At 47.3% G+C, this 284,482-nt stretch overlaps 6 protein-coding genes, 1 non-coding gene and 1 pseudogene across 11 annotated transcripts in view; 5 read left to right on the forward strand and 3 right to left on the reverse strand.

Moving 5' to 3' along the window:
- Positions 1–63,246: 63,246 nt before the first annotated feature.
- Ep300 (E1A binding protein p300) lies at positions 63,247–133,934 on the forward strand. Its single transcript, XM_032918283.1, has 31 exons — positions 63,247–64,296; positions 80,423–81,060; positions 89,914–90,090; positions 92,350–92,611; positions 93,521–93,634; positions 95,184–95,429; positions 98,368–98,461; positions 98,894–99,031; positions 101,400–101,517; positions 102,713–102,887; positions 105,350–105,427; positions 106,618–106,727; positions 108,530–108,667; positions 109,993–110,421; positions 111,355–111,534; positions 111,664–111,808; positions 113,041–113,159; positions 114,620–114,859; positions 115,424–115,512; positions 116,850–116,930; positions 119,113–119,169; positions 119,723–119,800; positions 122,069–122,136; positions 122,958–123,108; positions 123,220–123,366; positions 123,635–123,748; positions 124,459–124,624; positions 125,710–125,874; positions 127,670–127,831; positions 130,199–130,480; positions 130,663–133,934. The coding sequence occupies exons 1-31, from the start codon at positions 64,203–64,205 to the stop codon at positions 132,847–132,849; spliced, it is 7,242 nt and encodes a 2,413-aa protein (XP_032774174.1). The 5' UTR covers positions 63,247–64,202; the 3' UTR covers positions 132,850–133,934.
- On the forward strand, positions 69,468–69,572 carry LOC116890397. The gene has a single exon (XR_004386600.1). It is a non-coding gene; the product is annotated as a U6 spliceosomal RNA (small nuclear RNA).
- Positions 88,924–89,369, reverse strand: LOC116913997 (annotated as a pseudogene).
- Positions 133,935–141,987: 8,053 nt separating the features above from the next.
- Positions 141,988–163,196, forward strand: L3mbtl2 (L3MBTL histone methyl-lysine binding protein 2). 2 transcript variants are annotated; one of them, XM_032918297.1, is made up of 17 exons: positions 141,988–142,100; positions 144,362–144,599; positions 145,804–145,937; positions 147,327–147,450; positions 148,001–148,080; positions 150,971–151,088; positions 151,678–151,812; positions 152,291–152,379; positions 156,757–156,988; positions 157,356–157,432; positions 157,751–157,855; positions 158,628–158,775; positions 159,110–159,192; positions 159,523–159,757; positions 160,135–160,200; positions 161,171–161,281; positions 161,946–163,196. In XM_032918297.1, exons 1-17 carry the CDS (start codon positions 142,077–142,079, stop codon positions 162,056–162,058), a joined length of 2,112 nt encoding a protein of 703 aa, XP_032774188.1. In that variant the 5' UTR covers positions 141,988–142,076; the 3' UTR covers positions 162,059–163,196. The 2 variants fall into 2 exon arrangements, with proteins under 2 accessions (XP_032774188.1, XP_032774196.1); XM_032918305.1 differs by having other exon boundaries at positions 161,998–163,196.
- Chadl (chondroadherin like) lies at positions 161,144–173,769 on the reverse strand. Its single transcript, XM_032918288.1, has 6 exons — positions 173,704–173,769; positions 172,124–172,283; positions 169,846–171,537; positions 169,144–169,310; positions 167,826–168,024; positions 161,144–161,355 (listed from the first exon to the last, which is right to left on the reverse strand). Exons 1-5 carry the CDS (start codon positions 173,709–173,711, stop codon positions 167,838–167,840), a joined length of 2,214 nt encoding a protein of 737 aa, XP_032774179.1. The 5' UTR covers positions 173,712–173,769; the 3' UTR covers positions 161,144–161,355; positions 167,826–167,837.
- A 6,478-nt stretch (positions 173,770–180,247) lies between these two features.
- Rangap1 (Ran GTPase activating protein 1) lies at positions 180,248–200,884 on the reverse strand. Its single transcript, XM_032918319.1, has 15 exons — positions 200,738–200,884; positions 198,506–198,633; positions 196,997–197,056; positions 195,395–195,574; positions 193,291–193,425; positions 189,725–189,883; positions 188,935–189,048; positions 188,563–188,662; positions 188,398–188,482; positions 187,434–187,617; positions 186,521–186,640; positions 183,491–183,593; positions 182,601–182,689; positions 182,391–182,512; positions 180,248–182,207 (listed from the first exon to the last, which is right to left on the reverse strand). Exons 1-15 carry the CDS (start codon positions 200,847–200,849, stop codon positions 182,138–182,140), a joined length of 1,761 nt encoding a protein of 586 aa, XP_032774210.1. The 5' UTR covers positions 200,850–200,884; the 3' UTR covers positions 180,248–182,137.
- Positions 200,885–216,944: 16,060 nt separating this feature from the next.
- On the forward strand, positions 216,945–264,654 carry Zc3h7b (zinc finger CCCH-type containing 7B). Of its 3 annotated transcripts, none has more exons than XM_032918344.1 (23): positions 216,945–216,963; positions 238,020–238,078; positions 239,046–239,079; positions 239,178–239,375; positions 241,075–241,233; positions 241,730–241,810; positions 242,561–242,617; positions 245,237–245,279; positions 245,727–245,920; positions 246,207–246,528; positions 247,324–247,382; positions 248,050–248,149; positions 248,514–248,675; positions 249,780–249,985; positions 251,351–251,451; positions 252,398–252,579; positions 254,876–254,961; positions 260,395–260,528; positions 260,663–260,768; positions 260,892–261,000; positions 261,197–261,330; positions 261,437–261,600; positions 261,896–264,654. In XM_032918344.1, exons 2-23 carry the CDS (start codon positions 238,026–238,028, stop codon positions 262,158–262,160), a joined length of 2,949 nt encoding a protein of 982 aa, XP_032774235.1. In that variant the 5' UTR covers positions 216,945–216,963; positions 238,020–238,025; the 3' UTR covers positions 262,161–264,654. The 3 variants fall into 3 exon arrangements, with proteins under 3 accessions (XP_032774235.1, XP_032774228.1, XP_032774220.1); XM_032918337.1 differs by lacking the exon at positions 216,945–216,963 and adding an exon at positions 217,089–217,364; XM_032918329.1 differs by lacking the exon at positions 216,945–216,963 and adding an exon at positions 228,167–228,272.
- Positions 264,655–271,255: 6,601 nt separating this feature from the next.
- Positions 271,256–284,482, forward strand: part of Tef (TEF transcription factor, PAR bZIP family member) — a 24,285-nt gene continuing 11,058 nt past the window's right edge. Inside the window, exons 1-2 of one of the 2 annotated variants that reach the window (XM_032918365.1) lie at positions 271,256–271,501; positions 283,945–284,262. In XM_032918365.1, the coding sequence (XP_032774256.1) occupies positions 271,399–271,501; positions 283,945–284,262 (421 nt within the window). In that variant the 5' untranslated portion in view covers positions 271,256–271,398. Of the gene's footprint in view, positions 271,502–280,481; positions 280,758–283,944; positions 284,263–284,482 lie in introns of those variants that run through there. The other variant, XM_032918356.1, reaches the window with a different exon arrangement.

The following is a 284,482-nucleotide window of genomic DNA, read 5'->3' on the forward strand; positions in this document are numbered from 1 at the left end:
CGCCATCACTGGCTCTATTAAGTTTTTTGTTTTGTTTTCTGTGGGTTTTTTTGTTTGTTTGAAGTTTTATTTATTTATTTTATGTATGTGTACTCACTGTTGTTCTCTTCAGACACACCAGAGGATGGCATCAGATCCCAGTACAGATGGTTGTGGACTGCCATGTGGCTGCTGGGACTTGAACTCAGGATTCCTGGAAAAGCAGTCAGTGCTCTTAACCGCCGAGCCATCTCTCCAGTACTTCTACTAAGTTATTTTTAAAGATGGAATTTGTATATGCAGGGAATCAGAAGAGTGCTGATCTGGGGACAAATAGTGATCCCTAAAAGTACCTGAGGATTACTCACCGGTGGTGAAGAGCAGGAATTGGACCATGGCTAAGTTGATGGGCCATCAACTGCTAGAATGTCAGCCCAGACTTCTGTGTGAAGAATGTTGGAAATATGAGGACACTGGCCCACCACTATTTCTTTTTATATTCATGAGTGTGTGTGCACGTTCGTGCGTGTGCAAGTGTGTGCGTGTGTGCGTGTGCATGCATGTGGTGTGTGTGTGAGTGTGTGTGTGTGTGTGTGTGTGTGTGTGTGTGTGTGTGTGTGTGTGTGTGTGTGTTTCAAAGGTCAACTTCTACCCTGTTTGAAACAAAGTCTCATCCTTAACGGAGGACCCAGGCTGGCTGGTCCTGGAGCTTGGAGGGATTCTCTGACCTCGCCTTGGGAACACCAGAACTGCAGACCTGTGTTGCAAAGTCCGCTTTTACTTAGGCTCTGGGGTCCAAATCCTGTCCTTGCCCGTGATGTATGCACTGGGCCACAGCCCTAACCCGTCATACTTTTTGTTTTATGTGCCTGGGTGTTTTACCTGCATGTGTATCTGTGCCATGTGCCTGGGTGTCTTTGGAGGCCCAAAGAGGGCACCAGACTCCTCGGACTGCAGTTACAAGTAGTTGTGAGCTGCCATGTGGTTGCTATGAATTGAACCCTGGTCCTCAGGAAGAGAAGCACATACTCTTAACTGCTGGGCCATCTCTCTAGCACCCCTCACGTAGATTTTAAGAGCTTAACAGAGCAGGTTTACAAACATGTAGTCAATGCCATAATCAGCCTGGAGTTAGTTTTATCCTCCAGTCTGTCCTTTTACTGAAAGTTGTTTGTTCCTTTGGCTTTGTGTGTGGGGAGCCTTCAGGAGCAGACAACAAAATTTCCACCATACATTCACTGACTGGACAGAAAGTCTTCTTCCCTCTGTATAGCTGGGGGAGGGGGTAGGGATGGGGAGTCATGGACAGCACCTGTGAAGCCTTTAGTACTATTTAAATCACTCAAGTTATTTATTGAGATCGTCTTCTTAGGTAGACATGATTGTCCTAGAACTGCCTCTGATTTGCATAGATCTCTTTCCTCTGCCTTCTAAGAAACAGGATTACAAGAAACAGGGTACATGAACCCCCATGTCTGCCTTACTTATTCTTTTTTCTTTTTTCTTTTTTTCAGTGCTGGGGACCGAACCCAGGGCCTTGCGCTTGCTAGGCAAGTGCTCTACCACTGAGCTAAATCCCCAACCCCTGCCTTACTTATTGATCCTTGAGGCAGGGTCTTGCCTTGGAGTCTTGGCAACCTAAGGTTGAAATTCTCCTGTCATAGTTCCCTGCGGGCTGGTTACAGGTGATCTGTTTTTTGTTTGTTTGTTTGTTTTGTTTTGTTTTATGTGATCTGTCTTTACACTGTATCAAGAAACCCGGTGTGGTGGCACAGGCCTTTAACCTCAGCACTTGAGACAGAGAGGCAGGCAGATCCCTGTGAATCTGAGGGCTACATGGTGACTTCCAGGCGGGCCAGGTCTACACAGTCATACCCTGTCTCAAAAAACAACAACAATTCTGTAAACATGAATGAGGGCTCTAGGTTTGATCCTTGGTGCCACAGTGAAGTTAGGGAACAAAACTTTGTACAGAGAAGTGGCTAGAGATCATGGGGTCTGGGCCTGCCAGATGGCTCAGAGGGTAAAGGCATTTGCCTCTAAGCCTGAAGAATTAAATTCAATCCCTGATTTCCACTTGTGAAAGGGGTGAACTCATTCTCATATGCTGTCTTCTGATCGCTACGAGATCTACATGATCCCACACCCGTGAACATACCTAAAACAAATAAATAATTAAAACTTACTTTTAAGGAGGTTCTAGTCAGGCAGTGCTGTCACATCCCTGCACACTCAGGATGCAGAGGCAGGTGGATCTCTGTGAGTTCAAGGCCAGCCTCTTCTACAGAGTGAGTGAGTTCTAGGACAGCAAGCAATATTCAGAGAAACCCTGTCCTGGAGTGGGAGGGGAGAGAAAGGGAGGGAAGGAGAGAGGAGAGAAGGAGGGGGAGGGAGGGAGGGAGGGGAAAGGGAGAATGGGAGAGGGAGAAAATGATTTTCTGGACTCTGACCCATAAGGGGCCTGGACAGGCTGGTTTTTGGCATCTTCCAGCACCCACTTGAGTAGTGTCGTGACTACTGCTCCCAGGGAGGTCAACTCAGGCAGGTGTGGTACCAGAAGTCTCAATCACATGGGGGAAAAAAAAAAAGAATTAACTGTCTAGATTGAATGGCTTGACACTATGTCGACGTCTATTACAGCATGCTCACTGTGCCTGTTTTGTTCATTTCCTTCAGAAGCAGGCAGCCCAAGGACTAGGATTTTTTCTGCTGAAGCATTGCAGGTGCCAAGCCCAAGGCTCTATTTAAAAGTGCCACTCCCATTACACGGAACAGGAAACCCAAGCTTCTGGAGGTTACAAGTTGAGGGGCATCAGCGCGGGCGTCCCGTAAAGCTAATCGCCGAAGCCCGGGGTTGTAAGGGTTGGGAGGAGGGGAACTCTGGATCCTGGGTTTGGCGGGAGGAATGACTCAACCACCCCGCCCCGTGCGCCCGGGGGTGCTGCAACAGCCATCCTCATCTTCGCTTGAGTACCCCATGTTTTTGCGTCCAGGACCCTGATCTGCAACTGGGTGAGAGGTTAGGGGTTCAGAGCCTGGAACAGCCCCACCCCAAGCCAGCTCACTCAAGCTCCCGGTGCTTTTGCAGTTGGAGCCAATACCTATACCTGTGTCCGGCTAGTGGTTTGGCCTGAGTCGGGACACAGACGCCATTGCTGGAGGCGGCGCGTAAAGGGAACGTAGACTCCGGGTGGCTGGGTCCGCGTCTTTGTTGGTGGGTTTTTGTTTTCTTTTTCCTTTGGTTCGACTGAGTCTTATTCTTAACCATGTTGGTCCGGAACTCATTAATGAAACCCAGGCTGGCCTCGAACTCTAGGCAATCCTCCTGCCTCAGCCAAGCGCTGGGATTATAAAGGCTTGAGTCACTACGTTCAGTAACGCACCGAGTTTTAAATGAAAAAGAAAAAATACTTTTGTGTGTTTGTGTGTGTGTGTGTGTGTACTCTAAGGGCTTTTACCCCGCCCAAGGCGGGAGCCGTAGGGCAGTGCAGCACACGAGTGTAGGAGCAGCTTGTTAGAAGTAGTAAGGGAGAGTATCTGACCATCAAGAAAAGACACCAAGGTAAACTAGGACCCAGGAATTTTTATCTATACAAGGGTGACAAACACAAAGGCAGTGGCTCGGGCTACTTCCGCAGAGGAGGGCCATCACCCCCGGGCGCGGGCTAGGTCTAGCCACACCCAGATACCTGGGCAAGCGCCGGTCCTGCCAGGGTAGCGCTGGGGGACCCAGACTCGCCCTTCCTTGCTTGTCAGGGGTGGGTGAGTGGGCAACCATCTCTCACCCTGACCTCTCACGATTGTCTAGGTCCCCCTGCGGCGCACCCAAGTCAGAGAGCTCAGCTCGAACCTGGCGTGCGCGCCGCAGCTCTGTAATGAGCCATTAAGCGCACTCGCTCCCTCCAGGGACGCTGGTCACGTGCCCCGGGTGGGGGTTGGGAGGACCGGCAGCGAGAGCCCCGGGGCTGCACGTGCCGGGCTAGATGAGGGCGGAGCTCCAGCGTCAGGAGCTGCGTTCTAACCCCTAGGTTCCCAGCAAGGTGGCCAGGCCGCCTGCCCCCAGCCTGCCGCCGGCTGCTGGGCAACTCTCTGTCTCTACTTGGGACTCAGAAAGGTTTAGCGCTCGGGTCGCACTCCAAAAGAACAGCATGCCCTCTCTAAATTGTTCCTTTTGTACCGAAACCTTATAGTCCGATACAAAGAGTTCCTGTCGGCGGGGAGGGTTGCGACAGAGCAGTGGTTCATCTGCGGCTTTCTGTTGACTTGGATTAGGAAGAATTTCGAACATGAACCAAAGTCACGGTCCTAATGCGCCACCACCACCCCACCACCCCACCACCCCCCTGCACATCTCCTAGATAAACAGTCCGCTCCTGACAATCTGGTTTTGTCCACCTCCCGCCCACCCCCACCGCTCCCTTCCCCGGGATTGTGAAACAAATCCCTGACTGTATATTTCAGTTTACGTCCGGAACGATTGCTGTGTTCTGATGAAAGTCTCATTGTTTCTTTAGGAACCTTTCTTTAAAAGCCCCGGTAGATTAAACAGCAAAAAAAGTTGAAATAAAGATGGAGGAATAGATTTTTTTAACTCTTTGTCGTGTATATGAACATCGCCGACAGGAATCGAGAAAGACTCAAGGGCTATCAGCAAGAGATGTTTTCTGAGCCATGGAATGGCCAGGCGGGTGCTGGAGCCGGTTGTGGACTTCAGAGCTGGTAGAAATGGGCTTAATTAAGACTAGTAGCTGGGGGCTGAAAGTGACCATATTAGGCGAAGGACTGGACTGGGGTCTGGAGAAAATGAGAGCTTTAAGGATGAAAAACTGAGCGGTCGTTTGAATCCTAAAGTGAGATGAGGACACCTGGGAGTGAGCTGCGGGAGAATTTTTTTTTTTTTTTTTTTTCCCCCGGAACTTAAAAAAAAAAAAAAAAATGTATCCTCGCGCCCCGTGTGTGTGTGTGTGTGTGTGTGTGTGTGTGTGTGTGTGTGTGTGTGTGTGTGTGTGTGTGTGTGTGTGTGTTTTGTGTCTCCACGCTCGCCATTTGCTTATAGCTGTCTGAAGAAGTCAGAAAAGGGCTTCAGATCCCCTGGAGTTCCAGGAGGTTGAATTGCCCAACATGGGTGCTGGGAACTCAGATTCTCTGCACGGGCAGTAAATGTTTTTAGACACTGAGCCATCTCTCTGGCCTCCGCTTTTTAAATGCTGCTCTGGAATGTTTATTACATGTCTTTGTGTATGTGTGTGCTCCCCTACAGTCCCTCCGAGGTCAGAGGATATCTTTGTCTCTGAGACCGGCTGGCCGGCCTGGAAGTCACTACTACGGATTCAATGTCTTTCTCTGCTCCCCAAGTACTGGGATTAAAGGAACTGGCCACCCGGCCTGGCTTTTTGTTTTGTTTTGTTTGTTTTTGAGACTTCTTTCAGGAGCTGGTTCTCTCCTATGAAGTCTGTCCCAGAGATCCAACTCTGGTGCGTTTTGGAAGCACAGTCAGTCACCTGCTGAGCCAACTCCCCGAGCTTTGGCCATTTTATTATCATTGTATTTATTTATTGAGAGGGGATCCCAGGTAACAGGCCTTGACCTCTTAATCTTCCCACCACCTTCCTAGTGCTGAGATTACAGACTTACCCACTGGCCTGTCTGTCCCTCAGTCAGTCCCTCTGTCTGTCTGCAGGGTCTCCTGTAGCCAGGTTGACCTGGAATTAGAATTTTTTTAAATATATAAATGTTTCCCTACATGTATGCCTGTGAACCATGTGTATGCATTGCCCTTGGAGACCCGAAAAATGACACTGGATCTCCTGGACTGGAGTTAGAGATGTTGTGAGGCATCTTGTGGGTGCTGAAAAATGAACCTGGGTCTTTTGCAAGGGTAGCCAGTGCTCTTAAACCACTTAGACATCTCTCCAGCCTACACACACGCACACGCACATAGAGCACATGTGTGTTCATGCGTGCATGTGTATGTGTGTCAGTATTCCTTCTAGGCTCTGCCCCACAGTTACCTGGTAACAGACCGGTATGCCTGACTTACTCTAAAATGGGTTGTTTGCCCCCTCCTCACTCTAGCTGTCCTACCCTCTGCCTCTTCTCCCTCTCTCTTCAATCTCTCCCCCACCACCATCTGTTCCTGTTCAGCCTCTCCCCCCCCCCCCTCTGCCTTTCTCTATCTCTACTCCCTCCTCAATTCCTGAATAAACTCTATTCCATACTATACCTGTCATGTGACAGGTACCTCAGGGGGAAGGGATGCTTCAGCAGGGGCCCACAGAGGCACCCTATTCCACCTCGCCTCTGCAGAACAAATCCTGGTTCTTTCTCTTTTGTGGTAAAACACAACTGTGTGTGTGTGTGTGTGTGTGTGTGTGTGTGTGTGTTCTCTCATGTAGCCAGACAGGCCTTGTATTTGCTATGTAGCCAGATTTGCCTTGAACTGATCTTCCCGAGGCCACCTCTTAGATATTGGGATTTCAGTGTTTGACACTGTCTCGCTAAGATCCTGTGTCCAAGGTAACCCCACTAACCAAATCAAGTGGGTAGAACCATATGGATTCCATCAGTCTCCTTCCCCAGTAGAGTAGAGGCTCTATATGGACCAAACAACACTAACAAGCCCTGAATGACTTATATGCTGTCATCCCTAACTATATAGCTTCCCAACAGCACAGACCAAGACTGGCCTCACTCACCACCAATATGCCATCATACCACCAACAGCTGTCCGTCTGTGGTAAACTGATGACACTGGACCCCTTCCAGCATGGAGGAGGCAGCTAGAATGAACGTACATTCTAGGTAGCATTTGACCTCCTGTCGTCTGCTTCTTCTCTCTTTTTTTTTTTTTTTTTTTTTTTTCTTTTTTTTTTTTTGGAGCTGGGGACCAACCCAGGGGCCTTGCGCTTCCCTAGGTAAGCGCTCTACCACTGAGCTAAATCCCCAGCCCGTCTGCTTCTTCTCTGTCCTCTCAGAAAAGCTTGTGCCCTCTCCACTGACTTTTGGAAACCAGCACAGCAATACATATTATAGTCAATAAATAAATAAATACAACAACAAACCAAACAAACAACCCCCTTCCAAAAAACAAAACAAAACAAAACAATTTCACAGCAAAAGACTAGCAGCAGTGAATATGTATGATATATGCACATAACTCACTCTTCCCCTGTGCTGATCACCCAGAAGCAGCTGGCCCGGGAAGGGAAGAATGGAGATTTTGTGCTGCTGTCAGGTTTTAGGACTTGGGGTGGGAGGCATTGAAAAGGATGTCCCCTGATATATACAACACAGTATAGACTATGACCCAGCCGTCAATATAGCATGCTAGCTCTGGGGATGAAGCTCAGTGGTAGAGCATTTGTTTAGCATCCGCAAGGCCATCGGTTCAGTCTCCCATATTTCCAAGCAAAGCAGTGTACCACCGTGAGGCCATAGACAGCTTTGGACAGAGGGGCAGCTCCCGTGTCGGATAAAGCTGATAAAACTAAAGTTTGTAGTTCCCTGCTTCTACAACTTAGCGCTCTGACGAGACGCTTCTGCTGCCAACGGGGAAGTGTCGAGTAATATTAAGTGGCAGAAAATGGTTCCATTCGATTGGGATCTGAAGATTTGGTACTCTTCAATTAGTAAGGACTGGGACAATTTGCACCACTTACCAACTTGAATTGTTACACCACAGGGGCAGAAATCACGGTGGCAACACAGAGAGCTCCGTGGGGCACCTCCTAGAACATTCATGTCCAGCAGAGAATGAGATGAGCCTCACATGGGGCTGAGGAATGTGGAAGAATGCTCCCCTAACTTGCATGGAGCCCCGGGTTCCATCCTTAGCATCCTATGACGTGGCCATATTGACCTAGGCTGTAATCGCAGGGCTTAGGAGGTGGAGGCCTGAGTTGAAACAAAACAAAACAAAATGGTGGGAAATTAAAGCAACCGCCAGAAGGCAGGACCATTATGAATTCAGAAACTTTAGAAGTTTCTGAAGGGTGGTAGCACAGGCCTTGGGCCTCTGAGTTCCAGGCCAGCCTGGCTTACAGAGTGAGTTCCAGGACAGCCAGGGCTACACAGAGAAACCCTGTCTTGGAAAACAAACAAACAAAAAGGACATGAAATTTGATTGACTCGTCTACATAAAGAACCCTAACTTCTTAAGTCACAGCAGATGGTGGATATCCAAAACAGGGATAGAATAGCAGACAAAGATATTTATGAGTATTAGCTGATTCCTTGTAAACGTTAACAGATCTGGTGCAGGGGACTGTAGTGTGCTACACCTTCACTGAGCCTTTACACTTTTCTTTCATTCATTCATTCATTCATTCATTATCATTATTATTTTGGTTGGTTGGTTGGTTTTTTCCAGACAGGGTTTTCTATGTAGCCTTAGCTGTCCTGAACTGTAGACCAGGCTGACCTAGAACTCACAGAGATCCTCCTACCTCTGCCTCCCAAGTGCTGGGATTAAAGTTGTGCCCCACCATGGCCCAGCTGTATTTAATCATTATGTGTGTAAGCATGAGCTAAAGAGAGTGGGTAGTCGGGTGCATCCCATTCCATTCAGCCCATGGAAGTCGGAGGACAACTTTCAGGACTCCATTCTTTTCCCACCACCTGGGCTCCAGGTATTGAACGCCCACCACACCTGGCTGGACTCCGGCCTGCACGCTTGGCAGCAGGGCCCTGTATCTGCTGAGTCATTCTATCAGCGTGGAGTCTCACGTTTTGTCAGACCCACAGCTCAAGGGAATGTATGCTTTAGGGTAGACTCAATGTCAAATTAGTTGGACTATATTTATTACTTTGCTAGAGATCAAACTTCCTTGTGCATGCTCAAGGGACGCTTGCTACAGCAAAATGACACCCCCACCCGTGAGATACATTGTTTTTATGTTTTGCTTTTTTTTTTTTAAGAAAGGCTCTCACCACACATCTGACCCTTGCCCAGCCTTGTTGGAAATCTTAAGTAAGCTAGGCAGAACATGAAGCTGCTTGCACACTTGTCAGACTCTGGGAGTCTGGTCATTGAGTTTAGCATTACCTACTTCAGAAGAGGGCCAGCAGGCCAGCAGGGCCTCAGGAGTAGCATGCTAACATTGTATCTGTTCCACCTGGTGATTAAGTACTTACACAAATAAAAAAAGGTCTTTGGCTACAAAAAAAAAAAAAAAAAAAAAAAAAAAAAAAAAAAAAAAAAAAAAAAGGCTCTCACCTTTGCAGCCCTGGTTAACTGGAATTTACTATGTAGCCCAGGCTAGTTCTAACTCATTGAGATCCACCTATATCTGCTTCCCAGTGATGGGCTCAAAAGCAGGTGCCACCAGGTCTAGCTAGGGCGTGTATTACAATAGAAAGCAAGAAAGCCAGTCTTGAGATGAGAATGCGGCCTGCCATGTGTCACAGATGAAAGTAAATTGCTCCAAGTCACCTTGGTAGCTGGATCCAAGTCAGATACCAAGTAGCGGAGGCTATGCTGTTGTGCGAAACACTCCATCCGGCATAGCTGCTGTGACTACAGGAACCACTTGGATACATTAAGGCCTATCTGGGTTATACAGTCTACTGGTCTCTGCTGGTTTATCTGTGTGTATGATTGATGCTCCCCACTCCCTCTTCCTTCTCATTTGTAATGCTGGGTATGGAACCCTGGACACCCCACCCAGGGACCCCCTTTCCTCACAAGCTAGGTGAGAGCTCCACCTTGATCTTCATCTCTAAGTATTGTTAAGTTGCTTCTGATTGACTATGAAGCCGACGAGGGCGCCAACAGCTTGAGAAACTTGGTTTGAGCGTTTGGGGCGTGTTTTGTTTGGATAAGAAGTCTTATAGTCATTGTGATCCTCATGCCTTAGTTTCTCGAGTCCTGAGTTTACAGGCATTTGTCAATTTTCCCAACTGTTCTGTTCTGATCACTCAGTCAGAGGTTTGAGAAATGATCAAAGGTCCCCAACTCTATGTTCTGTCCTCACCAGTTTCTACCATGTCCGTTTCCCCAAGGGGGCTGTGAGGGCTGCTGACTTTCCTTGAACTGATATCAATTCAGACTTGCATCCGACAGCAAGAGAGTCAGAAATTCTTCCGTCTTGGAGTGAAAAGTAAAGGAGGAATTTAATTAACGACAAAGAGACCTTTTGGAGATGTCAGACAATTTCTCTCTTTTTTTTTTTTTTTTTTTTTTTTTTTTTTTTTTCGGGCTGGGGACCCAACCAGGGGCTTTTTACTAGGCAAGCGCTCTACCACTGAGCTAAATCCCAACCCCAATTTCTCTTGTTTTTACCTGGTGTGACACTGGTCCTTCTTCTCCAAGAGAACCCAGGCTTTCCTTCGTTCAGTAGGTTTTAGGTATAAGAACTAGCTCATGTCTGCCTAGGAGGTGACATTTTCCCATCAATGACTGACATCAGCCATCAGTTGAGGCTGTCCAAAGATTTGCACAAAGACCACTCTTCCAATTTGCTCCCCCTTACAGTAATTGTGACTACATCCTACATTGCCTCAGGTATATATATATATATAAAAATTGGCACTGAGTAGCCCAGATGTGTAGCAGCATTTACCCCCCACCCCCACCCCCTGCATCTATACCCCAGTGGTGCTCCAGGTTAAACCTAGGGACTCACATATGCTAGGTGCACGGTATGACTGAGCTACACTCCCAGGGTTGTGTCCTGTGTATGCACGCTGGCCTCTATTAAATTGTTTCAGCAGTGTCATCTAAACCAGCGCATTCTGTGTTGCTGCAGTAGAGGGTTTTTCCAGAGGGCATGGCCAAGTGGCAGGCTCTCCTGATCTACAGAATAATCCATTTGAATATGCTGGGATATCTCAGCTTCATGACTGCCTCCTACCACACTGCCAGAGTAAGTACTCGTGCTGTGCCCTAGGTTTTCAGAGACAATTCCAACGGGCTGAAAAGTGACTTCTAGAGTCTCTTTCTCTTTCTATTCCTCTCTCTCTCTCTCTCTCTGATCATTCATTTATTTTTTTAACTTCTAAAATTACACTTATTCGTTTGTTAACATTGTGTGTGTGTGCACATACACTTCTTAAGGCATGCATTCCATGGTGTGTGCCTATAAGAAGCTGACCTGTGTAACTTTAATTTTTTTCAAATGCCTGTTTTTAATGATGGTTCTTACAGATTTTTTTTTTTTTTTTTTTTTTGGTTCTTTTTTTCGGAGCTGGGGACCGAACCCAGGGCCTTGCGCTTCCTAGGTAAGCGCTCTACCACTGAGCTAAATCCCCAGCCCCGGTTCTTACAGATTTTAACATCCCTGTAGTTCGCCACCCACCAGAGAGAGTGGGAAAGAAAGGATACTGGGGAACTGGACCTGTTTAGAAAGGTTCTTTGCAGCAACTCCTGTGAGCGTTGTCTGGAAATCGGCAGTTCAGTTTCACAGGTCAGCAGCAGCAGCTCGATCCACTTGAAAACGCTTCACAGGGCTGGAGAGATGGCTCAGTGGTTAAGAGCACTGACTGTTCTTCCTGAGGTCCTGAGTTCAAATCCTAGCAACCACATGGTGGCTCACAACCATCTGTAATGGGATCCGATGCCCTCTTCTGGTGTGTCTGAAGACAGTGACAGTGTATATAATAAATAAATCTTTAAAAAAGGAAGAAAGAAAGAAAGAAAACGCTTCACAGATAGACCAGCAGTCCAGCTCTGTAGAGCCTGGATAGCAAACAGGACTCAGAAGTGGTAGTACTATCCAGCAGAGACAGCCATTCCTCTAATTGCTTTAGCAGAACATCCTCTCTCCTGTGTCTGCTTCATCGAACATTCCTTCTTGAATCTGCCTTAGCCTTTCACCTGTGTCCACTTCAGCTAAACACTCCTTTGAGTGTTTGCCCCAGCAAAACATCATCCAAATGATTTCCCAAAGAATCCTTAAGCTTCCACTTTAGACCTGTGAGATGTCCTTTTCTCCTTCCCCACGTAGGGTGGGTTTTATCAGGCTTGATGGCATGTGCCTTCACCCACCGAGGAGCCCCAATAACCTTCTAACCTGTCCCCAGTCCACTGTTCCAAATATTTAACCCCAGGTATGCCGGATCATACCAGTCAAACGCTAAAGCTCTTTTACCATGAACTGGCCTTTGCGTTCGGTTGAGAAGCCTTGAGGTTCAGGCAAAGGGCTTCAAGGAGGGCGAGGAAGATGTCTGTTTCTCCGAGTCCTTTGCACAGTCCACAGGCAATGCCAGCCTGCCGCCCTGGTGCACAGAAATGGTGTGGGTGAATCTGGGCATTAAGGTTTTCAGCTAACATCTACCCACAAGTCATACCCAGCCCAGCTCAGGGCAACCTGCTCGTAATCCCAGAACCTGTAAGGTAGAGGGGCAACATAGCACAGCAAGTTACTGAGTATTTTTAAAAAAATGGGTTCAGTGAGAGAGTTTGGTAGATAGAGGTATCCACCACCAAACCGAAGCTCACTCAGAGTTCAGTCACTAAGGCCAGCAAGGCAGAAGGGAAGACCCAATTCCCACAGCCTGCCCGCTGATTTGCACGTTCGCACATGCACACATACATACAGTGCACACGTGAAACAGATGACAGGATGTAATAGTGCCTCTCAGTCCCAGCCTGTGCGCTACTCTACTTGAGGCTTCCTGGGCCTTTCACCTCACACACTTCTGCCTCCCTTCCCAAAGGTGGCAGCTCCTTCCGGCTTCACGGCTGTGCTGGCGTGTGGATAGCCTTGGGTCAGGCTCCCTCCTTTACCCTCCTCTGTCAATGTTATTCAGCAAACATCCTGCTGACTGGACATTGCTCTCCTGACGTTGAGACTGGCTCGAATGTTCCTAGATAGACATCTTAAAAATGTCTGCACATCGAGGCTGGAGAGACAGCACAGTGGTTAAGAACCCATACTGCTAGAGGACCTAATTTCAATTCCCAGCACCCACACTGTGCGTCTAACGACTGCTGTAATGCCAGCTCCAGAAGATTCAATGCCTCTGGCTTCTGTAGACACATGCACTCACATGCACATACTCCCACACAGGTATTATTAACAATAATAAAAAGAAGGCCGGGAGGTGGCGGTGCCCATCTTTAATCCCAGCACTCAGGAGGCAGAAGCAGGTAGATCTCTGAATTTGAGGTCAGCCTGGTCTGCAGAGCAAGTTCCAGGACAGCCAGGGGTACATAGAGAAATTCTGTCTCGAAAAACCAAAAAAACAACTTCTTCTTCTTCTTCTTCTTCTTCTTCTTCTTCTTCTTCTTCTTCTTCTTCTTCTTCTTCTTCTTCTTCTTCTTCTTCTTCTTCTTCTTCTTCTTCATCATCATCATCTCTGCCTATACTCTCTGCTCCATTCATCTTCCTACTCATAACCTCCATCCCTCAACCTTTGCCTGGGATGTCCTTTTTTTTTTTTTTTTATATATATATCCTTTTTCTTTTCTTTTTTTTTTTTGAGACTACTAATGTAGGCCCAGCTGACTTGGAACTCCCTGCATAGACCAGGCTGCCCTTGACCTCAGATCCACCAGTCTATGCTTCCCGACCCCTGAGAGTAAAGGCCTACACCCCTTTTGCAGTTTCCTTCAAAATTTTGGAGGGAAGTGCTTTAAGAAAGGAAGTAAACAACTTAAAATAGCTTCAGGAAGTCCCTAAAACTGACCGACGGCCTTACCTTCTACATAAGCAGTAAAGACTTCTCAGATGCTTCCTCAGACAACCTGAGCTGCTTCAGAGAGGTACATCTGGGCAACCTGGAAGAAACGGGCAGCTGAGATGCCCCCAGCACTGGATCTTAACCTGAGGGTTGAGACTCCTTTGGGGGATGTTAAATGACCCTTTCAGACATATTTAAGATTCCTAACAGTTGAAAATTTACAGGTATGAAGTAATGGTTAAATAATTTATGGTTGGGGGTCACCACAACATGAGGAACCGTATTAAAGGATTGCAGCATTAGGAGGGTTGCAAACACTGACTTCTAAGAAATAGAGATCTGCCTCAGACCCCTGAGCCACCGGGAAAGGATAGCCCCCAAGCTGTAGAGCTGCACGCAGATTGTCCAGTGTGCTCCAGCTTTCATGAGCTGTCACCTGTGCTGAGGAAGGATTTGGTGCAGCTGTCTGAGTCATTTCTCCTTCTGGAAGTAACCCCTCCCCCGTGTTCCTGGAAGTAACACCCCCAAAAACACAAAAACAAAACCTCACCAGGTTGGACCACGGTAGTGTGAGCGCTTGATTCTGCTGGTGGTTTCATATCTTGAGTAGATGTTTGTTCGTGTTCCCAGAAGCAGTGTTTCACAACAGCCACCACACCCACCTGGCTCCTGATCCTCCTGCCCCCATCCCCGCTGGGTGCTAACCGGCATGGATCATCAAAATCAGCAGCTGCTGTGGATTCTAATTCTCTTTCTTATTTTTTCATTTATTTATTTATTTAATGTATAAGTGCTCTGCTGCATATGCATCTGCCTGCCAGAAAAGGGCACCAGATCCCCCTATAGAAGGTTGTGAGCCACCATGTGGTTGCTGGGAATTGAACTCAGGACCTCTGGAAGAGCAGCCAGTGCTCTTAACCCCTGAGCCATCTCTCCAGCCCCCTCTAATTCTCTTTCTTCTGGTTCTTTTTCTCCCTTCTTCCTCCTCCTCTTCCTCCTCCGCTCCTCCATTCCCTCTTCCTCCTCCTCTTCCTTCTCCTCATCTTCCTCTTCCTCCTCTTCCTCTTCTTCTTCCTCCTCTTTTCCTTCTTCTCCTTCTCCTCTTCTTCTTTTTCCGCCCCCTCCATCCCCACACACATTTTTTTTTTTTGTAATTTTTTTTTTATTAACTTGAGTATTTCTTATGTACATTTGGCAAACATCCCTTCCCTCCCCCCCTTCCTTATGGGTGTTCCCCTCCCCACCCCCCCCATTGCCGCCCTCCCCCGACAGTCTAGTTCACTGGGGTTCAGTCTTAACAGGACCCAGGGCTTCTCCTTCCACTGGTGCTCTTACTAGGATATTCATTGCTACCTATGAGGTCAGAGTCCAGGGTCAGTCCATGTATAGTCTTTAGGTAGTGGCTTAGTCCCTGGAAGCTCTGGTTGCTTGGCCCACACACATTTTTGCCGTGTATCCCTGGCTGTCCTGGAATTCTATAGACCATGGTGGGCTCCAGCACACAGACATCTGCCTGCCTTTGCCTCCCCAGTGCTGGTATTAAAGGCACGTGGCACTAGCACCTGCCTCTTCTCCTTTTTGAGAGAGTCTGTGTGTGTAGTTTGTGCCAGCTTCGAAATTGCTGTGCAGGGCTTCTGAGATTGCTCAGCAGGTAAGGGTATTTGCTATGCAAGTTTGGGGATCTAAGTACGATCCCAAGAAAAAGCTAAGAGAAACTGAGCCCACAAAGTTGTTCTTTGCACTAGATGTCCCCCCCCCCGCAACATACATATAATAATTTATTTTTAAAATTTCAATTTTTATTTTTAGTTACGTGAATATATGTTTGGGGGGCTGGGTATGTGCATTTCAGTGCCAGAAGCCAAAGGTATTGGATTCTCTGGAGTTGGAGGAAGAAGCAGTTGGGAGATACCAGACACAGGTGCTGGAACCTGAACATGAGTACTCTGGAAGAGGACTCATAAATAAATAAATAAATAAATAAATAAATAAATAAATAAATGGTTCTCCCAAACATTAATGCCAGGTGTGTCAATTAGTTAATTTTCTTTTCCTTTTTGTGAGGAGGGAGGGAAGAGGTGTTTGATACGTGGTGGCTGTCCTGAAACTTGCAATGCTAAACACAGCCTGGGACTCTGATTTCTGGCCTCAGCATCCTGATTGCTAGAACTGCAGGTATTCAAACAAACACTATACAAACAATTTGCTGGCTTTGAACTGACTCTCTTCCTGTTTCAGCCTCCTGAGTGCCTGCTGGGGTTATGGGCCGGGCCATGTCACCATGCCTGTCCTAGCTGTATCCTGTTTCTTCCCTGTGGTAGCAAAACTCTTGATTTTCTGTCAAGACCTTCCTGAACTAATAACCCCCCTCTCTTTTGCCTGACTGGTTTTCCCAAGCGGAGTGACTTCCGCTTTTCAATTTACATATGCATACACGCAGCTATTGTGTGCCTAGTCTTAAGCTCCTTTGTGTGTGCTGCTCTGCCTTCCTTTGGGGTCTCATTCATCCCTGTTACCTTCGCGCCTTCATTCATCCGACAGTTCTATTTCTGAGTGCCTGTCTATCCCAAGCGTGGGAGCAACTCAGTCAGCGACTGCCTGAGGAGGCATGAATGGAGTGGTGAGAGGTTGTTACCCCAGTGGATGCTGGGTTGCTAGGTTACAAACTCTAGAAGAGGGGGCGTGACTCCGGGTGTGTGTGTGTGTGTGTGTGTGTGTGTGTGTGTGTGTGTGTGTGTGCGCGCGCGCGTGCGTACAAGTACCAGCACACATTTTCATGCAGGATCAGGGAAAACAAGTGGATGGAAATTCCGTGTTTCGTTTTGGCCATTTAATTGCTCTCCTTTTGGTTTCAGCTTCAATTTTTTGTGTGACAGGGCCTCACTATGTAACTCATGACTATCCTCCTGCCTCTGTCTGACTTACCACACCTGGTTTTTCCTTTCGAGTTTCTTTGAGATTGGGTCTTGGACTGTGACTGGGAACTGATATGGAATCCAAATCTGACGTCGTACTCACGGCAGTGCTCCTGCCTCAGCTTCATGGGTGCTGGACCGGCCTGTGTGAGCAACTATTCCAGGCCTCTGATTTTTCAGTGTCAAACACTAACGCAGGGGAGGCATCAGGCTCTGGTGTTCTCCAGGCCCAGTGTTCTCCCTGGATGCTCTAACTCGCTTCTTCAAAGAGAGAAAACCTTTTATCATGGAGGTCTTCCCAGCCCCAAACAGCCCCTGGTGCAGGGTGATTGAAGGCAGACTCCCTGTGTCTGTAGGCTGCAGTGTCATTGAACTTGCCTCCTTAGTGTGACAGCTTCTGGGTCCATAACTGATAACAGGCTCCTCCTGTAGCGTGTGAGCAACCGGGGGACTGACTATTCAGGTCCCCCTCAAGAACTGGAAGTCACAGGATATCTGGACATGGATGTCTGAGAGGGTTCTGTTTCAGTTTGGTTGGATTGGATTTTTCCCCTGTCTCTCTTTGTGGATGCTGGGGGCTGGCTCCAGGGTGTTGAGAGTACTAGACCTAAGCTTTGCCATCGGGTCATGCTCCAAGTTGATAAGATGGACTTTATTAGAGGACATGAGTTTTCCATTACGGAGGCCTAGAAGTCTCGTGAAAAGCTGCACGAATGCTGAAGAGCCTGTGAGACCCGTTGGGTGGTTCTGTCATGGTCCAAAAGCCTCAGATGGAACCAGGAAGACCAGGAAGGTAATTCCCACTCTAGAGTTGAAGGTCTGGGAACCCCAGGGAGGAGGTACTAGATTAAGCTTCTGAAGTGAGATTTTAGGGTTCTGAGGTCCAAAGGCAAGAAGGGGATTGTGTCTCAGGTCTAGGGGAGGGAACAGGGTCCTTGTCACCTTGTATTTGTCTTGTTTTTCTTACTATGTCTGTTCTCCTTGGCTCCAGCTGATTGGATGCTGCCACCGACACAGAGGGTGGCCTTTTCAGACCCACCCAGGAAGCAGGCTTGATCATTTCTTTAGGTTTTGTTAATCTCTTCAATGTGGCGTGAAGAAGCAACCGTTTCAGGGGCGGTTTATAGTGAAGTTTCGTTTTTTTCTTTTCTTTTCTTTTTTTTTTTTTTTTTTTTTTTTTGGAGCTGGGGACCAACCCAGGGCCTTGTGCTTGCTAGGCAAGCGCTCTACCACTGAGCTAAATCCCCAACCCCGAAGTTTCGTTTTTTAACTTTTAAATCGTGTTTACTAATCTGAATGTGTGGGTTTTTTGAAACAGCCTGTCCTGTAGCCTTGGCTCTTGGCAATGCCCCTGCCCCAATGCCATAAGTGCTGGGATTACTCAAGTGTGCCTCTGGCATGTTCCTTCAGACACATGCAGAAGGAGACGACTTGGTAATGAGGTGGGCGGCCTGGAAGGAGAAAATGAGCTCAGAATCCACGAGATGTCCCGAGAAGAGGGTCTGACTGCCACTGTGAGGGAAGGAGGCTGGGCTGCATGAGTTCTGTGAAAGATGGCCACCAGCCATACCCTACAAACATGGCAGCCGTGTCTAGCCTTTACCCTAAAGTGCTTCTTGGATGACGGCATCAGCAAACTCCCAGAGTCCTTCTGGGGTGTTAGTTCCTTTTCTGTGGCTGTGATTAAACCCCAAATCCAAGGCAACTTATGGAAGAAAGGGTTCCAGTTCCACAGGGTTAGAATACACTATGGAGGAATCCACACATGTCAGAAGGACCAGGAAACTGAGGGCTCGTGTTTTGGATTGTGATGACAAAGCAGAGCTAACGTGAAATGGTATGACTCTAAATTCCTAGTACCTGCTCCCAGAGACATACTTCCTCCATTAAAGCCACAGGACCTAAACCTCCCCAGTAGCCACCAACTGAGGACAAGACTAATAGGGATATCTCAGACCACCAGAGCCACCATGCCTCCTCTGTTAGGTCTTTCCTCTGGTGGTCTGTACTTGTCTGAGAGGATAGAGGAATAACAGAAAGAACTGAGTCAGTCTGAGCCTCTGACACAACTGTGTGGCCGTCTTTGTGTTTGTGACTGAACTCAGTGCTTCTCATGTGCTGGACAAGGGGTTTGTCATTGAGCTTCAGGTGTAACCCCCACCTTTACCCTCCTTTAAAAAAAAAAAAGAAGAAAAGAAAAGAAAAAGAAAGAAAACTGAAGAGGTGGGGGCTCATGCCTTTAATCTCAGCTCTCTGGAGGCAAAGGGAGGTGGGGTCTCTGTGAATTTGAGGCCCAGCCTGGTCTACAAAGCAAGTTACAGGACAGTCAAGTCTACACAGAGAAACCCTGTCTTAAAAACAAAACAAGGGGTTGGGGTTTAGCTCAGTGGTAGGCGCTTGCCTAGGAAGCGCAAGGCCCTGGGTTCGGTCCCCAGCTCCGAAAAAAAAGAACAAAAAACAAAACAAAACAAAACAACAACAACAAAAAAAACAACCCAAACCCAAAACAATAATAATAAAAAACAAAAAAGATGTACAGCATGAGTGTTTGCCTGCGTGGTGTGTGTGTGTGTGTGTGTGTGTGTGTGTGTGTGTGTGTGTGTGTGTGTGTGCTCACCAAATGTATGCAGCACCCGTGTGTGTGTGTGTGTGTGTGTGTGTATGTGTGTGTTTGTGTGTGTGTGTACACATATATATACATCAAATATATGCACTGCCCTGTGTGGTGTATGTGTATATGTGTGTACATATATGTGTATACAGTGCATACAGTGCCCATGGAGGTCAGAAAAGAGCATCTTTGCTGCCTAGACTTATGTCCACTTGATATCAGAGAGGAGGAGCCTCACTGGAGAAAATGCCTGTAAGACTGGGCTATGGGCATTTTCTTAGTGATTGATGTGGGGTGGTTTGGCCCTTAGGGGTGGGGCCATCCCTGGGCTAGTAGAACTGGGTGCTATAAGAAAGCAGGCTGAGCAAGCCATGGAGGGGAAGCCAGTAAGCATCACCCCTCCTTGGCCTCTGCATCAGCTCCTGCCTCCAGGTTCTTGCCCTGACGTGGAAGTGTAAGCCCTTCTCTCCCCTTCTTGCTTTTTGGTCACGATGTTTTAGCACAGCAGTAGAAACCCTAAGACAGCATCAAAATTCCATGGAAATGAAATTTAAGATGCTGGGAACCAATTCTGGTTCCTCAACCACGGAACCATCTTTCCAGTCTCCTCTCAACCCTTCTCTACCCTTTTCTGAGACAGGAGGATCTCACTATGTAGCTATAGCTGGCTTGTAACTCACTCTGTAGACCAGGCTGGATTTGAACTCACAGAGACCTGCCTGTGTCTGCCTCCCAAGTGCTGGGATTAAAAGTAAAGCTATGTCTAGCTCCTTTATTTTTTTGTTTTGTTTTGTTTTGTTTCTTTTTTTTTTTTTTTTTTTTTTTTTTTTTTTTTGGTTCTTTTTTTTTGGAGCTGGGGACCCGAACCCAGGGCCTTGCCTTCCTAGGTAAGCGCTCTACCACTGAGCTAAATCCCCAGCCCCTTGTTTTGTTTCTTATTCATTTATTTACTTACTTGTTTTTTCAGGACAGGATTTTTCTGTGCAGCCAGGTGTTGTAGAACTCCCTCTGTAGACCAGGCTGGCCTCGAACTCACAGGGAGCTGCCTACCTCTGCTTCTCAAGTGCTGGGATTAAAGGCCTGTGCCACTACCTCCAGGCTCTTGTTCATTTTTGTTTGTTTGTTTGTTTGTTTGTTTGCTTGTTTTGCTTTTTTAAGAAAGAGGATTCAGTGGCACAGAATTCTCAAAAACACCAAGCAGCACCCTCAGACTCCTTGTCACTGAGGCAGCTTAGATGGGTGGTTGCTTGGCAACCACATTTGTTAGAGACAAAACCTCAGAACCACAACAAAGGATAAGCAGAAACCTGTGCCCTGTTAGGGGTTTACCTAGTAAAATAAAGCCCTGGGTCTGTCTCTGAGAGGACACCGCCAGCGATCTCCGAGAGGAGGACCGAACTGGCACAGCCTCTGCTCAGAACAGGGCGTGGGGTACCTGCAGATTTTGTCTGCACTTGACTAGACTCATGTGGAAGCATAAGCCAGAGGTAGGACCACCTTATGCTGAAGTGAGTCAGAATGCTATGTGGGCCCGAACTGTCACAATAACCAGGACTCATAGCTTACCCTAGTTTCAAATCCAAGGTGTATTACATTCTTGTTGTTATTGTTGTTGTTTATTTTTTTCAAGACTGGACTTTCTCTGGGTATCCCTGGCTGTCCTGGAACTCAGAGAGCCACCTTCCTCTGCCTCCTGGAATGCTGGGTCTAAAGGTGCACATAGTACAAAACATGAATTCCTGTGCTCAGAAACGCAAGGAAGGAGGGGTCTCATGTCATATTCTGGGAGAATCTGCCAGACACCTCGGATTCATTTTGAGTTTGACTTTGAATTACTTTTGGGTGATTTGGTTGTGGGTTCAGACACCTTTTGCATTGGGCATATCCTTCACCCAAAATGAGTTACATGATCCCACGCAGGGTCACAGTCCACAGTTTAAGAAGCTGGTCTGAGCCATGTGGTGGTGACCTGAGCCTTTCATCCCAGAACAGGGGAGGCAGAGGCAGGTGGATCTCTGTGAGTTAGAGGCCAGCCTGTCTACAAATCAAGTTTAGGACAGTTAGGGCTTACTACACAGAGAAACCCTGTCTGGAAAACAAACAAACGAACACACAAAGAAAAAGTGCACTGCTCTTGTAGAGGGACCTAAGTTTGGTTCCAAACACCCATGTTGGGACTATTCTCAGCCAGCCTCTCTAACTCCAGCTTCAGAGGGGAATTCTCTACCTCTTTGTAGCTTCTCTGGGCAACATGTGGAGGAATAATAAAAATAAAAGGCCTCGTCTTCTCTCTAGCAGCACAGGCCTGGCCTCCAACATTACATTTCCTGGAGCCCCTTTGTCTTCTTGAGCTGTACATTTTATATTGTCTTTGCCCCACTTGCTCTTTCTCATTGCAGACCTGCAGAAGAGTGATCACTAATAACCACACCACAGAGTCAATAATATGCTGTCTTGAAATCTCCTCTGCCAAGGAAAATAGTCCGGTACTTCTCACGTTAGCCTGAGAGAGATTCCTAACACAAAGGGAGAAAGCAGCCACATTCTTTGCCAAAACAACACAAAAATGGGGTTGGGGATTTAGCTCAGTGGTAGAGCGCTTGCCTAGCAAGTGCAAGGCCCTGGGTTCAGTCCGAAAAAAAGAAAAAAGAAAAAAAAAACAACACAAAAATTTAGTTCAGTTGTGACCGTTGTTCCTCTCTGAAACATTTTTTTTTTAAAAAAAAGATTATATTTATGAGCACACTGTAGCTATCTTCAGACACACCAGAAGAGGGCATAGGATCCCATTACAGATGGTTGTGAGCCACCATGTGGTTGCTGGGAATTGAACTCAGGACCTCTGGAAGAGCAGTCAGTGCTCTTTTTTTTTTTTTTTTCAGTCAGTGCTCTTAACCACTGATCCATGACCATTGCAGTTGCGAGCAAAGCAGCAGTCAGGCATTCACAGTACTGAAGCAGTAGTTAAGAGCTTCCATCTTAACCTACGAGCAAGAGGCATGGGAACGGCATGTGTTTTGGAAACCTCAAAGTCCATCCCCAATGACGCAGCTCCTGTAACAAGGACACACCTCCTAATCCTTCCCAAAGAGTTCCACTAACTGTGGACCACATATTCAAATACATGAGCCTAAGGAGGCCATTCTTATTCAAAGAACAACAAACCTCAAATCCAACCTCCCCAATGACATATTTTCTCCACTAAGACCACATCTAAAAAGCTTCTCTCAAACACTGCCACCCAATGGGGACAACGTTCCCAGAGCCTTTGGGGGACATTCCCATCCAAACTACCACAAAAGCCCAACATACATGCACTAAATGACCAGCGAGTTCTCTTATGTCTCTCATAGTGTACTTATCCAAGAGATATCCTGCTGTGCCAGGCTCAGGCACTCCCATCTCATAGGAGTTGCTTACATGGGCACCCAATCCTTTGATGGATTTTTATCTGTGCATTTAGGTAGCAAATCTCTATGATGTCATACAGTCAATGTTCCTTTTGCCAGTGGTCAGTTTGCAATTACAATAGAGGCAAATTGTCACTTTCCCCCTAGTTTGCTCTACACTCATTGCACATAGCAGACCTCCCAGGGGACATAGTCTTGTTCCTGATTCTGCCACCACAATGGTCTGAAGCGTCATCAGTTTCTCTGCATGTTCCTTTTCCTCCAGACTGGTAAAGAAAGTATTTGATAGCTGGGTGGTGTTGGTGTACAACTTTAATCCTAGCACTGGGGAAGCAGAAGCAAGTTGATTTCTTTTTTTTTTTTTTTTTTTTTTTTTTTTCTTTTCGGAGCTGGGGACCAACCCAGGGCCTTGTGCTCACTAGGCAAGCGCTCTACCACTGAGCTAAATCCCCAACCCCGCAAGTTGATTTCTGAATTCGAGGCCAGCCTGGTCTACAGAGCAAGTTCCAGGACAGCTGGTGCTACACTGTCTTGAATAAACCCAAAGAAGAAGGATGAGGAGGAGAAAAAGAAGGGGAAGAAGAAGAAAAAGAAGAGGAAGAGGAAAGGGAGGTAGAAGAACAACAAGTAGTAGTAGTCATAGTTGTAGACAAAGTAGTATTTGGCAACCCTCAAAGCCATGTTGTTGGGCTCTAAACAGTAAGACACAGAGAGAGGTGACTGCAGTGACCTAACAATTGATGGTGACATCTCAGTCCTGAGGACAGTTCTGGTATGCTGGTAGAGGGGACTCCGTTGTCATGGCCACAGCTAGGTAAAATGTGATGGTTAGTGTTGACAGGGCCTAGATTCACCAGGGAGATGGGCCTCTGGGTGTGCCTGTCCCTGATTGCATTAATTCATGTGTGAAGACCCATTTTGACTCTAGGTGGGACTATGACCTGGGCATTGTGGACTGCATAAATGAAGATAGGTAAGGAAGTAGCTGCATGCATTGATCTCTGACTGATCTTCTGACTGACTATGAAACATGGCGGGCTGCTTCCAGGACCTGCTGCCTTACCTTCTCTGCCATGACAGACTGCATCCTGAACTGTGAGCTAAAAAAGGCCCTCTTTCCCTTGGGTTGCTATGGTAAGAGTATTTTATCACAACAACAGTAAGAGAGACTAAGAGGCATGGTGGTAGACTATTCACCCTATGGGGTAGTCCCAAGATGCTCTGACCTGCCAGCTGGAATGTTTGAGTATTTTCTGTTCAAGCAGTATTGGAAAGGACGCCATGGTAAGTGAAGGTTTCTGATTTTATTTCTGGGATGAGGGTCTTGTTATATAACTCAGGGTGGCCCTGGGCCCATGATTCTCCATCCCTGGCCTCTCAAGGGCTGAGATGACTGGCCTTTGCCACACGTCACACCTCTCTATGTGTAATACTAGCTAGCCTGAAGCTGGTAGACCAGGATGGTCTTGAATAACCCTCCTTCTTTTGCTGTCTGAGATCAGGGAATGCAGTCTTGGCGCACCGCTTTCAACAGCACTTTCTTATCTCCCCACCAACACCTCCTTACATGCGTGTGTGTATGTGTATATATGTTCACACGTGTGTGTATGCATTCATGTGTGTGCATGCATTTGGAGGCTACAGGTTCATGTTGGGTGTCTTCCTCAATCACTTTCCACTTTATTTACTGGTGAAGAAGGTATTTGGCAAACTTTTTTGAAGCCACTTATTGGGATCCAGATAGTAAGACACATCATGGCTCCTGCTTGATAAAGCAATTGATGGCAGTATCTCAGTGGCTGGTTGCTGTTTGTCTGTTTGTCTGTCTGTCTGCCTGCCTGCCTGCTTGCCTACCTACCTATCTACCTATTATCTATCTATCTAGTAAGAATCAGGCAGGGTCTCTCACTGAAACAGGAGCTCACCTAGTCAGCCTGCCCCCAACTTTGTCTCTGCCACTTGATATCTAAGATTGACGTTGTCCACCATACCTGGGACCCCAGTCCTCACACTTGCCTGTACTTGTCTGTGTAGCCATGTCCTCAGCCTCAGCACTGGCGGCTTATAGTGATGTTGATAAGTATGCTACACTAAGAAGTGCCTCTTGGCTTAGTGATGCTTAGTTTTTGTTTTGGAGGTTGTGGGGGTTGAGGGACAGAATAAAGACGTAGAGGGCATGTTCTGCCATTGAACTCTGTCCCCAAGCCCAAATGAAACTCTTCTTCTGCAGGAAATCCAGTCATATGGTTCTCTGTACTGAGAATTGTGGTTTTTTTTTAAAAAAAAAAAAAAACAGAAATATTATAGGAATATATTTTCATTTTAATCCCAGGTGTGGGATACGGGGCCGCTTCAGTTGTCCACAGTAGTTGACTCTGATTTGTTACCTGCAGGTGTGTGATTTTTGCCAGATGCAGATAGTTTCTGCAATTACGTGATGTTTGGAATTCTCGGGACTTTTCAGAGGGTGTAAAAATGCTAGGGTTCCAAGATGAAGGGTGGGTCATTGGTTGTTTTTGGTTGCTGTTGGTCAGTTGGTTGTAGTTCATGAAACGGTCATGCACCAAGGAGACAGAAGAAGAAATTAAGAACTCTAGGCCCCCAGTCAGCAGGAGATACACTAAGAATAACATTTATCCCCTCTATCCTTCCTATCTCCTATCTAGTGTTAGGAGGTTTAAAGAATAGAAAGGGGGGAGAGGGTGGGAGAAAGAACCCAGGAAGAAGCCAAAGACCAGCTACAGTTCTCCATCCCTAACTCTAAATCATGGATGGATGGGAAGGAAGTGGGGCAGGTGACTGTGGAATGCTGTCGGGGCACAGCCCAGCCTTGACCGTCTCCGTAAATGACCTGTGTGAGATTCAACAAGAGACCTGCTGCCGTTTTGTCATTGAATGAACCGGTAGACCCTCACCTAAGAGTCCAACTGCCCTCCTGAGTTTGATGAGCAGCTGTGTGTAATGCTGTCAGAGCTGTCACCTGAGCTCAGGGGTGCCAGGGAAACTTTGGGAAGTAGATCAGCAGCTGAGGATGTTTGCCACCAAATTTAATAACCTAGGTTTGACCCCCAGAATCCACATGGAGGAAAGAAAGAATTGACTCCCAAAAGATGTCTTCTAACCTCCACTCATGGGCCCTAAAGTACACACATAACTACATGCACACATGGAGATAAAATGAATGTCATTTTTCCAAAATGAAGGTGCTGGAATACAGATGAGGTAGACTGTCACAGGCCATCTAGGAAAGGCTATGGCAAGCAAGTGAGCTTTCTGGAGACAGTCCACCATTTTGTATGGCTGCAGTGGTTGTGTTCTGAGATGGTTCCTCAGAGACTTAAACCGGGGAATACCTCTCACTATCGATAGGTCTTTCCTGTCAATATTACATAATCTAATGATTCCTAGACATTAGCCTACCCTATTGGGCAGATCTCCCGCAGAATCAATATGAATATGTATAGTGTAGTTGGATTGATGGTTTCATAATTCCCTGATAATGATTTTATGGAATTCCTAAATTGATATAAGTAATCTCAAGCCCCCTATAGAATAAAACCTGCAAATAGAGCTCTGTAAACTTATGTGTCACAGGTTAATTCCACTAAGAAAAGAAAGCAGGTTTGGGACAAATTACAATTGAGGAAAACATTCCTTGTAGGGTAGGAATGAGGCCACTATCTGGTAACTAAAGGTCATAAACTGGGAATGGGAAATTTATCGAAGGTGCAAGGTCAGAAAATAAATGATGGACTACTTTATTTATACAAGACTTCGAAATAATAAGGCACAAGGCAGACGATTTGTCTCTTGACACACTGTGCTAACTTACGATATAAAAATTATTGCTGGGGTTGGGGATTTAGCTCAGTGGTAGAGCGCTTGCCTAGGTAAGCGCAAGGCCCTGGGTTCGGTCCCCAGCTCCGGAAAAAAAAAATTATTGTTTTAAACTTATAATAAACTTGTGGAGCTTGTAACTGATAATGGATGTTGAGTTGGGTACTAGTCTTAATGGAAAGACATGTAAACAGTTCTGCTGTAACTCCTTAAGGCTGGTCAATCTATGACATGAGCTATTGCCTTAAACTTACTATGAACTTATGGATGAAAAAGTGCTCAGAGACGGGGTTGGGATTTAGCTCAGTGGTAGAGCGCTTGCCTAGGAAGCACAAGGCCCTGGGTTCGGTCCCCAGCTCGAAAAAAAGAACCAAAAAAAAAAAAAAAAAAAAAAAAAGTGCTCAGAGACCCATGTGATCAATTATCCTGAGAAGGCATAGAAACTAAGAACAACAGTAGACTGGTAGTGCAGACTTCCTCAGCTTCATCCAGTGTGCATGTTGTCTATGTGTGTCTTCCTTCCTTCTGTTTCTTTTCTCTCTGGATCACGAAGAGTTAAAGAATTCCAGCCTCTCACCTGGCCAGCCAGAGGCTTGGGTCAAAGAGAAATGCAGCCAGGTAACTATGTTTCTTTCTTTCTTTTTTTTTTTTTCTCGGAGCTGGGGACCGAACCAAGGACCTTGCGCTTGCTAGGCAAGTCCTCTACCACTGAGCCAAATCCCCAGCCCCACTATGTTTCTTTCTCCTGCTGCTATCAGCTTTTGGCTCCACATAGCAATAAAGAGCTAAGTTGCCAGAAGCCAGTAGCTCTTTGGCCCTGGAATAACAAGGGAGAGAGAGAGAGTTAAAAAAAGCCCTGATCGCCAGACTCCATATCCCTTCTTGTCCTGCCTCAGTTTACCCCGTGATGTCAAGCTGGTTTTTGACAGTTGACCACAGGGAGAATTCCACCTGTGCAGCTTTTGGAGCGTTCATGTCATGCATGCTGGAGGGGGACTTTGCATCTGTTTCAGGGTCACCCACACTCCTGTAAGTTCTCACTCATGCAAATATAGTAAGCTCAATAAAGTCACCAGCCCACTAAGCTTGGCTTCCACAGAGTCACTAATTTCAGCCGTCATTGTTGTCCTATCTAGCATGATTAGATGTTTGCTTACTGCCCGATAGAAAGTTTTCTCCATAGTGGTCTATTATGACATGTGTGTAGGTAACACATCTTCCCTTCAGAGGATAATAGCATATGCCATAAGGAAAGACTTTTAACTACAATGACTGAACATTTATACATATTTCAAAGTTATTTTTTGATATTAAGGTACTATGTAGTTCATAATGTCTAAGTAAGCATGCATTTGTCTGTCTATATCTATCTATCTATCTATCTATCTATCTATCTATCTATCTATCTATCTATCTATCTTTGAGGTAATATGTTACTATGCAGTCCTGGCTAGCCTGAAGCTAGGATAAGAAGACCAAGCTGGGCTAGAACTCACAGAGATCTGCCCTTCTCTGCCTCCCAAGTACTAAGATTAAAGGCACAGGCTACTATGCCCTAAGTATTTAAGATAGCCATGGTTTGTTGGGCACAGTGATCTACACACGCTATAATCCCAGCATTTTAGAGATGAAAGCACGAGGATCAGGCATTAAAAGCCATGTTTGGCTGGGCCAGAGAGAGATGCTTTAACTCAGTGTTAAGGCAATTGCCACCAAGCCTGATAGCCTGAATTCAACTGAAGCTCGTGTGGTGAAAGGGAAGAACCTCCACCTTCAAAAAAGGAACCCATCCTTGGCTATACTGCAAGTTCAAAGCAAGCATGAGCTGCATAGTGAGAATCAAATGAAAAGCCAGCATTGTGACACGTACCTTTAATCACAGGACTCTGAAGACAGAGACAGGTGGATCTCTGAGTTCAAGGCCAGCCTGGTCTAGATAGAGTTCTAGGACAGCCAGAACTATCTAGGGAGATCCCGGTACAAAACAAAACAAGAAAAAATAAAGTTAATCCAATTAGAAACAATAACAACAAAGTAATTGTAGGAGAGAGAACTAGTAGTTTATGTCTATACCCTGCCCTCTGGTGTGGAGGCTGAAGCAAGAGAGTCATAGGTTCAAGGCCAGCCTGGGCACAATAAAAAGCAAATTGCCCTGGGGATGAAACATTTGTCCAGTATGTGTAAAGCATGAGGTTCAAACCTCATTATACATGCACAGAAATTGAAGAGTTTTCTAATCAAAATGATACAGCAATAGTAGATGAAAGCTACTAATTAGAGATGACTAATTATACCTCGTCAGAATGGTAAGCAGCTGTTGCGGATGAGACTGAGACAATGTTGCAGCGTGAATTGCTACTCCTTAGGATGCTGTGAGAGAGGGGAGATCTGAAGACTCCGGCCTTTCCTGTGATTATTCCACCCAATGTGTAGTACCCAGGAGGTAAGAGATGGTAGGTACTATCTTTTATTAATTGTATAGAACATGCTATAAAGCATATATATGTATATCTATATTTCTATAGTCTACTTATTTTTTAAGTATTTATTTATTTATTTATTATGTATGAGTACACTGTAGCTGTCTTCAGACACACCAGAAGAGGGCATCAGTTCTCATTACAGATGGTTGTGAGCCACCATGTATGTGGTTGCTGGGATTTGAACTCAGGAACTCTGAAAGAGCAGTCAGTACTTTTAACCACTGAGCCATCTCTCCAGTCCCTATATTCTACTTCTTATATTTGGTTTCTAAGAGAGGACCTTATATACCCCAAGCTGGCTTTGAATTTCTACCATCCAGCCTTTCACTTATTTATTTACTACTTATTTATTTATTTTATCATTTTTCAAGGCAGGGTTTCTTTGTATAGCCCTGGCCCTAGAATTTACTCTACAGACCAGGCTGGCCTCGAACTCACAGAGATCCACTTGCCTCTACCTCTTCAGTGCCAGGATTAAGAAATGTGCCAGGACTCCTGCCTAATTAAAAAATGTATATGTATTCATTTCATTTCATGTATGGTTTTGCCTTCATGTATGTCTGTGTACTACATGCCTGCCTGGTTCCCAGTGTCGGTGCTGGGACCCGAATTGTGAAATCTTTTTTTTTTTTTTTTTTTTTTTTTTTTTTTTTTTGGGGTGGGGGCCGAACCCAGGGCCTTGCGCTTCCTAGGCAAGCGCTCTACTACTGAGTTAAATCCCCAACCCCGAATTGTGAAATCTTGATAGAGTAGGAACCACTGCCCCACCTCTCCAGCCCCTATGTTGTTTTTTGTTTTTTTTTTTTTTAAATTAAAAATTTGAGGACTAAGCCAAATGGTTAGTGGCACAAGTCTTTGATCCTAGCACTTGGGAGGCAGAGGCAGGTGGATCTCTGAGTTTGAGGCGAGCCTGGTCTACAGTGTGAGCTCTAGGACAGCCAGGGCTACACTGAGAAACCCTGTCTCAAGGAGTCAAAAAAAATTTTTTTAAAGAAATAAAAATTATAAAACAGTAAAAATTTTAAGCGACTCAGCTTATAATCTCAGTAGAATCAGGAATTCAAGGTTATCCAGTTATTAGTGAATTCAAGGCCAGCCGGAACACATGAAAACCTGTCCACAAAAAACAAACCAACGAAAACAGCCTACTATGGTAGTGTTTGCCTGGACTCCCAGCACTGGACACGGAAATAGGATCACCCTAAGAACCTCATCTATATAGTACTTTCTAGGCCACCCAGGGCTACAGAACAAGACTCACAAAAACAAGGGACCAAGCAAGATGGCTCAGCTGGTAAAGGCACTTGACCCCCGTGCAGGCAATCTGAATACAACCCCTGAGGTCCACGTGGTATCGAGCTGAACCATACAGTCATCCTCTGGCCTCCACACACATACAAATAAAATGAATAACATAATAAAAAACCCCAAACCTGAGTGTTGGGGATTGGTTCTAATGCTTTGATTGAATCTGGAATCTGCATGTCCAAATGCTGAAGGTCCTTGTCCCCAGTTGGTTTTTGATTGATCAATAAAGATGACAGCAGTTAGTAGTTGGGCAGAGGGAGACAGGGTGGGACCCTTAGATTTTCGAGGGCTAGCATGGAGGAGACAGGAGAGAAAAGCGAATCGCCAGGTTTCAGAGGGAGATGGATCAGATTGCGAGCCGCAGAAGGAAAACCATCCGAAATACAGGTGAGAAGGAATGTGCCCCGGGAAGGGCTGTCCAGAAGCATCTTGGGCAGCAAAGACTAGGGGCTGTCCAGAAGGAACAGGGCAGTAAAGATAGATAGCAGATTTAGAGGGTGTTGAGTAAGGAGCACCAGAGGGAAATTCATACTAGCTGGGCAGAGGATTAGAACTGCCCAGCCTTTGAGTTAGCCAGGCATGTCAAAAATAAGCTAACGCATGTCTGTCTTTCATTCACAAATCCAAAGACTTTCTGGCGAGTGACTGGAAGTTCTTGACCCACCAGGAGCACAAAGCAGTGTAGCCAAAACTACCACTACATCTGGGAGCCATACTTGAGGCCCATTATCCCACAGTACTTGGGAGGTAGAGGCAGGAAAGTCCGTAATTCTGGGTCATCTTTGGTGATATATAGATAGCCAGTGTGTAGGGTTTCCTCCCACACCCTTATTCCTGAAATAACAACGGAGACTTATTTATGAATAAATGCTTATGACTTATATAACCTGTTTTAACCTATTCTGTGTCTGCCACATGGCCAGTCACCTCTCCTCAGTTCCATTCAACAACCTCTCCAAGTCCAGGGCAAAAATCTCCTGCTCTTGACTCTTTCCCAGAATTCCATCTGTCTCCTGGAGTTCCTGCCTCTTATTTCCCGCTTTTTACTAATAGGCCTTCGGCTTTTCATTAACAGGTGATGCTTCCATTCGGTACACAAGAGATTCTCTCTACATCTCTGCCTTTTTATAGGTGAGATCCTGATTTTTAAGAAGCAGGGCATAGTAATGAACTGTCTTAGTTACTATTGTTGTCATGATGACCAAGAGCAATTTGGAGAGGAAAGGGTTTCGTTGGCTTACATTTCCACATCATAGTCCATCCACCATTGAAGGATGGCAGGTCAGGAATTCACACAAGAGCAGCAACCTAGAGGGAAGGGTGTTGCTTACTGGCTTGCTCCCCATGGCTTGCTCAGCCTGCTTTAGTAGCGAACCCAGGACCACCAGCCCAGGGACGGCCCCGCCCACAGTGGGCTGGGCTTTCCCCTATCAATCACTCATTCAGGAAATGCCCTACATGCTTGCCCACAGTGCATTCTTTTAGACGCATTTTTCAGTTGAGGTTCCTTCCTCTCTGATGACTCTAGTTTGTGTCAAGTTGACATAAATCTAGCCAGCCCATATAGCAAGACTTTGTCTCAATCATAAATAAATAATAACAAACCAGGATGGAAAGTCGGAAAGATACATGATGTGTGCGTGTACCAAAATATGACTTTGTACACTGTGAATACTCAAGCATATACATTTTGGTTTTCTTCTTAATTATTTATTATTTGTGTATTTATGCACGTATGTACTTATCTATTTAATGGGTATTGGTGCTTGCCTGCATGCGTGTCTGTGTGAAGGTACTGGATCCTCTGAAACCGTAGTTACAGACGGTTGTGAGCTGCTAGCGGGGTGCCGGGAATTGAACCCAGGTCATTTGGAAGAGCAGTCAGTGCTCTTGCCTGCTGAGTCATTTCTCTAGCCCCCCATAGTTTGGTTTTATATGCTTTTAAAAAAATAAATTTAAGGACTGAAGAGATAGCTTTGCATTTAAGTGTACTCATGACTTTTCAAGGGTCCTAATTCTGTTCGCAGCATCTGTGAAACACCATTTTCAGGGATCCTATGCTTTCTTCTGGCCTCTATGAACACAGACAGACAGACAGACAGACAGGCAGACAGACAACACGTTAATGCACAAAAGATAAATATAAAAATATATTATTTTTTTTAATGAATACAACTTTTAATTATTTTGTTTATCTGTTTGAGTGCTCTGCCAGCCTGTAGTCTGTCCAGCACACGTGCCTGATCCCTTCAGAGACTGGGAGAGGGTACAGAGTGGAGATATGATGGTTCCAGGTTGGTGTTGGCCCTGTAATCAGGGCCTCTGGAAGACCAGCCATTGCTCTTAGCCATTCTGCCTTCTTTCTGCCCTCTGACCTCCATGTGTGTACTCCACATGCCCGCACAGAGACATACGTGTATAAACCCGGTATAAATAAAGGTGTCATACAACTTAAAAAATGTTTTAATTGTTGAGAAAGAAAGTAAAGCCTATAATTCTAGCGCTAGGGAGCCTGAAGGAGGAGGAGTGTTTGAGTTAGGGTCCAGTCTGGATTATAAACCAAAACCAAGTATCTGAAGACTAGACCTTGAGTTTGTGCCTTTCTTGGAGCTCAGGCTGGCCTCAACCCACTCCATAGCCAAGAATGCCTTTGGATTCCGGGTTCTCCTGCCTTCCCCTTCCAAGGGCTGGGGATCATAGGCACACACAGCCTGAGTGTGAACAGTACCTTTGTTTTCTATCTATTCTCTCCTGCTTTATTTACCTTTATGAATCTACTGGTTAAAAAAAAAAACCCACTGATACTATAAATATCTTTTTCTTTCCTCTGCCCATTTTCCATATTAAAAAACAAAACCAAACAAAAAAACCCCCCAATGCTGTCATTACCAATCTTTCTGTGTGAATCAAACAGGAGTAAAATAAATAGCCTGGAACCCACTCTCTTCAGATGAAAGAAAAATCCAGCCTCCTAGTGTCCGCAGGGAATGTACCCTAGGGCTGCATTTACAATTCATCCTGGCTCCGGTTTCCCTGGTGGCTAAAGAGGGCTGGCTTCAGCTGGCCAGTGTGCTGGCCTGGGCTCTGGGCTCCCAGCTTAAAGCACGCATTTTGAACATTATCGGAGGCTTTCTGATTAGTTGCCTCTGGTTCACGCTAGCTTTCTCAAGGAGGGCGTTAGGCAGATGGACAAGGCGAGGACTTGCTGTCTCCACAGTATAACAAGAAATGACACTGTCGAAGACGCCCCCCCATCCCTCCTCCCCCCTTCTAACCCCCCCCCCCGCGCCATCTTTTAACCCAACCCTATGGTGCTTTGTTCTGTGGGCTAAAGACCCTTGGTTGTTGAAGGAAACATTTTCACAGCAAAAGATTCAAAGCCCAAAGCAAAGTCACTCCTGGCTTAAACGCAATGGGTAATACTGACAGGGGAGATTCCCCGGGTCCAAAGCCTAGGTTTGTTCCCTGCCCCCACCCCTAAGGAGCAGAGCAGAGTGGATCCTGCCGCTGTCATTAGTGATTTATGACCCAGCTGTTGGCCTTGAATCACAGCTGCTCGAGGTTCAGCAGGTCCTGTGTAAGGGACTAGACGAGGAAAGTCCCTGTGCAGTTGTCCCCCTCTGGGCCATGGGGACGATTACATCGCCAGTACTATGTTCCTCCTTTCTTCACTCCAGACAGTATCTCTGCACAGCCCTGGCTGTCCCGGAACTCGATTTGTACACCAGACTGACCTCGAACTCATGTAAATCTGCTTGCCTCTGCCCATTTTGTGCTGGAACTAAAGGTGTGCGCCACCACACCAGGCCAGCCAGTGCCATCTTTTTTTTTTTCTTTTTCAGAGCTGGGGACCGAACCCAGGGCCTTGCGCTTCCTAGGCAAGCGCCTACCACTGAGCTAAATCCCAACCCCAGCCAGTGCCATCTTAAGAATTCAGTGTACCACCAGCTCCCACCCCATCCCCAAGGGAAGACCCAAAGCTCTGCTCTCCCTCAGAATTCCCTGGCTGAGGGGCTGTTCAGAAGACATAGTCTAGGGGTTGGGGATTTAGCTCAGTGGTAGAGCGCTTGCCTAGCAAGCAAGGCCCTGGGTTCTGTCCCCAGCCCGGGAAAAAAAAAAAAAAAAAAAAAAAAAAAAAGATACAAGAAGACATAGTCTAGCCGGGCTGAAGCATGTGGGTTATAAAGTTGCTCCCTAACCTGGATGTGGTGGTTCATAGCCTGAAACCGCAGCAATGGGAATGCAGAAACAAGATCAGGAGTTCAAAGCCATCCTCAACTATGTAAAGAGTTGGATAAAAAAAACAAACAGAGAGAGAGAGAGAGAGAGAGAGAGAGAGAGAGAGAGAGAGAGAGAGAGAGAGAAAACCAACATGGTGAGTTGAAGGCCAGCCAGGGCTGCACAGAGAAACCGTCTCAGGAACAAAACAAAAGAAAAAGTAAAGGAAAAAAGAAATTCTGGCTCCCTCCAACCCCGCTATTACCTGTTTATTCAGAAGTGGCAGGCAGAGGCGTCTAAGCACAGCTGAAAAAGACAGGAAAGGGCCACAGAGCAAGACTGAGAAAGACACCAAAGGGCCACAGAGCACGGCTGAGAAAGACAGGAAAGGGCCACAGAGCAAGACTGAGAAAGACAGGAAAGGGCCAACCAGGTCTCCTCCTCCTCCTCCTCCTCCTCCTCCTCCTCCTCCTCCTCCTCCTCCTCCTTTTTTCTTCTTTCCTGACTAGGGTCTCAAGTGGTACAGACTGGCCTCAAATTCACTCTAGAAATGATGACCTTGGACCCCTGGTCATCTTGTCTCTTACAGACATGTGCTACTCACTCAGGTTAATAGATTGATGAAGAATCGAACCCAGCGCTTTTTGCATACTAGGGAAGCACTCTACTAACTGAGCCACATTTCCTACCCCAGGAACATCTGATGACTGTGACCTTATATGCTCCAGACCCCGTGTAAATGCTGGAGTGGTAGCTTCTCTCCTAATTCTTGCCAATAAGCCTGTGAGAGAATCGGACTAGATTTTACCTATATTTCCTTAAATGGAAGCGAGTGATACAGCTAGTTATCTGTCTGAGGAGCCAGAACCTTTTAACAACCACTGTGCCTGTTCTAGGTAGCTCCTGTGAAAAGCTTACAGGGCCTTCAAGACTGGTCCCATTGAGGAGCTGATGAATCAGTGCAGGGCCGTTCCTAAAGTCACTGAGGCCAGCAGTAGCAGAGCTGAGACTGTCCCTGGTGGAGGTGACACCAGAAAATTCTCTTTTTCTATATCCTTTAACTTACGTAAACCTGCTTCTGTGAGAGATTTAGGCTGGGCCCACTGCTCATTTTTTCTTAAAGTTGTAGGACAGCCTGAGATAGCCCATGATAGCCTCAGCTCACTTGGTTCTCTTAGCACCTGTGACCTGCTCTTCTTCTCCATTTACTCTTGGTTCTAGCATGTCTGCTTTGAAATATTTATTTAATTTGTAGGAGGGTATGGGGGGGTGCACATACTATACTGTGTTGTGGATGTTCGAATGACAGGGACAGTTGCTGAAGTCACTATGGGGTTCCTGGGGATTAACTCAGGTTGTCAGGTTTGGCTGCAAGCCTCTTTACCCACAGAACCCTTGCCAGCCCCTTATCAACAGGTTCTAGAATTCTTGACTGACCCTGTTGGGCCTCTTCCCTTCCTGAAGCACCCACTCTGTTTCTTTCTAGTGTGGAAGAACCCTAGGACTTGATTTGAAATGTCTTAGATTGCGTTTTACTGCTATAAACAGTAAACTGCTATAAACACCACGACCAAGGCAAGTCTAATACAGACAACATTTAACTGGGGCCAGTTTACATTCAGAGGTTCAGTCCATTATCATCGAGGCAGGAGCATGGCAGCGTCCAGACAGGTATGGTGCAGGAGGAGCTAAGAGTTGGGCATCTTCATCTGAAGACTGCTAGTGGAAAATTGGCTTCCAGGCAGCTAGGGTGAGGGTCTTAAAGCTCAAACTCACAGTGACTCACTTCCTCCAACAAGACCACACCCACTCTAACAAGGCCACACCTCCAAATAGGGCCACTCCCTGGGCCGAGCATATACAAACCATCACACTGAATTTGTGTGCCCGTCTAGGTGTCTTTGCAGTGACATTTTGCTTATTCCTGCTTCTAACTTATTTCTCCACCAATCCTCCATGGTATCTACAGTTCAGTGCTTTGCAGCACAGCCACATACTTGCATGAGTTTTACTACCGTTGTGTTTTGTTTTTACACAGGTTTAGGCCTCTTTTTTCTGAGACAGGGTCTCCCTATGTAGCATATAGGCTAATCACAGTCAATGCAAAAACGTTTCCCTAGCCAGACAGTAGTGTCACATGCTTTTAATCTCAGCAATCAGGAGACAGAAGCAGATGAATCTCTGAGTTCCGAGCCAGCCTGGTCGACATAGTGAGCTCCAGGACAGTCAAGGCTACACAGAGAAACCCTGTTTCGGAGGCAGGAGTAAGCATGACCAAAAACGACAACAATAACAAAAATAAATAAATAATAATTTTCCTTAAAAGACGTTTTGAACTCCCTGTGAGCCCCAAGTTCTACATTCATTAATTTACAATCATTAATCTGCTTTCTGTCTACTCTATGATTCTGGTCGTTCTATATGAATGAGATTATCAACACGTACCCTTTACAGATGCTGCCTCCTCTCCCCTCTCCTCTCCCTTCCCCTTCTCTTCCCTCACACAGGCTTTTGTGCACCAAGGTCTGGCCTAAAATTCAGTTTATAACCCAGTACTTCTGATATATATTGAACTTCTGGTTATATATTGAACTTCTGATCCTCCTGCCTTTACCCTCCTGCCAGGGGTTGAGATGACTGTCACACACCACCGCTCCTGCTGGAACTCACCTATAGCCATCTGCAGACCGGAAGGGGTGGGAACTGATCTTCTTGCCTTGGCCTGTCCCGTGGTGGCTATGATTACAAACCTGTCCCACCAGGCGCAGCCATATACTTCTGATCCAGCTTCCGTGTGGAACTACTTTCCATAGAAATATGTCATCTCATCTTTCTACCACTCACTGGTGAGGATCCCATCTTTCCTGTCTCTCCAGCACCAATTCTTGTCTCTTTTTTTTTTTTTAATTTTTTTTAGATTTATTTACATGAGTACACTGTAGCTATCTTCAGACACACCAGAAGAGGGCATCAGATCCCATTATAGATGGTTGTGAGCCACCATGTGGTTGCTGGGACTTGAACTCAGGACCTCTGGAAGAGCAGTCAGTGCTCTTAACTGCTGAGCCATCTCTCCAGCCCCAATTCTTGTCTCTTTAAAAATATATATTTGTTTCTTATTTGGGTGAGTGGGTAGGTGTGGGTACCTGTGGGAGCCCACGGAAGCTCACCAGGCAGCTTGGCAGGGGAGTTACGGTGGTTGTGAGCAACCCACTGAAGGTACAGGGACCCAGACTTGGGTCTCTTAACCATCTCTGCAGTTCCTGTTTGGTTTTTGTTGTTTGTTTGTTTCTTTCTTAATAATCTTTTTTAAAATATTTTATTTATTTATTATATATATGAGTACACTGTAGCTGTCTTCAGACACACCAGAGGGCATCAGATCCCATTACAGATGGTTGTGAGCCACCATGTGGTTGCTGGGATTTGAACTCAGGACCTCGGGAAGAGCAGTCAGTGCTCTTAACCACTGAGCCATCTCTCCAGCCCCATTTGTTTGTTTTTTGAGGCAGGGTTTCACCATGTGGCCCTCTGACTTGCCTGGAACTCCCTATATAGACCAGTCTGGCTTTGAATTCACAGAGATGTGTCTGCCTCTGCCTCCCAGGTGCTGATATTAAAGGTGATCACCAGGCCCCTGTTCAGATTTTGCTTGGTGTATATGAGCATTCTCCTGCATGTGTGGCTGTGTACTGTCTGCTTGCCTGGTGTTCTTGCAGGGCAGAAGAAGGCATCTGATATCCTGGGACTAGAGTTACACTGGTTGTCAGTTGCCATGTGGGTGCTGAGAATCAAACCTGAGTCTTCCGGAGGAGGAGCAGCCAGGGCTCTTGACTGACAGCCTCCATATTTAGTCGTTGGATGCAATCTAGTTGGGTACTTCTTCTCTGACCTGGAATTCGGGATTCTTCTTTCCCACTGCTGGTATGAGCCACTCATACCAGGCTTTATTTGTTGGTTTTGGAACAGGGCTTTATGTAGCCCAAGATAGCTTCAGCCTTACTATCTAGTCAAAGATGACTGTGAAAGCCCGAGCCTTGGGCTGAAGAGATAGCTCAGTGGTTAAGAGCACCGACTGGGGGTTGGGGATTTAGCTCAGTGGTAGAGCGATTGCCTAGCAAGCGCAAGGCCCTGGGTTCGGTCCCCAGCTCGTAAAAAAAAAAAAAAAAAAAGCACTGACTGCTCTTCCAGAGGTCCTGGGTTCAAATCCCAGCAACCACATGGTGGCTCACAACCATCTGTAATGGGATCCGATGCCCTCTTCTGGTGTGTCTGAAGACAGCGACAGTGTACTCATGTATATTAAATAAATGATATTTAAAAAAAAAAGAAAAAGAAACCCTGATCCTCAGGCTGGAGTTATAGACATGTGACCCCATAGCTCCTTATGTGTGTGTGTGTGTTTACCTATGCATGCTCATGTGGAGGCCAGGGGTGGACTCCAGGTTTCCTCTGTCGCTCTCTGTTTTATTAGATAGCATCTCTCACTGAATCTATAACAGCGCTTATGACCTCTTTGGTGTTCAATTGACCCTTTCACAGGGGCTGCCTAAGACCATCTGAAAACAGAGACATTTACATTACAATTCCCCAACAGAAGCAAAATTATAGTTATGAAGTAGCAACAAAAATAATTTTATAGTTGGTGGTCACCACAACACAAGCAACTATATGAAAGGGTCTCAGCATTAGGAAGGTTGAGAACCCTGAATACAGAGCCCACAGTTTCAGATACAGTGGCTTCCCAGTAACCCTCAGAATCTGCCTGTCTTTGTGTCCCCAACATGGGATTACAGGCACATGCTGTCTTGCCTGGTTCTCATGTGGTCAGGCAGAGTTGAGGTCCTTAACATTTGCACACCCGGCAAGCACATTCACGGTAAGCCATCTCTCAGTTCTGTTAGGATTGTTTTCCTTTGAGACAGAATTGCATTTGGGAGCTGAAACTGACCTAGAACGCACTGAAGTGGCTCAACCTGGCCTTAAACTTCCTTCCGAAGCTTCCCAAAAGAATGGTGTGACAGGTGTATGTGTCAGGGTGCCTGGCTTCCAACTGCTCAATTCTCACCCTTGCAGACCCTGCCACTGTATCAGAACCACCCAAATAGTGCAACGCAATCCCACTCGACATCTTTAATTACGTCTACAAAATACCTTCGGGGGTATATGTATATGGATATGTATGTGTATATGGATATGGATATGGATATGTATGTGTATATGTATACTCAAAAGGGAGGAGCTGGAAAGAAGGCTCAGGGGTTGAAGTATTTGCTTCGAAAGCTTGATAGGGCTCCCCGGAACACAGAAATGTCACCAGAACCCAAAATGCCACCAAATGCTGGGTATGGTTAGTGGCTTAACGGTATCTTCACTTAACTGTAAGTTTTTGTTTTTGTTTTTTTGAGGCAGGGTCTTACCACGTAGCGTAGGCTGGCCTTACAGTTACCACAATCTGCCTTCTTCTGTCCTCCAAGTGATGGGGTTAACTGTGCTGTCATGCCTGGCTCTGTTTTCTTCCTTCACACAAGCACCCGTAGCCTCAGATTGAGCCCCTCATAATTCCCAAGCTCCACTCTGCCTTCAATGCTCTTCTCCCGCTAAGTTCTCTGTCACTCATGGTTCATCTATTAAGGAAACTGCCCCTGCTTGTTAACCTCTTCTCTATGCTGTGCTTCCTAAGTACCCTCTGCCCAACATACTGGCTTTTCTCCTTTTATCATTATGTATGTGCATGACCTATGTGTGGAGGAAGAGGTGTCAGTCATATCATGATATATGCATGTGCGGAGGAGGAGTGTCAGTCATTCCATGATGTATGTATGTATGATGCATGTATGTATGTGTGGAGGAGGGGTGTCAGTCATTCCATGATGTATGTATGTGTGATGCATGTATGTATGTGTGGAGGAGGGGTGTCAGTCATTCCATGATGTATGTATGTGTGAAGGGCAAGGAACAACTCTGTAGAGACAATTCTCTCATTTCATCTTGAAGTGGTTTTAGGGGATTGTGTGGGATCTTAGTTAGGTTTCTATTGCTGTGATAAAAACCATGTCCAAGAACAATCTGGAGAGGAAAGAGTTTATTTTACCTCACAGCTTACAGTCCTTCATGAGGGAAGTCAGAGCAGGACCTGGAGATGGAAATGAAGCCCATGGAGCCTGCTTATTGGCTTGATCCTCCTGGTTTACTCTGTTTTCCTTCTCTCTCTCTCTCTCTCTCTCTCTCTCTCTCTCTCTCTCCCCCCTTCCCTCCCTTCCTCTCTCTCTGTCTCTCTCTCTGTCTCTCTGTCTCTCTCATCTCTCTCCCTCCCTCCCTTCCTTCCTTTTAGTTTAGTTTAGTTTTTTTTTTCAGCCAGGGTTCTTCTTTGTAGCTTTGACTGTCCAGTAACACTTTCTGCAAACCAGGCTGGCCTCCAACACAGAAATCCACCTGCCTCTGCCACAAGAGTGCTGGGATTAGAAATTCGAGCCTCTATACCAGGCCGCTGTGCTCTCTTATACAACCCAGGCTCCTCCCACAGTGGGCCGGACCCTCCCACATCAATAATTAATCAAGGGGAAAAATGCAGGCTTGCCTAAGGCCGTTCTTAGGGAGGCATTTTCTCAGCTAACCTTTCCTCTCCCAGATCACTCTAGCTGGGGTCAAGTAGACAAAACAGTAAGAAGCACATAAGGCTAGTGCTTCACCCGCTGAGAAATCTTGCCAGCCCCACCCTGCCTCTCCACAACACTGGCTCACTAGGATCACCCTAATTCCTGGCCACTAAGTCTCATGAGGTCAAGTCTAGGGTCTGGTTTGTCTCTGCTCCTGAGCTTTGACTGTGTCACTTTATGGCTGTGTTGAGATTCCTGACACCCGAAAAGGAACAAAGACTGATTCTGCCTCATGGTGTCATTCCATTATGGTGGGGAGAGTGGGGTAAAGCTGAAGAGGCCATGTAACTGGGAGGTGGGGACAGGAGGGGAGGAAAGGAGAAAAGAATAAAGTGAGGGAGGGGAGGGGAGTAGGGAAGGGAGAAGGGGGGAGAGGGAGAAAGCAGAGGGGGGAGGAGGAGAAGGAAGAGAGGAGAGAAAGAAGAAAGGGGAGGGGGAAGGATATTGCTTCATCTTGTATCATCTGGGGATGGTGTTACTCACATTCTGGGTGAGTCCGCCCCTCTTTAGGTTTATCCTCCCTGGACCTTTGGTACCAAACACACAAGGTGTGTTGTATTAATCATCTCAGCCATGATTCAATCCTTTCAGGCTGAGGATGAAGATTAGCCAGCACGGTAGACCCTGGCACATAATGCTTGGTGATACCTGGCAGACCAGAATGCAAAGATTGGTTTTCTTTCTTTTTCCTCCCTTCCTCCCTTCCTTCCTCCTCCTCCTTTTTTTTTCCACAAGAAGTTTATTGGGGGGAAGCGGGGAAGAGGAGGAAAGAAGGGGACGAGGAAGAAGAGGCAAGGAGGTTGCCTTTTATTCAGGCTGTGACGTAATCATGCACACCACCTTGCACAAGTGAGGTACACAGGTGAGGTGCAAGTTGGAAACGTGTGGCAGTTGCCATGGCAGTGAGGGTCCTTGTTGCCTAGGGGTGGGTGACATCATTGCTGGGGCGACTGTAGACAGCTTCTGATGCCAACATAAAGGAAATACGTAGGTTGACCTCTGGCTTTCTATATGAAGAAAAAAGAAAAAAAATATCTATGTATCTCAGTCTCACGATTGGACTATTGAAAAAATAGGCCCTGAATAAACGGGGACGTTGCCAGGAATCTAATGCAGCTTCAGAGCTCTTTTTTTGCGTTTTGTTCTCCCTGGAGTAAAAAATACACCTTGCAACTGCTTCTTCCTATTCTTCATTTCTGCTTAAAAGGCAGGGTACATGACACCCTTTTGTCTGTGGGGAGTGAATGGAGCCTAGGGCCTTCCTTGCAGATGGAGACAAGACCCTGCCCTTGAGTTACATTCTCAGTCCCAGAACCTTCCCTTTCCTGAACTCCATGCAACTGTCTCTTACCCTCAGCTCATCCAGGGAGACAATGAGTCCCTTCCTCCCCTCTGATCCCTCTCTCCTGACAGAGTGATGTGGCTGTCAGTTAAGTGGTTGATCTGATTGCTACGTGCTCCTTGTTCCCAAGCATGGCAGAGAAGCCCCTCTCCTTCCCTGTGTTTCTTTTTCCTCCTGGGATCCGGAAGTCCCCTTCCGCCTTTTTATATAGGTCTCACTATATGGTCCTGGCCGTCTTAGATACACACACACACACACACACACACACACACACACACACACACACACACACACACACACACGTAGACCAGGCTGGCTTCCAATTCATAGAGATCCAGAGATCCCCTTCCCTCTGCCTCAGGAGCCCTGGGGTTAAAGAAATTCAGACATACTCAAGCACTGGGGTTTCTCACCATCTGATTTTCCTAACGAAACTTGCAGATGGTGGTTGGAATTACATTGTCTATGATCAGTAGTGAAAGCCACCGGCTTAAAAAACTGTCCAAGGGCCAGGCTACTGTGGCGCATGCCTTTAATCCCAGCACCCTTCAGTCAGAAGCAGGTGGCTCTCTGTGAGTTCTAGGCTAGCCTGGTCCACAGAGTGAGTTTCAGAATAGCCGAGGCCATTACTGGAAGAAACCCTGTCTAGAAAAACCAAACCAAACCAAAGCAAAAAAACAACCAAACAACCAAACAGAAACCAAAAGCCAGAGCCTATCTTGGCTTCACTTTCCTCTTAGGCTCTCAGACTTTGGTTTCATTCTTTGATTTCAGTTAATATGCTAATGATGTGCCCGTCACAGTTCTCAACTCAGAATATTCTCTCCAGCCCCTCTCTCTGTCCCTCTCACGCACCCAGCAGTATTTTATGGTACTTAATCACTTGGACATCTGACAGAGACTTTACATATTCAAATGTTCATTTCTCCTTTCATACTTTTTTCCTTTCTTGGATTTTTCTCTTGATAAATAACTTTCGGATGGGGGGATAGGTCAGCAGGAAACGTGCCTGCCCTGGAAGCTTGAGGGCCAGACTTCAGATCCCCAGAACACATGAAAACTCCAAGGCACAGCTCTCTGTAATCCTAGTGCTTGGAAAGTAGAGCTTCCCCAAAGAGAGATGCCCGGGTAGGCTGGCTGTACCCTCATGCTCTGGACTCAATGGAAAGACCTTTCGTCCATGAAGACGGTGGAGAATATTCAGTGAAGACCCCTGATGTCAGTTTTGCACCACTGCATGGTCCAGAACACATATGTGGCCACACACTATGAACATGTATATAACACATACACCCTGCACACATGACCACACGAAAACTAAGATCATCAAGTGTGAGGTCACTCAGACTTGACACCTGGATGTCACCTAGGACATCTTAGGCAATGTGTTAAAAGCACTTAGACAAATGGCTTTAAATATTACTTCTAAGGCTGGAGAGATGGCTCAGTGGTTAAGAGCACTGACTGCTCTTCCAGAGGTCCGGAGTTCAAATCCCAGCAACCACATGGTGACTCACAACCATCTGTAATGAGATCCGATGCCCTCTTCTGGTGTGTCTGAGGACAGCTACAGTGTTCTCATACATAATAAACAAATAAATCTTTAAAATAATATGAAAGTATTACTTATAAGAAAATAAATATTCTGGGGGTGGTGACACACAACTTTAATTCAACATTTGGGAGGCAGACTTAGAGGCCAGCCTGGTCTATAGAATGAGTTCTAGGGTAGCCAGGGCTACTCAGAGAAATCCAGCCTAGAAAAAAACAGCAACAACAAAAGAGAATATCTTCTGCCACATATCACAAGGAAGTTCCGTACCCGCTTAGCTTTGTTATGTTTTATATCACATTTGTTTGTTGGTTGGCTTTTTTTTTTCTGGCAGGGTCTCACGATGTAGCCTTAGCTGGCCTAGAACTCATTCTGTGGCAGACTGGTCCTGAGCTCATAGAGATCAAGCTGTTTCTCGGCTTTCCCAGTGGTAGGACTAAAAGCAAATGCCACCGTGCCTGGCTTGCTTACCTGTGGCTCTTTTGTGACAGGGTTTCTCTATGTAGTCCTGGCTGTCCTGAAACTGGCTGTATACACAGGCTGGCCCCAAACTCACAGAGATTGTCTTATCTGTGCCTTCCAAGTGTTGGGATTACGCCCAACTATAGCTTTCTTTTTAATATTTTTAAGTCTATGTGTTTGTTGCACAGTGGTTGACGGAGCGGCAGAAAAGTTAGCTACCAATTCAAGAGAAATGCTCCCCGAGTTACTACAGAGCCGTTCCAGGTACAAGCACATGGGTGTGAGCCTGGACATAGCCCTCTGAAGTTGGTGTTGCCGTCAATGCTTGGCCTTCTGGTGTCTCCCAGGCTTGGGCTTCAGTTGTAAGCAGGGTAAAAAGCTGCCCTGGAAAGGCAGCAGCCCAGCGATGCTGCTTCTGGTGGCCTCACCGTCTGCTCTCTGGCCCTGTGCGGTTAAGAGCACTGACTGCTCTTCCAGAGGTCCTGAGTTCAAATCCCAGCAACCACATGGTGGCTCACAACCAACTGTATTGGAATCTGATGGCCTCTCCTGCTGTCTGAAAACAACAATGTACTCACATACATAAGATAAATAAATAAATCTTTAAAAAGAAAAAAAAAGAAAATGTCTTACAAGCTCCCAGGGGCTGCCTGCCTGGTTCAGGCCTCACAACAGGGTGCCATTACTTCAGTGATCCAATTGAGAGAGCACCACCTTCCAGCTTCTTCTTGAAACCTGAGGGTCTGCTTAGATACACGGCAGGGGTCAGCTGACAGCACCTAAACTTCCAGAGATGACACTGAGCCGTAAAGACCTGGGCACGGCATCTCCTGTCACTGACTAGTGCCGCTTCCTGAAGACACCACATTGCTACAGGGGCAAGGCTGCCTGTGGTCAGTCACCTTTGAGTATGGGGTCACACTATGGAGCCCAGGGCTAGCCTGGAACTCAGTCTGGGAACAGGCTGGCGTCAAACTCACAGAGATCTACCTGCCTCTGACTCCCCAGTACTGAGGTTAGAATGTGTGATCATGTCTGGAAGGCTTGGTTGGTTTTTTTTTGAGACAGGGTTTCTTTGTGTAGCCCTCACTGTCCTGGAACTAGCTTGGTAGACCATGATGGGCAACCCCTCAGAGAGCTGCCTGGTTCTGCCTCCCGAGTGCTGGAATAGGCCGTGTGTACTTCACCACTGCCTGGCTCCATTTTCTTTTCAAGATTTATTATATTTGGGGCTAGAAAAATGACCCAGGGGTTGTCTTAGTTCCTGTTCTGCTGCTGCTGTGAAGAGACACCATGACCCCACAACTCTTATAAAGAAAAGCATTTGGGTTGGGGATTTAGCTCAGTGGTAGAGCGCTTGCCTAGGAAGCGCAAGGCCCTGGGTTCGGTCCCCAGCTCCGGAAAAAAAAAAAAAAAAATGATGTTTAAAGAAAAGCATTTAATTGGGACTGACTTACCGTTTTAAAGATTTAGTCCCTCCTCATGGCTGGAAGCATGGTGGCCCGTAGGCAGACACCGCGCTAGAGGAATAGCCTGAGAGTTCTCCGCCTGGATCCACAGACAGCAGGAAGAGACCTGGGCCTACCGTAAGCAAGAAACTCCAAGGCCCACCCTCCATGACGACGTATTACTTACTCCAGTAAGGCCCTACCTCCTCCAACAAGGTCACAGCAAGGTCGTACCTACCATTGTCAGGCAGCGTCACTCCCTAATGACCAAGCATTCGAATACATGAGCCAGTGGAGGCCATTCCTGTGCGAAGGACCAGTTGAGGTTAACGACAGTCGCTGCTTTTTCAGAAGACCTGACTTCAGTGCCCAGCATCACACGGTAACTCACAACGGTCTGTAACTCACGTTCTAGGGGTTCTGTTGCTTTCTTCTGGCCACTGTTCACCTAGTCATTCAAGTATACATTGTATGTATATGCAAAATATATATATGGTGAAGTATTAATATACATAAAAAACCTCTTAACAAAATATTTTATTTTGCTTACGTGTGTATAGGTATGTGTGCGTGCCAGCTCCCAGAGGTCAGAAAGCATATAAGTGAGTCACATGTACATGGAAGCTGCCTGCCACATGTGAGTTCTGGGAGTCTGGTCCACTAGATCAGTAATTCCCTTAACTACTGTGCCAGCTTTCTAGTCATCTCCTTGTTAAAAATCATTTATGTATGTATGTATGTATGTATGTATGTATGTATGTATGTATGTGTGTATGTGTATGTTTGTCTGTATATGTATGTGTGTATGTATATATGTATGTATGTATGCATGTGTGTATGTATGTGTGTATGTGTATGTCTGTCTGTCTGTATATGTATGTGTGTATGTATGTATGCATGTGTGTATGTATGTGTGTATGTATGTATGATGTATGTATGCATGTGTGTATGTATGTGTGTATGTATGTGTGTATGTCTGTATGTATATGTGTATGCATGTATGTATGTGTATGTGTGTGTATGTCTGTCTGTCTGTGTGTATGTATGTATATATGTATGTATGAGCAGTCCTGAGCCTGTTCCCCCTCCCGTCCTGGGTCCTAAGGCTTGATTCCAGGTCCTAGCATCAGGCACCTTCATCCACTGAGCCATCTCATTGGTCCTCTTTTGAAAAGGGTTTTCTACATTTCTCTTCCTCCAACAAGGCCGCACCTCCTAATCAATGACCAAGTAGTAACGACCAAGCAATCAAATATGGAGGCCACTCCTATTCAAACCACCATAGAGACTGAACATAGAGGTTGCAAAGGTGTTTTTGTTTTTGTTTTTTTTTTTAACAGCCTGTGATGCACACTCGGGAGGCAGAGGCAGGCAGATCTGTGAGTTTGAAGCCAGCATGGCCTACAGAGCAAGTTCCAGGACAGCCAGGACTAGGCGGAAAAATCCTGTCTCGGCAAACAAGCAAAACAAAACAAAACAAAACAAAACAAAACAAGACAAACCGAAAACCCCTTTCTCACATTTATTTACTGGGGGAAGGGCAGCCATGCCCCAGTGGGAATGTCAGAGGACTCTGAAGAGTCAGTTCTCTCCCTTTACAATGATCCCGGTTACTGACCAGTTAAACCAAATCCTCAGACTTGGTGTGCACAGTCTCGCTTGCTGTTCTTTATGGTAAAGCTGTGCTGCTCGTCCTCTCCTTCTCCTCTTCTTCCTTCTTTCTTCCTTCTTGTTTTTGTTTTTTGGGACAGAGACAGAGTTTATCTGTGTACTCCTGTCTGTCCTGGAACTCTGTAGACCTGGCTGGCCTCAAACTCAAGAAATCTCCCTGCCTCTGCCTCCTGAGTGCTGAGATTGAAGGCATGGCCACCACTGCCTGCTATGCAGGAGCTTCCCAACTGATTTCCCCGCTAGAGACAGAGTCTCACTCCGTAGTACAAGCTGCCCTAGAACTCACTATAACGTACAGACTCCTTTCAAATTTACCACGGTCCTGCTGGGGCTGCCTCGCACCGACTGGAATCACAGGCATGCAGCACCACGCCCAGCGAGTCTTGTCCCTTTCGGTTTTTGTCTCCACATTATACCTGGTTTCTTGCTCTGCTTCTTCTAAACAGGCTCATGTCTACTTCCGGCTCACAGAACTTCTTTCAGTTCCTCAAATGGACTTTGGTCTGTTCCCTCCAAAAAGGTTGCTTCCTCTACTGGAGCTCCGGAGCTTCTCTTCCTTTAAAACCACTTCCACTGATTGATCCTCTCCTCTCTGTCTCTCTCTCTCTCTGGTCTCTCTCTCTCCTTCTCCCTCTCTCTTTTCCCCTCTCCCCCTCCCCCTCTCCCTCCCCTCTCCCTCCCTCTTTGTTCCTCTCCCTCTCTGTCTTTCCCTCCCCCTCCTCCTCTCCCCGTCCCTCTCTCCCCTCTCCCTCCCCTCTGCTCCCAAGACCACACCAAGTAAATCTTAGGCCTCCTGCCCACCTATAAGACCCCCGGCCACCCCTGCTACCTGTGTCTTTGTGTGTCTAGTCACAGAGCTTATTACACGTAGCCGCTTTGCTGGGTTCAGTGTGTGGTGCCGTACATACATGTTTCGGTTTAGTTCGGCACTGCACCTTCAGACCTTAGCCCTGGCCTGGCCTATAACAAGAATTCAACCAGGTGGTGGTGGCGGCGCATGCCTTCAAATCCAGCAACTGAGAGGCACAAGCAGGCTGATCTAGGCCAGCCTGGTCTACAGAGCAAGTTCCAGGACAGTCAGAAGGACACCGAGGGACCCTGTCTTCAACCCCCGCCTCCAAAATGAAAAAATAAAAATAAAGAATTCAATAATTCGGGGTTGGGGATTTAGCTCAGTGGTAGAGCGCTTGCCTAGCAAGCGCAAGGCCCTTGGTTCGGTCCCCAGCTCCGAAAAGAAAAAAAAAGAATTCAATAATTCATTTTATTTTCTGTGTATGAATATTTTGCCTATGTGGTGGCTGTGCAGCCTATGTGTATCTGGTGCCTAAGGAAGTTAAGATGAGGGTGTTGGGACTCACTGGCACTGGCGGTAGTAGGCACGGCTGTGAGCAATGTGGGTGCTGTTATCTGAGCCTGGGTCCTCTGCAAAAGCACCCAGTGTACCTAACTGCTGAGCCATCTCTCCAGCCCCAGGATTCTTCTTCTGTTGGCGTGTCTTCTCTTTTTGTGGTGCTGGGGATTGAACCTAAGATCTCGTACATACTGGCCAACACCACCCAGTTGTATTACCAGTACAGTTCTTGCCCATATCATATATCTTGGGACTCTTTTCTTATGTAGTTCATTTGTATGTCACAATAAAGCTGCTAGTGGGGACAGGTGGACCTTTGTGTTACCTAGCCGACCAGTCTGACCAATCAGTGTGTTCCAGGCCAGGGAGACTCCCTGTCTGCTACAAGAAGGCAGAGGAAGACACCTGACGTCGTCCTCTGGCTTTCAGCGTGAGCAAGTATAAGCAAGCATTCTTGCACGCATTCATGCACATAAACACGTTCACTGTGACTGCCCTGCAAGCCAAGCAACTACCATTTTGGAGAAGTCAGCTTCACCCGCTGGGAAAAGATCCAGCTGGGCCTGTTGATGGTTTACACCCCCGGGGAGGGAGAGGAGGTTGTGAGACCCTCACCAGAGTATCCAGCTCCTTCTTACCACGTGGTGCCTTAACTGAACTGGGCATCAGGGTAGGGCTAGAGAATGTGGTCCAGGGAAGACTAAAGAAAATTTCATCTACTAGGTTAAGAAAAAGCCCTCGTCCTTGCTAGGTAATGACTTTTCAGGTACAGCCTGTTGGGAGAAAGGCAATGGCACTCCTGGAAGTAAACTCTCTGTCAGGGAGCCCAATAAACTCACTGGCTTTCCAGAATGAACTTTGGTTGAATTGTGCCTTGGTTTTTCATTTGGGCCAATGGAGAAGGGGTAGTTGTTAATTGTTTCTTCATTGCTTATGTCTCCCCATGGGAAGGAATGTCAACAACACACGCATGCACACACACACACACACACACACACACACACACACAAGCAATAATAAACTAATCTGTTGGCTTTGTTTCTGTAAGTTTTTGTTTTGGGTTTTGTTTTTCAAGACAGGGTAGCCCTGGCTGTCCTAGAACTCACTCTGAAGACCAGAATGGCCTTGAACTCGGAGATCTGCCTCTGCCTCCCGAGTGCTGGAATTAAAGATCTACACCACCACTGCCACCACTGCCAGGCAGATTTTTTTTTTTTTAAATGTGTTTGAATGTTTTACTTGTATGTCCATTTGCACACCACGCGCATGTGGGATGTTCATGGAGACCAGAAGAAGGCATCAAGTCCCCCCAAACTACGGCTGTGGACAATTATGAGCCACCATATAGGTGCTGGGAATGGAACCTGAGTCCTCTGGAAGAGCAGCTAGTACTTTTAAATGCAAGTCTGATGACCTGATTTCAAGCCCCGTAGACCCCTGTGGGGAGAGAGGACCAACTCTTGTTCGTTCCGTCTGTGTAGTCTTGGCTGTTCTGCAGCACCATGCCTGGTGTGGGGAGCCAACTCTTAAACGTTGTCTTCCGACCTCCACACACATGTAGTATGTGCTGTCCCACACTCAGACACATCAATAACTTTTTTTTTTCCCCCGGAGCTGGGGACCGAACCCAGGGCCTTGCACTTGCTAGGCAAGCTCTCTACTACTGAGCTAAATCCCCAACCCCAATAACATTTTTTTTAAACAAATAATTTGTTGTTGTTGCTGTTTTGTTGTATTTGTCTGTTTTTAGTTCTTTTTCTGTGTAGTCCTAATAGTCCTGGAGCTCTTATAGACCCAGTTGGTCTTGAACTTAGAAATCCACCAACCTTTCCTGTCTAAGTGCTGGTATTCAACAAGTGGGCTATCGCTTCCCAGTAACAAATGATTTTTAAAGGGATAAGTAAAAACCTTCTCCTTGGTACTCCAAAGAACACTAAATTTAGCCATGTGTGATGCACGGCTTTAGTCACAGCACTAAGGAGACAGTCATGTGTATCTCCACAGGTTCAAAACCAACCTAGTCTACATAACAAGTTCCAGACCAGTCAGGGCTACATGGTAAGAACTTCATAAAACACACAAACAAACAGAATATTAATCTGCATTTAACCAGTACTTGGTCATTGAGCACTTAAATTGTTATTCAGTCTTTGCTGGCCTGGCTAGTCTAGAACTTACTATATGTGTCATTTTGGCCTTGAATTCAGAGATCTCCCTTCCTCTGCCTCCCAGATACTTGGTTTAAAAGCATGTACCACCACACCAAGGACAAGGTCCCTTGGATCATTCCTAAACCTGTCCTCTTATGCTGCAACAGTTTGGATAAGAAACGCATTCATTAAGCACTTGTTTTTCTAATGCCAGGTTTCGAGAACTCATAATTAGATATTACATATTGGGAGATAATGAAAGGTGGGTGGCTAGAGGAAGTCAATTCCTTAGAGAATGCTTTTGAAGGTTCCAATTTATTAAAATTCTCCCTTTTCTCTCCGTTTCCTGGCTGGGCAGCGGTGGTGCACGTCTTTGATCTTAGTGCTCAGGATGCAGAGGTAGGTGGAGCTCTTAGAGTTTGATTGACAAACTGGTCTACAGAGTGAGTTCCAGGCTAGCCAGGGCCACACAGAGAAACCCTGTCTCAATCAAAAACAACAAACAAGACACCCCCTTCAAAAACAAAACAAAACAACAAAACAAAACAAATGCTGGGACTGAGGCTGGGACCAGCCACAGAGCGCTTGCCCGGAACTTCAAGATCCCAGGTTGTTTAGGAAGCGCTAACACCTACAATCCCAGGAGAGAGAGATTTAGGAAGGAGGGTTGGAGGTTCAAGGTCATCCTTGGTATATATCAAGTTAGAGGTTAAAATTAAAAAATTTGACAACACCAGGCTGGGCAGGATATCACCTGCTTTTATTTCCAGCCCTTGGCGAAAGAGGCAGATCATCTCTGTGAGTTTGTGGCCAGCCTGGTCTATATGGTGAGTTCTAGGACAGCCAGGGCTACATATTGCAGTCAGGGATACAAGGGATCTTCTGTTAAACAAACAAACAAACAAACAAACACACACACACACATAAAATAAAAACCCTATTAGACAAACTAGTAACAACAATGAAAACTAAAAACTCTGGAGTGGTTAATATTAAGGAATTTGACAATACCAGGCTGAATGCGATGTCATGCATCTTTGATCCCAGCACTCCCAAGAAAGAGGCAAATCGATCTGAGTTTGAGGACAGCCTATATAGTCTATAAGTGAGGTCCAGGATAGCCCATAATAGAGACCCTATCTCAAGAGAAAAAAAAAAAGGAAAGAAAGGAAGAAAAAACTTGACATTAGCAACTCATGGCCCATTTTCTGTGGCTTAAATTCATAAATACTCAGAAGTTTGATATTATCTAGAGAAACAAAAGATAGTGGTTATCCTGTAGCTGACCAATTCCGCCTCTAACATACATGATCCTTAAGTCACGCAAATGTGTATTCAAAGTTATATGGTCTCTAACTCAACAAAAAAGGGAAGACATTTTGTTAACTTTTTTTTTTTTCTTTTTTTTTTTCGAGCTGGGGACCGAACCCAGGCCTTCTTGCTAGGGCAAGCTCCTACCACTGAGCTAAATCCCCAACCCCTTTTTTTTTTTTTTGATACTGGGGATGGAACCTTGGGCCAGGGTATCATGCATGCCAAGTCTTTTCTTTGCTGTCCAGCTGCTTGGCTTCCCCTAGAGTTATAAGGAAGGTGTCAGCTGGCTCTGTTTGTGTGAGCATGGGTGGGAACAACTGAGCCTGTACGGCACTGGGGTGTATGAGTAACAGTGCTTGCGTAGCCCAGGGTGGGAAGATTGGAGGATAGCCTCAGCTATCTGTCCTCCTTTCTACTTGCTTGAGGCAGAATCTCTTCGTGGTTTCTAGCTGTGTAGCCCTTGCTCCCAGTTTTTTGTTTGTTGTTGTCTTAGAGATTTATTTATTTAATGTATATAGGTGTTCCATCTGCGTGTTTGTCTGCACGCCGGAAGAAGGAATCGCATCCCATGGGATATATAAGTTCATCTACAACTACAGTTGTAGATGGTTGTCAGCTGGTGTGTGGTTGCTGGGAATTGAACTTAGGACCTCTAGAAGAGCAACCAGCGCTCTTAACCACTGAGCCATCTCTTCAGTCCATTTGTTGTTGTTTTGTTTTTGTTTTTTAAAGATTTACATATGGCTGTCTATCTTGTCTGTCTGTGTGAGTATATTATGTGTGTGTGTTGGGGGGGGTGTTGGGTGGGATGGTACGTGCAGAGGCTAGAAGAGGGCTGTAATTTTGTCCAAGGCCTAATATGGCTCCTGGGAAAGTCAAGTCTTAATCACTGAGCCAACTCTCCAGCTAACTGTATGGTATTTTTTTTGAGACAGGCCCTTGTGAATTAATTCCAAGGTGGACTGGATTTAGTAGGGAGGTCATGTTGCCACTATGACACAGTTACTGTCCTGTTGGGTAAGTACAAACTGAGCTCAATTCAGAGCCCCAAGACAGGATAGGATCCTGTTTCGTATCCCAGGCTAACCCAGCTCTACATGGTCTGGGCTAGCCTCAAACTTGCATTAAACCTCCATGCTCAGCCTCATCTGTAATTTCAAAGTGTTGGAATTACAGATGTGTACTCTATGCCTGACCCATCCGATTGTCTAAAGCTGAACTGGAACAAAACATGGTTGAACGGAGGATCAATAGTGGGTGGCACACTCATGCCTTTAAAGCCAGCACTCTGGAGGCAGAGGCAGGCAGAGTCCACCCATGCTCTACACAGTGGGTTTCATGGCCTACCAAAGATGCATCATGAGACCCTGTCTTAAAAGTAAATTGGGCTTGCCTAGGAAGCGCAAGGCCCTGGGTTCGGTCCCCAGCTCCAAAAAAAAAGAAAAAAAAAAAAGTAAATTGGGTGAGAGGGATTGGACTGAGAGACAGATCAGCAGTTAAGAATCAGTGTGTTCTTCCAGAGGGCTGGTGTTCCTTTCCCAGCAACCATATTTGGCGACTCATAAAGGCTATAACTCCAGCTCCAGGAGATCTGATACTTCTGGCCTTTGTGTGTACCTGTATTCATAAGCACACACAAAAATAGGAACACACACTCACCTAAAAAAAAATCTTCCTGAAGCCTGGTGATAGTAGTGTACACTATACCTTTAATCCTAGCCCTCAGGAGGCAGAGGCAGGTGGATCTTTTGAGTTCCAGGCCAGCCTGGTCTACAGAGTGATCTCCAGGACAGCCAGGGGTGATATAGAGAAACCCTAAGCTGAAAACCAAACCAAACCAAACAAACAAAAAAGGATGGGAATGTTGATCCATACTTGATTTGAAATTGCTTTCTGTTTTAAATATGTTACATTCAGTGTGTCTGTCTATGTGTGCGCCTACTGGGTGTGCATTTGTGTAAGTCAGCAGACGACTTGTAGGAGTCAGTTCTCTCCTCCCATCTGGGTCACAGGAACTAAGATGATAAGGCTTGAACCATCTCAACTCTCTCTCTCTCTCTCTCTCTCTCTCTCTCTCTCTCTCTCTCTCTCTCTCTCTCCTTCTCCGTCTCCGTCTCTGTCTCTTTGCTCAGTGGCCCAGGCTGGTCTAGAACTGTGTATCCCAGGCTTGACTGGAACTAATATTCCTGCCTTGGCCTCCTGATATACGCTCAGATGAGTCAAGAAAGTAGTTTAAAGGATAAACCTGGGCTGGAGAGATGGCTCAGCGGTTAAGAGCACTGACTGCTCTTCCAGAGGTCCTGAGTTCAATTCCCAGCAACCACATGGTGGCTCACAGCCATCTGTAATGGGATCTGATGCCCTCTTCTGATGTGTCTGAAGACAGCTGCAGTGTACTCATATAAATAAAAATAAATACATCTTTAAAAAAACTAAAAAGGGGCTGGAGAGGTGGCTCAGTGGTTAAGAGCACCGACTGCTCTTCCAGAGGTCCTGAGTTCAAATCCCAGCAACCACATGGTGGCTCACAACCACCCGTAATGGAATCCGATGCCCTCTTCTGGTGTGTCTGAAGACAGCTACAGTGTACTCATATACAAAATAAATAAATAAATCTTTAAAAAAACTAAAAAGGATAAACCTTCAGTGAAGTGAGCCTCGTGATTAGGAGGATAAGTAGAGAGGTTCCTTTTGTGTCACCTAGACTTGTACCTGATATCACATGGCCTGGGGTGTTTGTCACATTGAAAGAGTGGATCCATGCAGCCTTGCTGTCCTGCTTGCCTCTAGTGACTCTTAGGCCATACATTTAGCCCCCTAATAAGTCACAGCACCAATGCCCTTGGTTCAGACTAAACACCTTTGCCTACATGGATACAAAGAGATATCGGATTATATCACATGAGTTTTTCCCAGTTTTAAATCAAATTTAATTTAAAAATTATTTATTTAGTTTTGTCTTATTTTTCAGGACAGGGTTTCTCTGTGTAGCCTTGGTTGTTCCGGAACTCCCTGTGTAGACCAGGCCAGCCTTGAACTCACAGGGATCCATTTTACCTCTGCCTCTCAAGTGCTGGGATTAAAGGTCTGTGCCACCACCACCACCTGGCAAAACTGTATTTATTTTAAATTACATGTATGTGTGTCTGTGTGAGTATGTGCACATAACTGCAGGTCCCTGGGGAGTTCAGAGGCATAGAATTCCCCTGCAGTTGGAGTTATAGGTCATCCAATATCAGAATTTCCAGGCCAGTGTCCTCAGTATATTGTCTTATCGTTTGCTTCGGTTGTAGCTGGTATATTGTGCTCAGACTTCTGTCTGGCTCTAGCAGATGTGTCAGTGCATGGATTTTCTAATTTTACTACTGGACTGTCTGTCCCGTGGTTGAATTATATTGGATATCCAGGAATCATGTCGCCATGTCCAACTCGGAGCTTCTCTGAACCAAGGGAGCACATTGTTTCCACAATGGACCCAATAAAGCCAGTATTCTATCAACCATCCTATGGTATCACTCCTCATTTGTGACTTTGTCTCCCTCTAAATAACCAGCAGAGGAAGACAGAAAACATATGACCTTTATTAACGTTGAATCTGGAGCCCAAAATAAAGTTCACAAATGTCGTCCACTGAACTACGCTAGGTGTTTGTTTTGTTTTGTTTTTCTAGACAACTTTTCTGTGTAGCTCTGGCTGTCTGTCCTGGAATCCAGTAGACCTGGCTGGCCTTGAACTCAGATAGCTGCCTCTGCCTGTGAATTGCTGGGACTAAAAGGACTGGACCACCACTGCTTAGCTAGAACTAGGTTTTTATTTGTTTGTTTGTTTGATATTTTTATCTCCAAGGTCATGTGCCCAAGGGTCCTTCTGAAGCTACACACGAGATGCCTTGGGTTACATCTCCTGCTGAGGACATTCCAATTACATTAGATTCTGGGAAAGATGCTCTTCCACAGCCCTCTGCCCAGCCTCCCTCTCTGGAAGAAGGGATTAAGGTTGAGAGCCAATAGTTTGTCCCATAGCAACAATAGTAAAGAATGAGCTATTCTGATTGGAGCAGAGGTACGCCTGCCACAGCAAACAGAGCAGAGCTATTTTGAGATCTTTTAGGTAGCATCCCAGTCTGATAGATTTACACATTGCAGTCATAGTTACCAGACATGGCCTGAGCTAAGGGGGCTACAAGGCATCAGAAAGCCATCTCATTTGCACACGTTTCTATCACCATCCCTTGAAAGCTCTCTCTTGATTACAAAAGAACCGTTCTGAGCCATGGTTTTGCTTATTTTGAGTTGATCAGGATTTGCAACATATTTAAGATACCACATATGTGTCTTGTGGTGAACGTGTGTGTGCGTTCATGCACGTCTGCGGTGCATGTGCCCGCACTGGCTAGTTTTATGTCAGTTTGGTGCAAGCGAGTGTCCTTTCAGAAGAGGGAAGGGCCCAGCTTACTGTGGGCGGTGCCACTCCAGGATGACATAAGTAGGCTGAGCGAATGAGGAGTGCTGCTCCTCTATGGTTTCTGTATCAACTCCTATCTCCAGGTTCCTGCCTAGAGTTCCTGCCCTGGCCTGTCTGGATGATGGGCTCCAAGATGAGATAAACCCTGTCCTCCCCAAGTTGGTTTTGGTCATGGTTTATTACTGACTAAGACAGTGCCCCTGGATGGGGCAGTGTGTGGCACATGCATAGAGGCCAAGGTTGATGTTGGCTGTTTTTCTCTTTCACCTTCCATCTAAGTTTTTTGAGACAGGATCCATTGGATGTAGAGTTCACCAGTTGGCTAGACCGGTTGGCCAGCAACCTTCCTTCCTCTGTCTCCCGGCACCGGGATTGCAGGTAAGTGGTTTGTGTCACTTGGGTGCTCTTGAGGGTACTAAGGGTCCAAATCTAGCTTCTCATGCGTGCGTGGCAGGCACTTCATCCACTGAGCCATCTTACCAGATCCATCATTAACGTTAATTTTTTTTTTTTTTTTTGAGGTCGGGTTTCCCTATGTGGCCTTGACTGTCCTTGAACTCACTCTGTATACCAGGCTGGACTCGAACTCACAAAGATCTGCCTGCCTCTGCCTCTCGAGTCCTGGGATTAAAGTTGTGTGCCTCTTTCTTTCTTTTCTAAAAAGTTTTGTGTTTATGAGTATTTTGGCAGCATGTGTGTTTGTGCACCACCACATATGTGTCTGATATCCTCAGAGGCCAAAGGCCAAAAGCAGGTTTTGAATTTTTTAAAGACTTATTTATTTATTATATATGAGTACACTGCAGTACGCTATAGCTGTAGCTCATTTTTTTAAAAAGAATTTATTTATGTATTCATGTACACTGTAGCTGTCTTCAGACACACCGGAAGAGGACATCAGATCCCATCACAGATGGTTGTGAGCCGCCGTGTGGTTGCTGGGATTTGAACTCAGGACCTCTGGAAGAGCAGTCAGCACTCTTAAAGACTGAGCCATCTCCTCCAGCCCAATTTTGAATTCTTTAGAACTGCAGCTACAGAGGGTTGTGAGGGGTTGTGTGGGTGCTGGAAATCAATCCCAGGTCCTCTACAAGAGCAGCCAGTGCGCTTAAGTGCTGAGCCATCTCTTTAGCCCAATAATTGTACAGAATGTATACTGTATATGTATATGTGTGTGTTTATATACAAGATATCCCTTTGCCTCTTTTCCTCCCTTTCTTCCTGGCTTTTGTTTTTTTCCAAACAGGTTTTCTCCTTGTAGTCCTGGCTGTCCTGGAACTTGTTTTGTGCATCAGGCTGGCCTCAAACTTGTAGAGATTTGACTACCTCTGCCTCCTAAGTGCTGAGATTAAAGGTGTGTGCCACCAACAACCAGCTCTTACTTTAAATGTTATTTAGTTTTTTTTAGACAGGGTTTCTCTCATACCAGGAGTGGCTTATCACATAGACAAGGCTGGCCTTGAACTCACAGACCCACCTGGCTCTGGCATTAAAGGGATGGGCTACCACTGCTCTGCTAAAAATCCTAGGTGTGTTTCCTAGGCTGGCTTTGGACTTTCAAACTTTGAATCCTTTGCCTCTGCCTCCTCAGTGCCGGGATTTACAGGTATGCACTGCCGACCTCAGCTTCTGTCTTAAGCTCATAGTTCAGACAACATCCATGTATTGGTATTATTCCCAGCAGTTTATTTTCCCAAAATGACATTCCATATCTAATAAGAACTCTCCATAGTCTTGCTCCCTATGCCCTGTTAAGAACTGTTCCCTCTGGGGTTGGGGATTTAGCTCAGTGGTAGAGCGCTTGCCTAGGAAGCGCAAGGCCCTGGGTTCGGTCCCCAGCTCCGAAAAAAAGAACCAAAAAAAAAAAAAAAAGAACTGTTCCCTCTAGTGCTCCCAGGAATTTACTAATCCGGATAGCCTTAAGTAGCAATTTCTTCTGAATTGACCAATTTCTTTTTGGAAGAGGTTCATTAAGACTATGGAAGTGGGTTGGAGAGATGGCTCAGAGGTTAAGAGCACTGACTGCTCTTCTAGAGGCCCTGAGTTCAAATCCCAGCAACCACATGGTGGCCCACAACCGTCTGTAATGGGATCTGATGCCCTCTTCTGGTGTGTCTGAAGAGAGCAACAGTGTACTCGCATACATAAAAATAAAATAAAGACCTTTAAAAAAAAAAAAAAAGACTATGGAAGTAAAGCCAGGTGGTGGTGAGAGCACATACCTTTAATCCCAACATTCAAGAAGTAAAGGTAGGCAGGTCTCTGTGAGTTCAAGGCCAGTCTGGTCTACAGAATGAATTCCAGGACAGCCAGGGCTACACAGAGAAGAAACTCAGTCTCAATAAACCTTAAAAAACAAACAAACAAAAAACAGAAAAAAAAAAGGGGGGGGGGAGCAGGAGGGTTTGGACAGATTGACCCCTGTGGATCATGTGGAGCTGTCTTGGCCAAGTATAACTGAGGTGAGCACATACAAGGAGATTGTGTTCCCTCTTCTGTCTAGGGTTCAAATTTATGGCAACTGTCAGGGCACCCAGGAATGTTCATGAGGAGGTTTCCGTGTTAACGTGCTCACACAGTTTCACTTTTCACTCTCCCAGTAGCTGGAGTCACGTAGCATGTGCTTGTGTGTACATGCACGCAGAGGCCAGAGTTCAGTATTAGATATCTTCCTCTAGCCCTCTGCACCTCATTGTTAGCTTTTTAGGCATTTCAAAGACAGGGTTTCTCTGGGTATCGCCTAATTTTTAGATGGGGTCTCATTAAACTTGGAGCTCCCCTGTCAGGACAGTTTGCTGCTTGGGGGAACTTTGGAGTTCCTCGTGTGGAATTTTATCTTGATATGGGTAAAGGGAATCAGTGCTTGGGCCTCACGCTTGTGTGGCAACCACTTTTCCAATTGGGTCGTCTCCCTAGGGCTCTGTCTAGTGCTTTCTCTGAGTTACAAACACCTCTTTACCTTTTCACCAATTTAGGAGTCAGAGTTTTGAGTCTGTCATCTAGGCCGGTCTCAGACTTGAGTGCCCCCTACTTCCATTCCTTCTGGGTTCCTTAGGAAGGTGTAAAGTGGTGGACTGAGGGGTCACTCTGTACCAGGCCTTGTGTGTGGTATCACTATCCTTCCTCTACCCTGTGACAGGGCTAGAGCACAAGGCTTCGTGCTAACTCCATGCTCTACCTCTCAGCCATGGAATAAACTAGGCCTGATTACGAATCCCACCTTACGGGCGACTAATCAGCCTAAATCTTAAAGCTTCTAGATGATAAAGCTGGCCTTTAAGCCTGGTTCTTTCTGGCTTCATTGTCCCAGCTCTTCCCTGCTAGCCTTCACTGTCTCCTCGTTCCCCACAAATGACAATAGACAACTTGTGTGGCATAAACGTTTCCCTTTTTTTTTTTTTTTTTTTTCAGTGCTGAGGATAGATCCTAAAATTCACATCAGCTTACTCTACCATCGAGCTAAATCTTCAACCCAGTGTTCAGTCTTTTTCTCTTCTGGGTGTCTCTCTTCTGCGGCCTTGGCTTTCCTGGAACCCTGGGTAGACCAGGCTGGCTCTGAACTCCCAGATACCTGCCTGCTTCCATTTCTGGACTGTTGAGATTAAAGGCATGTGCCCCCATGCCTGACTTCCACAATCTAAACCTAGGACTGATTGAATTTCCCTTGTTTGCATTGGATATAATTCCACTTTAAGAGTGTTTTATCTACATGTATGTATGTGGGCCATGACTGCTGTCTTTGGAGAAAAGGGTATAGGGTCCCCTCAAACTGAGTTACAGATGGTTTAAGTTGCCACGTCGATGCTGGGAATCAAGACTGGAGTCTTCTGGAAAGGGTGGTCTTTCCAGCCCCTGAAATCTCACAGTTTTGTTTTGAGATAGGGTCTCTCTATGTAGTTCTGGCTGTCCTGTCATTATGTAGAGCAGGCAGGCCTTCAAACTGAGAGATCTTCCTGCCTGCTCCTCCCAAAAGGCATAACCCCACTTTTGAAGTAGTGCAGGTTACTATGAAGGTCCCGTTCTTGACCTGCCTTTACCCTTTATACAGGTGTGTGTAAGCCATGCCCAGTTGTGATGCTGGAGAGTTGAGCCCAGGGTCTCACACAGGCTGGCAGAGCACTCTGAAAACTGAGCACCTCCCCAGCCCTCTCCTGTGAGTTTTAAGGACGTCCTGAGCCACGTGTGGTGGTCTGCACCTATCATGACAGCGCTCAGGGCGCTGAGACAGGTGGATTGCATGTCCAGAGATAACCTGGGAACTTAATGAGACCTTGTCTCCATGTAAAAATCAACTTGCCCCTCTCTCTAAGGCAACCCATGGCTTCGATTCTCAGGTACTGCACCCCCTACTCTCCACTAGTTTGCCTGCACTAGGTTTGAAGGTCACAAGACAGAATTCCTGTGGTGGGCAGCTAGAGTTGTTTCACAGGTTCATTCTCATGAGTTTTAGATGCTTGCCATGTCTCAGAGTCAGCTCTCATTCCACCACATGGCTCCTGGGGATGGAAGTCTGGTCTTAACCTCACCAGCTTAGAGTCCCTCTTCTTTCTTCAAGAGAGGGTTTGTCTGTGTAATCCCGGAACCTGCTCTGTAGACCAGGCTGGTTTGGAACTACCTGCCTCTGCCTCCTGAGTGCTGGGATTAAAAGCATGCACCACCACCACCCAGCTAATTCTGGTTTCTCAAGCTATACCCTTAGAAGTCAAACAGCAAAAATGGAGGATGTCTGGCCACTAGCAAAACAGGTCAAGATATGAAATGTGAGAAAATAGGACCTGATGAGAGGGTTCAGCAAGTGTAGAAACAATTGCTCAGCCCCAGCTTTTGGTTGGATCCTTGGAACCATAACATGGGTACAGAAGGAGAAGTGACTTCTCTAGGTTGTCCTCTGACCTCTCCACGTGGGTCATGGGTATATATGTTCACACATTTATACATACCAACAGAGACACACAAGGTAAATAAACATAATTAAAAAACAAATCTGAGAAAAAAATTTATTTTCTTGGTAGTACTGGTGACTGAACTTTTCAGGCCACAGGAAGAATAGGCAAGCCTACTACCCATCCAGTAGGTAATATCTTGGAAGTTTTCCTTCAGTGTCACATACAGCCTTGGTACTTTCCCTATATTTGAGGGTCCCAAACACAGAAATCCAGTAATTTGAGAACCCTAAAAGCATGCTCCCTACTTTTTTGCTTCGAATTGGACTGCCCTAACACTAGCTTCTTAGGAGCATTTCCTCACTTTTTTCTAGAGTTATGGATTTTTAGCACCTGACATTTTTTTGTCCTCTCCCATATTTATATTTAAGGCACTGCAGAAAGTGGTCTTTTAAGTTCATGTTAGAGATGGGTGGAAATACCTTCAAAAGACCTTGGAAGTTTCAGGCAGGTTCAGAAAAATATTCTCAAGGATTCTTTTTCTAAGAGTGGTTGCTGGTAAGGATGTGTAGACACATAATAGGCAAAAAAAAAAAAAAAAAATGCATGTAGGGTCTAGTCCTGAACAGCCTCCCACTGCTGTGGTTCCTCCCCACCCCCAGTTTTTCTAACAATATTATCCTAGTCCAAATTTTTCGTTTTTGAATCAGACATTTCAAGAGGAAACTTAAAGGACTAGCAATGTGACTTTGAGAAATGAACTGCTCCTTTCGGAAAAGGCGATGAAGAGGGTGGAATGTTTCTATCCTGAACACACAGGTGCTTGGCGGATTTAATGGAGTTCCAAAGATCAACCGGAGAGGGCAAAACCCGGGCGCTCCAACTTGTTTCTGCTCATTTTCACAGAGGAGCGCCTGAGCTCCGACTACATTCTGCGCAAAGACCCAGCCCAGGAACCTAAGTGTCCACCGACCGAAAATACGTTCTAAGTCTACGCCGGAGCCACCCTCTTTCAAGACCTCCCCTTTAAAGGGAGCCACCGAATGACGCCGGGGGAGTTTGCGGAAGCGCCTACCGCGTTGGGCCCTTGGGCGGATCCCGTGATTGGAGCCGGCACCGCCCCCGGGCGCCGCTTCCCCCATTGTGTGAGCTGCAAGGCGGAGGCCCCGCCCTCGCCCCGCCCCCGGTTCCTCGGCCCCTCCCCTCTCCACTCCCCCGCCCCCCCCATCTTGGCTCATTTCCGGCCGCCGCCGCTACCGCTATCCTGTAAGGAGGATTCGGCAGAGGCAAGAAACAACAGCCGCCATCTTGTTTGTGTGCTAGCCTGTGGGGGGGTGGGGGGGAGGAGAGAGCGAGAGGGACCGGGCGAGAGTGGGGCAAGCGGGACGCCCGGCTGAGTGCGAACTGCGCGAGCAGGGAGTGCGGGGGGTACCTGGCCGGAGAGCAGCGGCCGCGACCGAGACAGTGGTTGGGGGCCCGGGGCGCAAAGGCTGAGGCGACCCCTAGCCCCCTCCTGCCCGCACACACCCCCACTGCAGCCCGGGCCGGCGTCGACGCCTAAGGGGGGACCATTACATAACCCCGCGCTCCGCGGCGCCTTCGCCCGCCGTCCAGGGCGGCCCCCGAGCCGAGCCCCCGGGGGGGGCGGGAGCTCCCAGCACCTGGCTGCCGGGCGTGAGGGCCAGAGAGGCGGCCGTACTTATTTCTCCTCCACGGGCTTGCGAGTGGAGGCGGAGAGCGCGGCGCGCGGAGAGGCCGCGTCGGTGGGCTTGGCGTCGGCGCGGGCTTGCGGGCGGGCGGCCCTGCTCGGCCCGGCCCCCCTGGCCCTTCGGGCCGGCGAGCTCCACGCTCGGCTTCGTCGCCGCGCCTCCGCTGTCCGCTGCGCGATGTGAGGTGGCTCCGGCGCCAGTCTGGCTCTCGGCTCGGGTGAGCTCAGTGCGGCCATTAGGGGCCGGTGCGGCAGCAGCGGCGCAGAGCGCAGCGGCAGGAGGAGGAGGAGGGCTCGCAGGGTGGGGGCGCAAGCCCGGGAGGGGGCACCGGGAGGAGGTGAGTGTCTCTGGTCGCCTCCTCCTCTCCCCCTTTTTTCGCCCCCGCCTCCTTGTGGCGATGAGAAGGAGGAGGACAGCGCCGAGGAGGAAGAGGCTGATGGCGGCGGCGGAGCTCCGAGAGACCTCGGCTGGGCAGGGACTCGCTGTGGCGGGCTGGGGACTGCGTCTGTAGAGCTGTGAGTTCCCGAGAATTCGCTGCAGCGGACGTGCTCGTGGGATCAGTGTTGCTGTACCCTCCTCCCGGCCTGGTTTAGGCCCGGCCCCTCGCACTTGCCCCTACCATTTCTGTTGAGTCCGCATCCCTCTCCGGCCACCGCAACCAGGCGAAGAGAAAAAGGAACTTCCCCCACCCCTCTTGGGTGGCGGCGGAGCTCCGGAGCCCACCCTTAGGAGCGGGGCGGGGACCCCGTTTCGAAGAAGAGATTTCCTCAGGATTCTCGTTTTTTTTCCTCGGTTGTATCTCCGAAAGAATTAAAAATGGCCGAGAATGTGGTGGAACCCGGGCCGCCTTCAGCCAAGCGGCCTAAACTCTCATCTCCGGCCCTCTCGGCGTCCGCCAGCGATGGCACAGGTTAGTCTCGGGACTCCCGGCCTTCCATAGTTCCCTTCGTCTTTTCTGCTGGTTGCACCTTCATTCTAGGGTATTTCTGTGTATCTCTTCCTATTTCTCCGGCCGGTGTTTAATTTTAAAGGATTTTGAATGGACTGGTTGAAGACGTCCAGCAGCCCAACCATTTTCTTTGCCTTCTGATACATTCATTGCAACACTATGTCATGTCAGATGGTTGTGTGTTCTGGAATTAAGAGCTTGGAAGTGGGAGCTGCATGGACCTTTATTGTCGGCTCCATGCAATTTAATTTGGGAAATGCCGGTACAGTCGTGTGTAAGGGCTTTTATGCACTTTTACTATTTTTTGTTACTGGCGAATGAGGTTTTCAAATCTTTCTCCCCTGTTGCACTTAATTCTTTTCCCTCTGCTTTTCCACCTTTAAAGGTTTTTACTCCTGTGAAGCAGATTTTCTGTTAAGGAATGGGGGTGGAAGACAAATCTTGGTGTGTGCAGTACAAGGTTTTAAGTGTAACGTAAAGTTCAACAAAATACTGCTTTTAAGTCCCCTCTCCATCCTTGGCTCAAGAATCAGTATGGACCGCAGTTTATTTTATATCTATTTGGTGTGAAACCAAAATGTCTCAAACTGGGTATTCGATCAGGTGAGGAGACCTGAGGCATTTCCCTTGCAGTTTGTCGTCACCCTTCTTATTTAGAAGGGAAAGAGAAAAGATGAAGCCTTTCTGGAATTAGGTACTTAGAAATGGAGATAAGAAGTTGAAAGAGTCCCAGTCATGAACTTCCAACTAAAGTGACTGTACAAGTTTGAAAATGTACAGTAGGTTTTGTGCTTGTATGCTTATTTTGATTTACTTTTTGGACCTTTGCAATTTCAATTTGCAAGATCAAGGAATTCTTTTCTTCAGTCAGCCCCTTTGTTAGGAGACCTGCAGGGAGACTTTCCACCGTCTGTTCTTTTTTCTACTTACTGTTAGTTTAGTGTTATTATTCTGATGATCACCGACCTGGTCCTCTTGCTGTCTGACTTGTTTGAGAGGCCAGGATGATGAAGAATAATGGCTGGTCATCTGACAGTCCACAAGATGTTCCCCCTTACTACAAGCATCTCTTGAACTCAGAGAACAGGCTCAACATCTTGGATCTGCCCGCGGAGTGTGTAATGGAGTTAAATGTATCTTGCGAGTTGTAGAGAACGTGTGGGCCATGTTTCTCAGTAGGATTTATGACGAAGGCATGAAAATAAGATAGAACTAGTGCTTTACTCTGCTTTTTTAGCAGCTGTAATGTGAACCATGAGTTTTGCTAGCTGCAACAGTTGGGAAGGAGGATGAGTCTGGCAATGTTCTAAGGCTCTAACTTTAGTTATATGTGAGCATTTCAGCTGTAAAGTTTCTGAGGTCTTAAAGAAATTTTTTAAAAGTATGTCTTTAAAATTCATAGGCATAGACATTAATTTTAGACACATTCGCTTTGCATTTTTGTTTCATTCCCTACCCTCATAATAAATGTACTTCTGTAATATGTTCACAAGTTGCCGAATTTGACATAACCAGTAACATGAAATATTGTATGGAAAACTTTTTAAAATGAAAATTTTTGATGTTCTGATTTGAGTGATTCAATCTTAAAGTCTGTTCATACCTTTCTGTTCAGGTGGACTATTGCATTCTTGGTCTGATTTATGTATTTTGCTAAATTGTATAGCTTTTGGCTAACTCATGGTTTAAAAAAAAGCAAAACTTGCTTTGCATATCTTTGAATGCAATTACTGGAGTCTTTTTTGAGGGGGCGAAGGTGGGGGCTGGGAGCTGGGGTTTTCTTTGTGTAGTCCTGGATGTCCTGGAACTCAGATCACCAGCCTCTACCTCACAAGTGCTGGGATTAAAGGCAGGTGCCACCACTGACCTGCACCAATTACTAGAGATTTAAAGGTGAAAAAATTCGATACTGAGATTGATTTATTCTTAGTATTAAGGGTTATATTAATATGAGTAACTTTTCTTCTCTTAACATTGTAGTGAGGGTTAATTTTTTGCTCTTTTTTAAGTTTATATTCCATTCAACTTTTTTTGGTTGTTATTTTGTTTTGTTTTCAAGACAGGGTTTTTGTAGCTCTGACTGGCCTTGAACTTGCCAAGTTGATCAGACTGGCCTCAAACTCACAGAGAGCCTCCTGCCTCTGCCTCATTTGTTGGGGATTAAAGTCCTGTGTCTCGGGACTGGCTTGTTTGCTTTTTTTTTTTTTTTTTTTAATTTGATTCAGGGTATCACTACATAGCCCTGGCTGTCCTACAAACTAGAGAGAGATGATTGCTTCTGCCTCCCCCCTGACCCCCCTGGTGGAGATAAAGGTGTGTGCCACCAAGCCTAACAGGTATATTAGCCTAGTTTCCTTTTGTTTTGCCAAGGCTGGGGGAATGAATTTACCATGATGGTGCCATTACATTTTGGTAGTTCTTGGATCCAGAAACAAGTGATAGTAACCGTTTTTAGGCAACTTGTAAGGAAGCATTTTACATTTAAAGCTTGCAATGTCTTTATTTTGATTATCCTCTCCCCCCCCTCCCCTCCCCCGGGGTTGTAGTCTTGGTTGTCTTGGAACTCAACTCGGGCTCATAATAAAAGCTCTATCTGCTTCTGCCTGGTATCATTGATCACCATGGCCTGGCTTGCATTTTGATTTTTAAGATATCCGTTGGGTATTTTATAAACATGAATGTTGGTTGTTGTGCCTGATTTTAATTTTATCTAGAGCTGGCCAAAATTCTAAAAAAATTTTTTTTAAATGTGCATTGGTGTTGTGTGTGTGTGTGTGTGTGTGTGTGTGTGTGTGTGTGTGTGTGTGTGTGTGTTTATATGTCTTTGTGACAGTGTTGCATCTCCTATAACTTGTTGCAGGCAGGGGTGAGCTCCCATGTGGGTGCTGGGAATTGAACCCCTGTCCTCTGGAAGAGCAGCCAGTGTCAAACCACTCTCCAGCCAGACTCTACAAACTTTTTTTTTTTTTTTGGTTCTTTTTTTCGGACTGGGGACCCGAACCCAGGGCCTTGCGCTTCTAGGGTAGCTCTCTACCACTGGAGCTAAAGCCCCAGCCCCTACAAACTTTTAAAAAAGTAAATTAGGCTTATAAAAGTACAGTTTGTATACCTACCAAATATTTGAGTGTATTTTCTTCTTAAGAAAGCAACTAAGTCTGTGCGTTGGTGAGCTCTGAAGTATCACAAAGCAGATAAGTATTTCCCCAACTTGCACACAGGGCCACCTCACCACCCCACCCCACCACCCTTTTTTCTTATTTTCTTTTTGGGGTTTTTAAGACAAAGTTTTTCTGTGTAACAGCCATGCTGGCTGTCCTGGAACTCCGTATATAAACCAAGCTGGCCTTGTGCTCATAGAGATCTGTCCTCTTCTGCTTCCCAAGTGCTTGGGATTAAAGGTGTGAGCCCCCAAATCCTGCCAGCTTTTGAATTTAGGTGATATTGCAGAATTAAGAAGTCCCCAAATACTTTACGAAATTGCCAGGTTGAGCCCAATGCCTTGTTTATAGGCTCACATTTTGTGTTGAAATGGGAAAGAATAAAAGCCTGCCTTCCTTCTTTCCTTTCTGTCTTTGTTTTTGTACTTCAGTGTTTGCATTTTAACCTTTTTTATTTCGTTCTTTTTTTTTTCCTTTTCTGTTTTTTGGTATAGAGTCTCATTATGTAGTTCTAGCAGTCCTGGGACTCTCTATGAAGACCATGCTCAAAGATCTATTTGTTTCTGCCTCTAAGTGTCCTGCTTGAAACTTAACTTTCTTCTATTCTTTCTCCCCTAGAAGACCATAAAAGCTATTTGTAAACTTTTTTTATATGTAAAATTGTTCACAGAAGTTAATAGGTAAGTTTTTGAATACTTGTTGAACTGATTATTTCTGCTGATCTTAAGTGATGGCAGTGATGAGTGTGACCTTTTTCCTTCATTGCTCAGTGAACATTTTGTTGCTGCTTGGAAATCACTTAAAGAACACTTAAGAACAGGCTTTGTAAGATGGGTAACAGTTTTAGGTAAAGATTTCCTTTTGTAGCCTACTGTGTGGATAACTGAGTTGGCTTGGATTTATGTACCAAACCAATCTCTACCCAATGTCAAAGGCACTAAGGACATAGTGTGTGAAGTCTACATTGAATTTTGACCACTAAGTTAATGTATGCCTAGAGAAATGGTAGAGATAATTATTTTCTATAGCAATTTTCTGCCTCTTCCTCCCCAGTAAGGGATTACAGGGACAAGCCACACATTTTTTTAAAAAAAGTTTTATTTTTCTCAAGATAATGCTATATAAAGTAAATGACTTCTTATCCTACCTAGAATACATCTATGGAGTTGTGTTTTGCTTTGTTTTTGCTCAGATCTGGCATTATGCTTTAATTTTTTTCTTTTGTTTTTTGTTTGTTTTGTTTTTGGTTGCAAAATGTGTATATTAGAGTTGCTTTAAAATCAGATAGGGTGAACAACCAGCCCCACAGTTTGGTGAAGTATGGCTGTACTGACCGGTGAGGTAGAGCAGAACACTTTGCCTCTACCTTAAATGTCTCAAGGCCTTGTAAATTGAGTGATAGGACCTCAAGCTGATGTCTGGTGACAGTGACTCTTGGAGTGTGGGTGACTTTCCCCACCAGGACCTTGTGTTCAGTGAACTGATGACAGAGAGGGAGAAGAGGGCTAATGTCCTGTGGCATTTAGTTTTCTACCTCTTCTTGTCTATTCAACCCAAAGAAAATAATTTGAAACACTTGAAGATGAATGCATAGTGGTGTTCGTAAACATACTAAATATTGCCTGATAAGTGGGAGCATAAAGTAATTCTTTGTGGTAAATTTACAAAAAAATTCAGATGTCATTTTGCCAGTTTATAATGTCCAACAATTAATTAATGAGAAATAGGAAATAATCATTTTGTGGTTTTCATTCATTTCCCTTTTTTTCTTTTTTACTTTCAAGATGGGGTCTTGCTGTGTTGCCCAGGTGGTCTGAAAACTCTAGGGTTCAACCAGCCTTCCAGTTGAGCATCCTTAGTAGCTAGGACTACAGGCATATGCTGCTTTACACCTGCTTGAAGCTATTGTGAGTGTGAGGAACTTTAGTGAAACAATTTATACCAAAGATTAAGACAAACCATACATTTAATTTTGTGCTTGTTTTGGCTGCACATACACTAAGATTGGAATAGTACATAGATTAGCATGGCCCCTGCTTAAGGATTGACACAAAAATGAGTTGGACATGATCATTTGTACGCACCTATTATTCCAGCAGTCAGGAGGCTATGGCAAGAAGGATTGAGTGCGGGAGGTCAGTCTTGGCAGTAATGTAGCAAGGCCCTGCCTTCCTCAAAACAAATATGAAATCAAAACACAATGATTGGGGGGTGTGTGACTTTTTTCATATGATAGCTAGTAGTTTGTTTCTGAAAAAAAAATTTTTTTTAGATTTTTTTTTTTTAAGATTTATTTATTTATTATATGTGAATACACTGTAGCTGTCTTCAGACACACCAAAAGAGGACATCAGATCTCATTACAGATGGTTGTGAGCCACCATGTGGTTGCTGGGATTTGAACTCAGGACCTCTGGAAGAGCAGTCAGTGCTCTTAACTGCTGAGCCATCTCTCCAGCCCCCTTTCTGAAATTTTGATACATATTTTTCAGTTGCTCATTTCTTGAAAAGTATTAAGTGGGGTTTTTTGTTGTTGTTGTTGTTTTTTAAGATTTATTTATTTCATGTATGTGGGTACACTGTTGTTGTCTTCAGACAAGCCAGAAGAAGGTATCGGATTCATATTAAAGATGGTTGTGAGCCACCATGTGGTTGCTGGGAATTGAATTCAGGACCTCTGGAAGAGCAGTCTAGAAGTTTTCTTAACCACTGAGCCATCTCTCCAGCCCTAAAATGGGGTTGTTAAGACGACTGAGTGGGTAAAAGTACTTGCTTGTGCAGTTCTGTAGATTTGAGTTAAATCTGTAGAACTTATGTAAAAGTTAAAAAGGAGAGCTAATTCTACAGATTTGTCCTCTGACCACCACATGCTTGGCTGTGCTGAACATGCACATACAGATACAATGTGGAGGAGCTAAGAGATAAATACTGATTAGTTAAGCCTCTTAGCAATTTGGTATGGTATTCCCCCCTTTTTAACTTTTTTTTTTTTTTTTTTTTTTTTTGGTTCTTTTTTTGAGCTGGGGACCGAACCAGGGTCTTAACCTTCCTGAGCAAGCGCTCTACCACTGTTAAATCCCCGCCTTTTAGATTTATTTTGTATATGAATATTTTGCTTGCATGTGCATGTCATGGATGTGCCTGGTGCCCTCAGATCAGAAGAGGGTGTGGATCTCCAAGACTGGAGCTGTCATGTATGTGCTTCGAACTGAACCCAGAATTTCTGTAAGAGCAGTAAGTGCTCTTAACCATTGTGCCATTTCTCCAGCTCCACATATAAAATTTGTTTTTAGAGAACATATTCTTTTTAAATGCCTCGAAGAACAATCCACTGTTTTGTTGAAAAGATAATTTTGAGACTAGCATGATCTGTCTACATAGCAGGTTCTAGGTCACCCAAAGATACATAGTGAGAACCAGTCTTTAAAAAAAAAAAAAAAGAAACAAAAACCTACTGAACAACAAAGATGAGTGGTGAAAGAGTGGGCATTGGAGTCAGTCAGAAGTCTGAGAACACTATGCCTTAGTTAACTGAGCTGTGGGCCAATAAACCAACCCTGGGTTCTCCTTTCCTGCCTGTCATACCCACCATTATAGGGTTGCAGTATGGAATGAGGAGAATGTTCTATACGATGCTCAGGAAACTTCACTCCTAAAACCCTAGGAGGATGAGACAAATTATTTCTAGTTAGAGTCTGGCCTGGACTACAAAGTGATACTGCTACATAAATGACCCTGGGACAAAAGAAAATAAAACTCAGGACAGCACTTGATGTTGTGCAGTGTGTACACACATGAAGTGTTAATTACCACCAACTCCACAGGCCTTAGTGGTAGACTTTTATTTTAATGGATATACAGATAAAATGGGTAAAGACAAAGGGAAGGACTTTGAAAGGTAAGGAGTGTAGAGAGGTAGTGATCAAGTAAGTAAGTCTTGTAGGAGACTTTTATATCACCCACCTAAAGATTTAAGCCTTCTAGCACTATAAGAATATGGGAGCCGAGGCAAACCTAAGAATGAAAGCACTCTTAATCGTGGTGTACCTATAATCCTGGCATTTGGGAGTTGGAAGCAAGAGACTGAAAGGTTTTTAGGTGGAACTGAATTAGAGTGAGGGTTTGTTCTAAGAAAATCAACCAAAACAATGTATGTTCTTGCTACCACAAAGTGTTTTGTATCTAAATAGTTAAAAATTAGTTGGTATTTATTAATAATACGAGAAATGGGGAATCAAATTGTTCTTATTGGCAACATTCAATATAGGATTTTTTTTCCAAAAATTTTGGTGATTGAGTAATTTTTTTTCAGTTTTTCAATTTTCATTTGCTAGTCTAAATGAGCTTTATTATAGTTTTGCTTTTGCTTATTTTTATTTATGTGTGAGTGTTTGCCTTCATGCACGTTTGTACACTGTATGTGTCTGGCGCTCATGGAGACCAGAAGAGGGTATTGGATCCTTTGGAACTGGAGTTAGAGACAGTTATGAGGCACCATGTGGGTGCTGGGAATTGAACCTTAGCAGTAGCAACAGGTACTGACTGCTGAGCTGTCTCTTCATTCACTATTGTTGTTTTGAGACAAAGTCTCATGTACTATAAGGTGACCTGGAGCTCACCATAACAGCTAACAGCACAGTAGCACAGATACCTTTGACATTTTTTGAGATGCTTCTGCTTGCCCTGGTGTCCTGAGGTAAAATCACTATGCTGTACAAGAGATACTTTTTTTTTCTTTTTTTTTTTTGAGACAGGGTTTCTTTTTGTGTATGTAACCTGTGCCTTGCTGCCCTAAAACTCACTCTATAGACTAGGCTGGCCTAAAACTTAGAGATCTGTTTACTTCTGCTTCCTGAGGCATGGTCTACCACTGCCCAGCCAAAAGATCATTTCCTATAAAGAGGAAGACAATGTAGGGCTTTTTAGTTTTCTTTTATCACACCAAGACATAAATAAGTTCATATATACATATATGAATGACAGAGTCTTACACTATAACTCAGGCTAACTTCAAACTATGACAACCCTACCTGCTTCCTATGTGTCAGGATCACAGGTCTGAGCCATCAACACCTAGCTTAAGGATGATTAAGAACTACATTTAAGGGATTGGGGATTTAGCTCAGTGGTAGAGCGCTTGCCTAGGAAGCGCAAGGCCCTGGGTTCGGTCCCCAGCTCCGAAAAAAAGAACAAAAAGAAAAAGAAAAAAGAAAAAGAAAAAAGAACTACATTTAAATGTAGAGCCAGAAACCTTGATCACAGTGTAAAACTTCTATTATTGTGTGTGTACATGTGTGTTTGTATGTTGGTATGTGTGTGTGGAACAGTGGGTGATTTTTGGCTGTCTTCTGTAATCACACTTCACCTTATTTTTTGAGATGGGGCCCACTGAATTTGAAGCTTATTGTTTAGGCTAGATAGGCTGGACAGCAAGGCTCAGGGATCCTCCTCTCTCGACTTCCCCAAGATTGGGAAAACATGTCACTACTTGGCTTTTACATGGTCCTAGGGGCTCAAACTCAGGTCTTTATGCTTGAATAGTAAAGCACTATACTAGCAGAAGCCATCTCTCTAAACCTACTGATAAATGCACTTCCTTCTTTGTGCCTTAGCTTCCTTGAGCGCTGGGATTACAGTGATGTGCCACCATATCTACATATTTAGTTTTGGTTTTTCAAAGCACTGATTACTGCCTCTTTGAGTGAATTTCATGGCCTCCTGTTAGCTTGCACATTTTAGCCCTTTACATGGATGCAGAGTTATACTTATGATATTAAAATGAGGTAAGATTTGGGATGAGGCAGTAAGAGTAGAGAGAAGTAAAGGATTCTGGTTTTAGTAAGGATGGACTTTATCACAGAAGATAGAAAAAAGTAGTAAGGTTTGAAAGTTAGATGGCTAAGATATAACTTGATATTGATTTCGGTATAAGTAGCCAGGTGGAGAAATCTACAATTATTTCCAAGTTTCAAGTTAGGGAAGATGGGTGGGTATACTGAGAGATTATAGGAAGAAAAGTGTGTGTGGGGTATACGTATGTGTTGTATAAACAAATGAAGGAATGGATGGATATACTGGGGGAGGAGTTAAAACTTGGACATTTTGAAGTTTCTTCTGAATTGAAAAAGGCACTGTTCTTTTCCTTTGATGTCTGTTCCTTTGTAGCTAGCAGTTGCTGAATATTTACCAAAGATTAGGCATCTGGAATATAAAGATGAACCAAGGTAGTTTCTGCTCTTAAGTATAGGAGCTGCTAAGGTGATGTACACAGACACACAGTTTCCTTAGTGCACTGGTAATCTTTAGAAGTACCCTATAGGCGCTAGGTGGTGGTGGCGGCGGCACTGGGGAGGCAGAAACAGGTGGATTTCTGTGAATTCTTGTATATAGATTGAGTTCCAGAACAGCCAGGCTTACACAATCCTGTAGGCCTGGTTGAACACTGCCTCCCCCCAACCCCCAAAAGGTAGCTGATAGAGATATTTCAGATTCAGACATAGGTCTTAGATATTGCTGAAAAAAAAATCATATAATAAAATGTGCATTTAACAAAAGTCATTAGGGCTGAAAGCTTTTGTTAGACATGGGGAAGGGTGTTTCACAAGAACACATGATGTAGTTAGAACATATACTGTATGTTGGATGTTTTCTTGGAGATGGAAGTGGATAAGACAAACATGGTAAGGAATTTGCCATTGTGTTTTCACAACAAAAACTGCAGGAGTAAGAAAATGGTTGGTGAGAGACTGTTCTGATGGTGGTGTATATGGAGCAAGTGCAGGGAGAGAAGCTGGTGGCAGAATAGCTGTTCTAAGATCCCTTTGTAGCCAAGCTGACTAAAACTCAAGATCTCCCTGCGTGCTCGTAGGTTAGAGGTGTGTGCCACCGCGTCCCGGCCTGGCCAGAGGCTTTTTATTTATTTCTATTGAGTGTACATTTGGTGTGGGCCAGAGAACTTTGTTTATTTTTATTGAGTGTATATTTGGTGTGTGGGTCGGAGAACCTTGTGGAGTGTTTCAGTTACTTTTATATGTATTCTAGAATTTGAATTCAGGTGGTCAGACTTTGAGGGCAAGTTTCTTTTCCTACTGAGCCATCTATCTGTCTTTCTGGCAACTCGAGGGGATTTTAAAAATAAATGATAGGTACTTTCTCTGTTTATACTCTTCCTGGAGGCGCTCCTTTCCAACAAACTATGAAGTTTATTGAAAGTCAAGTTTGGATTTGATGTGAATATATCATTCACTTGATTTAAAAATAATTTTTTTATGTAGCTGTGTGCATCTGTGTGTGCCTGTGTGTGTGCTTGCAGACACCAATAGAATATGTCAGATCTCCTGGAGCTGGACTTACAGGCGGTTATGAACTGCCAGCTTTGGTGCTGGGAACTGAGCTCAGGTCTGTTACAAGAGCAGCAGTTGCTTTTAACCACTGAGCCTGTTTCTAGCCCATTCAGCTGATTTTTGTTTACTTTTTACATGTGAGTGTTTGCCTGAATATATGTGTGTGTGTACCATGGGCATGCATATAGGTTCTTTGAGTAGAACTGGGTCTTCTGCAAAAGCAGCAAGTGCTTTCATCCTGATCTGTCACTCTAGTCCCTGAGTTCTTTTTTTTTTTTTTTTGTGAGCTGAGAACCAAACCCAGGGCCTTGCGCTTGTTAGACAAGCACTCTACCACTGAGCTAAATCCCCAACCCAGTCCCCTGAGTTCTTACTCATATACTCTTTCTTTCTTTCTTCCTTTCTTTCTTTCTTTTTTTTTTTTTTTTTGGGTTTTTACTATGTAACCTGGCTGATCTGGAACTCCTGTGTAGACCAGGCTACTCTCAAATTGGAAGAGATCGGCCTACTTGCTATTTCACTTATTTTTCTTTTGTGCGTATGGGCATTTTACTCCTATGCATGTCTGTATACCATGAGCATGCAGTGCCAGAAGAGGATATTGGATCCTCTGGAACTTTAGTTACAGATGATTTTGAGCCACCATGTTGGTGCCCTAAAAATGAATTAGTTTCTCTGTAAGAACAGCCATTGCTTTTAACTTCTGAACCATCTCTCCCACCCCTGTAATTTATTAGTTTTTTTGAGAGAGAGTCTCTGTCCTACCTGGCCTTGAACTTACAGAGATCCATCTGCCTCTGCCTCCTAAGAGCTCAGATTAAAGGCCTGTGTCAAGCACATACATGTAAGTAGGAGACTTAACTTGTAACTCGAGTTCTGCAAGAGCAGTATGTATTCTCAGCTGCTCAACTGTCTAGCACGCTCCTGAAGACAAGTTTTGTTTGGGACTAGGGAGGGAATCCACACATCATGTGTTTTTAAACAAGTCCTCTAACAACTGAGCTGTATTTCTGGCCCTTGGTTTTTACATGGTTTTTCTCCCCCATGTTATTTGTCACCTGCCTTTACTAGCTGAGCCATCTTTGTTGACTGCTCCTATTTTTATTACTATGATTATTTTGTGATTTTTCTCCATGATTTGTGACATGTATAAATTTTAAGTAGTTGAAGGTTATTTTAGTCCCTTCACTGTGTTCAATATGCTGATAATAAATATTCCTTGGCTATTTCAGTGAAAAGTAAAAAAAAAAAAATTATGTAATATCAAGGATGTAATGAAAAAAGTGCTAATATATTAAGCAATTTTGAATGGTAGCTTTAGATCACTTTCATTCAAAATCTGTGTTCCAAATTATCCATGGGTTTTTAAATTATTTTGTTTGTTTTCATTATTTGTATATCTTTGTTTGGTTTTGTACACACGAATGTGCTGCTTTTGGAGGCTAGCAGAGGATGTCAAGTCTACTGAACTGGAGTTACAAATGGTTCTGAGCCTCGTGAATTGGGTGGCTTGCGTCCTCTGCAGTAACTGCGTACACTGTTCTCTTGAGCAGTCTCTCCAGCTCCTGCATGGCTTATTATATGTTAATGCCATTTTTATTAAATTTTTTTAAGAAAGTTAAAACAAAAAACAAAACAAAACAAAAAAACACCTAGACTCCGAGGGCTAAGGGTATGTAGCTCTATTAGCCTGCTTGCCTAGTGTACACAGGAAGCCCTAGGTTAAATCTCTAGCACCATATAAAATGAGAAGTGGTGGTAACACAACTGTAATCTCAGTACTTTTGAGATGAGGCAGGGGAAACAGAAGCTCAATATTATCCTCATAGAGAATTCCAGGCAAGACTTGGATATGTGAAACCCTGCCTAGATGAAACATGACAAATTGTACCCCAGAAAGAAATAAAGGCACACTTAGAGAAAGAGTTATAAATATTGAGTCAAGTGGGTCATGAAAGTGGTTGCATTTGAAGTGGAATAATTTTTTCATATGTATGTATGTGGTATACATACTAGCATCCATATGGATATACATGCAGATGTTTGTATGTGGAAATCTGGGGTTGATTTGGGGTGTCCTTGATCATACTCTGCTTTTTTATATTAAGGCAGGGTCTTTAAGAACACCTGACTGAGAACTGGATCTGATCTGTTTGGCAGCTTGGTTTTGGTATTCCCTGTCTCTGTGTCCTTTCCACTGGGATTACAGGTTCAGGCATCTAGTTTCCAGTTGTCAAGCTTGTACAGCAAGCATGTATACTTAACCATTTTTCTAGCCTGCGCTAGTTTTTGATTGTGTAGGTTCAAGTATATTTAATTATTAAATACCCATTAATATATTTTTAAAATTATTTATATTTTATGTGCATTGATGTTTGCATGTATTCCTCTATCAGGGCATCAGATCTTAGAGTCACAGATAGCTGTGGACCACCATGTGGGTGCTATGATTTGAACCTGGGTCCTCTGGAAGAGTAATCAGTGCTCTTATAACTCTCTAGCCCCTGTATTTTGTTTTAAGAGATTTTTAAAAAATTGTGTGTTAATGGTGTGGATATCCTTGAGAGTGTGGATACCTCAGGAGGCCACTTGTGAGCTACCTAGTTTGGGTACTGGTACCTGAATTCTAGCCCTCTACCAGAGGTCTACATACTTTTTAACTGCTAAATCATTTCTCTAGCCCATACTACTATTTTGAGATAGGATCTCATGTAGAACAGGCTGGCCTTGGGGGCTGGAGAGATGGCTCAGTGGTTAAGAGCACTGACTGCTCTTCCTGAGGTCCTGAGTTCAACTCCCAGCAACCACATGGTGGCTCACAACCATCTGTAATAAGATCTGATGCCCTCTTCTGGTGTGTCTGAAGGCAGCTACAGTGTACTCATATACAATAAAATAAAATCTTAAAAAAAAAAAAATTAAAAAAAAAAAAAAAAAAACAGGCTGGCCTTGAACCCACGATCTTCCTCCCTTTATCTTTCAGCCTTTATCTTTCAAGTTCTGGGATTATAGGTGTTCACTACTATGCCTAGTTTCTATTAATGCTTTTTCCATGTAGAAACTATTTGGAAACTTTAAAGGAAAGAAAACTGAAATACTTCAGTGTTAAAACAGGTCAATAATTTGTTGATATCTGCAAACTTTGTTTTTTTTGAGGCATTGTCTCATATAGTCTAGAATGATTGGAAACTTTAAAGGAAAGAAAACTGAAATACTTCAGTGTTAAAACAGGTCAATAATTTGTTGATATCTGCAAACTTTGTTTTTTTTGAGGCATTGTCTCATATAGTCTAGAATGACCTTGAACTCCTTATCTGGCCACTTCTGGAATTATAGGAGCTTGCTGTAACTATGGGCTAAAATAATACTGGCATGCCTGGGTGAGTGTGTGCGTGAAGTTTGTGTGTGTGTGTGTGTGTGTGTGTGTGTGTGTGTGTGTGTGTGTGTGTGTGTGTGTGTTTGAAGTTTTGCAGTTAGATGCAGATAAAAGTATCTGAAAATGTTAAGAACCATTAAGATATTCTCCCTTTGCCATACAGTAAAGCATTTGGCTGGTATAAAATGCTAAAAAAAGTGCCAGTATTAAGGAACCTAAATCTATAATATGTACTATAATTCTTGGCTGAGGTAGAGAGTGGCTGCTTGCAATTAATGGTACCCAGAGGCATTATTTGTAACACTTCCTGGCTAGATTTTGGTTAAAGCAAAGTGTTCCGTAGGATACAAGTCATATGTAAGCAAATTCACTTCACTAGTAAAGGCTATACTTGTGATATGAGAAATGATCAACCATGGTAGAATCACACTTAGTTGATTCTATTCTGCTGCATCCAGACTTGTGTATTACAGTACTTAGTTTTCATTTTTACTTTCCTGGAATTCCCGATTTAATTTCAAAAGTTGGAGGTTTTGTTTTGAGACAAGATTTCACTCTGTAGCCAAGTAATCCTGTTCTTTCCTCAGTCTCCTGAGTGCTAGGACTATAGGCACAAGCCATCATGATGAATTTAGATTAGCATTTAAAAAATTATTAAGGGGTTGGGGATTTAGCTCAGTGGTAGAGCGCTTGCCTAGCAAGTGCAAGGCCCTGGGTTCGGTCCCCAGCTCCGAAAAAAAGAAAAAAGAAAAAAAAATTATTAAAGGGCTGGAAAGAAGACTCAGTGGTTATAAACATCTCCTGCCTTTCCACGGGTCTAAGTTCAGTTTTCAGCACCCAATTTAGGCAGCTCATAACTACTTCTAACTTCGTCTTCAGGGAAGATGCTGATCTCTGATGCCATATACAAACACTAAGAAGTAACAATTAGAAAACAATTTTTTTTAAGATTTATTTATTTTATTTATATGCTATTACACTGTAGTTCTCTTCAGAAGAGAGCATCCCATTACAGATGGTTGTGAGCCACCATGTGGTTGCTGGGAATTGAACTCAGGACCTCTGGAAGAGCAGTCAGTGCTCTTAACCATTGAGCCATCTCTCCAGCACTAGAAAAGAATTTTTACATTAATTTGCCTGTGTAAATGTCTTCATGGGTCATCTGTGTGGGTGTGAAAGTCAAAGGACAGCTTATAGGAATCAGTTCTCTTCATTCATGAGGGTCTGGGGCATGAACTCAGGTTGTCAGGCTTAGCTGCAAGTGCCATTCTCTAGTCAGTCATCTCTGATCCAGCATAAGTTCTAATGATACTATACTAAGTTCAGCCACTCATTCAGTAGGTATTGTGCCAGCATTCAGTTCTCTTTTGCTTGCTGTTATGCCTCACTTCTTAGGTTTTGGGTTGTGTTTTTTGTTTGTTTGTTTGTTTATTTGTTTGTTGTTTGGTTTGGTTTGGTTTTTCAAGACAGGGTTTCTCTATGTAACAAGCCCTAGCTATCCTGGACTTTCTTTGTAGACCAGGCTGGCCTCAAACTCAATGAAATCTGCCTGCTTCTGCTTTCTGAGTCCCAGGATTAAAGGAGCATGCCACCATATCTGGCCAGTTCTTAAGTTTTATAGCTTGTTTGGCTAACCAAAATTAGCCTTTTAAAGAATACAATCCTGGGGCTGGAAAGATGGCTCAGCGGTTAAGAGCACTGAGTGCTCTTCCAGAGGTCCCGAGTTCAAATCCCAGCAATCACATGGTGGCTCACAACCATCTGTAATAAGATCTGATGCCCTTTTCTGGTGTGTCTGAAGACAGCTACAGTGTACTTAATAAATAAATAAATAAATCTTATCTTAAAAAAAAAAAAAAAAAGAATACAATCCTGTTAGTTTTAATGAAAAAAACTAAACATTTAGTTTTCTTTGGAGAGTTGTAGATGTAAGTAGTTTATGCTTACCAAGAACTAAATTGTCTTAAGAGTTTAGGATTGGGCTGGAGAGATAACCCAGTGGTTAAGAGCACTGACTGCTCTTCCAGAGGTCCTGAGTTCACGTCCCAGCCACGGTGGCTGGCAACCATCTGTAATGAGACCTAAGGCCCTCTTCTGGTGTGTCTGGAGACAGCTACAGTGCACTTATATATAATAAATAAACTTTTTTTTTAAAGCTTCTGATTTTGGTTGTGTCACATTTAACCTTTATCTTTTCTATTTGTTTTTAGATTTTGGTTCACTGTTTGACCTGGAACATGACTTACCAGATGAATTAATCAACTCAACAGAATTGGGACTAACCAATGGTGGTGATATTAGTCAGCTTCAGACAAGTCTTGGCATAGTACAAGATGCAGCCTCCAAACATAAACAACTGTCAGAATTGCTAAGGTCTGGTAGTTCCCCCAACCTCAATATGGGAGTTGGTGGCCCAGGCCAAGTTATGGCCAGCCAGGCCCAACAGAATAGCCCTGGATTAAGTTTGATAAATAGCATGGTCAAAAGCCCAATGGCACAGACAGGCTTGACTTCTCCCAATATGGGGATGGGCAGTAGTGGACCAAATCAGGGTCCTACTCAGTCCACAGCAGGTATGATGAACAGTCCAGTGAATCAGCCTGCCATGGGAATGAACACAGGGATGAATGCTGGCATGAATCCTGGAATGTTGGCTGCAGGCAATGGACAAGGGATAATGCCCAATCAAGTCATGAATGGTTCAATTGGAGCAGGCCGGGGAAGGCCAAACATGCAGTACCCAAATGCAGGCATGGGCAATGCTGGCAGTTTATTGACTGAGCCACTACAGCAGGGCTCTCCTCAGATGGGAGGACAACCAGGATTGAGAGGCCCCCAGCCACATAAGGTGAGTGTGTTTGTGTTTGTGTATATAGTAGTAAACTTTTGTCCATTTTAGTGATGTAGGAAGAGTTTGGGGTTGTTTGTTTATTTTTGTATTTGTGTGCCAAGGAGCGAATGTGTTGGTTCAAGTCATTAGCTCTTTTATTAAATTTATAGAAAATAGTTTTATACTTGAATATAAAATATTTTTTACTAGTATCCTGTACCTGAATGATTCTTCCAAGATGATGGCCTATGGATTTCTAATCTTCTGGCCCCTAACTGTTGGAATATTTTTTATCTTTTTTTAGAATTTACATTATCCTTGTATTTACAAAAGTATAATTTTTTTTTCCACATGGAAAAGTTTCCTGGGATGGTGGAGACAAGGGAGAGACAAGAGAGGGAAAAGAAAGAAAAGTGAGAAAAAGGGAAGAGAGGAAAGAGAAAGAAAAGAGCATAAAAGTACAATTTTAAGATAGTAGGTATTAACACTGTTTAGGTAGAGAATTCGTTTGTCCTACTTCAATGCCTCTGTGTGTGAGTATTCTTGTGTGTGTTTATTACAAGACTGGATCTTGGGCTAGTCTTGCACAACACTAGAGTTCAGTCCCTAGCACAACTGTCTGTAACTCCATTTCCAGAGGATCCAACTTTCTCTGGCCTCTGCCAGAGAGATATGTGTACATTGTGCATGAAAACTAAGCAAGCACATGTACATACGCACAAATAAAAATATATTTAAAAAAAAAAAACGCTGGGGTTAGGGTGGTGGTGAAATGGCTCAGCTGTTAAGAGCACTGACTGTTCTTCCAGAGGTCTTGAGTTCAAATCCCAGCAACCACCTGGTAGCTCACAACTATCTATAATGAGATCTGATGCCCTCTTCTGGTGTGTCTGAAGACAGCCACAATGTAATATAAATTTAAGAAAAAATAAAAGCCCAAGGTGTTGATAGATATTTTGGCCAACCTAGAATTCACTGTGTAGACCAAGCTGACTTGAGTCATAGTGGTTTTTCTGCATCTGTCTCCCCTGACCCACTGACAATGGTTTGATGAGCTCCCCTTCTTCATCTTAATGTTTTTCTTTACCTTAGCTGGCCTAGCATTCAAGGGATATGGGAGAGGTGAAAGAGGGTTGTTCTATCTTTCACTTTAAACATAAATTTATAGTTGACAATATTGAGAATTAAAAAAACAAAAAGAAACCTAAGAAATTTAATAACCAAATAGTTGTTAGACCTCGTTTGAATTTTTCAATGTTTTGAGACAACGTTTTGCTTGTATCCTTGGCTGGCATGGAATTCATTGTGTAGATCAGATTGGTCTCTAACTCGGAGATATGCCAGTCTCTGTGATGTTGGGATTAACAGCGTGGACCACTGGACCCAGCTTTTTGTGTCTTTATTGTTGTTGTTTGTGACCTACTGAGTTTAGTTAGGATCGTGGGGTCTTACTTAGTCTTACTTACTGGAGCATGAGCAACTGTACTGTGCTGTCAAGAAAATGAATTCTCCTTTCCCCAAACCATTAACAGCCAGTAATAAACTTTTCTCCCCTGTCTATCATGAAAGGTTAATGGACTCCATCTTGTACAGGCATCCCTCTTCTGTGGTCCTTTCCATCTCTTTTTTAAAAAAATAATGTGAGTGTGCAAATTGCATGTCTACAGCAGGTGTATGAAGATCCCAAAAACCCTGGAATTTGTTCTCTCCTTTTCGCCTTCACTTGGATTCTAGGTGAACCCTGTCTTCAGACTTGCATGCACTCGAGCTCCTTTACCCACTGAACCATCTTACTGACTCTTGTGCAGGTCTTATTCAAGTAACCACACTTGTTGTGTGTTTATTATCGTAGCAGTCATATTGTGTCTGGCATTTTACAAAGGAGTCCTCCTTCATGTTCCTTGAGTCTAGGGGTGATAAATTATCCCATTTCTCACTAAACACTCAACAGTCATTTATTTTCAGTACCATGGCCAGTTGTGATTAATGCATTCTTTGTTAATCACTCTCCAGTACAAAACAAAGTTTCTCTGACCAAGGACCAATGCATACAGCAGCACTGGTATGTCAGGATAAACAAAAATACTAAGATGCTACTTTGACACCATAGTAATTTAGTTAGCAAATAGCTCTGGGCTACTATGTGGATGAGACGTGAATTTCCTCCTGTGGAGTAGACCTGAAATCCAATCAAGAAACCTGTGTTTTACTCTCATAATAGTAATGATACTATTGCAACATTGGGGACATCTTACTTGGAAGCTTTGTTGTAGCTTGCAAAATTCATGACTTGGTAAGACAATCAATGGCTTTTGTCCCTAGCAGCCTGTTGCGTTTTACCTCCTAGCACATGAAAGCTAGTCAGCAGGAGAAGGAATCGTCCAGCTCCAATTCATCTCCATTCTCCATGTTCTGTAATCAAAGTGTATGGTTTTCAGAAGTAGTATCCTACCATCTAAATCAAGTAGACATTTGAAACAACAACAGTAGTCAGTATTGGTGGCTTCTGGAGCATCTCTGACTGGCACTGAGATTTTCCTTTAGTAACTTACGGCTTTGGGAGCAGGAGTATGCATAAGCAGACACATGCAGAATACTTCTGTTTAGATTTTTTTTTCCTGACAGAGTGGTGGTACATCTTTAATTCCAGAGCTTGGGAGGCAGAAGCAGGTGGATTTCAGTGAATTCCAAGCCAGCCAGGTCTGACCAGTGAGATCCTGACTCCAAAAAACAAAAAACAATTTTTTTCTTGTTCACACTTAATTGTCATTCTGTTTGGACTTGACGCTTTAAGGCATTTTCTTGGCTTTTACAGGGGTTCTCTGTATTTGAATTCAGGTTATCAAGCTTGCATTTCATTATTTTTTACTCACTGAGCTAGCTTGTCCTAAACAGTATTTTTTTTTTTTTTAAATGTGTTTGTGAACATTTTTGTCCCTTTGTAGGGACAGAACACTACTTTGTGGAGTTGTTTCTCTCCAGCCTTGATGTGAGTTCTGGGGATTAAACAGCCTTGTCTTCAAGTTTAAGCACCAAATATTTTACCTTATCTAAGTGTTCCTGCCAGCCTTGAAATTGTATTTTTTAAAACACTGTCTTCGTTTTCAGACACACCAGAAGAGGGCATCTGATCCTATTACAGATGGTTGTGAGCCACCATATGATCACTGGGAATTGAGCTCAGGACCTCTCAAAGATCAGTCAATGTTCTTAACCGCTGAGCTATCTCTCTAGCCTCCCAAAATTGTATTTTTATTGAGCTTACAGAATTTTAGATTTAACTAGCCTTTCCCCCCAAACCCCAAAATTTTTTCTACCCACAGTACTCTTTGCTCTACCATATCAAATGTGTTCATGTATTATTCTTCCCTTAAGACTTCTTCCCTCACATTCACACCCACCCTGCATGGTATCTTTGTATTGTTCTCACCTCTGCAGATGCTCTGAAATTAAGCATACAAATATAAAAATTTGAAGATCCACATATGAGAGATTGTGTGGAATTTATCTTTCTGGGCCTGAGTTACCTCATACATTCATTTCCCTACAAATCTCATTTTTAGTTACAGCTGAGTTTTATTGTTTATGTGAATAAATTTTTGTAGCTGTTTATCAGTTGCGGAACATCACACCTTGCTTCTGTTTCCTAGCTGTTTGTATAGACCAACTGTCAACATGAAGATATGTGGAACTTACCTAATTATGTCAGACAAGGGTTAGGAAGCAGAGAAGGAGAGATTCGTTGGGAGGAACCTAAGTTGGTGTGTTAAAAACATGTTACTTTTAAATTTGTGTGTGTGTGTGTGTGTGTGTGTGTGTGTGTGTGTGTGTGTGTACACATATGCAGTACCCATAGAAGCATTGGGTTTCCCCATGTAGCTGGTATTATAGCCGGCTGTGAGCCTCCTGTCGTCTCCTAGGACATCTCTCAAGTCTGTCCTTTCATAGATTATATCCTGAATACATAGCAGTGAACAAAACACTAATTCCTACCCTCAGAGCTTAAATTTTGATAGGGAAGTTCACGTCTAAAAAATTTTTGTTGTTGCTGTTTTGTTTATTTTGTTTTGTTTTTGAGACAGGGTTTCTCTGAACAGCCCTGGTTGTTCTGGAGCTAGCTATGTAGATGAGGCAGGCCTCAAACTTGCAGGAAATTTGCTTGCCTCTGCTTCCAGAGTGCTGGGATTAATGGCTTGCACAACCATTGGGCAAAAAAAAATAGATCTTAAGCTGAGCATGGTAACACACACTTTTGATCCGAGCACTTGGCAGCCAGAGCCACATGGATGGACCTCCGAATTAAACACCAGTCAAGTCTGCCACAGAGCATTTCAGGATAACCAGAGCTACGTAGTAGATACTATCTCAAAAAACAGGATGATGGTGAGGGTGGATCTTGCCATATTTAGGATGTAGTTCAGGGTTCAGTGCAGGAAGTGTGCTTAGTATGAACAAGAAACTAGGATTGATCACCAGCACCCCCTAAAATATTTCTGAGCTTCATTCAAGTGTGCATTTACTTTAGGAGAGTAAATTCTGTTCCCCCAAATAGTGATAATATAAATTTTGGAATTTGCTCTTGGTACCACTCTGTGGTACATTTCTGTATGTAATGTTAGGAGAGTTTCTTATTAAAGATAGAATTTCGATACCCCAGGTGGGCCTCCAGCTTCCTGTCTAACACTGATCTTCCGACTACGGCATCCCGAATGCTGAGATTTCACGCAAGTACCCCACACTCAGTTAATGGGGTACATATGGATAAAGCCCAGGTTTTCACAAGTGTCAGTTGAGAACTAGATTATCTTAGCTCTGTATCTCCAGTACTAAGAGTTCTTGATCTTTAAAGTTCTACATTAACAGTTAGTGTGTTGGGGTTGGGGATTTAGCTCAGTGGTAGAGCACTTGCCTAGCAACTGCAAGGCCCTGGGTTTGGTCCCCAGCTCCGGAAAAAAAAAAAACAAAAAAAAACAGTTAGTGTGTTGTAGTCGAGATACGATGGCTAAACAGTTAAAGAGCTTGTACTGATCTTACATGAGATCTGAGTTTTCAGCATTTATGATGAGTGGTTCCCAAGCCCATGCAAATAGAGTTCCAGGGGATCTAATGTCTCTGGCCTGCTGGGATATCTGAATATATATACACGGCATACTCATTTGCCACCAAATCTGGTTTTGTTTCTGTTTTGTTTTGCTATGTAGCCCATGTTGGTCTCAAGTTCAAGAACTTTGGAATTCAGGTCTCTTGTCCCATCCTTCTTGGTGCTGATGTTACAGTCTTGTACTTGCCTGGTAGAATACTTTGTTTTGTTTGTTACACTTAATTGTCTTTGTAATTCTTTATTTTATATGTACGAGTGTTTTAGTCACATGTATGTATGTTCACTATGTACATGTGTGCTTGGTGACATCAAATGCCAGAGGAAGATCCCCTCAATCTGGACTCATGGAAAGTGTGAGCTACCATATAGATTCTTGGAAACTGAGTCATTTGCTAGAACAAGGGGTTCTAACAGCTTGAGCTATCTCTTCAGCCCTGTTATTTAGGTTTGTAATGTGTCCATATGTATGTTATTACAATCCTAGTTTTCTGCAGCAACTTTAGTATTAATAGATACTTAATATGTTCAAGGCTATTTTTAGCAAAGGAAAAATGATACCTTGAAGGGTTTTGTGGGGTAAGGGCATTCTTTGCTTGTCCCTTCCTGCTTGTTATGTAACACAACTTTCCCTTGTGAGACACAACACACAATGGCTACTACCAAATAGGGACTCACAGACTAAAGTATAAATATCACCAAAATCCTATTTGGCGAACCATTGAGCTTTATTAAGGTGTTTACCAGAATATGAGTTGAGGGGTTACAAGAGAAGAAATAACTCAAAGACAACTGCGTTACCAAAACCCACCCTGCGTGAGTAATGATGGTTCACAAACCTGGGAACCCGGAAGCCTACAGGCAGCTCAACAGCTTGAAGAAAATTCTTTCCACGTGCCTCAGTTGGTCTAAACCTCTTCCAGGCACCTTGGCTACTTTCTGCTGCTTCTAAGCATCTTGTCTGGCCTCAGAGTCCTCTTTTGAAGTTTTCTCCTGAGAGAAAAGCTCCATGCAGCTCAGCTTCTGTCTGTTGGGAACTCAGCCTTTTGCTTACTCTGGCAGGGAGGGATCTAGTGAATCTGACCAGTTTCAGGAACTTCCTGAAGCTATTTTTAATTGATAGCTTCCTATTTAAGGAACTCCCAGCAGGGTGAAATGTTTCAATCTGGGATTACGACATTGGTCCTTTCTTTGCCTTTTCAGGTTAGGTCAGTGTCTGTGTTATGGTGGGTAATTGAACATCAGGAAATATCAGCTATAAAAGGAAGTGAGATTAAATAACATCAGTGTAGCAGACATAAATATAGTTCTATCTTCTTTAATTCTGTTTGGTGGGGGAGAAAGAAAAGGAAGGCTTCAAGAGACAGAAAGTATAATAATGGTATGGTGGGAATTCTCAGATACAACACCAGTTTGTACTGAGATATATGTGAATGCTGACATAATTATTTATAGACACTGAGGCAGCTTACAAATGTCTACATTTTATTCTGTGAACTTTTAGAAACATTTTGTTACATGTTTTATTGTGTCATTCAAAGTTCTGTGGTAAACTGGCTTTTATACTATGTTTCAGTAAATTTTCATTTTAATTAAGGACACGGTTAAATGCACTGTAACTCAGTATAGGTATGGATATTATAACTATTTTAGAATACTACTTTAAAATCTAAATAAGCAAAGGATTGAAGAAATGGTTCAGTAATTAGGAGCACTAATTCTCCCCATTCAGAGGACCCAGGCACTATTCCCAGAATCTATGTTGTAGCCAACCTTAACACCAGTTACAGGGATCTGATGCCCTCTACTGTTCTTAAAAAGCACTGCATGTTAGTGGTACACAGACATACATCCAGGCAGAACACTCACAAAATAAGCATAGTTGTGGTGGTTCATGTCTGTGATCCAGCCATGGGAGGCTGAGCAGGGGGATTGCACTTCCAAGGCAGCCTTGGTTACATAGCAGATTATGTCGTAAAAGAAAAGAGTGTAAGTGGTACTACTTAAGAACATAATTGTGATCTTAATGTTTCCTTTACAAGGTAATATTAGCAGTCACGTGAGAGTGGAAATGTGACTGGCATAGAGCTGGTAATTGTGCTGGGATTATAGGTCTCACAGAACCAAGCCTGGTATGAATATGCAGTTGAGGTGGGGGTTAAGAAAGATTATTTGGTAAAATGCTTGCCATGAAAGCACAGGGACTTAATAATACTCCCTAGCATCCAAGTAAAAAGCTGGCTCTGGTGGCTTATGTTAATTTCAACAGTGGAGAGGTGATGGCCAGGCTCCTTGGCCTAATCAGGAAGATCCAAGTTTAGTGAGAGACTGTTTTGAGATGTGTTGGTAGGTAAAGACACTTGCTAGGCCTGGTATCATTGACTCAGATCAGATAGTCTTCTAACTTCTTTACATGCACTACTATAGTTAAGTGCGTGCAAATGTGTGTGCATGGGCACACATGAATACACAAACAAAGCCAGTGTAAAAAAATTACTTAACATTCTTCATTTTATAGTGGGGTGGCTCCAGATAAACTGAGCACAAAGAAGATACTTTTTTAAAAAGTTTGATATAGGGGCTGGAGAGATGGCTCAGTGGTTAAGAGCACTGACTGCTCTTCCAAAGGTCCTGAGTTCAAATCCCAGCAACCACATGGTGGCTAACAACCATCTGTAATGAGATCTGATGCCCTCTTCTGGTGTGTCTGAACAGCTACAGTGTGTGTGTGTGTGTGTGTGTGTGTGTGTGTGTGTGTGTGTGTTTGTTTGTTTATTTTCAAGAGCACAAATCTACTTTTATTTATTTATTCTCCATTAGTTTAAATCCGGGATGGGTACAGCATCACACGGATTCTGTGGCCAATGGCCTTTGCAGGAAGGTTGCTTCAGAATTTGGCACGAACCATGCCACTGTTTCCATGGGCCCGAGTTACTTTTCCCCAGATCACTCTGGTTTTGTTTTGTTTGCCTCCAGGAGTCACTGTATTGTTTTTTGCTTTGTACACATAAGCACACCTCTTGCCTAAGTAGAACTCAGTTTCATCTCGGGCATAAACACCTTCAATTTTAAGAAGAGCCGTGTACTCTCTTTGGTTCCAGAGGCCTGGCTTGTAGCCAGCAAAAATGGCCTTGCACCACAGCCTTCCAGACATACTTGTTTTTTTAGAAGTCCTGTTCCCAGCGGGCTTCCAAAGGCGCCAAGATGGCGGAAAGAGGAAGGCAAGCCCCGCCGCTACAGTGTATTTATATATAATAAATACATAAATCTTAAAAAAAAAAAGTTTGATGTAGCTCTGGTTCTATAGTCGAGGGTGACCTTGAAATTTTTGATCCTGTAGCTTCTACCTGTTACTCAGCTTTTTTTTTTTTAACCTTAATTTGTGAAATGTAATTTGCTAAGCATATACTTTTATTGGTGTGCTTTATGTTTGTTTCTTTTTTTTTTTTTGTGCTTTAGTTTTTAAACTTGGGTTGTATTTACTTTGATTGTATGTGCATTAAGAAGAACATGTACCAGGTGTACGGGTATAAGAGGGCAGCCTTGTGGAGTCATAGGTTACAGGTATATAGGGGATCAAATTCAGGTTGATAGAATTTTACATACAGTAAGCACCTTTACCTGCTAAGCTATATTCCTGAGTCTTTCAGTATGTTTTTAGAATAATCAAAGGATTTTATTTAAAATGGTTTTCTAATATAGAACATGAAGTATGGTCATGGTGAAGGCTTAGTAATATAGAGAATGACATTTTGTTTTCTAATTTTGTGCAGATGGGAATGATGAGCAATCCCAGTCCTTATGGTTCACCATACACTCAGAATTCTGGACAGCAGATTGGAGCAAGTGGCCTTGGTCTCCAAATTCAGACAAAGACTGTTTTACCAAATAACTTATCTCCATTTGCAATGGACAAAAAAGCAGTTACTGGTGGGGGAATGCCCAACATGGTGAGTTCTTTGTTTTGGTTCTTTTTTTTTTTTTTTTTTTTTTTTTCCCCCCGAGCTGGGGACCAACCCAGGGCCTTGCACTTCCTAGGCAAGCGCTCTACCACTGAGCTAAATCCCCAACCCCAACATGGTGAGTTCTTAACACTGCTTCATTAAGATCTTTTCTTCTTGTCTTTTCTTTTTGTTTTCCTTCTTTTTTTTCCTCCTCTTCCCTTCATTTTGGTTTTTGGAGACATGGTTTCTCTGTGTAGCCCTGGTTGTCCTGGAAGTTGCTCTGTAGACCAGGCTGTCCTTAAACTCAGAGGTCTGTCTGCCTGTGCTCTACCTCTGTGGCTCTTTTCTCTTTTTAGCATTTATGTGCATACAGAGTAGATGTGTGCACAATGCCATGGTAAACTTGTGGATGTCAGAAGTCAGCTTGCAGAAGTTAGTTTTCTCTAATGTTAGTCTTGAACTGTACTCAGGTCATTATAATTACCTATTGAGCCATTTTGTGAACATATTAAGCTGGCATTTAACACACTGGTATTATATATACTTGGATCCTTAAGATACATGATGTATATCACCCTTGTGCCTTGGAATGGAATTTTACTTTGTAAAATTTCCTCATGGAATTTTATTGGCTGCACCTATTCATCAGTTGGAAGACTAATTCAAAGTAAGAGTAAATGTGTGCTACAGCGAGTCTGTCAGCAGGTTCTCTGGTAAGCATTGTTACTGAAGGATAGGAAAATAGAACCTTTCTGCTCTTAAGGACAAACACAGGCTTCTCTCAAGGGCTGTGAATACTAATATTCTTTCTTTCTTTTTTTTGTTGTGTGTGTGTGTCACTAATCTTATTTCTATTAATGTAACAAAGTTATTTTCAGTTAACAAAGTGATTTTTTGTTTTTCTCTGTGGGGATGGAACTAAGTGCATGAGTGGCTATGGTTAGGCTTCATGAAGTAGCATCTGTAATGGACAGTTTTCATCTGTTTAAAATTCCCAGTAAGGTGGCTTCCAATAAACTGAGGCCAGTCATATCTACATAGCAAGCTCCAGATCAACCTGAGCTGATTTCAGATCTTAAAAAGACCAAAGAAAGGGGGCACGCTAGGCATGCTGGGGCGCACCTTTAATCTGTGGAGATGGAGCCACACCTGTGCAGGTGGTTCAGTTTCTACTTAGGAATTACATGGTTTGGTTTTACTTTTTGAAATTTGTCCTAGAGCAATTTTATTGTTCTTTTAGAAGTTTTAGTATTTTGTGTTGTAATCATTGTCTGTATTTCAAAAAAAGAAAATACAGGGGTTGGGGATTTAGCTCAGTGGTAGAGCGCTTGCCTAGGAAGCGCCAAGGCCCTGTTGGTCCCCAGCTCCAAAAAAAAGAACCAAAAAAAAAAAAAAAAGAAAATACAAAGATAAACAGGACATGTCCTCACTGTCTTCAGGAATAACTTCTACTGGGAGAAGTTAGTTTTTTTAGCAGTATGAAAGTATTTTTTGCTGGACATGGTAGCACTTGTCTTCAATTCCAACCCTTGTGTTTTGTTTTAAGATTTCTTCCTGTGTTTGTGTGTGCAAGTGTGCACGCTTGCATGCATGTATCAGTAGGCTGGTGCCCAGGTCGGCTACAAGAGCATCTTGGGTTCCCCAGAGCTGGAGTTACAGGAGCCTGTGAGCTCTGAGCTATGTATGCTGTGGACTAAATGCAGTCTCTAGAATGAGCAAGTGCTTTCAGCCACTGTGACACCTCTCAGCCCTGTATGTTTTTTCAGACAGAATCTGGTGATACACTGGCTTCAAACTTGCTCTGTAGATAAGATTGGTCTTGAGTTCTGCATCTTACCCTTTCCTCTGAGCCTCTAATACTGAGAGTGTGGAATTTACCTATTCTTACTTTTGGTTTAGCACTCTGTGTCTAATACTTACGTACTTTGACTATTAATTACTGAGAGTTGTTGTAATTTATCTTTTTATTGCATTAATCTTTCTGATAATTAGAGCTTTTTAATCATGTACATTCTTCCCATCCAAATTAAAGAATAAAGTCTAGCATATAGTAGATCACCACCAAAGGTTTAATTTGAAAATACCTAGTTTTTGTTAAGATGGCACTCTAACTCTGTTAAATGTATCTTTGCGGCTGGGGACTTAGCTCAGTGGTAGAGCGCTTACCTAGGAAGGGCAAGGCCCTGGGTTCGGTTCCCCAGCTCCGAAAAAAAAAAAGAACCAAAAAAAAAAAAAATTTAAATGTATCTTTGCTACATTTGTTAGGGCCAACAGCCTACCCCGTCGGTCCAACAGCCAGGCCTGGTGAATCCGGTTGCCCCAGGGATGGGTTCTGGAGCGCATACAGCTGATCCAGAGAAGCGCAAGCTCATCCAGCAGCAGCTTGTTCTCCTTTTACATGCTCACAAGTGCCAGCGCCGGGAGCAAGCTAATGGAGAAGTGAGGCAGTGCAATCTTCCCCACTGTCGCACCATGAAAAATGTTCTAAACCACATGACACATTGTCAGTCAGGCAAATCCTGTCAAGGTGAGTAGCTTTTTTCTTTTCTTTTTTTTTTTTTTTTTTTCAGAGTTGGGTGAGTAGCTTTTAAGATGATATTTTTATTTAGTACTTTGATTATGTTGATGGCATTTTAGACATTGATGTGTTCTGACATTAAATTTTGCTCACCCCTTTTATAAATAAAACCAACTTTGTATAACAGGTGCATTCGTGACCAATAAAATACAACTTATTGCTGTATATTTGCTTGTTTATATTGGTCCTGGCTATTGAACCCTAAGCCTTGTGTGTGGTAGAGGAGCACTCTGTTGCTGTTCCACATTTCTATCCCTAAACTTGCCAGAGGCTACTGATGAGGCTGAGCCAGTGCTCAGTTAGCTTGTTCTGGGACTTCAGCATCACCACCTCCCAAGCACTGGGGTTAACAGGACACACTTCAGGCACTAGGGCCTGAACTCTGGTTCTCATGCTTGCGCTGCAAGCCCTTGACTGAGCTATCTTTACAACCTGCACTTTACCCATTTGCCTCTTGTAATACCTTTAAAAAGGCTACTGTATGGATGAAGTACAATTTATCTACTTTTTTTTTTAATCTACTTTTTTAAAAGAATCTTAATTGCATTTTCTTTGGGAAATTATGAACATAGCTGCTATATGACAACTAAAAAATATTTTTTGTAAGTAGTATATGGTTAGAGAGGAAGTTGTGATATTTTGTGATATTTGTTCATTGATATGTTCCCATATAGCCATATGGGCAATCACTCAACACAATACAGTTTTGCCCAATTGAATACTTTATGTCTGGTGTCAGTGTTCAGAGGCGTGCATTCTGCACTGTAGCTTAGAGTGTCTTTACATTTGGAGCACTTGTTAAGTTGGATGTCATTCCTGTAAATAAAAAAAAATTTACAATATTTTGTTTTGTTTTAGTGGCACATTGTGCGTCTTCTCGACAAATCATTTCACACTGGAAAAATTGCACAAGGCATGATTGTCCTGTGTGTCTTCCTCTCAAAAATGCTGGGGATAAGCGAAATCAACAGTGTAAGTGATTAACTTACTGGTTTTTACCCAAGTATTTTGAGCAGCCCACTAATGCCCTTTGACAGAGTATAGACGACTGCTTGATTTTTTTGAGACTCTGGTCCTGCCATGTCATTCTGAATGAAAGGTTTTCTATTTCTCTCTTAATTAGTAAAACAAAAAAAAAATAAGTATTCCTCATTTTTGGGCTGGAGAGAATGGCTCAGCGGTTAAGAGCACTGACTGCTCTTCCAGAGGTCCTGAGTTCCATTCCCAGCAACAACATGGTGGCTCACAACCATCTGTAATGGAATCCGATGCCCTCATGTGATGCGTATGAAGACAAGTGTACTCACATATGTAAAATAAATAAATCTTTAGAAAGAAAAAGAATATAACTATTCTGTTGTGGGTTTTGGTTGTTTGTTTTTGCCTTTAGAGCATAGTCTTGCTATGTAGCCCGTCCTGGCACTGAACTTGCTATCTCTGCCTCAGCTTCCTGAGTGCTGGGATTATAGTTGTAATGAAATATAATTATAACTATAATGGGTTTGTTTGTTTTTTAAAGATTTATTTATTTTACTTGAGCACACTGTAGCTGTCTTCATACACACCAGAAGAGGGCGTCAGATCCCATTACGGATGGTTGTGAGCCACCATGTGGTTGCTGGGAATTGAACTCAGGACCTCTGGAAGAGCAGTCAGTGCTCTTAACCACTGAGCCATCTCTCCAGCCCTTTTTGTTTGTTTTTAATTTTCAAAACTGAAGCATTGTTGTTTTGGCATTAAGTGGGTTGCTCTTACGTACTTGCAACAAGTAGGTCAAATGAGAAATGTTGGGTATTAGATCAGGGTGTGAGAGGGTGTTCCTTTTTTTGATTGTTTTCTTTTCAAAATAGATGTTCTCTGTGTGACTTGTCTGCCCTGGAACTTGCTTTGTAAACTAGGCTGGCCTTGAACTGACAGATAGTGTCTGCCTCTACCTCCCGAGTGCTGGGACTAAAGGCTTGCACCACTATCACCTGGCTTTTTAAAAGCGTGTGTGTGTGTGTGTGTGTGTGTGTCTGTCTGTCTGTCTGTCTGTCTGTCTGTGTGCATATGTTTGAGATTTGTTTTATAAAATAAATTTAAAAACTATTAAACAAAGATGAGATTTTTCTCAGAGAAAAGTAAGTAATAAGTAAAAATATTACCTTCACAAAGTACACCTGCCATATTTTTTTCTTAAAAAATATTAAGTATTTAGTGTTAAGAGAGAAATCTCTTAATCTTAGCACTAGGGAAGCAGAGGTAGGCAGATCTGACTTTGAAGCGCCAGCCTGTGTACAAAGCAAGTTCCATCACAGCTAGGGTTACTAAGGGAAACGCTGTCTCACAAAACCAAAAATTCAGAAGTGCATATAAAGCATGGATCTAGAAAATTGTTCAAAAAACTAATTAGAGACATAGATCTATACTATTCAGACACTTTATTAAATGAGACTTTTAAAATTTTCATTTAAGCATTTTAAATATTTTTTCTTTCCAACTATAGAAGTCTAATACTGTGGGTTTTTTTTGTCTTTTCTAGCAATTTTGACTGGAGCACCAGTTGGGCTTGGAAACCCTAGCTCTCTAGGAGTGGGACAGCAGTCCACCCCTAGCCTAAGCACTGTCAGTCAGATTGACCCCAGCTCTATAGAGCGAGCTTATGCTGCTCTCGGACTACCCTATCAAGTAAACCAGATTCCACCACAACCCCCAGTCCAAGCTAAGAATCAACAAAGTCAGCCGTCTGGACAGTCTCCCCAAGGCATGCGGTCCATGAACAACATGAGTAAGTGCCTCTTCCAGTACAGAGGTGATACTGGTTAAATGTGTAGATAGCATGTGTAAATTACTATTAACCTAATTGTGGGCATGCTTCCTTTCTTCCTCCCTCTCTCCTTTTCCCTGTCCCTGTTCTATTGTTTCTGCCTCTGCCCTTCCCCTTCCCTACCTCTTCTGTCTCCGTCTTGTATTTTACTAAATGACTTTTGGACTTGAGATGTTTTTAAATTATAGCATAATGAGCACCCTTATAGTCCATATGCCAAAAACAATTACTGCCAACTCTTGATACCTTTTTGATCCGGTCCTTCTTCCTTCTATTCTTTATAGTTGAGTTTGAGGTTCCAGAAGTGAGAACCTTTCTAATTCTCTATCTTCTTGTGTCTTCTGGATCTTTATCCAGAGTAACCCTAGGTGTACTAGGTGGCTGTCCTAGAGCTTGTTATGCAGACCAGGCTGACCTCAAACTCCTGCCTCATCAAATGCACCACCTCACCTGGCTAAGCTACTCTTGTCCTTAAAAATGTTAAATTTTGGTGTGCTGGAATACCAGCAAGGGTTCTTTTTGGGTTTTGGTTTTTGTTTTTTTTGTTTTGTTTTGTTTCATTTTTTTGGTTTTTTTTTGGAGCTGGGTTGGTTTTTGTTTTTGTGTCTGTGGGTGTATGTGTGTGTGTCTGTCTCTTGGTGTGTGTGTATGTACACATTCATATACACAATTTTGGAGGGAGGTGTTTCAGACAAGGTCTGTGCATTTATGAGTGTTTTTTTTCCTTAAGTCCAAAAATGAGGTGGCAGTGCCCTGAAACTGAAGTTACCAGTGTTGAGAACCACCATGTGGGTGTTTGCAATCCAACCTAGATCCTATTGTAGAGTACTCAGTGCTCTTATGATCTCCACCCTCTGCTTTTTTTTTAAGATGTTTTTATGTTCAGTAGTCTTTTTAATTATTTTTATTTTATGTGCATTGGTGTTTGTTGTATATTTTTCTGTGTGAAGGGGTTGGATCTGTCAAACTGGGGTTATAGACAGTTGTGAGCTGCCATGTGGATGCTGGGAATTGAACCTGGGTTCTCTTGAAGAACAGCCAGTGAATGCTCTTAACTGCTGAGCCATCTCTCCAGCGCGCGTGTGCGCTCTCTCTCTCTCTCTCTCTCTCTCTCTCTCTCTCTCTCTCTCTCTCTCTCTCTCTCTGTGTGTGTGTGTGTGTGTGTGTGTGTGTGCATGCGTGCATGCTCTAGCCCCTCCTCCATGTTTGTGTGTGTGCATGTGTCCCTGTCCATAAGTACCTGTGAATACCCTGAGTGATCAGAACTATTAAATTTTGAGTGATGATAAACCTGGTTGTGACTGGGTAATGGAAACCAAGCTTGTGTTCCTTAGGAAAGCAGTTAATATATCTTACCACTGAGCCATCTCTCTAGCTCTGCCTTGGTTTTTTATAGGTTCTCACTAGGACCTTCAGCATGCCTTTTATGCTCTACTAGCTACCTACAGAGTCCCAGGGCTGGGCTGTCTTTTCCTTCCCATGACTAAGATTACAAGTGTACACACTGCATCATAGGTGGTGTGCTCAGAGCGAACTCAACTCCTTGGTGCATGGCAAGCATTACATATCAAGCTTTCCAGTCCTATTTTTGCTTTTTAATTTTTTATTTATCTGGATTTTGCATATTTCTGCTCAACCATATATGTCCCACTGCAGAACCTGAGACCAGAAGAGGTTTTTAGGGCTAGAGAGATGACTGAGAGGTTAAGAGCACTGACTGCTCTTCCAGAGGTTCTGAGTTCAATTCCCAAAACCACATGGTGGCTCGTGGCCATCTGTAAAAGGGATCCGGCGCCCTCTTCTGTGTGTCTGAAGACAGCTACAGGGTACTCATACACATACATACATACATACATACATACATACATACATACATACATACATACATCTTTTTTTTTTTTTTTGAACAAGAGGTTATTAAATTTCTTGGATTGGAAATTTGTATGGTCGTGGACTGTCATGTGTTAGGAACTGAGCACAGATCCTCTTCAAAGACAGCACCTGCTTCTTACCTCTGAGCCATCTTTCCTGCCTCAGTTATTGTTTTGTTTTTTTGTTTTTTAAAGATCAACTTACTTATTTTACTTATATGAGCACACTGTAGCTGTCTTCAGACACACCAGAAGAGGGCATCACATCCCATTACAGATGGTTGTGAGCCACCATGTGGTTGCTGGGAATTGAACTCAGGTCCTCTGGAAGAGCATTCAGTGCTCTTAACCACTGAGCCATCTCTCCAGCCCGTTTTGTTTGCTTTGAGACAGGGTTTCACTGGGTAACTCTGACTGTCCTGGAACTCACTTTGGTAGACCAGGCTGACCTCTGACTTACAGAGGTCAGCTTGCCTCTGCATTGAGTGCTGGGATTTAAAATGTCACACCCCCACTCCATCCCCCTTTTTGAAATACTCTGTATTTTCCTATTTCACTCTCTGCCTTAGTTTTTGAGTCTGTCTTCTTTATTATCCCGGTGCTCACTCATTTGCTAGATTGGCTGAGAACAATGTCTGGAGACCATCTGTATTGGCAATAGGGTGACTTGAGTGTCACCACAGCCATGTTTTATATATGTGTGTGAGATTTGGACTCTGATGCTTGTGCTTGTGCAGCAACACTTTACCAGTTGAGCCTTTTTTCCAACTTCTGGGGGTCTCGGTCTCGGTCTCTCTCTCTCTCTCTCCCTCCCTCCCTCCCTCCCTCCCTCCCTCCCTCCCTCCCTCTCTTCCTCCTTCCCTCCCTCCTTTTTTTTTTTTTTTTTAAATTTCATGTGTTAGTCTTTATATGTTGTTAATTGCATTGTTGATAACATGTAATACCTTTTTTCTAATTTGACATTTTTCTTTGTTCATGGTATTATTTTATGGTGGCTTTATTTCTTCGGTTGCTTTGTTTTGCCCTAGGTGCCAGTCCTATGGGTGTAAATGGAGGTGTAGGGGTTCAGACACCGAATCTTCTTTCTGACTCCATGTTGCATTCAACCATAAATTCTCAGAAGTAAGTTTGTACCTCAAGCCCCTTCAGATTTTCTTAGTTTAGAGGTAGGAATAAGCAGTATGTCCACGTATATAGCCTTACTTAACATTTGAGTCACGGACTTGGGTTAATCTATAGCCTCCAAAGAAACAGGGTGCAGTGCATTCTTCAATGATGGGTATCATCAGAGTGTACTGTGCACAAGTATGAGGTTTTCAAAGAGGATGTTTCCTTTAATGTTATTTTCAGTTATTGCTTAATGACTTTTGTAAAAGTTAATGTGAGTCCACATGAAGTACACACACACAGAAACAATGTGTAGTCTCATACACATGCCCCTTAAATAGATTCAGTCACCATTCATGGCAGCAATTACTGATAGCTCAAATTAAGTGAATTCTGTCTTCAATACTTTTTCACTAATACTATTTTTTTTTCCCTTTATTTTTCAAGCCCAATGATGAATGAAAATGCCAGTGTGGCCTCTCTGGGTCCTTTGCCCACAGCAGCCCAGCCATCTAGTACTGGAATTCGAAAACAGTGGCATGAAGATATTACTCAGGATCTTCGAAACCACCTTGTTCATAAACTGTAAGTAAGACTATGGCATGTGTCATTCATACAAGCTGTGCCCGCTGGGAGGGGTAGGACACTCAATCCCAGTACTTGGGGGCTGAGGTCTACACAGAGAATCCCTGCCTCAGATAAAAAATAAAAGTTTTCATGAAAATAATGCTCCCAGAGGACTGGAGAGATGGCTCAGCGATTGAGAGCACTGGCTCCAGAGGTCCTGAGTTCCATTCTCAGCAACCACATGGTGGCTCACAACCACCTGTAATGGGATCCGATGCGGTCTTCTGGTGTGTCTGAAGACAGTGACAGTGTATTCATATAAATTAAAAAAAAAATTTTACAAAATAATGCCTCCAAAGTGTTGGAAATATTAACACCAATGACAGATTACTACCTTTGTGTATCCAGGCTGTTGATAGTGTTGATAACTTACTTTTTATGTCTTTCTTGTTGAGGGGAAGCAGGTCATGAGAGGGTCTCTATATATCCCAGCTTAACCTTGAATTCCTGATTCTTTCTTCTTCTTCTGGTACTTGAAGTTGCTACGTGCATATGTATGTCATAATGCCTGGCTTCTTAAATCTATTCTCTGCTTTCTTCTTCCTCTTAATTAATTTTATTTACGAGTCTTTCTTTGTTAACATATAAATTTATGTGCCTAGATTCCAGAATAATTAAATTATTTTTGTTGTTTTTTTTTTTTTTTTTAAATTTATTTATTTTATGTGAGCACACTATTGCTGTCTTCAGACACACCAGAAGAGGGCATCAGATCCCATTACAGATGGTTGTGAGCCACCATGTGGTTGCTGGGAATTGAACTCAGGACCTCTGGAAGAGCAGTCAGTGCTCTTAACCACTGAGCCATCTCTCCAGCCCCTTGTTGTTTTTAAATGTAATTTAAATCATTTACCTGATGCTCATGAGATGGCTCAGTGGGTAAAGGCTCTTGCTGTCAAGTCCACCCCAGACTCACATGGTGGAAAGAGGAACACTGACTTGTGAACAGGTGCTGTGCTCTGGCCTTCACACTAATCCAATAGACTGTACACATGAACAGCAAGCTAATTGAATAAAAATTGTTGATTTTTGGGTCTGGCAGTGTGGCTCAGTAGTAGGATTTATTTTTTAATATCTGGGTCTCTAGTTTCACTTATTATCTGCACACCAGAAAAGGGCACCAGACCCCTTCTCAGATGTTGTGAGATGTGTTGCTGGGACTTGAGCTCTAGAAGTACAGACAGTGCTCTTAACTACTGAGCCATATCTCTAGCCCCTCTTACACACATTCTTAAATGAAATAAGTCTTTTAAAAACTACTATTGCCATATATTTTACCAGGGAATTAATATAGTGGATACCAGTTTCTTTGTATTTTGAGGAAGGGTCTTTCTAGTCTTAGTTGTCTTGGAACTGGATATGTGGACCAGGTTAGCCTTGAATTTAGAGATTTTCCTACCGCTCTACCTGCTGAGTACTGAGAGTAAAGATGTTGGCCACCATTCCCAACTTTACAATTGAAAAATTCTACAGTAGCAAATTTTCATTTTCTTTATGAGTTCTTAAAATGTTTGAGTTTTTATTGGGGTGTTTTCTCTCTCTCTTTACTTTATATCCCAATCATTGCCCACACCTCTCCATCCCCCTCCTACTCTCTCCATTTCCCCTCCCCTTCTTCTCTGAGAGGGTGGAAGTCCTCCCTGGGCATCTCCTTACCCTGGCACATTAAGTATCTGCAGTACTGGGTACTTCCGCTCACACTGAGGCCAGACAAGCAGCCCAGCTAGAAGAAGGTATTCCATAGACAAGTAACAGGTTTAAGCCCAAGCTGCAAGTCTGCTATAGATGTTGGGGTGGAGATGCCTAGGGTCCAGCCCTTGTATGCTCCTTGGTTGGTGGTTCAGTCTCTTTGAGAGCCCCAAGGGTCCAAGCTAGTTGACTCTTGGTTACAGCTGTCTGTAACTCCAGTTCTGGTGCATACATCTGATCCCCTTTTCTGGTCTTCTGGACTCTGTTGGCCCTGCACACTGATGGTACAAACGTGCACATGAAACAAAGATTAGACTTAATGAACAACTTCAAGTTTTTTTGGTTTTTTTGTTTGTTTGTTTGTTTTTAAAACAGGGTTTCTTTGTGTACACCTGTCCTGAAACTCACTCTGTAGAGCCCAGGCTGGGCTAGAACTCAGAGATCCATCTGCCTCTTCTCTCAAGTGCTATGATTAAAGGTGTGGGACACCATCACCCAGCCAAAAAAAGAATTTTATGTCTTATGAATGGATTATGTACATGCTGGTTAAGGAAAATGTCACAGTAGTGTGTGTTTTTGTATTGTGAATTTATGTAGACCTGACTTGTTATTACAGTGAATTGATTTTATGTTCTAGTGTTCAAGCCATATTTCCCACTCCCGATCCTGCTGCTTTAAAAGACCGACGGATGGAAAACCTTGTTGCATATGCTCGTAAAGTAGAAGGGGACATGTATGAATCTGCAAACAATAGAGTGAGCATGTAATTTTTTTCTTTTCTGAAGTAGGACTGTTGGGTTTTAAATTACTCGTCTTGGTAAGGCATGGTAGCATATCTTTTTAATCTCAGTACTCTGGAAGCAGAGTTGTGAATATCTGTATGAGTTTGAGGCTGCATAGTAAGAACCTGTCTCAGAAAAACACAAAAACATGAATTTAGTTGTCTTCTGAATCATGACAATTTTGTTTTTCCCATCTTCCTAGTACTGAACTGTTAAAGTAAAAATGCAGTTTATTTTATTTATTTGGGACAGGTTCCCATGTAAAGTTTTCTGGTCCTCCTGTCTCTAACTCCCAGGTGCTAGGGTGTCGTGTGTGATACTAAGCTTGTCCAACAAAGCAGTGTCCTTAAGTCTGTGTCAGCTGTCTCACCCACCCCCCCCCTCTCTCTCCCTTTTCCTTCTCCGTGTTCCTTGGCTGTCCTGCAACTAACTCTGGAAACCAGGCTGGCCTCAAACTCAGATCTGCCTCTGCTTTCCAGGGCTGATATTCTAGACCTGTGCCACCACGTGCAGCTTACCTTTTCTTAGAATGCATTACTCATGTTGGATTTACCTTGAAAATGTTAATAGTTATTGTTAATAGTTCTGTGCTGTTTTTTTATAGTATGGGGTGATATTTTATGTCAAGTTCCTTGATATTTTATGTCAAGCAGTATTTTCTGTCCATGAAATTCAGCCTTTCAAAATTGGTCCTAAAATGTACGCTATTCTTTATCCTATAAATTGCCAGGTTTTATTTTGTAAATATATTTCTTAAAGTTTTATTTTATTTTGTAAATTCATAGTAAAATTACTAGTCACATGTCATAAGTATGAGCTCATTAATAACTTTGGTTTTTGTTGTTGTTTTTGGCTTTTAGTTTTTTCTTTCTTCCTTTCTTTTTTTTTCAGAGCTGGGGACCGAACCTTGCGCTTGCTAAGCAAGCGCTCTACCACTGAGCTAAATCCCCAACCCCTTAGTTTTTTCAAGACAGGGTTTCTCTGTAGCTCTGGCTATCCTGAAACTTGTTCTATATAGACCATGCTATATTCACTCAGATCTGCCTGCCTTTGCCTCTACAGCCAGTTTTAGTTCTTGTCTATTGTTTAAATAAACCAATATTTGCTTAGTTTATTTTTTCTGTTACTCAAATTCTCTTTTCTCCTTTTAACTTAAAACTTCTTCAAGGCGGAATATTACCACCTCCTAGCTGAGAAGATCTATAAGATCCAGAAAGAACTAGAAGAGAAACGAAGGACTAGACTACAGAAACAAAACATGCTACCAAGTGCTCCTGGCATGGTTCCAGTGCCTATGAATACTGCACCTAACATGGGACAGCAACCAACAGGAATGACTACCAGTAAGTACTTTTCATTATGCATAATTTGAAGAAGATAATACATCTACTTTTAAAACTAATGGGAAAAATAGAACATTTCAGAATATGATAATTGGCATAAATTGATAATCTATAATTATTTTTACTCGTGAGCCTTCCAGGTAGAAAAAATAGGAGCTCACATGTTTCCATTGGCTTTCCGTAGCCTCCGTTGTCTCGCATTAGACAGTTGCAGTAGGTTTTGGTATGCCAACCATCTTCAGGGCTCACTGGACACTGGACTCATTGTTTGTTATTCAGGGGATTGTTTTTGCTTTTGTTTTTGTTTTCTTGTTATTTTGTTTGATTGGTTGGTGGATGGGTTGGTTTTGATTTTTATTTTGTTTTTAGTTTTTTTGAGACAGGGTGTCTTAGTGTTCTCTTGCTATAAAGAGATACCATGACTAAGACCAAGAAAACTCTTATAAAAAAAGCATATAACTGGGGACATGCTTACAGTTTTAGATGATTAGTCCGTGACCCTAGTGGAAATTGAACTTGTAGTACTGGAGCAGTAGTTAAGAACTTGACATTCTGATCCAAAGAGAGAGAGACAGACAGGAACTGGGTATAGCTGTGCTTTTGAAACCTCAAAGCTAGTGGTACTTTCTTCAAGGATGTATGCTCATTCCACAAAGGCCATACCTCCTACTCCTTCCCCAAGTAATTCCACTCAGTGGAAACCAAAGCATTCAAACATGAACGTATTGGTACTGTTTTCATTCAGACCACTACACAGGGTCTCATCATATAGAGCAGGTTAGCCTTGAGCTTATAGACTTCTGTTTGCCTCTGCCTCCCAAGGGCTGGGACTAAAGGTGTGGACCAGCGTATCTAGCCATGTACTTCAATATAAACAGCTTCATGTTACAATAACATTTTACTGTATATTCCAAGGCTAAAGAAGAATCATTTGGTAAAGGTATCATTTCATAACATGTATTAACTTCCATTTCTGACTTAACACTATTCCTTGACCTGTTAATTTATACATATATATCTAAGACTGTTATGAATTAATTTTTTCTTGATGTACTTCTAGATTCTAAGTGGTAAAATACAGAATAAGAAATAGTTGAAGATTAGCACAAGGAGCTTAAGTTATGTGTTATCAGTGTCTGTTGTGTTGAAAAGAACAGGGCGAGCAAGTGGGACTCTTAGCAGCTGTCTAGAGGAGGCTGGAAGAGGAAGAAAGGAAGGCTGGCCTTTTTCAGTGGGGGTCAGCAAGCAAAGACATGGTGAAGTGCAGAGAAAGACTTCAGCAAATAAGTGCCCCTGGGAAAGCATGCTTTAGGCTTAAGTTCTTGGCTAGTAAACAGAAGGAAAACTCTTGCAGTAGAAAAGCTATCAGGCGGGGTTGGGATTTAGCTCAGTGGTAGAGCATTTGCCTAGGCAAGGCCCTGGGTTTGGTCCCCAGCTCGGGGGGGGGGGGGATCATTTACTGAAAAGCTATCAGGCTCTGTGTAATGGAAGGTCTGCAAGCAGCTCTCGTTTATTTGTTTGCTTGTGACTGGCTCTCAAACTGGACTTGAACTCAAAATAATCCTTCTTTTAGCTTTCTAAGTGCTTGGTTAGAAATTTTAGTCCATCTTATCCAGAACAATAGAAACTCGTGATGGTGGTTTCCTTGAACACACCACACAGAGGTCAGAGGAGTTTGTAATAGTCACTTCTCAGGGGTTGGGGATTTAGCTCAGTGGTAGAGCGCTTGCCTAGGAAGCGCAAGGCCCTGGGTTCGGTCCCCAGCTCCAAAAAAAGAACCAAAAAAAAAAAAAAAAAAAAATAGTCACTTCTCTTCTACTGCCCCGTGGATCCTGGGTATCATACTAAGGTTGAATGGTTCAAAAGCAAGTACCTTTATTCACAGACCTGTCTTACTGGCCCAGCCCTCTATTCTATGTACCTTGTTGAAAGTGTTTAACTAGGGGCTGGAGAGATGGTTCAGCAGTTAAGAGCACTGACTAGAGAGGTCTTGAGTTCAATTCCCAGCAACCAGATGGTGGCTCACAATAATCTGTAATGGGATCTGATGCTTCTTCTGGTGTGTCTGAAGACAGCAACAGTGTACCCACATACTGAAATAAATAAATCTTTTTTTTAAAAAGTGTTTAACTAGAAGATGTGTAGATGAATCTAACAAGATACCAAAGTTATATGTTTAATTCTCACTTTCAGTTTTATGTTTAAGAAGCATAAAATGGGCGCCAGTCCTTCTGAGCTGACTGAGACGCCCACAGGTACCTGTGTATCCTGTATACAATAAACCCTCTTACTGATTGCCAAAAAAAAAGAAGCATAAAATGGTCCAGTATAATATAGAGACCAATTCTTGAGATTTTTGTCTAGTTAAGAGATTGTTTAAATTTTTAATAATGCTTGATGTATTTTTTTTTTTTTTTTTTAAGAAACAAAAGGATATTTAACTATTTCTGTTTCCACTCCAGATGGTCCTCTACCTGATCCATCTATGATCCGTGGCAGTGTGCCAAACCAGATGATGCCTCGGATGACACCACAACCTGGTAAATTTTGAAAAAAAAAAGTACATGGTTAATTTTTAAGATCCTCTGAAGCAGAACAGAAGGACACTTGCTACCTTAATTTCTGATTTAATCCAGCAGCAAGTCTCGTAATTTTCTGCCTTGGAAATTTGAAAGTTCGTTGTAGTAGAAATCCACCAAAAGAGGAGAGTGAGAAATTAGGTTATCTGACAGGTCCAGGAGTAGAACCAAGTAAGCAAGCAGTCATCCATTTAAAAGCAACTAACTGGGGCTGGAGAGATGGCTCAGCGGTTAAGAGCACCTGACTGCTCTTCCAGAGGTCATGAGTTCAATTCCCAGCAACCACATGGTGGCTCACAACCATCTGTAAAGAGATCCGGTGCCCTCTTCTGGTGTGTCTGAAGACAACTACAGTGTACTTATATATAATAAATGAATAAATCTTTAAAAAAAAAAAAAAGCAACTAACTGCCAGGCATGGTAGTGCCTACCTCCAATCCCAGCACTCTGGGGTCAGAGGCAGGTGGATGGCACTCTTGTCAATTCAGAGCCTACAGATCTATGTAGTGATCTCTAGACTAGGCAGGACTACATAGTGAAACCCTACCTCAAAAAGAAAGTATGATGATAAATACCATTACCAATTTACTAGCTGGCATTTGGGTGACAGGATCATGTGGATGTCTGTGAGCTCAAGTCTGAGTTCAGGTGGCCAGCACTACAGAGCGAGACTCTCTTTCAAAAATTTAAAGTCACAAACAATTTAGCATGTTGCAAATTTAGTTGAGAAACTATCAGTAATATGCTTGCTTTGGGTTAGAGAATTAGTGCAGGGTTTAAGCACACTGCTGTTCCAGAGGGATGTCAACATGGCAGCTCACAAAGAAACCAAAGAGTATGAGTTCAAGGACCAACAGGGTTACATAGTAAGACCCTGTCTAGAAAAAACAAACATATACATACATAGGTACATAAACACACACACACACACACACACACACACACACACACACACACACACACACACACACACACACACACACACACACACACAAATAATGCCCTGTTTAGCTGGTTTGACTGAAACAAATTGATTCAGAGTTTCAATATTACTTTGTTGGTCCTGAGAAAATGAGCAGAATCTCATATGAACTTATGTCTGTTCTTAAATTCAACAAAAATATTGATATAATATTTCACATGTATCACAGGTTTGAACCAGTTTGGACAGATGAATATACCACAGCCCCCTATTGGGCCCCGGCAACCCTCTCCTCTCCAGCACCATGGACAGCTGGCCCAGGCGGGCTCACTCAATCCGGTCAGTTTATCCTTCCTACCTTTAAGAAAAACTGTTTCTCTTTGTTACTACTTCAGGGAACGCTAATGTTCATACTTGTAAGAGCAGAACACTTTTAATCTATGACTAAAGTGTATGTTCTTGCAATGTTCATGCAGAAGTCAGAGTGCAGATTAAACAAATTATCTCTGTCCGGCCATGGGTGATCAAAGTCAAGATTCTCAATCTTAGTGACAAGTATCTTTTATTTCTGATACATCTTGACCACCTGAGACCTTTTTTAATATGTAGTTTTTTTATATTTGGCCTTTAATATTACATAGTTATAGCTTAGAATGCATCTCAGTGATGGAGTATGGAGAAGACTTGGTTGTCTTCTTAGTACCATAAAATAGCCTCAATCCCAGGTAAGTCAACGTGTTTTAGAGTGAGAAAGAGAGTTGTTTGTCACTCAGGATCTCACTATGTACCTATTACTGTCCTAGAACTCTTTATGGAAATCAGTCTGACGTCAGTCTGAAATCCTGTCACTGCCCACTTCCAGAGTGCTAGGATTAAACGTGTGTGCTATCACACCTGGCTAAATGCAAAGTCTGAAAGCAGTGGAAGGGCAGAACTTAGTATACAACACAATTGATTTTTGTTACAGAGATGGTGTGAAAGCATAAGCAAATGAATCCTGATCCCAGTAGCCTATAAAATCCAGGCTATGGTGGCACACACTTTGAACTCCAGTGCCACAGTTGGAGATTTCTGCAAGCCCACTGGCTATCCATCCTAGCCTACAGTGTGAGTTCCTGGTTTACTGTGAAGCCCTGTCTCCTAAACTGGCTCAGTTGTGCCAGCAACTCTATATGATAGTTTACCAACATCCATGAGTACACGAGCACCTAGCATGCATGTGGTGTACATGTGTGCATGTAAATAAAGCATATACATAAAATATATCATAAGACAGTAACGATTTTTTAAAAGTAAAATGAGATAGAAAGTAGGAAGTACATTCCTATTGCTATGGTAAAATACCGTGAAGAAAGCAGCTTAAGGAACAGTTTTATTTTGGCTTATGATTTCGGGTGTAGACATGTATAATAGCATTCAAGGTATGGCAACAGGAGCATGAACCTGAGAACTTACATTTTAGCCACAAACAACGAGCAGAGTATTCCAAATAAAGGGGGATTAATAAGTCTGTAAACTCAACCCTCACCTACTGACATACTTTGTCCAACATGGCTGCACTTGCTGAAGATTTTATAATAGCACCCCTAGCTAGAGGCCAAATTTTCAACTGCCCAAGACTGGAGAGACATTTCTCATTCATATTACCATAGGTTCTTAATTCTCCATATATCCTTTTATTAAAGGTCTAAACTCATGTAAGACCATTTTAGACAGGAAAAGTGGACCTGTCTCATCACGTTTCCTGATCATGAATACCACATTAGCCAGTAGTCATGTGATTTTTGCTTCTTTCCAGCCATTTAGGTTTGTGCTGTTTCAGCACCAGTAGTAAGAGCAGAGAGCGCATGGAATTACTTATTCATTTTCCACTGTGACGAAAATACTCAGTTGTTTGTTTCATGTCAGAGTTAGAGATATCTCGAGCCATCCGTTCCTTCACCCTCTTTCTTAAGGTTATGTTCAGTACTTCCAAGCCCGGTACTCTTGAGTTTTTAAGTGATTACTAGTTCTTTCACTTACGTTTTCCTCTCTGCAGACATCTGGATATCACAGGAGTGATTGCTCATTACAGTGGGAGAATATTGTAATGAAGCATTTGGTGATCTGTGGTTTGGTGTGGTGTTTTTGTTTATTTGCAGCCTATGGGCTATGGACCTCGCATGCCCCAGACTTCTGGCCAGAACCAATTTCTCTCCCAGACTCAGTTTCCATCCCAAGGAATGAATGTAACAAACATGCCTTTGGCTCCATCCAGCAGTCAAGCACCAGTGTCTCAAGTATGTTTTTACTGTTTAAAATGATGCTCAGTGTGCAGCAGGCACACAGGCCACAGGGCACACATACAGGACAACACTACTCTCCTACCTCTGTGTGGGGTCTGAGGATTGTGTTCAGATTCCAGACGTGACAGGCAGACATTCTTTCCTGCTGATAACATATTCTATGAGAAACGTGGCATAGAAATAGACAGGTCTCACCATTTAACCTTGGCCTTTAACTCAGAGAACAAATCTTTACTTTTTAAAAATATTTATTTGGAGTTTTGAGACTAAATTTCATGTAGCTCAAACTTGTCTGAACCTCACTGTGTATCCTAGGAGAGTTCTGATGTCATATACTCCTGTTCAGCCTCCCAATTGCTAGGATTCTAGGTTTGCCTTACCACACTCTGTTTTGTGCTTATAGCATTTTTAAGCAAGAGACAGTGGTTTTGTAATATTAAGCTACACATCTCAACCTTTCAAACCATATCTTTTTTTTGGTAGTATTAGGAATCAAATCTAGCATGTGCATATGCATTTAAAGTATTGTACTATATGAACGAATCTTAATATAATAGCTCAAGGTAACACTGAATTTTTTCCAAGTAGTCTAGGTTAGTCTCAATTCATGATCCTCCTGCTTCCTCTCAACTAGCTGGGATTAAAGGCCTATACTACCAGGACTGGTCAAGGATGAACTCTTTTTTTTTTTTTTTTTTTCTTCCGGAACTGGGGACCAAACCCAGGGCCTTGTGCTTGCTAGGCAAGCGCTCTACCGCTGAGCTAAATCCCCAGCCCCGGATGAACTCTTAAAAATAAAATCTTGGGGTTGGGGATTTAGCTCAGTGGTAGAGCGCTTGCCTAGCAAGCGCAAGGCCCTGGGTTCGGTCCCCAGCTCCGAAAAAAAAGAAAAGAGAAAATAAAATAAAATAAAATCTTAGGGTTGTTAAAGATGGCTTTCAAGTTAAGACCACTTGCTGTTCTTCAAGACCCTGGTTCAGAGTCCATCTTTGTATCAGGGCCTCACATGCCTGTAACTCCACTCCGTGCATCTGATTTCCTCTTGTGGCTGCTTTCTAATCAGGCATGCTTAAGTTCCAACCCTGTGTGATTGTGAGTGTTTCCCTTTCCTCCTCTTTAAAACTGATTGAGTTCAGGCCTGCACACCTTCAGTCCAGACAGACAGGCAGGTGATCTCTGTTAGTAAAGCTAGCCAAGTCTACATAGTGACACTTTTTCAGAATGAAAAAACGTTAGGTATTGTTTTTTGTTTATTCTCACTGTGTGTACTAAGACTATATATCCGCCTTTGTAATAACGTGTATCTTTCATTCTCACAGGCACAGATGTCCAGTTCTTCCTGCCCAGTGAACTCTCCTATAATGCCTCCAGGGTCTCAAGGGAGCCATATTCACTGTCCTCCTCTGCCTCAACAAGCTCATCAGAATTCACCTTCTCCTGTTCCTAGCCGTACCCCTACTCCTCATCACACACCCCCAAGCATAGGGACTCAACAACCAGCAGCAACAGCAATTCCAGCGCCTGTTCCTACACCCCCTGCCATGCCGCCTGGAGCACAGCCCCAGTCTCTACGCCCCCCATCTAGACAGACTCCTACACCACCAACACATCTGCCTCCCCAAGTGCAGCCTTCACTTCCTGCTCCTCCTGCTGACCAGTCCCAGCCACAGCCTCGCTCACAGCAGAGCACAACAGCTTCTGTCCCCACCCCAACAGCACCACTGCTGCCTCCTCAGCCTTCTACTCCAGTAAGTAGATTGGAAACTCCAGTAATGTTTTTTGTTTTTCTTTCTTGTGGTTTTCTTTAGTTTTGCTTTCCATTTTGCTTTATCTCTTCTAGGACCTGAAGACTTATGGGTAAAAGAGTATATCATCACACTGTGCCTTATTTACATAAAGATATTTTTAAACAGATTAAGTAGCAGTACTGAGAAATTAAACTAAAGGACATTATAGGACTAATTACACATAAGCACACAAGTCAGAGAGCAACCTGTAGCAGTCATTTATCCTGTTCTACCATAGGTGTCGCCCAGGGATCAAATTCAGGTTGTCAGTCTTGATAGCAGGTCCCTCTACCCAGTGAACCATCACATTGTCCGCAATTACATTTTTTTTTTTAAGATTTATTCATTTATTATGTATAAGTACACTGTAGCTGTCTTCAGACACACCAGAAGAGAGCCTTAGATCTCATTACAGATGGTTATGAACCACCATGTGGTTGTTGGGATTTGAACTCAGGACCTCTGGGAGAGCAGTCAGGTGCTCTTAACCGCTGAGCCATCTCTCCAGCCCCGCAATTACATTTTTTAATACCTTGAGTTTTTTCTCTGAGGAAGTCCTCTTTGGAAGTAACACCAAAACCTTTGTAGCCATTCAAGTAAAACAAACCAGCCAACATTGGCAAGTCCTGTACCTCCCATCTTAAGATGAACTGAGTAGGGGCTGGGGATTTAGCCCAGTGGTAGAGGGCGTTACCTGGGAAGGGAAAGGCCCTGGGTTCGGTCCCCAGCTCCGAAAAAAAGAACCAAAAAAAAAAAAAAAAAAAGATGAACTGAGTAAGAGGAGACAGCAATGGGTCCAGTGGCACTGCTCCCAACAGAAATGGTACTGCTCTGTAGCTTAAAGTTAAACTCTGAGTAATTGACAAGCTTTTGTGTGCTTTTTTTCCTCTTCAGCTTTCTCAGCCAGCTGTAAGCATTGAAGGCCAGGTGTCAAACCCTCCATCTACTAGTAGCACAGAAGTGAATTCTCAGACTATTCCTGAGAAGCAACCATCACAGGAAGTCAAAATGGAGGTTAAAATGGACATGGATCAACCAGAACCCGCAGATGCTCAACCTGATGACACAAAGGAGGTGAGGCTCTGTTATGAAAGGAGATTTGTGGGTATCCCTAATGAAGAGAGTAAATACATAAGTGATGGTCATGGACTTATTCCGAGGAGTATGTCTGCGAAATAGTGAAAGTTCTGCCTTGTCTTTCAGGTTAAAGCTGAGGATGGTAAAGTAGAACCTACAGAAACGGAGGAGAGAGGCCCTGAGTTAAAGACTGAAGTGAAAGAGGAGGAGGACCAGCCGAGCACCTCTGCTACACAGTCCTCCCCCGCTCCTGGACAGTCAAAGAAGAAGAGTAAGTAAAGGCTCAGGAGGTCATCCATTTGGTGAAATGCCTTTCCCACAATCCATCAGGATCTGAATTTGTTTCCGACCTATTGTGCAGATACACCAGATGTGTACACATGTTTAATTCCAGTGCTTGGGAGGCAGAGGCAGAAACATCTGAATTCAAGGCTAGCCGTTTTTACTACATAGCAAATTCCAGGTAGAGCTGAGGTAGACAGTGAGACCCTGTCTTATTGCTGAGCATTGTGGTACACTTGTAATTTGACTACTGGGGAAGTAGAGACAGAAGGATTTCTGGAACCTGCTGGTTAGTTCAGACCCTACTAAGACTCCTTTTTGGCAGGGGTTTGAGAATAGAGGGTTGAGAGAGTTAAGTGCTTAACTACTCATTTGATTCCCAGCAACCACGTGGTAGGTTATAATTCCCTGTAACTCCAGTTCCAGGATCCAAACACCCACTTTTTTTCCTCAGGCTTTATTTAGCACATAAATTCACGCAAACACACAAACACATAAAATGAAGTATTAAATGTGAAAAACAAGGTTATTAACCTGAACAGAAACACTCCTCTAACATTGACCCTTGGTCTACAAACACAGAGAGACACAGACATACGCACTTGGAAGCCATGCTGGAAAGAGTGTTGACTCCTGCAAATTGTTCTTTGACCTCTACAAATGTGTTTGTGTACAGGTACACAAATGCTTACAGATAAATAAAAATAAAACTCAAAATTTTTAAATTATTGGTCTCTTATTTCTTGAACTCTTCATAGCATGCATTCCATAACAGGACCTTGCTGTGTCCTTACCGCTCTATATCCCACAACTTTACCTCACATATCTTTCTGCAGTGTCGTGCCTGGTGTTAAGAGTGCTGCCTTGTACAACCACACCAGTTCAAAGAGGACATTGCTAGCTCTGCTTGGTAGATCCCCCTTTCCACAGACAGCTTTTGGGACTGCCTTTGGTTTCAGTTTTTATTTGGCCACGTCCATTCTCAATCAACCTGCAGCTGGAAAAGTGAGGGACGGGGCAGCTCTGTTGTTTTACAGGAGGTAGTGATATTAGAGTGGGAATTAAAATTCGAAATTGAGCCCTTAGTCAAGTTTCTCTGAGAACAGTATTATCACTTTAGTGGTCTAGGCTACTTCAGGTGCTTTTAGAACTTTTAACATGAATATGTTTTTAACATCCTTTGCTCAGTCAATAATTGATTTCAATGGACTCTCCTTAAAGTTTTCAAACCAGAAGAATTACGGCAGGCTCTGATGCCAACATTGGAGGCACTTTACCGGCAGGACCCAGAATCCCTTCCCTTTCGTCAGCCTGTGGACCCGCAGCTTCTAGGAATCCCTGTAAGTATTTGGTATTTTTTAATTTCCTTTTAGGTGGAGAAATGGCTCTATTAACGTAATACATGTTACAGAACTTACCCTGCTTACAGTGTACAAGTTTTAGCATTTTCAACTAAATTGTACAGCTATCACCATGGTTTAATGCATTTTCATAACCTCCTCAAAATAAACCCTACCTCCATTAAAATCACTAGTTGGAGCACTCTTACTTTCCCAGGCCCAGGCTGCCTAATTCCTCTGGATTCTTGTGGTTTGTTTTTCCTCTTCTGGTGTTGAGAATTACACTCAATGTGGAACGAAAGCTTTGCACTGACCCTGGTCAGCAGCACAGCCTTTGCGGTTCTCCCGTGTCAGTGTTACGTGTCAGCCAGTGCTTCGTGTATCGTAACACTCAGTCATGTCGATGCCACAGCATTTTGTGCATGTATTTAATTGGCAAGTATCTGGCTATTTCCAGTTTTGGGCCATTGAGACTGACCTCTGTGAATGTTGGTGTACCAGTACTGCTTTACTATTTGTTTAGTTGTTGAGAGTGCGTCTCACGTTGTACCCCAAGTTATCCTTGAACTTTTAGGTCCTGCCTTGACTTCATGCACCAATATTACAGGAGTTTGTAAGTTTTTGTGTTACAGATTTATGAATCTCTTTGGTATGTTAGAGGTACAGTTGTTGGGTCAACAATTTATTATCACTTGAACAGCTATAGATCATGGTAAAAACATGAGTTCCTTTTTTCTGAAGATTTATTTATATTTCGTGTGTATGGTGTGTGTGTGTGTGTGTGTGTGTGTGTGTGTGTGTGTGTGTGGTTCCTTGGCCAAAAGAAGGTGGTGAATCCCCCTAGAACTGGAATTAAAGATGGTTGTGATCTATCATGGAGGTGCAGAAAGCTCAACCACTCTAAGAGCGGCAAATGGTTTTAACTGCTGAGCCATTGGTCAGTGATTCTTCCTCTATTTCAATCAAGTTTTTGGTTTCGTTGTTTTTTTGAGACTCGGTTTGTGTTGGGGGTGTATATGTATGCCTAGTTGGCCTGAAATTGTCTTCAAACTCATGGTCCTCGATCGCCCTGCTTTCCCAAAGTTAGTTTTGAAATGTTTGGAAATTGTATTGTACCCAGATTGCTTGCAGGTTTTATTCAAAGATTTTCATAAGTGTTATTTTGTGGATATGGTATTAGAGTGCTTTTCAGGGGCACAGTTTATTCAGGCTATTTTTCCATGTTTTTCTGTTTCCTTACAACAGTAATTTTTTAGGATTTGTAGGCCACCTTCTAGTATTTAATCCTCAAAACCTCTTAATACATTGGTAGATTAGTATTTAAAGAAGTGACAGACTTTGGTCAATTCCTGGGACACATTTCATTGTGTGGAAAATTAATGCTGATGATAGAAAGACACGCCCTTTCCCCTAAATACCCTGCTCATGAGTATGTGATGTGGTGTTGCTTATACTTCTAGGATTACTTTGATATTGTGAAGAGCCCCATGGATCTTTCTACAATCAAGAGGAAGTTAGATACTGGACAGTATCAAGAGCCCTGGCAATATATAGATGATATTTGGCTTATGTTCAACAATGCTTGGTTATATAACCGTAAAACTTCAAGGGTATACAAATATTGCTCCAAACTTTCTGAAGTATTTGAACAAGAAATTGACCCTGTCATGCAAAGCCTTGGCTACTGCTGTGGCAGAAAGGTAAGAAGCAGCTTTTCAGATCTGTCTTTAATTTCTAACCTAGAATCTAATGGTGACTTGGGTTAAACATACCCTGCTTCTGACTTTGACTCTCCCCATCCCTGTTCCTTTTCTCATGTGGCTGGAGGTCAAAACAGATTGTTGAATCACTTTACCAATGTGCTACCAACCCCAACAGGTCCTTTCCTTAGCACACAATATTGTCTATTGTAATGTGCTTTCTGTGAAGACTTTTTTTTTTACATATATGAGAATCATGTGGCAGAGCTGAGCCTTTAGTGTATTGACTCATCAGATTGAGCTCATGGAGTCACAGCTTATTATGTCCCTATAAGTGCAGCTTGCTCCATACCTGATGCTTTTTTGTCCTCAGTGTAACTGCCCATGTTGCCTATAGGTGTCTGCAAATAGTGTAGACAGCCTGCTTAGCCTGATGAAACTGTGTGGTAAACTGCTGGTGGTTTATCTAAGTGAGAGCTGAGTTGGCACTGGCTTGTCAGTGATTTGCCCTTGTGCCTTCTACTTCAGGTCTTTGCACTATTAAACAAATACTTTCTTTTGCAGTTGGAGTTCTCTCCACAGACTCTGTGTTGCTATGGCAAACAGTTATGCACAATCCCCCGTGATGCTACTTACTACAGTTACCAGAACAGGTAAGCCTAAGCACGTGTGGACCATGCTCCATGTGTCCTTGTGTATAAACGTACATGCAATGCAGACGTATTTGCACATGTGTACATAGTCTTGAGTGTGCAGGCACATACACATTGTGCTTCGTGTTACCTGCTTGGAAACATCTGTATTGCCTACTTTCTTTTCTATAGTACTTTCTAGTTTAAAAAAACAACAAGAACTTTGCAAGTTTTGTGGACCATATCTCACCCTAACTTCTTATTCTTGGATTATGATTAAAAAGCATTCCAGAGTATTGCTTTGTTTGTGTCAAGCAAATTAAAAAACAAAGTAGTCTCCCAGAACTGAGGTCTAGCTAATTTGTAAGCACTGCCTGGCATCTGTGAATCCCTGGGTTTGAGTCCAGCACCTTGTAAATGGAGTATAGTGGTTCAAAACTATAATGCAAGTAATCTCTTGTTGGTAGCAATTAGCCTGCATTAGAGATCATCTAGCGTTTCTTCTCAGACTTTTGCTGCAGACCTACACATCTAAGCAGTGACTGCCCTGGCTTGTTTAACACTGCCAATATTGGCTCAGAGGTTAAGAGCACTGGCAGCTCTTCCAAAGGACGTAGGTGCAATTCTCAGCAATCTTATGGTGGCTCACAACTATTTGTAATGCAGTTTCCCTCTTCTGGTTTGCACGAGAACAGAACACTTGCATACATTAAATAAATACATGGTGTGCAGTGCTGCACATTTTTAGTCCGAACACTCGGGAGGCAGAGGCAGGTGGATCTCCCGTCTGCTCTACAAAGAGAGTTGGTCAGGACTATCAGAGAAATCCAGTCTCAAGGGGGGAAAAGAGGTGTGTGTGTGTATCAATAGTAACAGCAGCAGTACTGTGTAGTAAAAATCAAGCCATGTGGGTCTAAATGAAAGGTATTTTCTTATTTTGTGTAATCATTTGCTACCTGTGATCCCATTGAAATATTTAATGCTAATATGTGCTTTGCCTTGGCTTTCTGCTTTGTGTTGTCTTGTCTTGCTTTTGTTTTTTGTTGTCTTGCAATCCCTCATTTCTTCGTTTGTTTTGTTTTTTTTTCTCCCTCATGCTTGTCGTTGTCTGCGCTTGGCTTTGATTGCAAAAATACACAAAAATTCAAACAAAAAAATCAAAAAACAAAAAAAACAAAACAAACCCAAACTGTGGGGCCCATAAATCTGCATCATTGAATGTCCTTGTCGCCGTTGATGACCTGCTCTCTGCTCCCGTTCCCCTCATTGGCCTGCTGTGATTGGTGGCTTCGTTGCTTGGCTTGGGCTGTGTTGTGTGAACGGAACAGTTCACCCCAGTATGGCCTTCTTGCCGACAGGTATCATTTCTGTGAGAAGTGTTTCAATGAAATCCAAGGGGAGAGCGTTTCTTTGGGTGATGACCCTTCCCAACCTCAAACGTAAGTAACTACATCCTTTTGAACCTTCTCCTTTAATTCTCCATTCTCACAGGATTGCTCTCAGACATGTTAGGTGATCTCATACTGCTGTGGGACAATACTGTATCCCACCAGTCATAGGTTACTGTTTAAATACAAATGATTTTGAGGTGTATTAAATTAGATACTGATTCTCTGTTCTCTTCTCATAGAGTTCCCTATACTTACTCTGGCTATTTGCTACTCGGCTGGTTAGCCTAGATTCTGTTAGCAATAGACAGTCATCTTAATAATAATGACTACATATAAAGTATACCTTCCCTTCTAAAAATGGAAAGGTTTGTACAGTATACAGAAGTATACTGAGTTTGAAGGAGGTTGGATTAAGAATGTCCTTATTTAAAAAAAAAAAAAAAAAAAAAAGAATGTCCTTATAGCCTTCTTTTGTAGATTAATAGAATACCCCCAGTTAGTAGATTTCACTATATAGCTTTAAGTGAACCTGCCTTGGAGCTTTGAAATGTCATAAGTTTTTAGTGTTGAGTAAATGCCAAGAAAAATTTCAACACATGGCCTAAACTGCCAACCAGCATCGTTAGTCTCTTTAACATAGAGTTAGACACTTTATTTCAACTTAATGAAGAATGTTTACGTGAAATTTAAATTTGGTAGTAGTGAAATGATAGTATTAGTGAAACAAGCCTCTGAGGGACCCTGGCTTATTTTATACAGCAGCACTTTCCCTTTCAATTACTGTTGAAATACAGTGTAGTAGGTTCTGGGTGCCTGTGTAGAAGAGATGCTGGGAGTCTACAACGAGACACTTAGACTCTTAGCAGAACCGGAGAAGTCCACACTAGGGAAGGGTTTCCTGCTGTGGACAGGGAAGTTAATCAGTTTTACCCTTGGATCCAGAGAGTGGCCTGCCAGGTATTCTAAACTTTAAATCAGTAAAGCTCTAAGGTTAGAAAGTATGGAGTTCCCTTCCTGGTTCTGCAAGTCTATAATGAGCCTAAGAGTCTAAATTTTTGAAAATTTCTCGTGTCATTGTGGATGCTCTTGGTTTTTGGGTCTTTCATCAAGGTCTTATGACAATTAAGGAAGGTGAATGAATCTTGAGACTTATTTATTATGTAAGATACACTTCTAAATTTGTTTTATAGGGGATTCGGGGATCATGGACAGGATGGGAAGTAGTGGCATATGATACTATGAAATGAAAAGGGTTTTTTTTGTTTTTGTTTTTTTTTTTTTTGGAGCTGGGGACCGAACCCAGGGCCTTGCGCTTGCTAGGCAAGCGCTCTACCACTGAGCTAAATCCCCAACCCCTGAAATGAAAAGTTTATTCCTTCAAATTTAGTCTGAGGTAACTGCAGGAACCAAAAGCACGCACTTAGCCTTTGTTCCCACCCTTGCTGAAAATACAAAACAAAACAAAACAGGACTTGACCTTCTGGTTCCTAAACCAGACTTCCCTCAAATACAGAGGAGTGGCCTCTTGTGTGTGTTTTCCCCCTGCCCCTCCCTGTAGGATCTCACAATGCAACCCAGATTGGTCTGTAATTTCAGATCTTCTTGCCTCTGAACACTGGGATTAGAGGTGCACATCACCATAGCTACCTGTCATCCGGTTGATTTCTTTGTACTTTTTGGAGGGGTGATAAGGATAGGGTATTATATTCTAGACTCCAGGCAGTTCTCCACCCTCAACCTCCCAAAAACCTATTCTTTTTTTGCTCTTGATTTTTTTCCAAGACAGGATTTCAACTACATACCTCTTGCAAAATTCACTGTGTAAACCAAACTGACCTCAAACTCACAGAACTCCACTTGCCTCTGCCTCCAGTGTGAACACCATGTTTACAATCTGGGAACAGCAGATTATAAAACCTAGAGACTGCATAGGACCAGATTTTAAAGTAGAACTATACGCATTAACATATTCTTTAATCTGCACTACAGAGGCAAAGGGAGGAGAGCTCTGTGAGATCAAGGCCAACCATAGCTACATATGACCCTGTTTCAAAAGGACTTTTGTCTGTTAATGATGATATATTATAGAACATTGCATTATATACAACTATATTTTCTATGACCCAAGAAATACTCACAGGAAATGAATTTTGTTCAAAGAGCATTGAATATTCAATAAGTCATTTTTTTGTCTGTTTGTTTTCTCATTATGTCTATTTTCTTTTCTTAGTACAATAAATAAAGAACAATTTTCCAAGAGAAAAAATGACACACTGGATCCAGAACTGTAAGTAGTTTCCCATGAATTATTGGTATATTCTCTGACCTTTTTTCAAGATAACTTAATGTTCTTGGGCTAACAACTGCATATCATAAATGTCACAGGGGCTATCACCTTACACTCCGTGTTCATTTCATGCTCCCTGCCAAGCATCACACTACTGCTGAGTGCTGTGTTCTCCTCACTGCTTTTCCTGTGCATCTTTAGAATCCCTTCGCCTACCTGTCAGCTTCTGAGCCTAACGCACTGAAGAGGACAGGTTCCTTCTTCTTATTCTGAAAAGGGCTGGGATGACTTTAGGGTCTCAGAAGTGAGAACTGCCTTCCTGGATTGAAATTTTAGGTTGTTGGTTTAATAGCTATGCTTTACTGCTTCTGAAATTTGCCCTCCCTATAACGTTACTTGCAAAAAAAAAAAAAAAAAACTCCGCTAAGCTAATTTTTTTTTTTTACCTCTTTGACCCTGACAGTTTTCTTTTGATTTGTTAGAATTTACAGGAGATATTGGACATTTTTGTTTGATGCTTCAGAATCTTAGAATTTATACTGTTCGTTTCCAGGTTTGTTGAATGCACAGAGTGTGGAAGAAAGATGCACCAAATCTGTGTCCTTCACCATGAGATCATCTGGCCATCTGGGTGAGGCTTAAGACATGAGCAGACTTGTTTTGTTTCCTTTCCGTGAGCATTCTTTACCGAACTGTTTTGTGTGTTCAAGGTTACTGGTTTTGTTAGGGCCTCACTGTGTAGCTATGGCTGGCCAGGAACATGCTGCCTCCTGAGTGCTGTGATCAAAGGTACACATTGCCATACCCGGACAAAGTTACGTTCTTTTGAATTAGTTGTCTAGCTTGATGGTGCAGCACATGCCTTCTTCCACAGTTTGGCTCTGGGTTTTATCCTAACACTGTCAAAACTGTTTTGTCATTGGATGGGAAGAGGATCACTGCAAACCCAGTTTAGAACGGTACAGTTGTAAATAGCAGCTGGGGAGATGGCACACTGGATCAAGCACTGGCCATTGGAGTGTTAAGATACCCAAACATCTGTAATAGGTGTGGCACCACCCTTTGGCAGGCAGATTCCCATACATATTTTAGACATAGACATAACCTATCTCTGTAGAAGAAAGGAAATGTGAAGTGTTGATATTAAAGCCACTATTAGCTAACAGAATTTGTCAGATTTGAAAGTATTTACTGATTGATAACTACAGTCTTAAAAGGGGAATAGGTATTGGTATAAAGCTAAGGAACACCTAGTCATCCTTCCTGAAGCATCCTAGTTGGAATGATACACTAGTGACTCTTTCCCAGGCTGGGGGACCAGTATCTATGAGTAGACTCATAGTATTTTAAATGAGAGTCAAAAATGATACTTTTCATTTTGGAAGAAAGGGGCTGACCTTTTGGGTTTTTTGAGATAGTATTTCTCTGTGTAACCCTGGCTGTCCTGGAACTCAAGAGATCTGCCTGACTCTGCCTCCCAAGTTCTGGGATCAAAGGTGTGCGCCACCACCACCCGGCTAACGGGCTAATCTTTCTTCCCAAGCAAAACAAGTTAAGAGTCAAGTTATGTCATGTGTCCTCACTTTCTAATGCTCCCCTTATTACACTAATTTTTTAATATAGCTAAGAGTACCCACAGATGGCTCATTCATCTGGAAAAATGCCAATAATTGATTGTCAGTGGCTAACTTTCGATTTTCTGTTTGATTCGCCTTTATGTTTAAGAGACATGCTTGGTAAGATTGACATGTTAAAAATGGCTTAAGATGGGGTTGGGGATTTAGCTCAGTGGTAGAGCGCTTGCCTAGGAAGTGCAAGGCCCTGGGTTCGGTCCCCAGCTCCGAAAAAAAAAAGAACCAAAAAAAAAAAAAAAAAAAAAAAAACAGAAATTTCTTACCATTCTTGTAATTCAGAATTTAAGACCAGCCCACTAATTAAAGACAATCATTGACATTGTATTGTGGCTGAAAATGGTTCTTGCAGAGGCCCTGAGTTAGTTCTCAGCCCTCAAGTCAGCAGCTCACAACTACTTGTAACTGTTATTAGAGTGATCCCTAAGCACGCACACCCACACGTAAGGGGCACACACTTTTTTTATTTATTTTTTTTTTTTGAAGATAGGGCTTCTCTTGTAGACCAGGCTGGCCTTGAACTCAGTGTTGAAATTGAAAGCATATGCCGCCGCCACCACCACCTGACTAAATTATTTTTCAAAAACATATTAAGCTTGCTTTGTTTTTTGGGTTTTGGGGGGGGGGGTTGGTTTTTAACGAGAAGTTGTTTTATTATAGACTTTAATGTCAATCATCTAACATCCGAGGCTGACACAGGAAAATCGAGAGTTGAAGACTGTAATAGCTCTGGAACCATACATCCCGTTCAGTAGTAGGGAACTTGCCTAGTGTGTACTTACAGAAATCCATGTCGCTGTGGTTGAGTGGTTCATGTGAGGAAACATGGATCCATCGTCCAACGCACTTTATATATAGCCTTGACCAACCCTTCCTTACATCCCTCTCAGGTTCTGGGATGTAGCACAGAAGCTTAAGGAGAAAGTGAAAGCCTTCTCTTTTGTTGGCAGTTTTGGTTTTGTTTTGTTTTGTTTTGTTTTGTTTTCTTTTTCCCCCCCGAATGCTCTCACTGGCTGGCCTACAGTGTCTCCTTGATCTTCCTCTCTCCCGTTATCAGTTGGGATTACAGTTGTTTTCTTGTTTCTCTCAGCTAGAAATCCTAGACCTGTCTTCCAAAAGCTGTATACTGGTTATATCAACTTTGTTATATTTGTAGGAACTAGTGCCAAGTTGTTTTTTTTTAGCCTTCCTGGATTTGAATGATAGATTTTGTTACATGGTGCTTTAATTTTTATGTTATATAAGCAAAGTCCTGGTTTACATTTTAGGTTTGTCTGTGATGGCTGTTTAAAGAAAACTGCACGAACTAGGAAAGAAAATAAGTTTTCTGCTAAAAGTAAGTCATTCTTAGAGGTAAACCTTGCTTTAAAAATTATAAATAGCTGGGAGGTGGTGGCACACACCTTAAATCCCAGCACTTGGGAGGAAGATGCTGGCAGATTTCTGAGTTTGCAGCTGGCCTGCCCTGTCTTTAAAATTATATATATATATCCTGAATCTTAGTGAAAATGAAACTAGCCAAAATTAATGAATTTTAACTGTTTATAACAAGTGTTGTGGTGCACACCTCTAAGCCCTGTACTCGGGAGGCAGGCGGACCTGAGTTTGAGGCCAGCCTCATCTACATAGTTGAGCCCCTCTTTCAAAAGAGAAAAAAGAGATTTAGCTAAAATAATTCTATAGCATACTGAATATTGAACTATTAAAATTGCTGAAATTTTTAATGCATTTTTCCCCTATATTTTTCCTATTCTGGCACATATCATAATGTGGGGCACATGTAAAAGTGATTGACTAGAATCACGGTAGAATTAATTTACAAACACCTTCTAACATTACCTAATACTTTGTGTTGAGAGATAAGATTATCAGTTACCTTACTATATTGAAAAAACAAATACATCAGGTTGGTTGACCCTGTCAGTATTGACAGGAAATTTCAGCCCCAGTAACTTCACTCCTGCTCTTTGACATTAGGAATGTATAGAAGAAAAAAAAAAAAAAAAAAAAAAGGTTGGGGATTTAGCTCAGTGGTAGAGCGCTTGCCTAGCAAGCGCAAGGCCCTGGGTTCGATCCCAGCTCCAGAAAAAAAAAAAAAAAAAAAAAGGAATGTATAGAAGGCCACACCTTGGTGACTTGTAACTTTCATATTTCTAGGATTGCCTTCTACCAGACTTGGGACCTTTCTGGAGAATCGAGTGAATGACTTTCTGAGGCGACAGAATCACCCTGAATCAGGAGAGGTCACTGTTCGGGTTGTTCATGCTTCTGACAAAACTGTGGAGGTGAAACCAGGCATGAAAGCAAGGTGTCTAGTAATCTCCCATTCACTTCTTACAGACCCACAACTGTGCACACTGGTTATTGTTGATTTCAACCTTCAATGATTTGTGTTTTCCTTTTAATCTGGATTACGTAGGTTTGTAGATAGTGGAGAGATGGCAGAATCTTTTCCATATCGAACCAAGGCCCTGTTTGCCTTCGAAGAAATTGATGGTGTTGACTTGTGTTTCTTCGGCATGCATGTTCAAGAATATGGCTCTGACTGTCCCCCTCCCAACCAAAGGTAGGACTCTATGTGACCAACTTCTCATTTGGGATTGGGTTCATGTTATAACTAGTAGAAAAGCACATTGGGCAGAAACAGGATGGTGCGCATAGCATGTATTAGGTCAATCATACACGGAAGCCAAGGCCAACCCAGGTCCCCATAGTCACACCTGTGATTTCCCTATGATAGTTACAAGTAAAAAGAACACAGGAAAGAATGCTGATGTCTTTAGCCAAATAAATAATGATACGTAATGAAACATTTTTCTTTGTTTTTGATATAGGAGAGTATACATATCTTACCTCGATAGTGTTCATTTCTTCCGTCCTAAATGCTTGCGGACTGCAGTCTATCATGAAATTCTAATTGGATATTTGGAGTATGTCAAGAAATTAGGGTAAGCATATTAAAAAGTGATATGTTGTAGAAAATGTGTAAGTATATATTTTGGCTTTCTCATGTTGGTTTTGATATAGTGAAGCCATGACCTCAATTTCTTAGATCTTCTATGATATAAAGATGATGTCACCATGTGTTAACTAATAAATTAATCCATTAGGTCTGTTTTGTTGAAACCATTAGTATTATTCATTTGAAAATGAGAAATATTTCCTTGATCCTTTTATAATTGAGTATAAAGAATGAAAACAGGCTGAATGTGATGGTATACACTTAGAGTCCCAGCATACAAGAGGCCTGGGCTAGAGGGTACAAGTTCATTCATAAGTTTGGATATGAAACTAGCCCTAGCTTTAAATTCAAGTCCACACATCCTAGAGAGTACTTGCCACCTTCCACTTAATTTGTTAGATGGCTTTCATCTCTTCTTTGACCTTAAAATACAGATTTGAGGATTTAGAATCAAGAACCAAGCCCCTCTATAAATGAAATTCACAACCTTCCTCCATGGCCTTTCAAAACAAGTAGGTAGTGTGAGAACTGTTAGTGCAGATGCTCCAGGTCTTGTTGAGAGTGAGCATTTCTGTCCTTGTCCATGGTGTACTGTGTGCAGGGATTTGCACCTGTATCCTCCACAACCCTAGGAAGGTTACTATAGCTTTCTCGAACACGAATTATTTCTTGATGTCCTTCTCTTTGCATTTTTAGATACACAACAGGGCATATCTGGGCCTGTCCACCAAGTGAAGGAGATGACTATATCTTCCATTGCCATCCACCCGATCAGAAGATACCAAAGCCCAAGCGCCTTCAAGAATGGTACAAAAAGATGCTTGACAAGGCTGTGTCAGAACGTATTGTCCATGACTACAAGGTCAGTTAGAACATAGAAATGTACCAGTCTACTATTTTCTGTCTTCTCTTTTGATAAGTCTTGTTTGGTCTTAGAACATGTAATTGTTATGTTAATTCGTTAAAGTTTCTTTTTAATACATAAAATTTCAAATATAGAAAGGCTAGGTGTTAGGTGATTTACAGATGAGCAAAGTAGTGCTTGCCTAAAATCTCACTCCGGAAACTAAGGCGGGATGACTCAGAGTTCACAAGTGTCATGGGGGTCTGGAGAAATGGATCAGCAGTTTAGAGCAGTTGCTCTTGCAGAGGACCCAGATTTGATTCCCAGCACCCACATGGTTGCTCACAGCCATCCTTTGCTCTAATTCCAGGTGATCTGACTGACTTCCCTTTTTTGGCCTCTGTGGGCACCAGGTGCACACATGGTGCACACATGTGCTGTATGCAGGTTGAATGCTTTTACATATAAAGTAAATTAATAAATCTAACATTTAATAGCTGAATCTATCATGGGTAGGATATGGTTGTACATGTCTTTACTAGCAGTGGATAGGCAAAAGCAGGTAGATCTCTTGAATTTAAAGCCCGACTCATCTATATAGGGAATTGCAGGCCATCTTGGGCTAAGTAGGGACACTTTGTCTCAAAAAAGAAAGAATTGGGTATGGTAATTTCATGTGTTTAATTCCAGCATTCAGGAAACTGAAGTATATAGATCTCTGGGAGTTCTGAGGAGACCAACTAACCTGCTTTACATAGTGGGCTGTGTACATAGTGAACCAAGGGTAGATAGTGATCCCCTCTCTAAAAGAAAGAAGGAAATACATTGTGACAAATTAGTGACATTTTCATTTTTGCCATATAATGAAAGCTTTTTAAAAACAGAAAGCCAGCTGGTTGGTTGTGGTGCATGTGAATTCCTTTAGTCCCTACAGAGGTAGGCAGATCTCTGTGAGTTTCCGGCCAGTCTTGTCTACATAGTAAGTTCCACGATAGCCAGAGCTACACAGAAAACTTTGTCTCAAAAAGTAAATAAAATTTTTAGAAAGAAAGCATAGAAATTCCTAATATTTACATAGGCTTTTTTTTTTTTTTTTTAAACAGGATATTTTAAAACAAGCTACTGAAGATCGATTAACAAGTGCAAAGGAATTACCCTACTTTGAAGGTGACTTCTGGCCCAATGTTCTGGAAGAAAGCATCAAGGAACTTGAACAGGAAGAGGAAGAGAGAAAACGGGAAGAAAACACCAGCAACGAGAGTACCGATGTAAGAACTTTGTCTGCAGTGTCTGTCTTGACATCGCATTGATAATACAGAAAGGAGTTTACACTTTGATTTGGTGTAAAAGGGCAATTTAAATTCTGCTAGCTATAATGTGTTTCAATCACAGCCCTTAGGGCCTCATAATGCAAGGTCAACCTTGGCTGCATAGCAGGCAAACTCTCAGAACTAAGGGTTTCTCTGTTTGTAAGTAGTATCCTGACATTGAGTAATAAAAGTTCCTGGAGAACCATACCAAAAAATGGATCTAATAGACCAAATTATGGCTGCTTACAGGCTTTGCTGACTTCATATGCTCTCTAGTGTATTTCCCAGAAGTGCTGGCAATCACAGGCAGGCACAAGCCTAGATCAGTTAACGAGACTCCTTCATAGTAGCCTGATCAGTTATTGACCGGAGCACACTTAGACTGTTTTCTAGATTTCAACTTAATAAAGTCTGGTTAAGCGGGTTACACACACCTTTTTATTTCGGCACTCAGGAGGCAGAAGTAGGCAGATGTGTGTGAGTTCCAAGGCCAGACTTCTGTATAGTGAACCTTGTCCAAAAAGAAGGAAAAAATAAAAAGACTCAGGCACTTGACCACCAAACAAAGAATTTACTCCCTGAACCCACATGGTTGAAGCAGAGAACCAGTTTCCATAAGCTGTCCTTTGACGTCTATAGGCCTGTGCCATGATGTGCACACATACAAGGGTCCTAGATGAATAAGTTTGGGCTCCAGCACCAAAGCACCAAAAAAAAAAAAAAAAAAAGACTGAAAGGTTTTAAAAGCAAACATGGCAGCACCATCCTTAATCTCCCCCACCCCCCTTCCACTCCTCTCCTCCCCCTATTTACCAGAATGCTTTAATTTTTTGGTTAGCTTCATGACTGAGTAGGTCCTATGTGGCAGCTTGCTGATGTCCCTCTTTCTTGTTTGCCAACTATGGTGCCCCTCACTCAAGTCTTATCTCTAATCTGGACACGTGAGCCAATGGCTTCTGCAAACTGGGGCTTTTCTGTCTGTTTTTTCTTGTAGTTTTTCGTTCTTTTCTTCTTGTTTCTTTTCTAGAGACAGTTTCCCTGTGTAGCCCTGGCTATCCTGGAAATCATTCTATAGACCAGGCTTGCCTCAAACTCAGAAATCTACCAATCTCTGCCCTTGAGTGCTGGGATTACATTCATGTGCCACCACTTCCGAGCAAATTGAGGCTTTTTCTGAAAAAGTTTACAAGCTTTCATCTACATAATGAAACTTGGGGTCTTTGGGAAGCAATTTAGAAAGGCAGCTTTGGGGGTTGGTGATTTAGCTCAGTGGTAGAGCACTTGCCTAGGAAGCGCAAGGGCCTCGGTTAGGTCCCCAACGCCGAAAAAAAAAACAAAAAAAAAAAAAAAAAAAAAAAAAAAAAAAAAAGAAAGGCAGCTTTGTGTACTCCAAAGTTATTGTTGTTATTCAAGGAGAACCCAGTTCAACTGTGTTCCCTATATCCACAGGAAAAAGGTCATAGCTAACTCCAGTTTGGAATCAGAGAGCCTCAAAAGACCTCATGTACAGATGGCATACATTCATCAATTGTACACACACACACACACACACACACACACACACACACACACACACACACACACACAGAATAGTTAAGCATTTGCTTGTAAGTTTAAAAAAAGAAAATCGTTAAAAGGAAATAGTGGGTGATAAGCAGCTACAGAAATAACAACAACAACAAAAATTATCAGCCCAGAGTCATTTTCAGATCTGTCTTAACAATCTTCATTTCTCCTTTGTGCTGCCCTACAGGTAACAAAAGGCGATAGCAAAAATGCTAAGAAGAAGAATAACAAGAAGACCAGCAAAAACAAGAGCAGCCTAAGCAGGGGCAACAAGAAGAAGCCTGGCGTGCCCAACGTGTCTAATGACCTTTCTCAGAAACTGTACGCCACCATGGAAAAGCATAAAGAGGTGAGTGAGGGGTGCAGGGTAGAAGGAAGGCTGTGGAGGGTGGGCTCCTAAGCTGTTCACCCCAGCCGACAGGGTAAGAACTCACTCCAGGTTGCTGGAAATTCGGAGGGAAGAAATGGTTTGACTGGAGGAGGGTTGACTAGGATGAGAAGAGTATGCAGATAGAGTTTGCTTGTGAGAAAATGGTGTGACTATGAGCTGTTATAAATTTGCATTGTGTCTCAAAGTGTAAGCATGGTTTGTCTAATCCTAGTGATAGATTTTCAAAAATTCTGACTTTTTTAAGACAGGGTCCTATTTTGTAAGTCCCGTATGGCCTAGAATTCATAGAGATCTACCTACTTCTATCTTTCTAGTTCTGAGAGTAAAGGCATGTGCCAACATTTTTACAGATTTACTCTTCAAATGTTTCATGTTACTTAGAGCCCCACTGTTATTTTGTAATAGTGCTTAATGTTAGATTTAAGACTGGCTCAGACTTTCATAATCATATTCCCATATTTAAACCCCCTTCTAAATTAAAGCTTGATTACAGAGCTGCTCACATGGCTGTACTTACTTATTGAGTTTTATGTGAATGGGTGCTTTGCTTCCATGCCAGAAAAGGACACCAAGTCCTCTGCAGCTGGGGTAGAAGATGGCCACCACGAAGGCATTGGGACTGGAACTTGGGTCCTCTGCAAAAGCAACTTGTGACAAAAAGCAATGCCTAACCCCACTGAGCCACTGTTCTCTGCCCCTTAACATGCTTTTCTAAGAGGTTTGGGAATGGAAGGAATAATTTTTTGTTTCTGAGATCATTTTATAACGTGGCTGGTCTCCATTCACTGTATAGCTGAGGACAGTCTTAGAGGCCTGGTCATACCTAGTACCAGGCTCCTGAGCTCAGGTGCTTCCCCAGGCCATGTATTTTTTTCTTATCACAGTTCAACTCTATTCTAAGATGAAGTCACAAGCAGTTTCTTATTTTATGTTTGTTTATTTTGCTTTTCAAGATGTGATTTCTCTGTGTAGCAGCCCTAGTTATCACTTTGTACACTCTCAGAGATGCCTCTGCCTCCCAAGTACTAGGATTAAAGGCATCATCCCCCATGTGGGCCCAGCTTCATAAGCAATTTCTTAAGCAGCAGTTAAGTTGTGAGAAGACTGATCACTTAATTGTTGACACTAGAAAAGACAGAATGGTGAGGAAGTGCAAATACTCAAACCATTTCCCCATGTGCTCCTTCCTCTGCCTACTCCTAACAAAATGATAACAGTCAAAGCTAGATAGATGCCTAATGCAGTCTTGTCAGCCATACCCCTGGCATGGAAGTCAAGTCCTCCTGTATTTCTAGTGGGTATCACTGTCAGAAAACATTCCTAATAGCCCAATGGCCTCACTCAATTTTGAAAGTATAGTACTGATTGAAATGCTAATGGTGATTAATTTGATTCCGTTTTTTTATTTTTGTGTACGTTTGGTGTTGGGCCTACATGAATGTCTGCGAGGGCGGCTGGTCCAGTACAGTCTGAGTCACAGACTCTTGTGAGCTGCATGTGAGTGCTTGCTTTGCCTCCAGGAATATATGTGTGTGTGCACCACATGCATCAAGTGCTCATAGTGTCCAGAAGAGGGGGCAAAACCCTGAGAAGTGGAGTGAAGACATGTGAGCGTTCTTGTGGCTGCTGGGACTTAAACTCTGGTCCTCTTAATCACTAAACAATCTATCCAGACTTAACTTATCTAATCTTACGATACCCTGCAAATGGAAAACCAAAGGTGGATATCTAATCTCAGACTCTGTAGGTACATTTCAGATTCACGACTAGGATTTTTATGCCAATTTATACAAATTTTCAACCTCCGGAACTGGCCAATGATAGAGGGCAGATGATAAATTTTCTTGCCTGGGGTAAGAGGCATACAAGCGGTACAGACTCATGCAAGCAAAACATTCATGCACAAAAAAATGTAAGATACATGCACATACATTTTTAAAGTAGAACCTGAGAAAGGTTTGCTTGTTTTTTGAAGTTTTACTGAAATGAAGTAACAGGATATAAGTCTTAGGGTTTTGTTTTGTTTGTTTTTTCAAGCTAGTGTTTCTCTATGAGACAGCCATGGCTGTTCTAGAACTTTCTTCATAGACCAGGCTGACCTCAGACTCCTACCTGTGCCTCTTGAGTGCTGTGATTAAAGGTGTGAGCCACTCACTATATCTGGTCTTGAGTTTTAGATTCTTTAAAGTCTCAAGATGAACAAGGATGAAGAAGGGTTTCAGCTGACCCTGAACCCACTCCTGCTGTGTGCGCCTCTCCTCTGGTGCCTTTCTGTTGCAGTGGCATTATAGTTCCAGAGTCACAGTGAGCCTTGTCTGTTGGCAGGTCTTCTTTGTAATCCGCCTCATCGCTTGTCCTGCTCCCAACTCCCTGCCTCCCATTGTTGATCCTGACCCTCTCATCCCCTGCGACCTGATGGATGGTAGAGACGCATTCCTCACCCTTGCAAGGGATAAGCACCTGGAATTCTCTTCACTTCGAAGAGCCCAGTGGTCTACCATGTGCATGCTGGTGGAGCTGCACACACAGAGTCAAGATCGCTTTGTCTACACCTGCAATGAGTGCAAGCACCACGTGGAGACACGCTGGCACTGCACTGTGTGTGAGGTAGGTGTTGCATGTGGGGAGACACGACAGGACACTGGTCCCCATTGTATGAGTTACACGTTACAAACATCTGCCCTCTTTTTGGGAGTGACAGCTGAAGAGATTGGTTTTGTTTTATAAAGGGAGCTTTTGTTTCAGTCCTGCAGAGTCAACTGCATTTCTGGTTTTTTTTTCTCCTTCAGGATTATGACCTGTGTATCACCTGTTACAACACTAAAAATCATGACCACAAAATGGAGAAACTAGGCCTGGGCTTGGATGACGAGAGCAACAACCAGCAAGCCGCAGCCACACAGAGCCCAGGAGACTCTCGCCGCCTGAGCATCCAACGCTGCATCCAGTCGCTGGTGCACGCCTGCCAGTGCCGCAATGCCAACTGCTCCCTCCCTTCCTGCCAGAAGATGAAGAGGGTGGTGCAGCACACCAAAGGCTGCAAACGGAAAACCAACGGCGGGTGCCCCATTTGCAAGCAGCTCATTGCCCTTTGCTGCTACCACGCCAAGCACTGCCAGGAGAACAAGTGCCCGGTGCCGTTCTGCCTCAACATCAAACAGAAGCTCCGGCAGCAGCAGCTGCAGCACCGGCTCCAACAGGCTCAGATGCTGCGCAGGAGGATGGCCAGCATGCAACGGACTGGGGTGGCGGGGCAGCAGCAGGGCCTGCCGTCCCCAACTCCTGCTACTCCAACTACCCCAACTGGCCAACAGCCAGCCACCCCACAGACACCCCAGCCCCAACCCACCTCTCAACCGCAGCCCACTCCTCCCAACAACATGACACCCTACTTACCCAGGACTCAAACTGCTGGCCCTGTGTCCCAGGGTAAGGCAGCAGGCCAAGTAACCCCACCAACCCCACCTCAGACTGCTCAGCCCCCACTTCCAGGGCCTCCACCCGCAGCAGTAGAGATGGCAATGCAGATTCAGAGGGCAGCAGAGACACAGCGCCAGATGGCCCATGTACAAATTTTCCAAAGGCCAATCCAGCACCAGATGGCACCTATGGCCCCTATGGGTATGAACCCACCTCCTATGGCCAGAGGTCCTGGTGGACATTTGGATCCAGGAATGGGTCCCGCAGGAATGCAGCAGCAGCCACCTTGGGCCCAAGGAGGAATGCCTCAGCCCCAGCAGATGCAGTCAGGGATGCCAAGGCCAGCCATGATGTCAGTGGCCCAGCATGGTCAGCCTTTGAACATGGCTCCACAGCCAGGATTGGGCCAAGTAGGTGTGAGCCCTCTCAAGCCAGGCACTGTGTCTCAACAAGCCTTACAAAACCTTTTGCGGACTCTCAGGTCTCCCAGTTCTCCCTTACAGCAGCAACAGGTGCTTAGTATCCTTCATGCCAACCCCCAACTGTTGGCTGCATTCATCAAGCAGCGGGCTGCCAAGTATGCCAACTCTAATCCACAGCCTCTCCCTGGACAGCCTGGCATGCCCCAGGGACAGCCAGGGCTGCAGCCACCGACCATGCCAGGTCAGCAAGGTGTCCACTCCAACCCAGCCTTGCAGAACATGAATCCTATGCAGGCAGGAGTCCAGAGAGCTGGCTTGCCTCAGCAGCAGCCTCAGCAGCAGCTCCAGCCACCCATGGGAGGGATGAGTCCCCAAGCTCAGCAAATGAACATGAATCACAACACCATGCCTTCACAGTTCAGAGACATCTTAAGACGTCAGATGATGCAACAGCAGGGAGCAGGGCCAGGAATTGGCCCTGGAATGGCCAACCACAACCAGTTCCAGCAGCCCCAAGGAATTGGCTATCCACCCCAACAGCAGCAGCAGCAGCAACAGCAGCGAATGCAGCATCACATGCAGCAAATGCAGCAAGGAAATATGGGACAGATGGGTCAGCTTCCCCAGGCTTTGGGGGCTGAGGCGGGAGCCAGTCTACAGGCCTATCAGCAGCGACTTCTTCAGCAGCAGATGGGGTCTCCTGCTCAGCCCAACCCTATGAGCCCACAGCAGCATATGCTCCCAAATCAGGCACAGTCCCCACACCTACAAGGTCAACAAATCCCTAATTCTCTCTCCAATCAAGTGCGCTCTCCCCAGCCTGTCCCTTCTCCTCGACCACAGTCTCAGCCCCCCCATTCCAGCCCGTCTCCGAGGATGCAGCCTCAGCCTTCTCCACACCATGTTTCTCCACAGACCAGTTCCCCACACCCTGGACTGGTAGCTGCCCAGGCTGCCAACCCCATGGAACAAGGGCATTTTGCCAGCCCAGACCAGAATTCAATGCTTTCACAGCTCGCTAGCAATCCAGGCATGGCAAACCTCCACGGTGCAAGTGCCACGGACCTGGGACTGAGCGCCGATAGTGCAGACTTGAGTTCAAACCTCTCACAGAGTACACTAGACATACACTAGAGACACCTTGTAGTATTTTGGGAGCAAAAGATTATTTTCTCTTAACAAGACTTTTTGTACTGAAAACAATTTTTTTGAATCTTTCTTAGCCTAAAAGACCCATTTTCCTTGGAACATGTAAGAACTGTGCAGTAGCCATTTATGGTTTAAAGCAAACACGCCAGATGAACCTGAGGGATAATAGATTACAGAGAATATATTTTTGTTATGGCTGGTTACCCCAGCCCTTTTTTCCCCTTGTGTGTGTGGTTCAAGTGTGCACTGGGAGGCAACTGAGGTCTGAAGCCAACCATATGCTCCTGCCTTGCACCTCCAATAGGTTTTATTATTTTTTTTAAATTAATGAAAATATGTAATATTAATAGTTATTATTTACTGGTGCAGATGGTTGACATTTTTCCCTATTTTCCTCACTTTATGAAAGAATTTAAAAAAAAAAGAACATTTCTAAAACCAGAGGACAAAAGGGGTTAATGTTACGTAAAATTACATTATATATATATATATAAATATATATAAATATATTAAAATACCAATTTTTTTCTCTGGGTGCAAAGATGTTCATTCTTTTAAAAACATTTAAAAAAAATTAAAAAGCCTCCTCTTTCCACCCCTCAAGTCAACTTTTGTGCTCCAGAAAATTTTCTATTCCGTAAGTCTAAGGGTAAAACTTCAAGTATTAAGATAATTTGTACATGTAGAGAAAAAAAAATGACTTTTTCATAATATACAGGGGCAGCTGCCAAATTGATGTATTATAATATTGTGGTTTCTGTTTCTTGAGAGAATTTTTTTGTTATTTTTACATCTAACAAAGGAAAAAAATTAAAAAAGAGGGTAAGAAATGACTCCAGTGGGGTGATTTTAACATGCAAATGTCTGAGGTTTCTTCACTTGCTTTCTTCCTTACTCTGCCCCACACGTACACTTTCTGTAAAACTTGAAAATAGAAAGCAAAAACCCTCAACTGTTGTAAATCATGCAATTAAGGTTGATTACTTATAAATATGAACTTTGGATCACTGTATAGACTGTTAAATTTGATTTCTTATTACCTATTGTTAAATAAACTGTGTGAGACAGACGCCTGGGTCTTGTGTCACCTCTCTAGGGCTCATCTTTTGTCTTTGGCCAGGCTTGGAGATGAAGCTGGTCCAGTGTTTGCCTGACCTGTACCAGTTATTCCCTCAGCTAGCCATGGCAGTGCCACAGTGGGCAGCTACCTGCAGGCCCGGTACTGACAAGGGAGAAGAAGCAGAAAGAGAGGCTGGAAGTCATTGTCAACTGAGTAGCACACCTGAGGACATGAATCCTAGGAACATTGAAGACTCAGTTTAATAGATCTCAGCACAATAGGAAAAAAATCTGCTACTTAGCAAGCCTACTGTTTAGGGCAGGAGGAAAAGGGAAGTACATGTAATAGTTTACTATATTTTGGTGAGTTTCCCCAAGGTTCAGGTGATAGTGCGTCTATACCAGCCAAATGGTAAAGTGCTGTTAGCTACCAGATGTAGAAACCCCATGAGAAAGTCACTGCAAGTCCACGCCGGCCTAGGTTACCCAGGAAAGCCTTGGGTGGTAGCACACATCTTTAATGCCTGCACTTAGAGGCAAAGGCAGGCCCATCTCTGACTTTGAGGCCAGCCTGGTCTAATTCACAAACAGCCAAGGGCAACACTTCTCATCCTAACTTTTTCCCCCTATGATTCAGGACTTCCTATCCTGTAAAGAAGACTCTTTAAAAATTATTACATTTAATTAGTAAGATAAATTGCATTACTGCAACTTAGCCAGACTAAGTTCATTACTGACAACTCATTCAGGCAGCAAGGAAGGATCCACCAGATCAGCGCTCAGACCCAGGGAAGACTTAAGAGGAGTTTGTTTTAATGCAGGCGCTCGTGTAATCCTGACCTCAGACTTGTAGCAGTAATGCTCCTGCATTTGTCTTTAGTGCTGGGGTTACAGGCATTCTGACACTAATGACTCAAATTAGTTTTTCATGCAATTTTAGTCCTGAAATAAATAGAAAAGCATTAAGATGGGTTTGAACATGCTAGCATTCACTATGGACAACCCCGGCTCAGATCAATTTATCCAGCAGACACGGCACCTGTTTCCCTGTTATTGAGCTGTGCCCTCACATTGTCTCCCTCTCTAGAGGGAGGAGCAGGCGTAGGCTGCATGCACTGATTGAACAGGGCTGGGGATGTGGCTGAGTGAGTAGAGCGCTTTCTTGGAAGCTAAGATCCTGGGTTTGTCCCTGCTATTACTGTTCTCCCTCAAATGGCTGTGTATGAGATAAAGAAAAAAAGCAGACCGTGATTTTTATTTATTTTACTTATTTATTTATTTATGTATTTATTTATTTATTTATTTATTTTTGTTGAGACAAGTGACTGCCCTGAAACTCGATTAGTGGACCAGGCAAGCCTGTTCAATCACAGAGATCCACCTGTCTCTGCCTCCAAGTGTCAGGATTTAAAGCAGGCACCACCCAGCCAGCTTCTTTTTTTTTTTTTTTTTTTTTTTCCCCCCCCAGCTTTTTTAAAAATCTTACTGCCCTTTGTTTGGTGGAGGTGGTAATGAGAGCTGGTCAGAGCCTGATGCAACTGCTCTGTGGTCCTTCCTGCAGTGCAAGCCTTCCTCATACCTAGTTAGTTTGACTATCTCAGACCCATCTGTGAGCCTTATTTCCCCTGGTATTGTCAATGTCAGTGTTTGGTGGTGGTGATGGTGGTGGGGTTTTTGTTTTTGTTTTTATTAAGAATAGAGTTTATGGGGGTTGGGGGATTTAGCTCACGGTAGAGCGCTTGCCTAGCAAGCGCAAGGCCCTGTCTGGTCCCCTCCCGAAAAAAAAAAAAAAAAAAAAAGAATAGAGTTTATTCAGGGCATGGGAGCAGAGCTGAGAGGGTAGTAGAGACAGAGGGAGACACACAGAGTAGAGGAGTAGAGGCTGACCATGAGCACTAGAGAGAGGGAGGGGAGTAGGGAGAGGGGGAGCAGGATGAGAGGACAGCAAGAAGGCAAAAGTCAACCTCAGTGTTTTTATCCTAATGTTTGTTGATCACTGAAGGGCTTAGAAAAAGTGAGTTTGAGACATTTTGTTCTGTGTAACCCTTGGACAGGCTGCAAGTCAGTATGTCAATTGAGCTAGTTGGTCTTAGACTCAGATATATGCCTGCCTCTGTTTCCAGAGTGCTGGGATTAAGAGTGTATACCACTGGCCTACTGATCCCTTTTAAAAGATATATTTGCGTATATAGGTGTTTTGCCTGCATGTATATATGTGCTATCACATGTGAGAGGATCAGATGCCCTCGACTGGGAGTTACAGAAAGCTGAGTCACCGTGATGTGGATGCTCTTTATGGGACAAACTTTTTCCTGGGGAGGTTAAACATTTATCCACATTGTATGGGGTCGGCTTAGATCCAACTCAAACACCTAGCCAATGCAGATGACAAAAAGTTATTGTAGTCAAACTGCTACTGATGGATCAGGGCACAACAGACCAAAGTAAAGATATCACCAAGTCCAACCTGGTGAACTAAGGAGTTGTGGGTGGGGGATTACTTACAGAAGCAGGTTTGACTCAGACAGCTGCATCACCAAAGCCCACCCAGCATGAGTGACACACAGCTCACAAAGCTGGGAACCTGGAGCTCACTGCACTGCTGCAGGCAGCTCAGCAGGTTGGAGAATCTCCTTTCCAGTGTCTCATTTGGTCTACATCTCTTGCAGGCAGCTCTTCTTGTCTGAGTCTTTTCTGCAGCTGGGCTCTCTCTGCCTACTGTGGCAGAGAGGAGCCTAGGGAATCTGGTCAGTTTCAGGGACTTCCTGAAGCTATTTTGTTGTCATTGTTTACCTCCCTGCTTAAGGAGCTCCTCTGTAGGATGGAATGAGTTTTTGTTTGTTTGTTTGTTTGGTAGGTTTTGGTTTTTTGAGATAAGGTTTCTCTGTTTAGCCCTGGCTGTCCTGGACTTGCTTTCTAGACCAGGCTGGCCTTGAACTCACAGAGATCTACCTGCTTCTGCCTCAAGTGTTGGGATTAAAGGCTAGGGTCGCCACACCCAACTAAGTTGAAATGTGTAAATCTTTAAAAGAGCTATTAAACAACAGTGCTGAGAATCAGACGCCATTAGCACAGGCATCATCTCTCCAAGCCTAAGGGATTTAAGTCCTGTATGAAACTCTATTTGTGTTACTTTTTAAATGATCTATTAGAAATTGACAGTTCAGGCTGGAAAGATGGCTCAGTGGATCAGAGCACTGACTGTTCTTCCAGAGGTCCTGAGTTCAAATCCCAGTAACCACATGTTGACTCATAGCCATCTGTAATGAGATCTGATGCCCTCTTCTGGTGTGTCTGAAGATAGCTACAATGTACTCATATACATAAAATAAATACAGCTTTAAAAAAAAGATTAGGGGGCTGGGGATTTAGCTCAGTGGTAGAGCGCTTACCTAGGAAGCGCAAGGCCCTGGGTTCGGTCCCCAGCTCCGAAAAAAAGAACCAAAAAAAAAAATAAAATAAAATAAAAAATAAAAAAAAGATTAGAAAGATAATAAAATGGGATGTTGCATTTTCTGATTGATTCAGACTTGATGGGAAATGACCCAAGCTCCACGACTCCCACCCCCAGGTCTCAGTCCTCTAGTCCCAGCTACCTTCTTGTCTTTGCTCTACAGTATCATAGGTGTCTCTGATCAAGCACAATTATTTTGTTGTTGTTTTTAGACAGGGTCTCATGTAGCCCAGGCTGGTCTTGAATTTGCTATGAGGCTGTCAGGGGCTAGCCCTGAACCTTCTCATCCTTCAGTCTCAGCTGCCACACCCTAAATTCAGAGGTTACAGTTTTGTGCCACTGCAATCAACCCCAGGGCTGTGTAAGCAGGGCCAACGAGCTACGTGCCCAGGCCCCTAGGTGTTCATTGTTTGCTTTTGTGTATGTGGGTGTGTGCAGGTTACCACATGCCAAACGGCTCATCTGGCAGTCAGGACAATGTTGGGGGTTACAGGGATCAAACTCAGGTCTTCAGGCTTGTTCTGAAGGAGCCTTTGCCTACTTACCAATCTTTTTTTTTTTAATTATTTGTTTTTATTTTATATGCATTGGTGTTTTGCCTACATGTGTCTGTTGGATCCCCTGGAACTGGAGTTACAGATAGGAGCTGCCATGTGGGTGCTGGGAATTGAACTTGGATCCTTTGGAGGGCGGCCCTTAACCACTGAGCCACCTTGTAGGGGCTCTGCTTACCCATCTTTGTGACCCCTTTCTATGTTCCCTTCTTTCCAAAGACAGGCTTATTATTATTTATTATATTATTGTTAATAATATAATGAGACAGGGTCTCACTTTGTAGCCCTTGTTGGTCTGCAACTAATTACTCGTACACCAGGCTGGAACTCAAGAGTGATCCTCCTGCCTCTGCCTCTGCCTCCTGAGTGCTGGGATTAAAGGCAAGCCTCCCCATGCCCATCTTGTTCTTTTTGTAATTTGTGTGTTTGTGTTACCTGAGCCTTTTGCCTGCGGAGGCCAGATGAGATTGCCAGAGCCCTAAAGATGGGCTGTTGTGAGCTGTCTGACAGGAAGACTGAAGTCCTGAAAGAGCACCAGCACTCGGAACCTCGGAACCATCCTCCAGATCCACATCCCCAGCACCTTTTCTTTCTTTTCTGTTTGTAAACAAGGTCTTACACTGGAGAGCAGTATAGCCTGGAAAACACTCTGGAGCCCAGGCTGACCTCAGACCCTCCTGCCTCTGTCTGCTGAGTGCTGGGCTTAAAGGCAAAAGAGTCGCAGGTGTTGCAGACCTGCTTGAGCTCTCCTTTTTTTTTTTTTTTTTTCGGAGCTGGGGATCAAACCCAGGGCCTTGTGCTTGGCTAGGGCAAGCGCTCTACCACTGAGCTAAATCCCAACCCTTGAGCTCTCCTTTTAAATGTGATGTCCTTTTTGTGGCTCAGCGAGCAACTCACGGTCCCCCAGTGCATACTGTCATCAGACCCACCTCTGCCCTGGGTGAAGCTACCATCCTTTCTCTACATTAGCACAGGAAGTTTCTAATTGGCCTCCCTGCTGTCTCTCCTGACTACCCACAGCCCCCAGAGAGTGATCTTTGTGGCTGAAACTCATTATATAAAGGATAAACCTGGGTTGGGGATTTAGCTCAGTGGTAGAGCGCTTGCCTAGGAAGCACAAGGCCCTGGGTTTGATCCCCAGCTCCGAAAAAAAGAACCCCCCCCAAAAAAAAAAATAAAATAAAGGATAAACCTGAACTGCTCATCCTCCTGCCTCTGCCTCCCCAGTGCTAGGACAAAGGTGTATATATTCCTATCCCTGGCTGAGATGGACTTTTTAACATAAGAAGGCATTTGCTCTATGGAAACTGTTCCATCCTCCAGTCCTCACTCTAAGGTCAGCTTCAGCTCGGTGTCAAAGAACAGAAGGATGCACCTAGAAAGGCATGGAGGCGGGGAAAGAGAACACAGACCACGTCACCGAGTCTTAAGGAATGTATTTGAAATCTAAAGGAGTTCTTTTTTTTTTTTTTTTTTTTTTTTTTGGTTTTGTTTTGACTTTTTGTTTGTTTGTTTGAAGACAGGGTTTCTCTGTATAGCCCTTGGCTGTCCTGGATGTCACTCTGTAGACCAGGCTGGCCTCCAACTCTGAGGTGCACCTGCCTCTGCCTCTCTAGTGCTGGGATTAAAGACGTACACCACCACTGCACGCATGTGTGTCTGTGGAGAAGATTGTGGAACTGAAGTTATAGTTATGAACCACCATGTGGGCTTTAGGAATTGAACTCTGAGCCATCTCTCTAACCCTAGGAGTTGGTTGTTGTTGTTTTTTTTGTTTCTTTTTTTTTTTTTTTTTTTCAGAGCTGGAGACCAACCCAGGGCCTTACGCTTGGGCAAGTGCTCTACCACTGAGCTAAATCCCCAACCCCTGTTCTTTGTTTTTTGTTTTTTGTTTTTGTTGTTAAATTACAAGTATAGGAGATGTGTGCGTGCGTGCGTGCGTGCGTGCGTGTGTGCGTGCGCCTGTGATTGTGGGTGCCTGCAGAGTCCAGAGGTTTTGGCTCCTCTAGAGTTGGAGTCACAGGTGGTAGTAATCCCCACAACATGGATGCTGGGAAACAAACCTGGTTCCTCTGCAGAGATGCTGTTTACTGATCCTGGTTCCTCTGCAGAGATGCTGTTTACTGATGAGCCAGCTCTCCAAGCCCAGCAGCTAGGACTTTGAGACAATACAAAACACTCACTGAGGGGTTGGGGATTTAGCTCAGTGGTAGAGCGCTTGCCTAGCAAGCTCAAGGCCCTGGGTTCAGCCCTCAGCTCCGAAAAAAAGAAAAAAAAATAAAAACACTCACTGAAATCCAATAGTCACATGAATGGTGTGCTCACCCTCAGTATAAAATGAGCCCCACCCCTCAGGCCTCAGGGACCCATAGTCAAGAGCAGTTGGTAAAAATTTTTAAGAGACTACAAGCTAAATGATGTCTTCAGGATGCAACAGGACCACCGCACCTGTGAATTTGCAGCCGCCGTGGATGCCTGAATAAAACCTGCACTTGATGAAGCCACTCAACACCCACTCAGGGTGGGAAGGGCTTTGTGAGTTCCTGCCCCTAAATGAGGCAAGGAGAATAGACAGACTTTGGGGCAGGGTCAGTTTTCTTTAAGGTGTGGCTCCTGGTAGGTCAACCACACTAACAAGAGCTGGGAAGAGGGCTGTGTTTTTAAGCTCACTGGCTGCTCTTTCAGAGGACCAGGTTCGAGGCCCAGCACTTCCATGGCAGCTCATAAACCATCTGAAACCCTGGTTCCATGATATCCCACACCCTCTTCTGGCCTTTGTTGGCACCAGCCACACATATGGTGCACAGTCATACGTGCAAGCAAAACCCTTAATACACAGAAAACAAGTAAGAAAATAAATAAAATTTTGAAAATAAAAAAGCAACACAGAGGCAGGGATCTGGGCGTGCTCTTCAAGCATTGAAAGGGAGCTGGATGTGGCTCCGGGAGTGTTAACCCGGACTGGTTTGATTTCAGATGTTTGTAAGGCCACACAATTCCCAAGGAGAACCCAGGGTGTGGAAGGAGGGTGTACCGGGGACTCACTCCATGTGTATACTCCATGGCAAAACCTTTGACTTCAGTGTCTTCCTCAATCTCTTGCCACCCACTGGAGCTACACTGGCTGACCAGCAGGCCATAGAACCCTCCTTCTGCTTACCCAATCCTGGGATTACAGGCACGCTCCATCATGTACTGGGGACAGAACTTAGGGTACCATGCTCCAGTTGCAATCACTCAACTAGCTAAGTCATCTCCCCTAGATTGAAGGTTATTACATATATCACTATAATTTATTTATGATGTGGGTGTTTGGTTGAATGCATATATATGTACCATGTCAGTGTCTGGCATTGTCAGAGATCAGAAGAGAAGGTAGGATCCACTATAACAGGGTTTATAGATGCTTGTGAGTTGTCACGTGGGTGCTGGGAATCGAACCTGGTACCTCTGGAAAAGTGACCAGTAACTACGGAACCATTTCTCCAGTCCTAGGCTTTTTTTTTTTTTTTTTTAAACATTTATTTATTTAGCTTGTGTCTGTTTGTTTTATGACGCGGAGGTCAGGACAACTTTGTGGGGTAGGTATTCGCCTTCCAGCTTTATGTAGTGGGCTCGGGGATTTGAACTCAGGTAGAAAGGCTCATGCAGCAAGAACCTTTACCTGCTAAACCAGCCCTAGCAAGCAGACACACATAGGGTTTCTGTTTCTGCCTGAGTTGAAAGAGGGATTAGGCATTTCTGCTAGGCATTCCGGTACAAGAACACCTTTACTTCCTATCTAGGGAGAGTGCGAAGCTTTGTTTGGGGCCTAGACGCGTCCATCCTAAGCGCTCAGAAGGTTTGAAATTTGACTTAAAGAGGACAAAACTGAGAAGTACCCTCCAGGAGATTTTCACGTTACTAAGGCAACGCCCCTTCTCGTGCACCCGGGGTAAAACTACAACTCCCATAATCGCCCGGGCTACCCAGCCCCTCCTTAATGGAGGCGGGGCGCGGGCGAGCGCGGAACCGGCTTCCTATTTCCTGCGGCATGATTGGCCCGCAGCTCGGGCGGGGTAGCCAATGAGCACACTCTCGGAGAGCGGTGAGGGCAATATGGCTTCCTGCACCTGGTGACGGTTGAGGAAATTGTATTTGGTATCATGGAGAAACCGCGGGGCACTGAGGTAAGAGGGTAAAGGGTTCAGTCCAAAGGGGGAAAGGGAGCCCCGAACGCCTCAGTCGGAGGACGCGGAGTTTTAGCGATGTCTGGGTGGTGGAGAGTTGCAGGATTGATAAACTGAGGTACGGAGCTTAGTCCCGGCCGGAGGCTACAGAGGTTCCTTTTGGTTTGATGACGAAGGAAGGAAGGCAACGCCTGGTTTCATGATTCTGAGCTTTAGGATTGGGCGGCCTGTCCCTTCCACGCGGGAAGTAAAGGGAGGGAGATCAGAGTTGGTTATTATTCCACGCGGGGAGCGTTCACGTGCAGGTCTCCCAGTGTACTCACGGCCATCTTCTTTAGTGAGGGCTTAAAACAGCCTTTTGGATTGACATAGCTAGAAAGTGCAAGAGGTTGTCATCAAGAATGTCAGTTTCCAAAACTCTGTTATGCTTTATGTGTGGCACAGCAGCCGATGACCCACCGCATCTTGCATTTGAGGTCTCCATTTCCAAGCGGTCATAATTGCTAATTTTTATTGAGCACTGTTTTGAGTGTTTTACGTTTATCATCTCTTCCCAGAATATTATTAAATAGTGGTATTGTCCTCATTTGGTGGAAACTGAGGCAATGCAGTTGACTTGCTGTGGGTCATACAGCTAGGAAGCACCAGAGATCTCATTTGAACCTTGGCTCAAAGCCTCTTTCTCCTTACCTTTGTTTTGCTCCCCGCCCCTCCCTCGTCCTCCCCCATCCCCCACTTTTCCACTACAAGCTAGGTACGTTTTTATGTAGCGTCCCATCTCTACCTCACATTCTGTGACCCGTAGGTGAGAAAATTGAGTCCCACGGACCTTAAGATCCGTAGCTGATTGAAATCAGCTAAGCTCACGGCTGTGGTGCATACCGCTATGCAATTAGTCTCTGGGAGTCATTTGACTCAAAGCCTCCTTGGGATAACCTGGGTCTCAATTTTCTCAGCCTTTTTTTTTTTTTTTTTTCTTTTCTTTTCCCCTGTTTTCCTTTTTGGAAGAAAACAGGTTTATTGAATGCACTGCAGGGGACAGTAGGCTAGGCATCAGCAACAAGAGGGCCACTGCCAGCCTTAAATTTGTTTCTGAATTGAAATCATTTGGATGTGCATATACAGAAGAGGGAAGAATGGGTTTCAAATGCCTTCGAGCCCATTGAAAAATGTTTGAGGTGCTTAGGGTATTTCCACACTATTGTATAGATCTCTGATCCCTGGCATAGTTTTTTGACCCAGTAGTGGTGTGTAAGCAATGTTTTTTCAATAGACACTGTACTTTGAAGTTGGAATTTTGCCCTACACCCAAGCCATCAGTACAAGAGGTCCTGGTGCTGAGCAGAGGCTCAAACCAATCACAGCTTGCAGTTAGCCACGCAGTCATTAGAGGAAACAACCCATTTTCCTTCCTTCCTTTCTTTCTCTTTTTCCTGTTTTGGTTTTGATTTTCGGGGAACTTGTTTTGTAGATCAGGCTGTCCTCAAACTCACATAGATCCATCTGCCTCTGCTTCCTGAGTGCTGGGATTAAAGGCATTCACTACCACACCTGCCTTTTTTTCTTCTTCTTCTTCTTCTTCTTCTTCTTCTTCTTCTTCTTCTTCTTCTTCTTCTTCTTCTTCTTCTTCTTCTTCTTCTTCTTCCTCCTTCCTCCTCCTCCTCCTCCTCCTCCTCCTCCTCCTCCTCCTCCTCCTCCTCCTCCTCCTCCTCCTCCTCCTTCTTCTTCTTCTTCTATCTATTATCTATTAGCCAGATGGTGGTGGATCACTGCATTCAAGGTTGACATGGCCTACATAGCTAGTTCCAGGGCTTCTGAGAGAAACCCTTTTTTCAAAAAGAAAAGAGAGAGTGAAAGGGAGAGGTGGGAGTATGGGGGTCCTAGCTGTGTAGACCAGGCTGGTTTTAAGCTCAGAGTGATAGGTCTGCCACAGAGTGCTAGGATTAATGATGTGCACCACAATACCTAGCCTCCTAGAAGTTTTAAATGAATGTTCAGCACATATGTATGTATGTATGTATGTATGTATGTATGTATGTATGTATATTGGTTTTTCATGACAGGATTTCTTTGTGTAGCCTTGGCTGTCCGAGAACTAGCTTTGTACCAGGCTGGCCTCAAACTCATAGAGATCCGCCTGCCTCTGCCTCCCCACTGCTGGGATTAAAGGGGCTTGCCACTGCCACCCCAGCTCATAGTGGGTGGATTAGCCAATTTGTAACCTCTCTTGTCAAGCTGAGCACGGATTGTTTTCCCACTAGGAGACGCCATCTTCAGAGCCAATGGAAGAGGAGGAAGATGACGACTTGGAACTCTTCGGGGGCTATGATAGCTTCCGGAGTTACAACAGCAGTGCGGGCAGTGAGAGCAGCTCCTACTTGGAGGAGTCAAGTGAAGCAGAAAATGAAGATCGGGAAGCAGGGGAGCTGCCCACCTCACCTCTGCATCTGTTCAGCTCTGCGAATAACCGCGCCTTGGATGGCAGTGGTTCTGAGCCAGGTGCTTTCACAGTGGCCTCGAAGAGGGAGAGGAGGCAGGAGGCTGTGGAAGAATCGGGGAGTGGGCGGAGCCATCCAGACTGTCCTTAAGGGTCATTTCCTCTCTGCAGTCTGGTTTCCAAGTCTTGTTCTCCAAGTCTTGTGTTTGCTCAGCGCTTGTTAAATTCCATTCTATGTGGACTAGGCTAGGCAGTCCCCGAGTCTGGATCTGAAGACAGTGATACTCAGTGGTGTGAGTACTTTTGAACAGAGGGACAAGAGGTAGCTTGTGGGCTGCAGGCTGGCAAGTGGAGGTAGGGGAGGTACAGGATAAAGTGGTCTTCAGGTCAGAAGGCAGGTGCAGAGGTGGGCAGAAGGGAGTGGCCATGAACCATCTGGAAGCCAGTTGACTTCAAAAAGGTGGTGCTTGGATGGCTGCTAGGCCCTGTGTGAGGGTGCGCAGAGTGGGCAGTGTGTCCTTGAAAAGAGGCAGGCTCCAATCTTCAAACAGCCCCTCTGTGCCTTCCACTGGCACTGGTGGGCCATGCGTCAGCTTTCCTTCCGCTCATCCTGGCTTCTCCATTTTACTTGTTCATCTTTCTTCCTCTGTCTTCTTCCCACCCTTCTCTTAGGAGCTGAGAGTCAGGACTAGCAGGGGTCATTAGGGAGAGCAGCTGAGCCCAGGGGCTGGTGTAACCCTGGCTGCAGGTTAGCCTCATCTGGGGAGCTGGGAAAGCCCTTCAGATGGTCATGGCAACCTCCAGCCACAGCACTGTTTACAGAAGGCTCCTCGGGTAACACTGTGTGGTCAGACAGTGCCGCTTGTGCACTTGCCCCTGTGAGAACAAAGCTGCAATATCTATTGAGGGACTTCGGCACCTATCCTCTTGTCACGATCTTTGCTAAAACTTGCCGACCAGATTCTCCACTTATTCATGTGGATTCCCAGTCTCATAACCCCAGCCCTAGATACAGAGAGAAGGGAGGTGCATAGATGGGGTTCCAGCTGCTGAAGAGACTGATGGTGGAGGAGCAGTTGAGCCTACAAAATTGAGGGCAACACACAATGATACTTGCTCTTGGAAGAGAACGCCACATACTTTCTCCTCCTCTCTGTCGACCTCAGAGCCTAGCACTCACATGGTTGATGTGGTGCTCTGGAATTTTGGTTTTGTTTGACTTAAAGTAATTATGTCAGGAAGTCACATGCTGAGTTCTCTTCCTAGCTGTCTGTGAGATGTGTGGTATCGTGGGCACAAGAGAAGCTTTCTTTTCAAAGACCAAGAGGTTCTGCAGCGTCTCATGTTCCAGGAGCTACTCTTCCAACTCCAAGAAAGCCAGTATCTTGGCTAGACTTCAGGTGAGAGGGGCCACTTACACCCGTCTTGGGCCTGGAAGCTGAGCTGGGGCCCTCATGTGATTGGAGGCAAATGGCTTAGCCAGCTTGGGGATTCATTCCTAGAGGTCATCTGGGGTTCATGAGACCCTGCCTCAAAAAGTGCCCCCCCCATTTATTAATTTAGATTTTATTTTTATGTGTATGAGTGTTTTGCCTGAATCTATGTCTGTGTACTGCATGCTTACAGTGTCTGAGAAGACAAAAGGAGGGTGGCAAGTCCCCTGTCAAGTGGAGGCAGTTGTGAGCCACCATGCGGGTGCTGGGAACTGAGCCTGGGTCCTCTGGAAGAGCAGCCACTGCTCTTACCCAGTGAAGCCATCTTACTAGAGCCCTTATTTTATTTTTGAGACAAGGTTTTGCTGTGTGACTCTGGCTAACCAGACTAGCCCCAAACTCACAACGATCTGGCTGCCTCTGCTCCCCATTGCTGGGCTTAAAGGTGTGCTCTCCCACGCCCAGCAAGTCTTATTTTAAAAGGCCAAAGCGTTTGGTGTCTTTGAGGCAGTGGTTCTCAACTTTCCTAATACTGTGACCCTTGAATACAGTCCCTCAGGCTATGTGGCCCCAACCATAAAATTATCTTCGGGGTTGGGGATTTAGCTCAGTGGTAGAGCGCTTGCCTAGAAAGCGCAGCAAGGCCCTGGGTTCAGTCCCCAGCTCCGAAAAAAAAGAAAAAAAAAAAATTATCTTCATTGCTACTTCATAGCTGTGATCTCACTGCTGTTAGGAATCATAGTGTAAGTGTCTATTCACAGGATAGCCAATAAGTGACCTCCTTGGAAGGGTCACATGGTCACATTCAATCCAAAGTAAGTTGAGAACCATGTCTTGAAAGTCAGACTTCGTGCAGCCGTGCCTCTGCTTAGCTGCTGTGTTGCACGGGTTCCTCCCCTTTATCACTGGTGCGTAATTATCTTGTATAAGTGAGCGTTCCCTGGGACACCTGCTGATCGGTCTGCAGAATGTTCTCTCCATGGAGCTGGGAGCGTGGAGAGAGAGGACTGACTGCAGTGATAATGTCAGGGAGAGGCTCCTGGAGAGGTTGGAGGCCTGAGTGACACGCGTCTGCTATCTGCAGCTGTGCTGACCGTCCTTCCGTAACCGTCTCCTGAGGGTTCTCACTCGTCATTACTTTTACAGAAGAAACTGAAGCCTGGAGATTAGAGAGCTGCACCAGGCGCTTAGTCACTCTGCTTCCTGACTCCATGGTGGTTCATGCCTGGAACCCCAGCCCTCAGGAGGCCGAACACAATAGCTGCAAATTCCAGGCCACTGTGTCTCAAAAAACAAGGCAAAGTAGCAGCAGACTCAGGTTCTGCCCACAGCCTGCACACTCTTTTTGCCCTGCAGGGAAAGCCCCCCACCAAGAAAGCCAAAGTCCTGCACAAAGCAGCCTGGTCCGCCAAAATTGGAGCCTTCCTCCACGCCCAGGGAACAGGACAGCTAGCAGATGGGACACCCACAGGACAAGACGGTGAGACAGGATCCTGGGAAGGGAGACGAGCGTGCAGATGGCCAGCTGGGAAGTTTGGGGATCCAGGCCAACAGTGAACTGTCTCCACCTGCTGGCTTTTGTGGAAATGGCCTGGACATTCCCCCGTCACACAGAAACCAATAGTTAGCTGCTTTACGGCTCTTTGCATCTGTCTCCATGGCTTCTCCCTGGTGCAGGGCAGGTCCAGGGTGTGTGGAGCAGGTGGGAAGGTGCCCTCATTTTCCAGGCATAGCGACTGCTGAGCCCCAGAGAGGCTGAAACTGCACTGTGTGGCTGCGTGGCAGTCGCTGCTCCTCCTGCCTGTGCTAAGTAGGTGTGGCCAACGACTGGATGCAAGAGGATCAATTTAACCCCAGATCCGAATTTCCCTTTCTGTGGAGCAAAAAGGAGAGAAGTCTCTGGGTGCTTCACAGTCCTGATGGCCATTAGTAGCCAGGGACTTGTTTCTAGAGCCCCATGGGGCCTCCAGTTCCTGTCCTAACACGGTTGCTGTAGGTACCCGCCTCAGCTCTTCCTTTGTACTCTGCAGCTCTGGTCTTGGGGTTCGACTGGGGGAAGTTCCTGAAGGATCACAGTTACAAGGCTGCTCCTGTCGCCTGCTTTAAACACGTGAGTGTCCTGACCGTGGAGGGGAGAGGTGGGGATGGGGAGGTGGGGACGGGGATGACTACCAGGGGATAGCACAGCTCCGGCTGCCTGCCTCACTGCTCCCTCCCCACACCTCAGTTGAGCTAGTCTGAACAGTGGCCAGAAATCCGCCTTCATCTTGAAGGCCTGGAGTTGAAAGCACTGGCTGCTCTTCCAGGGTCCTGAGTTCCAATTCCTAGCACCCACATGGCAACTCACAACCATCTGTACTCCTACCATGGGTTCCTATACCCTCTTCTGGGGTGTAGACACAGATGCAGACAAACACCAACATATGTGTGTATAATTATATACATACATTATTAGACATAATGTATTATGTATATACACACATAACTATATATACACATACGTATATAATAGTATGTACATATACCATGTATGTCAAGTGTAGTGGCATGTCCCTTTAATCCCAGTATTTGAGTGGTAGAGACAGGTAAATCTCTCAGCTAGTCTGGTCTGCAGAGTCCCTAGATCTGAAATTGCCCCTGGTTTTTGAAGGGCTGATTTATTATTTACACAGTAGAGCGTTGGGTGATCTGAAATCAAAGGTGTTCTTTTTTTTCATTCTCCATGTTTTGTTCCCACATTAAAATTGTCTTCTTTTGTTGTTGGTGGTGGTGGTGTGGATGGTGCACACTTTATTCCTAACACTCAGGAGGCAGGGGCAGGTGAATCTGTAAGTTTTTTATATTTTATGTATTTACATTTTTTAAAAATTTATTCATTTATTTAATGTATATGAGTATACTGTAGCTGTCTTCAGACACACCAGAAGAGGGCATCAGATCACATTACAAATGGTTGTGAGGCACCATGTGGTTGCTGGGAATTGAACTCAGAACCTCTGGAAGAGCAGGCAGTGCTCTAAACCGCTGAGCCATCTCTCTAGCCCCTGCTTCACATTCTTTAGAGGTGGAGGACTGTGATGGCTGTGAGCTGCTGCTGTGTGGGTGCTGGGAACTGAACCCTGGTCCTCTGCAAGAGCAGCAGTGCTCTTAATCCCTGATCCTCTTCAGCCCTGCTTTTGGTTTTGAGGAGTTGGTTTTTGTTGTTTTAATTTTGGGGTTTTTTTTTGTTTGTTTGTTTGTTTGGCTTTTGGTTTTCGGCTTTTGAAGACAAGACTTCTCTGTGTAGCCCTAGGTGTCCTGGAACTCACAGAGATCTGCCTGCCTCTGCCTCCACTACACCTGGACTGGTGTTTTGGTTTCACGTATCCCAGGCTGGCCTTGAACCCCCTGCCTCAACCTCCCAAGTGTGTGTCAACACGCCCATCCTTCTACTGGTTAACTCTCAGGGCCCAGCTCACCTTTGCTGGCACCAGGACTTACTTGCAATTTGACCACGAAGCTGCACCCTCAGCCCTTGTCTAAGGCCCCTTCTGATGCCAGACACACTCCAGTGGGGGCTCCTCGTTCTCCCTGACAAGTGAAGGGTTGAGGCCTTGTTTGTCTCTTTGGATGAGTTTGAAGTCAAGAACTGAACAGTGCCCAGCAGCTGTACCTTGTGCTATCCTAGAACAACATCTACAGCAGGGCTGCTTTTGTCTATAACTTTTTTTTCCTTTTTTTTTTTTTTTTTTTTCTTGGGCTGGGGACTGAACCCAGGGGCTTGCGCTTCCTAGGCAAACGCTCTACCCCTGAGCTAAATCCCCAACCCCCTTTTTTTTTTTTTTTTCGGAGCTGGGGACCGAACCCAGGGCCTTGAGCTTGCTAGGCAAGCGCTCTACCACTGAGCTAAATCCCCAACCCCTATATCTTTTTTTTTTTTTATTTAAGACAAGGTCTTATAGCTCAGGCTGGCCTAGAACTCACTATAAATACCAGGCTGGCCTGAGAGCAGTCCTCTGCCTCAGTCTCCCAAGTACTGGCACACAGATGTCAGACACCAAGCCCAGTCTCTTTTTCCTTTCAATCCCATTTCCAAAAGCCTGGCAGAAGGCTTCCTGAGGCTGTCTTTTGACCTCAGTAAGCCATGCTTGGCCTTCCTGGATTGTCCTGCTTGTCCTGTGCTATGACAAGTTGTTCCTAGGTCCTACTGTGTCCTTCCTCTGAGTTGCTTATTGTAGGGAATTAGATCATATTTAACACAGATTCATATGCTCTGTACAGAGCTTGCCCTGTATGTCTGGGCCACTCCATGCTTCCCCAGGTCTATGTGAACCTGTCTACCTAGGGATGTGGATGGTTTCTGGTTCAAGTCAGGTCTGAGTGTGGAAAGTGATGCTTTTCCTAAAGGAGTTTCAAGTTCCTGTTGGCAGCAAATCAAGGATTAAGCATTGGGAAGGAAGCCAGAAGCCACCCAGAAGGAAGGGACTGGGTCGAGTGTGGATGTTGTTCTGCCAGCCCTGTGTTTGAGCCCAGGTTGAATAATGTTAGGGAGGAAATGTCTGTACTAAGACACTTGTACACCAAAATGTCCTCACTGGGGCTGGAGAGATGGCTCAGCAGTTAAGAGCACCGACTGCTCTTCCAGAGGTCCTGAGTTCAACTCCCAGCAATCCCATGGTGGCTCACAACCATCTGTAATGAGATCCGATGCCCTCTTCTGGTGTGTCTCAAGACAGCTGCAGTGTACTCACATTCATGAAATAAATAAATAAATCTTTAAAAAAAGAAAAAGGTCAGGAGCTGGCCCTGCAGTGATGAGAACCAGGTCTGTGTCAGGCCCTCCCCGGGGCTCTGCCTGGTGGTTAGTTTCCCGCCCTTCCATGCTTCTGGACAGTGGGCACGCCCTGTTCTTCTCTTCAGTCGTAGTTTTCTGCACTGTGCATGATGTGAAGTGAGGGTGCAGAGGATAAGAGGGCTGAGGAACTAGCTCCTCAGCCACCATTGCTCTCATCGCCACACAGGTACCCCTCTATGACCAGTGGGAAGACGTCATGAAGGGGATGAAGGTAGAAGTCCTCAACAGCGATGCCGTGCTCCCCAGCCGGGTGTACTGGATCGCCACTGTCATCCAGGCAGCTGGTGGGTGTTCCTCTGGCCAGAGCAGGTCTGGAGTTTGTCTGCCATGTGTCATATCTAGTGGGTGGATGGTGTTACAGGGTGAATGGGTTTCATAAATCAAAACATCAGCCACTAGCTTTCTTTCCTCTTCTTGGAGATTCTCCTCCTTTACATGGGAGGACTAAAACTTGAAAGTTGGTTTTGTTTTGTTATGCGTTTGTATGTGTAGTTGGTTGTTTTTGCTTTTTTGAGACAGGGTTTCTTTGTGTAGACGTGACTGTCCTTGAACTCACTCTGTAAACCAGGCTGGCTTCAAAATTAGAGATCTGCCTGCCTCTGCTACCTCCTGAGTGCTGGGATTAAAGGCGTGCCCCACCTCCACCATCTCCTTTTCTCTTTAATAAAGTTCATTCTGGGGATGAGGAGGGTATAGAAATCACCAGCCCAGAATGCTAAGAGTACAGCACTGTGTTTTGTTCTGTGTGTCGGGGACCCCACTACCCTGGAAGGAGTTCCTGGAGTAGGAAATGGGGAGCCTGGCTGGTGCTAGAGAAGGCCTGAGAGCGTGCCTCTCACGCCACCTTCAGAGGTCCCCTGTCCTTCCTTTCAGGGTACCGGGTACTGCTCCGATATGAAGGCTTTGAGAATGACGCCAGTCATGACTTCTGGTGCAACCTGGGGACTGTGGACGTCCACCCCATTGGGTGGTGTGCCATCAACAGCAAGATCCTGGTGCCTCCACGGAGTGAGTCAGTGAGAAAGCTCCCATGCTGCTTCCTGTAGGGCTCTGGGCAGAAGCCTTCCCTACCCAGTCTCGAAGTTTGGGTTTATAGTGCCTGTTTGTTGGTCTTGTTTATATATATAAACTTCCTATATATATTTACTTTATGTGTATGCGTGTGCCTGAGTGAATGTCTGTTCTCCATGTGTGAACCATGAGTGCAAGAGCCTGAGGTCAGAAGGTATTAGACCTTGGAGCTGGGGTTACAGATGGTTGTGAGCCACCATGTGGTGCTGGGAATGGAACCCATGTCCTCTGGAAGAGCAACCTGTGCTTTTAACCACGGAGCCATCTCTCCAGCTCCCAGAGGCTGGTTTTATAAGATGCCGTCATCAGTGGCCTGAAGTTGCAGGACTTAATAGTTATGTCTGTGTAGCTGATTTCTGGGTTGGTGAGGTGTTAACTAAGTCTATGTCACCAGTTCCTGCCGGTGTCTCTGCAGCCATCCATGCCAAGTTTACTGACTGGAAGAGCTACCTCATGAAGCGGTTGGTGGGATCCAGGACACTTCCTGCAGATTTCCATATCAAGGTATGGCTGGGTTCCCAGCTCGTTCCCCTCCCTCCTTCCCTCCCCACTCCCCTCTCACTTCCACCCCTCAGTTTTTCCGTCCTTCATATGACCCATTTTAGGCATTTGCTTTGTTTTTGTGGTTCTGGGGGTGGGACCTAGGGATTTCCATACACGAGCACTGTGAGTAATGCGCTAGTTTCCCATCATAAAACTCTTCTGTGGGGGTTGGGGATTTAGCTCAGTGGTAGAGCGCTTGCCTAGGAAGCGCAAGGCCCTGGGTTCGGTCCCCAGCTCCGGAAAAAAAAGAACCAAAAAAAAAAAAACTCTTCTGTGACCCCTTGCGCAGGCTTCAGCCCAGTGCTGCTTCAGGTGCTGGGCCACCTGCCTCCCTGCCAAGACCTTGGTCCACCATATTAATCGTGTTGCTTTGTTGGCCTTTTGGACTTTAAAATCTCCCAGATTCTTGCCTTGCTTTCAGCATTTTCAGTAGTGTCTGAGGTTCCATTGCTGTGATAAAACACCGTGACCACAAAGCAGGAAACGGTTGATTGTGTTTATACTTCCACATCGTAGTCCATCATCCAAGGAGCTCGGGGCAGGAGCTCAGGAAGGAACCAGAGGCCAGAACTGGAGCAGAGGCCATGGAGGACAACTGTGTCCTGGCTCGCTTTCTCTCACAGTTTGCTCAGTCTGATTGCTTGCTTATTCTTTTGGGTTTCCTCAACCCCAAGATAGGGTTTCTCTGTGTAACCCTGACTATCCTGGAACTCACTCTGTAGGCCATGATGGCCTCAGAACTGTAGATCTCCCTTCCTCTGCCTCCTGAGTGCTGGGATTACAGAGGTGTGCACCACTGCACGACTTAAACCTGTTTTCTTACAGCAACCAGGAACACCAGCTCGCATGGCACTGCCCACAATGGGCTGGGCCCTCCCTCATCAATCATGAATGCACCTTAGACTTGCCACAGCCCAGTCTGTGGGGCAATTTCCCCATGGAGTTTCCCTCGTCTAACTGACTTTAGCTTGTATTCAGTTGACATAAAGCAAACTGGGCAACACAGAGTAATCACTCAGAGATGGCATTATGTGCTGGTAAGAGACAGCACTATAGGCTGGTCATGGTGGCACATGCCTTTAACCTCAGCACTTGCAAGGCCAAGGCAAGGGGCAAGTGGATCTCATCTTGAGTCTATATTATGAGTCCAGGTCAGTTCACGTATCTAAGTTCAATTCCCAGTGCCACGTCCGGCAGCTCAAAACTGTGACTCCAGTTCCAGGGGACCTGATACCCTCTTCTGGCCTCCACACGTACCCACACACGTGAGTACACATGAATAAACATCAATTAAAAACCACACTGTGGGAATACAAGGGAAATACATATACATATGTACAAGATATATATGTATGTTATTTATAGTATACATATTTTTTTCTTGCCTAGATTCTCCAAGCTGGTAGGAGTCATGCACACAAGTAGTGATAAAAACAGCCCCCATCTGAGCTGGGGCTCTGCACCCATCAGTGTGGACATAGCTGTTCAGCCAAAGAAAGCTACTTTGGCTGAATATGGTGGCACAGTCTTTAAGTCCAGGACTTGAAATGTAGAAGCAGAAATAGATGGATCTCTGTGTGTTTGAGGCCAGTGTGGTCTACATGACAAGTTGTAAGCGAGCCAGGACTCTACAGTGATCCTCCTTCATAAAAGAACAAAACCTTAGAAAGCCGCTTTACCTGGCTGAGGCATGTGCATGTAGGAACCGTTTAGCAGAGACAATCTGAGGCTCACAGAACTAACTCTGTCTCCCACCTCGGTTCCTACCTGGTGGACCTCACTGGGCCATCTCCCAGATAGGTACCTGGGCCAGCTTGAGGCCTCGTGCACACGGCCTTCAAGGTGTCCTTATGAGGTTGGGTAGGCTTCCCAGCAGGATGCGGGAGTGTGGAACACTTGGTGCCAGGACAGGTTCTCAGAGGAGCAGGCTTCCTCTGGTTTCCCAGCGACAGTGGCTTTTGGATTGTACCTGCATGGATACTGTGGAAGCCAACTCTGAAACAAGACCTTTGCATTTCCTGGGCGTTTGTGTCTTCTCCATTAACTGTTCCTCTGCTCCACATTCAGCCAAGTCGAGCTCTGTCTCCTGTTTCCCCCTTGCACAGTTGGCAGATTTAGGGATGGGGCAGTGGCTTCTTGCTTAGGCAGCACTGTTACAGGTAGATGAGGGCGGGTGGTGTGGCCCACCAGGCCTCCGCTTTCCTCACACTCACAAGGACGTGGGCATGTTCCACGTGGACCAGTCTGCGAGGCTGTGGTGATTGCTGTCTGCCCATCCTGCTTTGCACTTTGGAGGGGCAGTGTGTAGAACGGGATGACTAGTCCCTGTTTGGGGCAAGAACGAGATGCTGTCGGGCAGTACAGGATTGCAGACAGGCTCACTGGGAAGCCTTGGCCGCTCACTGCCTCAGAAGACTTGAAGTACTGGGCTTTGACAGGGTGACCACTGGGAAGCACTGGGCCGTTACTTTGCCAGGCGCCTCTGAAAGCAGGGGTGTTAGAGCAGAATGGGGTGGCTTGCAGAGAATGCCCCAGACATGGTCCTTTGACTGCCGTACAGTAAGTGCACAGTGTGTGGGTTGGTGTCGGCCAAGGCAGCCTCAAACTAGTGATGTAGGTGAGGGGCTGCCCTTGACCTTTTTACATTTATTTATAACGCATGGTAGAAGTGTCATGACAACCGTGTGCATCCCAGGAGTTGACCTCAGGTCTTCAGGCTTGGCAACAAAGTTCTTTTACCCACTGAACCGTTTAGCAAGCCTAACCCTGAACTTGTAATCCTCCTGTGTCTGGCTTTGAAGTGCTGACATTGCAGACAGGAACCACCAAGCCCATGCACTGATATTTCAGGGGTTTTGCTGTTTGAGACAGGGTCTCTCTACGTAGTACTGTCTGTCCTGGACTTAGTCTGTAGCTCAGGCTGGCCTTTAACTCAGGTCTGCCTGCCTCTGCCTCCTGAGCCCTGGACAATTAAAGATGTGCACCACTATGCCCAGGCACAGTAATGTTTTGTTCCTCACCGGGCCTGGTGTGTCTGCATGCATTCATCCTTTCATTCTCTTGCAAAAGAATGGGCCTTAAAAGGAATGTGTTAGAGAAGGCCAGGTAGCGTAAGTGGCTTAAACCTTACAGGCCCAGACCTGTGTTACTCTCCTAGATGAGCTGCTGTCACCTGTGGTTGATGGCAGGAGGTAGTCTAGTCTTGAACTTTGGAAAGGCAAGGTCTCTGGTTTAGGATACTGGATTAGCTCTTCTGTTACTGCCTTGTAACCTCGGAGATTGTCCCCTCCAGCGTTTTAGAAGCAGCCCTGCTCAGTTTGAGCATTGGTAGGCCAGAGCTGCTCTTGAGTCTACTGCATCCTGGTGCTAAAAGCCCTACAGCCCACCCTAGATACAGACATCTTGGTTGTTGTCTACGCTTTGTGGACTGCTGCTGTTAAAATTCACTAAGCCCTAGGAGTCACATATGAAATATATATTTAAAAAGACAGTCTCCACATAATCTAGGCTGACTTTGAACTCCCTGTGATCCCAGATTGGCCCCTACCTTTTGTATGCTAGGATTATAGCTACAATACCACTGGACAAAATCTTACATGTGCCGCCATAGAGGACCAGAGGCAGAAGAGAGTGCAAGGTGCCAGGGGTCAGAGCAGAGCTTGTGAAAAGCCCAGGCTGGATGCCAGAACTAAGTCTGCCTACACTTTTCTAGGTCATTTGAGTTCCCTTGGTCTGAAGTAGATTTCTGGGATTTCCATCACCCTGACTAGCTGAGATCTGGTGAGACGAGGTACCCACTGAGAACTATAGGCCTGCCCACTGTGCTATTCTAAGGGATTGGGGCTCAGGCAAGACAGGAGGGCTCGGGGACTCTGAGATTTCACCACCCTTCCCTGTCCCCTCTGACTCTTAAAATATATATATATAATTTTATGTGTATAGGTGTTTGGCTGCATGTGAGTATGCATGTTGTCCCTTGAAGGCCAGAAGAGGGCATTGGGTTCCCAGGAATTTGAGTTATGGAAGGTTGTGTCAGCACTGGTAATCAAACCTGTGTCCTCAGGAAGGGCAATGTTCTAACTGCTGACTCCTCCTACAGCTCCTCCTTTGCTTCTCCTCAGTTTGCTTTGTTTTTTCAGGACCAGGGTTTGTCTTTGTAGCCCTGGCTGTCCTGGAACTCAACTTGTAGACCAGGCTGGCGTCAGACTCAGCTCCACCTGCCTCTGCCTCCTGAGTGCTGGGATTAAAGGCCTGGGCCCCCACACTCAGCTCCTGCTGACAGCAGGGATACAGGGCTGGGTAACTGAAGCAGACGCACGCCTTCTTGTGTCCCTGCAGATGGTAGAAAGCATGAAGTACCCTTTTCGGCAGGGCATGCGCTTAGAGGTTGTAGACAAGACTCAGGTGTCACGTACCCGCATGGCTGTGGTGGACACAGTAATTGGGGGTCGCCTGCGGCTCCTCTATGAGGATGGTGACAGTGATGATGACTTCTGGTGCCATATGTGGAGTCCTCTGATCCATCCAGTGGGTTGGTCACGGCGTGTTGGCCACGGCATCAAGATGTCAGGTCAGTAGAGCCCCTGGCTGGTAAGTCTCCAGGCTTAGCCTCCCCCTAAAGATGAGTGGGCCTTTGCTGTACCTCACAGTAGTGCAGTGAAGTGCACTATCGTTGCTGCCCAGCAAGTGACAATGTGGGGAATCAGAGAGGCCAGTGACTCAGGTCACTCAGCTCAGTCTGAACAGCCAAATCGCCTTGTAACGCAGATGGTATTGGCACAGTGCCAGGACCAAAGAGCGTGCATCCCCTGTGCTGAGTCCACACTACCGCCCCACGGTCAGGAAGCAGGTGGGACAGAGCTGAGACAAAGGTGGGAGAAGCATGTGATACCCAGTGGCGTCTTCAACTTCCTTTTCTTCTCTGTCATCTCCCCTAGAGAGACGATGTGACATGTCTCATCACCCTACCTTCCGGAAAATCTACTGTGATGCTGTTCCTTACCTCTTCAAGAAGGTGAGGTACAGCCTGTGGGCACTTTTCCTCTTGGCCATAATCCTTCGTTGGCATCTCTCTGGGACTGACCCTTGTCTCTTTCATAAGAGATTGTTCCACAGTCCTAAACATGCTGAGAACCTTAGAGTAGATTGAACCAAGGACCCATTGCAGCCCAGTTCAGCTTGTCACGGCCTCCTAAGTTCTGGGATTAATAGGCGGGCACCACAGCACCCAGTAGGACTGTCCTTTGCCCTCTGTTGCCATCCCAGGCCTGCAGTATCTGAAGGATCGTTCCTTTGCCTTCTCCTGAATCCCTAATTGCTTCATTCCTTTAAGGTCCGAGCTGTCTACACGGAAGGTGGCTGGTTTGAGGAGGGAATGAAACTAGAGGCCATTGACCCTCTGAATCTGGGCAATATCTGTGTAGCAACCATCTGCAAGGTGAGCCTAGGCTACCCTTCCGGCCTCCCACATGGCTGGCTGAGGGTTGGATGGCACAGCTTTGCACCCACTGTAAGGTCCTTGGAGCCCTGACCTAGCTGCTCATATCGCCCTTAACTTCTGTGTGGTGGAAGGAGACTGTTCCTGGTCTTTGCTCAGAACCTTCATGGTAGGGTTTAGACTAAATATCTAAGCCTTGTCCTGTGTCAGGTATAAGCATAATGCTGACCCCTCGTGTAGGCCTTTCTGCCACTAGTCCTCCTTTGCTTGCCCAAAGCCTCAGCCCAGCTTCTTGCTCCTACCTGCCATACAGCTTACGGACACTGTATTGTCCACCTGGCCACATGTAGCTGTGTCCAGCCACATGCTATCTACATACTCAGGGCCTGGGGGCAGTAAGGCAGGTGCAGCCCTGGCTGGCATGGGTTGACCAATGGTGGAGAGTGTACACTGTTCCTGAGTACTGGGTTCTCTGCCAAACTGGGGTATTTTGGCATAAGGCAGAATTTAGCCATCCGTTTGGATCCATGTCTCGTGTCCAATCATAGCCACCTATTTGGAGGGTTTGCAGGTGATAACACATGCCATCCATTTCCCTGTACCCTCCCCTAGGTTTGGTTTTATTTTTAGTTGCATTTATTATGTGCATGTGCATGGAAGTCAGGACACTTTGTGGTCATTGGTGTGTCCTTCCACTGCATGGGTCCTAGGGTTGGAACAGGCTATGCAGGACAGTCTTTGCCCTTTGAGCCATCTTGCTGGCCCCACCTAGGTGCTCCTGGATGGCTACCTGATGATCTGTGTGGATGGGGGGCCGTCCACGGATGGCTCAGATTGGTTCTGCTACCACGCCTCCTCCCACGCCATCTTCCCAGCTACCTTCTGCCAAAAGAATGACATCGAGCTCACACCCCCAAAAGGTAAGACTTCAGGATGCAGTCACAGCCCAGATTCCTGATGTGTGGCTGTGGCATGGGAGAGAGGAGGGGCCTCTCCAGCCACCACTACCTTTGCACTGCCTGGGCTGACCCAGCTGATGTATAGCTGGTGAACAGGACTCCTGTGTTAGGGCCATCCAGGAGCTGTGCAGCAGGACTGTCCTCGAGGAGGGGCCACGCTGGAGAGCAGGGTGGCTGCAGACTATGCTGGGACTCGGCTGCAGGGTCCCCAAAGTGTGTGCTCTGCCCTTAACCCCCAGGTCTGTCTTTGTGACTCTTGCTTCCTCACTCCTCCTCTTCACACTCTCCCTTCCAGGGTATGAGACACAGCCTTTTGACTGGGACAGCTACTTAGAAAAGACCAAGTCAAAAGCAGCTCCAGCGAGACTCTTTAACATGGTGAGGAGACTCCAGGGCTGGGTTGGGGAGTCTGTGGCAGCGGCAGCCAGGGACAGTTTCAACCCCTCCTTTAAGTCTTACTGCTAGGATCAGTAAAGCGGCTTCTAGAAAACTCTGTGGTGTGGAGACTTGCTAGCCACTGTGTGGACTCGGCCCTCCTCCACAGAGGGATTGGCACCTGAGAGTTGAGTGGAATTGCTGTCTGAAGGAACCTCTTCCAATGGCTCTTCTCCCTCCTCTCAGTTCTGCCAGCAGCTCCTTGCCTACCTGGGCGAGCCTGCTGAGGCCTAGCACTGGCCAGCTGGCAGATGGCTTCCTTCTTCCAACCAGGACTGCCCCAACCATGGTTTCAAGGTGGGCATGAAGCTGGAGGCTGTGGACTTGATGGAGCCACGGCTCATCTGTGTGGCCACCGTGAAGCGCGTGGTGCATCGTCTCCTGAGCATCCACTTCGATGGCTGGGACAACGAGTATGATCAGTGGGTGGACTGCGAGTCCCCCGACATCTACCCTGTTGGCTGGTGTGAACTCACCGGCTACCAGCTCCAGCCGCCTGTGTCCGCAGGTAGGATGGGGTTGCCCAGCTCAGAGAGCTCTTGGATACTCGTCACCTGGCTTTCCCCTTCCTGCCATCTGCTCCAGCACATGCCCAGCATCCTCTGGCATGAGACCGAGAAGGCTCCAGGCTGCTCTGAGCAGAGCTGTGTGCCCTGCCTCTCCCCTGCCCTGCAGACCACCTTCCTTCATCTTGCCTGCTCTGTCCTGGGCCTGTCCTGTGCTCCCAGACCCCTGGAGCAGAGCTGGTGACAAGGGAGTGGATGGAATAGCCGCTCTCCCGCCCCTCCCCCATCCTGTTCTCAGTGTCCCGCCAGTGCCCTCATAGGGAGGTGTCCTGTGACCTTCCAGAGCTCTCTTCCCATGTCTTGTTCTTTCAAACATTAGAACCAAACACACCTCAGAAAGGCAAGGACGCCACGAAGAAGAAGAAGAAGCAGTTTGGGAAGAAAAGTAAGTGAAGCACGGGGCATGGCCTCTGGCTGCTGCCCATGCAGTGCTCCGTGCTCCCCTTGTGTTTCCTGGAACTTGCCGCACGGGGACCCTGTGCCTCAGGGGACACAAATAGGAATGTAGTGTGTGCTGAGGAAATGGCTGACGGCACTTGAGGAAAAGAGAAGGGGTTCACACCCTTTCCCTGCTGCTGCTTGTCTGAAGCAACCTGTCCATGCTGCTTCTGAGGAAAGGGCAGAGAGAAAGAAACCCACCTCCTCCTACACTGCCTCCTGGCACAGCTGGTCATGGGGTTACAAGAGGATGGCACAGAAAGGCAGGTGACAAAGTCACTCTCAACTGCCTAGTGTGAAAGGCACTGCCACAGCATGGGCCTCAGGCAGAGAAGAGGATATTCTGCAGTGAGACAGCCACAGCAGGGACTCGGTGTCCCCGGGTAGGAGTGGCATTCGAGTTGAGACTGTGCTGTTCAAAGTGGGGACCTGAACATGCCATGTTCCATTTAAGAAATCAAACATCACCAGGCAGTGATGCACACGCCTTTAGTCACAGCACTCGGATTAGAGGCAGCTGTGTCTCTGTGAGTTCAAGGCCAGCCTGGTCTACCAAGCAAGTTCCAGGACAGCCAGGGCTACACAGAGAGACTCTGTCTTAAAGGGAGGGAGGGAAGGAGAAAGGAAGGGAAAGAAAGAAAGAAAGAGAGAGAGAGAGAGAGGGAGAGAGAGAGAGAGAGAGAGAGAGAGAGAGAGAGAGAGAGGAAGGGAGGAAGGAAGGAAGGAAGGAAGGAAGGAAGGAAGGAAGGAAGGAAGGAAGGCAGGCAGGCAGGCAGGCAGGCAGGCAGGCAAAGTATCCATAACTGTGTTGACCTCAGGCCCCTGGCTGCTAAGGGGCACTGAAATGGAAGTCCAGGTCCCTGGCCTGGCCCCACATTGCCAGCCAGCACTAATGCTAGGTTTGTTTTTATTCATAGGGAAAAGAGTCCCATCAGCCAAGACTCGGCCCCTCAGACAGGGCTCCAAGAAACCCTTACTGGAGGACAACCTTGAGGCTTTGGGGGTCTCGGAACCAGTTCCTGATGACAGTAAGAGCTGGTGGGCTGGGTTGAGTCGGGGACAGGCTGCTCCATTCTCAGATGTAGTCCCTTTGCTTCTCTACCTGGACACAAAAGAATAGACTCAAGTTTGAAGGGGATTTTCCAGGCACCAAACAGTTTTGGAACCACTGGACTAGAAAAATCTCCTTAACACCCTCCCAGCTCTGAACTGAGAAGTCTCCTCCCAGCCATGTGTCCTGACTTTCCTTCCCACTCCAGCCCTTATACCCCCATGCTCACTAAAGTGGGTAGCAGGGTGTCTGTGGGGTGCCAGACTGCTGGCAGAGTCCTGCTGGCCAGGACGTGCCCGGGGCCTTCACTCTCACTGCAGTCTATGGGGGTTGTGTGCCACAGCACGCGTAGCATCAGCCATATTTCAGGGTGGTTCTCTCGCACCCTAGGGTGTCCATCAGCCATCAGCTTGGCTGCAGATGCATTTATCTCACCGGCTGTGCCTGCAGCCTCACCCTCTGTTGCTGCTCCTGGGAGGGGGAGGGGGGGAGAGGTTGAAAGTGGTGCTCAGGCTCCCTGCTTCCTCCAAAGCTCTCTGAAGGAGGCTAACTTCCTTAGCAGCCTCCCATCCCACCCCCAGGCCGGCACACCTTCACACACTCATTCCCCGCTCTCTGCCTCCCTCCCTCCCTCTCCACAGTCATCGCTGTGTGCGTGAAGGAGGAGCACCAGGACATGGCCTCGCCTGACAGGTCACCCAGTCCACCGCTGCCTCTCCCCATCGAGAGCATCAAGCAAGAAAGGGACAACTGAGACTTCCCTGGCATCAGCCTGGAGGCTGTCTGAAGCCAAGCCTGGTCAGGAGCAGAGAGGGGGCCGGCTTTACTGCTCTGCAGCAAGTGTCCAGGGCCTCCTCCGCCCTCTGCGCAGGCCTGCTGACTGGTCAGTGAGTTCTAAGCTGGCACACTCATTGCACCCTTGGCACACTGGAAAACTAGACTGATCCCATGTGTCTACCCAGGCGAGTGGTGGAAGTAAGGCTATGGAGCAGCTGTAGGTGGGCAGCCCATGCTGACGCTGGGTGTGGACATGGCCACCTCTGCCCAAAATAAATTGAGCATCCTCTACCTCCTGGGGGCACCCTGGCTGATGTCCCAGGGGCCCCATTGTGGCAGGTGATTGACCAAGGTGGTGGGTTTGAACCTTGACCTCAGGGATGGCAAGAACACTGACTTCTTTCTTAGAGGGAGTGGTTGGGAGGACATGCAGGGACCTGTGCCCTAAGGCAGACATGGGCCAGGCTGCCTGCTGCTGGGCACAGGACCAGACAGTAGTTGACCCATGCAGTCTGGGGTGCTGACTGAGGCCATCCTCTAGAGCCGAGCTTGGGTTGGACCTAAGGTTTCCATTCCCCTGCCTGGTCAGCAGGGCCACTGCTCAGCATACCGTCGCTACAGTGTTGGCTTTTGATTTCCCACTTAGACACTTTAGTTGTTTATTTTTGAGACAGGGTCCATGTAGTACTTGCTGTTCTGGAGCTTGAGATGTAGCCCATGCAGATAAACTGATAGGGATCCCCCTGCCTCCGCCTCCTCGTGCTGGGATAAAGCTGTGCGCCCAGCCCCCAGCTAGACACTTTGGAACTGGTGGTGTAGCCCTCAGTATCATCTTGAACACCAGTGGGGGCTCCTGCAGTGCCCTTTGTGCTTCACTGGGTTTTGGACGAAGCAGTGAGGCCCCTGCTTCCTGTCATGTAGTGACTGTAGTGTGCTGCGTGACTATCTCGGTCAAGTCCCGTCACGAAGATGGAAGTCCACAGCCTAAGGCAGTGCCTGCTCACAGCTGCCTGTATCTCGAGCTGCAGGGACCCTGTGCCTCTGGTTTCTGTGGATACAAATGTGTATGCCTTAAAAAATCATTAAAAAAAAAAAAAAAAAAACTTTGAAGAAAATAGTATCGGATGAGTCGACCTGGGCCCCTACGAGCGGATATTGGAGAAAGGTGGCCCAAGTGTGCCTTTAGATGTCTTAAGCATGAGGTCTCCTGACAAAAGAGGGTGGAGCTGGATGTTTGCCCTTCATTCCAGGCCTGGCCTCCCCAGACTCCCTGTCCTTTGATAGATGAGCAAAGGGAGGCAGGCTGTGGGCTCATTTGGTAAAACTTCAGAGCTGGGGGGGCTGGAGAGATGGCTCAGCGGTTAAGAGCACTGACTGCTCTTCCAGAGGTCCTGAGTTCAAATCCCAGCAACCACATGGTGGCTCACAACCATCAGTAATGGAATCTGATGCCCTCTTCTGGTGTGTCTGAAGACAGCGACAGTGTACTCATCTATAATAAATAAATAAATCTTTAAAAAAAAAAAAAAAAACTTCAGAGCTGGGACTGACTGGGGCTTAGGCTGCTTCCCCTCCAGATTCTTGTTATTCCGTTAGAACAACAGAAACAAGCTCTCATACAGCCCAAGCCAACCTCAACTTCTTTTTTTCTTTTTTTATTTTTTTTGTTCTTTTTTTCGGAGCTGGGGACCGAACCCAGGGCCTTGCGCTTCCTAAGCAAGCACTCTACCACTGAGCTAAATCCCCAACCCCCAACCTCAACTTCTGATCTCTCGCTTCCTGAATGCTGGGATTACAGATGTGTGCTACCACAGCTCTGTGAGACAAGTTCCTTGCAGAGTATATTCTGACATGGCCACTTCAGTGTCAAGTGTGAAGACAGCTGCCACACAGAGGGTAAAGCAGACTGCCCTCTGTCTCCATAACAACCATAGCTGTATTGTCATTGGTGGTCCTTGCAGCTCACCTGTCACTAGTTCCAACCCTGGCACAAAGTTGGAGGAGTAGTGTTAGTGATAACTGACAGAACTGATGCACAGAGCTGATGTTGCTGATGTTAACAGGTCAGACTTGTGGTCTTACTAGGTAGCTCAGGCTGGCCCTCAACCCAACCTTGCTTCAGTTACAAAAGTTGTGGGACAAGGTCTTGTGAGTTGGTGGGTTCTGAGAATCAAGCCTGCCGCTGTAGCCCCTCTTGGAAGTGTGGATTTTTTTGCCTTCGCGTGCCTGTGGATGGAAACTGAAGGTCTTGGAGTCTTAGCACTTGAGTTGCCGGCTAGCATCCCCTTCCACACACCCCACTTCCTCCACTGAAGGCCTGCAGTGACCATTAGAGCAATTCTCAATCCTTCAGGAGCCCACTCCTTGCTTCTCAAACTTCTGCAGACCCAATCTCAACAGACCTTCCATAACAAGCCAGGCTACACATTGGGGATATGTTTGTTTTTTTTGTTTTTTGTTTTTTTTTTTTTTTAATTTATTTGGGGTTGGGGATTTAGCTCAGTGGTAGAGCGCTTGCCTAGGAAGCGCAAGGCCCTGGGTTCGGTCCCCAGCTCTGAAAAAAAGAACCAAAAAAAAAAAAAAGTATTTATATGAGTATTCTTGCTGTCTTCAGATGCACCAAAAGAGGGCATCAGATGCCATTACAGATGGTTGTGAGCCACCATGTGGTTCCTGGGAATTGAACTCGGGACCTCTGGAGAGCAGTCAGAGAAGCACCTCTCCAGCCTGCTAATTCATTTCGGATCTTGGCTTCATTCACAGATGTGAACAAAGGAAGGCTGAGGATAAAATGGTTGCTTAAGTGTGCAGGATAAGTGGCAGCAATGTGGTGAGCTTGGGTTGATCTGCAAATCACCATTGCTGGGACACTCCTTAACATACCGTTCCTGGACCACACTGAGTTTGCTGGGCTTCATGCCGAGTGCAAGAGCACTGCAGGTGTGGCCTGGCCTTCCTCCAGACCCTGGTGCTAGGGAACACCCTGGAGTGCCATCCTCCGTCAGCCCCAGGGGCGTGTGAGTGGTGACCTGGACTCAGCACAAGCTCTGAAGAGCCCACCTCCAGTCAGCATACACTTGGAAGGGGTGCGGTGGGTGTGGGCTGGCAGGGCATTTAGTGGGTAAAGGCACTTGGCACAAAGGACCTGAGTTTGATCCTGGAACCCTCATATGAGGTGGAGAAAGTGACTCCCTTGGGTTGTCCTCAGATCTCACGCACACTATGACACATGCACCTGCACACATACAAATGTAAAGATTATATGTAAATACCAAGGGTGATGGCCATGGCTGGAGAGATGGCTCAGTGGGTAAAAGCACTGGCTGCTCTTCCAAAGGATCCAGGTTCAAATCCCAGCACCCACATGGTAGTTCATAGCGGTCTGTAATTCCAGTTCCAGGGCATTTGAAACCCTCACACAGACATAGAGGCAGAACACCAAAGTAAATACAAGTTTAAAAGGGAGGAGGGGCCCTCTTAGGCTATTTGTGGAGATATTCTCAGGTAGCACAGGGTGACCTTGAATTTATCCTGCTTCCCAAGTACAAGATTACAACAGTTCCTCACCATCTCTGTCCCTCCATTTCTAGTGCTGGCACATGGACTGTAACTTGTCTAGAACAGGTCTGGAGGAAGGGTCATGCCCCTGAGTATCAATTCTGTAATTCAAGAAGGGCTTCTCTGTGTAGCCCTGACTGTCGTGGAACTCACTCTGTAGACAAGGCTGTTGGGGAACTCAGAAATCGGCCTGCCTCTTCCAGGAGGACTCGGAGTAAAGGCATTCATCGCCGCCGCCTGGATTTGTGTCCTGTAGCTTGAGATCTTGCTTTTCTTTGTGTGTGCACTTGCATGTGTGGTTATCAGGATAGCCATGAGTGCCAGCTCCTGCCTTCTACCTTCAGACGGTCTCTGCCTACCTCACCACCACCTGTCTCTCGTAGCCCTGCCTCTCCTGCCAGTGCTGGTGGAAGCCAGAGCTGTTAAGTGCCCTTGAGCTGGGATGACAAGCATTTGTGAGCCGCCCTACATGGGCGAAGGGAACCAAACTTGGGCTCTCTGCAAGAGCACGGAGACCTCTCAGGCCCGGGGTCTCTGTTGTTTGCAGTGAGCCCAGGCCGGCTGGCACATGAGCTTCTGGGAGTCTCCTGTCTCAGCCTCCCATCGTCCTGAAGAGTGCTGGGTTATAGATGACCCTGCTGTGTGTGTGGCAAGTGTACCCCAGACCCATAGTGAGGAATTCCTTCCCCCTCTAAACCTGCCTCCACAAGGAACAGTTTGTGGCTTAAACTATGGTTCTCTAGAAGGCAACTGAACTCCCCGTAACGCAGAATCTGACCTCTTGGAATTAGGGCCTTCTATTAAGCTGTTGTGATAACTTAAAAGGCCATTCTATTTGAGCTGCCATCTTTATGGAGAGGGGTTGTGCAGACTGATAAACGGAAGGAGGCCAGCATGAAGAGATGGGGGCCACACTGAAAGAGGCAGGTTAGAGACCTCACAGGCGGGCCGGAGAGATGGCTCAGCGGTTAGAGACCTCACAGGCGGGCCGGAGAGGTGGCTCAGCGGTTAGAGACCTCACAGGCAGGCCGGAGAGGTGGCCCAGCGGTTAGAGACCTCACAGGCGGGCCGGAGAGGTAGCCCAGCGGTTAGAGACCTCACAGGCGGGCCGGAGAGGTAGCCCAGCGGTTAGAGACCTCACAGGCGGGCCGGAGAGATGGCCCAGCAGTTAGAGACCTCACAGGCGGGCCGGAGAGGTGGCCCAGCGGTTAGAGACCTCACAGGCGGGCCGGAGAGGTGGCCCAGCGGTTAGAGACCTCACAGGCGGGCCGGAGAGATGGCCCAGCGGTTAGAGCGCCGACTGCTCTCCCAGAGGACAGGAGTTCAACTCCCAGCACCCACATGGTGGCTCACAACCATCTTAATGGGACCCGATAACCCTCTTCTGGTGTGTCTGAAGACAGCTACAATGTGCTTATATATAATAAAAAAAAACATTAGAAAAAAAGAATGTCACAGGCCACCACTGGCCAAAAGCAGCAAGATAGGATCTTTTTATTCCAGGCTTCAGTTGAAAATCAACTTTGATTTCCAACCTCAAGCCTCCAGGACAGTCAGGCACATTGTTGTGGTACCCAGTTCGTGGTCCAGTCCCATGCAACCTCAGGGAACTAATATAAACACCATCTGATTGCCTCAAGTCTTCAAACACAGTTCGGGGAGGGGCCCGGCCTTCCCAGCACCTTTCTCTCTGCCCATCTTCTCCACGATATGGTGGAGGTGGACTCCGCACTCGGTCTTAATGTCTGCATCATCAGGGCCTCCTGCATCTCACCCTGCAGCAGCCTGCTCAGCCTTCCTGGATACATCAAGGCACATTGCTACAACTGAGAGTTGAGGTCAGGCCCTGAGTATCACATCAAGGGATATGGCAACCTGTGACTGACAGGTGGTTGGGGGCAGAGTCAGCTCACCTGAACTCCACCTCCAACCACAGGACCCAGGTCTATGAGGTGGGGATGGAGGAGGGTGGGGCCCACACAGATCCAGGACAATCAGAAAGGGATGAGTAAGTGTGGCATCCAAAGGCATAAAGTCACTTCCTTAAAGTGTGAGGAGAAGGGACATGACTGCACCAAGCAAGGTGACTATAGGTCGTTGCCCAGCTCAGGAATCACAAGTCAGGACCAAGAAAAGCCGGAGCTCCCAGCAACTTTGGGACCCAGACCTCCTGCTCAAGGGCTAACCTCGTCTGTTCCTCAATGCCGTCCGTGGATGGGAGTTCTCCTGGCACTGACCCCGGAGGTTGGTGTCCTCTTGGCCTTCCTGGCAATCCAGCCTGGGCAGGCTTCAAAGACAGAAGCTGCAGCCTTCACCTTCTGGCCACGGACACTGGGAGGGGTGGCGCAGGTGGCGCCCACCCGCAGGTTCAGCCCCGTGAGCCACCTGAGGAGAAGGAGAGAGAGGTGGACGGAAACGGGTAAGAGTCCCTGAGGAGTATGAGGAGGGTCAAGAACTTGAGGCGGTGTACAAGAGGAACAGCCTCTACTGAGTTCCCGTGGGGTTGGCCCACCTTCAAGTCACTTCAAGCTTCAGATCCCTTCTGTATAAAAAGGAGAGGAAAGTGGTGGCCATGCTCACTATGTCCCAGGCACTGTATCACCACCGTATGTCTGCTAACACTGACTCTCCCAGCAGCTACAACGATGTGGACTGGACTGGATGAGGGCATCCCTTCCAGGGAGGCTATGGACTCATCTGGTAAAGCCTGAGAGCCTAGAGTTTAGGTTTGCTTGACCACAGAGTATTGTTCTATTAGAACAACAAAAACGGGGTCTCGTGCAGCTCAGGTCAACCTCAACTTCTGATCTATTGTTTACCTCCTGAGTGCTGTTTCAGATGTGTGCCGTCATACCTGTATTTATGAAGCACTAGAGACCCAGAGCTTTGTGCCTACATACTAGGCACTCTACAGGCTGAGCTCACCCCCAGCCTTTGCTACTATGTTTTGAGGCAGGGCCTCATATCGTCCAGGCTGACTTCATCCTCCTGAGTCTGACCTCTACTTCCCACCTGCCAGGATTAGAGGCATAGCCACCATGCTCAGATTCTCATTGCATTTTTATGTAACTGCCAAATGTACCTGTGTGTTTCTTGGGTCCCAGCACCCCAAACAAGGACAATCTCATCCTGATTTATGCAGGAATCAAACCTTAGTTTTGTGGCACCTGTGCCAGGCATGTCTATGGGACATTATCTTGATTAATAATGGATGTGGGAGGGTCCAGTTCACTATAGGCCAACCCAGGTAGATGGTCCTGGATGGGATAGGGAAGCAGTGTTCCTCCCTCATGTCTGTCTCTGGGCAGTTCCTGCCTGGAGCCCCTCTCCTGGCTTTCCTTGCTGAACTATACATAACCTGTAAGCTAAACACCATCCCAAGTCTAGTGGTGCCCAGCCACAGTCCCTCCGGGGAGATAGCTGGACTTGACTGCCAGCAGCTGGTACACCTCTGGTGGGAGGCCTGACAGGGGGCGCGCGGGGTGGGGGGAGGTATGTGCGTACCTGTGCAGCGGGAGCAGCTGGCAGTCACAGTGGAAGGGGTTACCGCTGAGATCGATGAGCTCCAGCCCGCTGAGCCACATCGGGGCAGGCAGGGACTGAAGTTGGTTCTGCTGCAGGTACAAGCCCTGGAGCCCTTTCCCCAGGCCTGAGAAGGCCCTGGGAGAAATCTGCAAGGAAGTGCCAAGTCCTGTTGTGAAACCTGCCAGGTGGGCTGTGTCAGGTCTGCGGGGAGCTCCATCCTCCTCTCAGCAGAGAGATGGAAGGCCCAGGGTGGTCTACGTTGGAGGGGCAGTGCTGAGGTTAGAACCCAGGTTGATCTTATTTTTTTTTTCTTTTTTTTTTTTTTTTTTTTTTTTTTTTTTTTTTTGAGCTGGGGACTGAACCCAGGGCCTTGTGCTTGCTAGGGCAAGCGCCTACCACTGAGCTAAATCCCCAACCCCTGATCTTATTTCAAGTCACACAATGCCCACGTTCTTTCAGTTAGCCCCAACCCCACCCTTACAATGGCCAAGACTCGTAGTGACTCTCAACAGTAGTTAAAGGCTCGGACTCAAGTTCTTCCGTGCCTCTAGCTGCTCCTGAACTCCTTGAGGGCTGAGAGTAACGTTTGGCTTAGTGTTCTCGTGCCTGCCTAAAATGCTTGCCGAAGGAATGCACTCCTATGAACTTGTGCTTCCTACCTGCGGTTCAGCCAGCACCCACCTGCTCCAGGTCACTGCTATTCAGGAAGAGCTGCTGCAGCGACCGCCCCACAGGCTGAAAGGCCCCATCTTGCAGAGCCCTGAATGGGTTTCCCGAGAGCTGCAGCTCCTTGAGTGCAGGCAGCCCCTCCAAGGCTCCAGTAGGCACCTGTCGCAGCTGGTTCCTGTCAAGGTGCAGCTTCTCCAGCTCCCGAGCTGGCCCTAGCGCCCCAGGTGAAACCTGGGTGATGTGATTCCCACTCAGGTAAAGGCCGCGCAAAGCCCGCGCTCCTGCCAGATCCCCAGGTGCCAGGCGGTCCACCGCGTTGTCCTGAAGGTGGAGAGAGAAGAGCCTGGGTAGGGCACGCAGAGCAGCCCCGGGGATCCTCAGGAAGCGGTTGTGCTCCAGGTACAGGTAGCCTAAGTTGGGGGCCCCTTCGAGGGCTGCAGCGCTCAGGCCCGAGAGCTGGTTGTTGGAGAGGTAGAGATAGACCAGGCCGTCCAGGCCCGCCAAAGCGCCCGGCTCCAGCTCCGCGATGCCGCAGTGCTGCAGGTGCAACGACACCAAGTGGCGCAGGCCCGGGAAGGCCGCGCGGGGCACCGAGGGGAAATGGTTGCGCCTCAGGTCAAGGAGCTGGGTGTCGTTGGGGAAGCCGCGGGGCACGGCCTGTAGGCCGCGGCCGTCGCAAGCGCTGTGCCGGGTCTCCACGACGCACACGCAGGCGGGAGGGCAGGGCGTGGCCCACGGGGCCTCTTCGTGCGGGGAGCGAGGAGGGGAGCGGGGACCGGCCGGCCGGTCCTCATCCTCGTCCTCCGCCGCGTCTCCCGGGCAGCGCAGGTCTGAAGGCCGCAGCGTATCCAGGGTCTCGCCTCGCAGGCGCCGCGGTCCCCGGCACGCGCCGTCCGAGCGCACTCGAGCGCGCACCAGCCACTCGAGCAGGGGCCGCGCGTGGCAGGCGCACCACAGTGGGTTGCCCTGCAACCGCAGCCGGCGTAGCTGGCCCGGGACTTGCAGCGGGGGCAGGGTGGTCAGCTGGTTCCCGCGGAGGTCAAGGGTGTGCAGGCGCGGGCAGTGGGCGAAGGCCCGGGGGCCCAGGGCCTGCAGGGACCCGTGGTCCAGGGCGAGCTCCCGCAGGCCGGGCAGCGCCAGGCCATCCTCCTCTCCGGTGTAGGTGAGCGGGTTGTGGCCCAACTCCAGGCGCGCCAGGCTACGGGCCTGGGACAGGGCGGCCCCGGGCAGGGCCTGCAGCTCATTGTGGTGCAGGCTGAGCCGGCGCAGAGCGGGCAGGCCTGCCAGAGCCTCGGGGGCCAGTACACTGAGCAAGTTGTGAGACAGTTGCAGCCATCGAGTGCGCATCAGCCCCTGGAAGGCCATAGCGGGCAGGTAGACCAAGGCGTTGTGGGCCAAATTGAGAGTGGCCAAGGAGCCCAGGGCACCGAAGGTCCCCGGCCGCAGCTCCTCCAACATGTTCCTCTCCAGCTCCAAGCGCCTCAGTGAGCCCAGCCCGTCCAGTGCCTCCTGGGGCAGCGTGCTCAGGCGGTTGGAAGCCAGGTTGAGGAAGAGCAAGCGGCCCAGGCCACGGAAGGCACCCTCGGCCACCAGCTCCACCTGACAGTGCTGCAGGTCCAGATGTGTGAGGTACGGCAGGTCCTGGAAGGCAGCTGGAGGGATGACCTTCAACATATTACCCTGGAGGTCCAGCCTCTGGGTCAGCTGTAGACAGGAGCCACACAGACACGCGAGCATTAGCCCCTCTCTCTTTAGCCACCAAGCAGCCCTTACTGTGATCTTTTCCTTTTTGTCCTTGCTTTTCTTGGCTTACTTTCTGATTAATTCATAGCACCATAGGGCAAAAAGAGTATCTTATCCAGGCACACCCCCAGTTCACCCCAGGACCCGTCACGAATATATTATTTATTATTTATAGGTCACCTAGGTATTTCAGTCACACAAAAAGGATTTTAAATAAATTACACTGTTACCGGCTTGTTTAGGTTTTTGTTGTTGTTGCTGATAGTGTTTGTTTGTTTTAAACATGGTTCTGGCTAGCCTGGAACTCACTCTGTAGACCAAGCTGGTCTTGTACTCAGAGATCTGCCTGCCACTGCCTCCTGAGTCCTGGGGTTAAAGGTGTGTGTTGTTGGATTTTGCCTTTACCAGTTTTTTGTCTTCCTATTTAGAGCTCAAAGAGCAGGATCCAGCCAGACAGTGGTAGAGTCATTGGTGTAGCCCCAGCTCCTGCCACCCTTCCCTTCTTGCCACACTGCCAACCCATGCCGGGGGTTTCCCCTCTCCTGACCTCAGGGATGGTGTCTGGCACCTCGGTGAGGTTCTGGTGCCGGCAGGTAACATGCCGTCTGGAGTTGTCGCAGACACAGGTTTGTGGGCATCGCTGGGCAGCTACGTTCCAAGCCGGACTCAGGAACATCATAAGCAGCAGCAGGGTGAAGCTCTGGGGCCTCGGAGAGGAGAGAGAGCGAGAGCTGCTGTCCATGGGGCATCAATGGTACTGAACCCCTGGTACAGGACAGCCAACTCCTGCCTCACAGCTCCTCCAGGCCTCCGTTCTCTGAGCACAGGAAAGTGCTGTGACCTGGCTTTCTTCCCTCACCTCATGGGGGGGGGGGCGGAGGGGGAAGGCAGAAGCTTCTGTAATCAGCCCTGGTTTATTGGGGGTGTGGTTGGGGGGGCTAAGATGCAGAAAGTTCAGAGTCCCGACTCTGCCCAGTGGCTCTGGACTTCAGTTTGGCAGCAGGAGGGAAGGCCCAGACCTAGCCCAGGTTTTAGGGTGAACTGGGAGGGCCAGATGTTGAAGAGCCTGAGAGACCCTGTCATGGTAAGCAGGCAGCCCAGGCCTGTGTCCTCTTGTTACCTGAGTCCACACAGCTGACTGGCCTGCGTGCGACAGGGGACCTGAGGGCCCAGGTTATGTACTGCAGAGAAGATAGCTCTCACGTGTCCATTTATTGATGCACCCACCCACACATCCATCCCTCTGCCTCACAACGGCAGCCACTTGCTTGTTTTTTTTTTTTTTTTTTTTTTTTTTTTTTTTTTTTTTTTTTTTTCGAGCTGGGGACTAAACCTAGGGCCTTGCGCTTCCTAGGCAAGCGCTCTACCACTGAGCTAAATCCCCAACCCCACTTGCTTGTTTCTTAGGGATGGTTTTTGCCACCATGGCTCTTCTGGCCTCCCCGGTGCTCCACCTGACGGCCAAAGGGAATTTTCCAGAATACAGATAGGCTCCTGGTACTCCCGACAGAAAGCTCCCGAGTGTCTAGCTGTCCCCACTAGTGAAAAGTCCCAACTCCTGGTGCCTCAAGAACAAAGCATAGATTCTCCATCACACTCCTCGCGTGGCACCGCCCGCGGTACAGGCCCAGCAGCAGTGAATCCTCTCAGCTCCTCCAGTTCTATGCTTGGGCCCCAGGTAAACTCTGAGCTGCCTTCCCTGACGTGGGGCTGAAACACCACCCCATGGACCTCCCCATAGTCTCTCCCAGGATTGATAATGTCTGGCTTTGTCTCCCTTTAGTACCAGAATTCACCCCATTCTTAGTGCTGGCGGCCTTCTCTAGACTCTGGCTTGAGGGTCAGGGTAGGAAGGGGGCGGTTAGGCTGATACCTGAAGAGAGCAAGGTTCAGGGCAAAGAGGGCTGCCACGGATCCCTGAAGGCTACAAAGGGCAACACCACAGGAGTGCACAGGAACCGCTACATCTGGAGCTGTTTTAGGGGCTACCTCTGAGGTACCTCAGGTACAGGAAGGTCCGGTGGCTCTGCAGCCAGCCTCTCGGACACACGAGCAGATGTAAGTGGTCATCTCTAGCCATCTAGTTCATCTATGGCTCCCTTGCACCCCCAGAGCCCCAAAACTCACCTCTCCATGCTGACTGGAACTGCCAGCCCGGTCTGGAGGCCCCACACAAGGGAAAGACCAGGGACAGTCCTTGCCTGGTCACCAGCAGTACCCACCCCCCCTTTGCCCATGGGCTCAGCAGCCAGGACAGAGCTGAATGGGCAGCATTGTGAGCAGCCGGGCAGAGCTGGGGCTTCCCCAGGCTGTGGCCAGGGGGTGGGAGCAGCGGCTGGAGTTACAGGCTGTCTGTGCGGCACAGGCTTAACAACGTGGCCCAGACCCGAGTCCTTGGACCGGAGGGTGGGCGTGGGTGGCAATGGGGAGAGGGGTGGCTGGAGGAGCTTTCGGGTGGGTCAGCATCACTGGACTCCTGCAGACTCTGGGACCCTCGGAAGGAGTATTCAGCAGCTGAAAGTTAAAACCTAGCTCACTAGGCTGCTGCAGGAGTTAAGGTAGGAACCTGCAAACCCAGACACGGGGCTTCTTTAACTCCTTCCTTTCTGTGAACTTAAGCACTCACATACGCTGAAGCTACCACACACAACGTATCTTGCAAGTATTTTCCATCTCACTTTAACGTATCCTTGAGGCTATCTGAATTGATGCCCAGAGCCATATCCATTTCCCAATGGATTATATGGTGTTTTCATTCTATAAACAGATCTGAGGCATAAACCAGGTGGTGGTGTACACCTCAGGAGACCGGGACAGAAGGATTAAAAATGTACCAGCTTACCATCTCTGAGATATTTTAAAGAAATTTATTTATTTATTTATTTATTTAAAGTACTTTCTTTTTTTCTTTTTTTTTTCGGAGCTGGGGACCGAACCCAGGGCCTTGCGCTTGCTAGGCAAGCGCTCTACCACTGAGCTAAATCCCCAACCCCTATTTATTTATTTAAGATGTAGCCTAATGTGTGCAGGGCATTGTAGCATGGCTGGTACCCATAGAGGCCAGAAGAGGGAGCAGAGCCCCCAAGGCGGAAGCAGGGATCTCCATCAACCTCCATTGATTGTTGGGACCCAGGTCCTCTACAAGAGCAGCCAGCGTGCTCAACCAGTGAGCCACCTGTCTAGTCCTGTCTTAGATATTTTATTGCTCCTCCGCCCCTCTTTTTGTTTTTTGGTTCATGGTGGAGTTAGAAACTCAAGGCCAGACTTAGGCTATCTAGCAAGTTAAAGGTGCATTTAAGCATGCATCTCTGGAGCACTTACACATTTCAAAACTTCAAGGCTGGACATGGTGGTGCACACCTTTAGTTCCAAGAAAAGCCTGAATCTCTGAATTCAAGGCCAGACACGGCTACACAGTGTGACACTGTCTAAAAAAAGAAAAACAAACCAATCCACAAACCCCCTGCATCAACAGGCTGCACAGCTGGATCCCAGCAAACACTCGTACATTTTCAGACACACGTTTCTGGCCTGTGGTAGCTTTCATTTTTCAGTTCGCTTGGCCCTTTGAGAGGGGTATTATGTAACCCTGGCTGGATTCAAAGTTGCTATGCATCTGAAACTGATCTTGGACCCTGACTGCGGCTTTAAAGTGCTGGGACAACAGGTGCGTGCCATCCAGTTTGGCCAGCTTATGCATAGCTGTTTTACTATTTTTTTAAAGTTTCTCTGTGTGGCCCTGGCTGTCCTGGAACTCACTCTGTAGACCAGACTACTGGCCTCAGACTCAGAGATCTGCCTAAGTCTGCCTTCCAAGTGGTGGGATTAAAGGCGTGCACCACCACTGCCCCCAGCTCAGTTGTTTTTGTTTGTTCTCCCAAGACAGTTTCTCTGTAGCCCTGACCGGAACTCACTCTATAGACCAGGCTGGCCTTGAACACAGAGATCCTCCTGCCTTTACTTACTGAGAGCTGGGATCAAAGTGTGCACCACCACCGTCCAGCTTCAGGCTTGTAGTTTTGATTTTTTTCCCCTTATGTTTACAGGTGTTTAGCCTGCATGTTTATCTGTGTGCCACACACATGCAATGCACATGGAGGCCAGAAGAGGGCAATGGATCCTCCAGAACTGGAATCTCAGATGGCTGCAGACCATTTACATGTGTACTGGGAATCAAACCCAGGTCATCTAGAACAGCCTGGTTGTAGTTTTTTTTTTTCTCTAAGATTTATTCATTTATTATATATGAGTACACTGTAGCTATCTTCAGACACACCAGAAGAGGGCATTGGATCCCATTACAGATGGTTGTGAGCCACCATGTGGTTGCTGGGAATTGAACTCAGGACCTCTGGAAGAACAGTCAGTGCTCTTAACCACTGAGCCATCTCTCCAGCCCCTGGTTGTAGTTTTTAGATTTTTAGTTTTTTACATTTATTTGCACATGCAAGTGCGACAGCGAGTGTGAAGGTCAAAGGACAGCTTGCAGGAGTCTGTTCTCCCGTGTGGACTCTAGGATCTAACTCAGGCTTTCAGGCTTGGAAGAAAGTACTTCATCTACTGAGCCTGCTTGGATGTATTTTAAAGAATGTCTCACATAGCCTGGGATAGCCTTAAATACACTGTAGCCAAGGATGACCCCAAACACAAAATCCTCTTCCTTTTACCCTATTTCAAGGGGGGAGGGGATGTAAAAAAAACCCCTCATTTCTCCTGAAATTATGTGTGCTTTCTGGTCCAGTGAGTACCATTCTTTTTTTTCCCCCAGATGGAATCTATTGCACCAGCTGCCTTCAAATTCCAGAAGTCAAAGCCAGGCAGTGCTGGCACACACCTTTACAACAGCACTCAGGAGGCAGAGACAGAGGCAGGAGGATCTCTCAGTTCAAGGCCAGCCTGGTCTATAGAGTGAGTTCCAGGACACCCAAGGCTATATAGAGAAACTCTATTTCAAACAAAACAAAATTATGTGCATGGGGATTTGCATGAGTGTAGGTACCCAAGGAATTCAGAAGAGGGCATTGGATTTTCTGGAGCTAGAATTACGGGTAGTTGAGAGATACCTGACGTGGGTGCTAGGAATGGAAATCCAGTCCTGTTAGAACAGTATGTAGCCCTGGCTGTTCTGGATTCGCTTTGAAGACCAGGCTGGTCTAGAACGCCTAGAGATCTGCCTCCCAAAGTTTGGGGATTAAAGGTACTTACCATTTGTAAGTGGACATTTTTGTTTTGTAAAGTTTCGCCTTTTTCCCCAGATGAAATCTCACTCTGAACGCTGCAACCCAGGCTGTTCTCAAATTCAGAGCAATTTCTTTGCCTTGCCTCCCAACCACGTGGACCACCACACCCACACCACATTCGGTGGATCAGTCTTTCTCCATTAGAGTGTGAGCGGTGGGTTTTCTATGGCTTTTACAAGGCATTCTCATTCTTCTCCTAGCTTGAGTGTATGAGACCATGTGCATTCACGAACCTTTGTAGGTCAGAAGAGTGTGTTAAACCCCCTGAAATTGGACTTAAAGGCTATTGTGGGTTCTGAGCCTAGGCCCTCTGCAAGAGCAGTATATATTCTTAGCTTCTGAGCCATTCTCTAGCCCCAAATCATGGTGTATTTATTAGTTGTTTTTTTTCTTTTCTTTTCTTTTCTTTTTTTTGGAGCTGGGGACCGAACCCCGGGCCTTGCGCTTGCTGGGCAAGTGCTCTACCGCTGAGCTAAATCCCCAACCCCTATTAGTTTTTTTTAGCTCTAGCAGGCACTGCAGTTTCACAGCATATTAGGAGAACCTAGAATGTTGAACACTTGTGGGGCGTTCCTTCAAAGGAAGGGATGCATAACCGGTTGTCCACCCAGAAAGCCAGCTAATAGCCTGATGACCTCTGCACTCATCTGTGTGGCAAGAACATGTGGGGTCCCCCTAGACCGATATGAGCTTGTTTTTCTGTCTCTAGAACCGATCTCCTGAAGGTGTCATGTGCACTTTACAAAGTATCTCCAGTCTGATCTTTAGATTACTTTGTTCCTCGAGATTTGTGTATGTTTTTTTGTTTTTTTGTTTTCAGAGCTGGGGACCGAACCCAGGGCCTTCTGCTTGCTAGGCAGGCGCTCTACCACTGAGCTAAATCTCCAACCCCCTGTGTATGTTTTTTTTTTTTTAAAGATTTATTTATTATATGTAAGTAGACTGTAGCTGTCTTCAGACACACCAGAAGAGGGCATCGGATCCCATTACAGATGGTTGTGAGCAGGTTGGAGATTTAGCTCAGTGGTAGAGCGCTTGCCTAGCAAGCGCAAGGCCCTGGGTTCGGTCCCCAGCTCCGAAAAAAAAAGAAAAAAAAAAGTTAAAAACAGATGGTTGTGAGCGACCATGTGGTTGCTGGGATTTGAACTCAGGACCTCTGGAAGAGCATTCTGTGCTCTCAACCCCTGAGCCATCTCTCCAGCCCTTGTGTATGTTTTATTGTACATGATTGTTAGTTACCAGGAAAGTAATTACCAACTTGTGCTGTCCTTAAGTATGCCTAAGATAAACTAACCAGGTCAGCCTCGGAAGTGAATCAACAAGCGCTACTGAATTGTGCTGAACCAAACTGCCTTCTTGCCTCCTGTAGACTGTTACTCTGCTGACCCCCAAAATGAATGGCCCACAGAGATGCTGGACACTGAATCTGGGTCCTCTAAAAGGATAACCTCTAAAAGGATAACCAGTGTTGCTGATAACCATTTAGCCATCTCTCCAGCCCAAATGGCTATTTTTTCTAAACAATTTTCAAGACCTGGTTTCTGTGCAGCCCTGGCTGTTCTAGAACTCTTATCTGTAGACCAGGCTGTTCTGCACCTGGAGATCCACCTGCTTCTGTATCCTGAGTGCTGGGATTAAAGGTGTGAGCTGGCACAGCTAGGCTCCCATATTAACATGCAGACTATTACCCTGCAAATAAGAAGGTGTGCCTGTGTGCTATGTATCCATGAACGCTGATTCCCTCAGAGGCCAGATATTAGATCTTCCAGAACTACCATGTGTGGGTGCTGGGAACTGAGCTCAGGGCCTGTGCAAGAGCAACAACGCACACTCTTAACCACTGAGCCGTCTTTCAGCTCATTTTGGTTTTGAGGTAGCCCTGGCTGGCTGGGAGATCAACCGCGAAAGCCAGGCTGGCCTTGAACCTAAGTGATCTTCTGCCTTCTATGTGTGCTTTTGAGACAAAATGTCACCATGTAGCTTGGCCCCATTTTTTCTTCAGATTTGTGGTTTTTTTTATTAAGTATGTTTTACTTGCATGTGTATCTGTGCAACGTGTGTGCCTGGTCCCTGCAAAGGTCAAAGGGATCCAGACCCCCTAGGACTAGAGTTGTGAACTGCTATGTGGTGCCCAGAAATGGACCAAATCTTTTGCAAGAACAGCAGATGCTTCTAATCACTGAGTCAACTCCAGCCCTGGCTTTGACTTCCCAGTGTTTCTGCCTCAGCTTCCTAGGTTTTGAACTGTCCTGCATCTCAGTGAAAAACCTTATCATACTGTATGATCTTTTCAGCTTTTATTTTTGTTTGAGTTTTCTGAGATAGGGCCTCATGTAGCCCAGGCTTGCCTTGAACTCAATATGCAACTGAAAGAACATTTTAGATTCTGATCCTTCTGCCTCCACTGAGGGCTAAAAAACTATATGCCATACGGCAATGTCAGTTTATGCCCAAACTTCATGAATGTTAGGCAGAAACTCTGAATGACATCTCTGTTCCCTTTTGGGCTTGTTTTTTCCCCAGACAGGGTTTTCCTATGTAGGCCTGTCCTGGAACTTGCTCTTTAGATCAGGCTGGCCCAAACCACCTGCCTTGGCTTCACCGTTGCCTGGCTCATCTAATTAAAACGTTTGGCTCATCTAATTAAAACGTTTATTGGGTATGTGTATAAAATAAGAGTGTGCACAACTACAGTTTATTTGTGGAGATTAGAACACAACTTGCAGAGTTTCTCTCCTACGACATGGGCCTCGGGGACTGAATTCTGGTTGTTGGGCTTAGAGCTAAGTGTCTTTACCTACACAGCCATCTCTCCAGCCCTTAATCTTTTTTTTTTTTTTTTTTTTTTGGTTCTTTTTTTCGGAGCTGGGGGCCCAACCCAGGGCCTTGCGCTTCCTAGGTAAGCGCCCTACCACTGAGCTAAATCCCCAGCCCCTCCAGCCCTTAATCTTATGTGTATACATGGTTACTGTATTTTTCACACTTCATGGGTGGGTGCAAAGGCATCACAGCATAGGTAGAGGCCGGAAGACAACTTGGGGGATTTGGTTCTCTATTGTGAGTCCTCAAAATTAAATTCAAGCTTAGGCAAACACCTTTATCCGCAGAGCCTTCTTGCTAATTTTCTAAGATGTGTTTTAGACCTGGAGATACGGCGAGATGGAGGAGCACAGGACCTGGTTCACTTCCCAGAACCCACATGGAGTTCAGACGCCTGCAACCTCAAATTCTAGGACCTGATATCCTCATACACACATGCATACATGCAGGGAAAACCACCAATCCACATAAAAAATAAATTTTAGAAATTAAAAAAAATTATTGTATGAGCATTTCACCAGCGTGTGTATTACCCCAGAGGGCAGGAGATTGAACTCAGTATGGTACCGTGTACTGCTGCTTAACAACACAAATGGCCGACTGCAGGTCAGTAAAGAACGTTAATGTTTATTGTAGGAGGGTGGTGGTGCATGCCTTTAATCCCAGCACTTGAAAGGCAGGGGCAGATGAATGTCTGAATTAGAGGGCAGCCTGGTCTACAGAGTGCCAGTACAGCCAAGGTTATACAGAAAAACCTGTCTTGAGAAACAAAACTAGCTTTATGGCTGGAGAGATGGCTCAGTGGTTAAGAGCACTGACTGCTCTTCCAGAGGTCCTGAGTTCAATTCCCAGCACCCACACGGTGGCTCACAACTCCAACACCCTCATACAAGCATACATGTAGCCAAGACACCAATGCCCACAAAAAGGTTTATTCTCGTGGTTCAGTTCCCAGCACCCACATGGCTACTCACAATATCCTGCAGCTCCAGTTTCAGGGGCTTCAACTGTCTGGAGCGCAAGTTACGGACAGTAAATATAAGCCACATATGGGTTTTGGGAACCCAACTGGACATTTCAGAGCAGCCAGTGTGCTCAGCCACCAAGCCATCTCTCTATCAGCGAAAGCAAAGCAGAACTGAGCACGTGCGGCAGAACTGGGCACTACCAGCCTGCTGGGAGGGAGGGGAGGCTCTGGCCTGAGGCAAAGGATGGGGAGATAACATGGAGGAATGAGCCTCGTGTCACCTACTGGACTGGAAGGTAAGCAGACCTCTGCCACATGCCATCCTGCTGGCTTCACATCTGAACCTCAGGACTTTTTAGAATCCTCAGTACCTGAAGGTTTCCCTCCTCACCAACAACTGTTCACACAGTGGGACACTATTGCAAAGTCTCCAGGCTAGACCAAGAGTTCCTCCAGCTCAGGTCTGTAGACTGAACCAACCAAGCACTGCTCACAGGGAATCGCCTGCCCCATCATCCAGAACAGAGGGTGCAGTGAGGCCCAGGGGGAGACAGGCTGCCCCTCTGACTGAGACGGAACCCCGCACTAAGGCCCCCCTAGGCCACACTTTGGCATGTATGCAAAGGGCGCGTGTACATGGCTCTTGAAGATGTGAACTTGTGTCCTCATGCTCATTGTCCTAACCTCGAACCCCCGTGTGCGTCCTGAGCTGTCCCCACTTTTGAGGAAAGAAGCTTCTGGGCTCTGCAACTACCACAGGTGACTTTTATTTGTGACGCTCCCAGGCGCAGCCCAGACACAGACACAACAGGAAGCAGGAGGTGGCCAAGCAGCCACTTTGGAAGTCACAGGGCATCTCCCACCCAGCTCAATCCCTGCTACACACTCTGTCTTAGAAAACACTCAAAGAGTAGGCCCAGCATGTGGTTCAGGCATGAGGGGACCTGCCCTTCCCTCCCCAGGATGAAGAACAGGGCTGGGCCAGCCAAGGTGCTTCTTCCACTGGGTCCAAGAGCCAGGGTACCCCAGGCTATCCCACTCCTGGGCTCTTTGGGGTTGGCCCCCGGCTGCTCCTCCAAGCCACACAGTTAAGGCCAGAGTTTCACTTTCTAATGCAGCCATCTCTGACAGTCTCTGTTCCCTAGGCACGGTGGACACAGCAAGACACAGCACACAGACTAATTCCCCAGGCTTTGGTGGGACAGGAAGGCAGGACAGCCAACAGGGCCTATGGCTAAGTTGGCCTAAGTTTAATAACTAAGCAGCTTTCAGCCCTTCCCCTGGGCATCAATGCCCTACAGTGGACCAGGGTGAGTCCAGCAGGGAGATGAAGCTCTGCAGTCCAGACAGGAAGGACATACCCACACACACCAAACCAACACAGTATCAAAGGACCAACACGACACACGGGACAAAGACACTCCCCTGCCTCTGGTCAAAATCCTATCCAATGGAGATGCTGGCTGAGCTCAGTCCATCCAAGTCCCCCAGTCACTGGGGCAGGGTGAGGGACAAGAAGCAGCTGGCGTTAGATCTAGATGCTGTACAGCGTCTGCAGCAGACTGTGGCGGGCAAAGGAGCAGGATTCCAGTGCACCATTGGGCCTGTGGAGAAGACAGCTCAGTGAGTGGTGTGGATATCTTGGGACCTGGGAGTTCCAGGTCAAGAGTCAGAAAGGTCTGCTTCTGGGTGGGGCGGCCTCTGCGTGGGAGCAGGGCTGGGACTCTTGAGACTGACCCCACCCACGAGCCTTAGCTCAGGCAGAGACAGGATCACTCACTACTCACTTTGTCACAAACGCCAGCAGCAGCGGTGCAAGGGTCTTGGGGAAATAGTCCTGCTGTACCACGTGGTTCAACACCATCAGGGGGCCATGCAGGCTAGGAATGGCCTTGATCTTGTCTTCACTCTGCAAATAAAGGTGGGCAAGCTCCAAGGTCACCTGAGAGCCCTGCTTCCTACCTCAGTGACCCACAGGAAGTGACGGGAAGCCTCACCTTGAGCAGACCCATGTGGATGAGCAGCCTGGTAAGGAAGGTGTTGGAATTGAAAGAGGAGGAGCTGAAGGCCTTGTTCATGAGGGCATCTATGGGGCAGAAACGGAATGTGGTAGTAAGCAGGCAGGAGAGGTTTAGACATAAGGGTATCTGGAGCCCAACTCTGACCCTGTCAAGACCGGGAAACTGAAGGGGTTGCAGTGGGGTCAGAGTACTGGAACCAAGGGAAGGCTCAGTTTTCCATCTAAAACAGGTGTGGAGACAGTACCATTTGTACATGGAGCTAAAGTGGTGGGAAAGACGAGGGGTAGGGGATGTGGGGGTGTGGTTAGATATTGAGAAAAAAATGTAAGTCTCCGGTATCTGTAAATGTTCACAGTTCCTGGGGAAAAGCCAGGAACTTCCTTTCCAGCCACCCTCCCAAGTGAACAGCCCTGAGCACAGAGCACAGGGCCTAGGAAGAGGCGTGTGTCTCTTCTCCTTTTCTCTTGCCATGCCTTCTGCCTTCCTTCCCTGGGCCTTCCTCTCTTCTCTGCCTGGCCAAACCTGTCATACCCAGAGGCTCTAACAGATATGACAGGTAGAAGGTGACAGGTAGAGTTGGACTGGAGACAGACAGGAGATGTCAAAAAGATCTCAGGAGAGGGTGAGAGCGGCGTCTTCTGCTCTGTGACCACATGTGCAGCAGCGTTTCCCACAGGCACAAAGGCCTCCCTGACAGGAGCTCACGGCCTTACCAAGTTGACTATCTGGCTCTTTCTGATAGGCAGTGTCCTGCCCTGACCCTACCTGGCCTCAGTTCTAACTGTATACAACTGTATGCTTTGGGAAACTTCCCAGTGCAGAGTTCAGGAGGGCATCTAGGTCTACCAGCCCTGCCCCCCCCTTACCGATGGCATCCAGCACTGCTGTCTTTACTGAGGCTTCGTCCCTGAACACAGATGCCACCTTCAGGAAGGCTGAAACAACCTTCTCAGGGTCGGAGGTATCAGTCTGAGGACAAGACATAATGGCTGGTTAGACACTGGAGCCTCAAGGTTCTGATTTCGTACAAAACAGCTGCAGAAGGTCCTGGCAGTACTGGGGGAGGGGCATGGTGGGCAGCAAGGATAGGTAGCTACTTTCCCAGATTATTCCCTAGAATCTGGTGAAAACCTAGCCACAACAGGTACAGCAAGTGAGTTAAATACCATTATCTCCAGGTGCTGGGGTAATATATTTTTACACCGTGCGAAGGTGTGTTTCTGTCCTTCCTCACCTGCCTAAGGCGTTCTCTGATGTAGCTGAGGCAGGAAAGGTGAGCCCTCTGGGCAGAGGAATGAACTCTGGGAAAGAACTAGGCTTGGAGAGGACTAATATAGTTAAGGTTAACTAAGTTACACGACCTAGTTAGAAAATAGCATAAGCTAAGGCCTGAGCTATCATAAACAATGATAAATCTCTGTATTTATTGGGAATTGGCAGGTTAAATAGTCTGACAGTATTTGACATCCAACATGACAGCTAGAAATCTAATAAACATGGGCAGATTCAGGTATTAGGCCAAGAGAGGAACCAAAGACATTTAGGAAGTGGGTTTCTTAGCAACTGAGCAAGCCAGCACAGTGCACGTCTCAGGCTCTGGTGAAGCCAGCAGGTATGGAGCCCACACTGAAGCCCCCCAGGAGCACACCCCAGCCTGAGGTGGCCTGCTAAAACACAGGCCCAGCAGCTTCCTGGGAGGGGGGTGGGATGCAGGCCCAAGGAGGCTGCAGCTGCACAGGGCAAAAGGAGTGTCTTCCTGTAACTGCAGTGTGACTGAGAAGCCCCAAACTTCTGAACTGGTAATAAGTTTATAAACAAAAAAGAAAAAAAACAACTGGGTATAAGAAACCACAGAGAGAAAGAATTCTAAAATAAAGTCTCTGAAGGAGATTAAAAATATTTCCTTTGTTAAAAAAAAATAGACTGTAGTGTCAAAAGGGTACTTGAACCCCATATAATTTTGTTTCGATTATCAGCACACAATATTTCCAGTAATGACTGCAATTATATCCTCTTTAAGAAAGATCAGATTAAAGCAGATAAAGAAGAAAGATGAGGGGCTGGAGAGATAGCTCAGTAGTAAAGACCATTGTCTGCTCTTCCAGAGGTTCCGAGTTCAATTCCCAGCAACCACATAGTGGCTCACAGCCATCGGTGATGAGATCTGATGTACATGGAGACAGAGCACATAAAAAAAGGGGCTAAAGGAATTCATGGTAAGTTACAAACAAAACCAAATTAGACTCCTTTACTGCAGAATACATCTTCAGAGGCATCCACCCTACAGTCTACACACCTCTGAAGGGAAGCAGAAAGGCACCCTCGGTGATGCTTCATACTGAATGAATAATACAGACTTTGGGGGTTGGGGATTTAGCTCAGTGGTAGAGCGCTTGCCTAGCAAGCACAAGGCCCTGGGTTCGGTTCCCAGCTCCCAAAAAAAAAAAAAAAAAAAATACACTTTGTTTGATGACACATTTGAGCAATGTCATACAATAACCTATCTTTCATTTTGTAAATTAAAGCATGTACAAATGAAATACATTATACAACTGATACCTATTCAAATTCAAAGGGCTTCTGCCTTGAGTTCTGAGAAGGCTGATTCCGTAATTACCATTTATTAGAAATGATGGGGGTTGGGGATTTAGCTCAGTGGGGTTGGGGATTTAGCTCAGTGGTAGAGCGCTTGCCTAGGAAGCGCAAGGCCCTGGGTTGGGTCCCCAGCTCCAAAAAAAAAAAAAAAAAAAAAAACCAAAAAAAAAAAAAAAAAAAAAAATGATGGCTCTATGAGCAGTGCCTTTTTCGGAGTGAAGCGGATATTGCTTTTCGTGACAAGGAGACAGGTCAGCAGTTCTCCCAATACTAATTCACAGACGGGCACTGAAGAACTACACATGGCTGGCTTCAATGTGACAAAGCTAGCCACCAGGCAACAAGCTGCCCTTGCCCCGACTGCTGGGGACAAACAGGACACTGGGAAGCTGAGTGAGTCAGGTAGGACAGTCCTTTGCATTTCCTGCTTCACAGAAAGATCTGTCAGATATTTTGGGCCTGCAGGCCGAAGACGGATGCCCAGTGTTGCAGAGCAACCTTGGGTGACTGACCAGGCAGCAAGTAAGGACCAGCGCTGACCGAGCTGGTCAGGTTCTACCAGCTCGACCCAGCTGAGCTACACGAAGTCTGTGTCTTTGCTGGCAGTGGGTGGGTGGGCCAAGGCAGTCTAATGATACCCAGGGAGCGGTCATCATCTTACTCTAACACTGCAAATCAGCCTGAGGGAATGGCAGCCATCTTAAAATCTAACGTACACACCAAGCGTAAAGACCTGAGGTTGATACTTGGTAGAAGAGAACCAACTTCAAGTTTTCTTTGACCTCCACATTCAAAATAAAAGGAAGTTTAAAAAAAAAAAAAAGTATGTCCAGCTGGCTGGAAATCTTTCCGTAGGCTGCATTGGCCTCAAACTCCCGGAAGGTCACCTGCCTCTGCCTCCCGAGGTGTGTGCGGCTGTGCCTAGCGAAACGTAATGCTTCATTATTTGTTATAACTAAGGATGTAATGTGAGCTCCATTTCAGGTTGCCAGGGTAACAGAAAGCACGCTTCAGGACAATGTTAAGGACTGCTCCTCCCCAAGTGAGTGACATCATGTGAGGTTGGTTAGCACTTGAGCTGCACAGATAACCCAGAAGGGGTTTGCTCTGGAAGCAGCGAGGCAGGCGGAAGCTCAGAGGCCCAGCCCATGAACGCCCACTGTGGACATGCATAAGTGACTCCCGCAAAAACTCAAATTCCTCAACTTGAGTTTCGCTAGGACACAGCAGGGACCCTCATGACACTACAGCTCACTGACCAAGCTAAGTTTTAAAGGGGTGGAGGCTGGGCGTGCTCTTACCTGCTGGACTATCAGCACCGAGACCTTGGGACCCAGCCGCAGCAGCTTCTCTGGGGAGGGGAATGACAGGAAGGTGGACAGGTCTGTGGGAGGCGGGGAGGACAGCACGGGAGCTGGCTCCTGAGAAATAGGTGACACAGGGGCTCTGTAGATTCCAAACCCCAGATTCTTCGACTTGGCTGTGCCCGTTCCCGCACCAATAGCATCCTTATCCCAGCCAGCTGTGGAGTCTAGGCCCTGAACTCACCCCCCTCAGTCACAGGTCCCCAAGTGTATGGGTGCAATGGCTGCTGACCCCGGGGGTTCTGAAGCTTTGGGGAAGAGGCAAGGTAAGTTTAGCGTTTGCACTCAGAGTGGAGCTTTGCCATGGGTCAGCGCTTGCTGCCAGCAAGTACAGGGAAACCTAACCCCGAGAGGCACTTGGTCAGTCAGCGTCTCCCACAGCACAGGAGAGCAGCCCTGCTCTAGGAGTGTGTGGGCTCTAGCTGTAGTTTGGAACCTACGAGACAGACACATGGGGTCACATGCCAGTGGGGTCAGGCAACGACCCCAAGTCAATGTAAACCCCAGCTACAGCTCTTGACCGCCCCAGGAGTCACTGGGATAACCCATAGCAGGGAGGAGAAAGATTAACTATGTAGCCCAGGGTAGCCCCAAAACTTTTTGGTAATCCTTCTGCATCATTCTTCTAAGGCTGGGGTGACAGGCATGAGTCATGTTCAGCTCTGTGTAATTTACAATTTATTTCTACACAGAATAAAACACAAGCATACAGGTGCACTTATATTCTGGTAAAATACTCAAAAAGGTCCTGGAATGACTTTCTGAGAACCACCTGGCCTTTGTATTTACTGGGCTGGAGCAGGTGCTAGCCATACCCCAGGACTCTGTTCCCAGCAAATAACAAACTCACCCCACTGTTAGGGTCCAGGATCTTCCTCGAGGGTGTAGCTGGCTCCTCTCCTGACCCTCGCTGTTGTGGCTCTTCCTCCTCCTCCTCCTCATCCTCCTCTTCTTCCTCCTCATCCTCTTCATCTTCATCATCCTCGTCCTCTTCTCCTTCATCATCCTCATCTTCATCCTCTCCCTCATCATCACTGCAGAGAGAAGCTAGCTAAGGCCTAGCAGCCCAGGTTGACTCAGAGGCCTAACTCTGAGGCTACGGACTCTGGCTAGGCCAAGCAGCACTGCTCCCAGGATGGCAAGCAGGGTCCCCAGTCTTCCGTCCACTAAGGTCGGTACCTATGCTATAGACACAGAAGAATCAAATGGTCACTGTCCCAAAGAGCCAAGTCCCACAGGGGAGCAGGTAGAGGAGCTTGCTGGGCTCGGTGTCTCTTGTGACCACAGAAGGCTGAGTGTGGAAGTGCGATGGCCTTCTAGCTCCCCTGAAGCTCTCCCTGCCTTACAGTGGAGTCCCCAGGCCCAGCCTCCCTAGGGATGACAGAGGCAGGCAGATGACACTGCCTGCCTCAACCTCTTCCATTCCTTCCTATGGGCCGGCCACTGGGAACCAAGTCCATCCCCTTCAGATGCCTGCGCCTCCCATAGGTTCCTCCACTTGCTGCTTCTGCCAAAGACCTGTGGGGAGTGATGGAAGGCAGAGGCAGGGGGATCTCTACAAATTCCAGGCCAGCTAGGGTCATATACTAAAATCCTGCCTCAAACAAAACAAACCAAGGGAGCCAGCAGCCCTTCAGGGCCTCCCCACACGCAGGTCTGTAAGCTGGTCCTTTGCTGAGCACACAAAAGTCCCTTTCTCCAACACCTAGCGTAAGGTGCCGGCTACTAGGCTGGCAGGGAGCAGGAGACAAACCCAAGAGTAAGTGAAGAGGCCTGACCCTTGGCTCAGGAGCCACTTTCCCATAATTCCCTACCTGAGTGATGCCAGCACCTTGGCCATATTGAAGCTGTCCAGCACCTCCTGAAGCTGCTCACAGCCCTCTTCTCCTAGGGCATTGCCTGGTCCAGGAAGGAAAGGAGGGTCAGGGAGGGCAGTGCTGGGGCCAGCTGCCCAGAGCTGAGGCTGACCCCCAGCCTACCATTGAGGTCCAGCTTCTCCAGCTCAGCCTTGTCAGCCACAGCCTCGGCAACAACCAGAGCAGCATCTCTCTTGATTTCACAGAATGACAGGTTCAGCTCCTAAAGGGAAGAGGAACAGTAGAGAGGCATGTCAAACCTGGGCCAGGAGACAAGCCTTATTCCCCTTATTCCCCTCAGCTTCCCCTTGAGCAGTAAAAGCAGGATTGGTCTTCTGTCTTTGGCATTAGGGTGGAAGAAAAACCACACCATGAACCCAGCGCAAAGTACTAGACATGTTTATCAAGTGAGAAGACTGAGCTGGCCCACCCTCCTGCACACCAGACCCCTTAGGAACTCATCCCTGCGCTCCCCCAGCAGGGAAAAGCTAGCACCTTCAGCTTGGGCAGGCCCCCACGGACAGCATCTGCGATGGCGACCGCCCCCTTGGAGCGCACCAGGCAGTCTCCAAAATTGATCACCTCCACTTGTCGAAGTGTCTTCAGGGTCTGAAAGGAGGAAGCAAGGGTCTGGGTGACGCTGTCATTCTTACCCATTGGCCAGGCCTCAGCCTCTCCTCACTGCACACCGGCCTCTGAAGCCCTGGCTAAACCCCAACCCCACTGCTCCCCATTTTACAGAGTTCTCCCCAAAGCATGAATAAAATCTAATTGCATCCCAACACATCAGGGCTTCAAACCCGCCGTGGCTTCCTACTGTTTACAGACCACTTCAGCTGGGTAATTCTACAAGGTCTCAAATTCCTTTTCCCTTCATCATCCCAATATCCCCGAACCTGAGTCACTTCAGTAAGGACCAACTTAGGAAGGCTCCCTGTTAGTCTGTAGACTTCTTACACTGATCATGGTGCCTGAACCATCCATCCCCACCAGGCAGAATCAACCAGTCCTTAATCCCTCATCAAAACAAGCAAGCTCAAGTCTAAGATCCAATCCCCCCTTCTACCTGGTGCTAACACCTGCATTTGTGACATTTATAACTTTTCATGAGCCCTTCCCACCCAGAGGCCACTCACTAGGCTGCAAGGACCTTGTAACACCCAACCCTAATCTGTGCAAACGAGAAGGGGTGTGGGTATTCATCATGGAAGGATGGAAAGGTAGGGGAAAGCCATGCTTGCCCACGAGCCTCCAGAGGCCCGTGTGGCCTGACACCCCGCCTCACCTCAGCCATGGCCACCCCACCCTTCTCAGTGAAGGTGTTGTCGTTTAGATTGATGATTCGCAGCAGGGGGTTAATGGCAAACGCCTGGGCCAGGGCTGTGACACCAGGGTGGTTAATTCCATTCTGTGGCATATGGACCTCTTCCAGAGTCCCGATGATCTGTGGGGCAAAACAGAGTTTAGAGTGTGGCCTGGTGCTCAGAGGGAGAGGTTAAACTTCCAGGCAAGCTTTTGGACACGGCTACATCAGATCCAGGGAGAAGATAAGGGGTCAGAGATGCTAAAGATTGGCCAGGTTCACAACCAGAATAGAGGTTTCTTGTTGGTCTCCTTGATGTAGTGGTGGTGAAGGTTTTGGCTGGCAGTCAGGGCTTTTTCCCGGATGTCAGGGCCACTGTCTTTCTGGACCTCCTATCCAGCTACAGCCTCACTTTCAGGCCGTGTCTTTCTGGCCCCTCATCCTCTCTGCTTGAGCACCACTATTTCCCCATTTGGTGACATTTCTATTTGTCTCACAGACTCCAAGCTAGAGCCTTGAGTGTGCTCATGCTGGGCTACACTCCCACTGGCATTTTCTTTAAAACAAACAAAAAAAACCCATTTTGGTGAATTGTCTCTATGCCTGTGAGTTCAGGTGCCAAGAGACCAGAAGAGCATCCCTTGGTACTGGACTTACTGGCAGCATCAGTTGTCTGACAGAGGTTCTGGGAGCCAAACTCAGGTCCTTAGCCTCTGCTAATCCACCTCTCCACCCCTGGCATCTTCTTGACCCGCAGCTCTCCCTTAGAACTCCAGCTCCTGAAGAACCCTGGGTTTGTTTCTGTGGCTGTGATAAAATGCTTTGACCAAAAGCAACTTAGGAAAGGGGGCCAGGCATGGTGACACGCCTTTAACCCTAGCTCTTGGGAGGCAAATCTCTGTGTTTGAGGCCAGCCCTACATAAGGAGACACTGTCTCAAAAAACAAGGCCGCAGAGCCTGGCACTTAGGAAACAGAGGCAGAGGCAAGCAGGTCTCTGAAAGTTTGAGGCCAGCCAGGTCTACAGAGCAAGTGCCAGGATAGTGAGGTCTACAGAGCAAGCCTGGCTGGGGACGTGGGGAGGAGAAAGAGAGGCTGGAGAAATGGCTCAGGTTAAGAACACTGCTGTTCTTCCAGCACCCACATGGCGGCTCACAACTACCTGAAACTCGGTTCTGGGAGAGGTGCCATCCGCTGGCCCCCACAGGCATGAGACACGGTATACACAGCCATGTAGGCAAAAACCAACACACGGAAGCAAGTGCTTTTTAAAAGAAAGGTTTCTGTGATGTTTTCTTTCTCTGTGCTGTCCTAGAATTCCCTTTGTCAACCAGGCTGGCCTCAAATCCAGAGTTCTGCCTGCCTCTTCCTTCCAAATGCTGGGATTAAAGGTGAGTTATTTTGGTGAAGGTTCAGAGCCACAGCCCCTTTCTGAGTTCTCCAATACGAGCTCCATCAGCTGCCAACGCCATTCTTCCTCAGAGCTATAGAAGCACCAAGGCCAATGGAAAACCACCGGGGAAACAACCTGGCTCAGCGTGCACACAGCATGTCTGCCCCCAGACCAGCAAGCAACAGGAACGGGAGAGATTCAAGTGTGGGGAAAGGAGGTTTTTATTCCATTTGTTTACAACTCCAAGTCAAAACCAGTATTTCAGGGAAGTCAAAGGCAACGGCCAAAGAAACCGCCAGCTGCATCACCTCCCCAGTCAGGTGAATGAAAACCCTTGCTTGCTTGTTTTTCCCTCAGCTACTTTTCTTCACGATTCAAGGAACAGCCCATAAATGGTACTGCCCACATTCGGGTGGTGGTGGTGGTGGTGTCTTTCCACTTCAAGTAACAATAAAGATGCCCTCCACCCCCAACATACACACACAGACACTCTCAGACAAGTCCACAGGCCACCCTGATCTAGACTAACTCTTCACTAAGACTCTTCTCTGAGGCTGGAGAAGACTAACCCAGGCCTCACTGTGCACCAGTGGCAAACACACATGCAGGTGAAACACAGACCCTCATCTCAGGGACTGGAGAGATGGCTCAGTGGCTAAGAGCACACACTGCTTTTGTAGAAGCCCTGACTTCAGTTCCTAACCTCCATGTTGGGAGCTCCCAACTGCCTTGAACTACAGCACCAGAGGGACAAAGCCTCTGGCCTCTGTAGGCACCTGCACTCATGTGCACTCCAACCCCAAACCCTCTTCCCATGTAGTTCTTCTAGGCTGTATCAACCTGACAAAAACTAGCTTGCACACCAGGGAAGACTTTCTGGATCCTCCTAGATGCAGCCGTCTTTTCCCACATGAGGACTGTAGCTCGTTACCTCAGACTTTCAAGGAAAGGTCCCAGTTTAGACAGAGCACTCCACACAGAGTGTGCACTTACTAAAAGGTTTGAAGCCTGGGTTTAAGACCCAGCACACACAAAACCCAAAACACAGGTTCAGTCAGTCAAGCGCTTGCCTTGCAAATATGAGGACCCGAGTTCAACCTGTAGGATCTACATGAAGATGCCAGGGAATGGTGGCGAGCAGTGCTACCACCAGAGGCAGACAGGAGGATCCCAGGGGCCACTGCTCAGCCATTCTAGCCCACTTCCTAAGCTTCAGCCAAAATGAGGTGGACTGCATAGCTGAGGTTTATAGCACACCTGAGTTTGTTTTCTGACACTGACACACACACACACACACACACACACTCCCCAAAAGGTGTATGTGGGTTTGAAATTGTCCATGGCAAGGACCTTTAAACCCAAGTACAAATGATTCTGTTTGGCTACATTAGAAATAACAGCCTTTCATCTATCTTGATCACCACAGACTCAGGGTGGGACACTGTGGATGGAGCAAAACCCCAATTCTCGGCAGAGTAGAGGACTGAGGGCTGCAGGCCCCAGGAAGGGCCTATCTGAGGACAGCAAGTAGTTCCCCCGCCCCCCAGCCTAGAGAGCGGTGGGCAAGGACCATTCCTTCCCACCCAGGGTGGACAAGGAATCCTTATGGGGCAGCTCCTGAGCTGGGCCACTCTGAGGGACACCCCACTCTGAGGGACACACCAGGGCTGCTGCTGTGGCTGTTTGCTTAGTGCTGGATGTTGTTTGCTTGGAACAGAAGGGAATGAAGACCCAAGTTTCCACTCCTCACAGCTAGGGCACCACTAAGGTATATACTATCCTAGAACATGGGGATAGGAGAGAGAAGGGGACCAGGGGGCGAAGTTGGCAGAGGTGCTGCAGGCCAGGGAGATGATGCAGTGGGTGAAGACTCTTGCACTTGGGAAGCAGAGACAGGCTTTGAGTTCCAGGACAGTACGGGCCACACAGAGAAGCCCTGTCTTGAAAAACCAAAAGAAGCCAGGTATGGTGACAGACACCTTTAAATCCCAGCACTCGGGAGGATAAGAGGAGGCAAGGACATATCTAAGTTTGAATCCAGCTGGGTCTATAGCAGCCAGGACTAGAGACATACCCCACCCTCAACCCAACAAAACTAACAGCCTGCTACGACCCCCTTCTGTGGCTGGCACAGCAGAGTAAAAGAAATGACTCACCCCAAAGGCTTCTGCCAGTGCAGTGGCTCCGTCATTCTCCAGGCGATTTCTGCCAGCCACAAACACCTTCAGGGTCAGTGGCTTGCCTTGGGCACTGGACTTGCGGTGGCACTCAGTCAGAGCTGCTGCTAGAATCTGTAAGGAAGGCACAGCCGTGTGCATATCTTGGCAGGCCCTGACCCCCCCCACCGCCTCTCGGCTGTCCTCGGGAGTAGATAGGGGACACAGAGCTGTTAGGCGCTGCGGCGTTTCCGTACTGGTTGGGGTTAGCTGCAGCATCTATGGCAGGTGGAGGCAGACAGACCAGCTAACTGTGGTGTGGATTCCCAGTTATCCCAGAGTTCTGCTAGGATAAACCTGTCATGATCTCAACCTCCCAGACGAAGAAACTAGGCTGTGAGAGGCCAGACTCTTGCACTGAGATAGGGCCTCATGCACTTGAGGCTGGCCTGGAGCTCACACTGCTGGAACTCAGCCACCGGAGTGCCTCCAGCTTAGAAACTTCCTCATGGGCACTAAACCAGTAGACTCTGAACCAGAACAGTGTCTCTCCTACTCTCTCTCTCTGAGGGGGTTTCCGCCAGACCATGGTCTGTCTGTAGCATCTGACAGTACTTGTGCCTAAGTCTCCTTTATTTTACCTATGAATAGCCCCAAGTACAAAACGGATGACGTAAGCCATCCAAATATGCCAAACACAAGCTGCTTTCTGGTTAGGGATGTAGCTCGGCTGGTGCAGAGCTCTGGGGCCACGCAGCATCAGGAATCCCAGCACTCAGGAGGAAGGGGAAGTGGGAGTTGAGTTCAAGGCCATGCTCTAACGGTCTACTGCTTTAGTGCCCGTGAGGAAGCTTCTAAGCTGGTTGCTGTGGCACATGCTAGAGGTTGAGGCAGGAGGATCACCACCCTGGACAACATAGCAAGAGAGGAGGCTCTCGGGTGGCTGAGTTCCAGCAGTGTGAGTTCAAGGCCAGCCGCAAGTACATGAGGCCCTATCTCAGTCGGAGACAAGGCTGTGCTATAAAATACCTTGTCTCAAAACAAAACACAGCCAGGGACTAGTGACACAAGCCTTTAATCCCAGCTTGAGGGAGGCAGAGGCAGGCAGCTTTCTGTGAGTTCAAGGCTAGCCTGGTCTACATGGAGAAACCCTATCTTGAAAAACCAAAACCAAAACCAAAACCAAAATACAAACACATTAAAAAAAGCTTCCTTTAAGTGAAGGGTGTTAGACAGGGAAGAGGGCACCCAGGGAAGGACTTGAACCTGCCACTATTCTCCCTTCACAACACAGGACAACCTCTACAGAGGTGGTCACTGGCTCCTTAGCCTGGGACAATTCAAGGCCCATTCTAGGTTTTTCTGATCTGACTGGAGTCTGTGAGGTGGATTTAGCTCAGTGGTGGAGCCCTTGCAAAGCACGTACTGAGGCTCAAGGTTCAATCCTCACTGTCACAAGGGGTGGGAAAAGGGAATGGAACCTCTGGTAAAGGCTCAAACTCTCTACTCGTCCCAACCCCCAAACCTTTGTTTACTTGTACAGGAAAATGGAGGTGGGACCAGCAATGTACACAAAGCCATCTTCATAAATGTACCCCATCCCTCAGCTGTGTCCTAGCTGTTGTGGGTCTGATGGAACAAAGGGAGAGTAAATGAAGTAAATTCATTTACTCTGCAAAGGGAGGGAAAGAAGAAGGTGGCCTCCATCACTGCATGGCTGGTGGTCACAGGGTGAACTCGGGGCCCAGCCCTGTCCAGAAATAAGCCCTGTGACTGGCGCTGGGCCTGCTCTTCTGAGTAACAAGGTGTGGTCCAGGGATAGATATTCTAATCCTGAATTGTACACAGCAAGCAGGTCAGAGCAGGTTATGCAGCAGCACTGTCTCTGTGTTGCCAAGGCAACTCAAGAACTTGGAATGGTTGCCTAGCAACCTAACCTCCTGGACTCCTTTCCTCACTGGCTGCAGGCTGTTATCTGAGGCTTTGCTTTTCTCCTCTGAAGTGACAGACAACAGCCCCTGCCCCCAAAGATGGTCTTAAGAGCTACTAGAACACACAGCCCAGTGTGCATGCAGGAAGGGACTGCCCAGGGCTGCCAACCCACCTTGCCACCACCGATGCCCATGCCACAGTTGTTAAGCTTGAGTTCCTGCAGGGTGAAGCAGGCTGGGCTCTTGAGGAGGGCCTCGAAGCCTCGCACTCCATCAGGTCCAAATGCGTTGTCACTGAGGTCGAGCTCCACCAGCTGTGCTCCTGCAGTGATGAGCCCCTCCCCTAGTGAGATCTGGACATAGAGAGAACTCGCTCAGTCTCCCAGACATGGACCAGACGCCACTTCTTCTTCCAGCCCCAAGGCCTGTCCACAGGTCAGACCCAAGTCGGCCCAGACACTGTCTTTTACAGCAGACTTTCCTTACTGTTCCCTACACTGTAATGGGAGTGAGCGGGGCCTGGGGGTAGGAGAATCTGGGAAGGCTCTCTGTAGGAGGTGGCACTAAGTTCACAGAAGAGGAGAACCAGCCAGTCAACACAAAGATTCCAGAGAGCAACAGAAACCAGAGAAGAGATACAGAAAGATGGCAGCCCGCCTAAGCTGGGGGCCCCTCTGGATATGCAGGACGGCCTCATAAACACCTCAAGTCTCAGGACTGACCGAGCAGGACGCTGTTGAAAACACAGGAGTGGTACAGAAAACAACCCCAGTCACTCCAGGAAAAATGGCCCAAGGTGGCTCTGCCAGAAAAGGGATGGGGGAAGGGGCAGACATGAGTGGGCAAGTAGCCCCATGGTGGCAGGAATTCAAGAGGGAACACCTTGCCTTTGCCCATACAACCCACAGATTATCCTATTACTTAACAGAGACAATGGCTGCACTGTCTGTCATCTGAAGGTCTGGCCCCAGCTGTGCACTATGCCTACCTCTCTCTGGACCAGTATTGTCACACCCAAAGGCTCGCCCACTTCCTCTTACTTCCATGCCTAAGACCCATTCTCCTGACGGGGAATGTGGAGCTACAGCACATCTTCGATACTGGAACTAAACGATTATGAGAGGCCCCACGAAAGCCGCCCTGGCTAGTTTACTCAGCCTGTGTCTGAATCCTGCTTATCCTTCCAGGGTAACACTAATCCATCCCCCAGGAGGTAGTCCAACATAGTGGACCAGAATCCTCTGCCTGGCTCTTTAGGAGGATAGTGAGGTTTTCCTGAAACCCCACTGTGCCATATGAAGGCCTGAGAATGAGACGGGACAGTCACCACCACAGATTCCTTTGTCTTGAGACCCTGTGCTAGGCAGAGAGACCTGTAAGAGCCCACTGACAGCTGGTGCTATGAACCAGGTTAGTTCTCTCTTCTTTCCCTCTCTCTACAGCTCAAATGCTGGGAACTTGGCTCTAGACAATCTGGAACTGCAGCCACTTGAGCATCAGAGCAAACAACGTGACACAGTAACGAAGGTGGAGCAGTCACAAGATGCTGTATACAGACAGTCCCAGGGGCACCGGGACTTTGGGAAGGCCTGCTCTGAGCAGCATCTCCCCCCATCCAAGGCGTGGCCCAGTGCTCCACATCCTCACCGGCTCCCATCACCTGTCAGGACACAGGCAGGGGCTGGGCTAGCCTTGTTTTCACCTGTGAGGCTGAAATGACTCCCCAGGTGTGAGGGGGTGTCTGTCCCCGCAGGAAAGCACAACCTGGTCCTTACCAGAGCTGGTGGGATCTCGGACCGAAGCCTTCCAGTGAACATGTCACTCCAGTGGCATCGCTGTGCAGGAAGAAGGGAAGTGTTAGCTGGAAAACCCAGGAGCAGCCTCAAGTGAAGTCTCACCAGCAGTGCCTCCTTGAGAGCATCCCAAGAGAATCCAGATTTCCTAATTTCCGCTTTCTCAGCAGATAATTAGACCAATTTTGGCCACAGCTAGAGGGACCCAGAAACAAAGAGTATTCTCTCTGATCTGCCCACCCTTTGGTGGAAGGTGAAGATTGTGGGTGACAGAACAACAGAAGTAAACAGAGGCGTGACCACGGAGAAGCACCTCTTTCCAGCCCTGACATCCACCTGGGGCTGCGCCCTTCCTGCTTCCATGGTTTGCTTTTTGTTGTTTTCCATGTAAGAGTCTCCGGTAGCCCAAGCCAGCCCCAAGCTATGGAGGTGAAGTCAGCCTTGAACTCCTAATCCTTTCCCAACCTCCCAAATACTGGGATTTCAGATTTGTATGGCCATGCCCACCAACTAACTTGCTTTTTAACAAACGGAGAACAAGACTCAGACTTAGAGCCGTGAGGTGGAAATAGTGTCACACTGCAGTCCACACTATCCTGCTTTACTTTCTGGTGTGTTATGTCTGGTGACTTTCTTTTTAGAGAATGGTGCTCGCCTTTACTCACTTGAAAGGTGAGTGTAGGGGCTGGAGAGACGGCTCAGCATTTAGGAGCCCTGGCTGCTCTTCCAGAGGACCTTGGTTCAGTTCCAGCACACAACTACCTAAGGCTTCACTCCAGATCTTATGTCCTCTTCTGTCCTCTGCCAGGTGCCAGGTACGTGTGTCACACACACACACACATACATGCAAGCAAAATACCCATAAACATAAGTTCTTTCTTCTAAAATACATAAAAAGCTAGTTCAGTGTAAATGATCAGATTAAGTCACACAGGCAGGAGACACTTAGAACTAGGTTGCAAAAGCCGTATCCCCAGCTCTGGTCACTCCAGGTGGCTTTATAAGAATGGCCTATTAGAAGCATGTGCTAGCTAACTTTTAAAAATATTTATTTATTTATTAATTAATTATATGAGTGCACTGTAGCTGTCTTCAGACACACCAGAAGAGGGCATCAGATCCCATTACAGATGGCTGTGAGCCACCATGTGGTTGCCGGGATTTGAACTCAGGACCTCTGGAGGAGCAGTCAGTGCTCTGAGCCACCTCTCCAGTCCGCTAGCTAACCTTCATGCTCCTTGGGAGAACACTGTGAGCAGAAGACTCTCCGAGTTTGTCTTTCATGGGTGCCCCTTCCAATTAAGACCCCTGTACTCCTAATGCTTCGTTTCAGAAAAAAGGGTCAAACTTTGTGTTCAGTTTGTGTCAGGGGAGAAGACTATGTGGGGGGTCTGCCACCAGGACAGGCCTTTGGTGGTTCAAGATCTAAGTGGCAGTTGCGGCAAAGTGAGGGGATCTTATCTAGTGCAAGCCTCCTCTGCTGCCCCTCACCTTCAGCTCGGACTTCTTCTCTAAGGCCTTGGCGATGACTCTGGCCGCTTCCACACCCACTGTGTTGCCCTCCAGTCGTAGAGCTTCCAGGCCGTCAAACTCTTCAATCTCCTTAATCACATCTTTAGCTATGTGAAAAGAAGACACCTTAGGCTTAGGCAGCCTGAACCCAGCAGGACAACTCAGAAAGCATTTACTCATTTACTCCAGGGCTTTGAACCATGCACCTCTGCAGAGAGGAGACCAGGACAGGCTCACAGCATCTGAAGGAGCAGAACTGTACACACTATTATTCCTCTATGTTTGAACAAGCACAGGTCTACTCACTGGTGTTAGTCAACACTAGTGACACTTGAATCGGGGTTCTCCTTTCTGTTTCTGCGATTTTTTTTTTTTTTTTGGGTTCTTTTTTTGGAGCTGGGGACCGAACCCAGGGCCTTGCGCTTCCTAGGCAAGCGCTCTACCACTGAGCTAAATCCCCAACCCCTGTTTCTGCGATTTTTAAAGACAGGATGTAGCACAGTCAGCTTTGAAGTTTTCTATCTAGTCAAGAATGACCTTGAAATTCTAATTCTCTTGCTGTCATATGGCTCCGGGTCTCCTCTTCAGGGGTCCCACGGACAATGGCTAGGATCTCTTTGCCTTTTGCAAATCTTGCTCCAAAAGGTAGCCATCTCTAATGTCAGGAGACTGGATTTCCCAGATGGCTGTGCGAGGAAGCATAAGCCTTAAGCAAGAAGGGCACGGCAAGGCCTGGTGGCACAGGCCTTTAACCCAGTACACAGGAGGCAGCATTGAGAGGATGAGGTCAGTGACTTTGAGGCCACTCTGGTTTACACAGCGAGTTCCAGGGACAACCAGAATTACAAAGAGGCTCCATCTTACCAAATAAATAAGTAAAAACTAAAAATTAATTAAAGGTAGATAAAGTGACCCTCACTTCTTGGGTCCTTTGTTCAAATTTCTCAAAGATGCTCACATTCTGCCTCCCAAATACCTCATTTCCCCTCAAAGTTAGGAGTTGCTGAAAGGCTAGAGTAAGCTAGGCTCCTAGTGACCTAACATAATGCAGCGACACAGACAAATCAGCCATTGGAATGTCAATGCAAAACTCAGCCTTTGTCTACCGTCTGCAGTGCAGGGCATCACATCCAGGGTTTGTACAACATGAGGATTAAACGGAGCTGCACCCTGAGCTCAAAGCTTGAGTGTCTCACCCCTACCTCCAGCACTGGTGACTGCCCTGAGGGAGTTATATCATGACCTCAGTCACTTTTCAAATCTGAAAAATGGGAACAAAGCCTTGGAAAGGAAACAGTATGCATTTGTTTATTTACTGTTTGTAGAAGTTCACATAAATGTGGAGGTCAGAGAATCATTTGAGGGGTCAGTTCTCTCCTACCACATGTTCCAGCGATAGAACTTGGGTCATCAGGCTAACTAAAAACTGCCTTTGGCAAACCTGTATTTACTAAAATAAGCCCAATGTCTATTCAGAAGCATGGGAGCAGGGAACTCAGCTGGACCTCACTAATCTTGCAGTTGGTGAACTCTGCGACCTTGAATGAGTTAGCCTCACTTACTGAACAGAGCAGATGAAGTTGAGGGGTTTGGGTATCCAGAGAAATCTGTCAGTTTCCAAGTACTACGAAGTGGTCAGGAATGGACAGTCCCTACCACCCTAAGGTTCAAAAAGTTTCCTTTGGAGGGGAGTAATTTATGGGTACATGAGACAATCTGGCAAGTCCAAACCAGTTTCTCTGGTTGGGCCAGAACCCTAAGAGGCCTCACAAGGTCTAAAGGAAGCAAGGGATTCAGGGTTCTCCATGTTAGCTAAAGCCTTAGTCATGAATGGAAAGACAGGAACCTGATTCTATCTCTCAAGGGTGCCTGGATGCAAGGACTGAAACTTCCCATGAGGGCCCAAGACTGTCGTTTTACTGCAGCTCCCTCAGGGCCTCTGCTGCGAGGAAGACAGCTGCCCTGGGATGCAAAGAACCCAGTCCTGAAGCCAGGGGGCTGAGCTAGATGGACAGGTATAAGACTAGTCTGAGTGAAACCCTGTCAACACCCTCCCCACGCCCCACCCTCATCTCTCAAGTAATAATAACAGAAGCCTCACTTAGAATGGACCAATGGCACAAGACTGCCAGGACAAAACTGATCCAGATGAGGAAGCTCAGAGAGCCTGAGACCAGCAAGCATGCGCACACAGCCAGCCCAGGAACTTACCATCTTCTGCAGTATTTAGTTTGAGACCCTTGCCCTTAAAACTCAGCTGTCCTCCAGCTACCTGAGTTTTGGCCAGGGTCTCTGCCAATTTGGCAATGTCTTCAGAGGCCATGACTACAACAGCAGGCTCCCCTGGAGGTCTGTAATCTGAAGAAAACAAACTGCATTAAAAAAGATTCTTGGGGGGTTGGGGATTTAGCTCAGTGGTAGGGCGCTTGCCTAGCAAGCACAAGGCCCTGGGTTCGGTCCCCAGCTCTGAAAAAAAGAAAAAAGAAAAAAAAAAAAAAGATTCTTGGAAGAGAAGGAAGGGAGACTGGGAGATGGCTCATCAGTTATGAGTATTTGTTGTTCTTACAAAGAACCTACATTTGATTCCCATCACCCACAAACGCCTGTTAAGTTCAGCTCCAGACCAGACACTTCTGACCTCTCAGGGCACCTGCATTCACATGTGTACACACACACACACACACACACACACACACACACACACACACACACACACACACCATTGCTTACACATGCATCATACACACAATTACAGTGAATTAAAATTTTAAAATATATTTTCAACGGGCTAGGAAGAAGGCTCAATGGTTCAGAGGCTGCTCTTGGAGAGAACTAGAGTTTGATCCCAGCATCCTATGTTGACTAGGGTCTCTGTGGGTACTGCAGACAAATGGATCAGACATATTTGCAAGGCAACATACTCTACACATTTAAAAAAATTGTGGTTCAGCCTGGAGAGATGGCTCAGTGGTTAAGAGCACTGGCTGCTCTTCCACAGGACTTGGATTCAATTCCCAGCACCACATGGCAGCTCATAACTCTCTGTAACTCCAGTTCCAAGGTATCTGACTCCCTCATACATGCAGGCAAAACACTAATATACACAAAATTTTAAAAACTACTAAAAAATTGTTTTTATGCTTTTCATACCAGCACACCAGCACATGGGGGGGCCAGTCTAGTCTACGGAATAAAATCCTGTCTCAAATAAAACAAACAAAAAAACAAACAAAAAAATCTTTGTGGGCTGGAGAGATGGCTCAGTGGTTAAGAGCACTGACTGCTCTTCCAGAGGTCCTGAGTTCAACTCCCAGCAACCACATGGTGGCTCATAACCATCTGTAATGGGATCCAATACCTTCTTCTGGTGTGTCTTAAGACAGCTACAGTGTATTCATATACATAAAATAAATCTTTAAAATAAGTAAAAAAAATCTTTGTAAAAAATATTATTCTCAAAACTTAAGACCCTGGGTTTGATATCCCAAGTATAACCTCTCAGTGTGTGCCGCACCCCTTGAGATCTCGTCAGGGTTGTAGATTAGCCCCCTTCCTGCTGTGGAGAACCCAAGAGCTAACCCACCCAGAGAAGTGAATGTGTCATTAGAAAGATCAGGGACAGTCGAGTCCCAAAAGTAGCAGCTGCTTCAAGAGTCACGCACCTGCCTGATCATCTTGGTAGCACTCTGCCTGAGGGTCCCACTCCTCAAACAGGACATAGATGGCTATGGGATCCAGGTCATCCATCCCACAGAAGGTACCACTGCCCATGCTGACATGACTAGGGGAGGCACACAAGGCTAAGGCCACTGCATGACTGGTTTCAACCCTGGCCAGAGACTGCACTTGCCACAGTGGCCCCTCAGCGGTTCCTAGGAGACCAGAGGTATCTACATCACAAGAGCTGCCATCACAATAGATCAGGGTGTGGGAAATACCTCAGCCTCTCCATTGTGCACTAACACTGAACTCATCAATCAAGCAACTAACTACTGCAGGCCACTGCACGCTGTCCCCAATTCAGTCTGGACACTCAGATCCCAGGAGTTGAGAGCCCAGTCTACAAGGTTACCCCACAGGTGATGCTCCATGAACCCCAGTGTGCTTACCTGTGCCTCTGATCTACTGGCTATGAAGTAGGGTTGCCATGACTCTCCCCGTGGGGTCAGTTAATTTGCTAGAACTCACAGAACTCAGAGAAAATAGGTTTTTTTGTTTTGTTTTTTTAAAGTAAAGGATGTGTGTTTGTATGGGTATGTGCTAGGGATAGTACCCCAGATTTCTCACATTGAACTATACCTTTAACCCCCAGCAAATAACTCATTCATTCATTCATTCATTCATTCATTCACATACAGGGTCTCAATGTATATCTTTGGCTGGCTGAATTCAGTCTGTAGATCAAGATGGTCTCAAAGTCATAGAAAACCAGCCATTTGCTTCTGCCTCCCCAAAACTAGGGGTAAAGATGTGTACCATCACGCCAGCAAACAAAGGGTATTTTAAAGAATACAAATGAACAGCCAGATAAACAGAATGCACAAGGAAGGGCTGCGAAAAGAGCCCAGGGCTTCCATGCACTCTTAAGACCCAACATCCGCTTTGCTCTTGCTCCTGCCCTCTTTCCCTCTGTCCCTTCTCTCCCCATTCCCCTCCCCCTTCCCTCCACGTGCTCATGGCCGGCCTCTACCCCTCTCTTCTACTCTTCTTCTCTCATTAAACCTTTCCACGTGGAAAAAAAAAAAGACCCAACATCCTCCAAGACTCTGTGCACAGGTATCTGGAAGCCTTCTGAGCCCTGTCCTTTTGGAGGTTCATAGACTTCGTTACATAAGCATGATCGGTTAAATCATAGCGTCACTGATAAACCTGAGTCCCACTCTCCAACTCTGCTTAGGTTTTTCTAATGACTTCCTCCACCCACCCTAGTACTACCCAAGGGGGCTCCGGGCCAGCAATCAGCATCAGAATAGGTGTTTTCTATGCCAGGAAATAGGACTATAACCAAATATATATTTCATAATGTCACCACGAAACAAAGTTGCCCACAGCTGGGAGCGTAACAAATTGGCAGAATGAGAAAGTAGAGCTGGCATACAGCCAAGTGAGGGACCTATCAGGGATAGGGGGCTGCAGGTTCAAGCCCCCGCACTACCTGGGGAACTACATGTTCCCAAAGAGAATGTGGCAGGGAGTGGTGTTGAATTAGAACAGCCCCCATAGGCTCGTAGACTTGACTTCTATCTGTCTTTAGACTGGGTTATAGCTCCCAGCTACCGCTCCAGTGTCATGCATGCCACAATGCTAACCAATGTGACGATAGTAGATTAAACCTGTTCAATAAGACATTTTATACTTCATGTATATCTACCTCAAGGTCACCATGGTCTACAAAGCAAGTTCCAGGGCAACCAACAGCTGTTTCACAGAGAAACCCTTCCTTGAAAACCCAAAAAAGGATAGCCTTGGTCATGGTGTCTCTTCACAACAACCGGAACACCAAGTAAGACACAGGATCTGTCCAGTCATTCTTTGAGCACATTCTGAATGCCAGACCACAAGCAGACAGTGATCCAGCTGAACAAAGGTCAGAGCCAGATTCCTCCAAATGCCCCTGGGCCTCAGGACTTCCTGCCCATCCGAGGCTTCCTCTGGGCTTCGCCAGGGGCCCACCACTTTCCTTATTTTACCCCCAAACACCCCGATTTATTAACCAATAAGCAGACATTACAACTCAGGATAAAATATCAAAGCATTCAGCAAAACACTGTATCGAGCACCATGTACTGGACACTGTCTGGAATACCAGGAGAACTACAGTAAGGCACATACCCTTGAAGTTTATTTATATTCCAAAAACCAAAATATTTTACATGTTAGTAAAAAAGCCCGTGGAAGCAAGGGAGGAGCAGTTCAGGGGTAGAACTCTTGCCTAGTGTTTGTGAGGGGCTGGTTTCAAGCTCTTACACCACAAGAAATAAAATAATAAAAAAGGCCAGGTGCGGGGTTGGGGATTTGGCTCAGTGGTAGAGTGCTTGCCTAGCAAGCGCAAGGCCCTGGGTTCGTCCTCAGCTCCAAAAAAAAAAAAAAAAAAAAAAAAAAAGGCCAGGTGCTGTGGCACACCTATGACCTAGTACTTGGGGAGGCAGGAGGATCAGGAGTTCAACGCCATTTCCAACTACTAAGGGTGCTAAGGCCAGCCTGGACTACACAAGACCCTGTCTGAAAAATACAAAGAAAAAAATCCCCACACAAACCAACCAGGAAAGGGGCAAAGAAGGTGGTTTTTGTTTTTGATGGGTTTCTTTTTAGGGGGGAGGAGGAGCTGTTTACAGTAGAATGATGATTAAAGGTGTTACCTGTAAAGAAACTAAAGATATCACAGACTGAGCCAAGCAGAAATTGAGGGACGAGTATTCCTACAAAAGGAATACAATATGCAAAGGCTCATGGGATAGAGGAGGAAATGCAAGGCCAGTGGGGCTACGGTTAGAGCAGAGGAGAAAAGACTCAAGTCACAAAGGACATCCTAATTACTGTATAGGATGAGTGACCAGGAGGGTCCCTGGAAGGTTTCTAGCAGCTAAAAGTGCACCAAGCTGCTTTTGACAGAACAGGGTCCCAATAAGAGGCCTGATATTTGAGGGCTCAAAAAATGACAACACTGACAGGTATTCTCCTAGGACCAACTAAGCCAGTTCAAGCCAAATTAAAGTATAAAGGCAGGTTTATTGGGGGCAGTTCTCTGGTGGGTTCACCTGTTCCAAGGAAGGGAAGTTGTCTTGCAGACAGGGAGACAGAGAGGTGGGGAAGAGAAAGGAAAAATGAGCTCTCATATGCAAGAAGTTAGAAGTGCAGACAGAGGGATGGAGGAGGAGAGTGGGAGAGGACCAAAACGTCTGGGTTATACAGTGAAGAGCTTCAGGGGGGAAGAGGCAGCCCAAGCCCTGGGCTGGGAACTTCAAGTAGGGACTAAGGGATGCTGGGAGAACCTGGAGGCCAGGTCAGCTTTGGTAGGTTAAATAGGCACTTCAGCCAGCTGTCACCGGCCAGAAACCCAACAAACACGAAGGTGAGTGAAAATCTATCTAGAATTCAGCCACCTCTTACAGTTCTACGATGAGACAATGAGATTTAAAACGGGGTGGTGGTGGTCGGGCTCCAGGTAGAAGGGAGGCACAATCTCAGGTCTTGGAACCAGACACACAGACACACACAAGCCCTCCCCCATTCACTTTAAAGAATGACTAACCAAAGCAAAAGAGAAATGGTATTGAGCTATCCAAGGTCAGCAGACAGCTTGCGAGGGATCAGACACAAACGGTCAATACACAAACGCCCTCTCCTCCTGGGCGGCCGCGTGGGAGACGTCCTCAGGTGCACAGCCATCCATCGACCCAGCAAAGCGTCAGCAGTGACTCATGCCAGGCTTCCCGCGCGGACGTGGGCCGACTGGGTAGGCAGCGATGGACTGGGTGGCCCCACCCGGCACGGCAGGCGGCTTCTCACCGCCTACAGGTGAGATGGGTGCCAACGTGAGGCGCCACCGCGGAGAGACAGCTGTGGCTACCGTCCACTCTAGGCCTCAGTTTCTCCAAACGTACAAGGGGTAGCGCTGCCCAGCGCCCCATCCCCCAACGCCGGGCTCAGCGAGATCAAAAGGGGGTAGTCATGAGGCGATCGCTTCGCCCTACCCGGACCCTGGTAGCCAAGCAAGTGACAGGAAGAGCGTGAGGGCCCCGACTCACCTCAAACTAGCGGCGCCGCCGCGTGGGGGGACGGAACGCACGCGTCGGTCACTGCTTGAGAGCCCGCGCGAGGGCCAGGCCGGTCACCGCGCCTCTATACGGCGGTTCCAGTGACCAGTCTGCTCGCCTGTCCTCGCTGCCGCGGCTGCTCGTCTAGCTTGTGCACACCACCTGCTCTACGATCCCCAGCGATTATGGCGGCGGAGGAGGATTTTTGAAAGCCGGCAGTTTCTTTCCTTCGATTTGATTTGTTCAAGCCGGAGCGGCGTTTTGCCGGGCTCGTTTGCGGGGTCTACTGGGAAGGGAAGTCCTGTCCTCCGGCGCAGCCATGGCTGGACGCGCAAGATGAACTACAATTCCCATGATGCACAGTGCTCGGAGTTCGCAACCCTCCTCTCCACCCGCCCTCTCGGCTTCTGGCTCTTTCTCTACGGGACTCTGTTGGATGGTATTTGACCGGTGCATCCGCTGACTACAAATCCCGGCAGACCATGCCGCGAAGCAGCCGCACCCTTCCGCAGAGGTTAGCGCTCTCATTCATGCAACTTTATTGACAAAGGCGACACAATGAAAGGCATGTCCCTGGAGCTTATCAGTAGTAATAGGGATCTACTTGCTAAAAGAAACGACTTAAAAAAAAAAAATCTAATTACTCTGAAATTAAAAGGAAACTTCAAAGATTCCTCGATAATTAAAAAAAAATGGAGAAAGTCATTTCTTAGTAGAGACAACCTTCAGGCATCGCCTTAGCTGATTCACATTAACATCAATAACAGAACAAACACAACCACCATAGCCGAGGTGCACCGAGGACGCAGCATGGCTGGCAGTCCGTTCTTCAAATGGATAAAATTAATCAAATGAGAGAGAGAGAGAGAGAGAGAGAGAGAGAGAGAGAGAGAGAGAGAGAGAGAGAGAGAACACACGAATCCAAGATCATCTTCCAGATAATTGGTCTGTATTGCTCCAAAATCTTGCGTGCCATGCAAGTTGAAGAATGTTACTGATTAAAGATGATGGAATATGGCTGCTCTGGGGCATAGCTCAATGACAAGTGTATGCATTGGGTCCATCCCCAGCACTGAAAAATAAACAAATAAATATGAAAAAGATGTGTTTTAGGCCTGTGTTTCATCTTTCACTGGGCAACAGAGATTTCCTATAAAGGACAATATTAAAATAATTAGCAAAATGTGTCTGTATAGTAAATGTTAGTATCAATATTGAGGTTTTTTTTTTTATTATTGTACCGTCGGTTATGTGTGATAGTGTGAACTAAAGTAACAAGAGCAGTTGTTTTACCCTCTTCCTGGAATGTATTTCTAAAGTCCTTGGCATACACCCAACCATTGTATGTGGCAAAAATCAGTGGATGCTGGGTGTGTGGGAAAAAATTCTATATGGAATCATTGTCTATCTGATTGCTGAATGAGAGGTTGGGGCAACATGTATTTTCCTCTATATATTGGAGAAAACTGCTGAAATGATTAAAGATAAAGGAACATGATGTTTAAAACTTATTCTGGGAGTCGGGGATTTAGCTCAGTGGTAGAACGCTTAAGACCCTGGGTTCGGTCCCCAGCTCCGAAAAAAAAGAAAAAAGAAAAAAAAAACTTATTCTCAAAGAGTATTTTTTATTAAATGTGTGGAGTAAGGCTGGAGACTTGATTCAGCAGGTAAGATGCTTATCCAAAAGACTCAGGTTCAATTCCCAGCACCCACATGGCAGCTCACAGCAGTCTGTAACTACAGTTCAAGGGATCCAAAGCTGCCTTCTGGCCTCTGCACGCATTGCATATGTATGGGGCACAAACATACTTGAAGGCAGAAACATATATATATATACTTTCTTTTCCCCAGCCCCTGATCAACATACAAACAGGGTTTCTCTGTGTAGCCTCGAACCAAAGCAAGACTGAAAACCAGCAGGGCAAACTTGGAATCTTACAGCTGTCTGAAGCGGTTTTTTTTTTTTTTTTTTTTTTCAAAAAAAATTTTTTTATCTGTCATTTATTTATTTCTATTTTATGTGTAAGAATATTCTGCTTAAACGTTTGTGTGTGCATCATGTGCATGCCTGGTGCCAACGGGGTCAGAACAGGGTTTCAGATCCCCTGGAACTGGAATCAGTGATGGGTCTGAGCCACTATACGGGTGCTGGGAATTGAACCGAGTCCTCTGTAAGAGCAACCAGAGCTCTTAACTGCTGAGTCATCTCTCCACTCCTGATATATGGACACCTCCATTCCAAAGACCTTACATGGCTCTGCTGTTCCAGCTTTGTTACTCAAAATATAGCTCTCCATCTCTCTCTCCCCTTTCCTTTTTCTCTCCCTCTCCCTCTCTCTCTCCCCTTTCCCTCTCTCTCTCCTCCCCCACCTCTCCCTTCCCTCCCTTTCTCTCTCCTCTCCCTCCCCCTGCCCCGCTGGTTCTATTTCCTGTGTGCATCTCTTCTTGACAGTTATGCCATGGATCTAGCATCTGCAACATCTTGGGGGCTCCAGTGCACCCTGACTTCCTTTCACAGTTTCATCCAATGGCCTTTCAGGTCTTCCTGGCTCTCAGAGCCTTCATGCAGGAACTCCTCTATCACATGCTGCCTGGCCTCAGTGGCTCTCTGAAACCACAGAGGAAGATCTATAACACCTTCAGTCTTGCATCCTTCATGGGTCCAAAGCCAGCGCCATATGACCGACATTGCCAAGATCGGCGATCAGCTTGGGATGGCCCCTTGAACTGCAGGAGTTGCAGCTTTCGTTTGCAGTTGCTTTCTAGGAACAGAGAACCCAGTAGGCCTTTTCCTTCCAGAAACTGGGATGCATAGGAGGGTGAGGGGCCCCGGAGGGCAGCATGCCTTTCAGCACCAGCCTTGCCTGCAACGTTGTACTTAGTGGTGCTCTTTTCCAAGTGTGTATTTTGTACTTTTTCTGCTGAGCTTGTTCTTGTTCATTGCAGACCTATATGACAGTCACTAATTAATAAGGACCCCGTGCCAGGCATAGTGTCTCTTGTCAGCCTTTAATCCTGGTGCCCGGGAGGCAGAGTCAGAAGGATCAAGAATAGCCTTCTCCACACAGTGAGTTCCAGGCCAGCCAAAGCTACATAGTGGGACCCTGTCCCAATAAAGCATGTTACTGATTCACTATCAAGTCTTCTTGAAATGGTCTCCGCCCAAAGAATTAGTCCGTCCCTTTTTAAGCAAATTCTCAGGTCAAAGGCGAAAAGCAGCCATAATATCACAGGAATGGCCCCTAGCACCATTGATAGCTAATACTGTTCTTCTCTGAAATCTCTTGTGCTTTCCCTCCACAGTCCACATTGCTCTCAGTGCTAATCTCCCGGGTTCTCACAATGCCACCCCGTTAAGCTCTGCTTAGAGCATTCAATTACTTTTCTAGTCCAATGTTCCAACGTCTTCCACATTGCTTTTCAAGAAACAATATGGCGGGTTCTCTACAACAACAGACCATGACTTCTAAACCTCCCCACAGGGCACAGCACCACCACCAGCAGAAGACCAAATATTCAAATACCCAAGACTCTGAGGGATACCTCTTTCGTTTTTTTTTTTTTTTTTTTTTTTTTTTGTTTTTTCTTTTTTCTGGAGCTGGGGACTGAACCCAGGGCCTTGCGCTTCCTAGGCAAGCGCTCTACCAGTGAGCTAAATCCCCAACCCCGGGATACCTCTTTCAAACCACACTTACCGCGTAACGCTGCCTGAACTGGAACTCACAGTGATCTGCCTGCCTCGTGCTGGGGCTAAAGACACGATGCCTGGCTCCACTGTTTTATTTTTTAATGAACGATTACACAGACATCGATGCTTTACTTATCCTTGTGGTGACCCTGCAACAGGGTTCTCTCATAGGTTATTGCTTCACCGGATGAGCTGATTCAAGCAAGATCAGGTTATAGAAAAGACAGGTTTATTGGGAAGAAAGGGTGTGTGTGCAGAGAGAGAAGAGAAGGAGGTATGAAGAGGGAGAGGGAGAGGGAGAGGGAGAGGGGAGAGGGAGGGGAGGGGAGGAGGGAGAGAGAGAGAGAGAGAGAGAGAGAGAGAGAGAGAGAGAGAGAGAGAGAGAGAGAGAGATCGAACAAAATGGATCATATAGGGAGGAGCCTCTTGGGGAAGGGGAGCCCAACCCCTGGGCTAAAAAGTTCAAGGTTGAGGACAAGATATGCCAGGTAGGGACTTAGGGATGCTGGGAGAACCTGGAGGCCACATCTGCTTTGATAGGTAAAATAATGGGTCTCAGTCCCTTGCCCCAGGGCCCCAAACCAACATCCTCCAGTGAAACAGAACTAGTTGAATGAATGGATGGATGGGTTTGTTCGTAAGGAACTGATGCCCATGAATACGGATGGGGACTGACAATCCCCACTCCACCCTCCATGCTCGGATGGGGATCAAGCCCAGGGCTTTTTGAGCAGGGCCTCTGCATTAAGTTCTGTACCCAACCCTGTGACAAGTCCCAAGATTTGCATTTACCAAATTGGAGACTCAAAAAGGTGAGGGCTTCATTTCAGTCTGGTGGGTGGGCTCCAGGAAGAAGTAATGTTTCAACTGGAGACCAGAGGAGGAAAACAAAATCCAATGTTCCAGCTTGAAGACAGAGGAGGCCTTCCTCTCTGCCTTTGTGTACTGGTTAGACCTCCCACTGATTGGCTGAGACCCCTCCCGCTTAGAGAGGGCAATCTGTTTTACATAGCCTGTCCATTTAAATGCTAAACTCATCTAGAAAATATCATCGAATTGCCCAGAACAATGTTTAACAATGTTTGTTTGTCAATGTCTGGGCACTCTACAACCCATCCATATTATACATAAAATTCTCCACCACAGGGACCGAGAATTTAGTTCAGCAGCACTGTATGCCTACTGTTTTGAATCCCCCAAACTACAATAAAATATGTAAATAATAAAAATAATCATCAAGGGCTGGAGAGATGGCTCAGAGGTTAAGAGCACTGTCTGCTCTTCCAGGGGTCCTGAGTTCAGTTCCCAGCAACCACATGGTGGCTCATAACCATCTATAATCAGGTCTGGTGCCCTCTTCTGGCCTGCAGGCATACATGCAGGTAGAAAAGCTGTATGATATGTACATAATAAATAAATGTTTTTTTAAAAAAAATAATCATCAAGGGGCTGGAGAGATGGCTCAGAGGTTAAGAGCACTGGCTGCTCTTCCAGAGGTCCTGAGTTCAATTCCCATCAACCACATGGTGGCTCACAACCATGTGTAATGGGATCTGATGCCCTCTTCTGGCCTGCAGGCAGAACACTGTATACTTAATAAATATTTTTTTTTCTTTTCTTTTCTTTTTTTCGGAGCTGGGGACTGAACCCAGGGCCTTGCGCTTGCTAGGCAAGCGCTCTACCACTGAGCTAAATCCCCAACCCCAATATTTTTTTTTTTAAAGTGACCATCAAGCCAGGTGTGGTGATAAATACATTTAATCTCTGCACTTAGGGGCGGAGACAGGTGAACCTCTCTAAGTTCGAGGATAGCCAATGTTCTATAGTGTGACCCTGTCTTAAAAAAATTAATTATCACAGGGTGAGAACAATCACCGTAATGAGGTTTCCAATAGCAATGAACAACTTACACGACAGAACGCGCCATGTAGCCTAGGTATGCTGTGGGCAATATCTTCTAGGTTTGTGCAAGTACCTTCTATAATGTTTGCAAGATGATAAAGATCACCTAGCAACATATTTCTCAATGTGTGTCCCCACTGCTAAGCAATGAATGACTATGTATTATCTTATCTTAGTATCTCCCCCAATGCTAACTCAGGTTGTATTAACAAGTACCACAGGCTGGGGGACTTTGGTGACATAAAACATTTATTCAGATCTGGAATGTTGAAAATCCAGGATCAGCACAAATAGCCTTCTTTCTTGTTGACAGAAAAGCACTCCTCGATGCTCCCTCCCCTGCAATCTTCTCTAGTGTTTCTCTTATAAGGCCATTGATCCTATTCATGACAACTTCACCCACATGGCCTGATTGTTGCCGGAAGATCTCAATATATGGATAGAGTAGGAACACATTCAGCCCAGCACACACCCAATTTACAGATGAGGAAGAAGGAACTCAAGGCTAAACTTATGAATACATCTTGGAACCTTCCCTAAGTGTCATCAAGTTAAGACTTTCTGTCGGAGGTCACAGACCTGGGACTGTGCTAGAGCTGTGGGGACTTGGGGCGTGGTAGCTTGTTGAATGTGTAAATGAATGTGAACAGGACTTCAGTGAAGATTGCCAACTAAGGTTGCCATGTGCTGGGGCTCTCTCTAGAGATAACAGTGTCTAAGCCTGGTACAGAAGGTGCTCACTGAAAGGATACATGAATGTATCCTTGTCAACTTCTCAAGGGCAAGCCTTGAATTCCCATCTCTATTGACTCACGTGACAAGCCCTCGGGAGTAATAAGTGACAGATCCAGGAGTAAGGTGAGCCCCATCAACGTACAGTGCTCACGGCTTACAGGACAGGTAGCAAGTCTGTAGGTGAACTGTGCCTGACTCTTGCTTACATGTGTGACCCAATCACTAACTGCTTATGTTTGCTCCTCACCAGAAAGTAGTGAGAGGACTGAGTTAGCCAGAGCCGGGCTGACTCTATGACAGGCTGCAAGCTGACGGTTAGGGAAACTAGGCTGTAAGTTTCTGTTTCCCAGAAATGAGAACTCCCATCCAGGAACCAGTGGTCAGCCAACCACAGCCATGGGCAACCAATCCGAGGACACCTTGACATCTGGCCTGAAGTAAGAATAGGTAGCCAGAATGAATGAGCAAACCCCCAGGAGGTCTCCAGAGCCCTAACCTACTGTAGAATTAGACCCTTAGAGATAGAGCTAAGGAACCAAGGTAAAGGGGCACACACTCATCCCTGGATTCTCCTAATGACAACAAAAGATGGGCCTATGAGCCCACTAGGTGTCTCTATTCCCAAAGGGGGAGACCCTTGCATCCAGGAAATCAGTCAAATAAAAGCTCTTTGCTTTTGCATACGATTTAAGTGTGGGGTATCATTCTTTGGCAATTTTTGGACCCTGTCAGTAGGTAAGAAACAATCCCTACATCAAAGAGCTTTTTTTTTTTTTTAAAGATTTTATTTATTTTATGTGAGTACACTGTCGCTGTCTTCATGCACACAAGAAGAGGGCATCAGATCTCATTACAGATGGTTGTGAGCCACCATGTGGTTGCTGGGATTTGAACTCAGGACCTCTAGGAAGAACAGTCAGTGCTTTTAACCACTGAGCCATCTCTCCAGCCCCAAAGAACTTTTAAGATGGTAGAGACTTAATATATTAAGACTGGAAAGATGGCTCAGGGGTTAAGAGCATAGACTGTTCTTCCAAAGGATCTGCGTTCAATTCCCAGCACTCACATGACAGCTCACAACTGTCTATAATTCCAGTTCTGGGGGATCTGACACCCTCACACACACAGACAGTTCCAGAAGATCTGACACCCTCATACGGACAGACATACATGTAGGCAAGACACCAATGCACATTAAGTAAACAAACAAAGAAACAAACAAACAAATACGGACTTTTCTTTGCTCAGGATAAATACATAGTGGTTGTCAATGCTCTCTCAGCTTTGATGTGAGGATGTGCAGGCCCACAGGAGGAAAAACGTCAGGACTCCTCTAAAACCAATACAAATCTATTGGCGTGAGATTCTTGGTACGTATCTTCACAGAACCCCACCTCTGGTTGGGGTGTCTCTGACAGCCCAGTTTAAAAAACAAAAAACAAAAAACTGATGCCTATTGGAAACTTTAGAAGCTAGCATCCAGCCAAATCCTCCTTCACTGACAGACACTCCTCTTTGAGGGATATCTGGTATTTCACCAGCAGCTTGGGATGGCAGACTCTTCAGGCCTCTTGCCAGCTAATTCATCTGAGGCAGGATGTAGTAATCCACTGGCCTCTGTAGCCTTATCCCTGAAATGAGTGCTATTAGCAGCGGTGCCTGATGTAGTAGGCCGTCGGGAATACGTCAACGTAAATTGCACAGGAAGTTTGGGAGCTGGCATTGTTCAGTCTTTGTTGTGGGCTAGAATTTGGGCTAGTTGAGGCTGGCCTTAAATGCCTGACTCAATTGCTTCTTGCCTCCAGACCTAACGGCTGTACCGCACTGCCTAACTCACTCAGCTTGGTTTTTGGTTTTTTTTTTTAAATCTTGATTTTGGAGACGAGGTAACTGGTCCTGCCTGATCGCTCTGTGTGCATTGGTGTGCGTGCGTCAGCTAGTGAACAATGGCAGAACAAGAAACCTTAAGTATTCCTAATGTGAGCCAAGTGACTCTCACCACATCACCCAGAAACCCCCAACTCCCACACACACGGACACTAAAGTCGCCACCATGCTCAGACTGCCTCTTCCTTGAGCCCACAATCTTGAGTCCCAAGTACCCGATGTTGGTTTTCACAGAAACACCAGTGACCTATGACAGCAACTGCACTCCAGTTCTGCAGGAACTAGATTGCCCCCTCCCCCTCATCCGGGGCATTTTGCTACCTCACAAGGTAGTGAGGAGGGAAGAGGTGGTCACATTGGGAAGAGCCTAAGGACTTTTGAAAGTCGGGGAGCAGGCAGGGCAGGGTAATGCCCCTTTAATTCTTTGGGAGGCAGAGGCGACCGGATCTCAGTGAGCTCAAGAGCAAGTTCCAGGACAGCCAGAGCTACACAGAGAAACCTTGTCTTTAAAAAGACAAAAGAAGCTGGGCAGTGGTGGTGCGCACCTCTGATGGAAGCACTCAGGAGTTCGAGGTCAGCCTGCTATATAAAGTGTGTTCCCAGACAGCCAGGGCTACACAGAGAAACCCTGTCTCCAACAACAACATAGGTGGGTGCTGGGGGTGGGGGGGGGAGAGAGAGAGAGAGATATGAATGAGCATTTGTTCCCTTTCTACCGTGCCCTGAAAGTAGTTACTAGAAACTTCCAGAGGCCAGCGGAACACAGACTCTGGAGTCAGACCTTCCCCTTTGGACGGTTTAATCTCTGAGTTTTAGTTACCCTCCTATGAAATGGGCGTGCTAAGACCCGTGTTCCCGGACTCTTTTGTGAACTGAATAAGTAAACACAGTCCTAGACTCTTGTCCCTCCTGAGCACCTGACGCAGCGTAGGGAAGCCGCAGCTCCCGAGGGTATGTCTGGCACAAGTGTCTGTTGAGATAACATTTGTAAAGATGAAGTCTGCCAGGCTCGCAGCAGCTGATCTGCAATAAATTAAATATACATACACATGCATGTGCATAAGATGGGGAGGAGGAAAGAGAAACTGCATCCTGGGATCGGGTGCTTCAGGAATCAATAGGGCAGGCGCTTACCCTGTCGGATAAACACCGTGTGGAGTCAGAAGATCTGGATTCGAGTCCGGCCCGTCTATTAGCAGTTCCGAGGCTGCACCGTGGACACTTACACATGATCTGTTTGTGCAGCCTCTCTCTTTTATCTTGGTCCTGTTAGCAACCTTAAATCCTTAAAGATCCCCAACAAAGTGGCTTCCTAGGATAGAATTCTACTTAGGCTCTTCTGAACTTTCCAAATAGGCCTGAACCTTTGGGTTTGCGTATTTATCCCTGGATTGTTTCTTTTTATTAAGAACTTTTATTTCAATTTATTATCTTTTGTTTGTTTGTTTGTTTTCAATAGTGTCTCTCTACCTAGTTCACCACTCTGGCTCTGTAGGCCGGGCCTGTCTCTGCCTCCCAAGTGCTGGGGTTGAAGGTGTGCTTCTCCAAGCCTTCCAAATCTTAGGAAGTGTCCTGCTAAATTGGCTTAACTAGAATCCCCTACCTCCCATCTGGGAACACCATCAAGATCTACTCAGGATCTCCATCCTCCATTAGGCCCCCAGGTGATGTTCCAGTACCTGACCTATCCTCAAGAGACAACTCAACCGTTATAAGCACCGGCTACTCTTCCAGAGGACCCAAGTTACATTCCCAGAACCCACACAGCACTCATAACCTTCTGTGACTCCAGTTTCAGAAACTCCGACTCACTCCTCTGGCCTTTGCAAGGCACTAGGGACACACATGATACCTGTGCATGGCTGCAGCCAAAGCACTGGCAAAACACTGGTACACATAAAATAAAAACCTGACAGACATTAAAAACATAAAATAAAAACCTGACGTTAAAAACACTTAAGAACCCTGCTGGGTGGGGCTAGCAGGCATCACATTTTACTTTAAGTTTTCTGTCTGCTGACCTTGCCTTGCTCCTTACCCTATAAATTCCCGGTTCATGCTGAATTCAGGGTTGAACCCAGTGTCTCAGAACCACAGCAAACCCCACTGCAGTGGTCCCTCAACCCACCATGATGGCCCTTCCTTGAATAAAATCAGCCAGGCTTTCTTAAACAAGTGTCACTGATTTTTTCCCCCCTTTTAACTTTCTGTACATGAAACCCCAGCCAAAGGAGATCTTGATTGAGGTCCTTATCAAAGAAAAGGAGACAACAGGACCAGTTGCTTGGAAATGTCTTCCTTTATCAAAACACCTGGAAAGCCAAGTGTGGCTTTACGCTCGATTTGGGGGGAGGAAAAAAAAAAAAAAAAAAAAAAAAAGCAGAGGTCGGTCCAGCGTCCGCCTGGAGATGCAGAACTGCCAGAAGGAAATCCCAGAAAAGGAAGGGCAGTTTTAAAAGAAAATCAAGGTGAATTCCAGGCATGAACCGTCCACTGGGAAGGGGGGCTTCCCGACTTCCCCCTCCACCCCCCCAGGTGCGCAGCCCGCGCCGCCCACCCCGGGCGCGACTAAGGCGAGGAGGAGCTGCGCTCTCTAGGACCCGAGGAGGGAGAGCTGCAGGGAGACGGAGCCTCCAGCGGGTGCTGCCGCGAGCGGCCGGCGGAGGGGCTGGAAATGAAAGTAAAGCGCTCCGGAGCCACATGGACCGAGCTGCCCGGGCGGCGGCGCCGGGAGCAGGATGCGGCCGCCCGTAATTAAATAGCATTTACTCTTATTATTACTAATAATAATAACGTAATCATACCTCTAGTCATAGCATACCATTTATCGGGCTCGGCGCAGGCCCGCGGGGAGCGCAGCCCGGCCGAGGTGAGTGCTTTGGCGCGGCGGAGCCCCGCGGGGCAGAGGCCGGGCCACCGCGTCCCCGGCGGCGCGCAAGGTTGGGGTGCGCGAGGTTGGGGCGCCGGGGCAGGGCCGGGCAGGGCCGCGCGCGGAGGAGGCGCGGGAAGCCCGGGCCAGGCCACCTGGAAAAGCGGCTTTGCAAGAATAAAGCAATAGCACCTCCATTACTATGAACTGGTTTTTTGGGGGGGGGATCTCTGCAGATTCCCGTGCCCCTGCCCCAAAGTTTCAAAGTTATTGTGTGGTCGGGCACCTGCAGCCTGGGAGACTGGGTCTCCACTGCAGCCCCCAGGGGATGTCTTGGGATTTTTCTTCAGTGGTGGTGGGGCAGTCTCCCTTGGGTCTGGAGCTTTAGGGGTGCGTGGATGTTTTGCGGATCCCACTGCAAGGAGGTGGTCCGAGGCTTGCAGTTAGGGTCCCCCTTTCCTTTTGTATTCGCTTTGAATCCGCAGTGCCTAGAGGTGGAGAGGCCGCGGCGAGGGCCGGGGACAATGGCCGGCTGATGGGTCGCCCCAGTCGGTTACAGCGGCCACGCGAGTCCGGGGATCCGGGGCCTGCGGGCCCAGCCCTGGGGGAGGGGGCGGCAGGAAAGGGGGGCGCGGTCTGGGTCGGCTGAGCAGGAGGGCATTTCCGGTCGTGGCATCCGTCACTGGGCTCAGAGGCCTCCCGGGTGGGCAGTAACCTGGCAGGGGATTCACAGGGACTGCTGGGTGCCCGGATTGTGGCGACTGAGGGGCGCCCTGGCAGGGATGGGGGCCCTGAGGAAGGGGAGCCGACCCCTCTGGCACTGCCCTCAGCGGACAGAGGGTCCTCTCTGTGATCCATAGCTCCTTTTCTTTTTATCTTAGAAACCCTCAGGTTCAGGTGTTTGTAAAGTTCCTGGGTTGAGGGTCCTTTGCAGAGACAAAGCCTCCCTCCCCCCCACACCGCAGGAGTGGGAACGCGTAGAAAGAGTTCATTCTTGACAGAACAGTATGGCTGGGTTGCCAACAGTACATTAATGAGGAAAACTAGGGGCTGGAGAGACTGGAGAGGCTGGGGCTTCAAGTCGGGGAACTGGGGGACCGCTGCAAAGTGATGGGGGATTGCGGTTTTTGGGTTTTGTTTTGTTTTTTTTTAATTTTCGCTTGTTAGCCAGGTCTTAGGTGCTTGAGCACAAGAATCAGAACCCCCAACTTCTTTGCATTCTCCAGAGTGCCTGCAGTTCATCCAGTTTGATGAAAATAGCAGAATGCAGATCCTTGAATTTTTACACAAATGCGATAATTATAGTACGTTTAGCAACTATGTTGGACATGAAATTCCAGCAGAATCTTTCCCTCTACTACCAAGACTTCTGCCACTGCTGATACAACCATACCCTCCCTGATGTCTTCATACTTCTTTCTCCCATAGAAGTCTGCTGCAAGGAACACAGGATGCTAGGCCCAAACCTGGGTGAAGCAGGTTCTAGAAGGGGGAGAGAGAGAGAGAGAGAGAGAGAGAGAGAGAGAGAGAGAGAGAGAGAGAGAGTGTGTGTGTGTGTGTTCCAAGCTGGATGTATGTGGGCTCTTCTGACAGTCCTGGCAGTTATGCCAGGTAGACATGTAGCCATCCTTGTTTTCCAGATTAGAGAATTGGGTATCTTGCTGGAAATTTACACAAGAGGGCTAGGACTCCTAACTAGTTATCTGACTCCAGAGCTCCATTTCCAGGAGGGAGATCTGAGGATGAGAGAGTGGCTTTATGGTTCTGAGGTTGCCATGATGTCTGTTTAACGGCTGGTGTGAACTATAACTAATTTAGGTAGGGCAGTTCAGAATGTGGCTTGTTGAATTTATTTATATTTAATTAATGCATTTATTTAGTTAGGCTGTGTGTGTTCAATGGGATGAGCTTGTCTTTTGGGTCTTACTTATGGGACAGTGCAATCATCAGTGGGTTTGAGACCCTTGAAATGATAAACTTTGTATAGCATTGTGTGTGTGTGTGTGTGTGTGTGTGTGTGTGTGTGTGTGTGTGTGTGTGTGTGTGCGGTAGGTCTGATACACACCTCCCAGCACTCAGGAGTTAGAGGAAAGAGAGTTGTGACTTCCAGGCCAGTTTGGGCTACCATAGTGAGACCCTGCGTCGTTTGTTTCGTTTCCTTTTTAGTTTTTCAAGATACGGTTTTCCTGTTCTGGAACTTGATTTGTAGACCAGGCTGACCTCGAACTCAGAGGTCTCCCTGCTATACCTGACTTGAAACCCTGTTTTAAAGGAAAAAAAACAAGGGTGGTGGTGGTAATGGGGTTAAGTACTCTCACAGAGGACCTGAGTTCATTTCCCAGCACCCGTGTCATACCGTCCACTACTGCCTGCAACATCAGCTTCACTCCAAAGGGTCTGACACCCTTTCTGCCTCTACTTGCACTCTCTCTGGTGTGCACATAACCACATAGATAACTAAAAACACCGTCTTAGCTAGGCTTGGTCCACACCTTTAATCCTAGCACTGGTGAGGCAGACACAGAGACAGGCAGATCTCTGAGTTCAAGACCAGTCTGGTCTACAGAGTAAGTTTCCAGAACAGCCAGGTCTACCTAGAGAAACTGTCTCAAAACAAAACAACCAATAATTCCCCACCTCCCCCAAAAAAAGACCGGAAAAAAAAGAGAAGAAAGTATGTGTGTATGTATGGCGCTTGGTGCCTGCAAAGCTTATTTATAACACTGTGTCCTCTGTCCCTCCTAGCTAGTAAACTTTGTCTTTGTCGTTAGGGTGTGTGTGTGTGTGTGTGTGTGTGTGTGTGTGTGTGTGTGTGTGTGTGTGTGTATTGGGCTGGAGAGATGGCTTGGAGTTTAAGAGCACCGTTGCTCTTCCAGAGTACTGAGGTTTGATTCCCAGCATCCAGTTGGTGAATCCCAGCAGTCCTTAACTCCACTTTCAGGATATCTGAAACCTCTTGTGGCCGCACAACATGGTACACAAGCAAAATAGCCACACACATAAAGTTTTTGTTTTTGTTTTTTTTCCTGGAGCTGGGGACCGAACCCAGGGCCTTGTGCTTGTTAGGCAAGCGCTCTACCACTGAGCTAAACCCCCAACCCATAAAGTTTTAAAAAATAAAAATTTTATCCCCATGCACTTGAGGGAGGGAGGGTACATGTGTCGCAAGTGTATGGCAATCAGAACTTGCCGGAGTCCATTCTCTCCTACCGTATGAGTCCAGGGCATCAAACTCAGGTTGTCAGACTTGGTGGCAAGCACTTTTACCCACTGCACCATCTTGCCTGTGGCGGGGTAGGTCCAGTCCTTTTCTAGATGAAGAGTGTAAGGCTTAGAGGATTGCAGATGTCCACAGGGCTCATGACTAGTTTCCTGTCGCTGAATATTCATCCTTTCCCAGAGTCCTAAGCTGCCGTGAGGCAGGTCCAGGTCTGGACTCCTTGTAGTCTGGCTGGAAATACAAAGGGAAATTCAGGAAGAAAACGGGCTGGAGAGCCTAGCCCATGAGTGGGTGCCGGGTTCAGGAAGAGACCCTGCCTCAAATGTTGGACAGTGGTAGGGAAGGACACCCCGTATTCTCCTCTGGAATGTGTGCTTGAACACAGGTGTGGCCATCCACACACATGTGCATATAGGCACATACACAATTAGTCTTTTTATTAAAAATTTATTTCATTTATTTTGTGTATATGAGTACACTGTAGCTGTTTTCAGACACACCAGAAGAAGGCATCAGATCCCATTACAGATGGTTGTGAGCCACCATGTGGTTGCTGGGATTTGAACTCAGGACCTCTGGAAGAGCAGTCAGTGCTCTTAACCACTGAGCCATCTCTCCAGCCCCACATTTAGTCTTTTAAAACTGAAACTGAGAGCTTGGGAAGAAGAGAACAAGTTCTGGGGTTAGTGTACTAAGAGGAGGCAAGATGGCCCCTGGAAATGTGGAGGAAAGTTCCCTGCAGGTGGTAGAGCCTGGGATGAAAGCAGGATGATGCTCAGCCATGGTGGAGGATACGGAAAGGAAGGCTTGGGTTTAGCCTCTGTTATATCTATGCACAGAGACTATCGTTGTCTATCTTCAAATGTTTTTCTTTAATATTTTTTAAAACTTACTTACTGTTTTGTTTCTTTCTTTCTCTTTTTTTTTTTTTTTTTCTTTTTTTCGGAGCTGGGGACCGAACCCAGGGCCCTGCGCTTGCTAGGCAAGCACTCTACCACTGAGCTAAATCCCCAACCCCTGTTTTGTTTCTTTCAAGGCGGGGTGTCTCCATGTAGCTCTGGTTGTCCTGGAACTCACTCTGTAGACCAGGCTGGCCTCGAACTCACAGAGATCCACCTGCTTCTGCCTCCCGGGTGCTGGGATTATTTTGTGACTTACATTTTATCTGATTGCAGTTTGTGAAGGGTGGGCACCTGTGGCCGTATTTTACTAAAGGAGATACTAGGGGACTCCGGGAGCACCTTACAGAACTTGAGCCCAGGCCTCTCTGACTGTTTTATCGAATGTGCTCCTGCCTCTGGTAGTAACCTTCTTCTCATGGGAACAAAAACAAAGACCAGGAAAGTAAGAAATGCCTTAACCATCGGGTTCACATGGGGAAAGGTTAGCAGGAGCCTCAAGGCCAGAGTTCTCCTGAGGTGTCCGAGTTCCCACATCCCACAGAAAAGGCTGTAGAGGGACCATACTCCTGACTGTGGAAATCTGAGCAATTCTATTCCTTAGGGGCTTTAGGGGCCTCAATTATCACCCTGGAAGAGCTTGGAGCTAGGGCACAAGACAGACAGGGACCATTAACCTGAGCTTCCGGTGGACAGGAACTGGCTCTGATCCCGCCTCTGCCTCCAGCTGTGGTGGACGTGCCAAAAGGACACATTCAGCCATTATGTTGTCAAATTGAATTATCCCCCAGTGCCGAGGAGGCAGGCTTATTTTGCCTGAGGTGGAAGGTCTTCCTAGAAGAATTTCTATGTGAATGCTTGAGAGATTGGATAAGAAAGGCCAGAGAGAGGCCATTCCGAGCAGAGACAGAGATGGATGGAAGCAGGGACAGGTAAAGCCTGAGGAACGAGTTACCTGGTACAGCCACTGTGTAGGGACAGCTATGAGTTCCAGTTGAAGTCTGGTGCTGTCACCGCAGGCCCTTTGATTGTCCGCACTTGAGTTTCCATATCTGGAAATGACCTCTGAGAACGTGTGTTTTTCTTTTCTTTTGAACTTTAAATTTTATTTTTATTTTTTAAAAGATTTATTTATTTCATGTATATGAGTACACTGCAGCTGTCTTCAGACACACCAGAAGAGGGCATCAGATCCCATTACAGATGGTTGTGAGCCACCATGTGGTTGCTGGGACTTGAACTCAGGACCTCTGGAAGAGCAGTCAGTGCTCTTAACCTCTGACCCATCTCTCCAGCCCTAAATTTTATTTTTGTTATGATTACTATTATTATTTTGTGAATTTTAAGATGGGGTCTCACTAAGTAGCCCTGCCTGGACCTGCCTATAGAGACCAAGTTAGTGTCAGTGACCCTCTGACCCTGGCTTTCAAGGGCTGGGGTTGCAGGCATGTGCTAGCATGTTCCGATGAGTCCTGAGGCTTGCTGGTGTTTGACAGTTATTCCAGAGAGCTAAGTGAGAGAGCTAGAAGGTCAGAGTTTGGGGGGTGGTTCCCTTCTTAGAGCACCTGCTGCCCTTTTAGAGGACCCAAGGTTAGATCCCACCACCCACGTTGGGAGGGTCACAACTACATGGAGCTCCAGTTCTAGGGGGTCAGTTTCTTCCTCTGGCCTCCAACTCAGGACCACATATCTACACATAGACAGATACATATACACATAACTTAAATAAAACTTTAAAAAATAGAGAAGAGGAGCCAGGAAGCGGTGGCACAGGCCTTAAGTCCCAGCACTTGAGAGGCAGAGGCAGGCGAATTTCATGAGTTCAAGGCCAGCCTGCTCTACAGAGGGAGTTCCAGGACAGCCAGGGATACAGAGACTTTGTCCTAAAGAGGGAAAGAGAGAGGGATGGGGGCGCAGGGGGGGAACTAGATGACAGAATTCCTCATTTAATCCCAGTATTTGGAGGCAGAAGTAGGTTCATCCTGGTCTACAGAGGGAGACTCTGTGTTTTTTGTTTTTTTGTTTTTAAAGTGGGTCAGAGAGAGATGGTTAGGTGATCAAGAGCATATGTTGCTCTTCCAAAGGACCTGCGTTCAAATCCCAACACTCACATCGATTGCTTGCAACTCCCTGTAACTCAGGCTCCGGGATCCAGTGCTTTTCTGGCCTCTACAGAGACCTGCACTCACACACAACCTTCACACAGACCTGCACATAGTTAAGAATAAAACTAGTCTTTTAAAGATTTGTTTCTTTACTTATTTTTAACGTGTGTTGCTGTTTTGCCTGCGCGCATGTCTGTGTGAGGGGATTGGATGCCCAGGAACTGGAGGTGCAGATGGTTGTAAGCTGTCATATGGTGCTGGAAATCAAACTTGGGTCCTCGGAAGAGCAGCCCGCGCTCCACCAATTAGCTACTCTTCAGTGCCCAAATAAAACAAATCTTTTAAAAAAAAGAAGCTAGAGGGATTTTAAAAACTTTTACTAAGGGGCTGGAGAGATGGCTCAGCAGTTAAGAGCACTGACTGCTCTCCCAGAGGTCCTGAGTTCAATTCCCAACAACCACATGGTGGTTCACAACCATCTGTAATGAGATCCGATGCCTTTTGGTGTGTCTGAAGACAGCTACAGTGTACTCATATACATAAATAAACAAACTAAAAAACCTTTTACTAATTTAGCAATACCACCCAGTAATGCCCCTGTGGCCAAGCCCAGCTTCTGAGTTTATTTAGCCCCCCGCACCCCCAAATCATCCTGTGGGTGTATGTCTTGGTTGTCCACATTTTATTGATAATAGACGAGGCCAGGCACAGAATTTAGATGGCGTTGTTAAAAAAAAAAAGTCTGCAAAGCACACTGAGTCTGTCTGCAGCAGCCATAAAGGGTGAGTGGAGAAGCCGGTGGGGTCTACGGCGTAGACCTGAGTCATGGAAGGTGGGGTGTCTGCAGGGGAGGGCACCCTGCAGCTGGAGGCTCCGTGGGCTGAAGTGATCATTCTGTCAGCTCCAGGCCAGTGTAGAGGCCAGATCCTTTAGTCCTATTTAATGGTTCATAGCAAACAGGCTCCTCTTCCTGTGACAGCACCAGCCACAGAGCTCCTTCCCACCTTATGTGGTCTGTTTCTGGGCAGGCTGGGGGATGGCTTCTGCAGGAGTTTGTTAGCACTCCTGAGAACCCTCTGGGGACGGAATACAGCATTTCTGTCTCCAGAACCCATCTTCTCTCCAGAACCTTCTGGGTGGCTTCTTCGGGGACAATTCCTGAGCCTTGTATCAGGTTGGGCTGGGAACAAGGACAGCAGCTGCCACATATTTATACAGGGCTTGGTTCTTTCTGCGCCCTCTATCATACCCACTCGACTACTCCCTGAGGGAAGTCTGTTACCATTGCTGGCCCCATTTCACAGATGAGGAGCCTGGGGCTCAGAGAGACAAGGCACACTTCCACAATTGTATAGCCGTCATAGAGCAGGAGTCATGGGCAAGCCAATAGGACTGTAGAACCCAAAGGGTTTTTTGTTTTTTGGTTTTTGGTTTTTTTTCCTGGCTTTTAAAGACAAGTTTTCTCTGCATAGCCTTTGGTGCCCTGGAATGCACTCTGTAGACCAGGCTGGCCATGAACTCAGAGATCTGCCTGCCTCTGCCTCGCCTGGCCTTGTAGGGTCTTATGTAAACCAGGGTGGTCTCAAACTTACTGTGTAGCTGAGGTCAGAGCTGAATTCCTAATTCTCCTGCCTCCATTCCAAGTGCTGGGAGAGGAGTCAGTCAGTAAAGCGCTTGCCATACCAGCTTGCGGTGTGAGCTTGATCCCTAGTACTGGGTGCAGGAGCTGGCGGAGGGCGGGGGCTAAAGGCACCTGCTGCTCAGACGTGAGAAGCTCGGCTCCCTCCAGTCACGTAACAAGCTGGCGTCCTTGCAGACTCCTGTAACGCCAGGTCTGAAGAGGATCACTGGTGCTAACTGGCATCCAGCTTAGCCAAGAATATGGGAACCTCAGGTTTAGAGAGAGACCCTGCCTCAAAGAAGCAGAGTGACAGACAAGGACACTGGACAAGTGCGTCCCTACTCCTGCCTCATCCCTACCCTACTCTTACCACCACTTCAACACCAAATCCATCCAACACCACTAACCGAACCCCAGCCCCACCCCTGACTCCAACCCCACTCCTACTTTAACCATTACCCTTACCCCAACCATAGCCCTAACACTAAGGCTAACTGTAACCCTCACCTTAATGCTATAACCCTGTTAGCTCAATTTTCCAATTGAAAACACCACAGGAGCAATTTCCTAACACATCCATCGGAGAGAGTAGGACAAACCATTATACATCTGCTAACAGTGGGAGATAGGGAGCTTCTGACACCTTCCTTCAAACACGGATGCTCTTCCGGGCAGGAGTAAAGCACCCCACAGCCACCGTGGGGGTTACTGAATTCGCACACACGTCTCTTAAAAGGTTGACGCAGTGATGCAGCCCTGTAATCTCAGCCCTGGAGGCAGAAGGATCCTGGGACTTTCTGGCAGAGTCAAGATACACACAAGATGGGTGTGCATCTCACCCTTTGAGAACCCGAAGTCTGTAATTGCCTCATACAAGATGCCATTGGATTACTTAGTCCTTTTCTCTGTCTAAGAATGAACCCCAGAACCTCTGACTGCCATTGAGCAAGTCCCCGATCCCCAGTCCAAATCTTTTTTTTTTTTTTTTTTAATTTATTAAAAGGCATGGACTTACAATGTAGCCCAGGTTGGCCTCAAGTTCTTGGTACTCCTCCTGCTTCAGCCTCTTCACTGCCCAGCCCGGTTAATTAACTTCTTATCTGTCTGGACTGGTAGCTGTTTTCTATCACCAACATTTATTCAGTCATTTATTAACTTATTTACAGCAGCGGCTGATTTCCTGTCACTAACAGTATCTTGGCAATCCTTCAAAAGATAATGTCCCTGGCTTTGAGGAGAAAACGGACGCTGTCAGTCTTCCTCGACCTCCAGAGGCTCTTGGGCTCAGAAAGGGACCAGGCAGCGTATCTGGTTCTCTGAGGTCAACAGATGTATCCTCTTGCCAGCTTGAGGTTCTGAAGTGTCAGTGTCAGGCAGCAGCCCGTCCCTGCCTGTGAGCCCCAGGGTGACGGTCCAGGCTGGGATCAACCGTCCCGGGGTTTCAGAAGTTACCCTGGAGCAGCTGTTCTCTCTCTCGTTCCATCCCATGAAGTGCTGCCCCCCCACCCCCACCCCCACACAGGTGGAGGGGCACAGAGCAGGGTGGAGCAGTGAGTCCTGCCTTCCATTCCCAACTCTGGCAGTGCACACACAAGTATGTCGCTGTTCACGGCCTCTGTCTCCCCATGTGTGCTCCAGTAATATTTGCCCTCTGTTTGGTGTGAGAATACAGAGATGGATGTCAAAAGCTGTAAAGATCAGCCGGTGTAGGCTAATGTCAAGAGTGCTTAGTAACCTCCAGAATGTTCCTTCTCCATTCTCTGCCTTAATCAAACCTGTATTAAGCCTCCTTGTGTTCTTGATTCTTCTTGTCATCTGTCTTTCGTGCAAGAGTCAAAGGGAGCTTTTTTAAGTCAGGCCCTGTCATTCCTGCTGGAAACCTTTTCTGCATTTAGGCACAACATAGTCCTGCTTGTCCAGTGGGATTTGTAGCTCTCTGGTCAAGCTGCAGCCTGTCCTCCCCCTCCCCCTTATTTGCCCCTTGTTTTCCTTGAACCTACAGAGCTTGTTTTCCTTCAAGTCGACTGCCCTCAGCTGGGCGCACGCTAGTCCTCTGTCCTTCCTCCTTCCGTGTCTCAAATGCGACGTCCTCTGAAGGGTCTCCCCTCCATCACCTACCCGATTTCCTACTTGTTCCTCACTCTTGCCTCTGCCTGTCTTGCTGGGTGGGTTTAACACCTATTATGTGAGCATGTGTGTTCATGTGTTTGCAGATCTGTGTGCTAGCGTGTGTTCATACGTGGGCATGTTCATGTGTTAGTCCTCAGGAACCATCCATCTTCTGAGGCAGGATCTCATTGTCCTGGAGCTGACCTAGGGAGCTGGAGTGGGTGGCCAGCGAACTCCAGCAACCCAGCTGCCCCTGCCTCCGCAGCTCTGACATTATAAGCATGCATCACTATGCCTAGCCTTTTAAAATTCTTTTTTTTTTTAAGATTTATTTATTTATTTTATGTATGTGAGTACACTGTAACTGTCTTCAGACACACCAGAAGAGGGCATCAGATCTCATTACAGATGGTTGTGAGCCACCATGTGGTTGCTGGGAATTGAACTCAGGACCTCTGGAAGAGCAGTCAGTGCTCTTAACCGCTGAGCCATCTCTCCAGCCCGCCTTTTGAAATTCTTAATTAATTTATGTGTGTGAACATTTTGTGAATGTCCATGCATTGGATCCTCTGGGACTGTCGTGAGCCACTGTACAGTGCTGGGATTGAACCTGGTTCTCTATAAAAGTAGCGAGTCTCTGCAAAGCTCTCCAGCCCTGTGACCAGCTTTTGAATGTGGGTTCTGGGAATCAGGCTCAGGTCCTTGTACCTTTTTAATGTACTGAACCATCTCCCCAGACCAACATGCCACCTGTTTCTCTGCCTGCTCGACTGTCGTGAAGATCTCTGAGGGCTGGGAGCTGGAGAGATGACTCAGTGGTTAAGAGCACGTATTGCTTTTGCAGAGGACCTGGTTTGAATCTCATCACCCATACGGTAGCTCACAGCCATCCATAACCCCAGTTCTGGGGGACCCAACAGACATACACGTATGCATTTAAAATCTACCTCACAGGTAAAGTAATATAAGTAAATCTTTTTAAAAAAATATCTGTGAGGTCAGGGGGTTATTAACTGTGTCCCAGTACTGGTGACAGGACATTCCCTTTCAGGTGAGCACTGTTTAATGTGGAATAAAAATAGCAAGTTGGCCATTGTTCTTACCAAAAAAAAGAGTGGGCTAGTCAAAAACTGCAAAGTCAGTGTTGTCCGAAACTTAGTACAGCAGAAAATATGTTCTGACCTGCTCTGGGGGAGACACGGGAGTCCTGCCGGGTGGACGGGAATATATGACCAGCCCCATCTTACAGATAACAGAACTCACAGACATGTCCTCAAGCAGCGTGGGACAGCGATGAATTTAGTCCCAGGGCCGATGGCCACTGTCATATCCTGCCTTCCTGTTGCGTGCTACAGGAGGTCGGAAATAAGACACTGGCATTGGGGTCTCTCTGAATGGTGACTTCTGGGCAACTCATGTTTATTTATTACTATTTATTTATTTATTTTATTTTTTCGAGACAGCGTTTCTCTGTGTAGCCCTGGCTGCCTAGGAATTTGCTCTGTAGACGAGGCGGGCCTTGAACTTGGAGATCCTCCTGCTTCTGCCTCCTGAGTGCTGGGATTAAAGTCGTGCGTCACCACCAGTGATCACCTTATGCTTCCTTACAGTTTCCGAGGGCGACCTTCCGAGGGTGACCTTCTGCTACTCTTACTTTATTTCCTTTTTAAGCTTAAATGACAGCTTTATTTAAACGTCAGGGGCTGGAGAGACAACTCAGAGGTCAAGAGCACCGCTGAATTTCCAGAGGACCCAAATTTGGTTCTCAGCACACAGGTCATTCAGATGACCCCACCGCCAGATCTGCTGCCTCCGGCCTTCTCAGGCAGCGCAACTCACCTGCACATGCCTATACACGGACACAGATACCTAAAAAATAACAATAAAAAACATAACAAGTTGTCGTGCATGGTGGTACACTCCTTTAATCCCAACACTTGGGAGGTTGGTCTCTGTGAATTCAAAGCCAGCCTGGTTTACATAGTGAGCTCCAGGCCATCTAGGAATACCTAGAGAAATCCTGTCCCAAGAAATTGAAAAAAAAAAGATGGCCGGTTTCAAAGAAAGCAGCCTGCAGGCTGCCGAGGCCTGTGGACACCATTTCGCTCTTGCTTCTTAACCTACTTTCTTGCTGGGGCCTGGGGTGGTGCCAGTAGCTTGGCCTTCCTCAGCAATACCGTGGCCTTGGGCCAGCCCCCGTCCAGTCTAAGCCTTATTGTTCTGTGAACAATGGGATGATAAATCCTACTTTTGAGGTGATTGTGGGCACAGATGATTCTTTTGCACAGAGCCTTTTGTTTCGGTCCCTTCTAGATCAGAAGCGAAAGATAGGGGATTGCAGGGAAAAACTCTTCTCCCGATGGACTTTGTGTGCGAGCGCGAGGATTCATGTGTATATGCATGCATACGTGTAGTGTGTGTACACGTGTGTTTGGGTATATGTGTTGATGTACATGTATAGTGTTCCTGTGTGCATGCAGAGGCCAGGTGACAACCTTGGGTGACATTCCTTAGGAGTCCTCTGCTTTTTCTTTTTATGTAGATGAGTGTTTGTCTGCATGTCTGCGTGTGTTTGTACCACCCGTGTGCCTGGTCACTGCTCCAGAAAAGGGGTGCCAGGTCCCCCGGAAATGGAGTGACAGGTCATTGTGTATGGGCGCCCCTATTCCAGATGGGTGCTGGGAGCCGAACCTGGATCCTTTGCTAGAGCGGCAAGTGCTATTAACCACTGAGCCATTTCTCAAGCATGCTTTTAGAGATCGGGTCCCGTTGGTTGAGCTCATTGAGAATCTGCCTATCCCACTTCCCCGACTTTGGGATTGCAAGTGTATGCCCAGCTTTTTTTATTCATGGTTCTGGGTCCCCATGCGTATAAGGCATGACTAAATATCTCTCCAGCCCTAGACTGTTCTCAGCAAGGTTTACCGGTGTGCCTCGTGTAGCTACTGTAAGTTTGAAGTGATAAACAGGAACTCTTTTTTTATCTTCAGTAACTGAGATGCGATCAGAAAGAATGCAGTGTTGCTGGCCACACACGTGTAACTCAAGGGCATGAGCACAGTGTATTGCCTGTGTTCATAGTTGGGGGGATGCTAGCTGTCAGGAGGGGTTTTCTCGGCTCCGCTCACAGTTCCTGCTGTACATCTTATTTAACATGTCAATCTGTGGAAATAAAACATGCCCCTCCCTGGCAGCCATGGGACAGGGAGGCCAGGAGTGGGCAGACATACTTCAAGGGCTATGGGGACTTATCAAGAGATATGTGCGGGCCCAGCTTGCGGGCTGGGAGGGTTGAGGAGGGTGCAGTAAAACTTTTCCTGCTCTGACTGGGGAAGCCATTGAGAACCACGGCTTCCAAGGGATGACGAAAGCTCGGGCGGCAAGGGCATGGTATGTGGCCAGCCTGCATTCCGGAGGGACTGCTGCTCTTCAGCTAAACCTGAGGTCATGTATGCATGAGGGCAGGGTGAAGACAGGCTGTGGGAGACCTGTGTCGACGGAGGAAGTGATCAAAGGGCCAACTTCCAGGATTCAAATCCCAGCTCCGTCATTTCTCACAGGGAGACCCCGGTAGGCTGTTTCACCCCTCTGTGCTTGTTTCCCCGTCTACAAAATGGGCTATAATTGTTCCTTCTTACAGAGTACTGTAAAGACTGAGGTGATATTTCAGGCTCTGTGGCAGGAGAAAGCATGAGTGATGAGTGATGGCAGCCTCCTCAGTCTTGTCCTCAGATCCTGGGCCCCTCCGACCACTGGCTCCTAAGCACTGTTTCTCTGGGCTTCTCAGAGATGAGTCAGGTGCAGCTTCGCCTTCAGGAGTCACATGACTGCATCAGCTAGGATAAGCATGGTGGGTAAAACGGGCGTAGAGCACTGAGCTTGGGTGGAGTTGGGAGAGGCTCCCTGGTTGAGGGGACACTTTGAAGCTGCACTGGCTATGGAGGAGGCTCCGTTCAGAGGAGGAAGCCTGATGATACAGCACTGCTAGCGTGTGACCTTCCAGGCCTTGCCACGGGACCAGGGGAGGTCAGGCATGCCCTGCTGTGCTGCAGACACCAACTGAAGAATGTGCACTTTGTCCTCTTGGGAAGAGTGTCGCAGGAAGTCTTACTTGTTTATTTGTTTAACTTGTCATTCTTGAGAAGTTGCAAAAATTGTACAAAAAAAAAAAAATTCACCCAGCTTCCCTTAACAGTGGCATCTTGTGTAGTTGATGTATATTATTAATACCAGAGAACCAGCCTTGGTACATCACTACACGACAGCTTATTCAGGTCTCATGACATAGTGACTGTGTGTGTGTGTGTGTGTGTGTGTGTGTGTGTGTGTGTGTGCGCGCGTGCATGTGCGTGCATGTGCCTCTGTGTGTGTGTGTGTGCATGTGTGTGTGCCTGTGTGCATGTGTGTGCGTGTGTGTGTGTGCATGTGTGTATTCAACACATGTACATTTGAGAGGGTTTGAGAAGTGGAATGACATTGGTGTATGTATTAGACAGATGTCCCTGGCCTTCAGAGTGGGAGCAAATGGTACAGGTTCACTGGTGAGACATATGATGTCCCGTGAGAGTCGTGTGGTTGGAGAGAGGGAAGCCGTGGAGGTTCTCACCACACATCAAGGGATGCTTGGGAGGTTAAAGGTCAAGGAATTGGGGTCTGGTGAGCCCCGCTGGCAGTCAGAGCTCTGACTAGGCCGAGGACAAGAATGGAGAAGACAGAGGGGGGAGGGGAGGAGATGCTGTGTTCGCTGTGGAATGTGTTTAGTGGGAAGAAGCCAAGTACAGCTGGGATGGGCATGAAGATTGTGTGGACATAGAAGTAGGGTTTTGTTGTTGTTGTCGTTGTTTAGGGGCTTTGGGTTTTGCTGTGGAGACTTGGCTGTCCTGGAACCTGCTCCGTAGACCAAGCTGGCCTCAAACAGAAGTAGGCCTTTTTTAATATTAACTTTATTTTATGTGTATGAGTGCTTTGCCTGCGTGTAGATCTGTGCACCATATGTGCGCAGTGCCCTCAAAGGTCAGAGGAGGGCGTCAGATCACCTGGGGCTGGAGTTGCAGATAGACAGCACCAAGAAGGGGCTGGGAACTGAAACCTGGTCCTCTGAAAGAGTTGTCGGCGTGCTTATCTGCTGAGCTGTCACTCCAGCCCCGCAGGCGTGGATCTTTTATTTTTTATTTTTGTTTTTTTTTTGGTTTTTTTTTGTTGTTGTTTGTTTGTTTGTTTTCCGGAGCTCGGACTGAACCCAGGGCCTTGCGCTGGCAAGGCAAGCGCTCTACCGCTGAGCTAAATCCCCAACCCCGGCGTGGGTCTTAAAAGATAAATAGGAATTGTCTGGGTGTGGGTAGTGGGTTCTAGTTATGACCCACAATGCAGAGGTCATAGATAGGCCTGGGCTGCAGACATCCAGGTGCCAGAACCCAGAAGGTGAAGCTGAAGATCTTTACTGCTGAGGACGGGGTACTTGGCAGGGGGTAGATCCTTGAGTCACCAGCATGACTCATGAGATCATGAAATACAGGAGCTTGTCTGGGGACTGCATAGACAACACGAGCACTGTCCCTTCCCTAGAGTCTCAGGAACATTGGCCTTGAGTCCTGGCCAAGAAAAGCCCACCCACAGAGACAGTGAAAGGATCCTAGAGGTGGGAGGACGCCACAGATGCCGCCCAGAGGCCAGGAAGAGGCAAGTTTGGAAAAAAAAAAAACAAACCCTCCTACCTCAGCAGCAAGGAGGTCCCCGGTTAGGAAGCCACTTGGCTAAAGGCTTGAAGTGGAATTAGGTGAGAGCTGGTTGCTGTGTTAGGGTACCGAGTAGTCAACTCTGGCTGTAACTGCAGTTGGGGCTGGGGGAGGGGCGTCAGAAGCTGGAGTTACTGTGAGCCAGGGGAGACTTGATCTTGGTGGACCAATGGACGGACGGTCCTCCTGCTGGGCCCACTTACTCAATGATAGCAAGGGTGACGGTGATGTGCATAGGTTCTAGGGCCAGGCTGCCAGGGTCGGCATCCATCATTGCGAAGGGTCAGTTAGCTTTTCTGTAGCCCTGATGTCCTCTGCAGAATGGCGGTGCTAACAGTATCTGCCTTAGAAAGCAGTTGGGGAGATCGAGGGGAGCGAGGTGCCCAGGACAGCTCCTGCCCCACGGGAGCCTCTCGGCAGGTGCAAGCACTGCTGTGAGGGTCGTCTCTTTGGGTGCAGGTCCTCTTTTATTCATTCATCTGTAAAATAGCTGGGCGGAAGAACCCATGGCCTTTCTCTCATTCTACCACCATTAGCTTAGGACCGTGAGATCTTCAGGAGGCGGGCAGCACAGTGCCTCCTGGACTAATGAACTATGTCATGGTAATTAATCTCTCATTCATTCTCGTCTCCTCCCCACCCACCCCCATTTCAGTGCTGGGATCAGAACCCAGAACCCTGACTTTGAATACTGGAGCTCTCAGGGTCCTGGTTCCCACCTGCCCCACGTCAATCATCTTACCTCGTATTTCAGATTTTGCCTGTGGGGGAGTGAAAAATCCAAACCCTGCTGAGGAAGTCATTCTGTGCCCCTTGCTGCCTAGCAGATTCCAGTTTCTAGAGAAAATGAGTTAGGGAGCGTATTCTTTCAAACGCCTCCTCTGCTGTGGCTTCTGGGAATCGAACCTGGGTCCTCTGGAAGAGCAGCCAGTGACTTCACCTTCTGAGCCATCGCCCCAGCCCTCAGTCCTGTGCTTGTTTTGTGTTATTATTGTTACTGGTGGTTTTTTGTGTTCAATGAGATAAGATCTCAGACTTCAGTTCAGCCCAGAGTCAGGCTCACTGTGTAGTAGTTTTAGTAGTTGAGCTGGCCTTAGACTCCTGGTCCTCCTGCCTCTGCTTCCAGAGCTGGGATTGTAGGCATGTGCCTCAATACCTGGCATGGAGTATATACATATGTATATGTGTATATTACTATATATACTATATACATTGTAATATAAATATATATTACTATTGTATGTGTGTGATGTGTGCATGAGTGTGTATAAACACAGGATGCATGTGCCTCAGTTGTGCAGGGGGGGGCATCTTTAAAGAATCAGTTCTCTCCTTTCACAGTGGGATCTGGGGATCCAACTCAGGTAGTCAGGATTCACATCCCACAGGTGATCGTAATGCAGAAAGCATTCTGAAATCTGTTCCTTTTTGGGGGGGGGCAGGGTCTCTATGAAGTCCTGGCTGCCCTGGACTAAGTTGAACAGGCTGGCTTCACGCTCACAGTGATCTACCTGCCTGTTTCTGAAACGCCAGGATTAAGGGGGGAGCTAGCACCCCAGCTTCAACTGGGCTCAGGTGGGGTCAGAAGAGGGATACAGTGAGGACACCCTTCTCCTTCCAGCCCCCATCCTTTTTAGCCAGGGCTCTGCCCAGTGTTACCTGGGCCACCTACAGAGCTGGGCCTCTGACCAGGTGTCAGTTTGCATCACTGTGGCTCTTAGCCACTCTGACAGCGAGGAGTGGCTGAGGGCCCGGTAAGTGTTTGTTGCTAGACCTTTCTTGTGGTAGTGCCATTAAGAGCCCAGGGAATCCTCCTTAACCAGTGCCCTACCAAACCTCTCCCTGCTATACTGTTCTGTGAGATAGTCTATTTGTCAGTTGTATTCTAAGGCCTTTATACACGGGAGACCCCTCAGTGATTCATGTAGACCCTGGGACTGAACAACTTTCCTACAGGGAATCATACCAGACAGACATCTGCCTTGGGGCTAGGGACAGATGTCAAATACCCTATCAAAGCTGAAAGGGTCTACCTCTGTCATTTTGGAAGGAAGGTCTGATGACCTGAGATCTGGTGTCCTTAGAATGGTCTCCACTTGCTGGCTGCATATCTATTTGTTTTTGTGTTTCGAGACAGTTCTCTGTGTAGCCCTGGCTGTCTTGGAACTCACTTTGTAGACCAGGCTGGCTTCGAAATCAAATATCCACCTGCCTCTGCCTCCTGAGCTCTGGGGCCACAGCCATGCCCTACCATGCCTGGCTCAGCTGCGAATCTTATGACCCATTTGAACATCGTTTCTTTATCTCTCATGACTGTAAAACCCCAGGGACACCCACCAAGATTGATGAAAAGCGGTCGGGAGCCTTGGCCCACGATGCTAGGAGAACTCGAGAGCGGGTGGTCATCCAGAAGGCTCCTGCTCAACGCTGACAAGTCTGCTCCCACTTACCCTTCAGCCGGCTGTGCTGTTGGATTCCTGTAATCTCAGCTCCTGGGAAGCAGAGACAGGAGGATCACCCAAAGCTGGAGGCCTGGCTGGTCTACATAACGAGTGTTTTGCTAGTCAGAGCTACATTGGGAGATCCATCCTAAAAAGAAATAGATAAATAAACCCGAAACAAACAACCAAACTAAAGGCCCATCTCAAACCCTCCTCCTCAGTGCCAGCTGCCACTTCAAGTGCTACCCTAGTCTGTTTGCCGCAGAAGTCTGGCTTCCGGTGCAGCCCGGGCACTGTCCGCCCGTGTCTCTAACTTAGTTGTGAGGCTGGCTGGGGTACAGAGATACCAGCTTCTCGTTTTAGATGGCTGCTGTTGAGTGAACACCCAGCAGAGGGAGTCTAATCACCCAGTGGCCTGTTGATGAAGTGCTTGCCACAAGCCAGACTCTAAAGTTGAGGATATCCCGGGTGCTGTTCTGTCTCCTGAGTCAGGAGGAGAGGGTAAGAGGCGTCACGTGGCCAGTCAGTAGAAGCGGGCAGTGAGGTGGGTAACTCCGGGCTGTGGAGATTGCGCCTCTCTCTGAAGCAGCACTTCTTGACCTCTTGGCTGATTCAGCCACCTTGGAATTGTTGCTTGAGGTGACTGTGGGCAGTGTTCGTGGTTGAATCTGCTGGATGTCAGGACTGAGGGCCGATACAAAGTGTTTCTGCCTGCTGGGGGCTTCCGGGAAGCCATGGAGGACAGGGAGGTTGGTCAGGCTGCCCTCTAATTCATTGTCCTCCTGCCTCAGCCTCTGAGTACTGGGATTACAGGCAGGCAGCACTGCTAGGGAATCTTGACTGGCTGAAGAGAGGAGACTCTTCAAACATCAAACACAGGGTCAGACAGGATCAAATGTGTGACTTTGAAAGACCCTCCCCAGGGTATACTTGGGAAGGCTGAGGGACAATGAGGGACAGTGTCTGGGGTCAGTACAGACTGGAGGTAAGGAGAGGCAGAGGCCAGTCGGTGGACGAGGTCCAACCACTGGGTGCTCAGCAGATGCGGATTGGTGGCCATGTCATATGGTGCCTGTGCTCAGACCACAGATTTCTGCCTTCCACAGCTTCCCCGGCTCAGGACTGGGCCCCACTGCATGTATCCAGTATAGCCTTGTCATCCCCGCCCAATTGTACTTGCAGGTCAAGCCTGACCCTGATCAGTCAAAGCTACCCAACTCCAGCCAACACTAGATAAGTGAGCAGTGGTAGGGCTGTTTCAAGGACTGGAGGGAGATTGGTGCTGGGCCAGGGGAGGGGAGCCTTTGCAGGGAGGCCAGGAGGGAGTATGGCAGTGCAGGCGTAGGAACTGTGGGAGTAGGCTGCAGTGCGACAAGGGGCAGAGTGGGCTGCAGGAATGAGGGGCTCACTCTGTAGACAGAGAAGCCAGAGCTATCTATCATGGCTGGCCTCTCGCCTCATTTCTGAATTACAGTCAGGTTTCTGACCCAAGAACCACATAATCTGGTGTCTTGCAAGGGGGGTGGGCAGTATGGCATCATGCATTTTCCTGTGCTGTTTGGACCGTTATCAGTGCCGGGAACTCTGCACCTATCACCTCCCAAACCGTCATGATAGCCAGTATGGCAGATCTACCATCAGCCTCATTTCCCACTTGGGACACTGAGGCCCAAAGCCATAAGAAGAGAGAGTAGCCTTTCTATAATCCCTTGATGTCAAACACACTGTTAGTGTCAGTGCCCCATAAATACATTCATTGGTTTCTCGGTGTATGGAGGGCTCCCTGGGGTGACAGTTATGTCCCCATCAGCTTAGACATCCCCCCCACCCCCACCCAAGGCCTTCCCGTCTGAGCTCCACGCCCTGGCCCAGGCACGAGGTACTCACAGAGCCCACCTTGCCTGCCTTTCTTCCTAGGCAGCCACACCAGGGCTTATAGTGACCCGAGGGGCTGCTGGTGGAAGAAAGCATTCAGTGGGTTCAAGCTTAGCCTTAGCCACCCGCCAGCTTCTGACCCAGCTGAGGTTCCCCTAGTGTGAGGGCAAGTGGGCTGCAGAGTGAGCAGGAACTCGGTGAAGATGAAGATAAACGCAGGACCCGTGGCGGGTGCCCCTCACGTAAACCGTCACCGACTATTACTTGCACTAGCTGTGTTCCTTCTCCTTGGTGGTCCTACATTTAACGGTAAAACAAGGTTTTCCTCTGAACTTGAGCCATTCCAGGCACTGCTCACGCTGTTGTGTGGTGATGGGCAGGTGGCCCATGCATACGTGTCCCTTGCCCATCAAGTTCACCACACAAAGGAGTCCGGTGGGTCACAGGTCTGTAAGATGTCAGCATAGTCCCTGGGATGGCCTGTCACTCTAAAGACGGCTTTAAACCTCTGCCGTGGAAAGATCAGGAGGGAGAGAGCCTTCTGACAGCCACAGGACAGGGTGGGGATAGCAGCTACTCCCCCATCCACCAGCCCTGTCACCCCCACGCACACATGCTGTCTGATTGATAGGTTTATGCTCTCCCTGCAGACACTGATGGAGAGGCAGAAACGGAAGGCGGACATCGAGAAGGGGCTGCAGTTCATTCAGTAAGTGGGTAGTGGGCAGGTGGGTCTGGCTCTCCTCCTCCTCCTGGCTAAGCCCTGCTCCGAGTGCACTGGGATGCGGAGAGGTGGGAAGAGCTGGGAGAGGGGCAGGTAAGGCAGAGGCCATGAGTCCACAAGTACATGTCCCTGTGCTGCCTTGCCCTGGCTGCCCCCCGGATCTTGTCTACCCTCACCCTTTTCATCTCCTGCCCCACTGAGCACCAGTTTCCCCTCCATGAGGGACCCGGAGACAAGCCCCGCCCTTCTCCCAGGCTGACAGACACGCAAGCTCTCCTGAGCCAATGCTCTCTTCCACAGGGAGCTGTGGTTGTACACACTGGAGAGAATGTGTAGCCACTGAGTGACTTGTTAGTGTCTGGTTGAGGGGTTGGCTGCTGTCACTGGACCTGGCACTGGCTGACTGAGTGTTTGCGTAGCTCAGGAGAAGGGCAGAGCCTCCCAGACTGAGGGCGCCTGAGGTGGACTCTGCATCACTCGTCCTGTGGGTCAAAGGTGGAAATTTGGTTTGATGAGGTTGTTCCAGAGTAGGTGTTAATTTCGTAGCAGCAGTCCTGTGCCAAACAGGTCACTCCTGACTTTGCCTTGGCCAGTCTGTTTTCCTCTTGTCCTTTCCTAGTGCTGCGGGCCACCTAGACCCGCCATGGCTCCCCTGCCGTTGTAACTTAGAGCCCTGGAGTCTGGCTTTCCTTAGGAAGGGCTGAGCTCGAAGGCTGAGGGCAGCTGCTGGCTGGAGCTGCAGATCTTGTCCAGCATCTGCCTCTGGAGAGTTTGGGGGAAAAATGGAAGTCCTTCCATCAGAACCGAGCGACTCCATGCAGTCTGCTCACCTCTTACCTCAGCCACAGCTGCCTGAGGCCTACTTACGTCAGGCCTGAAGTGCCAGCCTCGGGGGTCCACATGGGACCAACCCATGGGCTCACCCTGTCCTGTGTCTCTCTTTTCCCACTAGGTCGACACTACCCCTAAAGCAAGAGGAGTATGAGGTGAGTGTCCGTCCGGTGGTGTGTGGCTGCAGTGAGGGCCGTAACTGAGCCAGGCTGGATGGAGGCCTGCTTAGCCCCTTCCTTCCTTCTTTGCACAGGCTTTCCTGCTCAAGCTTGTGCAGAACCTGTTTGCCGAGGGCAACGACCTCTTCCGGGAGAAGGACTACAAGCAGGCTCTGGTGCAGTACATGGAAGGGCTGAACGTGGCTGACTACGCCGCCTCGGACCAGGTGGCTCTACCCCGGGAGCTGCTGTGCAAGCTGTATGTCAACAGGGCTGCCTGCTACTTCACCATGGTGCGTCGGCCCTTCTCCCCCACCCCAGCCCCGTCCCCAGATGCTCCTGGCCTGGGCCTGACTCCTCCGCCTCTTCTTATCTCTCTCCTTCTTAAAAAAGACAGTGTCTCGCGTAGCCCTGGCTAGCCTGGAATTTTCTGTGAGGACCAGGTTGCCCTACGACTCTCAGGGAAACACACTTACCTTTACCTCCTGTGTGCTTGGATTGAAGGTGTGCACCACTGCACCTGGTTTGAGTGTTTTTAAATACTGATTTTTATTTTACGGGAATTGGTGTTTTACCTGCCTGTATATCTGTTTGCCCTATGCGTGCCTGGTGCCCATGGAGGTAGCTTTGTCAGTCAAGTGGTTGACCTTTATTGCTTTGTCAGCACAAGGGACCTGAGTTTGATGTTCGATTCTGAGAATACATAGTCATACATATACATAAATATATATACACATACATACATGTGCATAGATACACACAGCACACTCATATATGTATATGTACACACACATATACATATACTTACATATTTACACCCATACATCACCCCCTCACACCCTTCCCCATATATATGTAAATAATATATATATATTATATATATATATATATATACGATCCACTGAAGCTCATTGTCTAGCCAGTTTTGTTTTGTTTCATTTTTTGACACAGGGTTTCTCTGGGTAGCCCTGGCTGTCCTGGAACTCACTCTGTAGACCAGGCTGGCCTCAGCGATCCACCTGCCTCTGCCTCCCGAGCGCTGGGTTTAAAGGCCGTGCACCACCACCACCACCCAGCCCGTCTAGCCAGTTCATCCAGTCAGTGAAATCAGGTCCAATGACAGATCATGTTTCCAAAACTAAGATGGATTCCTCCGGCTCCTACATGAACATCCCTGGGTGCACATCCCTACAAACATCCGTAGCTACAACAACATCACCAGAAAAACACACCAGCCATCGCCCCACCCAGGTGGATGGAGTTAGAATTTGAGGGTGAGCCTCTCTCTGATGGCATCTCTGTGAGGCGCTACTGTCACTCTTAGCCCGTGATGTCCTGAGCCAAGGGCAGACAAGTCAACAGATTTGTCACCAGGCAGGCTCTCCGTTGTAGAACCTGTGGCTCTCCCCACAGTGTCCCGTCAGTATCCGCCACAGCCATCATCCTTACACCATGTGTTAGAGGCTTAGCGCTGTGAAGAGACACTATCAGGCAAACTCTTATAAAAGAAAACACTTAACTGGGGCTAGCTTACAGTGTCAGAGGTTCAGTCCATTATCATCATGGTGGGAAGCATGGCAGTGTGCAGGCAGGCCTGGTGCAGGAGGAGACAAGAGCTCTACATCTTGAACCGCGCAGGGAGCAGAAGGGACTGTGTGCCACACCGGGCAGAACTTGACCATAGGAGACTCAAATCCCACCTCCACAGCGACGCACTTACTCCAGGCGACAGGAGGCCACACTTCTTAATAGTGCCAGTCCCTAGGGCCAAGCATTCAAACACATGAGTCTGTGGGGGCCAAACCTATTCAAACCACCGCACTCTATCAGAGTCAATGCTGCCCTCTCTCCCTGAGCTCTGTCTTGAAGCTCTTCAGCTTGGTCTCTGAGCCCAGCCCCCTTGCCCTTCCTCTGCAGGGAAGTGAGGCTGTTTTCCACGGTAGGGAGGTGTCAGAGGTGCTGACCATTGGGCTGCCTGGTTGTCTCCTGCAGGGCCTGTATGAGAAGGCACTGGAGGACAGCGAGAAGGCCTTGGGCCTGGATGGCGAGAGTATCCGGGCACTGTTCCGCAAGGCGCGCGCCCTCAACGAGCTGGGGCGCCACAAGGAGGCCTATGAATGCAGCAGCCGGTGCTCCCTGGCTCTCCCCCATGTGAGTGCTGTCTCCCAGGCCTCTGTACTGGCCCTCCCATGGTATGCAAACACATCCTCTGTGCCGGGCATCCTCCTCTGCTGTAGGAGGACTGGGATACTGATGCGATGCTGGCAGGAGAGCCAGGGCGACATAAAGAGACCTTGTCAGCATTAAAACACAAAGCTGCATAGTTTGATCCCTAGCATTGCTAGAAAATAAACAACACTAGAGGCAGCCTGGTTCTGTGGGCTGTACCCGTCATCCCAGGAGCTCAAGGCCAGCTGGAGCAACACAAGGAGTTCCCCATCTTAGAGATAATATGGGAAAAGATTAAAAAAAAAAAAAATCTGTCCCTTTGCCTCCCCCAAAATAAAAGGAAAAACAAAACAGCCCCGTGGTTCCCAGCATGTGACTTAGAAAGCCAGTGTCACCCAAGATGTCGAGGAGCACAGCTCTGTGCACCGGGCAGCCTAGCCCACCAGGTGTACCTAAGCCTGTGTCCTGCCTTCTGCAGGATGAAAACGTCACTCAGCTGGGTCAGGAGCTGGCTCAGAAGCTCGGGCTGCGGGTGCGGAAGGCGTATAAGAGACCCCAGGTAGGTGGGATTTGGGGGTAGGCTTAAAGAAGAGGGGTGAAGGGAAGGACTAGGCACTGTAGGGACCCTGAGTAAGGTAGCCAGAGCCTGGTAAGGACAGAGGGAGTGACAGCAGGTGACCTTCCTCCCTGTTGGCTGAAAGCCCTGGAATGAGCAGCAGGACCTTGGGGGAAGAGGAAAGAACAGCCGAAGCTCCCAGCTTACCGCAGACACCAGCTGTAAAAACACAGCCCCTCCGCTGCCCTAGGCGACTTTACCGAGGCTGAAGTGGCCCACGTTGACGCCGGCGCCCTTCAGTTCTGTGTTCTCAGATGCCCCTTACGCCTGTCTGAATGTTAGTGTCTGCTGGACTCCTCACATTCCCATGCAGTCCTCTGCCGTGCGTCTGGAAACTGCATGACGCAGAACATATGGCTTGGGTTTCTCTGGCCTGACCTTAAACACATTAGTGCGCGTTTCCACCCATTTCCGCATCTGGAAGGCAGATAATTACGCCCACCTCAGGAGGCTCACAGGCAGACTGAAATGAGAGAATGCATGAGATGGTGTCTGGCGGGAATGTGTATGTTTAGATCCCTTGGAGGGCGATCAAAACAATGCGACCGTGGAAGTCGGAGGCAGTGGCAGTGGTAGTCCTGGTGGGAGGTAGCCACAGCTGGTGTCAGGCTCTCTGTGTTGTCCTGGCTGACGGAATGCTTCGCCTGTTTCCACAATCTTAATCTCTGTTCTCTTCTCCCCAATTTCTGGCAGGAATTGGAAACGTTTTCTCTGCTTAGTAATGGCGCCCCGGCTGGCTTAACAGATCAGGTAGGAAGGGGTCTGAGACTCCAAATGTTTCCCCAGCTTCATACCAGCCTGTCTTCTTCATCCATGCCCGAGAGCTCTGGATTCACCCATTGGGGTGACCCCAAGCAATAGACCACAGACGTCCCCATGTCTGGCTCAAGGCCCCAACCCCTACCACACTTTCACCAGCCCCTACTCCTTACTGGTACATCTGACCACATCCACAAAGGTCAGCACTGCTCACAGTTATGGGGGGGTTGTGAGAAGGCCAAGCGGAGTGGAGAAGATAAGGCCAGGGCTGCCTCCATATAGGAAACTTTTGAGAGCTCATGAGTAAGCACCAGGAAGTGTCAGGCCTGCTCCTGGCGTCCTGTGGCACCTACAGGAGAGATGGCACCGTGTGGATGCTACACGGTCACACGGGAGGGAAGTTCAGCTGCTGCTTCCCCATGGGCTCCTCCAGCACAGGACTCATTTTTCTGTCCCGCTGGTCACTCTGCATGTGTGCCTAGAACCGGGTGGACTGGGCTGTGCTCACAAGCGATTCTCAGTATTTACAAGGGACAGTCCCCTGGAGCTTAGCGCTCAAGACAAGGAAGGCTATGAACTCATGGAGCTGAGTCCACGGCAACCTTCTCGGGGAGTGCTTTCCCCACCTGGGGGTAGCTTTAGGTAGGTAGAGAGGGAACAGGAAACACAGACGGTGGAGCAGAGGCCTGTAGTCAGGAGAGGAAGAGACAGACGTTCCTGAGACCACCGGTACAGTTAGTTCCTCCTCAGGGTTCAGGAGAGTAAGCTCTGTAGCTGCTGGTGTCGAGGGTCAGATCCTGAACACACCCTTTCTCTTAGGTATTCACTCCAGCCCTCCCTTGGGCTTTGGCTTTCTTAGGATTTTTTATTGCCAAGTGAATGTTACTAGGAGGGCTCTGTGCAAGAGGACTGGGAGAGAGAAACCTGGACAGTATGGGCGGCAGGAGGGCTGGAAGTCTCTCATTCTGCAGGGCAGGGGCAGCACTGTCCTTAGAACCATTCATTGAGGCTTCCTTGTCCCCTTTGTCTCCCCTCCCCACTTCCATACCCCAGGCTGGTGTAGCCCTGACTATCCTGGCCCCATCCAAGCCTGTAGATCAGGCTGACCCAGAACTCAGAGATTGACCTGCCTCTGTCGCCCAGTGCTGGGATTAAAGGTGTGCGATTGCCTGGACCCCCTCACCTCCTTACTGTGTACACTGTGTATAAAAGCAGCCCCGTGAGCAGTGTGGTGGCCTTGGCCTATGCAGTTTATCTGTGATATACAAACACCTGGGGGATAGACAAGCACTGCACGAATTCACCGTGCCATCTGTGGACAGGCTCAGGGGTGGGGCAGGAAGAGCTCTGGGCTCCAAGGAATGGACAGAACCAGAACAGACAGGGTCAGGGCAGGTGTTAGACAGCCCTACTCTGACCCAAGAATTGCACTCTTGACCAATATTTGGGCTGCGGAACATCTCCCAGAGCAAGGTGGGTGAAGCAGGGTCGGGTCTGGATGCCGCATTGTTGCTGCTGCTAACCTTAAAGAGAGTGGCTAACAGTGAGTGTCTGGGCCTTCTCCCAGCCTCCACAGAAACAGTAAGGACACAGGGCTGGCCATCTTGGGCCTCAAAGGATGAAAAAGGCATCAGGGAAAAGGGAAGCACGTTCAGGGTAGGGAAACTGGCTGAAACAAGGCAGAGGAGTTCACTGGGGATCAGGAAGGGAGGCTGGTAAATTAACTTTCCAAGCCCAGGCTACACACATGGTAAGTACATGGTGTGCCAGGCGGGCCTCCGAGGTGCCTTGTCTGTGTCGCAGTCCCAGGCACTATGGCTGTTGTAAGCTCTCTTTACAAACAAGGAAACAAGTCCAGATAGGGTGCCGCGACTTGGCCAGACCGGAGCAAGCTCCTCCAAATTTCCCTCGTCCCAGACACTGCTCTGACCCCATTACTCCGCAGCTGCAGAGTTCGGACTCTCTGGGACCCCCTGAGGAGGAGCTATGCCTGTGGTCTAGGAATGGCTGACTCCAGGCCAGGTTGCTGCCTGACCTGTGAAAGCCACTCCATCTTTGCAGTGGGGATTGGATCCCGCCTAGGATGGCATTCTCCTTGGAGGAAGCAAAGCTTTCCTGTGAGGCTGGGGGCTGAGCCTTGGGGGGAGCACCCATTCCTCTTTGAAGTAGAAACCATTTGTGATGTGGAAGGCTTGGTAAAATCCTTATCACAACCTTTAATCCTGGCAATTGGGAGGCAGAGGCAAGTGGATCTCTGAGTTCTAGGCCAGCCTCATCCACATAGTGAATTTCAGGTCACCCAGGGCTTTAAGACCCTGTCTCACAAACAACCAAAATAGCCCAAAACCGTTGCTTCAGGGCATGGATGGGACTCTTCCCTTTTCCAGGTCTCTGGAAACCTAGACACGGAGGTCTATCTCTTGCCTGGGACCATTGTTCCCCTGAAGTGTACCTACTAGGCTACCTCTCAGCCCACACCTGCTCAGACCATGACTGAAAAACCAACCCACTTGTGATAGGCAATCGTTCCTCAGTGAGGGGCCCTCAGCTTAGCCGTGTGGAGGTGTGCTGGGCCCTGAGGCCATCCACCCTATGTCTTTCCTCTCACAGGGAACTTCTAACGGATTGGGATCGATAGATGACATAGAAACAGGTATGTCTCAGCCGTGCAGAGTGGGACACCCCAGGGGCTTCCCCGAGGCAGGACAGGAAAGAGCACGGGTCACTTCTCAGCTCGTCCCTGTCCTTCACTCATGCCTGACCCTGTTGGACACCTCGAGTTATAGCCCTCACTTCCTACTTCCCTTTCTCTGTTCGTGGGCTTCTGGTTATATGTGATAAGTGCTTGGAGAAGGTATCACTAGCCCCAGAGAAAGGTGATGTGGGTGGATATTTGAGGAGAGCCAAGGTAATCAGGAAGCCCCCACAGCTCCAGGCTGTCTTTCCTCCTTGACTACCTCTGAGCCATTGCCACTGGGGTGGGGAATAGGGAAACCAGGCCCCTGTGGAACAAGGGAAGAAGGGAAGGTGTTAGCTCGGTGACTAGGCAGCACCCCCACCACAGAAGGCCCTTCAGCTACTGTGCTCACTGCCTTCACAGACTGCTACGTGGATCTCCGAGGCTCCCCAGCCCTGCTCCCCTCCACTCCCACAATGCCCCTGTTCCCTCATGTTCTGGACCTACTGGCCCCCCTGGATGGCAGCAGCAGGCCACTCCCCAGCACTGAGGGCCTAGATGACTTCTCAGATGGGGACGTGTTTGGTCCAGAACTGGACACCCTCCTGGACTCTCTGGTGAGCCATGCTGCTGTTTTCTTGTTCTGTCCCTTGAAGCCTCTCACTTAGAACCCCACAGTCCCATGAAGAGGCAAGGGAAGGGCCCCATCTTCACATCTCATTTGGGGAAATAGAGGGTGTTGGGAGGGCCTTGCTGGAGTCCACAGAACAGGTCCCAGGAGAGGTCAAGCAGAGCTGCTTCATGAGCAGTTACTGTCAGACTACGGTCCCTGGAGTGCCACACCCACACGGGGTTGGATGGTTGTGTACTTGTCTGACCCCTGGCTCTGTCCCCGCTTTGCAGTCTCTGGTCCAGGGTGGCCTGCCTGGCAGTGGTATGCCTAGTGAGCTGCCTCAGCTGATCCCCGTGTTTCCTGGTGGGACCCCACTCTTGCCACCTGTGGTGGGTGGCTCCATCCCCGTGTCCAGCCCTCTGCCTCCTGCCTCCTTTGGCCTTGTCATGGACCCCTCCAGGAAGCTGGCTGCTTCTGTGCTGGATGCCCTGGACTCTCCAGGGCCCACGCTGGACCCCCTGGATCTGTTACCGTACTCGGAGGCTCGGCTGGATGCCCTTGACAGCTTTGGGTCAGCCCGAGGCTCCCTGGACAAGCCGGACTCCTTCCTAGGTGAGACCTTGGTGGGTACTTTCTCTCCTCCTTGACAGTGCTGCTCCAGCTCTGATCTCTGAAGTTCTGCATCTCCACAGCTCATGCCCCTCACAATCCAGGGCAGTCCATACTGTCTTATCTCTGCTGTGCTCAGCACTACTGGAGCTTGAGCCGAGGGCTGGGTGTCTCACTCTAGATCCAAATTAGAGCTATGTTAATGATTCTATCTGGTGCTCTGCCCGCGCCCCCCCCCCCCAGAGCCCTGACCCTCCTGCCTCAGGTCCCATGGAGATTATCCTGATGCAAGATCAGGGTGCAAGGTCACGAGCTCCATTAGCTCTTCTCTGGGCTGGGAACCAGGGACATAGGCAATTGACCAGGCCTTGATAGGGTTGGCTCCTAGAGGTCAGAGATAGACTAGGGCACTCAAGACTGAGGGACCCATTCGATGGCATGGGTAGACAGGAGCCAGGGTTTCCTTCTGGAGGACCTGCTAGCTCAGAGGCTTAGGCTCAGTATGGTAGAGCATCAGAGTCTGGCTGATGGCTACAACAGGAGTTTCTAGGGGAATGCGAGTGAGCCATGGTCTCACTGAGCCAAGCTACAAGTTTGGACGTTCTCCCAGGGGCAACAGGAAGCCTCAGAAGGCATAGTAAGCAAGGGTAGACATGTTGGAGCCTCTTTGCTCCAGGGCTGTGACCATGAAAATAGGAGGGTGAACCCACGGAACGTCCCTGAGGTAGAAATTACAGGGGCATCCCCTCAAGCCCTCTGTGCTAGGCCACATAACCTTTGTGTCTTCTCCTTCCCTAGAAGAGGCCAGCTCACAGGACCACCGACCCCCAAGCAGTACTCAGAAGCCAGCCCCCTCGGTGAGTGACTCGAGTGGGCTCCCAGACCAGACCTCCTACTCATCCTGTGGTTACGAGCCCCAGATTGGGGGTGAGGTGGGCTCTCTGCACTGGTGAGAGGCTACATTCTTCAAGAGGCCCCTTCAGAGTGGCCCTTATGCTGGAGAACACATTTAGGGTCCTCCTTATCACGTGTGTCAGAACAAGGCTCAGCAGCCATAGTGATATCCTGTCTGATCTCCAGCCTTAGTCTGTTCTAGGTTCAAAAGAGCACTGGACCCCAAGTGAGCAGCATGAGTGCAGACTTCAGCTTAGACACTAGCTGTGTGGGCCCTAGACAGTCATTGGCTCTCCCTGTCTGTTGATGTCTGGGACACTTCGGGGAGAGCAGTAGGCCCTTAAACAAGCCCACTGCAATTCCTCTGTTTTAATTCAAGGAAACATTCTGGAGCCAAGATGGCTTCCACTCATTGTCCAGGGTTTTCTGAGGCAGGTCATGGTGTTCGGGGCTCTTATATTACAATACAAGGCCTGGGAAGATGTAGAAGAAGGTCCTAGGTTCTGATACTGGGTAGTAGGACAGATTGGAGTAGGGGTCAAAAGACATATCTCTTCTCACTGCCTTGGCTGGCCCTGGTGGTCCCAGGTACCCTCAGGGCCAAAGATGGCCAATGTCTTCCCATTGTAGCCAGAGCCCTCCATGCCCAACACCGCCCTGCTCATCAAGAACCCTTTGGCTGCCACCCATGAATTCAAGCAAGCCTGCCAGCTGTGCTACCCAAAAACAGGTAATTCCACATCGGCAGCAGCACCCCTCTGCCCTGGAAATGCCTGGAGTCTCGGGAGGGTGGAGGCCACATTACTGTGTGTTAGTGGGAGATTCCCGTAGGAAGACAAGGCTCTCCTCTGCAGGAAACGAAGGGGTGGGCCCTGACTGGGACCTGCCCTCTCTGCAAATTGTCATCTTCACAGTTCTAGAAACTCTGAGCTGGGTAGCCTCACCTTTAATTAGGTCCAGGCCTGTTAGAGAGGTCACGTGGGTTCCTGAGAGGGCTTCCCCTGCAAGCACATGCTAAGGGAGATAGGATGGGAGCTTCAGAGACCCAGATGGGGGGGTTTCTGGACTTGCATCTCTGTGTACCCTGCCCACAGGCCCCAGGGCTGGTGACTATACCTACCGCGAGGGCCTCGAGCACAAGTGCAGGAAGGACGTCCTCCTCGGCCGGCTCCGGAGCTCGGAGAACCAGATCTGGAAGCGCATCCGGCCCCGGCCCACCAAGACCAGTTTTGTGGGCTCCTACTACCTGTGCAAAGGTGGGTGGACCACCGTGGGGCTGGCTGGAGCCAGTTGGGTTCAGCTCCTCTCGGGTCTAACAGCAGTGACCCAGGAGAGATGACAGAGCTCTGATAAAGACCGAGTCCCACAGGAGAACAAGCCTCTCTCTTGACCTTGTCCAAAGGCAGAGGTCATTCAGGATATGCTATGTAGCTGAAGCCATATGGTGGCCTTGCACCATTGCGCGCATGTGAGGGTCTCATGGTCCATACAGCCAGGTTCATACCCTGCAGGATTCCAGAAGGGGTGGGCAGAGTCCCGGGAAGCACATAGGAAAGGTTTGCAGATAGCAGCTGTTTTCAAATATTGCATCATTCTCCTTGCCCTCACTTCGGCCTCATAGAAATCTCAGAGATCAGTACCAAACAGACGTTTTTGGTTTTTTTTTCAGTTTCCCTAAGCACATCTGTTCTTCAGCCCTTTTTTGTCCTTACCCCCAGACATCTGCGTATAACCTTTTGGCTCTCAGCATCCACCCCAGACTCCTTCACCCCCTCACCCACCTCACGACGACCATCCACACAGGCCTTTCAGACCGTTCAGTGTCCTCCCTGAAGCCCTGCCCGTGGCTGGTGGGATGAAGGCCAGTGCATGCTCACTCCACATCCCCACCCTAAGTGGTCCTCACGCACACTCACACCTCCCCACACTCCGTGACGTGCTCTGCCCTTTGAGCCCGGAGGCCCCGGTGTTGGAAGCCATTCCCTGTACCACTTCCTACCCCTCTGCAGCAGAGGATGCAGGCACTCCTTCAGCTCCAGCTCGGGGCCCATGCTCCTGGTCCTAATCCCAGCTATCACTTCCCCAGTGCATAATCCTAAAAACCGCTCCCCCTTACATAGCTGTGTGTGCTCTGCAGAGGCCTTTGTGCATTGTTTGACCTGCACAGACACTGGGGACCGGGGTTGGTGGTGGGGTGGGAGGGGTTCGAGGGTGTTAAGCCTTCCATACTGGGGCCTGGTATTTGGGAAAGGATCCCTCTTGGGGATCGGCAGCCACCAGTGCTCTGTCCTGGTGGATGTGCGCCCTGCTGCCCGCCGTGAGATCACCTGGTACAACATGTGTCCCATTGCCTCTTGTAGACATGATTAACAAGCAAGACTGTAAGTACGGGGACAACTGCACCTTCGCCTATCATCAGGAGGAGATCGATGTGTGGACAGAGGAGCGGAAGGGCACCCTCAACCGGGACCTGCTCTTTGACCCTCTAGGGGGTGTCAAGCGTGGCAGCCTCACCATTGCCAAGCTCCTCAAGGAGCACCAGGGCATCTTCACCTTCCTCTGTGAGGTACCTGCCTGCCCAGCTAGTTCACCAGGCCCCCACGGCCCCGGGCACAGTCAGGGACCCGTTGTGGGAGCTGTTGGGCCTCAAACCTGTGGGCGTGGTGAGGCATGGCCTGCGAATCATCAGAGACTGTTGTAACGTTAGTTTACAGAGGCGAAAACTGAGGCCAGGAGGAAGCAGTTCTTCCCTGGGAACCCAGAATGGGCAGGATTTAGATACTTAACCACACTTTCTGGGCAGCCCCAGCTCACAGGCACTGTCCTGGTTCTCTGCTGGTGCTGGGGGTTGGGGTAGGTGTTGTCTGGAGGCCACACGGCCACGTCAACCTCAGCCACACGCTCCAGAGCCCAAGGCCACCTCCTCTACAGCACTGGCAGCCCTCAGGGCCAGCAGACTTAGACTTTTTTTTTTTTTTTTTTTTTGTTTCCGGAGCTGGGGACCGAACCCAGGGCCTTGTGCTTGCTAGGCAAGTGCTCTACCACTGAGCCAAATCCCCAACCCCCAGACTTAGAATCTTGTCCACTGTTGTCCCTGATTCCCGTGTCGTAGGTATGGCAAATTTAGCCTAGCTCAGCTGTCTAGAGCAAGGTATCTGTGGCCAGCCTTTCCCATCCCCCGACATGGTCCGTCCTGGCTGTGCCTGCTGTTGCCGTCCCACAGTGTCCTCTCAAGTTTCTTCATTCTTCCCCTGGCAGCTGTGGTTCTAGTAGCCCCGCTGACTAGTAGCCCCAGCATTTTGTCTTTTGTGGGGTGTTGAGCTAGGGTCTCACTGTTTAGCCCTGTCTGGCCTGGAATTTGCTAGCCAGGTTGGCATTGAAGTCACAGAGATCCACCTGCCTCTGCTTCAGAGCACTGGGGCTAAAGGTGTGCGCCACCATGACCACCAGCCTGTCCCAGTCTTGAGAGTACAGTTGGTTCTGTAGCTCCCTGAAGGTGGGAATGGTGTCATGGTTATCTCTGAGGAGGAAGGGCTTGGGGGAGGTTGGTGAAGCCCAGTCTCCCCCGATATGCTGACCTCACAGCAGATGAACTTGTGCTGTCTCCTCTTAGGGAAGACATGGCTTGGGGATCATAGCTCATGGCCATAAGACAGAAGCTCTTGAATTCGTTTCTCTCTGTTTGACCTGCACAGTAGGGTAATTGACACAGTTTATGATCTGAGAGAGGAAGGAGGGAGAGCTGAGGCCCAAGTCATCTATGGGCCAGAGACCCGAGGTTCACAGAGCCTGGGTTCTCTTCCATACTCCCCTGACCCAGGGCAGGGTGTACAGTGACCAGATGTCCTTCCCTAGATGGCCATTGGGGTTCTAGGCCATCCCCTTCCCAGGTGGCCTGGCGAAGGTCCCAGCCCATCTCTACCCTGAACAGATCTGCTTCGACAGTAAGCCCCGGATCATCAGCAAAGGCACCAAGGACTCTCCGTCTGTCTGTTCCAACCTGGCTGCCAAGCACAGCTTTTACAACAACAAGTGAGTCCTGCCGCTGGGCAGTGGGCAAGACAAGGGTGGAGAGGTCCCTTGAGGGCAGCTTGTCAGAGGAGGAAAGGCCTAGGCCAAAAGGGACAGGATGGTGAGACATCCACCTATAAAGGACAGGAACCATATTTATTTAATACTTCCTGTCTTCTAATCATTGTCTTGTGTATTTAATGGTCTCAGCGGCCCCCTGGGGAGGGAGTTACTGCTCCCCTTGTACAGAAAAGAAAGCTGAGGTTTGGGAACAGCTTGGCTGGCAGACAGATATACCCTGCTGATGGCTCTAACCAGCACCTTCTGCTGTCATGGTTTCAATGTCAAACAGGGCATGGGAGGAGCTGGGTCAGGAGGACACCATTGCCTTTGCTCTTTCTGGCTCTCTACTGTGCCCCATCATTAGAGATGGAGTCAGGCCCTGGAGTTACACAGTCCTAGGTCCAAATCACATCCTGGCCAGGGGCCGGTTATAAGTTGGGGCACAAGCCGTTTCAGCCTTGTGTTTCCTCCTGTCTGAGAGTAATGATGTTCCCACTTGTTGGGTTTCCCTGCCCAGAGAAAGTGCCTCATTATCCCCCTTGGTATAAGACCAGCTCTGGGGCACTGAGCTGGAATTGGCCTTTCTACTTATCCCCTTCTCCCAACCTGGCGATGGGGAGATCTGACACCATTGGTGGACAGCTGCAAACTGAGCTGGCCTCAGAGCTCTGTGATGGAGCCCGAGTAAGGCAGAGCTGGGACTAAAGTCTTGAGGGTAGGACCTCCTCACCTGCTGTGCCATCCACATTTAGAGATGGGATACAGGGCAGGAGGTGCCCAGGAGAAACCCTGAGAAGCATCTTCCCTCAGACTTGCTTGGCACTGGAAAGGTGGCCCCACTTTGGCGACGGAGGCAGAGGGTGGTGGGGACTGTGAGCATCATGCCCGTCCCATGTGCCCTCAGGTGCCTGGTGCACATCATCCGCTCCACCTCTCTCAAGTACTCCAAGATCCGGCAGTTCCAGGAGCACTTCCAGTTTGACGTGTGCCGCCACGAGGTGCGCTATGGTTGCCTGCGCGAGGACAGCTGCCACTTCGCCCATAGTTTCATTGAGCTCAAGGTCTGGTTGCTGCAGCAGTACTCAGGTGAGCGGCAGGCAGAGCAGGTGAGGTAGGCTTGGAATTGGCTGGGAGTGAACAGGCCAGGGCCCGATGGCCGACGAGTGGGACCTCAGGCAGGAAGGTCAGAAGCAGGTGGCCCCTGGGAGCTTCCTGGAGGAATTCGTAACCCTGGACATCACAGACAGAACTCTGCTCGTACACTGGGTCCAGAATCTGGGTCTCTCCCTGTCTAGACCCTGCCTAGGGAACATGGGAAAGCAAGAATGTGTTGAACCGCACAACTACGCCTAACAGCTCCACCCGCTGCCTGAGTGTTGGCCAATAAGGCTTCTTTCCCTGAGCCACCTTCTGTTTGTCCAGCACGTGGGTTTAAGGATGTTCACACATCCATCCATCCAACTGCTTTACTCAGCACCCTCTCTGGGTCAGGGCATCCAGCCTCGAGCTAAGCAAGGCCCTCACTTCTGAGGACTTAATGGAGCAAGACAAACGATGTACTAGCAAGAAGTGAATCCTAGGTTCTGTTTGGCCGAGGATGGATTTCTTCTCCACTGCCTGTTGTAGCTTTATCAGCATTATTTGGGGCCACGGTAAGATACTGTACATACGACAGTGTCCACTTAGGGTCGATAGTGTTTTAACTTCAGGTGTGTATCACTGATGCGTGGGAGCAGAGCAATGGGACAGACCCAGAAGACCCTTTCCAGTCAGGTGATGAGAACCCTATCTAGTGAAGGCCAGGGAATGGATGCTCCAGGCAGCAAAGGGCTTGAGGCAGAAGATACACCTGAGATAGTTAGGACTCGTGGTCACCAGGGTCCCAGCGTGTGAGAGCCGCTTGGCCTTAAAAGGAAACGTTGTTACCTGCTGCATGGGGTGTTTCCGTCAGTCCTGGGCCAAGGAGCAGCGGTTAGACTCTAATGGGCTGAGGTTTGCAGTGGATCGTAATGAATGAACAGCACGGTTGCTTGTGCATGGATTTGCTACAGTGTACCTTTATTGTTAGTTTAAACATTAAAAACAAAAGTTAAGATGCTGACTGTGTAGCCAAGAGATGACTCAGAGGTAAAGATAGATACTTGGCACCAAGTAGGATCCAACTGTGATCCCCGGGACCCACGTGGAGGAAAGAAAACTAACCCCTGCAAGTTGTCCTTGACGCCCACCCACGACACGACACATACACACAAAATAAATACACACGGTAAGAAAGTAGCTCCTGAAAGCCTGCCCTGTGGTACCGGCACATCCTCCGTTCCCAGCATTTCAAACTACTGTGCATCTCAGAGAAAAGCCCGCCGTTGCGGCAGGTGACTGCTGGATCTGCTGTGCGATGCCAGGAGGGCTTTTAGGTGAAATGGAGTTTCAAAATCTGGACGGCGGGTTTCCAAGCTGTGCTGGAGGCTGGGTGGAAAACCCGGAGCAAGGGCAGGAGTGAGACAGCAGGGAAGATGGAGCTCACACCACGTGGTGGCGATAGCGGTGGCAGAAGCGGTCACATTGTGTAGTTCAGTGGTGGAACCAGTGAGGTTGTTGATGGACCAGTCATGAGGTATATTAAGGTCAAGCTGTCAGGGTGCCTAGTAGAATAGGGGTCTGGGTTCTGAGAAGAGGGTGTTTATAGGATGAGCGTATTTGGGGGTGCTAATACCGGGGTTCTGTGTGGGGTGTGCGTTCCAAATTGTCTCTTGGACTTCAAGTAGAGATACTGAGTGGGCAGTCAGATGTGGCAGGCACTAAGTCCAAAGGGAGATGTGGACTGTGGGTCTCCATTTGGGGATCGTCGGCAAGAACCTGATGTCGAGTGTGGTATGCGCCCCTGGTAAGCGACAGATGCAGAGTGGGCCACAGAGTAGCTGGACAGCTGGCTGTAGGAGGCATTAGAGAGAGAAGAGGACCTGCAGGGAGGGAGGCCTCAGGAAGATGTGCTGAGTAGGAGCAGGAAGGCAAGTAAGGATCTGATTGGTACTCGGGGGCCATCGTGCTGGGACATTTGCCCTTTGGGGACTGGCCACATACCTCAGACTTTGGTAAGCCTAAAGCCCGGAGACCTTGGGGCTGCTCAGCAGGATTCTGCTTGAGTCTCCAATGAGAAAAGCAGGGACACTAAAAGTGGAACTGGCTCGGGAATCAAGGGGCTTTCTTCCTGTGCTGTGGATGGACAAACTGGCCCAAAGAGGACACGTGCACTCTGTGCCCTCGGTCTTACTGTGGCCGGGACTGGCCAGAGAGAACTCCTTGGCTTGGGACGCATCCCAGCATCCCACGGTGCTGTGTCTCATCCTTTGCCAAGCCCCGTGTTTTCTCCCACCCTCCACAGGAATGACCCACGAAGACATCGTTCAGGAATCCAAGAAATACTGGCAGCAGATGGAAGCCCATGCAGGGAAGGCCAGCAGTGGCTTGGTAAGGCTCGGGCTTGGCACTGGGGTCAGGGTGGGCACCACAGGAGCTGTCCAGTTCCTTTTGCTGTGACATGGGACCCTGCAAGTTACACTCTTCCCTGTATTTTCGGAGTTCACATTTTACTACTTGCTTTGTTATCAGTGTCCTTTTCCTATGTGCAGGTGTGTGCTTTCATACACAGATATACATTTATATGCATAAATGCACTGGTTTGGAGGGGGTTCTGTTTTGAACCATCTGGGAGTGCGCTTCAGATCCTCTCACTTCTGATCGCATTTAAGAGGGTAATCTGGTATTGAGGAGATGGCTCAGCAGTTAAGAGACCTGGCTGTTCTTCCAGAGAACCCACATTTGATACCCAGCACCCACAGGGTGGCTCCCAACATCTCTCACTGGAGTCCCAGGGATCAAGCACCTCTTCTGGCCTCTGTGGGCACTGCACAAAAGACATACATGCAAACAAAACGCCCATACACACTAAGCCATTTCTCCAGCCCATGACTGATATTTCAAAGCCTCTGGTTTTACATGTGGAGTGGGGGGTGCCTGTTTTCTCCTGCTGCAGAGGCAAAGCCGTGGGCTCAGATTCCACATCAGGAGGCATGACACTTCTAGTTATCCCATTAGCTTGTCTGAGGTGCCTCCAAATGTAAAGATCCCTGCACTAGAAAGTTTTTTTTCTCTATAATGGTTAGTAATGGTATCCTGGATCAATAGGGTTTAATGGCATGTGTACTTAGAAGGTGAGGCAGGAGAATTAGAAATTGAAAGCCAGCCTCAGCTGCTTCATGAGTTTGAAGCTAGCTTGGGTCACATGAGAGACTGTCTAACCTGCCACCCTGCCCCTCAGAAGTCTCTGAGGAGATGCCTTGAGTCCATGTGAATATCTTTGAGGGCTCAGAGTGGCACCCACTGGTTGTGTTGTTTCTCTCCTGTTCTTCACTGTGGTCTGACTGTATGAGTCATGACATTGGGGTGTTCACTAGATTTGCCCAGCGGCAAACCCCAAGTCCCTTGGCATGGTGCTACGTGTGTGCCCCACCTGTACCATTCCTACCGTCCAGTCCTCCTCAGATTTATCATAAAGCCCTGCTCATTTACAGCATGGTATCAGGCTTACAGGAGTTGGCCCCGGCTTTGGGGTGTTGAGCACGCTGTGTGTTTCACCCTGATGTTCACAGCACCTTGGGCTTCAAGATCATTGTAACTGTAGATGACAAGGAGACACTGGCTTAGGGACAAGAGGAGCCAGTGAGTGTAGCACACCCGTGAAGGATGACCCTGTTTTCCAGACCTGACCAATCTATTGCCAACCTGAAGGAAACCTGGGCTTCTGAACTCTTTATGGGGCTAGAATACAGTGGGGTTTGGGGGAGGATCCAAGCTGAGGGGAGGAACCATTAGGGCTACTTGCTCCTTGGGCCTTCCCTTCCTACCTTTGCTCATTCTCTGTCTTGTGCAGGCCTAGGCCTGGGGCTCTTGCCTGCTTACTATCTTGAGAGTAGAGGCAGTAGGTCTGTGAAGTCAAGGGCCTGCTGGGCAGGTGCTGCTTGAGCCCAGAGCCTCTGGCTTACCATCCCTTGAAGAAACACAAACACTCTTGTCTATGAGGGGATAAGAAACTGCCCTGAGCTGCCTCTGCTCAGTCAGACGGGAACGATCCCTGCACTGGGCAGTGCTGGTCACTATTCTGTGGGGGAGCTGGCAGGAGACCTGCTAGCCTAGAGAAACCAAGAGCTGCCAGACAGGCAATCTCACACCCAAGGCCAATGGCTGGTAACACAACAGGTTAGCCAAGGTCACCTCCCACTCTCCAGCTCCCCTGAGTGAAGGCTGGGGCAAAAGACTGGAAGGCGCCTCAGAGCCTGGCTGGACATTGTCCTTGGGGAATGGTCTCGAGTCCAAGGCTGTCTGTCCTGCTGCCCAAGGCCAATTTCCCACCTTTGTACTCCTGCTCTCTACAGACTGGGCCCTGAGATGCACACATATGTGCAAGTGCTCACTCTGCCTTTTTCCTTTGGAGTTGAGGTCTCTCGCTGACCCCAGAGCCTGCACTTTTCTTGCTAGTCTAATCCCAGCAAAGTCCTCTTGCCGACCTCTCACTGCTATGAGCAGGACCACGCCTAGACCTTACCTAGGTGCTGGGATCTAAACCATGGTCTTCGTGCTTTCGCAGCAAGCACTCTTACCTGCAGAGCCATCTGTCCAGCCCTTGAGCTGAATTCTGAAAGACATTATTTAGAGTAAGTTACGGGAAGAATAGAGGGACCCCAGTAGAGAGAGAAGACAGCCTGCGACGTAGGGTGCCGTGGCCCAGGACAGCCTGTGGCATCCTCTCCATTTTCACCTGAGTAGTTTACACCCAGCGCAGACATGTAGGTATGCAAGATGGGCAGATGACAGAAACGTCGTTTTTAGATGGGTTCTCACTATGTAGCCCAGGATTTCCTGGGACTGACTTTGTAACCCATGCTGGTCTCTTGTGGTAATCCTCCTGCCTTAGCTTCCTAAGTGACGGGATTACCAGCATAAGCTGCCACATCTGGCTATAAATCAAACACTTGCTAATGATAGGTCATAAAAATTTTAAAACTATTCTTTGGTATACATATAAATAATTTTATTGTTTAGTAAACTGGAAGAAAATATTAATGAGATGAATGAGATTAACAAATTAAGTCTTGGCTGAATCGTTAATTGCAGGATGTAAGACAACAGTTCTTGGAATTGATCAGCATTTTGCTTTTATAGTTAACAAATTCAAAATGCCGAGACTACTACTGTGCATAAATATGGAGTCCAAAATCGCAGAAGTGTGTTTAGGACTTTGTGGGAAGTTTAATACTAACCCCACACCAAAATTCATGTAATAATTTTTAAAAATCACGAACGAGGGCTGGAAACTAAAAGGACTCAGCCGTGAGGCGAGCTTGCTTGCCGAGGGCCCCGAGGGTGCCTCTGGGGGGTTATGGTTGTCTTCCGTTGCCCTGGCCCTGGAGCTCCTCGCTGCTGTTCTGTCTGCTGTGGGGGGGAAAGACAAGGTGAAAGAGTCTGAGGAGTCAGGTGATGACACGGGTTTTGATGAGTTTGACTAAATTTCTGCTCCCCTACAAATAGAGTCTTTTTATGTATCTTGAGGAGGAAAAAGAGTGCTTGACTTTAACCCCAGCACTCAGGAGATGCAGGCAGGTGGATCTCAGGATTCAAGGCCAGCCTGGTCTACAGCACTAGTTCCAGGATAGCCAGTGCTACACAGAGAAGCTTTGTGCTGGGGAAAAAAAAAAAAAAAAGCATTTGGTGCTTTTGCAGACAACTCAGGTCTGGTTCCCAGCACTCCCATCAGGCAGCGTACAGCTGCTTCTCACAACAGGTCCAGGGGGTCTGATGCCCTCTGGCCTCCACGGACACCTGTGTGCACACAGTGCACATAAACTCCCAAAGAATGAGCAGCTCAACAGCAATAGGTGTAAAACACGCACACACTCGCTCTTTTACCGCTGTGACGAGACAGTACAGCCAAAGCCCTGTGGGGAGGAGAGGGTGCATTTGGTTTGTAGATCCTCAGTCAGTCCACTGGGGAAAGCCAAGGCAGGAACTCACAGAGGGCAGGAACCTGGAGGAGGAGCTGATGCAGAGGCCATGGAGGGAGGCTGGGACCTTCCCTATCAATCACTTTTTTTTTTTTTTTTTTTTGGAGCTGGGTACCGAACCCAGGGCCTTGTGCTTACTAGGCAAGTGCTCTACCACTGAGCTAAATCCCCAACCCCTATCGATCACTATTAAGAAAATGCTTGAGCTGGAGAGATGGCTCAGTGGTTAACAGCACTGACTGCTCTTCCAGAGGTCGTGAGTTCAAATCCCAGCAACCACATGGTGGCTCACAACCATCTGTAATGGGATCTGATGCCCTCTTCTGGTGTGTCTGAAGACAGTGACAGTGTACTCATATAGAATCAATCAATCAATCAATCAATCAATCAATCTTTTTTAAAAAGAAAGTGCTCCACAGGCTTGCCCGCAGCCTGATCTTATGGAGGCATTTTCCCCATTGAGATTTGGTTCTCAGAAGACGATAGCTTGTGTCAAGTGGACAAAACTAGTCAGCACAGCCTCTAGCTCAGAGCTTTATCTGCCTCCATTGCCCTCTGTGCTGCAGTATGTCACCACACCTGGCAATTAAAAAAACAAGTTTCTGCGTATGACTGTTTTGCTTACGTGCATCTGTGTACAGCCTATGCACGCCTATTGGCTCAGACGTCAGAAGAGAGACCTAGAGTTATGGATGGTTGTGAGCCACCATGTGGGTGTGGGAACCAGCCAGAGTCTTCTCTAAGAACAAGACATTCTAATCATGTGACCCAAAGATATACACTGATTTAGTATTTACCTGCTGAGATAGGAGAGTAGGAAAAATATCTACAGCCTGTTTTCTGTGGACCATTATTCTAAAGCACAGGGAGTCTGCATGTATGTATGTAAGAACACTGCAGTTCGCAAGGTTCTCTGGAACCTGAGCCCCGTCAGGCAGTGTTTCTGGACGTTACAGGGTGTGACACCACACAGTGCACTGTGTGCATATCAGGTACTTAGAACCAAGAGTCCGGTGAGCTGTCACGATGCCACATGGGCAAGGACTGCCAGACACACCCTGAATTCCATGCGTGTCTGATGGTAAATTAATTTCTGCTTGTCGTGTACTCAGAAGGTTTTGGTATTGCCAGATTTTCCAAGCTCCCAAATTCAGTTATGTGACCCTTATGGGTTGAGACCACAGTTTAAGGAGCTGTAGAGATTAGAAGCACGAAGTGTTCTTTCAGAGGCCCTGAGTTTCATTCCCAGCACATCAGCAGCCTGTAATCATAGCTTCAGGTCTATGATCTAACCAATGCCTCTGGCCTCCAACAGAACCCACACACATGTGTATACACACACACACACACACACACACACACACACACACACACACACACTTAATTTAAGAATAAAATAGACCGACATGGCAGCTTGTGCCTTGAACCACAACACTCAGGAAACAGCTGACGGATCTCTGTGAGTTTAAGCCAGCTCGGTCTCTATAGCAAGTTCCAGCCAGGGATACATAGAGAGACCCTGTCTAAAAATAAACACGATAAATTTAAAATAAATCTTTTAGAAGAGAAGCTACTCTATACAGTGGTTGCACAGACCAGACCTCTAGAATAGTAAAGGTAAGTGAAACCGGCCGGAGGCGGCAGGAAGATGGTGGTTCAGGGGTCTCTTTCCACATCCGGCTCCCCTAGTCAGAAGTCACAGGGCCCTTAGCTGAGAGCTCGCTGCCTCTCAGTAAAACTGTGCAGTAGACTCGCTAATTTAAGACTGAGTGGTCCTAGGACTCCCAGAGGCCTAAGGCCTGGTAGCTACAGCTTCACCAACCCCTCCCCCATCTTCCAATAGGGTACCCCAAGGACACATGGACCCAGCTCCTTTGACTTGCAGATGAAGTTTGTGTGTGGTCAGTGTTGGAGGAATGGGCAGGTGGTGGAGCCGGATAAGGACCTCAAGTACTGCAGCGCCAAGGCCCGGCATTGGTAAGCAGGCACTGCCAGAGCCACGTGAGGGAGGAGGCCTTAGGAGACCTGGGCTGTGAGAGAGGGAAGACGGCCTCATAACCCTGAGGCTTCCTCTCTGCCTCTCCCCGATGACTCCCTTTTCTGACCTACAGCTGGACCAAGGAGAGGCGGGTCCTTCTGGTGATGTCCAAGGCCAAGAGGAAATGGGTGTCTGTGAGGCCACTGCCATCCATTCGAAACTTCCCACAGCAATACGATGTGAGCACTTGGGGCATGGGGGAGGGGGGATAATCCAAGAGGTCGTGGGCTCTAAGGCTCTGAACTGGCCAACACTGGCACAGCCATGTGGGACTCAGCAGGCTTTCTTTTGCCTACCCACAGCTCTGCATCCATGCCCAGAACGGCCGCAAATGCCAGTACGTGGGGAACTGCTCCTTTGCACACAGCCCTGAGGAGAGAGACATGTGGACCTTCATGAAGGAGAACAAGAGTGAGTGGCAGGCTTATCCTGTATTCCTGTATCTGTATCTCTAGGATACACGTTTGGGCGCTTCCCTGACTCTGGGTTTCCAGTGCTGGGGTTCCCCAGCAGCAGAGCAGAGATTTTTGTGCCTCCCAAGTCCAGCTGGGACCATGGGTAGAATGGATGGGGAAGCCCCCTCACCAAGCACTCTGTCCCTGCCCAGTCCTGGATATGCAACAGACCTATGACATGTGGCTGAAAAAACACAACCCAGGGAAGCCAGGAGAAGGGACCCCCATCAGCTCCCGCGAAGGAGAGAAGCAGATCCAGATGCCCACGGACTATGCTGACATCATGGTAAGCCCTGCCCCGGTACTGAGCCAGGGCCAGTTGGGAGGGCACCCTGGAGGGGCTCAGAGGGGCAGAGCTGTGGAGGCAGGCACCCACAACGCTGTGCACGCAGATGGGCTACCACTGCTGGCTCTGCGGCAAGAACAGCAACAGCAAGAAGCAGTGGCAGCAGCACATCCAGTCTGAGAAGCACAAGGAGAAGGTCTTCACTTCCGACAGCGACGCCAGTGGCTGGGCCTACCGCTTCCCCATGGGCGAGTTCCGACTCTGTGACAGGTGCTGAGGGCTGCGGGACAGGGAGCACGGGCAGGGAGGGCGGGTAGCAGGTGGCCTGAGGACAAGGATGTTGGGACCAGCTCCATCTCCTGACTTGGTGTATCTTAGATGAGAACGTGCTGGGGGTGGGTTCGGGCCTATCTCTAGCCCTCCTTCGCAGCGCCGGATCAGACCTTAGACCGTGCAACTGTGTCAGGGGTTTCCTGAGCCGGGACCAGAGCTGTCTGGGGAGAAGCCTATTTTAGGAAGATGGGAAGGCATAGAGCTCAGGCAGTGAGCCTTCTGCCATCCACAGGCTCCAGAAGGGCAAGGTCTGCCCAGACGGAGACAAGTGCCGCTGTGCCCATGGACAAGAGGAGCTCAACGAGTGGCTGGACCGGCGTGAGGTGCTGAAGCAAAAGCTTGCCAAGGCCCGCAAGGACATGCTTCTGTGTCCACGGGATGATGACTTCGGCAAATACAACTTCCTGCTGCAAGAGGATGGGGACACCACTGGTGCCACCCCAGAAGCCCCCGTTGCTGCAACTGCTACTGCTGCCACCACCACCACTGGGGAGTAGGGCCAGGTCTCAGCTATGGCAAAGTCCTGGGGTCGGGGGTGGGTTGGGGGCAGGGGACCACCCCATCAGGCAGCCCCTAGTCCGCTGGGTCCCTGCCATCCTTTCCACCCCCAATACCCCAGGTGTGTATACCCAGGTCATATACTGCAACCCCAAGTGGTCCCAGGATCTTTGTCCTGTCAAAATGGGGGCGGACCCTCCCCAATTCTAGTTCTCGTGGTTGGAGAGGGAGGGGCCTGGCCAGCTTCAGCCTACAGCTTTAAATCGTGTCTGCTCCTAAATGGGTCCAAAGCTCAGGGCCGGGGAGCCTGGGGTCCCCACTTGAATATATGCAGCAGGAGGGTCCTTGTCCTTCTCTACCTTCCTCTTCTCCCTTCCCTGGGGTCGGATCAGGATGCAGCAAAGGGCAGGAGGCTCTGACTAGCCTAAAGTACAGTCGTGAGATGGAGTTGGGAACACTGTACTGGTCACTTACCACCTGGGGTTTCCTGATCTGCAGAAAGGGGAAAGGGCTAAGGCAGATGATATCTGAGGCCTGGCTAAGCAGTCTAGGTGCTCCTAGCAACCATCCCTCTGCCCAGCCCTCTCCTTTGTGAGCCGCAATTGTAGACCATACCTCAGCCTTGGAGTCAACACAGCCCACACCCATTTTACAGAAACAAAAACTGAGGTCTAGGAGGAGGAATGGTTTGCCCAGGGTCTTTAGCCCTCTCTGGTGCAGAACTGGGATATAAACATTGGTCAAAAGACCCCACCCATTCGCAGCTGGAGCCGCTGGGCTCCCCAGTCCCATGCAACATCCCTGGGACCTTGGGAAGGCTGCTGAGACAAGAGCTGGTCTTCTTAGCTCCATGTTAGGGGTTTTGGGGTAAGTGATGGAGATTATATCCCCAAGAGCTTTCACAGACAAGTGACAGAATACAGGGCACCATGAGCTAGCTCAGGTTCTGGCAAGGTACAAAGCATGGCGAGGCTCTGAGGAATATGAAGAGTGAGGGGGCAACCTAGGCTCTCTGGGCCACTGTGGGATATAGCCTCTCTTTCCTGGGGACCCTCTGTAGTCCTCTCCAAAAGACCCAGATATACTGTTATGACCATCCATCCCAGTCCCACCCTATGCTCAACCCTGCTGGCCACCTAGGACCCCAGATGACCCCCAGCCCATGTCCCCACTTCCCAAGGCCTCTTTTATTGTCTGAGGTATGTGTACACCTTTTCATCCCGCCCCCCACAATAGACACAGCCTCCCCCAGCTCTCCAAGACATTCCAGAATGCTCCACCCCATTGGCACAAGAAGGGGGAACACCCCCTCCCCAGAAGGAACCAGAAACTAAGGCTATCAAGGAGTGAGATAGAATGAACAGACACTCCTATTTTTCCTCCAGCCGGGGTTGCTAGTGCTAGAGGGCACAGTGATAGGCACCTGGGTGTAAAGGACCCATTCCTCATCCTGCCACTGCCCAACCTTCTCCCGATGACCGTGGCATGTATCTTTTCCTCTCCCCTGACCCCCTTCCCTGACCCCAGCTGGCTAGCACAGCAGAGTTTGGGTGCTGGCAGTGTGGCTGGAGGGGAGGCGAGACCACATCTAAGGTGGGGGCCATGGCCGTGAATGTGGATGACACTTGTTCTCCTGACCTGTGGTGTTGCAGTCTGTTGTCACCAGCCTTGTTTTAGTGTGTATATATGTCGCCCCTGTGATGCATATATACACAGGTATTAAATATATCACTCTATATAATATTATATATGTGTGTGGTATCCAAGGAATCTCTTCTATTGAGGGCTAAAGATAAAGAATTTGGCACACAAAAAAAATGCAGACATCCTTGTGAATTTTGAGTGCTTGTGGGGTCATCTGGTTATTTAGGGAACTGAGACAGGAGCCATGGCTCAGAGATGATTTGGGCAGGAAGGGCAGGGTGGCCCACACCGGGGCCCTGCTCGGACTGCTAGTTTCCCACAGACCCATGTCTAAAGAAGAATACCAGTGTGCTCAGGAAAAGGAAGTAATCAGTGTTTGTTTCCCAACAGAGGGGGATGAATCCAGAGTTTTCCTACTGTTCATCTGTCCAGGGGTCCCTAAGATCTGGGCTTCCTTATATTCTAGACCTGTGTCCCCAACACGGAAGAGAAGAGAAAGACGATGGGATAACCTGGGGTGGGGAACAACAAAACATCTTAAATGATGACTGTAGTTAATCAGATGTGGCTCCTCTAGGGCCTCTGGTTGGAAGGCTCAGGGTTGAAGCAGGCCTAGGAGCAAGAGCAAGATTACACAGTAGATATGGAGTGGGGGCAGCGGCAGGGGATGCTGCATTTCTCAGCTGGGCAGTAATCAATCTAATAATGGTCCTTTAAAAATGTCTGTATTAAAATATAAGAATACCACACTTTAATATTAAATATCATAAGGTCTAGTATCTTGATAATAATGTAGATGTTTTAATAACAATTTTTGTCCTTCTTAAAATAAAATGAGAGAGAAATTTGCTTCTTTTAGCCTTTGTTCTAGAAAGTATACGTGTGCACTTTGACTGTTGTCCCCCAGGTGTCACTCCTGTTCCTCCCCAACTACTGCATGGATCCAGGGGGCCAGGGCTGCCCAGGGCTCCTGGGACAGAGCTAGCCCCAGCTGGCTGTGCCTGGGGCAGGCATTCCAGGGGGTGAGGGGCAGTATCCGTGTACACACACGGGGTGAGACCCAGCTGACCCAGCTCAGACAACGCCTCCATAGCAAGGACAAGCTGTGCTCTGGACAAGTGGCCCTGCGAGCCACCCTTTGGCAGCTTTCTTACGCCTGCCTGCTCACAGCCCTTCCTGTGGGACCGCATGTGCCTCTTGCTTTTACCATCATGTGCTGCTCTGCATTCTGTGCCCTTTTTGGGTACGGGCTGTCCAGGAAGGTAAGGGGTCATGCCAGGCTTCATAATGTGAGCTAGACTGCCACCTTGATCCTCTGAGCCCAGGGAAGACCCAAGGTTATATAGGAAAGATTTGTCAACTTTTTTTAAAACTCTCCTAGACAGAGTCTTAATATGTAGCAGCGGATGGTACCGACTTTGAATGTTTGTCCCGGCCTCTACTTTCCTGAATGCTGGGGTTATAGACTTGTGTTACCACACCCAACAGTTTCCTCAACTTTCAAAGAAGACTGGGCGTCCAATCTCACAGGGGAGTTTTTTAAATTTCCTGACGTGTGCTCGTCAGACAGTTTCACTGTAGAGCCCTAGCTGGCCTGGAATTCTTTTCTCCCCTAAGACTGTTTTTTTGTTTTGTTTTTGCTTTTTGCTTTTTGTTTCGTAGCACTGGCTGTCTTAGAATTTGCTCTGCAGGCTATGCTCAAACCTGCATGGAGCGTCCTGCATCGGTGCTGAGTTGTAAGTGTACCCACAATGCATTGCTTGCCCGTTAGCTTTAAGCTGCAGGACAGTGTGGCCTGGGAGCCAAGGACCTATGGGTTCCCTCAAGACAGGAGTCAGTTGGGCCAGGTATACAGGAAGAACTCAAACTAACAATGAGATGAAAAGAGGAAGAATTAGGGGCTAGGGAAACAGCTCAGCGGTTAAGAGCACTGACTGCTCTTCCAGAGGTCCTGAGTTCAAATCCCAGCAACCACATGGTGGCTCACAACCATCTGTAATGGGATCCGATGCCCTCTTCTGGTGTCTGAAGAGAGTAACAGTGTACTCATATAAAAATAATTTAAAAACCAAAAAAGGGGGAGGAAGAGGAGGAGGAGAAGGAGGAGGAGGAGGAGGAAGAAGAGGAGGAGGAAGAAGAGGAAGAAGAGGAGGAGGAAGAGGAGGAGGAAGAAGAAGAGGAGGAGGAGAGGAAGAAAAGAAAAAAGGAAGACTTAATCCTAGCACTTGGGAGGCAGAGGCAGGCAGATCTCTGAGTTCGAGGTCATTCTGGTCTACAGAGCGGGTGCCAGGACAGCCAGGGCTACACAGAGAAACCCTGTCTGGAAAAACAAAACAAAACCCACAAGCCTGTCCTTGGGCTGGAGAGCACACATGAGCTTACCTTGGGACATTCCTTAAACCCAGGAAATTAAAGTGAGCAAGCAAAACTTTAGTAAAACTAAGGAGTTGAATTAACCCAATTGAAAGTTCCCTTAATTCTCTTCTGATCTTTGTTTTAGCTTAAGCTGGGAAGCATTACCCAAGTGAGCACCCACCCCATGCAGATCCTAGGGATACAAAACTAACTACTGAAGAGAGTCTGCAGTTTGATTTTTACGTCAGAATCAGTAGGCATTTACTATTCTGCATTTCCCCCTTTTAATTTCACATCTGCAGTTCCATGTACCAATGAAATGGGCTGTTCAGAGTGTCTGATAGTCGTGCTGTGGGCGATGGCCTTGGTCGAACTTGGGTCTGTTTCTGGCTTTGGCCTGCAGGACACTGCATCGACGTGCCACCAGCTCCTGCATTCTCTCGTTGCTACTTGAGGCAGGTACAGTTGCCAAGGACCTGGAGGCAGCCATGTGCCTCTCCAGTGAAGACCTTTGAGGGTTCTGCCAATCTAATAGTCCTCAACCAGGGGAGCCTGTGTAGCCTTCTGGGAAAACACCCAGGCTTCAGGAAAGGAAATCTAAGCACCTGGACCTGATTCATGAGCAGTAAGTTTGTACTGGCCCCTCTGACATTGCTTTGGGGCCTGGAAGTTAAATATACCCTGCTGGCCAAGGGAAGGGCAGAAGACCATCAAAGTTCTTAACCACGTCCTTGTTTAGAAGGACCTCCAGGGGGAAGTCACGGCTCGCCTCGATACAGATACAGTTGTCGTCCGTCACATAGAAACACCTTGTTAGTGAACTAGGACGGAGGAAAAATGAAGGAGGAAAAATGAAGGGCAAAGTACAGGGATGGAGTCAGGACACTGATTAAAAACTAACAGACCTAGACCATATACAGAGGGCTTTGGACCTCTAAGTCCAGAAACCCTGAACATGTGGGCAATCCAAACCCCTGCCCATACCCCCTCCAAACGTCTCCAGGTACATACGCTTCCTCCCCATTGCTGCTGTCCCAAGCCACTGGGCCTGACCACAGGTGACACTGCCAGCTGAACCCTTGAGTACAAGGAGAGGGTGTCAGTGTGCACTGAGCATGGATAAAGCTTCACTCGGTCGTCTGTCATTTAGCTTTGAACTGTTTTTAAGGTCTAGTCTGGTGCCGTGTTCATGGTGCTTTAATCTATCTCCTGTTGTGACCAGGATGCCTGGGACCAGACAACTTGTAAATGCAACGGAAGCATAACTTGCCTCACAGTTCTGAAGCCTCCAAGTTCAAGAAGTATGACCTGGATCTGTATCATCTGGTGAGGGCCTCTCTGAATATCCACAGCAAAGGAGGCAGTCCAAGCTTGCTAGTGCTAATCTATCTTCCTCTCTCTTTGCTTTTTTAAGATAGGGTCTCTCAACGGGTAGTGGTGGCACACACCTTTGATCCTCACACTCTGTAGGCAGAGGCAGGCAGATCTCTGTGTGTTCGAGGCCAGCCTGGTCTACAGAGCTAGTTCCAGAACAACCAGGGCTACACAGAGAAACCCTGTCTTGGAGGGGGAAAAAAAGTCTTTCTATATAGTCATGGCTGTCTTGGAACTTGCTGTATAGACCAAGCTGGACTCTGCTTCCCAAGTGCTGGGATTAAGGTATGCCTGTCTTCTGTCTCTGTGTTACGTTAGTTTTGTACCAGTTAATGCACCGGCCCAGCCTGAATCAGCCTCTGTTTGCAATCACAGTGCAACTCAAGCCTGAACTCCAGCTCCCACCTCACTCTCACCTCAGGTACTGAGCAAAGGGGCACTGGCCAGGGCTCCTGCTGGCACAAAGAACAGAAGGGAAAGTTCCCTTTGGGCTCACCAGATAGCCTCTGCTGACTGAAACATACAGCTGTTCAAAAAAAAAAAAATGCAACTGAAGTTTTACAAGTACATATTTGCAAAAAGAAACTTCGGAAGTTTAAATAATAAAAACACTAAATGTATTAGGAGAAGAATGAGGGGGAAGAGTCAGGGGGAGAAATGCTGTGAAGAGTGACCTGTCAGGGGCTGCAGAGATGGCCAATCTTGACTACATCTGGAGTCCAATGCAAGCAGATAGACAGACACACGGGTGAGAGACTTTACTGACTGGATCATTTGAAGCGGGAAGACCCACCCTAAATCTGGGCCACACCTTCTGATAGCTCTTTGCCTGCTTGCCCTTGCTTGTGCTGGCAAGCTCATCTACCCTGTCGCTAAAGCATCCCTTTAATAGTATTAGAACCCACTTCTTCTGGATCCCAATGTAAACTGAAGACCAGCAGGTCTCCAGGAATCCTTCAGGATTCCAGCATCAGACCGAAGCTGTTGAGACATCCAGTCTCTCGGGACAGAACATCAGCTCCTTGGCTTTTTGGTCATGAGGCAGCCATTGGTTGCTAAGCTACTGGATTACAGCCTGTAAGACACTGGAGATATATATATATATATATATATATATATATATATGTATATATATATATATATATATATATATATAGATAGATTGATCTAGATATAGATACTATCAGTTCTGTTCCTCCAGAAAACTCTAATACACTGCTCTTGTAGAGGACCCAAGTTCAGTTCCCAGCACCCACGTGGGGAAGCTCACAGATCCCTGTAACTCCAGTGCCAGTGGATCCAACACACACTTCTGGCCTCACATCACACATACATACATGAGAAGAAAGGGACTGTTAAAGTAGAGCTTTTCCAAGGTTTTGAGCTTTGATCCATGTACTGAGGTCTCTTTTCTTTTCTTTTTTTAAGATTTATTTATGTTACATATACAGTCAATCTCTTCATGCATACCAGAAGAGGGCATCGGATTCCATCACAGATGGTTGTGAGCCACCATGTGGTTGCTGGGAATTGAACTCAGGACCTCTGGAAGAGCAGCCAGTGCTCTTAACCGCTGAGCCATCTCTCCAGCCCTGAGGTTTCTATACATAAATTAAAAGTAGGGTAGACAAGAGGGCTCAGCAGGTTAAGGCACTTACAGCCAACTAGACAACCTCGGTTTCGTCCCTGGGATATTCACAGTGCAAGGAGACAACCTTGCACTGATCTCCTCATGTGTGCAACAGCATGTGAGTGTGCCCCCCCAACACACACACACAAATGTGCAATAGTTATAATTAGAAGTAACCAGGCATGGTGGTGCACACCTATAATCTCATCACCCAGGAAGCCACAGAAGGAGGATCAAAGTTCAAGACCATGGCTGGTGATCTGGCTTGGGGAACGGCATTTGCTGCTGAGCTTGACAACCTGAGTTCCACTCTGGATTCACAAAGTAGGAGAGAGCCAACTTGCAAACTGTCCTCTGACTTACACACGCACATACCCACACAAAATAAATACATGAAAGTAGTAATTAAAAAAGATTTTATTTTCATGAGTGTCTGCCTGCGTGTGTGTATGTGCATCATGTGTACGCCTACAGGGAGCAGCAGAGGGGTTGGATTACCTAGAAGTATGATTAGGGTGGTGGTGCTAGGAGACAAACTTGGGTCTTCTGCAAGAATAAGTACTCTTAACTGCTGAGCCAACTCTAGACACAATTTAATATATATATATATATATATATATATATACTTTTTTAATTGTTCAGGAGATGGATATATATATATATATATCCCCTGAACTATCATAGTCTTTAAAAACAACAACAAGGGGCAGTAGGGGATAGCAGAGGATAATGGAACTGAAGCTCAAAGTATATTACACATGTGTGTATGAAACAATGAAGGACTTTCATTGCACAAGGCCCTTAGTTCCATTCCTAGTACTGGAAGAAAAACAAAAAGGAAGCCTGGCCCAGTCTGGTCATACAGCTGCTTGAGAGGCCAAGACAGAAAGAGCACAAGTTCAGTGCCTGCCTGGTTCCAGAGTGAGTTCTGGAGCTGTGGGTTATGTAATATAGCATATGTAATTTCATTAATCTGGGGAGCATCTTTCAGGAGGAGAATATGCTAAAGCCCTGGGGCAGGAGACATTGGGGAACACTTCCAGCTCTGCGTAAGATGGGATTTGGGAAAACAGCCATGGATCTCTGTGAGATCCGGCACAGAACAGAAAGCCGAGAGCTTATCATCCGCCCCAGGGTATCTGAGCTGCAGAAGTAGGCCTGACAGAGGTTACTGTGTCTAGTTTTGAAGCTGAGCCCCAGAAGTAGTTTCTGGGTTGGTATAGATCCTTCAGCCTGACTTCTCTGCCTAAGTCTGACTTCTCTGGCTCCTCTCTTGGAAGGATGAGGACATCAAGTCTGTGACTTAACCCATACATAGTCAGTGTCCTGGGGATCCCAGCACACCTGTGGGAAAAAGGAAGGGCCTATGACAGGTAGCCAACTGCCGCTTAAACCTCAGTGATGGACACATCGAGGTTTGTCACTCAGGGCAAGCCTAAATCAAGTTGGCAGGGCTGTCCCCTTTCAGTAGTGCCCACCTGATGACTATCCTAGGGACCTATTTTCCTCTTCCTCCCTTTCTGAGAGACCAGAGACGTGGAGAGCAGGCTTCAAGTTGGACAGACAGTATGAAGCCCCAGCTATACATCCCACATGCACACATACATGCCTTGTAAGGCTCATGTGTGTGGCACATATACATTCAAACATGCCCAACCCCTTGGAACTCGCAAGCTCCCATGTGAACGGAATGCATGGTGCCATTACAGCATCCTTCTTGCTCAGCCACCTGGGATGCTGGTCTGGTCTCTCGTCCTTTCTTCCAGCCACCCTGATTTGCATGGTGTACCCTGCTCTCCACTGAACCTGGGCCTCCGGGCCTCCCCCACCCCTCAGCTCCCTGTGTGTGCCTGTGCTCACTTGCTGTGGGCGTGGAGCTCTGCTCACCGCTCTCATCTGGCAGCCCTGGTTATGGCTCCCAGACTGGGGGAGAACTTCCCTTTGCAAAGTTAGATAACAGGCCGGGTTCTCTGTCAGAGGATTGGCGCTGTGGCTCCACGTGCTGCAGCTGGCACAAGGCCAGGTCCGCCCTGCCAAGCAGCGAGAAGGGAAGGCCTGGCTGCTGCCGTAGCTGGCAGGTGGCCGAGCTGGGGGTGGACAGGCGGGCTGGGGCTGGGGCTGCCCATTGGCTGCCTCAGCTCACACCCCGCCTGCCTCCCTAGCCTGTGGCTCCCCAGCAGCCCCTGCCTCTCCAGCTGCTTCTAAACTCCGGAGCAAGCACCTCCTGCTGGGCCATGTCGAGCTGCAGCCAGATTGGAGTGGCCCCTGCCATGGACATGCCTGAGGTCCTCAAGTCCCTGCTGGAGCATTCTTTGCCTTGGTCAGAGAAGAAGGCAGGTAGGAACACAAGGGGTCTATACTGGCAAGGTGCCTAAGTGCCTAAGGGGTGGAAGCAGCACAGGAACAGTAGCAAGATGGGTAGGAAGGGCTGCAATGCAGAGGACCCCAGGGTGTATGTGGGTGCCACACCAACTCTGGGGCTGCCCTGTGCCTGCTGGCTTCGGGTGCTATGGCCAGCGTGCAGCTACTGACAGGTGCTGTGCTCACGTGGGGCAAGGATGGACTACTGTGCCTGAGGGAGTCCAACTGGAGGTTGATTGCTTCTGAAGCTCCCTCCCTCTGCACGCTGTGGGTAAGCAGAGGAGTGGCAGAGCCAGGAGACTGGGGCAGGCTGGGTCTGGAGAAGAGGCTTTCTGCTCACCATTTGCTTGCTGCTGGAGGGCTGAACTCATGGATGGGATAGAAGCTGGTTATGTAACAGGACCACAAGCCCCACGTTCCTAGGATACCACAGGCAACCCTGGGGCTAGGGACAAGCAGAAGAGCAGAGTGAGTGGCAGAGGGTGTGGAGGGGTGGGGGGCAACTTGGGCAGCCTGTACCAGGTACCTTCCTGGAAAAGTTAGGTGCTTTGGGGAGTTGGGGAACTAATTTAGGGTATTCTCTCCTGATGTCTATGTTGCCAGATCTCTCGGGCTCACCCAGTTCTTGCTACCTTTATCAAAAAATTCCCGGCTGTACTGGGGATGGAACCCAGGCCTTTTGAATGCTAAGCACAAGCTTTGCTATAGCGCAGTGCTACCAGTCCTGCCTCATTGCTTTTAGAGGAGACCACCCACCTGTCTCTGATGCCAGGGTGACAGGAGGTCAGGGTGTTCTTTTGGGACCTTTTTCAGTCATCTGCCTCATTCTGTGCTGGCATCTGATATATCTCATCACCATGGTGTCCCCACCCCCACACCTCCACCCCCCACCCCCGAGTCCCCGCCGGACTTCTTCCTGCAGGGTTCTCCAAACTTGGGAGCCAAAGGACATTCCTTTCACCCTCTCGAGGAAGGCAGGACAGCAGGCTTTGACCCTGGAAACGTCTGAGGTAGTGGGTTTCCCCAAAGCCCATGGCAAGCTCCTCCAAAGCCTTTTATGGATTTTTGGACCCAGGTGCTTTAGACCACAGCCTGGTGCTGTCCTGGTGTTCCTGTGTCTAATGGCACAAAGGAAGTCAGCTGCTCAGCAGAAGAAGCCCATGTCTACATCCCCGGGAAAGACCCCTGACAGACAGATGAGCCTCAGCTAGGGTCCATACCACAAACAGGCCACAGAGTGCTTTCTGCCATCTCTGGGTGGAAGAGTTTCCAAAATGTCAAGTAGAACCCTTCCAGTCCTGCAGGTACTAGGGAAGATGATGCAGCATCCTCATGACCCCACCCCGCTGTCCCAAGATGCCTACTGCACTGCAGACAGGGTCAGCTCCAGATGCAAAGGGGCTGACTCAGGGCACTGCTCTTTGCATGAGACTAACAATGCCTTTGAAGTGTGGTAGCAACTGTTGGTCGCTGGCTCCTAGATGGTGTGCAGAGGCCTATGAAAGCTAAAATCCCCATCCCTCATGGGCAGCGGGGCCCAGCACTTAGGGGACTTGTCCAAGGTTTCAGGTGGAGCTTTGCCAATGTTGGGTAATCCTCTGCCTGAGGATTAGTTAGCCCAGTGTAGCTGGGTCTTAGGCCTGGGTCTTGGACAGCCATGTGGCACTTCATGAAAATCAGAACAAGCTATCCCACAGGGCTGACAGCAGCTGTGGCTAACTTGAAAAAAAAAAAATTGGGAGAGTGGTGCAGGAGCCAAATACGTCACAAAGCCCCAACTCACATATTACTACTTCCTGCCTACAGCCACTACTCCCCAAATCTCCCAGACCTTCCAAAGCACTTAAAGGTCTGCTTGAACAAGTGCACACCCACCACACTGGGCCAGAAGACCCAGCAGTTCTGTGTACGGACTTTACAAGTCCCTGTTGTGTTTTGTTCTGTGGGTTTCTCCTGGAAGACCCTGCAGAATCCGTACTCTCCCTCTTCTTCCTCTAGCCCAGATACTCTGCAGCACAGCCAAGTCACATGCGGGGTGTAGCTAAGTTCCAGCAGGAAAGAATTTCAGAAGTGAGCAATGCAGAGTGTGAGAAATTCCAGGTGTGCCCTCAAGAATGCTCTCCCACCACTGTGTGCTCTAGCACAAAGACACTTCCCCAGATCCACATGGGGCTCCTCGGGCAGCTCCAGGGCCTGCTGCAGCCTGCACACTTCTGCTTCTCTCTGGTCCCCATAGGTAGATCCTGGTCAGTACTGACCTGAGACTCCTTGGTTTCCTGGTGGCCCTTACTGCGAACCACAATTCAACCAGCTTCCCTACACCATTTTCCGATCTCTGACTCAGTTTCTCATCTCTGTCTCCGAGTCTATAAAAAAATCATGCTTCTCGTCTCTGCTCTTGTACTTTCCCGGAAGATTCGCTCTCAGTGCTCACCCCATCTCCTGCTTTGTTCTTCTCCAGCTTCTTGAAAGATCTTGACTTCTGCTTCCCTTATCCTGGGCCTGACTGTGTGCAGTGGCAACCTATCTACCTTTCTGTCTCCTCCACTTACAGGAGCCTGGCGTGCTTTAGTCAAACGAGGCGAGAAGGGGCACTTCTGGGCAAGGCCGTTAGAAGCAAAGCTTTAAAATCAGCCTGAGGCTGTGATCCTAGATTCTACTGCCCAGTGAGCAGTAGAGCCTTTTTAGGGAGGATGAGAAATGCCCGTGCTGCTGGCTCGTTGCCAGGACTAAATGAGCTGTCCCACGTGGAAGTGTTTTCAACTGTGACATCCCATGCGGCTCTCTTTCAAAGGCCAAGAACAGTGTATGTGGCTTGGTTTCCGCTCTTTCTACCTATAATCTGACCCTCATTCCCTTCCTGCTTACACTGGCAACCTGACCCCATTTCCTTATTTTCACCTCCCCTTAAAGACCTGGATGTTATGAGATTGTGCACACACAGGGCTGTTTCCTTGGAAGTGTGTGCTGAGACTCCTGGGACGTTGATCCCATCAACCCTGCACCAAATCCAACAACTCTGCTATAGTACAGTAGGCAGCATCTCACTGCTATTTCCTCAGCTAAAAAAGGGGAGAGGGGGAGGGGCTCACTCCAGCCCTCTTGGTGAATGGAAGTGAACAGGTGAAGGGACTCAATGCAGCCTGGGCTGACCCAAACTTGGTCTTATGAGGCTGCATGAGGACTCACATGGCCTGGGAAACCGGGGAAGCATGGTGCTTGCTCAGGAGGGAGGAAATGACATGAGGCCTTCTACAGGCTGGATATATTGTATAATTTACTCCTCATTTCAGCCTGCTAAGTGGTATATCTTCCCCTGAAAAATGAACTCAGAGAGCTTGGCCACCTCAGGGCAAATAGGTGAGTGGTCCCTTTCCTTCCTCTCTGCCTGAGGCCAGGACCTTGTTCTCCGTCACACCCTACCCCCATTAGAGACATGAAAAATTCATCTTCATCAAGTGCCAGACACTGATGGCAGTGTCAAGAGGCACCCTTCCAGGTGGCTTTGTATCTGGCCAGACCCTAGGTAAGGCTCCTATAGGAATGACCCAAGTCTCTCAGCCATTCTCAGGAGCATGTGCCAACCATTCCTACATCACTGTGTGCAGCACCATTGCAAGGGAGTCTGGTTTTCCATTCTCCAGTGAGAACACTAATGATCCAGAATGGGAGGTCACATACTTGTCAATGGGGTCACCCAGCTCCTGCTTCCAGGTTCATGCCTATCTCCGAAACCATGTGCTATTTCTTGGCCATTGAGTTATTCGTTATAGCTTAGTGAGCATTTGCTGTGCTGTGGCTCAGACTGGATGAGACCAACACTGTCTTTGCTTAACTAGAACTGGCAACCCAGTGAGGAAAGATAGCAATTATAGGTCCAATTGGCCTTCCCAAGGGGAGACACTTAAGCTAAATCCTGGAAAGTGAGGCAGAGCTGGCTATGGGAAGAACTTTCAGGGTGTAGGGAAACACCTCAAAGACCCTTCCCTTTGTCTGCAGAAAAGGCCATTGGTGCTACAGAAGGTGATCATGTGGGGGAAAAGCGTGCACGTAGTGTGGTGGGAAAGGTCCCAGGGATGTGGCCTCAGTGGTTGGGTCCTACAGCCTGCACCTATTTCTGTATCACCAGCAGAACTTCGGCTGGGGAAACCAAGTTATCAGTGGTGTCAAACACCGCACAGGCTGGTTGTGGTGGGGGAAGGTTTTTCTCCATAGTCACGGTTCTGTTGGGGCAGACTCTTCAGAGTACTGAAGGGAGAGGCAAGAATTTAAAGAGATGCCCTACCCACCACTTCTACCCTCAACACCTTCGGACCAAAGTACAAAGCACAGAGAGAGCCGCAGTTTCCCAGCCACAGGTATGTGGGCTACAAAAGAGAGCTGCTGGCAGGGCTGGCGCTGGGGAGTAGCCAAAACAATGGCTGGTGCTTGTTCTTCCAGATTCCCCCGTAAATCAAACACAACTGCTAGTTCATATTAATAACACTTGACATGTATGAGACTTGGCTTTAAAAAGTTCTAACCTTCTTACCAACACCAAACAGAGAAAGCCAGCCAACAAGTATTTAGTGCTCCTCTGAACAAAGCATTGGCTTGCCAGCCTTTAGTGCTGGGATACCGAGGGTTGGCTTTCTAGAACTCAGAAGGAGCCTTACCATCAGCCTGCTTTGGCACAGTCCAGGTCCTGTACGTCTGTTAGTCCTCCTAGATGCTAAGTGGTCAGGATCGGTGTGGGGTCCAGGCTAATGGAAATCACCTGTGCAGCATGTGGTTCACTAAATAGACTTTCTAACTTGGGTTGGTCAGCAGGTTTCTGGCTGAAAAGAACAGAATCTAAACATCTTCCTGTTCTGGTGAATACCATTTCTCACCCCATGCTGGCTCTGGCTTAGCCTCTATAACTTATCCTTACCATCACAAACAAAACAACTCTTGAACCAACACAGCCTGAATGGAAGGAAGAGGCTGGGTGGATGCCCACCCGTCCATCTCACGCATTACGTAGGTGGGTGGGTACCTGCCAGTGTAATCCCCACAGATAATCCCCACAGGCCCCACTCAGGAGGGTTGTCCATCTGCTTCCCTGAGGAGACTGGTGGAGGCCGAGAAGCCATTTGCACAGTGCTCTAATCAGGTCACTGGCTCAGAGGAAGGTCTCCTCAGGTCTACTCTCAAGGCCATAGTCACAGCTGCTCCAGACATCTGAGGCAGGCATTGTCCTGAAAAACTATTATTGGACTTGCGTGGCAATACTTTAACCCCGGCACTTGAGAAGCAGAGGTAGGTGGATCTTTGTGAGTCTGAGGATAGCCTGGTCTACAAACAGTGAGTCCCAGGCCAGTGCAGAGCTACACGGTGAGATCCTGACTCACACCCAGCCCCTCTAAGAATACAAACAATCTCACTCTAATTGACCAGCAAGAGGGCTCAGTGGGACAAAGCACCTACCACAAGGCTTGACAATCTGTTTAATTCCTTGGAACCTTGGTAAAAGGAGAACCGACGCCCAAAGTTATCCTGTAGCCTCCAAATGTTTACTATGACACGTGTGTGTGTGTGTGTGTGTGTGTGTGTGTGTACATACACAAGCACTAAATAAGTCATTAATTAACTTAAAACTATTATTAGAGACTAGGGATGCACCTCAGTTAGTCAACTGCTTGCCTAGCATGCACAGAGCCTGGGTGTGATCTCCTGAGCTCCATAAATTGGTGCTGGGGGTGCACGCCTGTGGTCCTGGCACACAGGAGGTGATGGCAGGAGAACATAAATTCAAAGTGATCCTCATCTACATAGCAAGTTTGAAGCCAACCTGGGACCCATGAGACCCTATCTCAAACAAACAAAAAACTCAAAAAAAAATTATTGATACAGAGAAGTGTGCTGCCACATCATACTTTTCTTTGTCTTTCTTTAAAGACAGGGTGTCACTATGTAGCCCTGGGTGTCCTGGAACTTACTATGTAGCCCTGGGTGTCCTGGAACTTACTATGTAGCCCTGGGTGTCCTGGAACTCATTATATAGACCAGGCTGGCCTGGAACTCACAGAGATCCAACTGCCTCTGCCTTCCAAGTGCTGGGATTAAAAGTGTGCACCAGTGCACCCAGCAGCTGCACACTTTTAAGGTTTAACCAGATACTAACATGTTCCCTCGGAGGGAGCCTCTTTATAGGGCTTTCACACTATGGCACTCTTTCCTCTACTCTGGGAAGAGGCAAGGTCATAGCTATCAGCACAGCAGTGAAAGGAGACAGCAGCAGAGAAGGCAGCTGGGGCTCTTCTGAGGTCGGCTGGAGAAAGGAGAGAAAGTAACGTCCCTGCCTTTAGGACAATCCCCCACAGCTTGCAAAGAAGCATTAGAGGGAATATGCTTGTAGTGCTCCTTCAGGACGCAGAACATCCCAGGAACATCCACCTTTTGGTTATCCGGGGGAGCCTCTCAAGTGTCAGTAGAGAAGAGACTCAAAGCTAGATCCATTTTGAAGCCTAGGCCTGTTCCCTTCCTACATCCTAGTCACTTGCTAGGTAAGCTGCTCCAGGTTGGTGATCCGTCATCCATTTGGGGTAGCTATAGCCCAAGAGAGAGGGAGGGTAAGGAAGAGGGGGCAGGAGAGGGAGAGGATGAGAGCAGGAGGGGGAATCTGGATTTCTCCCCGTGTGTCATCTTTGTTACAGACAGACAAGATGCCACTCTTACCCTATCAACCCTCCTCTGCCATACTAGGACCTCTTCACCTTCTCAACGGTGTAAGACTTAGCCATGAAAATGCACATTTCAGTCTGGTCTAGCCAGTTCCTCCAGAACCAAACTACTTGGAGATTTGTATTTCTTTTTAAAATAATATTGTTACATTTGTGTGTGTGTGTGTGTGTGTGTGTGTACAGAGGGATTATTATGCTCATGGAGGTCTGAAGACAGTTTGTGAGTCCCTCCTGCCATTTTATGGTACCCAGGGACTGAACTCTGATTGTTAGACTCGATAGCAATCACATTTAGGCCACATTTATCCCATGAGCCATCTTACTCACCCAGCTTTTCTTTTCTTTTTTTTTTTTTTTAAAGATTTATTTATTTATTTTATGTATATGAACACACTATCGATGACGCACCAGAAGAGGGCATTTGATCTCATTACAGATGGTTGTGAGCCACCATGTGGTTGCTGGGATTTGAACTCAGGACCTCTGGAAGAGCAGTCAGTGCTCTTACTCTCTGAGCCATCTCTCCAGTCCCTCACCCAGCCTTTCTTTTCTAGAGTTTCATATGTTGCTTCATTTTCTTGGAGTTGCTCTTTTAAATTTTTTTCTAAAAACCTCTAGGTCAGTTTCTCCAAAAGATATCCTAGATACACGCAAAATTCCTCCTAATAGTTCTGCAATGCCTGGGTTTTCTGTGCAGTTTCCTTTTTCCACATTGGATTTATATCCATCAATTTTGATTAAATTAGGAAAGATATTTGCACGGGAGCACCTAGGCTAAATCCTGCTTTCTCGCTATTTGACAAAAAGAACAGACTGGAGAAATGGAACAATGGTCTGGAGGCATCAGGCTTAGAAAATCATCAACATCATAAAAACTTGTATTTTGGATTCAGTCCATCATCTTATCCCTATGGCCACCCAACGTCCTTTGGTCTCTTCCTTTAGGCCTACTCAGCTGAATTTCTTTTTCCTTAAGTCCTAACACAATTCTGATTCCATGTGCTTTTAGCTGTCTATTGTGGTGTTCTGTACCTACCGCAGGAACCACAGGCTGCCTTTCAGCCAGGATCAGCTCCTCCTTCGGAGGCAGGGAGCCATGGGAGGGACAGAATATAAACAAGCCAAGTCCCTGCCCCTCTGGGAGCTTAATCCCAGAGCGGCTAGTATTGTCTGGGCTTGAAGCCGAGTATGACTTGTACTGCAAAGAGGTACAAAGTTCTGCGAGCCATCTTGAAGGTTTTTACACCCCTTTACGACTCACAGGTTTCCTAAGGAACCCAGGAAGTATGTCTTGTTTTGCTTTTTAATTTTAAGAAAGGGAAACTCGGAGGCGCCCAGAATTGTGGAGACTCTAGTTCAGTGTTGAATTTTAAGACTAAGGAAATGGGCTCCAGTGGAGCACCTGGATATTCCCAAGGTCACAAGCGAGCAGCTAGTCCTCTGTCTCGACCCTGGTTCTTGGATAGGTCTCAAGAAGGCGCTTTCCGTACTAGTGTTTATTCCGCAACCACGCCTGCGCCCAATCCCTAAATCAGTGGGCAACCTGACACCCGCTTGAGCGGCGGAGTTTGGAACCCTCCTGCCCTCCGCTAACCTCGCGCGGAGCGTGGGAGGAGCGCTTGCTGGGCATCCACGTCCCAGGCCCCTTACCCTGGGCAGAGTCCGCCAAACAACAGGCCAGCCGGGTCCAGGCCCAGGCCAGAGCCAGCCCCGCCCCTCTCCTTCCCGGCCCGCCCCTCCGCGCCGCAACCGCACGTGCAGAGCCTCGTGCAATCGCGCCGGCCCCGCCCCCTTGTCCCATTGGCTGACATGCGCCTTTCCCTCATTGCCCCTCCCCGCGTGGGTCGACTCTGCTGCCGCTCCACGTGACCCTCCGGGCTGGGCCGTAGTACCCAGCTCCGCCTTCCTCTGAGGTGGCTTCTCGGAGGGAAGGAGGAAAAAGAGGCTGCGATGGACTGGGAGGAAACCTGTAGTCACGAAGGTGGTGGCGAAGGGGACGCGACTGACCAAAAAGAACAGGGGTGCTCCACAGAAGCCCCCGATGCTCCCAGGCGGGCGGAGCGATACTCCTCACCTGGCCCAGCACGTGTCTACATCGTTTGGTTCCCACAGCCAATCCCAGCTTGAAGAGCTGTGCCCGCCCTCACGCAGGGCGCACCAATCGGAAGCCACGCTCCGGGACCGCTGGCCTGGCCTTATGAATAATGAATGAGACGGAACCAGTCCGCGGGAGGGGTGCGGATGGAGAGAGGCGGGGGTGCGGTAGCGCGTCTGCGCAGTGCTGCCCGTGTCAGCAGCTGCGGCGGGTCGAGCCGCTCCGGCCCATCTCGGGGTGCGGGCGGGGGAGGCGAGGCGCACGAGTGGGGCGCAGGGCACGATGTCCGAGGCGGGCGGCGGGAAGAAGCCGCCTGTGGAGCCTCAGGCGGGGCCGGGCCCGGGGCGTGCAGCTGGAGAACGGGGCCTGTCGGGCTCCTTCCCTCTGGTCCTGAAGAAGCTGATGGAGAACCCCCCGCGCGAGACACGGCTCGGTGAGGGGGGGCGGCTCGCGCGTGTCTGGGGGCGGGGTTTTTGTAAGGGCGGGGCCTTGTGGGGGCGGGGCGGGCCCGGTCAGAGGTCAGGGTGAAGCGGTCCAGTGAAGTGGTGTTATCCGGGCCCGGAGATGGCTAGGGGCCTGCTGGACTAGGCCTCTGGCCCAGAGAGAAAGTCAGGAGATGATCTGGAAAGGACGGGTCAACAGAACTTTGCAAGGAAGCAGCCAGTTAGATGGGGCTGCAGCGGGGCTGCCTACATCCAGATCCCTAGGATGCTGCTTGCCTGAAAATGCGGGTTCCTGGGCCTCACCTAGTCTGCGGATCCTGAGACAGAACCTGTATTTTAAGAAACACTCCTCTGCATCCTCGTGGGTGCAGGGTTCACCACCAAAGTTTGAGAGGCCCAAATCCATGTAGCAGATGGCCTTTGTATGTCTTTGGCCTGTCCTGGAGGAGGACAATTCTTCCCTAGGAGTGGACATTGAGCAGGTCCACTGTGGTGCATCCCTGGGACGCTGCTGTGGTGCAGATGGAGGAGGCAGTTTGAAATGAGGGACGGTAGTGTCTCCAAGTTGTTTTTAAATCAAAGCATGGTTTAAAAAAAATTAAGGGCCTGAAGGATAGACAAAGTGGGGCTGTGATGAAGGTTAGTATGTGGCCACTAAGGTCCTCCTCCTGATCGATTGTTGGGAATCACAATAGCAGGACCAGGCTTCATCGAATTGCCCAGGCCACAGGGTCCCTGGGACCTTGTGTGGAAAGCAGACTTGGCCGGTATTTGGCCTGGAAGAGCAGCGGGACTGTCACCTATTGTGGGGTTCTAGGTCCATTGAGGTGTGCTTTCAGTCAGAGATCTTTGGATTTTCAAGAGCTCGGTTTAATTAGGGTATCTGGGAAGGAATTGGCTTTCTGTGGATTGCCTGTGCTGGGGAACTTATTTCCCTTTCTAAAATGCCATTTTTCTTTTCTTGGGTGTGTTCCGGGGCTGCTGTGCGTATGGTTGTCACTGTTGCGCTATAAATAGCTTCTGCTCCTCAGGTGAGGCTAGGTTCTCTCCTCCTGCCTCAGGACCCCATTTACCCAAACCCTTTTGTTTATGAAGGTGATGCTTTGTTTTAGATCTGAGAGTAGGACAAACTGCAAGGGCTGCTGCTCACATCTGGCAGCTCTTGCTTAAGATTACCAGAGAGTAGCAGGCCATACAGTGATTTTGACTTACGTTTGCACATACTCACAAAGAACTTTGACATAGTCTTATCTTGTTAGGGTTATTGTCTCCACTTTGTAGGTGAGGGAACTTGAGACTCTTGAGAGGCAAAGATGGTTTCTCAAGGTCACATGGGTGGGCCCTCTGGCTCTTGGTTTGGTGTTCTTTCTGTTGCATGAAAGTGACAACTGCTGGTGTCAGGCCCTGTGATTTAAGTCTTGGACATGTCAGTCATTTACCTTTTGGAATTAATTTAAAACTTGACCTTATAAACACTGAAATAAAATAGCCTGACTGATTATAATGGTGCTTGCTTACAACCCCAGCACTGGAGAGGTAGAGGGAGGGGGATCACTAGTTCCAGCTCATCCTCTAATGTTTATCAAGTTTGAAGTCACCTGGATTTCATGACTATCTCAGAAACCAGAAAAAAATTGTTTTAATCGCTTCGGTCAGGAAAATGTGGAACTTCCTGTTGCTTGTCCTTCTGTGAGGCTGCTTGTTATCTTCCTCCCCTCTCTTACCTCTTTTGATCAAAGTGACCCCACCCCACTGGTCCGGTCATTTCTGAACAGAATGTGGACTCAGAGAGACGGGCAGGGAGGCCATCTGGCCCACCCAGCCCACAGGCTGGAGGTTTTGTTGCCTCCCAGTTGTTTTTAAATCAAAGCCTGGTTTTAAAAAATTAAATTAAAGAGGCAGTCATAAGAATTCATGTTAAATCGTATTACAAGCTGTGAGCAAGTTCTGCTTGTGAGAACGTCCACCTCATGGGGTCTGGTCATTGTTCTTGGACTAATAGGCTGCCTTTTGACTGTCTGGTCTTGGGACCCAAGCATGACTGCTTTTTCTCCAACATAATAATATCTGATGTCTCTCTTTTTTTAGTTCTAAATCCAGAGTTCAACGTTGTCTCCTTCAGTTTTGAAAACCCATTATGAACATGTCATGATTTTATCTCCCACTTCTCTGATGAGCCTCCTTCTCACTCTGATTTCGTCTTGTCACATTTCTCTGTATTTTTTTTCCTTAATTGCCCTCTCTTGGATATCCATGTGCATAACCTTTTGACCAAGACATGGGGGATTTGATCTTCACTAATTGATTACCTTTACTTTGAATAGAAACAGTCTTTCTTCTTCAGCTCCTCCCTTTTCCATTCTCCCAGGAAACCTGCCTTCAGCCTTTTCTGCTTATTCAGGGATAAAGCCTTCTAAACTGGTTGCTCTGAAAAGAGCTCCAGATCCTCTCATTGCAGTCACCTGAAGTCAGTCTGTCTGAAAATCCAGCATTCTCCAGGCATTAGACAGGTTCCCATAGTCACTTTGTTGCCCCCTGAAATCTGGAACTGAGTCCAACCCAGTACCTGCCCTCAGTAAGCTCATAGCAGTAAAGAATGTGTCCTCTGTACCATGGGTAATAGTCATTTTCACATGCTGTCTCTGTTCTTCATAAAGAAGCTGGTGACAGGGAAACATACCAAGACTCAGGTTAATAACAAGGATCTGATCACATGTCCCACAACTAGTGGGTAGCAGCCCTGGGTTGCTATGGAGAAACATAACTGCAGGGAAAAGGACAGGGGAACCTAGAAGCTATTGGCTCGAGAATCTCAGCCCTTTCCACACTAAGATATCGGGAATGGTCAGAAGCACCACTTCCTTCCTTATGCCTCTCCTATAGATGCCCACAGTCTATTTTGCATTAACTCTGGGACCACCTCCTGCCTCAGAGTATGCAGCTAACATTCACAACGGCCAGAATCAGAAGAGCATGTGGTGCCACACCCTAAGGAGACCAGCCTGCCTGGTTCAAGCACCAGGCACAATGAGAAGACAGGACGTGCTCTTGAAACATGTGTATGGGATTTGGATGGAAACAGGCCTCTGAGAAACATGGGTCTTCTCCAAGGCTGGCTGTCCCCATCATGGGGTGAGTTACTCTTGTGTGGTGTCTCATCATAGATTTTGTTTGCAGATAAGGAAAAGGGGAAGGAAAAGCTGGAGGAAGACGAGTCTGCAGCAGCCAGTACCATGGCCGTCTCTGCCTCCCTCATGCCACCCATCTGGGACAAGACAATCCCCTACGATGGCGAGTCTTTCCACCTAGAGTACATGGACCTGGATGAGTTCCTGTTGGAGAATGGCATCCCTGCCAGCCCCACCCACCTGGCCCAGAACCTGCTGCTGCCAGTGGCAGAGCTTGAGGGGAAGGAGTCTGCCAGCTCTTCCACAGCATCGCCACCATCTTCCTCTACTGCCATCTTCCAGCCCTCGGAAACGGTGTCCAGCACAGGTTGGTGACAGCCTTTGGGCAGGCCCACCTGCCTGGTCTAAGGAGCCCACTTCCCACTGAGTTCTGCTGTCCACACTCCTGTGTGCCTTTTGTCTGAAGCAGGTCCTGGTGGGCTGCAGACTAGAGGAGCCCTCTGTTCCCACTCTTGAGTAGTGTCTGAAGGCTGGGGATGAAACAGTCTCCCTGGCAGCAGTTGGTCTCCTCTGTTGGGGCACTGCGC

Source organism: Rattus rattus, chromosome 1, assembly GCF_011064425.1.
Source record: "Rattus rattus isolate New Zealand chromosome 1, Rrattus_CSIRO_v1, whole genome shotgun sequence".
Classification (NCBI taxonomy): domain Eukaryota; kingdom Metazoa; phylum Chordata; class Mammalia; order Rodentia; family Muridae; genus Rattus; species Rattus rattus.

What these genes read in the sequence shown, in the direction of transcription:
- Chadl (XM_032918288.1), bottom strand. An exon ending in TGCCAGACACCATCCCTGAG is followed by an intron (nt 171,538 to 172,123) that starts GTCAGGAGAGGG and finishes TCCTGTCTACAG; the next exon opens with CTGACCCAGAGGCTGGACCT. An exon ending in CAGCTGCTCCCGCTGCACAG is followed by an intron (nt 168,025 to 169,143) that starts GTACGCACATAC and finishes CCTTCTCCTCAG; the next exon opens with GTGGCTCACGGGGCTGAACC.
- L3mbtl2 (XM_032918305.1), top strand. Translation starts at nt 142,077, where the DNA reads ATGGAGAAACCGCGGGGCACTGAG. An exon ending in TGGCAGTGGTTCTGAGCCAG is followed by an intron (nt 144,600 to 145,803) that starts GTGCTTTCACAG and finishes TTCTCTTCCTAG; the next exon opens with CTGTCTGTGAGATGTGTGGT. An exon ending in CTGCAGATTTCCATATCAAG is followed by an intron (nt 152,380 to 156,756) that starts GTATGGCTGGGT and finishes GTGTCCCTGCAG; the next exon opens with ATGGTAGAAAGCATGAAGTA.
- Rangap1 (XM_032918319.1), bottom strand. Translation starts at nt 200,849, where the DNA reads ATGGCCTCTGAAGACATTGCCAAATTGGCAGAGACCCTGGCCAAAACT. An exon ending in GGGGCCTGCCCAAGCTGAAG is followed by an intron (nt 188,663 to 188,934) that starts GTGCTAGCTTTT and finishes TCTTCCCTTTAG; the next exon opens with GAGCTGAACCTGTCATTCTG. An exon ending in CGGTGCTGATAGTCCAGCAG is followed by an intron (nt 183,594 to 186,520) that starts GTAAGAGCACGC and finishes TCTTGTCCTCAG; the next exon opens with ACTGATACCTCCGACCCTGA.
- Zc3h7b (XM_032918329.1), top strand. Translation starts at nt 228,249, where the DNA reads ATGCATTTAAAATCTACCTCACAG. An exon ending in TAAAGCAAGAGGAGTATGAG is followed by an intron (nt 239,080 to 239,177) that starts GTGAGTGTCCGT and finishes TTCTTTGCACAG; the next exon opens with GCTTTCCTGCTCAAGCTTGT. An exon ending in CAAGCCGGACTCCTTCCTAG is followed by an intron (nt 246,529 to 247,323) that starts GTGAGACCTTGG and finishes CTCCTTCCCTAG; the next exon opens with AAGAGGCCAGCTCACAGGAC.
- Ep300 (XM_032918283.1), top strand. Translation starts at nt 64,203, where the DNA reads ATGGCCGAGAATGTGGTGGAACCCGGGCCGCCTTCAGCCAAGCGGCCT. An exon ending in GTGGGGGAATGCCCAACATG is followed by an intron (nt 90,091 to 92,349) that starts GTGAGTTCTTTG and finishes TACATTTGTTAG; the next exon opens with GGCCAACAGCCTACCCCGTC. An exon ending in GTATTGTCCATGACTACAAG is followed by an intron (nt 124,625 to 125,709) that starts GTCAGTTAGAAC and finishes TTTTTTAAACAG; the next exon opens with GATATTTTAAAACAAGCTAC.